The 285,337-nt window shown below is 50.5% G+C and overlaps 4 protein-coding genes and 1 pseudogene across 7 annotated transcripts; 2 read left to right on the forward strand and 3 right to left on the reverse strand.

Moving 5' to 3' along the window:
• Positions 1 to 9,812: 9,812 nt before the first annotated feature.
• Positions 9,813 to 88,192, forward strand: LDAH (lipid droplet associated hydrolase). 3 transcript variants are annotated; one of them, XM_054569207.1, is made up of 8 exons: positions 9,813 to 9,885; positions 11,446 to 11,581; positions 14,721 to 14,876; positions 22,666 to 22,809; positions 31,633 to 31,802; positions 60,181 to 60,415; positions 72,148 to 72,230; positions 85,581 to 88,192. In XM_054569207.1, exons 2-8 carry the CDS (start codon positions 11,560 to 11,562, stop codon positions 85,782 to 85,784), a joined length of 1,014 nt encoding a protein of 337 aa, XP_054425182.1. In that variant the 5' UTR covers positions 9,813 to 9,885; positions 11,446 to 11,559; the 3' UTR covers positions 85,785 to 88,192. The 3 variants fall into 3 exon arrangements, with proteins under 3 accessions (XP_054425182.1, XP_054425189.1, XP_054425198.1); XM_054569214.1 differs by lacking the exon at positions 11,446 to 11,581 and having other exon boundaries at positions 9,813 to 9,911; XM_054569223.1 differs by lacking the exon at positions 11,446 to 11,581.
• Positions 88,193 to 100,433: 12,241 nt separating this feature from the next.
• GDF7 (growth differentiation factor 7) lies at positions 100,434 to 104,577 on the reverse strand. Its single transcript, XM_054566421.1, has 2 exons — positions 104,100 to 104,577; positions 100,434 to 101,395 (listed from the first exon to the last, which is right to left on the reverse strand). The coding sequence occupies exons 1-2, from the start codon at positions 104,575 to 104,577 to the stop codon at positions 100,434 to 100,436; spliced, it is 1,440 nt and encodes a 479-aa protein (XP_054422396.1).
• Positions 104,578 to 115,283: 10,706 nt separating this feature from the next.
• On the forward strand, positions 115,284 to 132,927 carry HS1BP3 (HCLS1 binding protein 3). 2 transcript variants are annotated; one of them, XM_054566429.1, is made up of 7 exons: positions 115,284 to 115,333; positions 118,345 to 118,510; positions 121,452 to 121,659; positions 121,999 to 122,206; positions 129,811 to 129,971; positions 131,281 to 131,416; positions 132,637 to 132,927. In XM_054566429.1, exons 1-7 carry the CDS (start codon positions 115,302 to 115,304, stop codon positions 132,896 to 132,898), a joined length of 1,173 nt encoding a protein of 390 aa, XP_054422404.1. In that variant the 5' UTR covers positions 115,284 to 115,301; the 3' UTR covers positions 132,899 to 132,927. The 2 variants fall into 2 exon arrangements, with proteins under 2 accessions (XP_054422404.1, XP_054422414.1); XM_054566439.1 differs by lacking the exon at positions 115,284 to 115,333 and adding an exon at positions 117,789 to 117,883.
• Positions 132,928 to 251,652: 118,725 nt separating this feature from the next.
• Positions 251,653 to 254,102, reverse strand: RHOB (ras homolog family member B). The gene has a single exon (XM_054569234.1). The coding sequence runs from the start codon at positions 253,668 to 253,670 to the stop codon at positions 253,080 to 253,082; it is 591 nt and encodes a 196-aa protein (XP_054425209.1). The 5' UTR covers positions 253,671 to 254,102; the 3' UTR covers positions 251,653 to 253,079.
• An 18,019-nt stretch (positions 254,103 to 272,121) lies between these two features.
• Positions 272,122 to 279,998, reverse strand: LOC129065530 (b(0,+)-type amino acid transporter 1-like; annotated as a pseudogene).
• Between the last annotated feature and the right edge of the window lie 5,339 nt (positions 279,999 to 285,337).

Consider the following 285,337-nt stretch of genomic DNA (forward strand, 5'->3'; position numbering starts at 1 on the left):
CAAGTGTGAGAGACAACAATTGCACTAGCTCAGGTCCAGTAACATATACGGAGACTAGAAAGAGGGATTTTCTGAAAATCTTAGTTTTGTTTTCTTTTACAATATTGCTAATAAATGGAAATGTTACTAAGTGAAAGCTGGCACTCTTTTGCTATAAAACAGCCATTTATACAATAAATATACAATGTATATAGGCTATTAAGTCTTGTTAATTCTAGATCACAGCACAAGCAGTTAGGTACCTTCTAATAGTTAATGATCTCCTAATGAATACATTTGTGCATTAATAAGACAATTTAATTACTTCTAACTTATTAATACTATCACTTGGATTTCACTTCTCTGTTAAACAAATATTTTTAAACCTGAATATTATGTTTTTGTTTGGGTTTATATCTTGAGGACATTTTGAATTGTCTTAATATTGCTAATCATGTAAAAAATTCAAGCACCATATTTTCAAATTAAGCTTGCTTTTGTTTTAGGTCTTTCTTTTAAAAATATGAATTCAGCTAAGTAATCTATATTTTATTGTATTTTAAGCAAATACAACCCTATGCTTCAAGGACCTTCCTTACTGTCACTAAGGGCTTGCAAACCACAACCCAGACTCCTATTGCAACGCCCCAAAAACTTCCCAACACAGTCAGACAATTGAGTTGTGCTTTTCCATGGTCCAGGATATGGAAGACCTTGAGCTGATTCTGTCTTTTCTATTTGATGTTTTATGCATCATGCTTCCTTTACTCAAAATAATTAACAAGATAAAATTTCCAGGTATCCAAGATGGTGGTAGAGTAAGTGGATTTTAAACTCACCTCCTCGCAGGACCAAACGGTAGTAATGACTAAAATATAGAACAATCAACCTGAATAACCAACTGAAGGCCAGCTGAAGAGAAGCCTTATAACCAAGGATTTACAGAAGAAGCCATATTGAAACTAGTAGGAAGGGCAGAGATGTGAAAAGGGCACATATATGAAGGAACCCAAAACACTACTTTGAAAAAACATAAACACTCGTATGTTCATTGCAGTGTTAATTACAGTCGCCAAGATATGGAAGCAGCCCAAGTGCCCATCAGTAGATGAGTGGATAAAACAACTATGGGACATTTACACAATGGAATACTACTCGGTCTTAAAAAAAAAAAGAAAATTTTACCCTTTACGACAGTATGGATGGACCTGGAGAACATAATCCTAAGTGAAATAAGCCAGTCATAGAAAGACAAATACCACAGGATATCACTCATATGTGGAATCTAATGAACTGAACTAACAAGCAAAATAGACAGACTCATAGATGGAGAGCAGGATGACAGCTAAGGTGGAGGGGCAAGGAGGGGGTGGAAGGACTGAGCAAAAAGGAAAAAGGACCCATGGACATGGACAACAGTGTGGTGATTGCGGGGGGGAGGGTGTACAGGGGACTAAATGGTAATGGAAAAAATACAATAAAAAATAAAGACAAGTGAACTCATATCAAAAAAACAGATAAACAAAGAAAAAAGCATTACTTTAGAAATGAATATAATATTCAGCATCAGCATAAGTCAGAAATCATAATGAAAAATGAGAGAGTTTTCAAGTTCAAATTGTCACTTTGAACTGGACAAATACTTATGAAGAACAAATTTATATATATGTACCAGAACTGATACATATATATATATATATGAACTGATATATCTGAGAGAGAGAGAGAGAGATCCATCTATGAGTATGATATGTATATCAGATATATCAGAACTGACTGAAGACTCCAGGGACCTTCAATGCAATCGATGGTGATAAAAACACACTTTCATCTCTAGCCAGGTAGAATCAGATATGAATAATCCATATGCCTCTGAACTGAATAATTACTGTAGTAAAGGTACTTTCCCATCAAAACCTTACATACAAGTAAGGTGACATATCAAAGGAAGATCTTTTCAGAGAGAATAAAAGCTGCTTTCCTTCGGGAGGAAACCAGTGGGTAGATAGAGTTGGTGGGTGAGAGGGACTGACTTACTGGAATTTCATTCACAGAAACAGAAAAACAGGTGAAGTTGTCATGAAAACTGCTATCCTCCCAACATTTTACTATTTATGCCATAGTTCATGATTCCCTTGAAATTTTGACTTAAAAAAAAAACAGTGGATTTCATTTCTATAAAAGCACACTTTAAAAATGTATTTTATTTCATTGAAAATTGGTTTGTTTCATAATATGGTATTGACATTGCGTAGTGGAAAGAACATTGAGTTAGCTCTGCCGCTGATTTAGGTGAGTTCGCATAACTTCTGTGAGTCTCAGTTCCCCATCTGTAAAATGAGAGGGTTGGACAAAATGCCCTCTATGTGCCCTCCTAGAACCTACATCATACATATTCATAATCGTAGAAAAATGCAATCTTCCTTCTTGGAGACTCTTGCTTTGGAAGCACTCTTGGTGCAATGAGCGGCTGGCGCCTGACTCACTCTTCCCTCCTGAATTCTCCCTTCTTCTTGTGGTCCTTGGTTTCTTCTTGTAGTTACCCTCTTGCTGACTTCAGAAGGACTCTGCATACCCTCAGGCCCAAGATAAACACAGGCTCTTGCCTCTGCTCTCCCGAATAAGGCTTAGATGCAGCTGAGAAACTTAAAATACACAGAGAAAGCAAAACATTGACATAAGCTATGACTTATTCTCATTTTGTGATCTACAATGCCCCACTCAGTTTAGGTCCCATCCACGTGCATTCAGGGATAAAAAGGCAACCTTGAACCCTCCTGACCTGAACGTGTCTGTATGGAAACATAGACTTCTCATAGCATAGGCTCAGTGAGGGTGAGAAAGGCCCAGTTATTTCCTTTATCAACTGAATTGCCCCTTACAGTCGTTCTGCCTATTTTGTCTCTTATCTATGTGAGGGACACCAAGAGTAACCTGTTGGGAAGGCTGTACTCTTAACTTTACCCTCATCATCCATTCAACAGTCACCTGGCAGGACTTAGTATGATACTTATATTAGAACACAAGTAACCCCTGCTCTCCTACTAGGAAATAAAACAATGGGAAAGATATATATATCTTACCTATTATATTGCCATAATGTAGATGTGTTAGTCAAGATTAGAGCTGTTGCATGTAAGAGAAACTCAAACAAGGGCAGGTTAAACACAATAAATAAGCCTCTATCTCTCAAGTAAAAGAAGTTCAGAGATACACAGTCCAAGCTGTTAAGGCAGCCTCATGCGTCAGTCCCTGAGGCGGGCAAAAGAGGCCTTGCTGAAAACGTTTAGCATTTGAGCTATGAGAAAAGAAACAAAAATAATTAATTTGCGTCCCCTGTTGCTGAAGAACACCCCAGGCCACACAAACGGGATGTGTAAAGACAGAGGGATCAGAATATAACTCATAGGGAATCTCTAGATCATGGAGACTCCTGGAGGGGGGTGGTGAGGGTGCATTTATGAACACCTTGTGCGCTGGATAGAGGAGTGTGGATTGTAAAAGGGCGCCAATGAGCAACTTTACACATGGGAGTGACACGGTCTGATTTTCACAACCGAATCAGTCAGCAGTTACCCTGGGAAATGCTCATCAGTTAGTGGTACAGGGAAGTACTGTCCACCCTAAATGGCTTATTCCAGTAGAGAATCTCTAACAAATGCTAAGGACATCTCTGGTGGGGAAAATAGGACGGAAAAGCAAGGCAAATAACTGGGCTGAAAACACTTTCCAAAATTTCCTTGCAAAGACAACACACACACACACACACACACACACACACACACAGTGTAAACATGTTCCAAATCTGTGGAAGTTTTCAGGGTATCTTGGAGCTCAGATACACATAAAGGAGGGAAAACATTAAGAGATGGATAAAAAAGTAACAGATTAAATTCTGATCTATTCTTTTGTTCTGTCTTTTATAGATCAGTCTCCCCCAGCACCACTTAAATGCTATCTCACTCTTAGCATAATGGAGAGCCAATTTTTTAATCAAAAGCCATTTTTAGGATCAAAGAGAAACATATTTCTAGGCGGATAGTATGTTAGTTATATCTCGTAACATCATATGGTAAGGGGCATTCAACTAAAATTAGAGATGATATTCACTGAAATTCTCAAAAAAAAAATCAAATGCCTCCAAATCGAGGGAGGAAAATTGAATCTTTTTTCTTCCAGGATATTTTTCTCAAGTACTAGCGGAAGTGCTAATGAGAGACAGGCCTCCTTTCCATCCAGTGACAAATGTAATAGGTTACATGAAACCACAGAAAATGAGTCTATTTAAAAATGTCAGATACAACACTAAAGGAAAACTCGGTCTTGTATTTTTTCCTCTTGATCATGGTCTAATAGAGACAATTCAGAAATGATTTCTTCTGAACTTGGTGATATTCATGATTGAAATAGTGTTGCTAATGATAACAATGTGTAGAATTATTACATGGAAAGTACTAATAATGCAAATCATATGGTCCGTAGTTGTAGTTTCCCTGCAGATTATTTTTTTCCCTAGGCACGCTTGATTACTCAGAGATTAGCATACTAAAACTCAGATTTGTTCTAATATACAGGGAATTGGGGTCTGTAAGAACAAAATTAGACAATTAACCAAATTTTCACTTATGCCAGCCTTGCCACATAAAATAATAACAATGTAAGGCAAAGGGTATTAAACCAAAAGTACTATTTTCAAGTATTTTGGGCATTTTGTTTTTGCTTAGATCTACCAATATGCAGTGTTCTATAAGGCTGAATATTAAAACAATTGCTAAATCAAAGACACAACTCCTAATCTATGGTATAAAAATAAGATGTATATTTTGGAATGTAAATACCGGCTGACTTCTTGAATATGCTTTAAAGAAAAAAATATAATATTTTCTTTTCTCTGTTTAAAATAATTTTTAAAACTATCTTCATATCTCAAATTGTTTGTATGTCTGATGGTTTCAGGATATTACAGTTTTCTTCTGTAAGAGAAAACACTTGTAAAGATATATTATGTCACTATGATTACAGGTCATTTCTACTGGCTTTAAGGAGTAACAAAGTCCCAGGATTAAAGAACTGCAAACATCTAAGTAAATTTCTGGAACCACTTACCAAGCTAAAGGGTATAGAACAATGGGGTTTTCTCAAAAAACAAAAACAAAAACAAAAGAACAAAAGCAAAGTTGTAACTGAAGAATGTTTTTCACTGAACAGTTGGCATCAAACAAATCTTCACTATGACCATAAATGTGTCATAAAGCAAAGCAAACACAAACAAAGCAAACAAGTACAGGTACAAATTATCATAATTTAATTAGCAAAATTATATCACAAGTCCTATAAAATGTACTTATACATTATTTGTTCAAAAGATGTTACAGTATCATATTTAGGTATACATGATATGTTATATATTATATAAAAGAATATAGAAAATATTTATTCATTCAATACATGCAGTATCAATTTTGCTAGCTTATGCTACAATAACAACCCCAAAATCTCAGCAGTTTATACAACAACAAAGATTTATTTCTTGCTCCCACTGCATGTCCTTCACTGGTTGGTTCCACTTCTACTCTACATCTGCTTCATTCTGGGACCCTGAACAAAGGAACAATCCCAATCTGGGACATACTGGTCTTAGGGTAGAGAAAAAAGAGGAAGGATGGAAGTCCACAATGGTGGAAACCCACCATGGACCAACTGTTAACATTTCATCATCAAAAACAAAACACATGGTCAAACTTGATATCAATAGGGCACAAAACCCCTCAATGAGAAGGGAAGATGTTTATTAGAAATAATTTTATCACTTGAGAAATTTCCTGAAAACATATGTATCCAAACAATAGGTCATTCAACTATCTTCTTCACAGGGCAACAGAGCTCTCAACTGGGCAAACTGCTTGCTTCTTATCAAATAACTTTACTCATCATTACATCAGAAATATGGGATGCAAGCAAAGAAAAAGAGAAAAATTCACAGCTGGATAATTTCTATTTACAAATAAGACTCAAGTTGGGAAAAAATATCAAGAAAAGTAGAAGGGAAGAGTCACAAATTAAAAAGCATTCAATAATGAATTTAAAAAGAAAAACATGTAAAACTATTATGTAAATCCAAAGACTGCCTTTTGCAAAAGCTTTAAGATATATAAACACAAACCTTTGGGTCATCTGATCAAGTAGGGAAAGTGCAAGACCCCACAAAAATACAAAGTTGGAAAGAATGGAATAACCACAAATACAGAGGAAACTGAAAGATTCATCAGCAACTACCTTATTCAACTCAAAGCAAATAAATTTGAGAACTTGAACTAAGAGAATGATTTTTAGGAAAATATAAATTATTGATAGTTCCAATACTACTTATATTGTCCCAAAGCATAGAAAATAAAAAGAGGTTAAACTTCTAACTAATATTCCTCACTTGTTTGCAAAACAGAAATGGTCAAAGCTTTTATTTAGTTGGTATATTTGTTACCTACTACTGCTACAATAAATCACCAAAAATATGGTGACTTAAAAACAACACAAATCTATTATCTTAAATTTCTGGAGGTCAGAACTTCAAAATCAACTTCATTGAGCTAATGTTATGGTGGCAGGCCTGTGTTCCTTCTGGAAGATGTAGGGAAGAATCCATTGCCTTCCTTTTTCCAGCAATTGGCTGGCTGGCTGGCTGCCCGCCTGCATTCCTTGGTTTGTGGCCCCTTCCTCCCCCTTCAAACTAGCAGCACATCACCTTTCTCTCTCTCTGACTATGACTCTTGCTTCCACCATCATATTTTTTTCTCTCCCTCTGCTTCCATTGTCACATTATGGTCTCTTACTCTGGCCTCCTGCTTTCCTCTTATGTGGACCCCCGTGATTACACTGGGCCCACCTGAATAGTCCATAGTAATCTTCTCATCTCAAGATCCTTACCACATCTTAATCACATCTGCAACATCCTTTTTGTCATGTAATGTAGCATATTCACAGGTTTCAGGGATTCAGACATGGAGAGCCATTATTTAGTCTGTAAGAATCAGATAGGTACAGGATATGAAAAGGCATTTTGACTTATGAAAAATTCCATTCTTATTTCACTGGGGAATATAAAGACTCCACCAAAAAAAAAAGAAGAAGAAGGAATGATTTGTAAAAATCCTGTAGCAGTATAAATAGCTCACAAAAACTTTGTTGAACAGAGCATTTAGTTTCTGAGGAATCCAACAAAATAGGAACACACTGCTCTCTAAAGGAATATTCATCTTAATAGTCCCAATCTCTACTGTTTTTAATTTATAGAGACAATTGAACATCTCCCATATTTTTCTTATCTGTACCCTACTCTGCCACTAAAAGCTTCTTTTATCATATGGCTTCATTGAAGGGGACTAATGGATTATATTAATAGATTAAAACAAAACATTTGGAAATGCAGTTATATCATATATGGCGAATGACCTTGAAAGTCTTAAAAATATTTTTTTATTATTGTTATTTTTTCTTTTTTTCCTCTTGTTCATTTTTACGTAATCTTCAATTTACATATTAGTTCAAAGGATGTCTAAAACAATAATTGAACTTTCTGTGTAATATAATGGTAAGAAGGATGGGAGCATATTTTATTAATATGTGCAAGTCCTTCTAACATTCTCATAACATCCACCAGAAACATTCTTTCCTATCATAAAAATCTAAGCTTTACCCATTTCTCTGTCTCACTCTAATTGCTACTGTAGGCCTTCCATCTCTTCTGCAAAGTGGCTTCAATGACTCTCTTACCTCCATTAAAAGGTCCCCAACAACCATGGCAGTTTCTAAGGATTGTCTTCAAGAGATCCTGCAGAGTTATCTGGGCCATATCAGGAATGCAAGCATTTTCCTTCTCTTCCTCTTCAGTGGTGTTGCCCATGAAATGGTACAAGGCTCTGACACTAGTCCTGCTGCAAATTCCTCCTTATACATGTTACACGTAGTTGACAGTCCCCTGAAATCACCTCACATCCATGGCACTCTGCTCGAGGCTTCTCTGATCAAAAAGAGGCAGATTTCCTTGGTACTATACTCTGTCACAGTGGCTCCTAAGGAGCACTGCCTTGGCATCCCAAAATCTCTCGTAAATTTGTGGGAAAGTAACCTCTTTCTGCTTCCTCAGGACTCAGACATGAGTCCATGCGAACTGAGCAAAAACGGGGACTATTCATGAGACTATCACCCTGAATAGCTTCTCTTCCCCTTCTAGGCCTACGTCAAACATTTAGCACAAAACTTGGCACATAGTAAATGCTCGATAAATATTACCTGTTGATTATTATTTGACAAAACTCTCTTCCCTTCTGGTCATCTACATTCCTTAGAGTTCCATAATTAGCCTATTCTACATAACCCTCAACTTATATTTTGAAGCTTTCTTTCCATACACTATTTCTTGCCACCCGGTCATGAAGTCAGAAAACCCACATTGCATCTTTCTATGGACATTGTTAAATCAATGAAATGTGGAGCCATCCCCTGAATGCTTTTATAATGAGTCCCTGGATGCCCCAGAAATAGGTCAGTTCTGACCAACAGCCAGTGAGAAACAGTGTTGGACAACAATTCCGTGACTGAGCCTAGTAATGGATTCTCCAGCCTCAGTGGAACTTTGAGATGTCCGCAGCCCCGACCCACCAGCTGTGCTGCAACAGTGAAAGACTCTAAGCTACATTCTCCCAGCTAGGCTGAACTCCCTAAGATTGAACCCCCTGGTTACTTTTTCTGGCACTGGCTTACGTAATGAAATCAGAGACATAAATCACTTGAGAGAATGCATCACAAATGTGTATGCAGGGATTGAAGGAAATGCAGCATTTGAGAACACTGACCAGAATTTCTGCACACACTGAACTGTGCATTAGTAATGAGGCACAGCACCTTGAACGCATCATGCAATGTAATCACTCATTTATTTTGTGCCTTTGTCTACGTTTTCAGACTCTACGGTCACATAATTTTGACATCAATGGGCAGCTGTGAGGACTAAAATTGAGTTAATTCATGAAAAGCTCTTAAGACAGTGAGTAGCTTTTTCTAAACTCATTGTACTATCTCTTATATTTAGAGAGTAAAACTGAAAAGGGGGAGAGTTTATGAAAAAGAGGACCAGTCTACTTCCAAAAACTGTTGGATGGTGGTTCATGTCACTGAGATGTTGAACACAAAAGAAACAAGGTTTCCTTTCGACGAGCAGGTGAGATTTACCGATGACTTGCTGGTCTACTTACCTACTTTCCCCCCACCTATAAAACTACGTCATACTCACTATTGTATTTTTGTACAGATATATATTGACCACTTGCTATGTGCCAGATACTCAGGATGCGACGGTTCACAAGAGGACTATGACCTTTGTCTCCGTGGAGTCTGGGTATAGCAAACTCGAAATGCCTCTGAAACATACATCTTCAGCATTTTGCTAGTGTAGAATAGCATAGGCTGGCGACGTTAATGCTAATAAAGTCCATTGAGAATCAACTTTCCTGTGTACGTGAGTAAGGGAAGAGATGCAACCAGTAAAGGAGGAAGAGAAAAATGCACAGAAGAAAAAAAAAAAAAAAGGAAGAAAGGAGAAAACGGGAAGGGAAGCCGAAAATATATCACGAACGACTGAAATTAGACAGGGATGACATTCCAATGAAAGGGAAGAGAAAGTTCCAACAACGCTACATCCTCCCAGGGATCTCGCTTTATGTGGACCACAGGCCCCTAGCCAGGGTCAAGATCCTCCTGAGCTCCAGCAAGCCGCGCGTCTTAGCGTCGCCTGTTGCTCTCAGGGGCGCGCGTCGCGGAACTGTGACGTCAGAGATCCCGGGACTTCCGGCCCCGGGGCTGCCTTGCCAGGACTCGCAAGGTAGAGCCCGCTGCTTTCTAGACGAACAGGTGAGGTTCTGCCTGCCGCTCTCGGGGTGAGTTTGCAAAGGGGAGGACGGCCGGGCAGGCGTGCGGGAGCCGGAGCCCTTCCTTTCTCTGGCTCCCCGCAGAGCCCCCGCTGTCCCTGGGCAGACCGCCCGCGGGGGCGAAAGTAACTAACAGAGCTGCGACCGCTCCGTGGTTCGGAGCACCTTTGGCCGGGTTGTCTTTTGGCTGCTGGCCCAGCAGTCGCTCCTCTAGCGAGAGACAAGTACCATGTGATTTCACCGATATGCGGAATGTAATGAACAAAATAAACTAAGAAACGCAATAGGAACAGATTCATAGAGAACCGAGAATCGACTGACAGCTGTCAGAGGATAGGGATTAAGGAAAAAACAAAAACAAAACAAAACTCAGAAACCGTATGATGATTACCTGAAGGAAGGGGGCCGGGGGTGGAGTCGAAGAGGGCGAAGGGAATAATGGTGATGGAAGGAAACTTGATCTTGGCTGTTGATCAAACAATACAGTGTACAGATGATGTATTATTGAATTGTACACTTGAAACCTGTATAACTTTATTAACGAATGTTACCCCAATAATTCAATCAAAATAAATAAAGCATAGGATCCCAGAATATGGTTAATATAAGCAGTATACAAAATCCTCTTGCAAACCAATAAGAAAAATATGAATAACCCACTTGGAACCCAGACAAAAGATATGAATAGAGAATTCACAGAAAAGAAAGTCCAAAACGCTAGCAAGCATGAAAAGGTGTTCAGATACACTGGTAGTCAGAGAAATACAAATTAAAGAATGAGAGTTTATACCCTAACACTACAATAATTAAAAATAATGGTACTACTTATTGATGATAAGATTGTAGGGAAAGAGACCTTGCTAGATTGCTAGAGAGAATGTGATTCTTATACTGTTTGTGGAAAGCAATCTGGCAATGTCGATTAAAATTCAACCCAGTCATTCCACACTTGGGAATCTGGCCTTTAGAAAGAAAAAAAGTATTATATATGGTTACATGTAAGAACATGGGGATTTAAGAGTACACTAGGAACGGAGTACCTGTTAACAAACAGGAAGATGGCCATATGAATTGTGGTTTATCCACCTTAAACAACTTAAAAATAGTAACTTAGAGTTATAATATTTGATTTGGCAGGATTTTCATCCAATATTAAGTATAAAAACAAATGCATAGAAGCATGTATAATATGCTCCTATTTCTCAAACACTGACAGTTCATTTATTAAGATGTATATAAATGCTCATATATATGTGTGATTATAGAAAAATATGTAAGACTTTATACCGAGTTAATAACATGACTTTAGAAAGTGATATGCATGGAATTGAGAGGTAGGGATGACGCACACCAAAGATTAAATACAATTAACCATTTAAAACTCTAGCATATTATGTCTCATTCATTTAAATGAAATTTTTTTAAACAAAAAACATGAGCTCACTCAGACACCTGGGTTCAAATGCTGGCTCTACTACATTCCATATAAATTTTTGGAATATTTTTTCTAGTTCTCTGAAATACACCATTGGTATCTTGACAGGAATTGCAGCTGAGATATTCTTCCACAATCTTAGCCACCACCCGCGGGAGCGGGGCCGGCCCTTTTCCTGTCTCTCCTTCTTACCAGTCTTGATGTAGCTTCTTCTATAAATCCATGGTTATGAAACTTCTGTTCAGTGAGTCTTCAGTTGGTTATTTAGGTTGATTGCTCTGTATATTAGTTGTAATTCCAATTTGGTCCTGGGAAGAGGTAAGTGTAACATCCATCCACTCTGCTGACATCTTGAATCCTTCGTTTATGTCTCTTGGCATTGCTTTTTAATTTTAGCTATTCTAATGGTTTTATAATGATATTTTTTGTTATCTTAATTTGTATTTCCCTGGTGAATCATAGTGTTAAGCATCTTCTTAGCTGCTTATTAATAATTTGTATATTTCCTTTCAGAGCTTTCTCCCATTTTAAAAATTAGGTTGCCTTTTTAAATTTAGTTCTAAAAATTCTTTATATATTCTACAGCCTTTTGTCATGAATACGTATTTTCTGATGTAACATGTTCTCCTTTTCAGTGTACTAGATGTTTTGTTTGTTTGAAAAACAAATGTTTTCAATTTTAAAGTCCAATATGTCATTTTTATTTGTTATTTTTGTGAATCTCTGTCCTATCTAAAAACCTTTTGCCTAATCTAAAGTTAGAAATATTTCCTCACATATTTAGCTGTAAAAATATTGTAGTTTTGTCTTCTACATTCATATCTGTGATAGATTTGGGTTGATTTTTCTGTATGGTATGAAATAGGATTGTTTATTATTTTCATACAGTATGCAGTTTTTCAAGTAATATATGCTAAAAACTTTTGAATTGCATTTAACATCAGTCCAAAATAAATTGGCATATATACACACACATATATAGGAATATATATATATATATATATATATATATCTCGCTATGAATATATCCAGTACATACGTGGATCTATTTTGAACTGTCTTTTCTCTTTCTTTGATATGTATGCATAACATTTCACCAATACCATACTGTCATGATTACTTTGGTTTTATGGTAAGTCTTGACATCATGTAGTACTAATCTGTCAAGTTTTTTGTTTTTAAAAATTACTTTCACTATTCTGGCTAATTTTCATATCCACATGTAATCAGCTTCTCTAGTCATATAAAAAGTCCTTCCAGACTTTTTATCCATGTTGCATTGAATCTATAGATCAATTTTTAGACAATTAGCCCCTTAATGATACTGAGTCCTCTAATCCATAAACATGGTATATCTTACTCCATTTATTCATGTTTTTTTTTATTTCTCTCATCCATGTTCTATAATATTTAGTGAAGAAGTATTACATAGCTTTTGATAAATTTATTCCTAAATATTTATGGGTCTTGGCATATTATAAATGCACCTTTCTGTTTTAATCATCTTCCCATTGTTTGCTGCTATTATATAAATATAAAATTGTATAAACTTTTTACCCCACAGTCTTACTAAATTAGTTGTAGTATATGTTTGGTAGATTTCTTGGAATTTTCTGCATGAACATTTACCTACAGATGGAAGTAGCTCTATATCTTCGTGCTTCATCGTTATGATTTTTATTACATGTGATTGCCTTGTTTCAATCCCTGGGACTTCCAGGATAATGCTTACTAGAAAGGGTGAAGGCAGACTGCGTGCCTTCTCCCCAAATGTAAAAGGAGGGCATTCAGTAGTTAATCACTAAGGATAATGTGATCTCAGAGTGTTTCATAGGTGCTCTTTATGAGGGTTTGTTGATGGTGCTGTTTCCTCACATCCCCTTTTCTGCCTTCTTTTGGGTGTATGATCAAGGTTATTGCTGTGGCAAGAGTGCCTTGCTTTCTCTGGGACACCAGGAAGGCTGGATGTTGCCTTCCAGAATTGTCCAGCTTACGCGTGGGGAATAGGCATTTATGCACTGTGCTCCAGCCTCGTTGGTTGCAGTTGCCCCTGGGGGCTCTAACAGCTTCCACACTGGAATACACTTGTCTGTGATCTACTCAGGGTGCTAGTGGCTTCTCAGAAGGTCTTAGTTTTCAGAGAAGGAAAAGGACGTTAACAAGGAGATTTTAAAGTTAGTAATGGATGTGGAAAACTAAGGATATGTGTCAGAATCACCCCGCACAAGTTGCGTGAACTCTTCAATCTCAGGCCTTGCATCTGAAAAATGAGGATAATAAAAGTACCAACAAACATGAAATTGTAGTGAGAATTAAGTAGGTCCAAAATGTTAAACATAGTTCTTGGCCAGAAGTTAGCTCTGAGTGAATGTTGGTTTTCATTATTTTGTTGGTAGTAAATCCCAGTTCCTCAAAAGTCGGACTTCGGAGATTGAGATAGTAGAATAGTATTTTCAAGAAGAAGAATGGATTGCAAGAGCCAGAAGAAAGAGCAGGTTCCAAATCCGGCAGAGCTGCAGGCTGGTGCCCTGAGTCAGTGGGCCCGCGGGGTTGGGAGCTATGCATGCCCTTCCAGCAGCCCCTCTTCAACACTCCAGGGCTCCCCCTTCCAGCCAGCCCCACTTTGACACTGCAGGGCCTGGGGCTCATTCCGGGTGGGCTCCGAGGGCGGGGTGGCTGCTTGGGAAGAGGCTGCAGGTGCAGAGGCAGGCGCGAGCCGAGGGCGAACCCGATGGTCCTGGAGGCGGGCATCAGTTTCCCACAGGACTGGGAGAAGCCTAAGCTAATTTTTAAAAAATGGACCTGTCTTCTGACCCAGCAATGACATGCTGGTAATTTATGTGAAGAGGCCCAAAACACTAATCTGAAAGAATATGTGCACCCATATGTTCATGGCAGCACTATTTAATTCATAGCCAAGATTTGGAAGCAGCCTAAGTCCATCAGTAGATGAGTGGATAAAGAAGCTGTGGTACATTTATACAAAGGAATGCTGTTCGGCCATAAAAAAGAAGGAACTCCTGCCCTCTGTGACAGCATGGATGGACCTGGAGAACACTATGCTAAGGGAAACAAGACAGTACGAGGAAGACTAATACCATATGATCTCACTCCTATGTGGATCCAGACTCCTCTGCAGTCTTTTACACCAAGGATTTGCCTCCCTGTTTCTTCCTAGTCTTGTTGTTTAAGTGGTGGTGGTGTTGCTGTTGTTTTGCAATCCTATAATGCGTAATAGCTGAATAGTCACCTATCTCCCATATCTCCTTGTGGAGATATTCCTAACTATGGTGAAATTTGCCATTTTTATTCTTGAATATTGTCTTTGGCTCAAGGTTTTACATTATAGTGACTCTTGATGTTGTTTTTCTTCCTTTATTTAGAAATGGACTCAGAAACCAAGGAAGAAATTCCAGTGAACGAGGAATTCATTTTATGTGGGGGAGTTGAAACCCAGGTTCTAAAATGTGGGCCCTGGACCAACCTCGTTAATGATCCCAGTGCCAAAAGGCCTAAGCTGCTTATTTTCATTATTACCGGTGAGTTTAGAAGTCTGGATGAGGAGATTATACAGGTACTTATAACTACTTCTGACTTCAAAGAGAATTTGGTAAATATGAAAAGCCTTATGGAAGGAAATAAAATCACTCACACCATTGATAACAACCACCCTTAGCAGTTGGGTGGCTGGGCTTTTTTTCTTCTATGCATTTCTATATATATTATGTTATTTAGTATGTATGTGTATGAATACATATATATCAATTGTAAGTATATCATTTGTATAATTTTGTAATCTTTTTAAAAAATTTTACAACTTTTAGAATAATTCAAACTTTTTCAAGTATTTTTAAAAGTTTCCTAAATAACTTCTTTGTCTCATTTCAAGATGATTGTAAGTAGAATGTTTACTGCTGGGATTTGGTAGCTGGTTCGTTTGTGACTTTTGCTGGATCATTATCAATAGAATGTTAGGGGTAGATGCTTGATTGTAGGTATTCAAAGTACTTTCTGAATTGTAAGTAAACTGAATATATGTATCAGCCTTAAAGATTAAAAGTGATACTGTAAATATGTATTATAGCATATTATGTTGTATTACATTATATTGTATCAATCATACTATATAGCTAAGTCTGTAGACTATTATGATTACATTCTTTTTTTGTACATTTTTGTTTGTTTTCTCTGGGTTAATAATTGTCTCTTTCATTTGCTTAGTTGTCTGTGTTTTAATCACTAATTTATCCTAAAATTATTCTCTAGAAGTAAAAAAATCCTCTCAATGCCCTTGAGTAATCTGTCAGCTTTTGTTTTTTTTCCTGGCGTGCCGTCTCCTAGAACTCTCAGTTCTTCAGCCCCCGTCGGGACTGGTGGCTTTCCCAGGCTGCCACCCCAGCCTCGGGGGACTTCTCCCACTTTTCTCTGGGTTGGATCCCCTGTTGCCAGGATCCTACATTTTCTGTCTTGGTTATTCCCTTATTTTGAGTGGGGCACATCTCCCAGTAGCTCCCTAAGAAGAGGTGCACGGGAAGTAATCATTTAAAGATCTAGCATATCAGAAAGTGTCTTAACTTCTAGGTTGCAGATAATGTTCCCTTAAAATTTGAAGCCCATTTTTATTGTTTTGGGGAAGACAAAAGGACAAGATACAAAAAAATGAAAAGGAGCTCTGTGTTTAAAAATGGGGCTTGTTGGCAGGTGCGCCTAGGGTGACTTGGCATCCTGGGCCGAGGACCTTCCCAGGCAGGATGTGTGACTTTGGTTCTAAAACCACAACAGTCCTGGGCAAAACGGGATGGTTGGTCACCCTAGGAAATCCCCAGCCTGGGGTGACTGGGTAGGGAGCCAGCATTTCATTGGAGAATTTCCAGCTTTCAGTATCGGTAGCTGCTTCTTGGATTGTTTTCCCAGGAAGAAATCCTCCGGCTTCCTGGTTGAGGAGCAGGGGACGTCTGTGGGCTAATGTTCGTGCCGAACAGGGAACGGAGTTGAGAGTCTCGGTGTGCAGTAACACTCCATCTGATTGATGTCTTCACTGTCCAACGCTTGGGTTCTCGGCTGGGCTGAGTCCCGGTCCCAGGATCCCACATCTCTCCTCAGTTTAACTTCTTTTGGAAATGAACTTCCAGTCTTCTGCCGCAATGTAACAATCTTTTTGGAGAGCAGTCTGTTGGTATCCATTGAAATTAAAAACACTTAGGCTCTGCCAATAGTGAGGGAGAATTTAAAAGTACAGGCATGACAAGTGCTATTTGCTGGAGCAGAGATTTGGAGGCCAGATGTAGGATTGAGAGATTAAGGAGAAATGTTACGCTGGACTGCAGACGGGATCTCCTCCTGAGGCTACAATGAAGCAGGTGAAGTTGTTGCTGAAATGGAGCAGGGGGGAGGGAGCCTCCCACGTGGTTCCTGCCTCCTGCCCACTGTTCCCTATTAATTAAGAGTTGAGGTGATCTGTTGATATTAGGGATGGCAGAGGCTGGCATGGGCCTTTGAGGAAAGTGCAGGATGAAAGGAATTATCAGCCAAAAACAAGTAGATAGATTTCGAGCAGCACTGTGATCGAATAGCAGGCGTATGGGAGTGAAGTCTAAAAGGGAAGAAGGGTAAGCTGAAGAGCTCTCTGAGTTAGGATGCTTTGAATGTTACCATTTCTGGGTAATGAAAAGATCCAGGCCTGTGGTTCTTAAACTTGGTGGCAGGACCAGCAGTATCATCTGCAAACTTGCCGGAAATGCCAGTTCTTCTGAACCAAAAACTCTGGGGGTGGGGCTACCTGTGTTTAACCAACCTAACAGGACTGGTGTGCGCACCACCGACCAAGGGTGCAGCTTGCGGAATTATTTGAATTGTGGGACAGAGATGTGGGCTCGGTCAGTCCACCCAGATTTTGAAATCACCTTAGTCATGGAATGGCAAGTGAAACTGTCATGTAGGAGTCAAGGTTTTCAGGGAATACATGAAGATGACTAAAAAGTTGATAGATGGCAGTAGATGGCTTCAGCCTTAGAGGGGGAGGAGTTGTTAACGAGATGAATGAGCAAGAGGAGCAGACGGCCCACTCGGCTTCCCACCCAGACGCAGTCCTCCCTCACTCATTTTTACTAGGTGCTGGGAACGCGGTGTTGCAAAAGTCTTTGCTCTCATTGAGGTATGTGAGGTGTTAGGGGGCAGTGAGGTCTCCACTGCAGGGGCCGGGAAGGAAGAGGGTCCCTCACGGAGGGGGCCGGGTTTAGGGTACAGAGAAAGGGAAGCTTACAACACTTTTGTTTTACAGTCTCCTGATTTGATAGTGCTTTGGCATTTTCAGGTCGCATGTAGTGTCCTGGTGGTCTTTTACGTTTGCCCTTCCGTTCTCGTCACTGCCCTTGGCCTTTCTCGTGTTCATGGGAGCTGCAGACTGGTACTGCCCATTAGTTTGTGGGATTCAGAATTGGTGGTGGTGGGTTTTGTTGTGTTGTGTTGTGTTGTTTTTTTTTTTAATTTTGTGGCCTAGTATATTATATACTGTGGGGAAAGTCAGGATGACAGTATTTCGTGGATCGTTAAACCGCTTTAAACATCATGTTTAATCCGTCTCTGGTCAACTAACATAACATTTCATTTTAAATCCCTTGGCTTTTGCAGCTAGCAAAATTAATTCATTCCTTTTAAATTAGTAACAGTAGTGAGGAGTGATTTATTGGAATCCACAGATTGAAGAACTTTTAATTTAGCTTCATCTTTTCCAGTGAACCTTTGTTGTAGAACTCCTGTTAAGTAGCAATATCCTTGGACTTTCTTTAGTGAAATGAGCAAAGGCAGGCGATTTGAGAACTCACTGTAGAACATGTTGGATCATTAAAATTTTCAGGTAGCCATATGGGGATAATAGAACCTGTGACGTGGCTTGTATTGCGAGTACACTGATTGGAGATGGAGCAGAAGGCTCCAAGGACAAGCCCAAAATTACATCCACTTGACAACCTTCCATATGGATGCTACGCCACATTATCTTTATAGGTGGAGGGTTTTGTCCCCTGCAAGGTTAATGGGAAGGCATGAAGTGTACAACTGTGTGGCTGAACAGTTATGAGCTTATTGGCCATCAAGATCTAGAGATGATCGCCACAGCCTGTTACACATTGCCCAGGCATTTGACTGTGTGTGTGTTCAAGCATGTGTTTATAATACATTCTGATAGCCTTTGATAAAATAATTTACTTGCATTACTATCTTGGAATGTTTTCAAACATTCCTAGAGTTTTTTATATAGATACATAATATATATGGCCTTGGTTGTATAAACAAGACCCTTTTAATTTTCTGTGTGGCTTCCTAGCCAGGAAGTTTTGTTCATGGTTCATAAAGTGTAACATAAGCCATAACACTTAAGTGATGAAGTATGCAGTGCCATTTAAACATTTCGCATTACATCATCCACTTCTGTTATAAGTTGGATCTTCATGTTGCTGGCCACGTGGACTCTGTTTCTTCAAGAGCCAAGCTCTTTATTGGTTAAGGACCTTCGCACCTGTTCTTCTCTCATCCCACTGTGCTTTTCTCTCAAATCCTTACAGGGTTGACTTCTCCTCTTTTGGGTCTCAGCTAAATGCCACCTTCTCAAACATTCTTCTCAGGGTACCCTAGTCTCTTCCCTTCTCTATTACATGATCCTATTTTCTTCATAGGCGTTATTACACTCTTGAATTATCTTATTTACTTATTTAGTTATGTGTATATATTCTCCCACTAGGATGTAAATTACAAAGGGGCCCTTCTCTATCTTGTACTTAACAGTGACGCCCACATAGTAAGAGGTCAATAAATAATTGCTAACTAAAAGAATATGCACAAGAAGCTATAGTACTGACTAGAACAAGTGAACATGGAGTAGTTGGCATTATCATTTGCTTGATGATGATAAAGTAGTGAATTGGAAAGTTTAAAGGATTTACTTAAGATCTTATAGTTGTTAAGGGAAAGAACTCAGACTTTTTAAAAAAATTAATCTTTATCTTATTTTTTTTTCCATTACCATTTAGTCCACTCATACTCCCCTCCCCCCAGCAATCACCACACTGTTGGGCCCTTTTCCGTTTTGCCGAATCCCTCTCCCGTCTAACCTCCCCCTACCCTTAGCTGCCATCTGGTCTGCATCTATGAGTCTGTCTCCATTTTCCTTGTTAGTTCAGCTCATTAAATTCCACGTATCAGTGAAATCATATGGTATTTGTCTTTCTCTGACTGGCTTATTTCACTTAGCATAATGTTCTCCTGGCCCATCCATACTGTTGCAAAGGGTAACATTTTCTTTCTTTTTTACCTAGATATAAGGAGGAAAAAAATGTTATATAGTAGCTCCATTATCTTGTACTCATCGGTTTCATAGGTCCTGTCATTGTGACTATCGCACCTAATTGTGTGGTTGGTACCTTTGGAGTCCCTTTAATGTTCGACCACTTCCAACATGTTGTACACCTTAAACTTACAGAATATGACATGTCAAAGTTATTCCATAAAACATTTTAGCAATATAATAATTATAGTAATAATAGCTGCCATCTATTCAGCACCTACGCGGTGCCCCGCATTGTGCGGGCGGCTGTCCGTTTATTATCCCTGATGACTCGGCCAGCGACCTTGTGGAGCTGCTGTAAGACGCACTGAAACGGGGTGTGCAGAAGGTCCTGGACCAGGTGATTTGCGTTCTTTCTAAAGGCAGTATTAGTATTTTCTTGAATACATTCTTTTAGAAATCGAATATTTATTGAGCACACATCACCTGTATTACCTTGGGCGAACTACTTAACCTCTCTAAACTTCAGTTTCTTCATCCATAAAATGGAACTAATAATAGTGCTGCCTCATGTGAAGACAATGAGTGAATATATATATAAAACACGGACCTACTGCCTGTCCTGTAGTAAGTTACAGCACTTCAAAATGTTGGCGCTCTTTATTTTCCAGCCACATGAGGAAAACTATAGAACTTTGCTGAGAAACATAAAACATTTGAATATGAGGCATAACACATTCTGAGGTTATACTCAATAAGGTAAAAAAAAAAAAACAAAAAAAAAAACAGGTCTTTCTAAAGTAATTAAAATGAGATGAAATTTCAATCTGAATTCCAAAGAGATTTTTAAAAATTGACACTGGTGAAAATAATTCCAAAGGGTATGAGACCAGCCTAGACTATTAAAAAATAATAATAATAAAGAGAAGGGATTTGCCCTACCAGTTAAAAACAAACAGTGTAGGAATTGAGACAGTATGATGCTGGCCAAGGAGAAAAGGGAAAAAATAACTGGAATTATTTGGAATCAGAATTAGCAAGCTAATGTAAGATTTCAGTATTGGAGCAGAAGACATTCCAGATCAATGGAGGAAGAATGGATTAGATAATAAATGGATTTGGGACACTTGGCTAATCACTTAAAAAGAAGTTGGATTGCTACTTTGTAATTTACACCCAAAACTGTGTAACAATTCCACTGTCACTAAAGATTTAAATAGAAAACATGAAAGTGTCATCCCCGCCCACCATAGGCAGAACAGCCTCCGTCCTGACCCACCCTCCTCCCTCTTCCTGCTCTCCCTGCACTGCAGCCTGTCAGCCGAGCAAAGGGCATATGATGGCACCTGAGGAAGTTTCACCCTGTTGAACAAAAATGACACCGGCACCATCCCAAAAATGTATTTGGAACTAGGGTCATTAGGTTGGAAGTGAACAGAAACGAAGTAACTACATGGATGGTAAGGCTATCATGTATCACCACCATGGCTAGACAGTGATTACAAGGATGAATAGCTCACATTTATATAGTGCTTGTGTATCAAATAGTGTTTAGGTACTTTAACATATTCATTTGCTTAGTTCTCCCATGAGGTAGTATGGTTATTATCCCCGTTTTATGGACAAGGAAACCAAGGCTCAGAGAGGTTAAATAACTTGCCAAAGGTCAGACGTTAAATGGCAAAGCCAGATTCCAACCCAGGTAGTCTGGCTCCAGAGCCTATGCCCTAATCTACTTTGCTACATTATGTATCTAAGAAACTAAAACATATGAACAGCGAAGAAGATATCAGTGCAGCAAAACCATGTCCTATAAGTGCAAAGAAGAGAAAACCTAATAGGATAAAGAACAGATAAATAGATACTGATGGACATGAACTAGTATCTATGAAGACATACAGATGATGATCATGAGATGAAAACCCCGTTTCACGGTCTTTTCCCCCTAAAGATATATCAGATTGACTCTTTTCAAAAGATCCTTTATAGTCCTGGCCAGTGACTCAGCTGGCTGGAGCGCCATCCCATGCCCCAAAAGATTGCAGGTGCAGTCCGTGCTGAGGACACGTACCTCGGTTCTGTGCCCGGTCCCTGGGCAGGGTTCATGTGAGGCAGCCAATTAGTTTTTCTCTCTCACATCAGAGTTCCTATCTCTAAAAATCAATACAAATATCTTCAGGCCAGAATTGAAAAAATAATAAAAATAAATAAAAAGATTATCCATTGTTTCTCTAGAGCAAGCCCGTGCCAAAAATACCTCTGTACACGCACAGGAAAATCCACTGTATTACCTGCTGGTCCTTTCCCCAAAAGATCAAACTATACATCTGTTTACAATATAAATACTTGTGATAAATGACAAGGAAACAGTAGCCTCCTTAAAATTCTCTTTGTGAATGGTTCTTACACTCATTTGTTCTCATCCAGCTTGGCAACTGAGTCTAGTCCAGTCCTGAGGGGACTTCCGAGTAGTGTTAGTGACTGTAGACCACCTGGAGGACCATGGGAAGCCACTGGAAGGCGGTCAAGTAGAGTACGCTCTGGTTTGATTTGAGGTTTGAAGATACCTCGCTGGGTACTCTGAAGAATGGATTTCACGGGGACAAGATGAAGACTTATTTAGAAGGCTGTTCAGGAAACCCAGTGGGAAGTGATAATATGATTGAAGAAAAGTGGACAAAGTTGAAATGTATTTTGGACGCATAGTTGACAGGACTTACTGGTGAACTGGATGTGAAAAATAAAGAGAAACCAAGAATAACTCCTGGTGTTAGGACTTGAGTATTTGGTGTATGATTGGTGGTTCCATTTATTAAGTTGAGGAACTGGGAGGAAGAATTTATTTGAAACAGTTGGAGAACAAAGCAGGAGCAGAAATTTTCTAAGCGATCATTCCCAGACTTAGGATATAAAGGATATTAAATTTGAGGTGTACGTATAAATGTTACTAGATTTGTTGGGGAGAAATAAATCCTTTTCCTGTCTGCACATCATCTTATATGAGTTTATTGCTTTGGCTAATCTAAAGTCTGTGCTTCTTTTCCTAGGAAACCCAGGTATTCCTGCCTTTTATGTGCCGTTTGCAAAGGCTTTATACTCTTTAATAAACAAACGCTTTCCAGTTTGGGTCACCAGTTTTGCTGGGCAAGTTCTGGCCCCCAAAGACAAGAAGATTCTTACAACCCTGGATGGTATGTCTTCATAAACATCTGCTTTCCTTTACAGCAAACAAGTGTTCATCTTTCTAGAAAGCCCGCTAAGGTTAAAAGTTACACTACACCATGGAAACCTCTGCTTGTGGCATTGGGCCCATGATGCCACATGTTGGTAATTTTAGGATTTTTAGAGTCATTTTCATTCTTCAAGTAATTTTCTCTAAAATTTTGGGCAGATTAAACAATTTGTCTAGGATTTCCCTTCTCCATTTACCAACTAGGAATCAATTGTATATTTATTGATTGTGCACTACATTTTCAGGGCTGTACTAAAAGGAATGGTGGAGAAAAATTATGATAAACCATGGTCCTTAGCCACGACTCTTACTCTAAGGAAGTGCTCACTCTCACTTTTAGAGACTGATTAAGTGATAAACAGCCCTGCCGATCATGTAGGTACTCAGGAGTAAACAAAGAAGGGAACATGTATGGATTCCAGAAGACTCTGTAGAGTATGGACCTTCATGGGTGGGGGTGGCCTAGTTCTCTGTCAGGCCATTTGCTAGGAGCTGTGACATAGAGCAGGCTGTATGCATCTTCAAACTGGATGTCCTTGGAAATGGGTGCCTCCTTAGTCCAAAGCTTCGCGTCAGGCACTTACACTACTCTCTGTGAAGTGATGGATATATTCGTCCACTTGGCGGTGGTAATCATTTCACAATGTGTATTTATTAAATCATTACATGGTACACCTTTAAAAACAATCATGTGTTCAACCTAAATATATGCAATTTTTATTTGTCAGCTGGAAAAAAAAAGAAAATATAATTGTAGCAAGTGGACAATGGGTACACAGGGATTTATTATGCTATTCTTTGTATTTTTTTGTATTTTGAAAAGTTCCCACTGCTGAAAAAAAGTTTTAAAGAATAAAAGAATTGTAGAGCTTAGACCTAAAAGTGTCTATATCAAACCCCACCTTGAACCCTTATTTCTCAAGGAAGGACAATAAGGCCCCACAGGGCTGAGTGGTCTCTGCTGGTGAGCGTGGCTGGGCCTCGACAGGAGCGTACGTTCACCATTCCATCCAGTGAGCGCCCTGGCGCTGTGGGTGGGCCACCACAGTTGGCTGGCACAGAGCACTAACGAGACCAGGTTCTCAGGGTTAGGTGCCCTGTGAGCTCATTCGTAGGTTAGACCTTCCATGGCCACAGGTTATACCCTAGTCTGGGACCCTTTTCCTGCTGTGACTCGTAAGGGGGACAGGATAAATGGAGTGTAGGTGAAACAGTGCAACTCATTGCGAGTGCTCACATAAGTGCCTCTTTCATAACACCTTTTCCTCTCTGTTGACGCATGTGTCTGTGTCCCTGTATGAACACAACTTACTTAATAGACTTTTATACTTTGCCTAAAGACCAGGGTATATTTGAAAAATAAGTAAATATTGATTACCTAACAGTGAATGATTTTAAGAGCAGTAGTGACATAAAACTGAATTTCAGTTATTGCCTTGATTAAAAACATCTATGTCAACAACCATCACATTGAAAGGTGACTGAACATGAGGAATATGTATAGCAAGTATTTTAAGATACAATTATTGTTTTAAGTTCCTTTTTCATACATGACCAAAGGAAGTTTTAAGTTCATTAAAGCAAACGTTTGAGCAGAATGTGAATAGCAACTCTGAAAGCTGAAAATGGAGTCCTGAAGGGCGCCTCTAGGCCAGGGGTTCCGGTTGCAGGGGGCGGGGGCACGGTGCCGGGGGCCCTGGTGGCGATTTATTGAGCCGCACATCACTGGATGCTGCCGCTGAGGCCTGGATTCTGTTGATGTGAGGCAGGACCTGAGAACTTGCATTTCTAGCATGTTCCCAGGTACTGCGGATGCTGCTGGGCCTGGGCCCACATTTTCAGAAACGCTGCCCTAGGTCTTCCCCAGTAAACGCTGGTGAGGAAAACCAGTGGAAGGTTCCTGTTGTGCCTGAATTTCTGGGAAATATCTTTAATTCCTGTTTTAAATTGACATCTTTTTATTTATAACTTTACTTTGAGTATGCCTATTGCTTCGGCTGCTCGAGTTAATAACTTAGTAATTAGAGCCTGGGTCCTTTGCTACCTCATGAGAACAGTGCCACCTAGAGGCATTAGTCCACAGGGCCAGCGCAGGGCGAAGGAGGCCGTGGCTTCCCCAGGGGGTGAAAGGGCAGCTCTTCGGTTCTCCACGGGTTTATTGACAACCTACTAGGTTGGTATGCGGAGAGCTGCAGAGGTCCACAAAGAAACAGAAGTGCTGCCTTTCAGGTCATTGCCTCTCCGTCTGTGTTCCGAGTGGCTCAAGTCCTGCGAAGGGCAGGCGGGGCTCTGGGCGCCACGAGCCCCCCCTGTCACCCTGAACAGCTCTCCTTTCATCTGCTTTACATATTGGAGGTTGTGTTTGCAGACGCACGCTATAGTAGATTGCTTTAGATAGGCAGGACAGATATATTATTCGTCATCCAAGATTATTATTCTAAAGCACAGGTTTCCTGACGTGCAAAATATAGTGTGAAGGATATGTAATCGTTGAGAGAAAGGACATAAGCTATAACCAGACGTCAAGTGTTAAAAGTATGTTTTGCTTCATATTAGCACATGTTAAAATTTTGAACAGTTGGAAATAATATTCTCGTTGCACCACATTATCAGTCATAAATTGAGTATAATTGGGAGAACAGATGTTCACCGATGTCAGAAAGGGGTGATTCCAAAAAAAAAGTGTGAAAAGAAAATTTGAGGAATTAGAAGTATAAACTCTCTCTGGCTTTGATTTACTGTAGAGTCAGCTTCCTTGATGGCAGATTCATTATCAACTATTTCAAGTTATTTGTTCAAAAAGTATAACATAAAAGCTGGAAATCATAGTGGTTTAGTTTCAGCTGATAAAACATTATCTAACAAAGTTACACCGTCTTTCAACTAATGATGAATTTGGGTCATGTTTATCCAAGGAAACACAAAACCACCCCGATCCCAGTACCCAAAACTGAAAGAGAAAGAGAAAGCTCAGTAGAGCTTTCCCTCTTGCCAGGACTGTGATTGGCAGCGAACAAGGAGGCAAAATGGAATAACTAGATGGCCCAAGGCAGGTGCAGTCAGACAGTCAAGTCTCGGGGCTCCCAGTCACTAGAAATAGACGAGGAGTTCTCTAGGTAGGTGGGAAGAGTCAGAAAAATAAAGGGCAGAGCAAGGAAAGAAATTAAAATCAAGCCAATTTTTAGTCTCAGGGAAGACGGGAGGAAGCTCAGGAGCGCTGGGGCGAGTAGCATTGCCCATCAAGTTCGGTGACACAGGCCAACCGCCGCCCCTCCCTTCATGACCCTTCTGTGTCTTCCTGCTGCACATCCCGTGAGGTCCGGGCTCCTTGGTGGTGTTCGGTATCCTCCGCGATCTAGTCTCTGCCTTCCTTTCTAACCCCACTGGTTCCACCGCCCCCTAAATCCACAGACAGCCATGGACATCATGGATGTGTCTCCAGATATGGCTCACACTTTCACGCCTTTTGCTTTTATTATTTGCTAAGGCTATGATATTATGTTCTCCTTGCTGAAGCCATCAATCTCTCTTCCTCCCTCCTCCCCACCACCGTGTTTTCCCCATTGAAATTCTTAGCCAGATCATCGGTTTTAGCTGAGTGGAAAGCGTAATTTGATTACCCTGGTTCTCATTATTGGAGAATAATAATTTAAAAATATTCTATAAGACATGTTAAGCATTTACAACGTTTTTTGTTGTTTTCTTAAGTAAGGTAGCAGTTTTAAAGAGAGTGCCTCCCTACCACCCCCGCACTGTGCGGCATACCTTGAAGGCTAACAGAGCGGCACCAACATTCAGATACAGGGAACGTACGGAAGACTTGGGAAGCCGGGGACAGCCAAGGCCTGCACTGCCAGAGTGCACTTGCACGTCTGCTCAGTAACTCGGGGACAGTGGAGAAGGCGGGCCTGTGGACTGGTGAATTCAGTGAGCGTAGAGAGCTGGGGGCACCCCTGTGCTCTGCTGCTCTGGTGTCAGCGTGAAGTCCCAGTCTTGTGGAGCTTCGCTGTTCCATCGGGAGTGATGAGGAAACAAACAGTGGTCCCCACTATGAAATCAACATAGCGTAGCTGGGAACAGCACATCCAAGCACTCTGAATTTTAAAGTTTTCTTTTATTTCGAGAAAATTTTTTCAGTTATAGGGAAGTCCAAACAATTATATAACAGCCCAAGGTTCTGTTATTCACTACTCTTTTGATAGTTAATTCTTTGCCATCATTACATGTTTTTGTTAAATAAATAAATGAAATAAAGCATCACAGAAAAAGTTCCATCTTTTTTGTATCCTATCTCCAGTTCTACTATAACAAATTTAGACTAAATTTCATGTCTCTTTTTATACTTTTATTGACATCTATGTAGTGATGGACAATGTGATATTATTTTGTGCATTTCTAAAACTTTACCTAAAGAGTAAACTGTATCTTCTTCATCTTGCCCAAAGCATTCTTTAAAATACAAAGTGCTACGAATTTAAGTTATCGTTTACAGCTATGGAGGAATGATAGGGGCAGGACGGAAGGGTTTACTAGCTGAGAACATTCTCGTGTGAGATTCAGAGAGTTACTGTCTGCAGACTCAGTCCAGCAAAAGGCTGGTGGAGAGCTAGTTCTGTGGTCACGGTGACTCGTAAATATTGCTTGTGTGACAATATATAGCAGCACTTACACATTTATATTCAATGTGTAGCTAGACATACACATGTGTATAGTTAAGCATATATTAATTTAGACCATTATTATAGCATTCAAATACGTAAAGTTGTTACTGAATAGCCAGTGGGGTCCCGCTGTCCGCCGCCACCCTCCGGGCAAAACTCCGGAGGTAGAGGTTTGGTGACAAAGGAAAGGAGTCTTTATTCAGAAGCAACACAACTTTGGAATGACAGCTTTCCCCATGCATTGGTCACTTAAGCCCATCAAGGCTAAAGTCTTTAACTCTTGGTTCCCGTATCATTCCCTCTGTTTTTAATTATCTTATTTCTATAGGATTAGTTTACAAACTAAAACAACATAAGATACAAAAGCTGCACAATTTTGGAAGAATGACAGGCTTCTGGCTGGGAGCCCGTTGCCTCTAGAACACCCAAAGAATAACCCGGCCACCCTCTGCCAGGCCAGCCCAGCCCTAGGCTGCACCCAGAGTTCCTTCCCGTCCAAAACACCATCCACTGGGAAACACAGGCAGCCACAGTGCCCTCACCCAGGCACCCAGGCACCCAAGCATCCTCGAGGAAGAAGAGCCTGAGAGCCTGTCTCTGCCCTCCTTTTGTTTTAAATCTTCTAGCCCATAATTCCACACACTCCAGAGGCTTCCAGCTTCTCAGCCAGTCCCGTCCTAGACTGTTGCACATTTATAGTGATGTGCATGTATTTATCTTGGGAAACTTGAAGAAAGGCACAGTGCTTTTTATGACCCCCAAAATGCTGTTCTTTTCTCAAGGAAATGCTTGAGATTTTCTTATTTCGGTGTATTATAATTGTGTTTTTATTTTTTTCTGTGTACTCTTACTAGACTGTGAACTCCTTGAAGACAAGGAGAGTCTATTGTATTTGTACCTATACTTTCAATATTACCATTGACCAATTAGTCACTGTTTCCTATCAGACTAGTCAATCTAGTTCATGTGAAATGGAGGAAAATAATAGTTACCAGATTCACCTGTGTCCTGAAGCTGTAAGGGATGCATAATATTCCTATGCCAAAATTTTAGTAACTGGATCAACCAATTTGAACAACCACGTGAAAAGTAAATGTGAAATACTGATGTACTGATGTTACTTAATTTCTCTGTGAACTACTTAGGAACAGATTTAGATGTACTTTTTGAAATACACTCCAAAATCAGTAAGTGAATTTCATAGAGATGGGTCCAAGAAACTGGGTCAGGTTCTAAAAGGGAATTGTCAGGATTAACTTCAGGACCACATGTTGATAAAGACATGGTGAATTGGGTTAACATCTACCAATTCAAGCAGTTCTCTACTTAGAAATAGGTTAAGTTTGACGTGTACCTAGTTGATTGTAACTTGGAGTGCATTTTCTCTACAGAAAGAATGATATAAACCATTTCCATATTATCACTCTTCTAATTTTGATACAATTGATTGTCATTTCTTATCACATACTACAGAGAGTAAGTTGATGATTCCTAAGTTTTTCAGAGTATATTAAAATAATAATAGGCATTGAAATATATAGTCAAATATATAGTCTTTTAGCCTGTAGTTTTTGCTAGTAAAATAATGTCCAGAGAGCACATTTACATTTTCTGTCATTGATTATTTATAGAAAGTACTTTCCCAATTAATCTCATTACTTCAGTAAACACTAACAAGGCACATGTTTATCTTGGAACTCTGAGCAATTTCCAGGGGTAAAGCCAGATTTATCTCTGAAATATTCACTTGAGTAATCATTCATATTATAATGTTCATTAAATTTCATCTGAAATAGAATATTTCAGGACCTTATTTCTGGTTTCAGTGAAGTTTAAAATGTTTATTGCATTTAGCACGCTCTCTTTTTTTTCTTTTTTCTTTTGTTGTTGTTGTCGTTGTTGGCCTAACCACATTAAGGTTCTTGGTATATATTTGAGGGAGGGTTTAAATGACAGGAATTGAAATGATAACTTTCATTTCTCAACAGTTTATACCACTTTGTACTGTGTGCTTTTAAAGTCATGCAAACAACGTTCCTAGGAAGCTAGAATAATTATCTCTGTTATATATATATATATGAGGAAACTGAAGCCAGGTTGAAAGATTTGCCCACATCACACAGTAAGGTGCTCAGCTGGGAAAGAGACCCCGATTTATCCCTCTCCAATGCTTATGATATTTGTACTATACATACGTCCCAGTGAAAGGAAGACTGCCATTTTTAAACATTGTGCATTGTGAAAAATAATAATAAAGAACTTGAGTTGCAAATACTATAGGTGTTGGGTTTGGGGTATCAGAAAACATTATGATCACTTGTGGGAGGAGTGACCAGAGACAGTGCACTGAGAGTGGGGGAGCATAAATTAATCAAACTCAAAAATTTGAGTATTAAATAAGCATTTGGATTTGGCGTCATCAGGAGTCCTAACCTAAGTCAGATTTCCAGATTCTATTTATATCTCTTCTCAATTTTGTTTTACGTTGAACTTCCTTGTGAAATGGAGAGTGAATTCTAGGCTGACGTGGGAAGAAAGATTAGGGCCGAATGTGTCTTACCTGGGAGATCAGTAGTACCACAGAAAGAAGGAGCTGATCTTCATCGATTCAATAGGAAAAGACCCTCTAGTAGCTTGTATGTCAGGCATTGGGGAACAGAGATGAGCAAGACTGAATTGTACAGGAGGAGTAAGTCGGAGTAATGTAGCCTGATAAACAGGGGATGTTGCGGAGCTGAAGGGAAGGCTTTCCAGGGGAAATGACAATGCTTGTTGAGAATAAGAAGGATGAAGAGGAGTTATCGAGGCAAACAAGGAGGGCCAGGAACTGAAGGAAGTGGAAACAGCAGGTACAGAAGACACTGAAGGTCAGTGCTCATTAGGAAATGCGTTTGAGGCGCCTTTGGAACAAGCCACTTTGTAGCTCATCATCCTGGCCATCAGGACCTTGCAGGAGTCATGGAGGCAAGAAATTCCATATTCCAATGATTCGAATTTTAGGAGTCAGTTGACTCCCTTGTGATATTTTGAAATATTACACCCTGTCATTGGGGTCTTCTGTATGTTCAAAGGGAAAACCTCTGATGTTTTCTGTATTTGTGGAATATCAGAGCTGGCGGCATCCTCAGAGCTCATCTAGTCAGTTCATGTTTTCACTCAGTCACAGTATGTACCATGTGCTAGTCACGGAGGAAAGGATGAAAAGATGGACTTACCTTCCCAGAGCTGACAGCCTAAGAGAGGAAGTAAGCAGATGGTTGCACGGGTAACCAAGGGCCGTAGTGAGAGTGGAGCGCTGGTTCAACACAAAGGAAGGCACGTTTATTTCTCTCCGAGATTAGCTAGGTGAAGTTGTCATTAGCCTTGAAGAATATGCAAGTTCGTTTGGGAAAGGAAGAGGGATATTTCAGGTCAGGACTGTACTGGTTAAAAGAAAGAACTCACAACATTTCTACTTAAGCTTTCGGTTTGAGTTCTTCAAACAAAGATTATCTAAAATAGTGAAGCAATGTCATGGATTTTGTAGATGTTTGTTAATCATATAAATTAGCCTAATGAGTGGTTCTCAGTGTGTGGCCTTAGGACCAGCAACATCAGCATCTCCTGAAAACCTAGAATGCAGATTCTCGGGCTCCCACCCAGACCCACCGAACCAGGGACTCTGGCGGTGGGGCCCAGCAATCAGGTTGTAAGAAACCCCGCCAGAGGGTTCTGATGCATGTTCAAGATTGAGGACCAATGGCACAAGCTTAGAGTAGTAGTTCATGGAATATTTGACAATTTGTGGGCCATGAGGACAGAGAGACCTGGGTTTCAGTCCCACCACCCCCCCCCCCCCCCCCCGCCGCCTTTACTTAGCAAGTATTTGACTGTCATTCCATCACCTACTGTCTCTGAGCTTCCATAAAATGAAGGTTCTAATAGTTCCCTTCTAGGGTTACCGTAAGGATTGGTTGATATAATTTATTGTAAATAGTGCCTAAAACTGTAGCTAGTACACGATAGGCTTTAAACAAATGGTAACTACTATTATTATTACTGTTATTTTTAAAAATATTTTTCCCAGTGAATTTACTACTTTTACTTATTGAATAAAAGCGTGCACATATTTTTGGTTTTAGATCCAAATGCTCAAGAAATCCAGGACATCTATGGACTCCGTGGTCAAGTAGAACACAAGATAGCTTTCCTGAGAACTCATGTGCCAAAAGAAACCAAGCTGGTGCTCATTGGCCATTCAATAGGCAGCTACATTTGCCTTCAGATTTTGAAGCATGCCCCCGAGATCCCAGTAAGTATGCCTGAGGAGCTGGCTGCGGTGCCTGGTTAGGCTCTTGCACAAATGCCCCTCAGCTGTCTTTTGCTCTTGTGTCTCTTGTTTAACTGATAAGCAGAACAGAGGAAGGAGACTTGGTGGCTGCCTTTATACTGTTTCTCCACATGGCCGTGGGCCTGTGTAAGTGTGTGTTCATCCAATTTCCATGACGTTTCAAACAATAATGCTGAAGGAGGTGGGAATTTTCCAACTGAATGTCTTTTAATCTAGAGTTATCTGGAATTCTTAAGTTATAGGTAACCTCTTGTCTTTTATAAAAGAATATATAAGATCAGTCAATAAACAGCTAAGACCCAGACAAGAATCTGCCTTTATTGGGAGAATATTTTGCAAATGTTCATGCCTCCTTTTAAAAGAAAGGAAATTTATCATCATCATTGATAGGCAAATAGCTGGCTGTCTTACCAGTCCTATAGCTTGGCACTCTGAGGCTTTCTGAGACACTCATTGATTCATTCATTCTTTCTTTCTTTCAAAAATACTCATTAGTTGCCACTGTGTGCCAGAGACACTGGAGACACAAAATCGTATATAAAGTGCCCAGGAAAGGCAGTGAACTACAGGAGACTGCAAAATAAAACAAAACCTCATACTTTCACTATCATACACCATTGAAATAGCCCATTGAATGGATGCAGTTCACAACATAAATTATTTCTTCATTGAACAAACATATTAAATATTTGTTATATGACGGGCCCTGTGCTGTGTTTTGAGGACATCCCAATGAATAAGAAAGAGTCTTTGAGGTAAGAGTCGGAAGGTTTATTGGAGGGGACAGACTGAGCCACAGGTGTGAAAGCTACGCCCTAAGTAACTACAAGGCGTGTGGAGGCATGAAGATGTGCCATTAAACTGGCCATCTGAATGCAAGATGAGAAGTGGCTCCTCCATTTTGCATGGCTTCTCATTTCTTCTGCGCCTTCTAACGCTCCTCTAGCACTATGTTATGAGGTTACCGTCTTTACAAGCCCTGTGACTTAGTGGTTCTGTGTTTGCACAGCTGCTGTGAGCCCTGGCTCTGAGGCACGACACCTAAATACGAATACTTGCTATCATATATTGTCAATGTGACTTTGGGTGAGTTATTGGCTCCCTCTGCACCTCATTTCTTCATCTGTAAAATGGAGATAATAACATGTTCTTCAAAGGACCTTTTTGAGGAATTGTATAAAGAGTTAGGAATGGTGCCTAGAACTTAAATGTTTCCTATAGGTGTTAGTGACTGTCACTGTGGAATTGACAGTAGAATCGTTGCCTCGGTCATTAGGTTAACTGCTGTGTCAATTGTTCACGGCTGTGTAACAAACTGCTCCGAAACTCAACAGCGTAAACCAGTGCACATGTATTCTCTCCCAGTTTCTGTGTGTCTGGGATCGGGCCACGACTTAGCGGGGTCCTCTGCTCCAGGGTCTTTCATAAGACTTTAATCAAAGGTCTCTTCTGAACATTTGGATTGAGAAGGATCTGCTTGCACGCTCATTCGCACAGCTGTTGGCAGGACTCGGCTCCTCGAAGGTTGCTGCCCTGAGGGTCTCGGTTCATCCCCGGCAGTTGGGTGGACTGGAGGCCACCCTCCCTTCCCTCACCTGTGGGCCTTTCTGACTTGCTTCAGGAGAACAGGTGGGAGGAGAGCCAGAGGAAGAGCCTGCTGGCAAGATGGAAGTCACAGCTGTGCCTAGATTACCGAAATGGTAATCCCATTACTTTCAGAGTAGTCGCTCTGTCAGGAGCAAACCAGCCCCCTCTGAGGAGCAGTGGCTTACACTAGCAGGGTGGCCTGCCCGCGGCCCAGGATGGCTATGAACACGGCCCAACACAAAATCGTAAATCCACTTAAAACCCGCTTTATGCTCATCAGTTTTTGTTAGTGTTCGTGTATTTAATGTGTGGCCCAGGACAACTCTTCTTCTTCCAGTGTGGCCCAGAGACGCCTCAAGGTCGGACGGCCCTCCTAGCGCATGAATGTTCGAAGCTGAGCATCCCTGGGGGCCGCGTCAGAAGCCTCCCATCCCACCACGGCTGCACTTAGGGTTTCACTCGCGTGGTCCACAGTCAGGCATGCAAATGCGTGCACACAGTGTATTCCCCGGTGTAGGAAGTGACTTGGTCCTGGCAAATAAAATGTGGCAAACTGATAAGAGATACACTTTTGATTATTAGTTGTTCCAGGTATCTTAAAAGCTTTAAAAACATTTTTTTAAAAAGAGTACTTGCGTACTTGAAATAATAATTGCATTAATGTTTGTGATGGGTTATTTTATGTATCAGCTTGACAGGGGTAAGGAACACCCAAGTAGCTGGTAAAACGTGACTTCTGAGTGTGTCTGTGAGGATGTTTCCAGAAAAGATTAGCATCTGAATCAGTATACTGAGGGAAAAAAAAAGATCTGTCCTCACTATTGCCCTCTGGCATCATCCAGTCCTTCGGGGGCCCCAACAGAACAAAAACGCCAAGGAAGGGTGAATCCTTTCTCCCTCCCTCCTTGAGCTGGGACGTCCACCTTCTCCTGGCCTAGGACTTTGGGTCTCTGGGTCCTCAAGTTTTCAGACTCCAGGACTTACCCCAGTGGCCCCCCCAATCCTGAAGCCTTTGGCCTTGGACTGAATTATACCACTGACTTTCCTACTTCTCAGCTTGCAGATGGCGTGTTGTGTGACTTCTTGACCTACATAATTGCATGAGCCAGTTCCTACAATAAATCTCCATATATAAACTCTCCATGTATCTCTTATTTCTTCTGTTTCTCTGGAGAACCCTGATGACTACACTATTGTGTAAACACAGGGAAGAAAATATTTGTTTCTGTGTCCTTCGGTCTATTCACTTAACCACAGATCTATAGTTGGGGTTTTTGTTTGTTTGCTTCACATTCATCCTGCATGCAATGTATCATTTCTCTAAAGCATCTGTGAAAACCGTTGTTCCACACACTTGTTTCGAACCCATCTCTTTTTTGGCTACATTCACAGTGTCTGTTGGAAAAGAAGTGCAATGCCTCTCACATTTAACATAGCTTCTTATGGCTTCTTCATCTTTAGAACTTGCTAATTATGGCTCTACTTTTGGGTGCTCGTGCGCTTATAGGAATAGTGGTGAAAGAGAAAAGGAAGATAAAACGTGAGCTTACCCTGGTCTGTTTGTGGACGCATAACTCATACTGTGATTAGAGAGGTTTCAGAGAGACACGCGAAACTGTGTTTTCTTGAAAAGGGTATATTTTAGGAAATAACGTGTGCAATAAATTGTCCATAAAGGTCACCCGGGGAGGAGGGCGAACAGCTGTATGATTTTTTTACTATTCAAAAGCTTTATCTGGTTTCAATTAACTACATTGTTGAAGTCCCCCCACCCCTCTTTAAACACCTGGCCCAGTTAATTTCGGTGGTAAGATCCCTGCTGAAGTGTTGAAATTTAAGTGTCTCTAGGCTACTCTAAGACGGCACAGCGCCTGCGTGCCTGAAGTTAGCATGACACGCTCCATTTCAGATGCATTTGACAATCAAATCAGTTTGTGTTAGCCAGAGTGTTGCAATCCCTAATCATTTTGCCAAAAATAAGTTAGCTGTTATGTTTTATAACATATGAAGTGTGATAATAAGAAACTTGTGTTTCCATCTCTTCTGTTATTTTTACTGGAATATTTGACTCCCATAAGATTTTAAGGACATATGTGTAGTTTAGTAGCTGGTTTATTTGGTTTTATTTTGGTTCAGTCCTTTACCATATTTTTGTAGCTAATTATAGGAAACTTTGGTCTTAAAATCATTGTAAGAGACTTATTGCATATTTTAAACATATTGTCTGACCTATATTTTAATACACTATAAAATTGGCTCTTTTCAAAATCTGGCACTAAAATATTTTTTTCTTAAAGCAAATTTGGTGCCTAGAATTATAGAAATTCTTCGTAAGTTTTGACAATAAAATCCAAAATAAAGAACTTAAAAAGAGACTAAGAGAACAGTTAATTAGATGACTGTTAAATATTAGCTGCCATGACTTAAAATAAACGCAGCTTTAGACTCATGTGCCCTTAGAGCTGAGATGGGCTCTTTAGGACAGTCTAGTCCCATCTTTCATTTTATAGACGGGAACTGCAGGACAAGCGCCTTGCCAGGATTCAGGCTTGGCTCTGCCTGGCTCCAGGGGCGGGGCACAGCTATATTAGCTGTGGGTATAAGAAGATATTCGATAGTTCTTTCAACCTCTGAATATAGCAGAGTCTACAGATGTTCCCAAAGTATACTCATGTGACTCATTACGTCTCAGCTCAAGGAAGAAGAGACCCCATGAATATTGCTCTAGCAATTTGGGGTGGGGTGGGGCAGGGGGGTAACGGGGGAACAAAAAAGGAGTAGTCCTATCCCTCTATCTAGAATCTTCTTTCTCTCAACATCAATTCTTCTTATGTTCAAAATGCACTATCTGATTTTGCTAATAAATTGTTTGCATAAAGTTCATGGTTGGGAGTCAGAAGCCCTTGATTCTTAACTGGGTTCTGCCCTGAGTCATGAGGCGAACTTCAAGTGATTTAACTTTTATTTTCCTCTAAGAATTTATATAATATTTGATGATAATACTTCCTCTCCTTCCAGGGATATCAGATCCTTCAAAACGTAATTTTTTGTATTGTTTGGCCTTCCTTTGGGGAAAATGCACAATAACATAGAGCTTCCTTTGTCTGTCTGGTTGGCAAAAATATCTTTTCTCTAAATGATATTTCCAGATTACTTAAACTCACCCCTTTAAGCACCAGACTATTTTATCCAGTTGGATAAGAATTTGTCTAAAATATATTAGTTACTGATCAGCCTTCTTCACCAATGCATATTAACTATGGAGGAATCAGTTATTCAAGGACATCATTTTGATAGCGTTATCCTACAGTAAAATACAACCAAAGGGATTTTGCCTATGTCCTGAAATGTCTTAGCTAACAGTGCTTTTTAAAAAAAATATTTCTAGTGTCTGTTAATAGTTTTTCTATCTCCTTCCTTAGTTTTAGGTGCCACTCCTGTTTCCTACTTCTAATTTGTTGTTACTAATTTTCTGTGGATAAAGAAAACAGATAATTATGTTAGAATTTTGTCTCAAGAATTAACAAGTCATAAATGAAGACATAAGAGTAAAGCTGAGTACATAAGAGACATAATGGACATAAGTACATGGATTGGCTATTGTTTAGAGCCTAAAATTTTAGGAACTCAAAGTACCCCACACGTACAGTGAGAATCTTGAAAAACCTTCCTGAAAGGGTCAGGATAGCATGTTAAATCATGCAGGTGATGTTTCAGGACTACATCTCACCTACAGTAGGGAAAAATATAAGTTCAGCTGTTCCACAAACAATGAGATTACTGAGACTGGTGCGCTTTCATTATTCTGAGGACCCTTCACGTTACAAAGTGAGACATGCCTGTGGGAACATTCAAGTAGCATCACTAGGTTGTGTTCAACACTCAAGGTAATCTGGAGGGAGGGGGAAGGATAAGTGAGAGTTTGTCTAATAGCTGTTGTCAGAGTCCTGTCCCTACACTAAGTGATGACACACTGAAGGCAAATGGGGAAGCGCCATAGGCCCTGGGTGTTTTGAAGAGAAAGGTGGCTCCTAACTGGGAATATCAGAAAAAGCTTGATGGAAGAGCAGGTATTTGAAGAGAAGAAGGATGAGTCAGAGTAGAAGTAGAGAATTTGATGTTTTAGGGATAGGGGATTACCATGCATTGTAAGCAGTGGAAACAGTATGAAAAGAGGAGAAATGGTTTTTATCACTGCACCTGAAGGGAACAGTGAGTAGTCTGATTTGGATGCAGCATCGTGTGCATGAAGGGTGAGGGGGGATGTGAGGACCTAGGCCGATAGAAATCCAGGGACAAGAACGTTTACACTAAGGGTTTTGGGCGCTTATCTTCTGGGCAGCAAGAAGCGACTGCAGAGCCTGGGGTGACAACAGTCCTGCGTCAGGTAAAGCGATCTCCACTGAAAGGAGAATGAAACGGGAAAAGAGCATGCAATGCAGAGTGAACAACCAAGTAGAGGCAAGTCCAGGAGAGAAATAATGAACACAGTTTCTGGGATTTGCCAAAAGAAATTATTAAGAGACAAAAGAAACAGCTTGTAGATGCATATGAGGGGAATGGCTTTATGTGGTAGAAAGAGGCTGAAGGAGAGAAAAGGCAGAAGGTATGATTTTCCGGACTACTGGTTGCGGTCATTAGTGGGTCCTGGAGTCACCCCCACGGGTTGCAGCCCGCGGTTCAGTCAAGACAGGGAAGACTACGCTGCAGTTGCATAATGTCCATGGCTTTTAACCGCAGAGATGTGTTTACTGCTCCCGATACAAGTCTTTTGGGGGTAGGTTACCCCCCTGTAGTTCTCGCCATGCACTCTTATTCCAGAATCCAGATTGATAGAGTACCTTCCATCTGAAATAGTCCAGTCTCAAGGCAGAGGATAAAAGAAATAGCGAACCACATACTGTACTTTAAAACCTCTGTTTGGAAGTGACTGTCACTCCTCGCACTGTATGGGACAGAGCAACTTAGACACTAAGCCTGCCAACAGTGAGGCCGCAAAGTGTAGTCCTCTATAGAGGGGAACGATAAAATAGCATTTGAAAAAAAAATGCACCTGTATAAAATAGAGTAAACAAGGATAGAAAATATTAGAGTGTGTTGAATTCTGTTAAAGACAGGTATCACGAAACTTTTGTTTCACTTTTTACGAGTGTGTGTTGACGTTCTAGATTACAGTGTTGAATGTATATCTCTGTGAGTCAAGGCAAAAAAAAAAAAAAATCAAATACACTAGAATATATCCCAGAAGCTAAGAGGAAAGAAAATGTCACGAAACTTATAGATCCGCAGTCAAGATGGCCACCGATTCCTTGCCATTCCTCTCTCAAGAGAGGAAGTCTCTTTTTCTTTCACTTTGAGCCCAGGCTGGACATGTGACTAGGTTTCACCAGTGGGATGCAGTGGAAGCGATGTTCCAGAACTTCCAAGCCCAGGGCTTCAGGGTCCTGGGAGCTTCTCTTTCCACCCTCTTGGAAGCCAGCTGCTGTCTGAGAAGTCCAGTAGATCATGACGCACCTCATGTGCGTGACACTTTAGATCTTCAGGCCTATCCCTTCTGCTACTAAATACAACCAACGGAGCAGAAGTCCAGCCGAGCCCTGTCTGAATCCCAACCCCACAACATCAGAAAGACTGGCCGGTGCGGTGTTCCCGTACGTAGGGGGATGCCATGTCCGGTAGCAGAAGGTAAGGGTTGCGGAGTGAAGTATAACAGGCTGAAGAGAATGTGAACTTAAGGCTCCTGATATTGGTAATTGGAAGAGAATATTTTCAGTGAAATAATGAGAGGAGGTTGCAGATAATAAATGGGTAGTCATCCAGGAATTGGCCAGTGAAGGGGAGAAAACAAAATGATGAGGAAGAAGCGAGTCAAGAGAATGCCTTTGCCCTGTAAGTGGGGAATAGTTTAACATATGCCGAGGCAAATTGTCCACACAGGCAGAGACGCTGGAACGTGTGTTGGAGCGGGTTTCCTTCTATTTGTTTTTTAGGCACACTCGAAAACTAGGAAAATTTAATTTCTCTTAATCTTTGCTGCTTGCAAAAGTGGTTTTGTACTTCATCTTTGTTCTTTGAGTCTAGAAACCTACAACAGTTTTTGAAATTGGTGTATTGTGATTTCTAACAATTATACCCAACATCCATTTGAAGTTTGCAAAACATGTTCACATGTAATAAGGTCATTTAACAATGTCATTTTTCCCTTCTCACAGATAAGGAAACGGAAGCTCCAAGGAGCTGAGTGTCTAACCCACATGTCAGTTAGCTGATAAAAGGCAAAACTAGGGCTCTGCACAGTCTCCTGACTGTCCCATCGTCACCTGTTATGTGGAGTAGTAGTTAGGAAGGGCACAGCCTTGACAAATGACTGAAACTTGTTTGATCTAAACATAAGATTTCTTCTGTTGTTTCTTTAATATTGGAGTTCTTCAAATTCACGGGGTGGCGGCGGGGGGCGGTTAGCGGGAAGCAGGGGAATGCTTTCAGGGTATTTCAGAAAGAAGTGGGAGAGATGTGAGCCTGAGAGTGATCACGAACAGAGAGGATAAAGGGAGTCAGCACTGAGGCCCGGGCCCGAGGGCAGAAACTGAACTCGGAAGACGCTGCTCAGAATCCCAGAATCGAGCTGGGGGCAGGCAGGTGGGGAAATAGAGTGTGAAGGGAACTGGGGTGTTCTGTGAAACAGCACACAGTAGTTCCTCAGCTGTGCCCACGTCACCATTGGTGACCGCTGGTGTGGGAAAACCACGGGGGTCGAGCAGTCAGCCCCTCAGGACAAACTGGTTGGTGAAAGGCTGTCAATTTCAGAAAACAATAAATCCCCTACTCTGAGGGAAGTTTGTATTGAGGGTGATAAAGTGCTCTTCAATCTCTCATGAACTTACTTAAATATACAGTCGTGTTTATGAGTGTGCATACACGTTGTCTTTTCTGGACTACTCAGGAGACTACCTTGCCGAAAACCAGACACATGGAAAGTTTCAACTTTTCAACCTCAGTCATTTTTAGTTATCTGCATGTTTTTTAAAATCCTGAAATTGCTTTCAAAGTGGAAAAATTGTGTGGGCTTTTTTCATCTTTTCATAACTCAGAAAACGATTTAATATATTTTTCTCAAAGTTTGCAAAAAAAAAATTACCTTTGGGCTGAAACCAAGCATGGAAAATTTCACCACAAAGGGCTAATTTTTTTGGAAAGCTGCAAGAAAGTGAAAACAGGGGTTTATAATAGAACATTCTTCATGCATGTTAATACTTAGTACTTTATCTAATGCATTTCATCTGAGAATTTCTGAACACTTTTCAGATTTAAATATTGAACCATTTTAATATTTTTGTGTCCATGGTACTGTCAGATATGGAAAATACTCCTCACCCTCTCAGAGGTCCAGGATATTGGGAGTTTGCGAGACACGTTTGAAGGGACAGGTGGGGCCAGTGAAGCAGGGCGGCTGCCAGCCAGAGAAAGCCCCGCGCTTGCTGCCCGGGCTCATTCCACCCCCAGCCCCTCCTGGCCCGAGTGGCCGTGAGTGGGCAGCGGTGGAGGACACCAGGCCCTCAGGCAGCCAGCTAAGCCGCCAGTTCTCAAGGCAGCATCAGCATTACCGGGGAGCGTGGTAAGAGTACAAGTTACTGGGCCCCGCCCAGACCTGTAACACCCAGCCCTCTAGGTCTGGGGACACCCGTCAGTGTTTTAACAAGTGCTGTGGGGACTCAGGTGAATGCTCCAGTCTGAGAGCCACCAGCCTAAGGTTTCCAAAAGCCTGGGACACAGGATGCATTGAGCTACACAGACACTTAAATCTGTCCTCGATCTTTCCATAACATGTCAGCTCTGTCTCACACCCTCCCTTGGAATACCAATCAAGTTCTCTAAAGGAAAGGTTTTTTTCCATATTTCATGTATTCTGGTTCTTTCCACCTATGGCCTTATCCCCAAACACAGCGACCCCTTGAGTAAAGGTGCGGATAATGCCACTTGTTTGGGAAACGGAGCTTCCAAGTTGTATTTTCTCACCTGTTTGAGTTACCAGGGTCACACCTGGATGGGACCACGTATTTCGTTTTCATTTCTTTGAAGTCTGAAGTTCCAGGATTTACGTGGCAAGGGAGCCGAGGCCTGTCAGTGGAAGGAAGCTGATGGAAGGCCTGAGCTTTGATGGACACATTCTCAACTGTACGTTTCGCAGTGACCTTCTGCAGTCCAGCTCGCTCCGGTGTCTAGTTACTGTGTCTTTAGGCACCGAAAGGGTTGTATATGTGACATGTAACAAACTTTGAAAATATTCTTCTCATGATGGGAGTCAACAGTTTGTTGTATGCGGGCCTTTAGCTAATCTCTGGTGCCCCACGTTGTTGTAAGGCTGGGGAACTTAAGCATAGCCCAGGAGAGGTGTTCAGTGTTTAAAGCAGTTGCAGCCCATCTTGGTGAAGCGTTAAGTATCACTATCTAAGCTGCTATAGATGGGAAGGAAAAAGGGACACCTTCTTTAATCCATCATTTAAAACTTTCATCATGAAAAATTTCAAACAGGAAAGTAAAAATAATTGTATAATGAATCTTCAGATGCCCATTATCCAGAGTAATATAGCTACTAATATTTTGTACTCTTTACCTCATTTTTTTATTAAATACTTTCAGGTAAATTATAACCCTCATAATATTTCACCCTGAAATACTTCATGGTGCGTCTTTCAAATGGGACCTTTTCTTCTATGACTGTCATGTCATTATCACACCTAACAAAAGTAATGGCAGGTCTTTGATATTATTTAATACAGCCCATATTAGGTTTTCTTTGTCCCCAAAATGTATTTTTACAGTGGTTTGCAAGATCTTCCTTTAAATGAAAGAGTTTTTTCCCAATTATAAAAGGTAACATATCTGTAAATTTCAGGAAAGTAGAAAAGAAAGTAAAAGTAAATATGCCTTTGAAGACCGGTGCAGTATCCAGAGAAACTTAATATACTGCATGTACCACAAATTGCTTTTATAACTCAGTAAGTAGCTTCTTAAAACAGAATGTGAAAGTGCTTTAAAAAAGGGCATTTATTATAGGAAAACCTTGTGTAAGAGTTCGTGATTTTATAGGTCATTTTAAAAGCTGGCCCTTGAGTTTCTGTGCTTAGACTGGCGAAGATGATGCAGCACTCCCTCTCAATTTTGTTTTTATTTAATAAGAAAAAGTGAAAATCTAAGCTGTATTTGCACTGCTGTTTATTAAGATGTAAAAATTTATTTTAGATACCTAATTCTCTTGTAGATATTTATAGTAATTGAAGATTAAATTATTAGCTGATTTTACTATGTTTATTACTTATTATATTACTATACTTATAATTTGTGGATCTTATTTAATCCTTTCAAGAACCCTGAGGGGACTATTCCTATTCCCATATTATCCACTAGGAAGCTGTGACTTAGGACAAAAGTAACTTGCTCAATGTCAGCCAGTTAAGTGTCATTGCTAGGATTTGAGTCCATGTGTGTTTGACTCCAAAGTCCATGTTCTTACCCACTAGGGTAAAACAATAATATGTTATAACTACTTCTTTGATAAAGGTACAAAGAACATGAACAGATAATTCACTGAAGAACTACCTAATAAAATGACTCAAAAACATGTGTAGGTAAGCGCACTGTATGGCAGTATTTAATTAGCATATGGTAGCACCTAATGTCTGTTTATTAAGTATAGCAGTACTTATTAATGTTTAATGAATGTCCCTCAACAGTTATCAGAATGAACAGCTACTGTCGCAGTATTTGTAAAGCCCAGTGTTGCGCGTGTGGAGACGGTCTGAGCAGGTGAACACCAGGCAGTGTGTACTGGTGGTCGCCGGGGTTAGGGGTGAGGGTGCCCTGGACGTGGAGACTCTGCAGTGTTTCTGCGTTTTTGCAATGATTGTGTGTTATCAGGAAAAAATGGCTCCTGTAAAAAATGTTCATACCCTGGGAACCTACTAATTCTTTTCTTTGAGATCTATATTAAGAAAATCTCAGAGATAGAAAACACTAAGGTACAAAAGTCTTGTTTGTTGTAACAAAAAATTGAAAACGTCCTACTGCCTTACTCTAATGAGAAAGTTAAGAAGAGTGTGGAATGTGAAGTAGTAAAATTATATTTTCAAAGGCATTGTAATACATAAAAGTTGATTATAGAATATTAACAAAGATGTTAAGATATATAGAGAACATAAGTCAAAAGAAAACATAAAGTGGAGGTTTTGAGGGTGGGAGGGGCAGGGGAAAGTGGTGGCAGGAAAATGGAGACAACTGTACTTGAACAATTAAAAAATAAACTAAAAAAATAAAGTGTAATTAAAAAGTTTGAAAAGAAAATTACCAAAATGAAAACAGTAGCTGTGTTTGGGTGGTATGTTTTGGGGTGGTATTTTTTTCCTATTTATTTTCTATTTTTAAAATTTCCTTTAATGGCACATATTTCTCCAGTATTATAATTATTTAATGAGTATGCATTTTCTTTATTTTAAAAAAGCAGTTTGATTGTATGACTTCATAGCAGAAAGTTGGTTCAGCCGAGAGAAAGATTTTGATAATCTGTTACACAGCAATATAGATAACAAACAGGTGGGGAAATGAACGGGTCGTGTCAACTCCGTGGCATCTCTGCAGGAAAACCCAACCGTAAGGCCAGCAGTGGTACTAAGTTGGTAGCTGCATTTTTGACCGTAGCAGCTATCCTGGCCTCTTCCCCTATCTTTCCTACTCTTCCTGCTCTACTCAATTTGTGATTTTTTTTTTTTTTTAATTAACACTGCCCTCCCAAAATAGCACGTGTTGTTGATAGACGTGCCTTTCGATGGCCTGCCTCATGATTGTTACTAGAATGTGATAACAAAACCAGAGGTTGGGTTTAGCATCATCTTTCATCCTACTGCTGGGCCGAAGCAGGCCTTCAAAAATACAGGAATGTTCACTTCTCATGCGACGGTGGCGTTCATAGTGGTAAGGACTTGAAGAGGCGCTGAGGTATCAGCAGGTGGCCTATGCTAAGGAAGAGGTGTTTGTTCTTGTTTTTTTTTTTTAATACCTTTGCTGTTGGATGGATACAGTGCTGAAAAACATAGCTTGTACCTTGCTGCATTTAGACCTTGTGCTAATGAACTGGGTGTTCACAGAAGAGCCAATTGGTGGAGCCTCAGTGGACAGAGCTGTGGCAGAGAAGAGATACAAAAGAGTAGAAACAGTTACAAAATTCTGTGGGGAAGAAGGGTGGAAAAAAAACAAACTTTTTTTGGTGGCTACTGTTTATTCCAGGGAGAAGGTTCTTTCTGGGTCTATCAGTCTGTAGAGAAGAGCATTATGAATATGTGATCTTTAAGGAAGGAAAAGGCCCCTGAATATGGTTACCCGGAGTGCCTGACGTCATTTTGCCCTCCCTTGCTTGGGTGGAAAATCTGCAAACAATATGCAATGTAGGCCACAAAAGAATTCCCTGAAGTGGAAAAAGCCTAGCAGGCACTAAATGAAAGATGCCTCACAAGAATAGAACGTGGTCGCTTTGAGATCTCACATTCCAAGCCAGTTCAGACTGATTGTGTTTGGGTGGGAAAATGCCGGATGATCAGGTGTCAGCAGGTATATTGATGAGTGGGTAAAGACTGAAGCCAGCATCATTTCTGGCAACCTGGCCCTGGGAAACCAGGCAGTAAATCATTTCCCCGTGTCAGCCCTACAGACACCAGAGGGAGAACACATTATTGAAGTCTGTCGACAAGTCCAGAAGCTCCATCTCAACGATGTTAACGCATCTCCTCACCAGTTTATTTATGGGATTTTCTATAGTAAGCCAAATGGAGTGTAAGAGACTCAGCCTTTTCCTCTTTCATAACCTACCGCCCTCAGGAAAATGCTAGGAGCTCTTGTGCCCTATTGCAGAGGCGGAAGTCTCTAAGGGCTTCAGTAATATTATGTGAATGCTGATTTCATAAAAACTTAGGGACAGACTCCGATTATCTGGGTGCCAAAGGAATTCTTCTCAAGGTCCTCTGAGGGAGACGGCCTCAAACTCGTCTCCTTGGGCCGTAGCCCCTGTGCCTGCCCTGGACGCACCTAGTGTTGCCTCCTCGCTACTCTATTCCGTGTCCGCGTTCTTTCTGCTTTTCCTACCACCACCTCGAGGCGCCCGTCTCTCTTTTAAAATCAGTCATCTCAGATGGAAACTCCTACTCTGTCCCGACTCTTCCCGTTTTACCACCCTTCCTTTACAACCCTTTTCTCATAATTCCTACAGATTCCACCTTTTATTATTATAGGCATTGAGTATTTATTTGATTCTCCCTATTAGATTTTTGAGGTTTCCTTTTTTAAATTGAGGTATAATTTACACACAATAACTCTTTTTTTCTCTCTCTGCTTTAATCTAGATATTTTCTTCTGACCTATTTTTCAGTTTACTCATCCTCACTTCAGCTATGAACTGATTTTAAACCCATCTGTTGCATTCTCAATTTCAGTTTTTCCATATTTTGCTTACAGAATTTCCATTTTCTTATTTTTATAGTGACCAGTTCCTGAAATTCTACATCTTGTCACTTAATTGGAGTGTATTAATCACAGTTATTTTAACATTTATGTCTGACTTTATTCTCCTTTGTACTGCCAATAACTTTTAATGCACAGTTATTTTTAACTTAAAATGTAAAATAAAGTCAGCTTATTTTTAACTTAAAATATAACATAAAGTCAGTTTATTTTTAACTTAAAACATGAAACACTTTATTTTACAAAATAAAAAATATTGTATAAATATTTTATAAGTATAAAATAAAGTGCTTTTATATATAAAATATAAAAATATAAAATAAAGTGTTTTAAATATAAAAAATCAGAGATGACATATTTGAAATTAAAATAAAGTTATGTCTGAAAATTCCAGTAGCTGAGTCTCATGTAGTTGCATTCTTTTCTGCTTTTTTCTTCTTTCTTGTGGTTCTGTTGCTTCGTCCCTCAGTAACTTTTTGTATTAGTCAGGGTTCTCCAGAGACACAGAACCAACAGGATGTGTGTACGTATACAGAAAGAAAGAAGTGTAAGGAGGTGGCTAACACAGTTGTAGAAGCTGACAAGTGCCAAGATCTGTAGCCAGTAAACTGGAGACTCGAGAACTAACGATGTAACTTCTAGTCCAAAAGCAGGCAGGCTCGAGACCCAGGAAGAGCTGATATTTCCGTTTGAGTCCAAAGGCAGGAAAACAGTGTTCCAGGTCAGAGGCAGGCGGCAGAGGGAACTCTCTCAGCGGGGCTGTGTGTTCAGGCCCACTGCCCCTAGGGGGAACCGGGGTGGGGGCATCTGCTGCACTTGCTCCCACATTTCCAACACCCTCCCAGACACACTCAGAATAATATACGACCAAATATCTTACTTCCCCATGTCCAGTCAAATTGACACAGAAAATTAACCGTCACAGCTTGGTGAGGATTTTTGTTTTCATTGAACATCTATCATTATATATGAAAAATTGTTAAGACCATATGAGGCATCTCTTCTCCTCAGGGAAGATTTGCTTTTGCCTAGCAGGAGTAGTGAGGGCCAATGACTTCACTGCCATCAGGAACCAGCTAAGTCAGAGCTACCTCTGTGAGGACTGCTGTTTCCAGGTCATCGCTTTCTAGAGGGTAGCCCTTTAGTAGGTCTCACTGGGAGCCTAGGATGCTTTCTTTTTCATGGACACCAAACACCCAAGTTTCGACAGTTGAGCCAAAGAAAAGTTCTAGAAATTCTGCTCAGCTTCTTGGTCTTTTAGCTAGTGCTCGAAAATTGGTAAATAATGAAGAAGAGCTATTTCAGCATACCTCTCCAAGTTTCATTTTTCTCCAGAATTTTGGCCCTTCAGATCACCTCTGCCTTTGATGCTTTCAAAGGCACTTTTCAAAACTACTTTTTCCAGCTTTCCTAATTGTTCTTGGCAGAAAGATTGCTCTGCAGTAAGCGACTGCCCCCACCCCTGGTCCCCGTCTCGCCGTTACCAGCTGTTGCTGCCGAGCAGCCGGCTCTTCCAGCGTTGCCACTGAGAAGCTCGCCGCTTGTAGTGTTTTGTTCTTTGCGTGACCTGTTTTTCTCTGGGCAGTTTTAGAAACTTTATTCCCATTATTACATTTAATGATATTTTTTGGACTGTTTATTCTTTTTAATCTAGAAACTGGCATCCTAACATACTGAAAACTTCTCTTGTTCTTTTGCCTCTTTATTTTCTCATTCTTCCTGTGTTAAGCCTCCAGAAACGACTCTTGATTTGTTTTAGTTTCTATTGTTCATCTCCTTTTTTTTTTTTTTTTTTTTTTGTTATTTCCCCAACGGTATCTTGGAATTCATCTAATTGAACTTTGGATTTGAGCCTTGATGCAAATAACTTCTGAGATAATTTCTTATCCTTTGTTCCCTTTTTGTGGTATCCCTTCCCTCAGTTCCCGGCTCGCTCACTCTGTCTAAGGACAGCAGATTTTTGGAGTTTCGTCGTACTCCTGCACTGAGTCTGTCCCTCTGAATCCCTCTCTCTGTTACATTGGTGTTGCTCTGACTACTGTGATTGAAGCTTTCCTCAGACGCCTGGCATTCCTGTGTTACCTGCTCATGTTTAAGGAGGAAGCACTAACAATCCTAGGAGGTCTTGGGTGGGAGCGAGCCGGCCAGCTAGTCCTCTTCACTGAAGGGTGATTGGACAGGAGCCCTGGCATATTTTTTTGGCAGGGTCGGGGGCGGTGTGGCGGTTGGGGGGGGCGGGGGGAGGGAGGGTGTTGTTTCCCAGTGTCATTATCTGTCTGTCTTTCTCTAGAGCCATTGCTCTCTCTCAAAAAAAAAAAAAGAAAAAAAAAAAAACCACCTCCCAATGTCCTGCCTGAGGGCATCACCGTCAATGTGAGCCCGCAGAAGTGGCTGGGCTCGCTGGGCAGGGCAGTGTCATGTCGCAATTAGCTTTGGGGCTTTCCCTTCACCCCTTCCCCCGCCCACCTCCCTGCCCGTGTGCCCAGGGCACAAAACGCTCTCCTTCCGCCTTTATACAAAATAAACCTCCGGTCCTGAGCAAGGGTTGGGGAGGAAGAGCCACTTGGGGGTATGGGGTGAGGCAGTCATCCTGGGGGGCTCGCGGCCCCCCAGCCAACCTTTCCTTCATTCTGTGTGCCACGTACCACACGCCATCACTGAGCACCTGTTACAGACTTAAAGGCACAAAAGAAGCTCTGCCCTCTCAGAGTTCAGTCTGTTGAGGGGAGATGGTAACAAACAAAACTGCTCATAAACCAGCGTGTGCAAAGGTGAACAAGGAGTGGAAGCAAGATAAAGGGGATGGGAAGTGCCGTGGTTGGGGGATAGAGGGCAGTGGTGGGCTGTACTTTATTTTTTAACACTTTATTTGGTCATGATTTCAAACTTGCAGAAGAGTTGCAAGAATAAGAATAGTACATAGACACCATATACATTTCACCCAGGTTTACCGTTGTTAACACTTAACCTCGTTTGCTCTGCCTCTCCAGGAGGGGGGTAGGGAGAACGAATGTATATACAGTTGGCCCTCATCTGTAGGTTCCACATCTGTGGATTCAACCAAGAGTGGGTCAAAAATATGCAGGAAAAAATATTCCAGACAGTTGACCCCTAAACCATACAGTATAACAAATTGGGCATTTACATTGTATTAGGTATAAATAACCTAGAGATGATTTAAACTATATGCTGAGTCCATACTTCACCTTAGTTACTTCGTAGCTAAATCTAAGTTTTCTCATCTGTGGAATGAAGAAACTTACTTGGTATGGCTGTCATGTGTACTGAGTGAGAAATTTATGTAAAGTACGTTAGTGAAGTTCTGAGAAGATGATAAGCTGTCACTACTGCCATTTTCCTAAGCACGTCCCTGCTGTGGGACATCTTCCTGTCTTGCTGATGGATGGAATTGTTAAGGCAAAATATAAGATCTCAAAAAGCAAGCTCTTGATTATTACAATAGAATTGTATTTGCAATTTATGAACTGCATACATATGATTAAATAAGCTGAGTAGTCTAATCGTAACAAGAGAAAAATGTGGACTTATTGGAGAAAAGAGAACCTAGGATTACTTCTAGGTCTATGCTTTGACGAATAACAACTGTACCTTTGGAAGCTGTCTGGTTTACATTGCACGTTCTCTAACCCATCTTAACAATATTAGCAATCATATAAAAGGAAAAACTGCTATGTTTTCTTGTTTTCAACTGCAGCAGGTGCGTCAGCTAATCAAGGTGTGGAAGTCCTATTTATCATGGCTGCATAGCATAGGCTTCATTGTTGTACTCCAGAAAAATGGATGTATATGGAATAAGTTATCTGATGAGTAAAACTTATTGATGATTTTTTAGATTTTACTCTTTGGGGTTTTTTTCCCCTTGCCTATTTAATAAAACAGATTGCACACAGACCACACCTGAGCATCATACCCTTTACCTTATGACTATTCTTTAAATTGTTTCTTCACTTCCTTTCTGAAAACTGATGAATAGTAATAATAAGTTCAGGAAAAAATAAACATCAAAGCAAAGCACTGTTTCTTTAGTCCCCAAAAAGGTGCCCTCTATAAAAAGTCCCTGTGTGTATATTTACTTTCCTGGACTATTCAAGAAAACATGGTTGTGCTTCATTGTCAAAAGTTGACCCTGGTAGATTTCAGATGAGAATGTGAAACATAAGAAAATGTTTCCTTAGAGTAGAAGGAATTGGCCAGCCCAGAAGTTCTTTCTTTAATGAGACAGTAACATAAGAAAATGTTCTGTCATGTACACAGATTTGGAAGCCTTCTCTGTGCAGCTGTGTTATAAAATTGGGTATATACTTCCCTGACCTCAGTGATTTTTTTTGCCAATAGGTTGCTATATAAATAAAAGAAATTTTTATTACTATGACTTATCCTATCAAATTTGGACTATAAATTTCACTGAAATTATTATTACGAGGTCTAGGAAAAGTATAAGTTTCACCCGGCAGGCAAGACAAAAGAGGAAAACCAGTCTCATCAACTAAATATTAGTTGTAATAAACAATATTTGGTCTGCTTATGTTTTTGAGAAGCAATGATGCATTCAGAGTACATATTAGAATTTCCTTGTTGTTTCGGTACATTCCCATGATTTCAGAGTGCACTTTAATTCTCAATTTGTTATTGATATAGATCAACCAAATGGAATCCTATAGTTGCTCATGTATGTTTGGAGTTCCCCTTGCATGCAGTTTTGTTTAACATGGGTCACAGTAATGGATCATTTATACAAAGTAATGGATTGCTTCCTCTTTCTGCCAGCTGATTTGATCAGTCTGAAGTTCCTTATTTACTGGGGGTTACGTAACTAGTGTGGAATCTGTATGGTACATTTGTTAGTATGACAGTAACTGTATTAACCATTTATGTTCTCTAAATCTCTGAGGATATTTTAATAAACACCAGAAAGCCTTATTTTGAAGCAAATAAACTTGAAACTAATTTAGCAATGACTAAATTACCAGACTTTTTGGAAAACAGATCATTTTCCTTGGTTGATTTTGCTGGTTAACTGTGGATCAGCCATAGTGGGGGTGGGAAGCAAAACATTTCTTTCTAACTTTCTCATTTAAAATATTTGTAATGTGTTTTAGCATATTTTTCTGCTTTCATAAACCGAGTACAATACAACAGTTTAGTTTTATTTTCCTAATGAAGAATTTGTAGCACAAGAGCCCTAGTCTGAATAATTTCTCTTATCATATGCAGTGCTGTTATAAATGCAGAAGATTTAAGGAATTAGGATTAAATGCACTGACCTCATATTATTACCTGGAATTATTTTCAACCAAATTCTTGATAGTAATTGGTTGGTTATTTCCTAAAATGGTTAAAAGTGGCCTGGAGGAGCAAATAAGATTGAGAGTTGATTAGTTAAATTCCAGTTAGTGTAGATTGCATTATTCAGTGACATCTAATTTTCCAGGTATCACTTTTAGAACCTAGTTGAGGAACCTGAAAATAAGCGCAATTACCTTTGCACTTTCAGAATAAAAAAGCCCAAAGAAACCTATGAGCCCCAAGGCTTAGAATGTCTCATTGAAGCTTGCTAACTCCCTCTCACCCACAATCCCACCAGCTGGTTCAGAAGGAGAAGTAGGATTGGCCATCTTCCTTGTCAGCCCATGCAGACCCAGCGTTTCATTGCAGAGTGGTATTCCCTCGGCCGGATGCATGGTAACTTAGGTGACCACTCCGAATTATGGACGCTCATCTCCAGCCTTGCTAGTCTGAATAATTGTTTTCTAGTTTTCTCACCTGCACTTATTGAACAATTCTTTTTTGTTTCCAATGATACCTTATCACAAATTTAATTCCTGTATATATTCAGGTCTGTAGTTTCCAAACTCTTTTTTGGTTCCATTGAGCTATGCAATCCTTTTCTGTCATACAGTTTTAACTCTTGTAGCTTCTGATATATGTACCATTTAATGGAGATAATACCCCTTCTTTTTCTTCTTTTCCAAGCTCCCTAGGTTATTAGTTAAATTGGTTAAGTTTCAAAATCAGGGATCATCTTTTAGTAATTTAATTGGGGTTGAATGAAACTGAAATAATAATTTAATTGAAGGGGAGATTTTATATCGCTTTTGCAATAGGAGAATAAAAAAATGCTACTTTTAAGTTTTTGTTTAGGTAAGTGCTGTACATTACTTTTTACATTTGTATTTAGTGTTTATTTTTATACATGAATTTTTAAAATATGAGCCATAAATACTGGTAATTTTGCTTTCCATATTTATAACTCACTTTTTTATCTTCTCTACTTTCATTGGTTTAGTACTTCTGTGACAGTAATAATACAACAGCCAGAGTAATCTTATTAAAATGGAAGCCACACGCGGTCACACCTGTTTTCAGATTCCTTCAAAGGATTCTAGGCCACTCAGACTAAAACCCAAAGTCCCGTTAGACCCTCTGTTGCCCCTGCTGCTGCTGTGACCACAACTCGAGCTGCTGCCCTTCCACACGCTGTGAAAAACAACAGTACCATTCCGGGCTTTTACATCCACACACCAAACAGACTCTGTCGTATGGCCTTTGCACTTGCTTCTCCCTCTCCCAGAAAAGCCCTCTTCCAGCTGCCTGCCAGCTCACTGCGTGCCGCCTCCGCACGGCGCTCAGCGCTCCAGGAGGCCGTCCCTGGGCCGGCTTGCAGCTGTGCCCGCCCCCCCCGCCCCCCGCCCCCCCCCCGCCCTGGCGCCCTTTCATTGTTTCACCGCCTCCCTGCCCCACCGCAGGACTTGACACTTCCCAACGGCCTACAGCTTTTACTCAAGTATTAACTGCTTACCTGTTTTTATTTCTTCCTTAAATTGTTATATAATTATTTTCTAATGAATATTCATTCATTGCTATTTACATACATGTTCTACTCATTTTTATATCAGTTATGTAATTATTTACTGTCAATTATGTCTTACTATTTATATTTCTCAAGCAAAAGATGTTAAGAAAACAGAAAAGTGGGGTGAGTGGATACAAAGATAGCAAGCACAAAATAAGATTTTAAAGTTACACAGTTTTAGCTCCAAAATATCGGCCATTGTTTATATGAAAATGTAGTAAATATATTAGTCATGTTAGTTAAAAGACGAGATTGTCAGATTATATAAAAAAAATCTCTATCTTCTAAATTTAACGTTATCAAAAGGCAGGAAGTAAAAGGAGGAAAAGTTATATCTTACAAATTGAAACCAAAAGAAAGCTCATAGCTATGTTAATATTAAACAAAATAAACACTAAAGGAAAACATGACTCGAGGTGAAGAGAGTCCCTCTAGTTATAAAAGGCCTGCTCCATCGGGACGCAGTCCACCTGGGCCCTGAAAGAAGCGGTGTCGCCCGGGCCGGGCCAGGGGTTGGGGTGCAGGAGCGGGAATTGGAAATCAGCTTCGTGCCAGTAAATGTGGAGGTTTAAATGAAGTGGACGGACCCCTAGACAGAGAAAACACCAAAGCAGATTCAAGAAGAAACAGAAAGGCTGAATGAATGGTTCTAAGCTATTAAAGAAAACGAATCAACCGATAGTCAAAACATTCTTAAAATGAAACTCCAGGCTTCGCTGGTGAACTCTATCAAATATCTAGAAAATAAATCATTCTATTATTTCATAAAATCCTCTAGATAATGGAAGAGGAGGATAATGGAGAAGGAAAACACACACTTGAACTCATTTTCTCAAAGTAGCAAAACCTTTATTTATATCCAAACCTAGGGAAAAAAAGTAATATTAAAAAGTTACCAGCCAGACTCACTTATCAACATGCAAATGTTAGAAATATTAGAAAACCAAATACAGTAACATATACAAAGGATGGTGAGGATGGTGGTTTTATCCCTAGAATGGAAAGTTAGTTTCACATTAGAAAATCAGTGGATAGTTCACCTCATTAATAAATAAAAGGAGAAAAATCAACATTCTCGATAGGTATAGAAAAGATAATAAAATTCAGCACCCATTTATGATTTTAAAAAGCAATTAGCTAACTATGAATAGAGGAGATTGTTTTAATCTTATAAAGCACCTCTAGAAAACCTTCAGCATGCATCATGCCTTACGGTGACTATATTGAAATTATTTTTGAGTTCAGAAGCAAGAATTATTTCTATTGAGCATTATATTAAGGCTTTGGCTAACTCAGTAAAGTGAGAAAAAAATAAAGATACAGGGATTGGAAAGGAAGAAACAACTCTATTTATTTGTGGATGATATGGGTATGTACTTAGAAAATCCAAAAGACTCTACAGACAAGTTAATAGAAACTAATAAAGGACTTCAGTAAATTTACTGGACACAGAATCAACAAGCAAGTATCTTTTATGTCATATAAGCAACAACCATTTAGAAAATGATATTTTAAAACTATTCTATTTACAAAAGCATAATAAGAATAACGACCTAATTATCTGCCAAAAGTTGTACGTGATGACTACCTGTAAAATGTATAAAACATTTTTAGAGACACTCAAGATGTATAATAAAAGGAGAACTATCCATGTTCGTGGGTTGAAAAACCCAATATTGTAAAGATATTATCTCTCCTCAAGTGAATTTATAAATTTAGTGCAATCCCAGTCAGAATCTCAGAAAGATATCTGTGAAACTTGGGGAGCCAATTCCAAAATGTTTATGAAAATGCACAGAGCCAAAAATACCCAAAGCATTTTTGAAGACAAGGTAGGGGCTTAGCTTACTCTACCAACTATCAAATTATATTATAAAGCTTTGGTACATAAGCCATAGTGCTCTTCACAGAGTTAGAAAAGTAGACCAATGGAACAGATCAGAGAGCCTGGAACAGGGCCCCTCCACACATCCCCTGGATTTACAACAGAGGCCTCTCTGCAGACAAGCAGGGAAGGGCGGCCTCTGCACTTAATAGCGCTGGGACAATGGGGTTTCCATATGGAAAAAAAATTGCATTTGACCCATGTTTCACACAACACATAAAAACTCATTTCAGGTAGATTGTGAATCTAAATATGAAAGACTAGACCATAGAGCTTTTAGAGGTATTATTGAAGGCTATTGGCTGCCGAAGAGCCTGCAGGGACTGTGGACTGTGACTGGCCTGGCTTCTTTACCACAGCACGTAGGTCCAGGGGGTGCTGAGGCTTGGCCGAACCCGAGAAGTCCGTTTCTTCATCGTTGCCTTTGCGGCCGCTGCCATCAAGAAACCTGTTCTTACCCTTGAGGGAGAGCCCTTCCTGCGGGCTAGGGAGGGTGGCTCCTTCTCAGCCCCTCGGCCGGGAGGCCTCTGCGGGGCAGTGAGGAATCCTCCCTCTCTCAACACCAAAGATTACTTTTAACGAATCCACCCCTATTTTATACCTCTCAGGTTTTGTTAAGTCCAGTAGCACAGGAATAAAAAGACCTGATAGTAGAACTACCCAAAAGATAGTGGAAGAATTGTGAATGTGAAGGCGCAGAATCATGGTCACTCAGAATCAATGCTTAATTGCAGCACCACTCCAAGTGCTGAAAATTTTTCCATCATTTCTACCTCTCAGGTTCTTAAAGCATGCTGTTTGTTATCCAAGTGAAAAGCCAGCTCCCTGAACTAAACTACTGCCATTAGACAGTGCAATAAAAATTTACTCTGTGTGAGCTCCAGACACCCACTACCATGACTGTACTTTCAAAAACAGGAGGAAAGTGTAATAATCATTAATGCCGTGTTTAAGAGTTCCTTTTGATCCACGTCATAGTACTTGGTATTGTCAGACTTCCTAATATTCGCCTTTCTGAAGGGCATATTCCACATCTCTGAGACAGCAGTCACGTTTGACTGGGAGCCATTCCGAGAAGTCCTGAAAAACCTCTTTGGACTAAAGTGCAAAGAGAAGTGGTGGCATAGCCACTGCATCTCGAAAACAAGAATGGAGAGAACTGGAGAGCAGAAAGCTTGTGGGTTCTTTACCTGTGCTTCCTGCAACTGAAGATAGGTGTCAGGATGGAGCCTGTGCTGCATACTCTGCTTACCCTGTGTCGCCAGCAACTGCTGCTGCATCAGGAGCACTGTGTGTATCCATGTGTTATGCTAGAGGGGATCACAGGTGACCAAATACCAAAAACGCCCCTGGATTCGTCATCCCTTCTCTATCTGTGTTTGAGTGCATGGGGTTGGAGTCCCAGAGAGAGCGGCATCCAGGGGGGACAATTCCTTTAACTGACTTTCCTTGTCTCGTAATACTTCCTAGAGATCTCTTAGCATTAGTTTGAATCTTTTTTTTTTAATCTTTATACAGTTGAAAGAATATCTTTATACAGTTGAATCTTGAAAGTACAGGTTTGAGCTGCATGGATTCACTTATACATGGATTTTTTTCAATAAATATACAGTCAGCCCTCCGGATCCTCACATTTCACATCCAAGGATGCAGCTAACCGTGGATCCAACACAGTATTTGTGATGCATGGTTGGGACTCCTTGGGTGAGGAGAGCTAACTGTATGCATCTAGGTGTGTCCACCTGTGACCCGGGGGCCACATGCGTGTGGCTCTGGATGGCTCTGAATGCAGCCCAACACAGTCATAAATTTACTAAAACATGAGGGGTTTTTTGTGTGTGATTACATCACAGTGTATTTAATGTGTGACCCAAGACAACTCTTCGTGCAGTGTAGCCCAGAGACACCAAAAGGTTGGACAGCCCTGTTATACCTTTTACGTAAGGGACTTAAGAATATGCAGCTTTGGGGATCCGTGGGGATCCTGGAACCAACCCCCTGCGGATAACAAGGAGTGACTGAGTTTTAGGGGAGTCAGTAGTCATACGCAGACTTTTGAATGAATGAGAGTGGGAACCCTAAAGCCCCACGTTGTTCAGGGGTCAACTGTGCATGACCTTTGTATAAACCCATCACAGTTCAGGCAGCCAGCTCTGATTGGAGGAGGATTCTGGATCATCCCTGCCATTCTGGAGCTGAAATCATTACAGGTACCCATGAATGCCTCCTAAGCGCCATCTATACATCCAGCATCTCTGATTTGTACTTCAGAAGATGCCAAGGTGGCAGAAACTCCTGTGTTCTGGCTGAAACCCTGCATTAATTTGAAAAGCACACTATGAGCATTTTGCAATCAGTTGTTGCCAAGCCAAGACTTTAAAAGCCATCTGTAAAGGCTGTGGCTCCCTGTTCCCAAAGAATGTCTTTTATTCCCCATCAAGGCCATGGAGGTGTTCAGGGAACAGGACATTCTTACTTATGTAACAGAGCAGGAGGTCTAGTAGAGGTCGAATTATTATGCCCAAAAAAGAAAACAACTAAAATATCTGTCATTGTTGAGAGCAAAGGAAAAGTCTACAGGAAGTGGCTGAACATTTAGCTGACAGATATATCTAAGGAAAAACAAGAAGCTATGGCTAGAAAGAAAAGAGTCCTCCACAGTCTTCCCTCAAATCCCTTCTCTCCATTAATAAGAGCGACATGAAGGCAGAATTACAGGTGCTACCTGATCAACTTGAACATTTGGGCAATGCCATCACACAGGTTACAGTGAAAAAGGACTAGGAGACCAGGTCTACAAACACCCACCTTTACTCTCAGGTCCTAATGGAAAAAACGCACTCAGCTCATTCAGCAGGAGGAATGTAAATACGCAAGGGAAATGGCAGATCACTGATACCTGAAATCACAGGAACAGCCTCACACTGAAGTCAGACACAAACGAAGGCTTAAACCCACATTGCAGAAAAGATAAGAGGTAGCACTATCTGATTTCTAATGAAAAAATAATATCTTCATGATTTGAGGTTAAAGAGGAATTTCTTGAACTAGACACAAAGAGCAATAACTATAAAGGAAAAAACTGTTAAACTCAACTGCATCAAACTTAAGAATGTATCTCCATTATGAAAAAACAGAAGATAAGACTAACAAGTGTTGAACAGGCAAGCCAATGACTGCCGCAAGATAAAGGACTGGTGTGCAGAATAAAAAACTATTCCTATGAATCAAGAAAGAAAAAAAAGAAAGACAGGCAGCCTAATAGAAAAATGTGTAAGAGACTTGAATAAACACCCCAGAGGATATAGAAAATGTCCAATAAACATATAAAAGTTATTCAACAAATTAAAGCCACAGTGAAATACCGTTATACACCAGGTTAGTCATAATTACAAAGTTTGCCAGTGCCAAATTAAAGATAGGTAAAAATATGCACTCATGTCTGTTATTGTGGGGGGAATTGATACAACTACTTTGGAAAGCTATTTGGGTTACCTGCAAAAGCTGAACATATGGATACTGTATTTCTACTCTTAGCTGATACAGTCAACAGAAATGCATGCACACATGCACCAAGAAACATATATAAAAATGTTCACAGCAGCATACTTATAGTATCTCTGGACTGAAAACAACCCAAATATCTATCAATAAAATCAGTAAGTTGAGGTATGTTCATACAACAGAAAACTATATAGCAAAGGTAATCTATTGCTACATATATCACCATGGGTGAATCTTACAGAAAATGTTGAGTCATGGAAGTAAAACTTGAAAACATACTGCATGATTACATTTATATAAAGCTCATTAACAGAAAGAAGTTAACTGTGGTATTAAGGGATATGTATTAGTCTGCTGGAGCTGCCATAACAAAACGCTATAGACTTTGTGGCTTAAACAACTGACATTGTTCTTTCTGGAGGCTGAAAGTCCAAGATCAGCATGCCAGCGTGGTTAGTTTCTGGTGAGACTTCTTCCTGGCTTGTAGATGGCCACCTTCTCCCTGGGTGTTCGCCAGACCACCAGACCTCTGGTGTATGCTCAGGAAGAGAGGGCGAGCTCCCCAGGATCTCTCTTTATAAGGATAACTGATCCTATCAACCCCGCCTTTCTGACCTCATTTAACCTTAATTACCTATCTCTACACAGTCACCTCGGACCCTGGCCAGGTAGCTCAGTTGGTTAGAAGGCCATGCAGAGGCACCAAGGTCGCAGATTTGACCTCCAGTCAGGGCACCTACAAGAAGCAACCAATAAATGCATAAATACATGGAATAACAAATCATTGTTTCTCTCTCTCTCTTTCTCCCCCCTTTTCTCCCTCTCTCTCTCCCCCTCCTTCCTTCCCACTCTCTCTCTAAAAAAAAAAAAAAAATCAATAAAAAATACACATTTAGATACAGTCACATTGGAAGTCAGAACTCCAACATACAGATTTGGGGAGACACAGCTCATTCTGTGGCAGGATGAAAAGTATTAATATAAAGCAAACAAGGGCATGATCATGATATTAAGGGATAATAAGCACTGATGCAAAGCAAAGAAGTCAGGACAGAGCTATGATTGGAAGATGCCGTGCTGGCTATGTTTTGTTTCTTGATTCACATAGCTATGCATTTTATAAACTATTTGTTAAATGTCACATTTAAACTTGTAAACTTTTCAGTATGTGATACTTAACCATTTTAAATGTTTTTTTTTAAAGCAAAACCATTGCATTCACTCTCATTTCCTCTTTTGTAATCTGTTAACATCGATGATCTGTTCCATTTTTGTTACTCTGTTACTGACTTTTGATTCCCCATAGAAATTATTTTTATAGGTTAATTATTTAAATATTAATATGCTAAATCATGGTAAATTTAAAAATGTTTAGCAATGTCCTTTATTCTTCTGGCATATTATTAAAACACATTCCCTGATATTCTGAGGAGTTGAGTTGAAATTATATTTTTGCCCTTAAACATTTCCCCATGAGATAGAGATTTGCAGCCTCGCTTATCCCTGACCTGTTAAAGGTTATCTTTGGTTGGTAAGATGAAGGAATGGAAGAGCTTTTCAAAAGGGAACTATTTCCAAATGTAATCAATAAAAGAAATGCTGACTAGAAATTGTTTTTATGTGGCTCTACTTCTGATATCATTAGTGAAATTAAGTTGTTATAACTACTAAAATGGTATATTAATTTCTCCTTTCATCAGTCCCTCAAAGAGAGTATGAGTTGCTGTCACAATCAAGAAGCTACTTAGCAATCAGATTTCCTTCTCACCCTGAAAACTAAAGCCCAGCCATTCAAGGGTCATCCTTCTCTTCTGCCCGGATTGGCTGCGGGCTGAGATCATGGTGGATATTGCTTCTTAGTCTGAACAGATCTTTAGACACATTCCAAACCCCAGCCATTTGTCAGTACTATATAAAAGAAACAATAAAGCCATAGGTTATCCCTCAAGAAACTTCTCATCAAAATACGCTTTCTCTTGTAGATAATTCGCTCCATTCTGCTCTTTCCCACAATTGAGCGAATGTCCGAGACACCCAACGGCAGGATCGCCACTCCATTCTTGTGCTGGCTTCGATATGCCCTCTATGCTGGCAGCTACTTCTTGCTTAAACCGTGCCCAGAGAAACTCAAGTCCTGGCTGATCAGAGTGGTCCTTGAAAGGATGAACTTTCAGAGTGAAGTCTCGCCCCTGAGTTCACTGGAGCCGTTCTGCATGGGTAAGTAAGCACATTTGCCCATGTCTGGGTTTTATTCTTGTATCAGAAAGCATTAGCAGAATAATAACCTCAGGCAGTGACTAAATAGCAGCCAAGGAATTATTTGTTGGACTTTTTCCTTCCAAAAGCTTAAAACGAGAAATAAAATGAGAATAGAGCGAGGGAAGTTCTGTTTGACAGGTAGAAAAGGCTCTTTGAGCCTACTCTTAAAGCTTATGCTGCTGTTCGTCCCCTCTAGGCACAGAAAGGTGAGAAGGACTCTTCTGTACAAAGCATGTATGGGGTCCCAGCAGGAGTCCAGGGTGTGCCCTGTAGTCCAGTGGGGAGGACTTTGCAAAACGAGCCCCAGGGAAGCAGGGCCCCTAGTCCGGTGGAGAGAACAGGCTCCGCCTTTAGCTTCCTCCTTAAATGGTTTTGGAAGAGGTTAAATTTTAAAAGTAATAAATAATAGTCATGGTAATATAACGCTGGTAATATCACTGCTTTGCTGATTCTATTTTCTCAATGTGCCAGGGTATGTTTTTGTTACTTTACTTTTGGCTTCAAATGTTGTTTTTAAATGTAACCTATCTTTTTAGTTAATATTAACTTATATATATTTATAAATGATTTTCATAAAATAATCCTATTTTCCTAATCTGTAAAATAGGGATAACAATATCCCATATTTCAGGAGATTATTCTAGGATTAAATATAGGATGTGCAAATTGTCTGTCTAAGCATTTTATTTATAAGAGGCCTTCAATGAATAACAACAGTTGCAGTAGCAGCTAAAGACACCATTTAAAGATTTTACCTGTATTTCTCAGAACTAACGAGGTTTAGTTTTTGATATTGTTCCCCTTTTCTAGGTGAAGAGACTGAGTGAGGTACAGAAAAGTTATGTCTCTGTACATAATTGGGGTGCAGATATTTGCCAAGAGTCATACAACTAGTGGGTCCTGTTCAAACTCAGGCTGTCGGCCGCTGTGCTAAGCTTCCTTTCCCCCATAGCTGCTCCACTGTCTCTTTGCCCCAGCCAACCATGAGGCAGGACTCCTGATTGAAATGCATCATGCTCCTCTGCCCCGGGTGCCGTGGGATCCTGTGCATAGTGAATCCAGAGACCAGTCACAGCCCTGCCTTTGCCCTTGTACAGCCTGCGTATTGGATGGGAAGCGTTTTCCAAATATGTAGCAAGAAGCAGTCACCACAAATAGAAATTTAATACATTTTTCTGTATTTGTGGGCTTTGCTTCCCTTCCACGTTCTACCCAACCCCTCTTCTTTATTCTAGCCATAGCATAGCAGTGGAAGAAGATAAGATGGCAAGAGGGGGTGCAAGGCTCAGGACAGTCATAAAAGTCCCCAAAGATTAAAGTCAGACATGTCCCTTAAAGACCTTCTGGTCCAGCCCCTCATCTTTCTCTCATATTACAGTAAAGAAAGAGGTGGCCTATTAAGTGAACATGGCACTGACTGTAAGTTAGAAACCCTCAACTCGCATATAGTTTCGCCCCAGACTCACTCTTGTCGTCTCAGTTTAGTCCTTTCACGTTTCTGGTCCTTGATCATTGGTCAAATCAAGAGTGGACTAGATGATCTCTAAGGGCAATACCCCATTGGAATCATTTGAGAACAAATAGAAGTCACTTGAAATTCTGGCAGACATGTATAAAATGACTCTACTTACACTTCAGTAACTCATCTTATTTCCCCTTCCCCTTTTTTTTCTTTTTTGATATCTTTCTTTTTACTCTATAGAATGGCTTTTAAAAAGCATTGTCCAGTTAGGAACTCCATTCTTCTCCAAGGACTTCTGCTTCCAAGAACATGTGATAGATGTATTTTTCCCTGTTTCTCCTACTAAATACAAAAAAAATCCTGTATAGTATATGTAAAATAAACATAAGAAGATGCTGAAAGGTAGAGAAGAAAACAGGCAGGGACCCTGGAACCAGGGGGGCGTTCTCAGGTTTTCTTGTTACCACATATGCTCTAGATTTGCAGCCAGGACCCAGAAACACCACTGGGTATGGGTGCAGACCCAAAAAAGCCCCAACACCAGCCAAAGGACCATAATAATGACAGCCTTTCCAAAAGAAACTTTTAGGTAATTGCTCTCATCTAGCCAAGCACCATAGTAAAAACCGTAGCCGTATTCCATGCCAAGTGGGAAGCCCGGACTGAACCCCCCAATTCTCAGAAAGGAGGCACCCTGCTCTTTCCCCACGTGGGTGGTGTCTGGGAGAGACTGAGTGGAGTATCAGGACTTTCACCACTGCCTGGCAGTAATGCGGCTGCCGCCACCCCTGTGATGTCAGTGGGGGTCGTGTGAGAAGTAGCAAGGCAGTCCTGTCCGCCCAGCCAGAATGCTAACAGTGGAAGACTAGGGGGGAGTCAGAATCCCTACCCCTGCAGAGTAATAATGAGGAGCCTTTTCATCCCTTGGGCGTCAATAGATCAAGTGGAGGACTTAGATTTCTACCCCACCTGGAAGTATGATAAGTGTCAGAAAAGAAAAATGCTAAAAGAGAAAATTTAAATAAGATCTGGAGTATTATAACACCCAAAATGTCCATGTTTTAGTTAAAATTCTTGTCTTACTAGGAACCCAGAAAATTTCAACTTGAATTGAGAAAGACAATAGATGCCAACACCAAAATGACAGATATTAGAAGTATCTGACAAAGATTTTAAAGCAGCCATTATAAAAATGCTTTAATGAACAATTAGTAAACATGTTTGAAACTAATGAAAAATAGAAAGTGTCAAGAAAAAGATTTGGAAATGGTAGAACTGAAAAATACAATAAGTGAAATTAAAAATTAGTAATTTTGAAAATTAAAAATGGATAGGCTCAACATTAAAGTGGAAGGGACAGTGGGAAGAATTGATAAAGATAAGGGTAGAACAATATAAATAGAAATATCCCAAATTTGGCAAAAGACATACACCTGCAGATTCTAGAAGCTGGGTGAACTCCAAACAGGGAAAACCCCAAAGAAAACCATACAATACATCATAATCAAAATTTTGAAAGCTAAAGCAAAAAAAAAAAAATGTCTTGAAAGCAGCCAGAAAGAAATGATACGTTAATTATAGAGGAAAATCTATTTGAGTGACAGCTGGTTTCTCATCAGAACCTATAGAGGCCAAAAGAAATGGCACATTTATTTCAATGCAAACGAAACAAAACAAAAATACCTATTAATACAGAAGTATATATCCAACGAAAATATCCTTCAGAAAAAAAAGAAGAAATTAAGACATTCTCCAATAAAAGAAAACTAAAGGAATCTGTAATCCTCAGATGTATCATAAAAGAATTGCTGTTAGAAGTATTGTAAACATAAAGGAGATGATAAAAGAAGGAATCTTGAAACATTAAGAAAGGAAAAAACAGATAAAAAAGAGAGAAGAATTACATTTTTCTTCTCTTCTTGAGACTTCTAAATTATGTTTAACAGTTGAAGCAAAAATTGTAGCACTGATATGGTTCTAAATGTATACAAAAGTATTTAAGACAATTATAGTATAACTAGGGGAGGATAAAGGAACAAAAAAGGATGTAAGTTTTCTTCATTTTGCTTGAAATGATAAGACGCCAATACCAATAGATTTTTATATAGATAAAATGTAATATCTAGAATAACCACTTTAAAACCTATACAAAGAGATACTCAAAAACACCACAGGTAAATAAAAATGGAATTATAAAACATATTCAGTAATATACAGGAAGATAAAAGAAAACACGGAGAAACAAAACACAGAAAACAAATAATAAAATGGCATACAAGCTCCAATATACCAATAATTACTTTAAATGTACGAGGACTAAATACACCAATTAAAAGACAAAGATTGGCAGAGTGGATTAAAAAACATAACTATATACTGTCTTCAGAAAACTCAGTTCAAATAAAATTACATATGTAGACAAAGTAAAAGAATGAGAAAATATATATCATGCAAACATTGATCCAAAGGAACCAGGAATGACTATATTAGTACAGGCATCCCCTGCTTTCCAGAAGTTTGCACTGTACCACTTCACTTTTACAAAACATTATTACCTGTTTTCACTAACCAGAAGAAATTCCGAGAGGATTTTCACTTAAAAAAAAAAAAACCACTGCGAACCAAAGAGTCACCAGTTCGATTCCCAGTGTAGGGCACATGCCTTGCCTGCAACCCAGATCCCCTGAGGGGGGCGCACGAAATGCAACCACACATTGATGTTTCTCTCCCTCTCTTCCTCCCTCCCTTCCCCTCTTTAAAAATAAATAAATAAAATCTTTGAAAAAAACAACAACAACAAATATCACCATACTAATGTTTGTCTTCCGTAAAAGCCGAGCATCATGTGAACATCTGGAGACAGTCCTCACTTTGTGCCATTTGGCTTGTTTTTCTGTGTGCATTTACTGACCTATATATAGCCATCTTTCGGTATCCATGGGGTATTGGTTCCAGGACCCCTCGCTCCTGTGGACACCAAAATTTCTGGATGCTGTAGTCCTTTATATAAAGTGGTGGACACACAATGCAACATGCAGATCATGTATCATAGAAATCTACAGTTGAGACCTATATAATCTTATTAAGAAATATCACCCCAAGAAATTCGATTAAGAAAAAAGAAAATGATGTAGTATTTGTGTATGACCTCTATGTGCATCTAGGCTACAGAAGGACATGCCTACACCTCGCTTCATTTCAGTGGATTCACCATACAGTTCAGCACATGGCAAATTCAAGTTTCACTTTTTGGAACTCTGTGTGATTTTTTTAGGTATTTTTGATTCGAGCCTGGTGGAATCCACAGATGAGAAACCCATGGATACAGAGGGCTGATTGTAACATATTACATATGACAAATAATCACGTGTTTCATGTTTTTAATTAAAGCCGGTAATCATTAAAGGCATTTTCCAGTTTTTCTATATCAGAATTATAAACGCCCTCTTAAAGAAGTAGCCGTCCTAAGCGGCACTTAGAGAAAGGAATCTCCCTTTCAGCCACTGGCAGACCTCCCACTGCATCTTTCAGCAGCACCCAGTGCAGGCGTCAACAACAAGACCATTTGAACGCAGGAGGCCTCTGTCTCCATGGCTCAGGGCAACCACTGTGTACTTGTTGCTGGAAAACCCTGGGATTCCAGTCCCACACAACCACAGCAGAGATACGCCATGTGCAAGATTGACTCCGTAAACCAAGCCAAATGCTCAGCCACATCGCTTCATCTCTGTTCCGAACAGCCAGTTCGTGAACTAAGTGTGGAGCACAGCCTCCCTATTGCTGGCATGCCTTCCTTCTCTGATTTTTCTTCTCTTCATTCTATACCAGGCCTTCTGGTGTCCAAGTAACCAGTACTCCAGTGGTCTCTGGTTTGTTTTTTGGTTTTTTTCCCCCATTACCCACTCAGTCTGTATGACCTTGAGTAAAGGGAAAGGGGGCAAGAATACCTGTCTTCTTCCTTTAAGGGTTCTGGATTCAGTGTCCTAGTAGTGACTTCCAGATGACCCTTAACCAAGCATCCCTTTTATCCTAGCCAGCCTCTTCCCAGCTGTGCCCTTTGAATCCTGGGTTTCCCTTGCCTCCTCTTACAACAACTGCCATAAAAGCCCCCTCTGCCCAGGCTTGCCCTGGCCATCCCTTAAGTGGTTCCTGTTGCCTTGCTTACTACAAATAGAAAAAGGTCCCAGCTGAGAGAAAGCAATATTTATAAGACACTGGCCCTTGCGGATGATTAGTGGACTCTTCCTGAGCTGATAGCCCATGTAGAGTGAAGGTAATCAATATTCACACCAGCCACTTGAGTCGATGGCATGGTTTTCAGGGTATACCAAGAGAGGGGTTATCAAGAGGAAGGGAGACCAGGTCCAAGATCATTCTCAGTAGTCATTCTCTCCGTGCCTTCTGGACATTTCCCCTGCAGACCTGCTTCTCTGGCTTGACTGTCATCCAGACAATGACCTTCAATGTGCCAGCTTGACTTGTAGGTCTTGCGATGTTTGCACATTATGTAATGTCTGTGCTTCAGTAGAAATCTTACGGAAACAAATGGAGGAAGTTTGCCAGTCCAAGTAGTGGATAATAAATCCTGCCCTATCTAGACACTGAGTTTCTGTATTCTTTAGTTTATACACATATTTTTGTTGTTGTTGTTGCAAGGTCTGAAAAATTCAAAGAACGAAAATATTCAAGCATTTCAAACACGGTTGCCCCTTCCCATAGGCCAAATTTCTGAGCGTTTGCCTCCTTCTCCAGGCTGGTCAGTGACACCTCGCCTCCTGTCTGGCGTTTGGGGGAGAGCAGCTCTCGTTCAGTCCACATCCGTTAGAAACTTTGCCACAGTGGCCATCTGTTCAGCTTCCGTGACTAGGTTGTCTTAAATGTTCTTTTTAAAGAAAATATATAGGATTTTTTTTATTTTAATTCCGGAATATTTGCCCCTACATATTTTCTTTAGAATAGATGTTCTGTTTCATGAGAAATAGGCTTTTCACTGAGACAGCTTAAATTGAATTTCCTGATCAAAGCTAAAAGCGAATATATTTTAGCTTAGCAGTATCACAGGTCAAGATAATTAACTTTAAAAAATATTCTAGGGTCTTTCCATTAGGCCAAAATGATGTGATGTTTTAATTCCTTTCAGTTACCAAACTAGAAAAACAACACCGAGACAAAGGGCATTCCTGGTAGGTTACATTATTGCTCTGTTGCATACATTCTTGTAAAAGAAACTCTCATAATCTTTCCTTAATCAATATGAAAATAACTTCTGAAAATATGTGTAGTGATATGAAAAGAATTGAACTATTCAGTGAGCTTCATTAAAGAATCACAAATTTCTTCTCAGAATATGTCTAACTCAATCCCAGGATAATTTTTTGAATAAGACAAAACTAGACTTCCATGTTCCTATTCTGTCATTTATGTGTGTAGCTTAGGAAAATCCGTTTATGAAAGCCAGCTTCAACATTAATGATTAATGGAATTTCAGCCTAAAATTCAACAATGAAGAAAAAGATGTTTTTGTGTATATGTGATTAGTATTAGGATTTAGGGCAAAAGGTGGTTAGATATGGTACTAGAATATCATCTCTGTTTTAGAATTAAGTGACAAGATTTTACTATTTTTTTCTAAAGAAAATTTTACATTTTTATATATTTAAATTATCTGCCCCCTTTAAAAACTGTATTTTCTTTTTAAATCATATACTTTGAATTGTGTTTTTCACTTTGGTGAACTTATTAGTACATAGGTAAGATTATCTGTTTGCAAATGAAATGGATGGTTATAATAACCACATTCTTGGCTTATGGAGACATGCGTACTACATTGTGTGAATAATACACATTCCTCTAAGTTCTGCAGAAATTTTAGAATGGAAGAATTACATTTTTAAGTCTAGTTTTCACATTGCGAAAAGCCACATTTGGCACCATTAGGAAAAGGTTAAAAACAACCTGGAAAAAAATAAAGACCACCAAAGAGCTCCCCTCATAAGAAGACCTGACACCCGTGTCTCCAGGGCCATCCAGGCTCACAGCCTGTCCCCAAACCCAAGGACCTTGCTCCCTTGCCATCCTGCTTGGCCTGCACCTGTCTGACCCCCTCCGTCCAGCAGTGTCTGGCCAGCCTCACGACCAGTCAGAAGACATGCCAGGAGGGGCCATCCCTGGAAAGGCTCTTTTGCGGTCAGCTGCTACCTCTGCTCCCTCGCGGGGAAGCCCTCGTTACGTGGAGGTACGGCCTGATGCCACCTTTCCCCCAGACAAGCCCCAGAGTCTAGTAGGAGGTTAAGAACAGCACCAACCCCTGTGCTCTGACCAAAAACGCCCAGGAATCACGGAGGACCCGCCTTTACCTGCTCTGATCGGCAGGGATGGAGCTCAGCGGTAAGTGACAGCGAGCTGGCAGTGCCCGAGCAGGAGCCTGTGTGCCTTGTGCCCGGGGTCTCCGGGGCTATCTGGCCCAGGGCAGGAGAGCGTCAGGATGGTGCCGTCAGGGGTGTGGGTCCTTTCTGGATTTCCACTCTCGTCCTTTGCATATAACCCTTTATTTCCGTGCTATCATCCCTTGATCACAAGATGACTTCTGCCCCTCGAGGCCTCATGTCTGACGTTCAGCCGGGTGAAGGGGGAGGACGGGGGGAGAGTGGGAGGCTCATTCCTAATGGGGCTTTGGCTTACTGAGAAAGAGAAGTCTTCTCCCAGGGACTTCTGCCGATAGGTTATTGGCCAGAACTATGCAGCATCCCTAGCCATAGGGGATATGAAGTCGTGTGTTTCAACTTTCCTATGTCTCTAGTAGAGAAAAAAGGGTTGTTTCTTTAGTGGTATTTTGGGTAGGTACGTAGTATCTGATACATCCCCACTCCAAGGAGGCCCTGGGACTCCTCTTCCATGGACTTAATTTTTATAGCATAGCCCACCTGTCAAACATCCAGCTAGTTAACTCCATGCATACTAGTTAACCAGTGACCGAGACAGTTAACTCCGCCTTCTCCCCACTGAAATGAAAACCCGCCACGGCCCCATCCCTCCTGGACTTGTCTGTGCTTCGTAAGCCCCGCAACACAGCCTGAGACGGGGGCTGCAGCGGGCCTGCGGCAGGCTCTCCGCGGAGAGTGTCCGCACGCGTGCGGCCGCAGTAGGGCCCGCCTCAGTTCCCACGGTGCTGGTCTGTGCCCTTTGTATTTTAAAGAGAATTTCGCAGAAAACTCACTGTTTCATGCCTAAGTGTGTGCTTACCAATGGCTGCTCTCCCCAGCCGCCCTCCCATCATGGAGGTGAATGTACCAAACCCTCTTTCCAATGCAACAAATCTTGAAATGAGCATTTTTAAGAGAGAGTGCTTTTTCTTTGTATGTGCTCTGTATATACTCATGCTGTCTACTTTGGACATACAGAACCTGACAGCCATGTAAAAAAAAAAAAAGTGATTGAAGTCACGTGTTGGCAGAATAACAATCACATTTTACTGCAGTGCACACACCCGCCTGTGGCCGATTTCCTACCTTGGAGGTTCACCAAGTTGAACTGTGCCCAGCAGTTCCCTTTGCTCCAGCGCCGACAGCTCTGTCTCCCCAACGTGATGGCAAAGCCAAACAAATGGGGCATTCCCGAATCACCATACCACCAAAACAGCAGGAAGCGTGGCTTTCCACCCCCAAGTTCTCCTTCAGAGAGCGATTCATACGTCTCCCCCAAGCCCCCATTTTGTCTTTAACTGTGGTTTTACTTCCCTCTGCATTTTCTTTTGCTGCACTGAGCAGTGGGTTATGTTAAGACTGGCTGAGTTTTTGGCCAGTCTTAACAGGCGCTCTTGGGCTCTCCCTCTTGCCTGCAGTGATTTGTCCCCATGGTAAGCTGGTCCCTGTCATTTTGGCTGGCCAGTGCCAGTATGCTTCAGCCTCCAGTTCCAGCCTCCATTGTGGTAGCAGCTGTAGCATCACTTAAAAGAAGGCAGCAGGCTTTTCCTCCAGACTCCTCACCCCCCGAAAAAACACCAACCAGGCCAGCTACCTCCTCCCTCCGCCCCTTCCCATTTGTTGTATTGAAGGACCTTGACTGATACCTGCCAGGAACCAAACACTTAGATGAGCATTGGAGAGAATGATGATACGTGGAAGAGAGCCCCGGCCCTTACGTTACTTTCAGCATGGTGGGGGTGACGAATGTGGAGAACTCTGACATACGACAGTCAGGGCTATTACGAACACAGACGCAGGCGTGAGTGGTACCTAGAGAGGAAAGATTAGTTCTACCTAGATAAGTAAGGGAGGAGAAGATAAATGAAATTGGACTTAAAAGATGAGTTTTTTTCCCAGTCGGACAAAATGACATCAAGATAGGCAACTGAGTGAAAGAGAAGGCAGCCTTCTCTTGTGGATTGTGTATACTTGGAGAACTGAGTGATGCCTTTTGACCTGTGAGAAGAACACATCCTGTTGATCTCCAACTTTAGCCCCCACGCAGCTGTTCCAAACCATGGGCCACTCTACCATGCGTTGAAGTCCTATAGTAATGTTTAAACATTACGCAGATTGCAAAAGATGATGGCAGTGAATAAAATAGAATATTAGACTCCTCACTGAGATTTTTTAGCACCGGTATTTAGATTCGTAATGAAACAAAAGTAAACAATTACGATCCTTCTAAATAGTTCTTTCTTTCATGTTTTTGTTTCCATTACTCCTGCTACTAGATATTTCCTTCACTGCAGTGCTTGAAACTCTGAATTCTGCTCATTTCCAGGAATGCTGTTGATGGTCATTGCCAAGAGAAATGTGTTTTTCCCTTAGGAAATTACACTTCTATTTGGTATTATTATTTCTGATCACCGTTCTGTGTTATGAGCATTTCTGAGAATGAAAAAGATGACTTCTTTGAGGCTGCCACTGGAAAGGCCAATTGGTATTCTCCTGTCTTTTATTTTCAAAAAGTATGCTTAGATGAGCCCTGTCTGGTGTGGCTCAGTGGGTTGAGCACTGGCCTGTGAACTGAAAGATCGCCGGTTCGATTCTCAGTCAGGGCACATGCTTGGGTTTCCGGCCAGGTCCCCAGTTGGGGCCATGTGATGTGTCTCTCGCATGTTTATCTCCCTCTCTTTCTCCCTCCCTTCCCCTCTCCCTAAAAGTAAATAAATAAAATCTTTTCTAAAAATAATTTTAAAATAATTTTTTAAGTATACTTAGATGAGAAATTATCAGGGGGAAAAAAGAGTAGGAATAAAATGGGTAACATACATTGCTTGATGTAAAATTTACTTTTAAAAATGTTATTCCTTACAAGTCGACACTGCAGAAAAGGGCTTAAAATGCAAATGTTCACCTCCATGAATGAGCATCAAGCAAGACTCCCACATAACTCCCACCCAGCCCAAGAGTCACCCTGGCCTGGGTCTCAGAAGTCTCCTTTATGCCCCTGCATATCCAAAAACCCATGTTTGAGCTCATTCAAGGTATAGGCAAAATCCAGTTCCTGTGGCTTTATGGCTGCGGTCCCCATTTTTTTGCTGGCTGTCCCTCTCAGCTCCTAGAGGTCACTCTTGGGTCCTTTCTACATGCATTTCATCTTCAAACCAGCTGTGGTGCATTTCCTCTTTTAGTGCTTTGAATCTTTGACTTCCCCTCCTACCAGCTCAGATGTTGGAAGGCTCCTGGGATTAGGTTAGGGCCACCAGGACCACCTTCCTTACAGTCATCTTCACTGTAGGACAAGACTTGGTCCAGGGGCAACATAGCATCGCAGTCACAGGTTCCACCCACACTCGAAAGGGAGGCAATGATGGAAGGGCAAAGAATGTGTGTGTCATCTTAGAACCCTGCCCACCACAGAGCATCGCTTCCTGCTCCTGTGAGATGCTGCCTCTGTCAAAGATCTGTAAAAAGCTGTGCTTCTAATGAATTATCTGTAAACATTCATGCTTCTAACCCTTAAATCATAAAAACACAGTGATCAGGGGCAATTGCACATACCGTCTGCTGTGGAACCTGACCTTAGGCCATCATCTGGCCAAATGTTGCTGCTGAGAGAGCCAAGTGGGAGCGAACAGGGCTTCTTTCACAGGACCTACCGTTTCCAGAAACAGCACCCCTTGCCTGATGTCAGAGAGCCCTCGCCCCAAAGTGTGGCAGGGCGGGGCGGGGGGGGGCAGGAATTTACTGCAATTAATTTGACAGTTGTGTTTATCCTATCTACTCTAAGTGTTTGGCTTTTTTTTTTTTTAATTTAGCTAATGCTGCCTATCTTGGGAGCCAAGAAATGAGGCAGGTGTTGAAGAGAGACAATGAAACCATAAAGGAGCACTTACCCAAGGTAATCGCTTTAGTACTGCAAGGAAGTAAGTAGATGGGCAGAGATATTCCCTGAACATGAAAGGTTGGAATTGGTTGGAACCTGTAAGACCTCAAGGGTTTGTAGATTTCATATGGAGCTCTACTTCTAGTTCAAATTACTGCTCTCCTTGAATGTTGCATAGAAAATAAGTAAAGCTGATTGCATAATTAAATATATTTTAATTATTTTGCGGGGGGTTAGTATCCATACTTCTCTCTAAAACTCGGTACTGGGAAGATTCTCAATAATATAGAATAAATGAGTTATATTAAAATGTGAGTAAAACATTGGAAAAGAACTAACATTGCTGCAACCTGGTGGCTCAGTGAGCCTTGTTCTCCAGAGCAGGAATGTCCAGCCGACACCAAAACCAGTTTTCTCTACAGGCAGGTGCAGAAACGCAAATATTGAAAAATTCAGCATTTGTGAGTCTCTGCTACCAATGCTAGAGTCTCGCGCAAACCCACGTGGAAGCACCAGTCTCTGAAACTGTGAGGGGACTATGGTTTAGAATGTGCGTAAGCGCCCTAAAACTCAGGTGGCTCTGGTACTCCCATGGCATCATTGTCTGTCTGTCCATCCTGAAGAGGCTGTTTGTGGCTACTCTGAATTGAGATGTGCTGTAAGAGTGCAGTGCACATTGGATTTCAGAAATGTAGTACCAAAAAAAGTAAAATAGTTTTTAAATATTACATGCTGAAATGATATTTTAAGATATATTGGGCCTCACCCTGGCTGGGTGGCTGAGTTGGTTGAAGCATCATCTGTACCCTGAAATGTTGTGGGTTCAGTTCCTGGTCAGGGCATCCAACTGGGTTGTAGGTTTGATCCCCAGTCAGGGTGCATATGAGAGGCAACCAATGGATGTTTGTCTCCCATATCCATGTGTGTGTGCATGTGTGTGTGTGTCTATCTTTCTCTTTCTCTCTCATATTAATACAACATCCTGAGGTGAGGATTTTTCTTAAAAAAGATATATTGGGCCCAGTAAAATATATTATTAAAAGTAATTTCACCCATCCCTTTATATTTTTTTAATGTAGCTACTAGAAAATTTTTAATTACGTGTGTACCTTTGTCTTTCTTTGGACTGTGGTAATTGGGAACTTTATGATTAGCGCTGAACTGTGACCTCGACCGGGAGCAGTGAAACTAGCCCCGCTGAGTGGCCAGGAATCCACAAGCAGAATGTACTGAATTTAGTATCTCTTCATAAACTTTGAGACATTTGACTTAAACTGACCTATGGTGTTAATTCACATTTCTATTACCTCCCAGTACAGTTATCTCAGTTATCTTAAAGCAAGAAGTGTATGTGTCCTTTAAAAAACATTTTCAGAATGTTGATCTGTGTGTAGTAGCATCACTCAGAGAGGACTTTTGAAAATGCCAGTTTGTGTTGTCTGTGGCCGTATTGATCATTGTATTTCTCAAATAATGACTGGCTAGAGATTGAAATTTTGGATCCAGAAGGAAACCCCAGAGATCTTTCAACTTTTTTTTAGTCGTTGAAGGATGTGAAAAGACAAGAAAAACAGTATTTGATTTTTCAGTTAAATTAGAAATGAATTTGTTTCAAAAATGCGTTTAAGTTCTCACGGCTGGAAGTCCATAAAAACAACTCCGCTCCCAGTTAATAACAGGACTGGCAGATGTGCGCTTCCAAAACTCACACTTGCTGACTGACTAGACCCCTCGTGCGTCCAAGCCCGTCCCAGCACCTGGGGGAGCCAGCTGCCGTAAAATACGCATCATTCCTGGATCCGTGTGTATGCTGTGCTCAGAGCGAGGTCAAAGGAAGGCGCTAACTTGTTCCTGCCCGAAGTTAAATCCATATGCAGGCGTAATCATTCCCAGATAGAGGTCTGCTCGTGGTAACTGTGTCAGGACTAGGAGTTTACTGAGGCTTTTATGGCAGAAACATGGGGACAGCAGGGTAGATGGCCGACATTTCAAGGTTAATATTAACAGCCAGGGAAATAAACTTTCCCAACCCCAGGGAATGACTTTGTTTTATTTTTGAGATAGCATTAAATGTACTTGTGGAAGTTGGGAAAGCAGGGCATTGTTTAATTTAATAGGGTAGAACTACCTTACAATTAATCGATTGTCCCTTGTACCAGGGAAGTTTGAGCTCTGCACTAGAATAATGTAGTTCCAACTCCTCAGTGAAATGAGGTACAGAGACAGGAACTTTTTGTTTCTGTAATGAGAACGAGAGGAAACATGCTGTAATTCAATATTGGGGAAAGTTGAATCAACACATGTCCCCATCTGCTTGAGAAAATAAGGAAGCCCAAAAGGGCATGTAGTTCTAGAAGGATGCTGGGCATTGCCTCCCACCTTCCAAATCACCTTGGTAATGAGTCCGACTTGAAAACCACTTCCCAAGACTAGACCTATCCCTGTTCTAGATGGTCCAGTCAAGGATACTCTGTCCCATTTCAGAGACTTCCTAGCTATACAGCACTGCTGTGTGAAGACCCTTTGGGCCATACATCTTGTTGCAAAAATCATTCAATATACCTCAGTTATGCAACATCCAAAATAATTCTGAAAAATGGATCTTTGTGCCATTCAGTCAGGGAGCCACAGTAAAGTTAGTCTAGAAATAGTCTCTCTGCTACATCTGTGGGTGGCTTTCCAATTCCCCCACCCACCACAAAACTGGCAGGCCATTGTCAGGGGACTTTGGTTCTAAATTCAGACTTCTGCCTCTGGGTTGTCATTGTCCACATGAAGAGAACTTATTATCCTCGTGAGGAAAATTGGCCTTTTTAACTACGAAGAATCTCATGGGCTGACTATCTACCTTCCTCCCTTCTTTCCTCCTTTCTTTCCTTCCTCCCTTCCTTCCTCCCTTCTTTCCCCCTTTCTTTCCTTCCTTCCTTCTTCCCTTCCTTTCTCCCTTTTTCCTGGGTCTAGAGACTTAATATACAGCAGCAAACATTGTGTTTATTGGCAGTGCTTCAACACTGCATAGTTGTTTCCCTTTCCTGGAGCAAGTATTTCCGATGCGTAGTTGTTTCCAGAGGAATGTGTACTTACGGCCTGTGGTGCTGTGGCTGTGTCCTTTCTTCCCCTGACTAAACCCTCCCTGTCCTATGAGACTCGGCTCTATCGTCACCTCCAAAAGGTCTTCCCCAGTCCCCAGAGTTGGTTAGGTGCCCCCCCCCCCAGTCCCCACGACCCCCTGTGTCAAGCTAGAATGTGGCATTCACCACGCAGTATGTAAATGGTCAGCTTCCCCCTCACCCAGCTTGGGGTAAGGAGCTGCGTTTTTCTCGCCTCTGTCGCCCAAGGGCCTAGTGTGGCACAGGACGCCCAATGAGCAGTCCGTAGACGCACCCCAGGCGGGTGGATGGGGAAGCCACGAGAGGGAAGGTTCTAAGCCTTCGTTGTGCCAGGGTCTCTTCGGCTCTCTCATGTGGGGGCCCCTTCTCTGAATAATATTTTTTAAGTGCATAAAATAAATGTATGAGGTTACAAAAAATTATATTGTGGTTATGAAAATATCTTAAAAACAAATGTGTGATATAATGGTGGTCAGAATTCCTATTGTGAACTTGTAGTGATGAGCATAAGTTATTTTTTATCTGCAACAAATCTACTGTCATTTGAAAATTTCCCTAATTTTATAGAGAACAAAATGTAGGTGTCACCGTAGGTACCGCACACACACCGCCACCACTCACTGACTGGCGTGGACCTGTAGATCCGCGACATCAAAGGCACTTGGCCCTCGTAGGGTATGAGAATGGTGACCGAGGAACCTCAGGGGGTTTCTCTGTATGAGATTTGGTGACAGTATAGGGACTAGGGAAGGAGAAACAAGGTGTGGGAGATGGTTGAGAAAGTGGTCATTTGGGCACTTTTGTCCGAGATCCCTGTGGGACATCAAGGGGACACCTGTCCAGCGGGCGTGACGCTTAGAAGAGTGGTCCGGGCTGGATCTGAGTTGGGAGTGATGCGTGTATGTCTGGAGCCCTGAGCGTGGGTAACAGCGACCTACATGAGTGTGTGGTACGAGGAGAGAAGACTCTAAAGTCTGATTTGGGGGAATGCAGCTTGAAGGTTGGGAGGAAGCAGGGGAGCTAATGAGTAAGAGGGAAGTGAAGGGGGAGGGACGGGAATGAGAACCAGGACGGAATAAACCAGAGCAAGAGAGTCGACTGTACATTCTCGCCACCCCAGCCCCGATCCCTCTGGGAGCCTCTGGGGTATGCTCTGCTTTATGACGCACCTGGCGTGTCCGAGGCAAGGAGGAGGTCAGCATCCCCGCGTTCTGTCATTGTTCTCAACTGTAAGGGGATGTGTGTCTCATTCAGAGGAAAGTGAATTACTGTTTGATTTAGAAACTTGAAGTTTTCATTTAAAACTCACTTAGGGGGGAAATTCTACACGGCCGTGACCATCTTTGGCCTAGGCTTATGGAAACAGCTGGTGTGTGCTACTGCCAGACTGAATCCGAGAGTCGCTATCAGTCCGCAGAGCCCTGAGACTGTTCCCCGCCAGCACAAGGGAGACACAGCTTCCTGAGGATGGCAGGTAGCGCAGGAAGGGGTGCTGCCGCTGCGCCCGGAGGGCCGCCCGGCGACAGTGTGGTGCAGGGAAGGGGCAGAGTGTCCCCAGGAACAGAAACGCCCCTGCTGCGGCTGTCTTCCCAGTCTGCATAGCCCACCTGAGCCCAGAGGCGCATGTCGTCTTGGGGAACAAACCTCGTGCCGTGTTTGCAGATCTGGGCATGCAAATCCTTCAGACACACGCAGGTCCCGCTTAGCAGAGCAAAAGGAGCCCGCTAACCAGGGCTGCCTTTCCGCCAAGCCTCAGTCTGAAACTGATTGTGTTAGTTCTGCCTGTTTAATTTGAAGCCTGTTCCAAATGTCATAATCATCCTGGAAATAGATAGGTTTGTTTTTATCTCAGTTATTTTGACCTGGAGAGCTTCATTGCAGGCACTTGTGTTCTCTAGTTGAACATCACTGTTGGGGGCAAGGGGGTTGTATATTGGAGAACAGAGTATTCAGAGTCACAGCCTGAGCCTCAAACCCCATGTCTGCCACTTGCTCGCTTACATGACCTTGGTTAAATTTCTTGACCTCATTGTGCCTCCTTTTTCCATCACTAAAATGGTTTAATAATGGTGTCTATTCTCATACAGCTGTTCCAAAAATATAATGCTATAATTCATATAAATACTGTGTAAGAGTGCCTGGCATGTGCTAAGCATTCAATAAAAGATTACTGTTATTAGTTAAATCACAGGTATGCTTATGAGTACTTGAAAAGGATTATTTGGCCACCTTTTCCTCCCCCCCAGTTACAGGAAGACGATTACAAGGATTTTGATGATATCGATATGTAGCCACGCGGCCCAGGAATGCCCCAGAGCAGTTGCAGGTCACGGCCGCTGCGCCCGAGGTGCCGGGGAGCCGCTGTGCAGGAGCAGCGGCGAGGGGAGCCGCAGTGGCACCTCGCCTTCACCAGCGCTTGGGCCCGGCCCCCTAGTGCAGAGGGCAGATGAGCTATACTTGGCCATTTCTCTGATTTAGTTAAGCAAGGCCTCTGGAACGTCTCCACTCTCCTGAGGCAGATACCAGGGGGAAACAGAGACACGGGACGATAAACTTGTTCTGATGCCTCATACTCTGCTGCCACCCCAGAGGAGAGTGGACAGCTTAGGTCAGCCTCTCACTCCAGTCCCACATAAGCAAGAGACCAAGCTCGTCGCTCCTTGGCCCAGTGACCTCCGTCTGCAGTGAGTGGGCCCTGGCCCATTACACTGGAGTCAAGCAGAAAGAGAGAGCCCCGCTTTGCAGGCCTTTTGATGCGCGGTTGTTCCAGCCTCGGAAAAGCGGCCCAGTCAGTAAGCCGCTTGGACCCGCTCCTACTCCTCTGGAGCGCGGATTCCCACCGCCCAGCTACACGCCTGCGGGGGGGCGCAGGGCTCCACGGTCATAAAGGGCTGTGTTTCCCTCCATCCTCAGCCACTTGGTTTAATCTGTGGGGATTTTAATTCTTGTTTTCTTAAGAATGGCAATTGGGGCAGTTTGGGATAAAAGGAAGAAAGGAAACAAGGTAAATTGCAAAATGAATTTCCTAAACAGTTTCCCTTTCTTTAGCAATTCTTCAAGCTCCTAAAAATGGTTGTTCAGAAAGACCACAGTGAAATTTTAAAGCCTTGTGACCACTATCCCTCTGTTCTCTGGAGGGTAAGATTTTCAAGTCACTGGAAGGAGCCACTTATGTCACAGAATAGGTTCCCTTTAAGGTTGCGGAGTCAACACTTCAGTATCTGACTTTGGGGGAGGAGAGAGGCAGAAAGCCACCGGGGGCGTCCCTCCGCTTCTGGACCCTCCCCTTCGATGAGTGCGCTGGAGGGCCCGTCGCTTGTGCCCTGGGCCTGGCGAAGCTGGGAGCGGGGTGGAAATAGGGAGCTGAAGGCAGGACAGGGAGATCCGTCTGGGAGCGGGGAGGCCGCACGCGTGAGCACTAATTTAATCTCTTGGTAGGTAACTGGCTGCTTTATATCTGCCCTTTTGCTTCTTGGATTTAAAAAAAAAAAAAAACTGGTCAGGTGGGCATCCTTCAGAGAGGGAGAGAAAAAGTGGAGAAAGCAGGCATGACATCATTTTCCTGAGCCTCAAAGTAAAGGCAGAGAAAGGGTGCCTCCGCCCCAGCGCCTGTACTGCGGCTCCCCGTCGCCACGCAGGGCACGGCCCGGGGCCCTCCTACCGGGATCCACGCGTGACCTTAGCTGGCGAGCCTGTCAGTGGAGCCCCCGGGGAGCTCTGACTCTTTATGAACTGTTAGCTGAGGAAGCTGCACGCTGCCCAGGACAGCGCGGGCCTTATCCCTGCCACCTCACGGACCCCGCCGCTCATCCTGAGCCCGTCAGGGAGGGAGTCCCAGTCTCGGATCACTGGTGCCTGCCTTCATTTTGGAAGATATGCAGCCAAAAATACCCAAATGGCACTGCGGCTCGGGCTTCCGGTCTCGTTTATGAGTAAAACTTGGTGAGGATCCACTGAGTAGGCTGTGCGAGTGGTCGCTTGAGGCTGACGTTGTGCGTCACTGTTTGTTGGTTGAGGACTCTTCCATCCAGTGTCTTTCTCTGCTGTCACTTCAGCGGAATTCAATGTGCGTGTCTCTGTATGTATGTGGGGGGGGGGGTGAATAATGTACATAATAAAATTCTTTGCTTTAGGCTTAATAAACGTTTAACACGTTTATATTTTGAGCCTGACTTACGTCAAAAGGTAAGTCAGAAGAAAATATATTTTCTCAAAGTCTAGTTTAAGGCCATGTGGCTGTTTTTCCCTCCGACCTGGGCACAGCTCCCACTGTGGAGAAGAACCTGGACGGCCGTTGCTCCCAGCATTTCGCGGCCTAGGCCTAGGGGTCCCCTTGTCTGTACCATCACCACCACTGCAACGGCAACGCCTCTCTACGAGAGCTCGCTGGATGTCAAGTAGCTGGTGTGCTGTGCTCTCTACTGCGCACCACCCGCCTGCAAGGGCGCTATTTCTAGCCCCACTGGACAGAGGAGGAGGCGAGCACACAGAGGCCCAGTAACTGGCTGGAGGTAATGCTGCCAGGAGGAGGGAGAACCAAGATTCCGGCTTGGGTGGCCGCAGCCCAGGGCCCAGCTCTTACCTGCACACCCGCTGTGCTCTTCCCTGTAACTGCGCGGCGAGCGCCACACGTCAGCTCACCCTCAGGGAGCACAGGGGCTGTACAGAGGCCCTCCGCTGTGAGCGTGGGAACCCCGAAACCTCGCATGCTGCTCTGCTCGGGTCTGCGCCGCATCAGGAAGCAGGTCGCCCAGAGACTGCTGGCCGCAGTAAAGTGCAGCTCGCTCAAGTTCTGAGAAGAGCTAGTTTACACCAAACTCGGCTACATGGTGAGTTACATTCTAAGGAGCATCTAAAATTCCGTTTATCCATAAAGGTGACAAAAGAAAAGGTAGATAGATAGATAGATAGATAGATAGATAGATAGATAGAAATTCTAAGACAATGAAACACTCTTTCATTAGACCTGCAACTCCTATAATGCCTATAGTCCTGCTGGACTGCTGAATAGAGAGAAGCAATTCAGATAAGACATTTTTTTTTCCCTAGTTTTATTGAGATGTAATTGACACATAACATTGTACTAGTTTAAGGTATACTGCATACAACATAATGATTTGATATATGTGTATGTTATGAAATGATTACTACAATAAGGTTAGTTAACATCCATCACCGCACACAGGTACACATTTTTTTTCTTGTGATGAGAACTTGGAAGGTCTACTCTCTTAACTTTCAAATACACGAACAGCGTGTTAACTAGAATCGCCATGCTGCACATTGCTTTCTCAGGACTTACTCATCTTGTAACTGGAAGACTGTACCTTTTGACCCCTTCGCCCAATCCCCCCTCCCACCCCTGCCTCTGGCAACGACAGATCTATTCTCTGTTTCTATGAGTTTGCTTTTTCTTAGATCGCATATATGAGGGAGGTCAATAGAATATCTGTCTTCCTCTTTCTGACTGATTTCACTTAGCATAATGCCCTCAGGGTCCCTCCATATTGTTGCAAACGGCTAAATTATATATATAGCACCAGATAAAGATTTTGGGTATGGCTTTTTCATGTTTAATATTTTAAGATGTTGCTATATCATTACAAGTGATTTTTGTTAGTTATTAGCAAAATCACATTCATAAACTTGAGGCACACGATGGTTTCTAATATTTCTTTTGTTCTTACAATAAATCCTGTTATTAATGCATAAAAACCAGCAACTCAAAATGTATAACGACAGAGCTTTGCTGACTCCGAGGCCAGCACACAGGTTTGCTGCCCGGGCCACGCGCTCCACTTACCCTCTCGGTCTGTTGCGTTTACAGGCCAGTTTGGACACGCCTGTGTTTCCCCCGCTCTGGCAGCTTCTCCAGGGTCAGACTCTCTTACCTCCGAATCCCAGCCACTGAACCAATACCAGATGGGAGCTAAACCTAGAGTCATTTTTGGTGACTCTGTCAGTTTTGGCAGCAAAAAGTGAAAAGAGAAAAGAAAACAGAGCATGCGAAGTGACCAGTGAGGATCTCGGGTGGCTCAGGCCGCAGCAGCTTGCTGGGAAGCGTCAGCAGGGATGTGTCCCCTCGGCCATCCCGGGGAGTTGGAGGACAATAACGGCCGTGAGCACAGAGACTGTAGTAACCCTGACCCCACCTAGCTGCAGAAAACACGTGAGGAGAAGAACAGCACTGTCCTGGGAAATCAGAATCTGGGCCTGAGAAAATTAAATTTTGTGTTTAACAGAGAAATGGATTACTTAACATGACAACAGTTCAGGAGCCCAGAATAATTTCCATCTCAATATGTGTGCTTTTTATCAGTCCTCATGCATATCAAAGCAAGTGCCACGGAGAAATAACCCACAGAAAATAATTTATTTTCATATAAACCTCTGCATGTAAACATGCCGCTGAGAGCCTGCGAAGCTCAGGTGACATTTCCAGTATTTTCACAGCAGCTGCCAGCCCGTGGCGCGTGGGCCGCAGGAGGGTGGCACAGAAGGAAGGACCCTTGAAGTCGAGGGGTTGGGCGTGTGCCTGTCATGGCTCACCCCCATGTCGTACCCCGTTTTCAGGTCTGGCTTAAGACCTCCCAGTCTCCGGGTTTTGTGTTTTAATGACATTGGTCAGTTCATTGTTCACTGTAAACAGTAGTGAAAGGTCTTGATTAGGAATATTGTCTCTGAATTAAAACCCAGCTTTACAACTCACTAATTGTTTTAATGTAAGCAACTTAGTCTCTCTAAGCCTCAGCTGCCTTTAATGTAAAATACCTTCCCCAGATACTATTATAAGGACTCAGGGAGCACAGAGTTTAGCACAGCGCCAGGCACATTACTCTGTTTTCATCAGTTCCTCATCTGCTGTGATTCATTTTTACATATCGACATCATAATACCATACCCCCTTAACCCCTGTGCTTTAGTGTCCAGTTACTCCTTTCTACGCCACCTGTCCTCCCCTCCCCCAGTGCCTCCATACACCCCATCCTTTTTTAGTTTCCTGCTTAAGATTACAGATACAGAGTCCTCTGTTCAGATCTATTGCCTGTGACTAATAATCTATAGGGAACAGGAATGTCTTGGGCCAGTGTATGTGAAGGCATTAGAAATAACTACGTGTTTTACTTGTCAGCCAAGATTTTCACAGAGAGCCCTTCTCTATGAAAACATATTCTGAAGAAGAGCTTGAAAAACAAAAAACCAAGACATTACCCCACCAGAACTTAGACATTTAACCAAATACAGCCAGCTCTATCTGGTTACTGGCCGAGGAGGATCGAGAAATAAAATCAGATGCACGGATGGGAGCCTGTACTCCTCAGCGTTACACCACCTTGCACATTGGCGTCGCTCTGTGTTGAGGTTCCCTGCACCCGCCATGGGCAGCATGTGCCCTGTAACTCCTTGGACACGACTTGTCTCTTGAAACCGGAAGGCATCCCGCCCTGTAAGCCATGTTATTGCTCGTGCCCCGCTGGCTGACAGCTCCACAGCGTGGGGGAGGGATGGCCTCTCCCCAGTGCTGAGACTCTTCAGTCTGGGCCTCTCATTGGAGACGACTCAAGTAGTAATTACATCACCTAAAAGTAAATACAGAGCTCGCCATCGAAGCAGCCTAAAATGTCAGGCAGAAAGCAAAGCAGGTGTGTGTGCTGGTGGTGGTCTCCTTGTCCAAGGGGCTTGATGGGGGAGGTCTTTTCTGCCTTGACCCCTTGGGTGGGGGAGCCCAGCTTGTCCTGCTGAGGGGGTCCCCAGAGCGCCTTCCTCAGCGTCCAGGCATCTGCCAGCCAGAGCGTGCCCTGGGGCAGAGGAGCAGGCTCGGGGCCTGTGCACCCAAGTCTGAACTTCCTGATTCATCAACACTTTCTCCTACTCCGAGGAGGTGCTGGACAGTTGTGCACAGTGACTGTTCCAAACGCTGCTTCCTGGATGTAATTTAAAGGGTTCTTGGTGGTAAGGGGGGGGGGGGTGGCCTAGAGCAAACTGCAGGTATTGGCCTCCTGGATGGATAGGTAATGCCTGCAGACCGCGCGTGCTCCCAGCAGTGTTTCAAAGGAAAGCTGGAGCAGGGTGGTTGCTGAGGGATTCTGGGAAACGTGTATTTCCACAGCTGGACAGAACACCCGCCCCCGGCTGCGAGGTCGGGCGTGGCAGAGTTCCGCAGAGGCTGGCGCCAGGGCAGCAGAGCCAGACAAGTGCTGGCTCTCCAGGAAGCGAAGAGAACGCCGTAGTCTGCCGAGAGCCACGGCAAGAGGGACTTTGCTTTTTAGGGGCTTTGGCGTGCCCAGAAGTGGTTGTAGTGAGCAGAAATAGGGGCATGGGAAGAATAAGTTAAGTGAGAAATCCATGAGCCACCAATCCTTTGCCTCATTCAAAACTAAAGCTCCAGGTAACAACCAGAAAAATTTCTATGAAGCGATTCAGGATAGGTCTGCAACTCAATGTTTAGTTGTTAGTAATTGACCCTCCAGAGTACTACATTAAATATATTCCTTTTTAAAGTGTTTTATAACTAACCGTCTCTTTAAGTATTGGTTCAGTCATAATGTTATTGTAACAAAAGGCGGGTGCTTTTCTAAGGGCAGTTTCACCAGTTCCTAGTCAGTTGATGGCTATAGTGATTGATACAGCAAAATCATCCAGTGGGCGATCACCTGTGTTTCCCACATCCCCTTCCGCCACCACTTGATCCCCTCCAATCACTTCGCCATTGCAGCCAAAGTAAGTTTCCTCCATTCAGACCTGATCACGTCACATCATTGTGTGAAGTCACTTGGTAGCCCCTGTGGACTTCCAGAGCAGTGCACGGCCTCCTCAGCATGACACAGAAGTTCATGACCCAGTGCCTCCCTGCCTTGCCAGTCTCGTCCCCCACCATCCTACGTCCCAGCCTTACGGAGTTCCTTCCGATTCCCAAGCATGCCATGCTCCTTCAGATGTTTTACTTCGCGTGGCTGCTCCCTGCTTTGTGCTCCCCCAACCTGAAGACTCAACTCCAGCATTAACTCTCTGGGGAACCGTTTCCTGCCCATGGGCTCCTTCCAGCTGTCCCTTGTCCGGGCTCTGTGTCATCTTCTGTACACGGTGTCTCCAGCCGTCCCCCACCAGAAAGTGTGTCGTCTTATCTGTATCCCAGGTTCTTAACACAGGGTCGATGCTCATTAAGTATTTGCTGAACGGATTAATGAATAAGTGTTTGAGCGAGCGAGCGAATGTGGTGTATTACAGAAACTACAAGTGAGTGTAACTGGCCACTTAAGGGCGGGAGCCAGGCATAGCTCTTTTTTTCAGTGACAACAGATGTCATAGGATCTTTAAAAATTTTTTGGTAGAAATTACCACTAGATACCTCTCTGAATAAGATTTCACTTTCGTTGCCTTTTTGTTTTAGAAATACAGAAGAACTAGAACCTAGATTTTAGTGGAGGACAGCCTAGAGCTAGACACATGGTAGGTGCTTATTATAAATGTGTGTGCATAGACACATGTACGTACTTATATATACATATATGCATGTGTGAACCCATACACATATATTTGTGTGTGTGTGTGTGTGTGAGAGAGAGAGAGAGAGAGAAAGAGAGAGAGAGAGAGAGAGAGAGATGGTCAGCTGTAGATCAGTCTTACTTAGTAAGGCCTCAGAGAAGACTTATCTCCATCCAATCTGCCTGCGGTCACCTGAGGTGGGATTGAGTATAACACCTCCCCACAGAATCCACGTACTCTCCTGCCACGTGAATCTATTTGTAAAAATGTCATAGACACTCTTGAGGTTCTGATCACATTTCATCAAGAAGCCTCAGTCTACCTGATTCATCTTTGCGTCCATTCAACAAACATGCCCCATACGCCTACCATTGGCTGTGTGAAAACCATTAAGCGTGTAACGAATGGTTACTAGTCATTCGGCAGTGATTTCATCTCAATAACTCTTTTTGTTCTCATTTGTCATCTCTCCAGAGTCCTTCCCAGCCCCAGTACACATGCAGCTTTGCTGGCGAGTCCTTTTAGTGAATCGTGGGTGGTCTGTCACACAAGGCTCTCCCTGCCGGGTTGCTTCCTGTCACGGGCCTCTCAGCTCACTCCCACAAACCACAAGGGCTCGCTGCCTTGGAAGAGCCCCTCTCTGGAGGGAGCCTTGGGACTGGCATGCAGGGCCAGGCATGGGGGACGTTTTCCAAGCAGGTTGTTGCTATCATACCTGTATTGGAGGTGAAAGTGTTTTCCAATAAAATGTTTTTGTCTTGTCTTTTAGCTTACATTTTACTATGGAACTATAGATCCTTGGTGTCCAAAAGAGTACTATGAAGACATAAAGAAAGATTTTCCAGAAGGAGATATTCGACTCTGTGAGAAAAATATCAGACACGCTTTTGTCCTCTACTCTAACCAGGAAATGGCTGAGATGGTAGCTGACTGGCTAAAGGATGATCTGGCCAAAATAGAAGCAGAGGCATAAGGAGACAAGGACTGACTGCTGGCGCAGAGAGGCAGGGGCCCTGACTCTTAGCAGGAAGTAGTAGACTTAGTAGGTAAATGCTTTATTTCAATATTTGATATTGGAAGTAAAAAAAAGTGAGAACCTCTTAGCTTAAAAATTACCAGCTCCCAGTTTCCCATGGTACAAGGCTGAAGCAAACATAGTTAATGAAACATTCCTTATGTTTAACCACACACTTTCCCAGACTCAGGAACATAGGGATCTAAACAGGTCTCTGAGGTTTGCAAGAGATGCCCTGGGGCACCATGCAGTTTATGTTGGTAGGCAGGATCCTTGCAGACAAAAGGAAGTCTGAACTTAGTTGATTTTGACTTACATTATAGAAAACGGTCTCCTAGAGGAGATGAGGAGATACCTGCTAGAAAATATAAAAGAGATCAGTGAATGTTCCATGTATGGTCAGATACTTGAAGAGTATAAGCTCACCAGGAGGTTACCCTCACACTCCAGATCTTGGCAGTGGACCAGAGTATCCCTTAAGGACAGAAGCCAGAGATCACCCAAAGCAGAGGCCTTGGCTGAGGTCATCAGAATCAGGCCGGGTCCCGGGACAGCCTGCAGGCAGACCTGTGTCACAAACCACCAAGTCAGCCTCGTATCTGGCCACCAGTGGCACAGGCCACGCGGAGCCCACCTCAGGGGCAGCACTGCCCGTGCCAGGACTGTGACTTCCTGGTCTACCTGCGCCAGACAGAGACTCTACTTCACCGGACATTCCTCTGCTCAACTAAGCAGACAAGAGTTGTCGAAGGATCCTGACTGCGTCTCCTGCCACAAGACAGCCAGCGGGCTCCGGGCTGGGCCTTAGCCTGCCGGGTTGGGAGCTCACTGCAGGCTCCGTGTCTCCAGAGCAAGGACCAGGAGGCCCTGGGCTGTCCCAGGTCAGCCTGTCCCTACCAAACACAGTTACCCCTTCTGTGCTTTCCTTCCTGAGGACCAGCAATGAGACAAGTGCCATGCTAGGCATTGAGGATAGAGTCTGAACTACTCTTAATGTCTTAATGTCAACTAGGATAGAGTTGACATTATGATTCCTATCTTCTGATGATCTTCCACTAAGTCATTTTCAAAAGGGCACCTTTAAATTGCTAAATAGAGAATTACCATTACCATAAATGATTGTTCCATTTCTGCATTAGCATATTAGTTGTAAAGGAATTGTTTTACTAATGAACCAAAACAAGTCATTGAGTTATATAAATTCACCTCCTGTGGGCACCTTGAGATCCAGTGGAGGAGCAGCTTATTCACCAGCCTAGAGGGGGCCAACAATATTGCTGCCTTCCCCAAACTGACTCAATCCTGGGGCCTTGGGAGCCAATAAATGGCACCGAGCGCAGTGATGGCCCACCACAGATCAGAAACATTCGGTTTTCTCCTGGAGGAATCCCTCGGGCTTAAGGACAATGGGGTGTTGGCCTTCCTCTCAAAACCTAAGACCCCTATGAAAGATTCGGCCCTGGTACTCTGCCAACCCCGTGGTGAGCACTTAAGCAGTTACTAGTAGATGGGGGCTTCTGCAGCAGAGTAAATGGCTTCAGAGGGGCAGATCCAAGCTCCAGGCAAGAAGCAATCTTGGCTCCAGAGAGGAGCCAGCGCACACCTAGGCCACTGGCACGGGGCCGCACATGTGTTCCCTACTGGCACCTGCAGGGAAGGCTTTCGAGAGATCTGGCATTAGCGGTTGAGACTCCCAGCTCGGAAGTGCCTTGCATATGGGAGGTGCTCAGTGTTGGAGCAAGTACTGGGTGAATTGTATCTACTGAAACAAAGACCAGCGGCCTCAGCTTGTTTTAGCATCATTTCACAACCTTACTCCATGTTTCAAAAGTCCACAAGTGTGAAATTATCTTTTTGTTTCTCAGAGCTTCCAAAATGATCACAAGTAAAATGATAAAATATTACTGGCTCTCATTCCTGTTTATCATCTAAGCATCAAATAAATTTTTGAAATAAATGTTTCTCCAGCACTTACGAGCTTGCCTGGCCCGATCTCCGTGTGTTGGGGGAGGAGGGGCACAGTCTGAGCAGTACTCCTGAGTCGCTCAGGTCAGAGTCGCTCTGTGAAATGGAAAAGGCACTTTTCTCAAAGTTTCTTTTAGAGAAGGAAGAATCAGATTTCAGGAGGTTGAAGCTCATTTTATTTCAGTAGGAATTAAACACAAGACCCTATAAATGCGTCCATGCATCTAATGCGATGATATGAGGCGACGAGGTACGGGAGGGAACTCCAGAGGCCTTACAATCTGTGCCGTTTGTAGGCAGCTCTGTCGAATTTCTCCATGCCTCGCTGCTCATTCATAATATAGGGTTAATAATAATGCATACCTCATACCGCTGGAAGGATTAGAGAAGATGATAAAATTAAAGCATTTAGCACAATGCCTGACCAAGAGTATCTTAATTAAAGATGGGCAATAATAATAATGCTTATTATTATTAATGCTTATAATACCAAAAATAAAAGACTGAGATTGATAAGCAGTAGATGAAATCTATTTTCCCAAGCATTTCTGCCTGTATGTCCCAGTCAGCCACATGGATGGTCCTTGTCAAAGACGTAACTTCATATGGGGCTGTCCAATGGGAACAAAAAGCCTAAACTAGAGTGTGGCCAGTGCCTGCGGTGGTTCCTGGTCTGCTCTGCACCCTGGGACGGGATTGCCCAGGCAGTGAGCCCCGTGGCCCTTGTAGCAGATGTCCAAGGATCCGGGGCCCTCTGGCCCTCTGACCAGGGCCCTCTGGCCCTCTGTTCTGCCACTTAATCCCTGGACAGCCAGTGCCCAGACTTTGGATCTGGGGAGGGGGTTGGTTGGTTGGTTTTAAATGGGGGCAAATGAGGTGACACACATGATACGGAGCATCCTGTCTGGCTTGTGGTTGATGAGGTATAAAATGGTACCTAAAGGAAAATGATAGCAAACTTATTTTTCTTTTACTCTCTCTTGTCTTTGGTGCAGTGGAGGACCCCCGATACTCGGTTTCTGCATTGCTTCACCCAGCCTGAAACTTGATTCTCGCCGTCTTAGCATTTCTGGTTCACAGTGGGGGGAGGGAGGGTGCGAGGCAGCAGGGAGACACTTGCTCACCAGGCTCCGCCATCTGGCCCCGCACCATGCAGAACTCACACACACAGCCAAGATGCTCCAACATCACCTTGAGGGGCTTACAGTCCATTTGGAAAAGTGCAGGGAGCCAAGTGTTTCTTAAGTCACACCAGGCGTTGCCTTTGTTCCTGGCCTTCTCTTGTAGGAGAGGATATACGTGGCTCCTCTTTCTCTTGGGGGGGTGGGGTTTCAGGGGCCATCAGTGGCTGGAAGTATATGTGAAACTCCACGTGCTCTGTGAGCAAATACACCCGTGAGGCCTATTGGCCAAAGCTCTCCTGCAGGAGGGCCAGGGACAGAAAAGCTTTCCTTTTCCAAGGGGCTGGGATTCCTGCCTGTGCCCGAAGAGATGTAGGTGGGTGATCACATTGATCCAGGTGTCAGTGGGCAGACGTGGCCCGTGGGCCTGTCCTCTTCCACCAGACTGGAGGCCTCCAGGGCAAGACTGGCGAGGTCAGCGAAGGCTCTGGGTTGCCCTGGCTCTGTTGAGCCAACTCCTTGGAGGAGAGAGAAGTGAGGAGGAGGCTGCTCCTAGAGCCAGGGAGACAGTGGAACTTGGCTGGGGTTGAGGAAGGAAGCGTGAAGCCAGAGAGAGAACCCGCGCTCACCCTACACTTTCACAGCATCTCCTTTAGGCTCCTATGAGCAGGTCATGGTTATACTCATTTCACAGGTGACCAGGGAGGTGCAGAGGTGAGGGACTTGCTCAGGATCTCACAGCTACCGAGTGGCCACGCGGATCCGAGTACAGCCCCTGCTCCAGAGCCCGCCTTCGTCACCTCCTGTCCTCAGTCTCGTGCTGCCCCTTGGAGGCCACACGGGGCAGCCGGGCGGGCACGGAGGGTTGGGAGTCAGGGGAGGGGCATGTGAGGGCCGGGCTGGCAGGGAAGTGAAGAGTAGGTGGTGGGAAGCAAGTGAGGAGTTTTAAAAGAACAAAAGATACAATAGGCCAGTTTTCAGGGTGGGGAAGTGGCTCAGGCAGTGCATTTGGGGGAAGAAGGCCCGCGCGCCAGAGGACGTGCTGAACGTTTGCCTTTGCCACAGCCACGACACTCGGGACGCGCCAGCCCCTCTGCAGGTGCGCTGAGCACAACACCTCTGCCATCAACTGCTCCAGCTTTCAGGGTGCCCCTGCCACTACCCCATCCCCTGGAGGCGTGGCCCAAAACGCCAACTGCGCCTGCCTCCCGGGGCTCGCTTTCTCCCCTCTCTCCAAGCCCTGGTGGTCCCCTGGCCATGGCTCTATGGAAGTATTTACCGTGATTGCAGGAACTCCGTTCTTACCAGCCTGCACCTCCTGGCTGTCCACACCCCTTCCTGCCCCTGAAAGGGGCCTCCGAGGAGGCAGACCTGGGTCTCAGTCATCTCTGTATTCTCAGGGCTTGAAGGATAGGCCCGCCACATGGATTAGTCAATACCTTTTGTTATCTAAGTTAATGGAAGTTTCTACCGCGCCTAACAGGCAAGCTCTCAAAACCACAACTCTCCGTCGGTCCAACGAGCCGGGAATCACCGCCCAGGGACTCCAGGCCCCTGAGGACCGAACTCGTAAATGCACGTGTGAAGTGGGCCTGCTCTGTTACCTCTTGGCAGCTGGTCAGAGAGATCCCAGGACAAGGACTGTTCACCTTCTGGCTCGGGGGGACGACAGGAAAGCAAGGCCACTCCGCCTCGAGGCCCATTGTTCTCACCCCCCTCCAGCTGCAACTATTCCTTCCATTCTCCTAAGATTAGAAAACCTCTGGGGTTTGGGTATTGGCGACTACCAAATATGTGGATATTATTCGTTGCGCACCAACCCCATACAGCGCCCCAAGAGGGAGTTCCAGCACCAGCACAAGACTGTGCTCTGGGGCAGCACTGCGTTTTCATTTTCTATTGCATTCCTCAGACATTCTGGCCGAGGGGCCCGTGCTGACCTCCCCCGGCCCCACACACACACACACACACCCCCCTGCCCCCACGTCGGGACAGACTTCCTTGCTGGGTAAGTCCATGGGAAAATTCCTCTTCCGCGGGAGGGGAATGTGACCCTGTGACTGGGCGTCCATCACAGGCAGGGGTGCGGGTGCACCTGCAGGGCCAGCCTCCCCCGGACCCTCCTGCAGGGGCGAGGATCCCGCCCTCGCAAACCCACCCCGCTCGGGCCCTCCATGAACATCTGGGCTTCCTCCTACTGGCACTGCTGCAGGGCTGCGCACCTGCATGTGATTAGGGCTCGGCAGACGCCCACAGCCCTACGTCCGTGGCTACACAACGGTGACACGTTGCGGTGGACGGGTTTGTCCCCCATCACTGTTCCGCCTGAGGAGAGTGTATAGCATCCCCGGGGCACAGGAGCGCAGGGCCTGTGACCAGGTCAGGCTGCTCCGCCCTCCATGGCGCCTCGCCAGGCACCAGGGCGCACGGGGGCGGGGGCCGGAGAAGCCAGCCGTCACCTTGTAGCCTCAGGGGTCGCAGAGCCTTTCAGAGGAGCCGTGTCCGAGGTTGGGAGATGAGATGGGCTCTTAAACACCACCCCGGCTTTCCTTTCTGTAACTGCCCTGTAACTGCCGCTTCGCTTCTGAAAGTGTCATCGTCTGATCGCAGAATGAGGGGCTGGGTCAAGGAGAGACCGAAAAATAAGAAAATGAAGAACTGCTATAAATGAAGGGCTATTGTGGTCAAAGCAGGACCAGACTACACTCTTTGATGGCAGAATCATAAGGCTTATGCATGTATTGTCCCTCCCAAATGAGTTGGTTAAAGGAGAACTGAAATTTTATTCCAAAGAGAGAGACTCCTTTAATTAGTGGCAATGAGGTTAAGGACCAAAAAGGGAGCAGACTTTGTTGAGCTTTTCTCCAGAGAGAGACTCACGGCCGCGGGGACTGGCATGAACACCCTCGGGCCGCCGGAGCCCCGTGGGCGGGCGGACGCGCACCGCCCTTCGCCAAATGCTGGGTCACGCAGGCCCACGTCCCACAGGAGCTACTCCCGGTAACAAGTCATCGTGAGGGCAGGTCCCTGTTACCTCCCCGCAGTGGCCGCTCCATCACTACTCCTGTCCCAGAAACACGAAGCAGCAGATGAAAGAGCTTTCCCCTTCACCTGCAGGGAAAGGTAGCTGTGAGGGCTGCGGAGCCGCAGAAAGCTGTGGGGAGGGTCCTCTGCGCCGCTGGAGGGCGGGGAGGGGCGGAGATCTGGAAGGACTCACGTTCGCATCACTGAGCGTGGACCTCTGTACTCACCTCCAAGAGTCCTGACCAAAAGGGCCCCGCACTGGGGGACCCGAGGCCTCGCTGGGCACGGAGACAGGTCCCACAGCACAGGCGACACAGGAAAACAAACGCCCCCGCCCCAGCTGCTGACAGTGGCAGCGCTTGCTCGCTGCACACGACCGTGCTCATTTTCCAGAGAGAAAATGTTTCTCACTGCATTTTGGCCTCTTCTCCCCTGAACCCAAGCCGGTATCTCCCTTCCGGGGCAGCGGCGGCCTGCAGTGTGGGGCCGAGCACAGGGTCCTATGGGTGTTGCGCACGTCACAAGACCCAGGGAGCAAGCCCCACTCCCGAGGCCCCCATCCTGGGGGACAGTTCCACATAAAAGCCTGAAGTGTTTCAAGGGGGGATGATAAGCATAAAGACTAATTAATGAGCCCAGGGCTCCCAGGCACCCCATTTTAATGCAGTCACTGCTAACACCTACATGGTTGATGACTATTCTCAGTGTTGAGAACAACAAACAAGTCTAACACAGAACAACAAGTCAAAAGCAGGTCCCCAAAGACCAGCCAGCAGGAGTTTTATCAATAAAATATTTAATCAACTTAACTGTACATAATATCAAAAGGGTTAATGAAGAGTATACAAGCATGTGTAACAAATATATACCGCTATGTAATTGTCAAGAAAAATAGAGATTGCTGTTGTACAGTTCATTTACATTTCAATATGTACAATCTATTTAAACTTGAGAATACATATACACAGTGGATTTGTACCTGCCCTTGAAGAGCTAGCAGGCCAGGGCACGGGCAGCATTCCCCGCGTCAGCTCCTGCTGCCCGAAGGGCCAGGCCGGGGAGCCGGGGACACCACTCCTCCGGCCCCCAGGCCTTGGAGTTCTGCTCTGGCCCAGCCAGTCCTGGGAGACTGCCCCCAAAGGAGAGCTTGGCTGGAGTTCAATGAGGGTTTAAAAAGCACCTCCTTTCCCCTTCTTACTCCCGAGCCAAGCTGAAAAACAGCGAGTGTCGTTGCAAAATGGAAGGGACTTCTGACCACCCCCAAATAATTAATTTTGTCAACAGCGTCTAAGGGAACTGGCGTGTTTCTGACACCATAGCCATCACTTCGAGTTTTGCCCTTTTCCTTAAAATCGCTGTTGTGGAGTCGAGCGCACAGGCTTGTTAGAGGGCAGCACGCCCGTCCTGCCGGATGCCGCTGCCCACCCAGGACCTGCGCAAACAAACCGTCCTGGTGAGAAGAGCTGATGCTTTATATAGTTTTTAGGGGGGGAAAAAAACCCACAAAACTTCAGATTCCCGTTGTCATCTGCTGAAGGGCAAGTCATGGTCAGCATCTTCATCCTTATAAAAAATGCATTAACTTTTTATTTGGGGTGAAATACTTCCAGCCAAAAAACCTAAAGTGACACAAGTGTGATTCCTTATCACAGAAAATGTAAAAGTTGTTCACACCACAGTATAAAGTAAAATGCAAAAAAAAAGAAAAGAAAAGAAAAAAATGACCCTGCGGATCATTTGCTGATGTTCAATCTGGGATACGTCCAACGTGGAGGCTGCCAGAGACGCTCCCCTCTGCAGGGTCTCTGTTCCTAGCCTGGGACACGTGAGCATTTCCCAGCCAGAGAACACGTTTTATCCCGAGCTCACTTTCTTCCTGAACTGGATTATCATTTTCTAAACAGAATGCTGAGCGGCTGACTGTGCCCCGACTCTGACAGTTCCCGGCCCAGATATATATTTAAGTTGCAAAGAAATAAGCCCTGTTCGCGGGCACACCCCTTCCCCAAGCAGTCTGCTCACACTTCAAGCCACGCTGTTGCTGCGCCGAGCCACGGAGGAAGCTCGGACTTGTGTATCTTTTAATGCCCCAGGCAGCCTTCAGTCACTCAGAGATAAACATGCAGACAAGGAAGGTCCTTCGACATACCTTGTCACCATTTTTCAGGCTCACTCACTCCACTGAAAAACCCAGGCTAGGCTGCCCGTGTGTGTGAGGTCTGAGAGAAGCCAGGCTCGATGGTGAGACAGTACGTACAACAGGTACAAACTGTGTGCAGTTTGCCCAAACTGCCAGCTCACTGGCCTACGTGCTGCGCTTCCCAGAGTACGGTCCTGGGGGTGTCCTCAAGGGGAGGGGGCCTGTGCGCCTGGGACCGGTGCACTTGCCTCTCACTCAGCAGGATTCCTATGAACAAGCCTTACAGGGAGTCTAGATTTTGTCAGCCAGGAGAACACCTCAGCCCTGAGAGGTTCTGCCAAGGTTCTAGATTCTGGCCGTCAAGTGTCTGAGTGGGATCTAGGCCCAAAACCGGCCCCTGACCCCCGTTGCCAGATGGCACAACAGGGTGTTGTTGTTGCCAACACTGGTTAGATGGAGCAGCACAGAATTGATTCTGCAAGAAGACAGCCCCTGGCCCACCCCCTGCCTGACCAAGCCTCCAGCCACTGCCCCACCACTGCCTGTTTGCCAGTTGCTCAAACGATGGATGAGAAGAGAAATGCAAAAGCAAAACGCTGGCCACCTCCTTGCAGGTCTCTGCTGCCAGGCCTGAAGGAGCTGGGAATGAGACTGTCAGAAGCTTCTCCTTGCTTTTCGAGACAATTTATTCCATATCCCATTAGAAAAAAAGAATGAAAATTTCTGCAGAAGAAAGTTTGTCAGGCACAAAAAAAAAAAAAAAAAAAAGTGCACACTGTGCTTCAGACACCAGCACGCTAAGCTGTCCTGCCAACACGCTCAGCCCACCCCGGAGGCGCCTCTCTCAGGAGCGGCCACGAACGCCACGGCCATCTTGCCACTGGGCGGAGGGGGGGCGGGGTGCAGGTAGAAAAAGCAGTGCTTTCTTGAGCCCGCACAGATGCAGGGAGGGGCCTTCAGGACTGCTCTGGGAGGTCCACACGGCTGGCGGAATCTGACCGTCGCCCACTGACCATGTACTTTTAAATATAAGCATGACCTGAAATGCGAACTAATTTTCTGTGGCCTCACCCTCTTCAACTGCACCGCCCTCGGTGGCTCTGCTGTAACACCTCCTGCTGCCATGAAGCACCAACCCATACCTTCTTCTGGCCGGAAGATTCTGTGGCCAGGTCCCAGGCCCGCTGTAGATGCGGCGGCTGCACCTGCGATTATGGTGACACTAGTGCGTGAACGTCATAAGCAGAAAACATCCCTGAACTCTGAACGAACGAACCCCCACGGCAGACGTCAGGCCCCCAGTCACCCCCACGGCGATGGAGGCTGACTCCCCGCCCTCTCCCTGTGGTCGCTGCCGCGCGGCTGGCTCTCCACAGACGGGAAGGGTGGCCCTCCTGGAAAGAACAGGCTTCTCTCACCTGCAGCCTCCTTGCGAGTGACCTGCTTGTGCATGTCCACGCTCTGGGCACAGATGGAAATCCGGCACAAAGGGAGAAGCCTGCCTGGCCTAAATGGCCAGAAGGCTCTGGGCACAAAAGGCCCAGCTGTCTGAGAGGTTAGAAATAGCATCTTTTTCACATCCCCCCTCTAGTGTTTCTTAATGTTAACCTCTGCCCCCACATCCAGGCCGTCAGAAAGAAGAGGATGAGCTCTTCTGGTGCCCGTTCCTGGTTCACTCCCCCAGCAAGCTGGCCCCAACACGGGCCTGGCAATGAGGTGGCTGAGCAGGGGGCGGAGACCTGCCGGGAGCTGGCGGAGCAGTCCACCCTTGGACAGGACAGGCGGGGACAGCCCCAGGCCCCCGGCTGAGCTGGCAGGAAGGCCCAGCCTATCCCTCCCTCTGCTCCCTGCGCAGAGGCATCGGCTGCAGGGGGCAGCCTTCCCAAGACGGGTCCCAGGACAGCCCCAGCCCGAGTGCGCTCTCCCCATCACTGTGTGAGCGCGGCGGGGGCGGGGGCGGGGGTGACGGGGACTCGAGCTGGGTTGACAGGGCCCCTCGGCAGGAACACAGAAAAGGTCCTGGCTTTGGAGAGCTGAGCCCCACCCCCCGAGGTCCCGGCTTCCCCTGCACCTGCCTGGCCCCAGGTGGGAATTGAAGCAGCATCCACGAAGCAGCCACAGAGGCTAAGAGACTAATGGGTGCACACAGGCCAGGGCTGCGACACTTGTGACAGGCGGCTCTGGCACGGCCATCAGGAGGGGCCTCTCCAGGGAGCACTCACGGCTGCTCTGCCTCCGAGCTCTGCGAGCGAGCCTTTGGACAAGGCAGGATCCTGGACCCATGGGACCAGGCTGAAGCTTCGGGGGAAGAGGTGGCCCCTCGGGAGGCAGGCAGGTGGCTGCGTGGGGCAGGTCACTCCTGGGCTCGCAGGAGCCCGCAATGGGCTGGGACCGGCGTGCCACTCAGACACCCACCCCTCAGAGGGATCGAGCTGCTTCTCTCTCCCTCCCGTCGCCTTCTAACTGCTGCGTTCGTTCGCTTGTCCGCTGCCTCTGCTTCCTTCCCAGTCCAGACCCTTTCTGAGAAGACACTGCAGGCCCTCCCCTCCCACGGATAGACTGCTGCTTCCCAGAGCCCCCACCCACCCACCTGGCGGCCCGCCGAAGGGCCCTGCTTTCCGGCCTGGGGGAGGCTCCATGTCCCCACTCGCACACTCTCACGGGAGCCAGCAAGGCCCCTGACGACGTGCGTGGCCCAGACGCAGCTGTGGTGCTCTCTGTCCCCCTCACCTCATTTTCTGGAGACCAGATTCAAGCAAGGGGGGAGTCTGACTCTTTCTGTGCACACGCTGCTCTTGGAAAGAACTCTGTTTTCTCCCTGCTTTCAGAAGGAAACCAGACAGACTATAAGCCCTAGCTATTTTCTGCTCCGAGAGTGAATGCAGCTGCGAACAGGATAAACGGTTGGTAGGATCTGAATTCCTCTCCGACTGCACCCGCAGGGCGCTCAGTCCGCTCAGGCACTGAGGGCCAGGGTCCGGCTCCTGCCGACACCTCCGCGAGGCGGCCGTGTGAGAAGGCCCGCCCTGGGTTTGGTGGGCCTGACTCCACTGTCACGCAATCCACACCTCTCTGCGTGCCACGGCCGCAGTAAAATGCCAGGACAGTGGCGGGGAGGGCAGCACGCGCATAACGGAGGGCACAGCTCAAGCCTGCGTCCCCAAGCTAAGGGACCCAGCCCGCTACCCTCTCGGAGCCCCCAGCCCGCTGCCGGGAAAGCCTTTGGGCATCGGGGGACATGGCCGCCTGCCAGGGTGGGCGCTCCCCTAATATTGGGGTCTGGCTTCCAGCAGCAGTGACCGGACTGTCTTGCTGTTTGTCAGACGCAGCCCCGGCCCGCGGGGACCCCAGCTGGCCTGCCCTGTGCTCCCCAAGCTGGGATGCCCAACCTTCCTCTCTAGCAGGAACAGTGGTTCAAACTGTCTCAAGAGTAGTGTGCAATTCTCCCCAACAAAATGAAAACTTTGATTTACTTCAGAAGGAATCCTTTGGTGACGGGCTGTGGGGGAGGAGAGCCGCCTTCACTCACAGTCCTGACGCTTTTTACTGCACGCGCCCGCAGCCTGGAGCCCCCAGCTGGCGGATCCAGCCCCACTCCTCACTGCCTAGAAGACAGACGGACTGACAGACAGCCCGGGGCGCTCCCAGCTGTGCTGGCGGGATCCCTTCTCCATGCCTTGTCAAAGCCAGTCTATTCCAACCACATCTCAGCAGCCAAAACCCGTCCGCCTCCACACAGGGCGGCCCTTCTGCTGTCAGTGTTACAAAGTGAAGCACATCCTTTCCCTTCACCTGCTTTTAACTCGGAGATGCCAGAGGGCTGAGCAGAGTTGGAGCAGGACACAGGGGGTCCCTGAGGGACCCGGGCAGCTCCAGAGGAAACCAGAAGGCATTCCTTTCGTTTGATAAGCGAAGGACACAGTGAAGACATCAGGGCCATGGACGGAACTGTCATTGGCCAAGGACACACCCACCCCTGCCCCAGGCGCAGCCTGTTCTCGAGGTGCAGTAAGACACCTATTCCCCTATCACTTTGTAGAAGGAAGTCATCGGGAAGAAATGAAGAAAATGGAGATTTTTTTTTTCCTGCCCTAAAAATCTCAGGCTAAATCACAACATTTCTTCCCCTGCCCCCAATTTCTTTCTAGTCCCTAAGAAAGTATAAAAGTGTTTGCTTTTGCCCAAAGATACTAAATATCCTAGGATTTCTTCCAAATAATATTTAGCTATAGTTTCTCATTACCTCCTTTCTAAAACTTCTAATACTACCCCTTTTATTCTTCATTAGGATAGATATCGGCGCCATCACCAAGCAATCGTTGTTAAAGTCAGAGCTTAAAAAAAGAGTGAGACTTCTCTGGCAAAAGCCATACATGTAACAAGACCATCTTAGCCCAGTCAGGGGCAATGGATGGAGGTGTAGTATAGCAGCCACTTCGGGAGTTTTTTGGTTTTAACCTGAAGAGGCTGTTGCATTTTCTGGTTATTTATAGCTACCCACATAGCCACAGCATATAAATTCACATTATAAATGTGTTTTCTTTTCCTTTGGGGGAATTTTACAGGATAAAAAAGACTCAGGTGGGGCTCTTAAATAAATTAGCTGTATCTAAATCTTTCATCTCTCCATCTCTCTCTCTCTCTTTCTCTCTCTCTCTCTCTCTCAAGAATGTAATCACTGAAAATTAAAATGTGTGTAACCGGTCCTGGACCTCAGCACCTCAGACACGGAGGGCAGAATGAGCGCCTCCCAGGCACCTTGCAGGGCAGCGCCCAGCACAGCCTTCAACGGGGCCGCAGGGGCTTCCAAAGGTGCCCCCTGAGCCGCGAACAGGGGGCCCCCAGCTTACTTCTCTCCCCTCGCCCAGCCGTTCACACAGGCCACACAGGACTCCCAGGCGGAAACAAACCACACAAAACTATGAAGGCTGTCGTGGACCGAGCTCCCTTTCACACAGACAATCCTACCATCAACGAGAGCCTCTGGGAGCAAAACACAGGGCCTGGAAGATAGACTTCCACCTCCGCTCCCCAACGCCAAGGCCTGAGCTTTCCGAAGGGGCCACCAGGGCCGCTCTGCCAATGCCCCTGGACAGAGAGAGGGTGGGAGGGCAGACCTTCCTCCTGCTCTGAACCACGGGGTCTCGGGGCTTTGAAAGCTCACAAAAGCACTTCTGTGTGGCTTCATTTCCCGTTACTGTCACGCTGCCAGAAACTACAGCAGCAGCAACACAGGGACAGCGTGTAAAAGCCGACAGGGACTCGCCAGCTAAGCACAAGTGCAGGTAGCGCGCACGAGGAGTGCAGACCACGGGAGGGGCTGCGCCTGCAGCAGAGGGCGCGGTCCTCCACAGGGGCAGCCACCGGCTGCCCTCGCGCCTCTCACGCCCCAAGAGCCTCCTCGGTGGCTCCCTCAGAACACTTCCTGACAGGCCTCTAGGAAAAGCCACGGCTCCCCCTGCCAGACACCCCTCCAGCTTCCTCCTGAGAGCCCCAAGGCAGCGCCACCACCCCGGGCTTGGCAGAACTGGCAGGGGCACCCCACCCTGGTTGCATGTCCCATCCAACTTGCAGTTTAAAACCTCTTCCCGGTTTCACTCCCCGTCCCAAAGGAAAATATTTTTTTCTGCTTTCTAGAGCATTCCCAATAAGAACTGATTTTTTAAAAATGATGCTGACCTTTACAGAGATCTAGGAGGCTCCACGGTGTGCTCTTTCAGACAAATGCTCCCTCTCAAAACTGAGGGGCACAGTCCATTTTAAAAGTCAAAGAAAATAGGTAAGACCTTTGCAGTGGTTCCTTCCCAGAATGAATGGCCTTTGTGGGACACAAACCTTCAGAAAAGGCCCCGACTGTCCAGCCCGGGATGCAACGCCCAGAACTCAGCCCCCACAGCCCCCTGTGCCACACACTCAGAAACATAAAGGGGTGAGACACAACTTGAGCAGGCACCCCTTTACTTCACCCATTCCGGAGCCCGCAGTTCCCTCACCTGTTCCTACCGGATTCAGTGTCTGTTGTTTCAGCATTAACACAAACACCATCTTCTCCCCAAAGGAGGCAGTGGGTGCAACGGTAATCTGTGTGCAGAGTAGACAGGGCTGTGACATGCCAGAGCGCCAGGTCATCTCTACCCTGGGCTTTGGGTACAGTCACCGTAAATGTGTGCAGGAGTGAACGAGTGTGTGGGTGTGAGTGTTGCTGTGAATGTGAGCGTGCGCTCTCTCTCCTCCACGCGGGCGCGGGGCCAGAGTCCGACCTGAACCCACGCTTGGTGACAGGCCCGGCCCGCAGCTGCTCTCCAGCAGGGGGTCCTCGGCGCGGCGCGGCTGCCCCTCCCTGGCCCGGCACTCATGCTACCTGCAGCCGCACGCCTCCACCACCATGTCCTCGTACTGCTTGTAGACCACGTTGTTGGCAGCGTCTATGTAGAGGATGCTGATGGGGCTGAGGCGCGCGGGCACGCAGCAGGAGGCCGGCGCCGCCTCGGGCGCCATGGAGTTGAGCAGCGTTTGAATGATGGCGTGGTTGGTGGGCTCGAGGTGCGAGCGCAGCGGGAAGTCACAAACGCCTTCGCAGTGGTACGCCTGGTAGTCCAGCGGAGCGATGATCCAGTCATCCCAGCCCAGCTCCTTAAAGTCCACGTGCAGCGGCTTGCGGCTGCAGCGGCTCCCGGCCCTGCGCCCGTGGCCCCGGCCCGCGCCGCCGCCGCTGCCCTGGGCAGCCCGAGCCCCGGCCAGCGCGGTCCGCCGCCTTCTGCGACCGCCGAGGACAGCAGTCGGCGACCCGGCGTTGGGTCCCGGGTCGGGAGGCTGCTCCGCGGCCAGCGCGGCCCCGAGCGCGCGGGCCTGGGCGCGGATCTCCCGGAAGAGGCTCTCCTTCCTCTGCGTTCGGGAGGAGACTACCAGCAGCGCGCGATCCTCCGCCACCGCGCTGCCTCCGCCCGGAGAGCCGAAGCCCAGCCACCTCAGTGCCAGCGGCCCCCGCGCCGGACCCGCCACTGCGCGCAATAAGAGGCAGAACATGCGGGTGGCGCGCGGCTCCCGTCGGTGGCGCCGGACGGCGTCCGCCACGTCGAACACCTCCCAGCGCGCCGCGTCCAGAGGCTCGGCGGACCGAGAGTGCAGCAGGCTCCGCGCGCGGGCCGCATCAGGGCACGTGGACAGCAGCAGCAGCGGGGGAGGGATCCGGTCGCCAGGTTCAGGCTCTGGGGACTCCCGGCGCAGCACGCGCAGCTCCGCGCCTACCACCTCGTCGGCGTCCGAGAGGCTGGACACGTCGAATAGGAAGCTCTGGCCAGTCTCCGCTGCCGATTCGTCTGCAGAGGAAGAGCAGAGACAGAGAGAGAAAGAGACAAATGAAAACGAAGTCCGCACACCGGGCCGCGGAGCCTCCTAACTGCAAACGGCCCAACCGGGCTGCGAGAGTGAGGCCCGCTGGAGCCGGCCCCCGCCCCCACGTCCCGGCCCCAGCCGGACAGCTGCCCCGCTGATCCAGCGGGAAGGAAGCCTTCGCCCCGACCATCGGTACTGTGCTTTGGTTCATCGAGTGAAAAGTCCCTCCACGGCTACGACCCAGGCACAGACACTTACTGCTGAGCTGCGGCGCTAGGAGCGCACCCCCGCAGCCGTCTCAGCCTTGAAGCCACTACAGTTCCGCTGCCTGCCCGGGAGCCACGGACGCGCGCGGACTTTGTCGGAGGCCAGACTTTGGGCTGCTGGCACACCAGGCGGCCCGTGGGCCCATCGGTAGTCGTGCGCCTTTTCAAGGCCCGGAGTCCAGGCCGACAGTTTGACCGTGTCCCGCGCGATCCGGGGCTGCTCGTTATCGCCCTGCCAGGCCCCCAGGAGAGCCGCAGAGTCCCGGATGTACAAAACGGAAAGTTTTTGTTCCCAAAACCCTGCTCCACACTCCCCCAGCCCAGCCTGAATATTCCGGCCGGCCCATGCAGGCTGGGACCCTGCGGTTCGCCCAGAAGGGGACGCGGCAGCAAGGACCCAGAGACCCTCTAAGTGCGCCCAATTTCCTCGCTTTGCCCAAGGGGAATTGAGCCCCAGATAAGGGGCCCGGCTCAGCTCCAAGTCTCAAAGCGATGAGCGCTGCTGGTCGCGATCGGGAACTCGGCCTTCAGCTTCTCCCAGTGCTTCCCGGACCTCCAACGGAGGGGAAAAGGCGGCGAAGGAGGGCAAGGGCCCTTCCCGGAAGGGTGTGGGGCAGCGAGGCTGCCTGGCTGCGGCGAGGGCAGTGGGCCGAATTAGGTGTCTCCTCCAGAACCTGCCAGCCCCTTCGCTGGCTTATCCTTTCCCTCCGCTATGACTTATGTCGGGTTTTGGGATTTTATTTCTGGTCGGAGGCACTTTTTTTCTTTTGAGGCCCAGAAAAAGAAAAAAGAAAAAAGAGTTGAAATTCCACCAAACAGCAGATAAGGAGCTCTCTTTGAAGAGGGTCATATGGTTTCGTTTTGCCCCAAACACAGAGACCGTGCAGACTCCCCCCTCCACCAGGGGAGATTGGCTCACCAACGACGGACGCCAGGCCCTGGGCTCTGGAGGTCCAAAGTCTCGGCGCTGTGGGCAGCCTCCGGGGACCTCAAGCAGCTCTGCTGCAAGTTGGGGCTCAGGATGGAGAGGGAGGCAGGACAGGCGATGGGCAAATGCTCCTCCCTGCCGCGCACACACAGCGCACTGCTCCCCACCCCCCACCCCCCACGCCCGGAGCTCACCTGCTGGAGCACATTCTCTGAGGTGCCCTGCAGCCTCTCCCTGCTTCAAGGGGCTGCCACTGCCTCCCCTCCCTCCAAAAGGAAGAAGGATAGGCAGCCTTAGCAGCCTCGCCAGCCAAGCTGGCGCCCAAGGAACGGATTTAGCCCAGGCTGAGGCTTTGGTGGGCCTAACCCAACCAAAGAAAGTGGGTGCCTCAGCCAACCTAGGGCCCCGCACACCCCAGCTCCCCCACGCCAGGGCTCCGGCTTCCTAAGGGCATCCAGTCCAGGGAGCACGCCAGGCCCTAAAAGGATGCTTGAAAGTTCCCACTGGACTATAGGGCCATTGGTCCCAGGATGGCCCTGCGTGTGTTGGGGCGGGTGGGCGATTTGGTCACTGCTCCCGGCCGAGCCCATCTGCCCCTGCACTTGCTTTCCAGCCCCGCTTCGCTTCCTTTCTCTCCTGCCTTCCCTGCTGCGTCTCTGGCTGTTTAGAATTAAGGCCGAAATTACTTAAATCTCCCCTATCTGTCTGCTTTAATGACATCAATAGAGATTAATAAAATCCAGATGACACAGCAATCACCACGGCCTCACCCTCGGCGTCCTACCTTCGGAGGGCCCGGGCCAGAGTGAGGTGGGGCGCTTGGCCCAGGACAGGCCTGCACTCGTGCGCCCGGCGCTGGCTCTCCTTTCCTCCCCACACGCCCCGAGTCCCCGACTTCCGCTGGCCGTGGGGCCGGCGCAGGCACCCACAGCTGCACACCTGCGCCCCGACGCAGCCTGCTGAGAAGGGCCCTCTTCGTACCTGGTGATGCTACGAGCCTCTCTGGGGCCCCTCGCTTTAGTCTGATGCCTGCCTCTGTCTCGCCTACCCCTGAGTTACCTCCAATTCGTGCAGCCCCCAGGAGACTGGAGGCCGCCGAGGTTGCTGCGCCGAAGCAGTCTCACTACCGCTACCACTACGCAGCCTCTCTCGGCCAGGCTCCCCCCACACCCCGCCCCGCCACCCTCTCACCCCCCGCCGCCTCCTGCTTCTCCGGGTCTCCAGCTCAGGCTGCCTCCTCGAAGGGACCTGCTGGCCGCAGGGCCAGGGCAACCCCGAAGAGGGACCAACTCAGCCCTCTAGGGCCCGGCTCTCGCCACAGTCCGGACGCAGTAGGTTCGGGCGCGTGGGCCTCGGCGAAGTTTCTTTCTACCACCTGAGGCTGAGCCAGGGGCCGCACCCCGAGGGGAATGGAGCAGGGGCACGGCTCTGGCGGCGGCCTCCGCCTAGGACCGGACCGCGCAGGATGCACGGGCGCCGTAGAGGCCAGAGTACCTTGGGTCGCCTGGTCTGCGAAGCCGGTGATTGTGTCCGCGCGGCCGTGGCGTCCAGAGCCCGAGGTGGAGGCGGCGGCTGCCCCAGCCGGAGCCCTCCCGGCCAGGCTTCGGTAAAGCGACATCATGAACTGGTGCGGCACCACCGATCCGTTCCTGAAGCCAGAGCCGGTGGCGCGGCGCGAGGCGCGGGCCGCGGCGGCCGGGACAGCGGAGGCGCCCGCTGCCGCGGCGACGGTCCGCCCGCCGCTGCCGCCGCCGCCGCCGCCGCCGCCGCCCCCCGGACTCCCGGCCGGCCCTGCCCCCGCTGCCCGCAGCACCGCTGCTGCTTCGAGCCCGTCGCGGGGGCGGCAGGCGCTCAGCAGCCACAGGCACAGCGCGGCGGCCGCGCTCAGGTCCATGGGCTCCGTGGGCCGGGCGGGCGGGCGGGCGGCGCGGGCTCCGTGGCTCCGGGAAGTCCCCCGGCGCCTTTTGAACATAGTGTTTAATAATGGGGGAAGTGTGTGCAGCAAGCAGCGGCCCCCCCCTCCTCTCCCACCCCACCCCACCCCACCCCCGCCCAGCGCCCGGAGCAGCGCCCCCTGCTGAACACTTCAGTGGCAGCGCCGCGCCCCCTACACCCGCCCGCGCGGAGGCTGGGGCAGGAGTTCCCCCACCCCCGCTCCGGACCGCGGCGCCCCTGCTCTGGGCCAGCGAGTGATACCCGCCCGGGGCTCCCGCACAAAACGAGGCCCCGCCTCCCTCACCCCCCCACCCCCCACCACTTGGCGACCCCCTCCCTCTCCGCCCACGGTGTGCCCGAGCCAAACGCGCCCTCCGGATTCGGAGACTCCGGAGAATCTCGCATCCTCGCCACCGCCCAGCTCCTTCCCCTCTCTCCCGCAGAGAAGCACCCGCCCTCCCGCTCCTGTTCTTCGAGGGCCCCAGACGGCAGAGGTGGGGCGGCGGGACGGCTTGGCCCCGCGCGTCGGTGCCGCGAACGGGTGGCCAACGCGCAGTGAGAGGCCACCGGGGCGCTCGGAGGCCACCAGGGTGCGCAGAGTTGCCCGAAAGCGCGCTTCCGATAACCAGTTCGGCTGCTCCCCACCCTGCAAGAGCCCCCCCGCCCAAAGATCGGAGCAGGCTGCCGGAACAGGGAAGGGGACCCGTAGGGAAGAGCGAGCGACTGGAAGGGCAGGCCGGAGACAGATGGACATGGACCGACACACGGAGAGCAAAGGTTTGGGCGCGGAACGTGCGCTTAGGCGGAAGCCGAGATCTTAAAGGAGCACAGAAATCACGAAGGCAGCGCTGCGGTGGTAAGAGGACTCCCGCGCGGGAGCGGCGCCCGAAGTTCATTCGATGACAGTGATGACCTTCTGCCAGCCTTCTAGGGGCCAGGCTAACGGAAACGGGCTACCGGGTCCATGTGGAACAGCCAGAAGCCGGGAGGGCGGGCAGCGAAAAGCCCGGGGCGGGGTGCGAGCTCTGAACCTCTTTCTCCGGCCGCGGTTATCGCGCGGGGCCGGCTGTCGGTGGAGGGGGCGCCCCGGAGCGCACTCTCGCGGGCGGGCGGCGGCGCGCCTGTGTCCGGAGCCGGCAGGGGCAGGTTCTCGAGGCCGCATCTCAGGGGCAGGAGCAGGGAAGGGTTATCGTAGGCGGACGCTGGCTCAGCTCTACCGGCAGCCGGGATACCCCCTGAGTGCGGGAACGTCCAGCAGAGTGACAAGCCGCTCTGAGCTAGATGGAGGGGCTGAGCCAAGAGGACCCCCGAAGCAGGGCGTGCACGTCCTTTTTCTTTTAAAACTGCATTTGCTACTGAACTCCAAATCTAGACGGGGGCGATGCATCGCAGTCACTTTGAGTGGGAAGCAGCATCAAGGTGACGTCACAGGATCCAAAGCCGCAGGAGTTGTGCCTCTCCCCGGGGTGCGCCGCGCTCGGACCCACGGAGGACACGCGGCTCTGAAGCTCCCGGGCAACTGCGGCCCAAGCTCCCGAGTTTCGCTGCATGGGCTGCTCCCTCCCAAGCAAACTCCTCGCCATCCTTCGTGGCTGTGGCTGACGAGGCCACTGAGAAACAGGGACGCGCAGGGGGCGGGGTTGGGAACAGGAGAGGCCTGGTGAGGGGTCACTCTTCGAGCACCCCGGGCCGATCGGGTGGGTGGAGAAGAAAGGCCCGAAATGAGCTTGGGAAGGTCTGGGCAGCAACGGTGGTACGGGACTGGAATGACCAGGGCCCTGTCTGTGGGACTGGGTTAGAGGGCAGGCGACCAGGCCACGCCACAGATTTGGCCAGCACAGAGTCACCATCCACTGGTCAGGCTCACCAAAGCTCAGCGTGGGGCTTCCTCCTGGGGGCCACGGGTAGCTTTTGGTAGGTGGGCCAGGTAGGAGGGAGACCTGAAAGTTGGGCTCCACCTGCCGCTAAGCATATTTTGAAGGGAAATTCCTCTGGCCTCAGGGTTGCCCCAGTGGTCACTGGGCAGTTGCTGATGGGGCCCAGAGGCAGATGCAGGAAGTTCAGAGGAGGCCGGGAGAAAACTGGGGGCTGGAGTTCCAACTTCGCTCTGCGTCAGTCTAACGACCACCCCCAATGTCCAGAACTCCAGGCTCCAACTGTCCAGGGGAGAGGAGGTGAGTCTGGCTCCAACAGGGGAGGAGGGGAAACACAGCCTGAAGGGGGCTGTTTCTTACTGGGGTCGGGGAGGGTGGTCCCCACATTCTCTCCCCAGGTCCTTACCTTGGAGAACACTTTGATGATCATCCGTCCCCTCCAGAAGCTGCTCGCTGAGATTTTGGCCTTTGATTCAGGTCACAGAATTCCAGGAACTGAAGGAAGCTTTTGGGCTACCTAGGCCAGCTTTCCATGCCATGCCTGAGCTACAGCAAACCGCACCCCGGGCAGCGCTTGCACACTCACAGAGACGGGGGCTCCCCACCCCAGGCAGCCTCCTAACAGCTCTGACGGCGCCAATGTTTTTCGTACCCGAACCAGGACAGCCACCGCCTCTCCCCAAGGCAGCTCTGCGGCGGGAGTTTACATGCCACCTGGGAACATAAGTCTGGCACACTGCAAGAATGCCACTTAGGAAGCTAGTCTTGAGTTCTGCCAACGACAGTCACCTTGCAGTGACCCTCAGCCACCAGCTGAGGGGCAGCCTACTCAGCTTCAAGCAGGCATCTCCTGCCACATCCGGACACCAGCCCTTCCTGCGTAATGACATGAGCATAGAGAGGTCCCTTAGAGGTGGCCTGCATTTGTCCATATGAGGAATCCAAGTCCCCAAGGAGGGGTAGTGATCAGCTTCCTGTCACTTGGCCTCACAGCCAGCTGATGAGGGGCTCCCTCTGTGGTCCTCTGCCTTCGATCTCCAGGTCTTCCTTGGGCACCCAGCAGGTGAGGAGCAATGAGGGCTCACCCCTGCCCTGTCCGCTCTAGGGGGTTCTGTGTCCCTGCAGAAAAACACTGTTTTGTAAGACAGAACAGATGCCCCCTGGCTGCGACTGCCTGATGCTCCTGGGAGTCAAGAGACCAGAATTCCAATCCTGCCCCTCACCTGGGGCTGCAAGTCCCTCGTCCCTTCCTGGCTTTTGATCCCAGGTGCACAGTGAAGCTGCCAATCAAATGTCCACTGAGGGTGCACCTGTGAGAGGTGGAGGACATGAGGGCGTGGGGCCGCTGCAAGGGACCCAGCCAGGAAGTGCCCTCTGACTTCCTCTGACCAGGAAGTGCCCACCCTGGTGCCTTCTGGCCTTTGTGACTCAAAGCTGGAGAGAGGGTGAGCCTGGGGCTCTGTCCTGCACCCCTGGGAGGTCAGAAGAGGGAAAACGGTGGGGACACCTGCAGAGACAGATGCCTGCTGGCCCTCACTGCATCTGGGGGTGCTCATTTCCACTCAGCCAGAGAGGTGCTGCAAACATCTCTCCCAGAAAGGCCTGGATGAGCTGCCTGGGCCGCAGGTGTGGGAAAATGCCAGCAGCGCTCTGGCTCGACTTCCTGTCCGATGCTCAGGCTGGGCTTCCCTGGGATCCGAGGAATTTCCTATGCTCAACCCAGGGCTGGCCTGCCCCAGGTTACCCTGGGCAACAGCTCTGGCATCCACACCCAGTGGGCAGCAGCCCAGCTCCAGGGCACTGGGATGACCTGTTACCGGGCTCTGGGTCTTTGCATTGGGGAGGGGAGTGGACAGTAAAGGGAGCAGGGTGGGTTCTTTCCCAGAAGTTCCACAGGGGTCCTCTCCCGAGCCCTTCCTTTTGGGACAAATGCAGCGGGCTGGCAGACACTGCCATCTGCTGGTTACTGCTTGTAACAGTTGTAACACTAGGCGGCTCAATCCCAGCCTGCCGGGATTTACAAAGACCCCATGGGAATTTAAAGATCCCGTCTTTAAATTCCTGCCTCCCAGGGTGTGCAGAAGACTTTAAAATAGGCTAAGTCCGTACCACAACGACTGGCTCAACAAATGGTGGCTTTTATTGCTTTTTGGATAAGTCCCAGTTTAACCAGTTGGAAGACTAGTGTATCTAACCTGCCCATCCAGTCTCTTCTGTATGGTCACTGTCTTTGAGGCATGTCCCCTCACTTGACGTGTCCACTGTGCACATCCGTAGCCTGAATATTCTAGAATTATGTCTCCATTACATTTTCTTGGAGACCTTTGTTGACTCAAGATTTTTTTTAAACTCTCTTTTGTAATAAAAACTAATAACTCTTCACATAGCCCAGCACCAGACAGGAGCATCCCAGAGGGCCTGGGTCATTGGGTTTGGTGGCTGCCCCCGGCCTTCTGGCCCACATGGCAAAGGCCTCCGTGAGATTTGTCTGCAAGAGGCAGTAGCTGAGGCTGCTCTGCAAAGCATGAGGGTATCCATAAAGCTGGGGACTCTGCCCTAAGCCATGGGAACCCCCGAGGGTGCCCCACTTTCCTAGGAAGCTGATCCACCTCTGCATATTGTGCTAAGTTAGGGCACTGCCCCAGCTGGGTTCTGCCTCCCTGATTCCTCCCTCGCTTGGATGAGTTGGAGGGCTCTAATCAAAAGGCCCACCCTTCTGGTTGGGGCACACACCAGAACGAATTCATAAACACCATGGTGACAGAATCAGAATCCAAAAGGCCACCAGCAAATCACTGCAAATAAAAAGCAGTGAGATATTGTTTTTCTTTACCTCTCAGGTTCATAAAACCAAAGAAGATAAAATGCATTATTGGTCAGAGGATGGACAAATGGCTCTTCTATATATCCTCGGCAGGAGTGTAAGTTCATGGAGGTTTTCCAAGAGCAATGTGACAACATCAGCAGTTTAAAGAAGGAAATCCTTTGACTCCCCGTTTTCACTTAGAGAAATTTAATTTCTTATTGGTATCCTCACACAAGTGAAGATACATCCACAAGGGTTGTAAAAATGGAGATAATCGTGACAACTGGAAGTTATCAAAATGACATTTAATAGGGTACTGACAAAACAAATTACGACGCACCCTCACGTGGGTTGCTTTTTCCCAAGTAAAAGGTCGGATTAGATTTGGTGCATGGCACAGTAGGAGGCACAAAATACACGGTGCCGGGGGGCGGGGGGGAGGAGTAAAGGGAGGGGAAGGGCAGCCTCAGCCACTCACACAAAGGTCAAGCCACGCAGGTGGGTGTGTGTCCAGCGTCACAGTGTCTACGTGTCTGCCACTGTCCTTCCACCCGTGATCTGTGTCCCAGCCCCCTTATCTCCTCAGGGGCCCCTCGCTCTTCTTTCTGCTCTCACTAAACACAGATTCCCATTTTTACATCATAAAACAATCAGCCGCCTTGGAGAGCTTCATTATCAGATATCAACATGCGTGGATTCCCAGGCAGCATACCCGCAGAACTGACAGGGGAAGACAACCGGACAGAAAGTCCAGAAGCCAATAGCAATGTCTGGAAATACAGAGACTATAATCATGGTGACAATTCCAGTGGAGGGAAGGATGAGTTGTGCAATACATTTACCGGTGAACGGCACTGGATACTTGACTAAGTATTTAGGGCCCAAACAATGACCCTATGACATAAACCACAATTAACTCCTAGTAAATCAAATAATTTATTGTGGAAAATATATCTGGAGGAAATATATAAATATTTAGTCTGGGGTAAGGAATACTTTTCTAAGTATAATTTCATTGTAAAAGCCACCAAGTGAAATGCCGATGGTTGGAACGACATACAAGTCTTACAACATGCATGTAAAAAACTGTAAAAACAGAATTGACCTTCACCAAATGATCCCACTTAACCCCACTCATCTTGGGGGACGTTGGCATTGCATGCCCTCTGGTGCGACCACCAATGTAGCCCTCCTGCCAAATACTGACTTGCATCTGATGAGGAAGAATTAGACAAATCCCACCTGGGAGTGGCCTGCACCACAGGCTGGACTCCTCAAAGACAGCAGTGTCGCAGAAGGTGAGACAGCTTGGGGCTGTTAGAAGAAAGGAGCGCTGAGCATCACTAGAGGCCAGGGACAAGGCAGGGGCAACGTCAGCACATGGAATGGCCAGAGCTCATCTCAGGTGCCCTGCGCACTGGGCTCTCTCTAACTGGCTGCACTGGCCCTGAGGCCCGGTGACCTCTCGGGGAGACTGAGGCCCCACAGGATCCTCCCAGGACAGTGGGCGGGGACTGCGAGATCTTCAGCAATGTGGTTTGCGTTACCGCAGCTTCAGCCAAGGAAGGGGCGCCCTGAGTCAGGCAGGAGGCAGAAAATATCAGATTTAGATCCCGCATTCCATGCATTGTGTGCAATTATCCACCAGAGCCACACAGGGGCACACAGGGTCCACCGCGCAGAAGCGGGACTGCTCTCGGGGATGGGCCACTGCCACGGGGAGCCTTCGCATTCTTGGCAGGCATGCGGGGTGTGTCAAGTCCCGTGGGGTGTGTGCTGGGGAGCCCTGGGGCCAGGGAGGCTCATCTGCCTGCAGGGCGCTGTTGACTGCAGCCACCATGGGGGGTCCTCTTCTTTGCAGCCCCCTCCCACCTGCGCTGCCCCTGGAACAGAAGCGATTCCCTAGCCCTCCTGGGCCACCTCCTGCACAGACTCTCACGGGGGTGGGGGGCGAGCCCCACATCAAGGTCCCCATCCCAGGTCTGCCTTCTGAGGGCCAGCGTCGCAGATCCACTCACCGCAAACACCACATGTCCAAAACGGAGCTCAGCGCCCCACCAGAGCTGTGCCCCTGCTCCCTGTGTCCTGCTCCCAGAGAATGCTCCCTCCACCCTCCACTCCCAGGGGCCAAACTTTTTAGTCACAGTGTCTTTTCTCCCACCCGCTGCCCCTGCCCACGGTCTCTTGATCCCAGGTCTTGCTCAAGTCCATCTCACGGGTCTCCCTCCCCTGGGCCCAAACCTCGGCCTGGCCCCCGCTCAGGAGACCATTCCCTCCAATCTGGGTTGTTCTGACGTTCTGCCCACCTTCTTACCTCCAGCATCACATGTTCCAGGCCACGGTCCACAGCGTCACTGACCGGGCCACTCCTAGGTCTGCAACCCTGCAATGACCTCAAGTCGGCCTCAGGGTCAGCCGGAAGCTCTTGACCTGGTGCACACAGCTCTCTGCCCCCCTCCTTCCTGCCTGTCCCTTCCCCTTGTTCCCTGATTTCTATGTCCTTTCTGGTGGCCAGGCTTCATACATGACATTGCTTGCACTCTGTCCTATTCTTTCTTATTTCTTCAGGTTTACCTTGGACTTGTGCCCCTCAGAAAGGCTTCTGTGACCCCCACCCCACGGCAAGGATCAGGGCAAAGCAGCTCAGTGACGTCATGACTGTGCCTCACTCACCGTGTGTTCTTAGTGCCTTTTGTGAGCGAGTGTGCACGGGCTGCCGCTCCACAGGCGGGCCCTCCCCAGGCGCTGCACTGAGTCAGGCTCTGGACCCTGAGGCTCACACTCTTTCCACCCTCCTCTGAAGTGGGGCTCGGGGCTCGTCAATTTCAACAAGCCCCACCCCGCGGAGGGGCGGCGGAGGGGGGGCAGCGGGGGGAGGGGTGCTTCAGACAGCGGGGCTGGGGGCGGCAGGGCAGGCAGAGCAGGCTGCACCCTGGGCCTCCTGCAGAACTTTTATTCATGTACTCATCCTTCCGTTCATTACTGCTCATCTTCTCTACAAACAAATTTGAAGCAAATCCAATAAAGAATATCAATGAGCCCTGGCTGGTGTGGCTCAGTGGACTGAGTGCCGGCCTGCGAATCGAAAGGTCACTGCTTCGATTCCCAGTCAGGGCACACGCCTAGGTCAGGTCCCCAGCCCAGGGCCTGCGAGAGGCAACCGACTGATGTAGCTCTAGCACATCTGTTTCTCTCCCTCCCTTCCCCTCTACAAATAAATAAATAAAATCTTTTTTAAAAAAACAATGTATCTATTTATTCAATAGATACATTGGGAAAGGATTTCTTTTTTACAACTCTTTACTCTAGGACCTCATCCCAAAAATCTGACTCAGATGCGGTAATTCCCGATGCTCGTGTTGATGGCTCGGGGAAGTTCGCGAGACACTCTGCGGCCCCTCCCCCAGGAAACGTGGCGGGCGTTGCCCATCGCGTATTCCGAAGCCACCACACTCCGCTTCTGCTGCTCTTCCTCCCTGGGGCTCTCCCTGGAAGGGGACAGACAGGGGCAGCGGACTTGCGTGTTTCTCCTGGCCCCATTTCCAGGCCCAGCTTTGCTTTTCCTGGGCCGTGTGGGCGGGTGACGTACCTTCGGCTTCCCACCCCTCGCAGGGGTGAGTGTCCTATGGGAAGGTCTGTTATGTCCTGCAGGCCTCTGCCTCTAAGCCCCTACCGAGGTAAGCTGGCCCGTGGGCCTCACTGCCGCGACCCAGCTGTGGTTCCAAAGGCAGCCGCCAGCGGCAGGCCAGGCACAGCGAGTGGGCAGACAGGAGGAGGGAGCCAAAACTCTGAACAAGGAGCAGGAAAGGGGGGTTGGAGGCAGCAGGTCCCTCGGCTAGCTCAGCAAGCACAGGCTGGAGCGTCCTTTCATGGAGAAGCTTCAGAGCCTCCCCAGGCCTGGACTCAGCTCAGCAGATATGGATGGACGGACGGACGGACGGATGAAGAGGAAAGCCATGAAAGAGGGAAGAGAGTAGTTTTGTGATGGAGTCCAACTAGCAGAAGAAACCAAGCAGAGTCCTGTCTATTTAGTCACTAAACAGTCGAGCAACACAAACATTCACACTGATTAAGGGTCACTTTGTGCCAGGCCCTGGGCTAAGCATTTTACAGGTGGCTACAAAGAGGTGGGATGTGCGTTCATCAAGCTCCAGGGTGGTGTGGTGCGGGAAGGAAGCTGGTGTTTTGGGAAAATGAAGTCAAGCAGAAGCCCTACCTCCTCTTCCTGGAGGGTGGGGAGCCGCTTGGGGAGGGGGTGTCCTTAGGAAGAGAGGTCTGGAGTGGGGTGAGCGGGGGCGGGGCACCTGGGGAGCGGGGACCACTCACTGCAGGGAGCATGTGAGCGGCTCTGTGAGAGGGAAGCTGCCGGGGGCGGGGGGGGCGGGGCAGGGCGGGGGGACAGGCTCTCTCCTTGACCAAACTTGAGACTCCTGAGCCCTCTTCTCCAGTAGATCTTGACCTTGACCTTCCCCCCTCCTCCCCTTTGGCTTGCCTGGCCCAGTCTTAGCAAGAATGCTGCTGAATCAGCTTAGAAAGTATCCCCCGCCCACCCCCCCACCCCCCACCCCCGCTCTGGCTATCTGATCACCCTGGATACCCAGTCACGGTCCTCCTTCCCCACCTTGGACATCTGGGTCCTTAGCCTGCCTTCAGCAAGATTCCTGCTAAGTCCCTTTAGCAAGACCCCCCCCGCCGCTATCTCCCCCAGTAACTTTCCATCACTGACCCTCACGCTGCTCCTCGGCTGTAAATCCCCACTTGTCCTTGCTGTGTTCAGGGTTGAACCTTATCTCACCCCTACTGCAACAGTCCTGAATAAAATCTTCCTCACCTTTTTAACAAGTGTCAAAATAACATTTTTTTACAGCGGGGGGTGTGGGGGGGGGCAGTTGTCAGAGCTTTTGTTAGGAATGTCCTGTTAGCCTCTTTCAGAAAAGCCACAGAGAGGCCTCTGGGGTCAGGTTGTTGTTTCTTCAGCTGACCCCCCCCCCCCCCCCCGACAATGGAGTCTAGTTTATCTTGTCGCTGAGTTATATGTTACCTCATTTGACCCTTCTAACGTCCCTCTGAGCATCCCTAGGGCCATGAGCACTGGTTGCAATATTTCCCCATGAGTCTCTCCAAGGTGGGGAGACTAAATAATTTATCCTTTGAACAAGGACATTCTGGGCTTCCTAAGAGTGAAACCAGTAAATCAAGCATCCTTATGAGGGATTAAACTTAGCTTTAAATCCTAGCTCTAGAAAGCATAGCTTCCTCTCCCCCCCCCCCCCCGATTATACCTGGATGATCAGCAACCCACAAGGCAGCAGAAGACAGTAGCAGGAACTAGTGGTCCAGGTCTGGACCCCTGGGAGGCTAAAGACAGCATCTTTATCTTATGTTTCAGCTCTGGAGCCCGAAGATGGAAAGGCAGCCCCTCCCCACGGCCACCACCAGCTACTTTCCCATGAAACCGGACAGAGGGACGCCGCGGCAGACTCAAAACTGCCCTCAAGAACTAAAGAAATGATTTATTACCCTTACTTCACCTCTGAGCACTTAGGCCCTAGCACCGCCTCAAACCCCCTAACCCAATAGTGTCTTGTGACTTTGTCCTGTATAATCTGTCACCTACCCACCATCACAGAGTTGGGGCTTTTGAGTATTAGTTTACCGTTCTTCTGGGCGGCGCCAGTCTTAATAAAATAACCAGTCTTTCTTCACTGCAGTTGCCGGTATTTAGTGTTTGGCTCTGCCAGCGCTGGATGGAGGAACTCTTTCTGTTCCATAACCTCACTAATAACTCTGGGACAACAGGTGCAAATCAAGACTTCGAGTTACCGATGGGCTCCCTTTCCCTGCGCACCTCCTGTCGGCTCCGGACCCTGGATCCCAGCACAAGGGCGCCTAGAGATGTGCGAGTGCAAAGTGGAAGTTACCCGAAAGGTCTGGAAATGAACGTCCGCCTCTAGCCCAGCGCAGTGGACACTAGAGGGCGGGCTAGTGCCGGACCCAGACTGTGCGCGCGGGGCGGGGACGCGGCGACGCCTGCGCGTTCGGGTCCCGTGACACCGCGCCCCGCCCCAAGTCGCCGCCGTCATGCAGTCCCCACCGGCGCTCGTCACCTCCAGGTGAGCCAGACCCCGGCGCCCCGATGCCGCGTCTTGCACATCGTGGAGTCTGGGTGTGCGTGGGCCGCGGCCCCATGCGCCCAGGCGGAGCAGCAGGCGGAGGCGGCGGCCCCCGGGGGACCCCGCCGCCTTCCGGCCTCTGCAGAGCTCCAGCCGTTTATCTGGACTCGGTTCCTCCAGCGCCCTGTTGGAGAGGTGGGCGGCATCGACTGTCCCCTTCTACAGATGGAAAAACTAAAGGCTCTAGAGGGTAACGAGCTCACTCAAGACCCGGTGAAAGAGGGTTCTCTTGTCCTCTTCCCCTACCCACCTGCGTTCATTTCTTTTTGGCACAAAAATTTGTCCTGCACCCCTTTAGTGCTCACCGTGTGTCAGGCCAGGTGCTCAGTACTGGGGACAGGGCTGAATCAGACAACGCTCAGCTCTGCAGGGGAAAGATGAACGGGGCCCACAAGTGGTAGGAGGGGTAGTAAGTCCGGATTGCCATGGAAACGCAGTGCAGGACCGTACCCAGGCTTCTGGAGGGGGTGAATGAGGCCATATCCTGTAGGAAGAGTGAGTGGACATTCCCAGGGGAGGAGTGAGAAGAGGAGGCAGCTGCTCAAGGAGGTGGCTCAGGAGAAGTGCAAGTCACAGCGAAAGACTTGGAGGGACCTGGAAGGGGAGGACCCTCTCCTCCACCCCCCATCCCTGGCCTGGAGGACCCAGTGCATGATGGACCTGGAAAGGCTGGTCTAGACACGCTTTTACTCTGCTTTCCCTCTTCTCAACATCTGTAAAGCGACTCACTTCAAGTGTTTTCATATACTCCGCCCTTGTTGCCCCCACACAAGATCTTGGGCAAAGATGACCATTGTATTACCTAAATGAATATGTTACCCAGCGCAACTTATTTTTCCAGCTGCAACTGAACTTCCCCGTGACTCCAGGTCTAGGCAGGCAGGGTTCTTTAAAAGTACACCCTGACGGGAGCACCCCCTTGGTCCCGTCTGCATCACGCAGTGAGGTTGCAGGTCACGGCTTCAGTGGCGGGAGAGAGCTCCCTGGTGCCACATCAGTCGCCTCCTCTTGCTGAGCGCCCATTTCCTTTGCAGGGACGGGGTTTGAGATCGGCAGGTGTGAGTGGGGCCAGCAGCAGGCACCCTTCTCAGCAGCTCGGAGGCCGATGCGACTTCGATGCTGGGTGCTTGGGAGGGGCTGTCCTCGCAGCCCACCCGCACAGGGCTCGTTCCCAGGCCCGAGCGCCAGTGGTGGAGGCCAGGTTCGTGGTGCCCATTGCTACTTGCAGTCAGGCCAGGCAGCGGCAAACGCCGGGGGTGGGGGCTGCCTGCAGGGTAAAGGCAAAGGCAAGGCCCAGCTTCCCACCACTACCCCCCCCGCCACCCCCCCACCCCCGTGCACTCACCCCTCCATCCCCCTGGCAGATCTTTATTGATCTGGTACCAACAGGAGGTGCCAGCCTGTGGGGAGGTGGTGGAGGGGGGCAGGGTCTGGGAGTGAGCCCTGGCTCTGCCTCTGACCTGCCGAGACCACGAGCCCGTGAGTGCCTTTCCATGCCTGTTTCTCTGTCCGTAAATGGGTGTAAGTAGCAGTGCTTTTGTGCAGGCCCACGGGAGGCTGGGTGCCTGGCACAGGTGAGGGGCTGGGAGCAGAGGCCGCAGTGGTGCCAACCACGATCACACCTCCAACCCTTAGTCCTGCCCTGCTCTCCCACATGCCTAACAGTGACGCCACCAGGGGCAGCCCGGTCTATTCTCAGTGTAAAGGTAGGAATGCTGTGTGGTTACTGGCGAAAGGAAACCTGGACTAATTTCTTGGGCATGTTTTTCCCTCTCACACACAGACCTCAGGGCTTAATCCACGCCCAACTGAAGGCAGGGTCGCCTGGGCCCTTCTCAGTGACTCGTATTGATTAGAGTATGCGTCATACCTGCCCGTGAGGGTCCGCGCGTGTGGAGGTTTATGTGGTCGGTGAATGTGTATACACACCGCGTACGAAGGCATATGGCAGCTCTCCTCCCCAGTTAGTGACCACCAGCATCACGTCAGTGACTGTCCCATGCCCAGTGTGGACATGGGAGGTGTCTGTGTGGAAGAAGTGCTGGGGGCAGCTGTCACTTGCTGGATGGGGATATAATTCCAGAGAAGGAAGGGGCCTTGCTCCAGGCTCAGTTTTAGTCCCGAAGCCCCCCTTCCCCTCAGGGACTCCTCTTCCCTGTATTCTGGAAGTCTGGCTCAGCACATAGTAGGTCCCCACCTTGATCATAACGTTCCCCACACGTGCTGTAGTAGGTGTTTGTGTGACATATGGCCTTGTGCATGGGTCTGCATTACCCTTACATAGGATGAGGACATGTTTAGCTTAATCTAACTTCAGAGAAAACGTTCCCTAACTTCTCTGCCCTGCATCCAAGTCAGTCTGCTTGCGTAGCATTTACAAGTTCTCCAAGAGCCGCAATGCTTTGCTGACAAGTGACCGTCTCGGTGCCTCTCGGGGGGCCAGGACCGAGGAGGACCCGGCACCCAGTGCTCTCCGTCCGCTCCCACGGGGTAGGTTCTGCAGCCGCTTGGCTGCCCGCTGGTAGCTGAAGACAAGCGGCTCCCTCCAGATCCCTGGCGCGGTTTCCCTCCTGCGTCGAGTGCACAGACCCAGGCACTTCCCTCGGTGTGAGCAGGATGCCTGATACGGGACGCTGTTCCCCGCAGCCTGCGGGCGCCTGAGTGCTGAGCTTGTGTGGGACGTGTAGCCACCCGTGATTCCCCACCGGCCGGCATTCCCTGTCCCCCCTGAACAGCCCTTTGTCTCTAACCGACCCAAAGACAGGGCTCAGGCCCTTATGGGGGCCTGGCATGTGGCAGAGCCGGTGGCCTGGAGCTGTGACCCCCGAGGACAGCCAGCAGAGCAGCCTTGCACCCAGGCCTGCTGAGCCACCCCGAGGTCCTGCCTGCGTTTCGCTCGAGAAGCCTGCTGACTTGACCTGAGCTGCCTTTGCCTTCTTTCCCTTTGGCAGGCGAGTTCAGAATGTCCACACGGGCCTCGACCTGACCGTGCCCCAGCACCAGGAGGTGCGGGGCAAGATGATGTCTGGTCACGTGGAATACCAGATCCTGGTGGTCACCCAGCTAGCTGCGTTCAAGTCGGCCAAGCACAAGCCCGAGGACATCGTCCAGTTCTTGGTGAGCTGGGGGCTCTGCCAGGATGCCCCCGAGGGTGCCCAGGGTCCGGGGATCCAGGTGGGCAGACATGTCTGCCGCCAGGTTACAAGTAGCATTGGGGGCGGACGCTTCAGCAGCCAACGCTCACTCAGGGCCAGAGCATGCTGGGACGGAGCCAATCAGATGCATATAGGAGTCAAGTGTGGGGAGCCAGACTTGGAAAGAGACAGATACAGTAACAGGAGCACACGAGGGGGGGGGGCGTGTGGGATGGTAGAAAAGGGGCACCTAACCCACCATAGGGAAAGGAAGGCTTCTCAGAAGAGGCGAGGACTGGGCTGTGTCTGAGTAGGTGGCACTAAGCTGCAGCGGAAAGGAAGATGGGGTCCCAGGCAGAGGGCACAGCCTAAGCAAAGGTGCGGAGGCTAGAAACACAGGGTGTTGTGTGGGTAGCTGGGAGCGACTGAGCGTCGCCCTGGGTGGGGTGGCAGAAGGTGAGGCTGGTGACGGGCAGGATCCGGCTCCTGCGGGGAGGGTGGGGGCCTGGCTGCTCTTGCAGCCACGGGAGTGACGTTGTCGTGTTTGCCTGTTGCTGGCCAGTCTGGTGGGAGAGTGGAGTTGGACTGGAAGGAATGGGCAGGGGGCCCAGTTACGAGGCTAATTCAGTGACCTCCGACCCCCGTGCGGGCTGGGAAACAGCCACACCCCTGCATGGAAGGGAGGGAGGGAGAGAGTTGGAAATAGTTCCAATTTCTGACTGATTGCTTCCGAAGGAGCCCTGGTGGAGAGGCAGGTCTTGGGACGCGTCGAGTGTGACGTGTCCGCCCAGTGGACACTCGAGGACAGAGAGCAGGACAGACCAGGTTGGGCCTCAGACGCACGTTTGGGAGACGTCTGCTTGGAGGTGATGTCGAAAGTCAGGGAGTGGATGAAGTGGCCCCCAAAATGGGACAGGCTGAGGAGGGAACCGTGCAGGACTCCATGACTGAGGGACAGCCAGGGAGAAGGCGCTGCCCCCAGGGTCTGAAGGAGAATTGGGCGTCATGGAGATGCAGGAGCCACAGGAAGGATGGAATTTCGAGACAGGGAGAGAGGTCACAGACTCCCCCGTTCTTACCTTTGGCTTCTCGTAAAAGGGCCCAGAGCTGTGACCAGTAGAGACAGGCCACAGGATCGTTAAAGGCAAAATGAGCCAGAATCCTGCGGTCCAGCAGGTTTGCTCACGAGAGACCTAACCTCCTGGCAGCCAAGACAGAAAGGGAGGCAGTGAGTGACTCGCTCTGAGGACCAGTTAGAAAAGACCAAGTTCTAAGGGAGAAACACTTATGCCACAAATCTTTTATTAAGGGACATCTAACACGTCATGGGCTGCATTCTGATGTTTGTCATTCGCTTCCTGGATTGACCCTTGGTGACAACCACGAGGTCACGTCAGTGGGTACTTCCGGGTCTGCTTCTCTCTGCGCGGCAGCTCGCGGCCCCTGGGGATCTGACTTGACCCAGGGTGGAGCTCAACGCAGCTACGTAGTCGTAGTCGGGGTTGCGAGCAGGAGAGGAGGAATATCTGAGATCAGCGTCCCTGGGCAGGCAGCATTCTGGGAGCCCCGAGGAGCGCCCTGGTGCACCTGCCGGGTTCCGCGCAGAGGGCCAGCCTCACGTGCGAGGGCGTGCGTGAGGATGTCCTGAACACCTCCACACAACACACCTGTGCTGCTGTTTCCTGACCTGACACCCGCGCCCTGCATGGTGTGTGTGTGTACGTGCACGGGTGAGGGCAAAGGAGCATGTGTCTACTCCCCAGAGGATCTAGGAATCTCTTCGAAGTTTCGTGATTTAGCTTAAAAAAAAAAAATTAGCATTTTGCATCTTACTTCTCAAAAGGACATAATGTGTTTTAATATAAAATTGACTTTAATCGCTAACCATTAGGGGTGTCCAACCTACGGCCTGTGACCCGCATGCGGCACAGGAAGGCTGTGAATGCAGCCCAACACAAAATCGTAAATTTACTTAAAACATTATGAGATTTTTTTTCTGTGACTATGTGTTGCAATATATTTAATGTGTGGCCCAAGACAACTCTTCTTCCAGTGTGGCCCAGAGACGCCAAAAGGTTGGACACCCCCGCTTCAACCAGCCTCTGGGAAGGGGCACTGTATTCGCTTGTGGTTTCGTGGACCCCCCTGCTGTGCTGGCCGTGATGACCCCCACACTGACGTCCGAGGGGTGCGGGGTAGCGATGCTGTCTGCCTGGCTCACCTGGGCACCAGTAGGCGGAGTTCCGGCCTCAGCTCCCAGCACCTCTCCCTCAGCCCCCTCGGGTCCCCGAACCTGGGACTCTGCGGGAAGCTAAGCGCTGTCCCAGGGTGACTGAGCTGGCCCAGGACTGCCTTCTGATGGCCAGCAGGAGCCCTGGCCTGCTTCCTTGAGGTCCCAGTGTGCAGACAGGTCCCGGCCGGTGGCAGAGAAACTGACTTGGCAACCTCCGCCTCTTCCCCGCCGGAGGACTGTTGCTAATTCCTGGGAGAATGATTCAGAGATCGGTGCTGAGGGAGGGCGACCTGCGCTATTGCCGGGAGGTGACCTAGCAGCCAGCCAGGCCATGAGGTCATGTCACGAATGCGCTGAAGGCCTGGAATGGAAGCGGTGACCATGGTCACCTGCAAGCTGGGGTCCTTGTATCAAATGTCTCTACCCAGACCTGTGACGGTCAGTACCCGGGACCCGCCATGGTTGCTTCTTTCCTTTGGGCCACGGAGACTTTCACCTTGGAACCTAACTTTCCTGAGGAGGGTTAACAAAGGGAGCCTGAGGCAGGGAGCCGGGCAGAGGGTCGGGAGGGAGGCGCGCTTCCTGCGACAGCTGATAGCCCCGCCCTGCCCTCGTGGGACCTCAGGCCGGGTCAGGAGGGGCACCGTCTCTGCGCTCTGTGCTCAGGAACCCACGTGCTTCGCTCCTCCAGGTCTCCAAAAAGTACAGCGAGATCGAGGAGTTTTACCAGAAACTGAGCGGGCGTTACCCAGCGGCCAGCCTTCCCCCGCTCCCCAGGAAGGTCCTGTTCGTTGGGGAGTCCGACATCCGGGAAAGGAGAGCCATGTTCAATGAGATCCTGCGCTGCATCGCCAAGGATGCCGACCTGGCCAGCAGCCCCGAGCTGCTAGAGTTCTTAGGTACCCGTGGTTCTGTCCCAAACCCCTGAGGTCTCCCCTGGCCCAGAGCTGGGCCTCGACAGGCACTGGGCCTCAGAGGTTCAGGAGGCGCTGCCTGCGCTGCGCCCTGAGGCTCCCACCTGTGACCACTTGCTCTGCTCCACGCTCCCCCGGTGCCGCCAACCCTCGAGGGCAGCGACAGGCACTCGGAGCCCCGGCTGCCCCCATCCACCCAGACCCCCGTCCTGGGCCCAGGGCTCGCAGGAAGCCCCGAGGTGCAGGCACGGGAGCCTGGGTGTGGCGAGGCACCTCCTCATCCCCTGGCAGTCGGCATCAGCGGCTCTTTCTGCTCCCTCACAGGCACCAGATCCCCGGGGGCTGCAGACCTCACCAGCAGAGATGTCTCTGTCCTGGACACAGACAGCCAAGCAGGGGACAGTGGGGAGGCTTTCGACTTCTTCCAGCAGCAGGAACAAGCGGAGGGACCGCCCACCCCAGGCCAGAAGGATAAGGAGGCAGAGGAGTCCTCGGAAGAGGAGGAGGCCCTCGACCCCCTGGGCATCATGCGGTAGGTGTCCCCGCCCCCTCCTGCTGGTTCCAGACTCTCTGGGGACACCACCTCCCTCCCCTCTGGGAGTGTGAGACCCCTCCCCTACCCGCTACCTGGGCCATCACCTTGTGAGGCCTGGTATCCCAGGGTTACTGGCTGCTCACCCCCACCTGTGTCTTTGGGGCTGAGCTCAGCTCTCAGGTGCCCCTCCCTGGTCACAGGGTGGCCCCCCGCCATTGCCGTTCCCTGGCTCTACACTGAGGCCTGGCAGAGCTGACCCCCAAACAGCTCAGAAGCCGAGGCTGCCTAACCCACTAGCCAGCCTGACTTGAGGCACGGGACCGGAGCTCCCTGCAGCGTGTCCGGCCGTCGGCAAAGCTGCGTTATTACTTGGCCCCGACTCCCCACAGGGTGGTGGTTAGGGTCCCACGAACCACATGGGTAGAGGGAACTGGTGACCCATAAGGTGCCAACGGTGTAACAGTGTGATTCAAGGGGGTACAGTGAGCCCAGGGCCCCTGGCCGGCGGAGTGTGCCCCCTTTACACACATGCGCACGCAAGCAAGCACGTGCAGAGGCACACGCACAGCTGCCAGCTGGAGAAGAGGTAAGCCAGCCGCTGTGGTCTTGGTGGTCCCTCCAGGATGGTGTCCTGCTTCTTCACCTTCTCGCTCCTCTCCTTTCCTGGCCCTCTGACTGCGCTCAGGGAGCTGCTCCTGAGAGCACACTGCATGGACCACCCTGTGCTGGGGGCGGGGTCTACAGGCCAGAATGAGACCAGAGAGCCAGACGTCTGCTCCCAAGCCCCTCCCCCGATGGGCGTGGGCTGAGGTGTTGGGGCAGAACCTCCCAACCAGAAGCAGACAAGGGGGACAGACAGACTCAGCCCCCAGAGCCCCCACTGCCTCCACTTGGCCCATACGCACAAGAAACAAAGTGAACCTACTTCGAGCTGGGCATTGTACTTTGCACTTGGCATACGTGTCTCATTGGTGCCCTGCAAGCAGCAGTTATTAACCCATTTCATTTTTTTTAAGATTTTATTTTTTAGGGAGGGGGAAGGGAGGGAGAATGAAAGGTCTCAGAGAGACATCAATGTGCAAGAGAGACATCGATCGGTTGTCTCTCACATGCCCCCAAATGGGGACCTGGCCTGCAACCCAGGCATGTGTCGTGACTGGGAATCGAACCGGTGAGCTTGCGGTTCACAGGCCCACACTCAGTCAACTAAGCCACACCAGCCAGCGCATTAACCCGTTTTACAGATGAAACAAACAGGCCAAGTATGTTGCCTGAGATCAGACAGCTAGTAAATAATGGGACTGAGATTCAAACCAAGTGTAAGATCCTGGACTGTGGAGCCAGTCTGCCCGGGTCTGAGTCCCAACTCTGCCATTTACGGGCCATGTTTCCCTGGCAACTTATGCCTTTTCTTAAATTTTCTGTAGCAAAAATAGGGTAACGATAGCCCCTGTCCCTTGGTGCTCTTGAGACGTTTGAATTCACGTAAATGTTAGTGCTTAGCTCTTTTCACGGCCCCGTCTTTCTGCCCCGCCACACCACAAAATCAGACCACAGGCCCAGGGGGACGTTCTCTCAGCTCTCACAGGCTCACTGAAGTTCAGTCAACAGACGAGGGAGGCCTGCCTCGCAGGGACTGTTCCAAAAAGGAGCTGAAGAGAAATCAGGCGGGGGCCAACCCCCTTAAACGACATGAGGGGCAGACGTGGCCGTCTGGGCTGCGGGCTGGTGTGGGGCTTGCCTGGGGGAGAGGGTCCTTCTCGGGGAAGGTGCCAGGGTGCCTGGGGACGTGGCATTGGAGCCGGACGTCCTGCAGCCCCGTGGTGCCCGGGAGTCAGGCCCCTCCTGACTCCCCATGGCCGGCCTTGTCCTGGAGCCGAGGGACTGGCCCTGTGAGAGCAGCAGCAAGGGTGGCTGGGTAATGTCAGGAGAGATTTGTCATCATCCTTCCTTATCAGCCTTACATAACCAGCAGGCCCGTCTTGGGCTTTATTTTGGTAAGATGAGGGCTTTGTTTAAACTCATGCTCTGTGTTGTTCTGAGTTACCACACTTAGTGCCAGGCTGAGACCGACTTGGGCAGTTTGTGCCAACCTGTGGCCGAAGGGTGTGCTTAGCAAAGCGGCTCCTTTTTTGGGTAGGAAAATGCTCTTTGGGGTTGGCAGGGGCCACCTTGGATTTCCTCCCTGCTCCGGTAGCAGATCATCGGGAGTTGCATCAGCTGTCCCTGGACCACCGGTCCCCAGCGCTGTCCCTGGCTTTGCACTCCGGGACGCCGCGCCTGAATCCTAGGAGAGCTTAGCCCCGAAAGGGATCCCAGAGGTCTAAGACCTTCTGCCAGTTTTTCACTTAATGACCAGTGTGACAACAGTTAGTGCTGTCACCTCATCAGCAAGAATAAACAACTACCTTTTCTGAGAGGTTATTAAAAAGATCATGATGCACCTACTGCTTTCGGGTCCACTGTGAGTCTGGTTTGGGGCATGGCAGCTGACAGCGGCACAGCCGCATTGCATGTCTGCGGAAGCCAGTGTTTGGAGTCAAGCAGCCATTCTCTCAGCCGACAGCCACAGAGAGTCAGGGACATCAGAGGCGAGGTGAGTCACTCAGTTTCCAAGCCTCATTTCTCCCCTTTACTCACAGGTCACGTGAGCGTGGACACAGGCGGCACTTCCCCCCATGCCACACTTTCAACAGCCTGAGAGCTAGGCAGGACCCCAGGATTATCCCCCTTTCACAGGTGGGGAAATTGAGGACAGAGCTGAGTGGGGACTTGTCCAGACCCTTGCGTGTGGGTGCATAAGCACCTTGAAAGTCAGATTTCCTCCAGCCTCTTCTAGGACACACAGGTGGCCTGTTGACTTGCTTGCACGGTATGGCCACCCTGCCCTTGGGTGGGGAACATGTTCTTTGCCGATGGCTTACTCTTTACTTAAGTATTTCTCCATCCTGTGCCCGTGATTCCTCTGCGGAGGGCAGCAGGGCCGGCCTTCCCAGCTGCGCCTGCGCCCCGCCCCCAAGCGCCGCGCCGGACCGACTCCGGCTTCTGTCCTCCCTGTCACGGCCGCGCCGGGGCGCTGTTGCTCCGCTGCAGAAGGTCGGCGCCGCCTGCACAAAGCCCGGAGCAGGGACCGGGCTGGCTTTTCTTTGTCTTTTAAACCTGGTTTTGATTAGGAAAAAGAGGAGTTACGACACCATTAGAAAGCGCTTAAAAATAGAAAAAGCCCCCACCCGGCCCACCCCGGCACTCCGCGCTCGTATTTGTGTGGGTTTTGTACCTCCCTGTCCCGGCGTGATCGACGTAGTTGCAGACGTTAACCCGTGTGCCTTTTCATATTCTGTTTTTTCACTCAGTGTCCTCGTCGGTCACTTGCCATATCGTACATAGTTTTCATGTTTAACTTTCTATTTTTGATGCTTCAGTGTTCCAAGATGAAGTTCAACCATAACAGCCCTGCCTTCTGCTGGAAATACTCTCCTAGGAACATTTTTAACTATAACTTGAATAATATACAATGGGCATATAAAAATTGGAAACACCGTTAACAGTTCTTTTGCCACAAAGGTACATATTTTTGGGTACTCGTGTTTTATTGCCAAAATGGGATTGTGTCCCACCTGCCATTTCATAATTTTTTTTTTTTACCTTATATATTTGGCTTTTCCAGATCAAGAAACACACTTCCACAGCTTTACTCTGTGCTAGTGCGTGGGGTCCGTGTGCTGTACGTGGCATTGTCGGGCTCCTGCTTGCGGGCCCCGTGTTTTCTGTAGGTGTTTCCTATCACAGGAAGTGGGGAACTTTTTCATGTATGGGGGGGGGTTATTCTCTTGAACTTGCCCCCCAGACACCTGCCCCAGATTAGAGTCCCAGACACCTGTGCCAGGGGCCTCAGCTGTGCCACTCAGAGTAGTGAAGGGTCTTTATGGACTCTTACCCTCTGCCGGGAAGGCCTGTCTGCCTTTTCAAACCCTGCCTGCAGTGTCCCCACTCCCCCCCCGCCCCGCCACCCCACAAGTTCTGAGGGAGCCCTCCAGGGCCCGGGTCCCTGCAGGCTCCCCCTGCCCTAGGGACAGGCTGGTTCCCGCACACACACCCCCTTCCTGGAAGCCTGCGCTTCCCACACTGGGCTCAGAGGCCGGAGCCAGCGACCGGGGCCGTGCCATGGCCAAGGGCTAAAGCTGGACATTTCTGTGGAAAGCAGAGCTGGGCAGTACGTCCTGCAGACAGCTGGGGAGGCGGTGAGGAGGAGGCACGGAGGGGACAGTGGGGACGCCAGGGCCGTAGCCCGGGTGTGCAGCCTGCGGCTGTGCTCGCACGACCCGTGAGTGAGGGGGAGGAACTGGGCTTGGAAACAGAGTGACTCGCCTCCGCCGTGGCCTGCCTGACCCTGAGCTGGAGGTCGAAATCTGGCATCACCCTAGACAGGCCTCTTCCACCGGTGATCGCTTCAACAGCCCAGTTCGTGAGCACTTTGCCTTCTAGTGTTCTCCCTGACCTTGCCGCCCTCTCACGAAGCAGCTCTGAGCATTTTTCCAGGGACTGTGAGCAAAGCTTCCCGGCAATCGGTTCTCAGCCATGCCCAAGTCACACACGCTGACAGAAGGAGGGTCTCGGTTCCCCTGCTGAGCCACCCATCCATCCTTGGTCCACGGAGGTGGCTGCGCCCGTGCCCGTCCCTGCTTCCGGGAAGCCCTCCTCGGTGCTCCGGCTGTGCTGGCATTGCCGCCCTGCGTGGCAATCATTGGTTTACGTGTCTGTGACTGCGGGCTCTGCAGGTCGCACCCATCCCTGAGCGCAGGTTCTCGGGTGTGGCAGGCGCCTCGTGAGGGTCGGAGGGGAGGAAGTGCCTGCAGAGCAGCTGAGGGGCGGGGGAGAGACCACCGAGGTGACTGAGCAAGCCCCGGAGGAGGCGCGGAGAAGCAGAGGCTTCCTGGGTACGGGTCTGTCTCAGTGGTGCTGGGGGCCCCTCCCTCTCTCTTTCCTCCCTCCCCTGGGGCCATAGGAAGAACTAAGTCTGGATAAGAGATGGACTGTCATCTTGTCTGTCCATCTCTGTCTATGTGTCTCTCCTTCCTTTACCCCCTTCCTTGCTTCCGTCATCTATTCATCCGTCTATCCATCCATCCATCCATCCGTCCATTTTTTTCACTCAGTATTGATTGAGCATCTGCTCAGGACCAGAGACCGAAGTTTGGGGACCAACCAGGACAGGGCCTTGGGGCTTTCAGCCACCAAAGGTCTGTATTTGCTGCTTGGTCAGGGGGCGGAGGATGGCCTAGGTGGCATGGGTGGAGCACAGAGGTGCCTTAGATTCACTTTATTTCAATTCAAGACAAGAAACGATCAGCAGCCTCTCCAGGGAGGAGAACAAGAACGTGCGTCCGATCTGAGAGAACAACTCCCACAGCAGGACTCTCAGGCCTCATCCGCGCGCTCAGACCCAGAAGGAGGCGTGAGGAGGGGGATCGCCGGACTCGGCAGGGCTTCGCCTGAGATAATCAATCACGCCAGTTCGCTCTCACTTCCTTTGTTCTCCGGAGGGCTCCCTCCTCGCCACGCGTCCTCTGGTTTCTGGTCCAGGGGCAGCCTCTCACCCTCCTGCCACGGGGGCCGTTTCCCGGGTAGGATGTGGGTTTGTTTCCTGCAGGAGCTGTTCTGGGGTCTGCTAGGATCGGGGCAGGGGGCCCCAGCCGGGCTTGCCGCCCCTCACTGCTGCAGTCCCTGTGAGCCCCAGGAGCGGGGCAGGCAAAGAGTGACGAGGGACAGCAGTGGGCCAGAGCCCGCGGGCCCCAGGCTGGTCCAGTGGCTCCCAAATCTGGCTGGTCACTGATGCCTCAGGGACTCACACGCAGCTTCCCGGGCGCACCCCTGGGTGAGGGGGTCTCGGCTGGGCCGTCTCCAGCAACCGGCCCTGAGAACCGTGGCCTCTCTGGTGCCCACCTCCCTGAGTCATTAGAACCAAACTCGCTCTGCCAGTCAGTGAAACGGAAGGGAGAACATCCCAGTGAGAACAGGCCGCTCTGACTCCTCGAGGGGTGTAGGGAGGGGCAGCTGAAGTTCTGGAAAGCACTTGCTGTCAGGATGGAGTCCAGGCTGCGTTCAGCTTTCCCAGTAGCACCAGCAGGGCCTGGGGCTGGCGCCAGAGCAGAGACATGTCCCTGGTGGCCTGTGTCGTGAGCCCGTCCAGCTTGTGCCCGGAACAGAGAAAGAACTGGGAACCGGGAGCCCGGGGCTTCCTGGCACAGCCCCTGCCCCGTCTCTGCTGTCCTTCTCCACCTCCCCAACGTGCCGCTGTCCCCGCAAGCACAGCATGACTGCGTCTGGTTCCTGCTCATGAGGGGCTTTGAGGAGCGGGAGCAGAGGGCTAGGCCCGTGACCGCCCTCAGTTCTAGTCACAGTGTGTGCCTGCTGTGTGGCCGCCAGCAGACTCATATCCTAGCCTCTGAACCAGCCTGTTCATCTGCCCAATGAGCCCGACAGGCTCCTCTGGTCGGGACGCAGGCCCTGATGGAGGGGGTTGCTCCGCCCTGCGACCTTCCTGCAGGTGCATTCCTGGCTTCTGTAGCTTCTCCCCATCCCCACTGGGGGCCTGAAATCCTACCAGGCGTCCAACTCCAGGCTGTGGGATGGTCGCCTCGGAGCACCTGGCCCTCCCACACCTGTCCTGCTGCTGGTTAATCTGTACTGTTGTTTCGGGGCAGAGCTGGCCTCTTGGCCCCGTTGAGCCACAGAGCGCTGCCAACATGAGCTCAGCTGGTGACTCTGTCCAGTGGAATTGCCTGCCAGGCAGGCGGCCGAACCAGAAACCCTGCTTCCAGTAAAGCGCTCATTCTCATTTGCAGGAACCTTAAAATGGCTCACGTGGGCATCGGCAGCAGGGATGGGGTCACCTTGTTACACTTAACCCAAGTTTATGTGCTTGTTGTGTGCCTGTGTACGGGCAGCGTAACTCAGGGCGGCGTGAGCGGGTCTGCGCACTCTGCCCCACGAATGCGCCCTGAGCGCTGTGAACCGCCCCCTGGGCCGGGTCACGAGCACCCCCACAGCCCAGAAGCTTCCATCGTGCCGCCCCCCTGGATTCCCACAGCTGTGTCTGGCCCAGAGCAGGACCTCAGCGCCCTTGGGGGTGGCAGAGCCTGGTGGGGTCTAAGTAGCTGAGGGGCTTCCTGGAGGAGGTGGGGTTTGCCCAGTGGGACCGAAATACTCACTCGGTTGATGAAGGTTATGCCATTGAGGTTGGCAGCCCCTGCAGCCTCTGGAGGGAGACGCAGTCCTCTGACCCGCGACCACGCAGTCACGCCTGGGACCGGAGTGGCTCTTCAGGGCTGGGGGCCGCCTGGCAGCCGGCCGCGTAGCCTGACACCCACCCTGTCTTCCCGCATGTCCCAGCAGTGGCGGTTCCCAGGCCCAGGGCTTGGCTGCTTCCAGTAGCGAGGTCTCGCCACCTCTCACGTCAGGTGCTTGGAAGTTTCTTTGGGACACACGATCAGGCCGCTCAGCCCACCCAGCACCTGTGTGGGTCTGACCAGGCCCCCTGGGCTGGGGAGCAGGGCTGTCCTGAGACGTCCTAACCTTGAGTTTTGTCTGTGATTCTCCAGCTCCAAGAAGCCCAAGAAACGCCCTGAAGTAGCCGTGAAGCCCAGACCCTCGCCTCGGCTGACCATCTTTGACGAAGAGGCGGACCCTGACGAGGGGCTGTTCCGCCCAAGCAGGAAGCTCTCCCCACAGGGCCCCGCAGAGGACACGGCCGCCAGGGACCGTATGTAGAGCCCCAGCGTGTTTACGTCACTCAAGGCGTCCCCTGGGTGACCCGACCAGCCTCTCTATGTGGCTTTGGACCTGCCTCATGCGAGCAGAACAGAAGTCTCTGCCTTGTCCCATTTCAGTGTGATACAGACTTGGTTCACGGAGACGTTCTGCTGGACAAATCTTGTCTCGCACCTCGTCTCTCACAGCTTGTGCTTATTCTGGTCCCTTGGAAGGGGACAGCAGTTTCTCTGTCACTTTGAGATGTGTGGGTCGGGATCAGCGTGGCCGGACACGGGCACAGGAGGAGAGCAGACGCTCACTGCTCCGGGCGTTCATCCTGCGACTCCAGGGTTTGGGTGGCGACAAGAGGTTTTGTGTTGCCTGCACAGGCCCCAGGGGAGGGCTCCGGGCAGAGATGGAGAAGAGAGAGCTGGGTGTCCTTAGGACTTCCACACGTGTCCCTGGGTCTGACCTTTCCTCACCTGCCGAGTCCTCTTCCAGGGCCGGGAATTGATACCGCCCATTAACTCGGCCAGCGCTCAGCGGCCAGCCGCCGAGGGCCGGGCCCTGTGCTGGGATGAGTAAGACACAGGCCAGCCTCAGGGCCTCCCATGGGACACAGGATACCTGACTCTGAGCAGGATGTCAGTGCCTGAGGGGACAGCAGGGAAGGCTCGGTGCGTGGGGCAGTGTTGGGTGGAGACACTACGTGAGCTGGATCCCGAAAGGCCAGCGCAGTGTGCTGGGCTGCTAGAAAGGGAGGCTGTTCTGGGTGAAGAGGCCGTGATCCCCTTTCCTGAGGGCAGCAGAGAGGGGGAGGGGTGGGGCGCACCAGGGTCCCGCGAGGCAGGGACCGTGATGAGGACGGCGCAGCTCAGCACTGCATCCCCGCAGGCGGCAGCCCTTGGCCAGGGGTCGGTGCTCAGTGAGCATTTGGGGGAACATGGGGTGCAGCCATGGAGGCTGGGCTAAGAGGTCCAGCTGGGCCACGTCATGGGAGCCTGGCGCTGTGAGCTAAAGAGGCGTTTTCCTCCTAAGAGCAGTGGGAAGGCCCCTGGACTTGAACGGAGGGGTGCCGTGCGCTGACTGGCGCCATATGGCAGGTGTGGCAGAGTCGGGCTGGGCGGAGAGGTGTGCCCGCCCTGATGAGCACCTGTCTCTCACACTCACCCGTCCCCATTCGGCTGGCTCTGTGTCCTGCCTTGTCCCTTGGTTGCTCTCGCCTGGCTGGGCCAGGCCATCTCTGCCCTGCAGCCCAAGGCCACGGAGGACAGGCCAGACGTCTTCCTCTGACCAGTCTGCTGCCGTCCTCTCCACAGCCCTGAAGTTGTTTGACGACCCTGACCTCGGCGGGGCCATCGCCCTGGGGGACCCCTTACTGCTGCCGGCAGCCCGTGAGAGCGGAGGACCCACCCCCGGCCCAGGCCACAGGGACGCCTCCGAGGACCTGTTCAGGTACCACCTGTCCCCAGCGGTGCTTCACCAGCTCCGGGAGTGGCCTGGACAGAGCCACAGACCTGTCCCAACAGAGCAGCTCTTCGCTGGCCTTGGTCTCTGGGGAGGGGATCCAGGCCCTGGGAAGGCGGGTAGGTGGGAGCTGGCCCCAAGGCCGTGATGGGGCCCCGGTGAGGGAAGACGGGGTCCGGCAGCTCAGCAGTTTCCAGAAAGAGAACTTACTAAGTTACTTAATTGCAAGAGCAAGTATAGCCGGCATCAACAGTTTGGGGAGCAAATGAGCTGACCCCTGGCAGCATGCGGTGCCCCTGGAGGGAGCCAAGCACACACATGCTGGGCAGTGGCCGGTCCCCGGCAGGGTCCCATCAGGAGACCTTACAGAGGGGAGAGCGAGGCTTAATTGTTAGGTGCAGGGTGGCGGGCAGGCCGCGCGCTGAGCTGATAGCTGCTACTTAACAGAGTGCCCGCCATGGTCCCGCAGCCTCCTGGGCTCGTACATGTGGCCTTCCTCACCTAGGCCTCACGACAGCCCCCTGGGTGGGTGCTGTTACCTGCATTTTCTAGAAAATGGAGTGTGGAGGAGGTAACGGGCCCAAAGCCACAGCTCCCCAGAGCGTTGGAAGGCAGGGTAGCCCCCCTGGGAGGTCCTTGAACCCGAGGCAGCTGTGAATGGGCAGGTGGGTGGTAGGATGGGTTGGATGCGTCTCCCATTTTGGGCCTGATCTCCAGGAATTGAGTTCCTCCCCCAGAGCTGGCAGCAGGGGCTCCCTTGGGCCAAGAGGGTGGAGTCCAGCTGTGGCCTCTTTTCTTAACTGCCGTTGGATAGCTGGTGCTGATCCTGTGTGACCATTACATCACTGTGGCCTTTAGTTCTGTCGTCCACCCCTTAGGTCCAGGGCCAAGGTGGAATCTTGGTGGGCCATGGCTGCGGCCAGCTCCAGCCCTTGGAGGGCTCTGTCCAGTGCCCGGGGGGCCCACAGAGGTGCCCTGTGAGCGAGCGGACCTGCCTGAGACGGCAGTTAGTTAGCGTGTGGCAGTGCCTGTGTTGGAACCGGGATGTCTGACTTCACAAGCTGGGCTCTCATGTAGACCAAGTTCCGCCAGAGTGAGGGCGAGGGAGGGGCTCTGACTGCAGGGAGGGGGTGGGGGTGCTCTGCTCATGCACACCTGGCTCTTTGGGCAGGAGGGCATGCTCAGGGCGTCTCCCTCTGGTTCCCTAGAGTTGAAGAGGACTTGGACCAGATTCTGAACCTGGGGGCTGAGACCAAACCCCAGCCCCAGCCTAAGCCCAAGCCGCCAGTGGCCGCTAAGCCAGCGCTACCCAGAAAGCCAGCAGTTCCCCCCAGAGCGGGCCCCTCTGAGGCCCTGGCCAGGCAGCAGCAGCAGCAGCGGCAGAAGATCCAGGCCATGGACGAGATGGACATCTTGCAGTACATCCGGGACCACGACACCCCTGGCCAGGCCGCCCCCAGCCTCTTCTGAGCCCCGCTCCCCTGCACTGGCCCACCGCCCCTCCCCCGTGGTGAGGTGGGGTCTGTGCCTTGCAGGCCAGGACCTTTCGTCCCAGGGGAGGGCGGGCAGGGTACAGGACTCCTCTACCACCTGGTTTCCTTTTTCTCTGGCCTGTGGGGTCGTGGAACCCTGCAGGGTGCAGAGAAGGTCACCGTAGGAATTGAGCCCCGTTGTCTCAGCCACATGTATGGGGAAGAGCGTGTGGGGACACCTGGCTAACCAGGAGCCGGCCCCCGGGTGGACTGAGCGGGGGAACCCAGGGAGGCTCCACTCAGGGCAGAAGACTCCATGCCCACTCGTACCTTCCGGCTCTGCCACCTCGGCACAGTGGGGAGGGTCTGCCAACCTGGGGTGGGCCTGGGGGGACCGGGGTCTCTGGGCAGCGTGGCTCCTGGGGCCTGTACGCTCTGGGAGGGCCCCCCAGGAGAGGGATGCCTGGGAGGGCCTGGCTGGGCGGGGTGCCGCTGAGTCGCCTCTGGTTGCCAGGTGCTAAGCAGGGTGCTTTCCCTTGTGTCCAACTTAGAGACGTCAGGCCCAGCCCTGCGTCTCCGATGGCCTAACAAGCCCAGGTCTTCCTCTCTCCCTTTCCGGGCAAGACCTGGCCAGACAGACCGTAGTCCCCTTGGGCTCTGGCTGTAGAGCCAGTGGGGCCCTGAGCAGAGTGACCACCGCATCCTGCGGAGCTCGACCCAGGCCTGGGCCCGGCGTGTCCCTCCTGCTCAGGGTGGGCCTTGGCAGGGTGCTCTCCGGCTGCTGCTTTGAAGGCCTAGTCTGTCCAGGGGCAGATGCTGCCAGGCCTTCCCTGTCCTCTGGGTCTGGGCTTGCTCACCAGCCCCTCACAGCGGGAGCTGCCTTCCCAGGGCGAGGGAGCCTTATCCCCGGCAGGGCCAGTGCCTTAGACTTCTCCCGGATGCCACACGCCCGGCACGCGGGTCTGGGCCTGGTGCGGTGCTCAGGAAATGTGAATGAACGCTGTTTAACAGAGCAAAGGATGCCTTTTTATGACACATTCTTCATGTTCAGACCTAGTTTTTAATGAAACAAGTTTTTTATGAAATGCAACCACTCTTGTCCCTGGGTTTGCCTGACAGAGGCATTGGAAGGGGGTTGGGGACAAGGAGCCCCGACCTTTCCTAATCGGGGCCACCCGCCAACCCCGAGGGAAGCCCCCTGGCCCAGGCCAGGTGCTTGCGTCCATCAGAGCCTCTTGTCCCCTGTCTCTGCGCTGTGCCAAGACCTGTGGGCGGTCAGGGAACTCCGTCTGGTCTGTTGTGTGTCCTGCTCACTCTCATCAGCTGTCCAGTCCTGAAAAGGCTGTCCCCACCCCTCCACCTGTGCCAGAGTGAGAGGAAACAGGCAGTTCTGGGGTCTGAGAGCTGATTCCTTCCCTCTTTGCCTTACCCCGGCCCCCAGGGCCCCGGCTCCTAGCTCACGCCACTCCCGTTCGCTGCCGGGCCCTCTCACCCCAACCAGCCCTGCCCGCTGGCTTGCTGGCTGCAGGAAGGGCTGCAGCTCTGCCCGGGCTCTTTCCTGCCCTGTTCTCAACTCTGGACCCCATGCCAGCTCCCTGCCCTCCCCTTAATGGCTCCCCCCCACCACCACCTCTCACCAACGTGTGACGTGGGAGCCGAGGGTGCAGCCGACAGGTGCCCGGTGCCCACGGGGGCTGCCGCCCTAGGGTGAGTTTATCCACTGAGGCCCGGCCGCCTCAGTGGCCTGGTGCTCTCCAGTCACCTCAGCAAAGAGGTTTGCTTCTCAGATACCGATGTCCAGCCTGCAGCTGTTGTCACCGCAGGGCTGCGACCTACTGGTCAATCGGTAGCACCCAGTCATGCAATAAAGTCGATGTCAGTGACCATCCCAGCCTTTGTTAGTGGCGTTCTCTTCTGCACCAGGGGCAAAGGGGGCTGTGGGGGTTGTCTTTGTAACAGTGAGCTCGATGTCCTTGCAGGACGTGGGGTCTCCCAACTGCTGCTCCATAGAGTGGGGTGAAGGCAAAGGGAGGTTCCCACTGTGTGAACTGAGGCCCGCTGGGAGTCGGGGTCAACAGCTGCCCAGCGAGGACCCTTCCTTCCCCAGACCTCACCTCCCTTCTCCTGAGAGTGGAGACCGGTCTAGGAGGCTCTTTGACTCTGGACAGTGCTGTCCACCTGTACACAAGCCTGTCCCGGCCTCCACACCTGCCTGAGCTCAGATTCTGAGACACTGCTTTGTGCTCAGGACCCCGAGGGAAACCAGCATCCCGGGGGCCAGGAAGGCCGTGTGGGGGGCAGGGGGAGGGTCTGAGTCAACCCTGGCCCCCCACCCCACCCCTTGGCTCTGGACCTTGTAGCTAAGCTCAAATTGGGATTTTGGCTCCTGAGGACAAGGAGCTGGGTGGTTCTGAGAAGGACCATTCAGCGCATGAGCTGGAGCTGAGAGTTCACCATAGCGGGAAAGCAAAGGATTAATGGGATGCAGAGTGTTTGTCTTGAAGCTGTGGTGAGCCTCGTGGACAGGGTGTCCCGTCTGTGACAAGGATCCCATTCCCTTCCAGCATTGTTCCCCTCAGGAAGCCGGGGACTGCGGCCAGTCCTCCTGGAAAGTCCCGATCACGGCGCCTGTGCTGGCCGGCACCCACCCTTCCAAGCTCTGCTGCCCGTCACTATCAGTGCGAGGCATCTGGTCCCCAGGTCACCACCACCTGTGCCGGGGCTGCCCTCTCACAGGACACAGACAAGGCAGAAGTCCAGTCACTCCTGGGGGTCTTGAGGCCTCGGTGCTGCGCTGCCCCCTTGGACTGTGTGGATCCACCCCATGCAGCGATGTGTGACCCAGTGTAGGGCTTCGCTTGGACTCCACACTTGTGATCTCCAGGGAAACCTGAAGTGGAAAGTCATGGTCAGCTCTCCAGCTCCCCAGCTGTCTGGCTGAGCATACCCTGGTAGAAAGAAGGGCGACAGAGCTACTGTCCCCTGGGTGGTGGCCCTGGCCAGGTGGCAGGCACCACCTCCCATTGCTGCTGGGTCTTCGTGGTCGACACTTGGCGCCTTGGAGTGGCTGACGATTTAATGTCAAGTCTTGGGTGGTGCCATTCAGGGCAAACTGCTCCAAACCACTCCCCGCGCGGCGCCCTGAGGCCTCACAGTTGGGGCAGCTGACAGAGGGCCAGGGGAGGAATCAGCCGTCAGGCTCCATGGGCATGGAAGGATCTAGGTTCCAGTCCAGCTCGGCTATGTGACATCCCCTCACCCCTCAGTGCTGAGTAAAGAGACTTCCTTGGGCTCCAGTGAAAGGTCCAGATGACTAATATCCTATTTGTGCCTGAAGGAGTTTCCACGAGCTGGTCACTCAAGTTCATTGCCCACCCCTGCCTGGAACACGCAGGGTGCTCACAGGAAGTGGCACGCTGTTGGGGGGAGGGTCAGAAGGCACTGCCGCCTCCAGCCAAGCCCGGCCTCCAGCCGGGGCACTGGCCATTGATTCCCAGGTGTTACACTGACGCAGGTGTGCAGCATGAGGAGCCCAGCCTGAAGGGTAAACGCTGGTCCCCCTGCCCCATGGCTGGCTCCTGGCCCTTGCTCTCTGTGGCTCTGGCCACTGGTGGGAGCACTTCATCGCTCAGGCCGCACTCAGGATAAAGCCGCAGCTCCCGGAGCGGGTGGCCTCAGCAAGCAGAGTCCCTGCTGACAACATCCAGAGGAGCTGAAGCCACTCTGCCAACTCAGGGAGCAGCCGCAGCCTCTGAAGTGCTTTTCAGTCAAACGGAGTTAGCTTGCTCCTACCCGGCTGCTGGTCAGGTCACCTGCCATGCAAAGCTCATTCCGAAACATGAGGCATTTGGTGGCGCCTACTGTGTGCAGGCGCTACAAATCGAACACGGGGAGCCGGGCGGGGTGAGGCACAGGAAAGCAAGGAAAATGCAAATTGGCCCTTTTGGCCCAAGAGCTCCCCATCTTCCTGGGCAGCAGTCACAGGTTGGTGAGGAAGCAGACACAAGCTGTTAGGAGCCAGACACGTTCATGAACAATACGGTGCAGAGCAGAGGCTTGAGGGCTATGTAGCAGGCACCGCTCTGGGGCTGTGACACAGGGAGACAGGGTGAGGACACAGGGAGAGAAGCAGGCCAGCATGGCCAGGGAACATTTCTTGAGCACCCACTGGGTGTAGTACCCATCCCAAGCACGATGGAGGATGCAAAGATGAAAGAGCAAGAGCCCATAAAGCCTGATCTACCAGAAGCCAGGCTGTGCCCCTTGTTACAGTTCTGTGTTTGGGCCTCCTGCCCGAACGTCAGACACAAATAAAAGTGGCGCTTTCTCCTCCATGCAGCCCCCTCTGCTTTCCTCTCCGACACCTACCAGCACATACAGTGTGTTGCATGCAGCCTGAGCCCAGCTCTTGGTCATTGTAATTATTTCTGAGGGCAGCCATGACAAAGAACTACAAACTGGGTGACATTATACCACAAATTCGTTGGCAAGACCACCCTTTCTCTCTCAGCCCTTCCTTGCTGCTCCCAGCTCCTGGTGGCTGCTGACCACCCTTGGAGGTCCTTGGCTTGCAGCGGCGCTGCTCTGGTCCGCCTTCGTCTTCACATGGCCTCATGTGTGTCTCCATCGTCACACGGTTTTCTGTGTCTTCTGTGTGTCTGTGTCCAAACTTCCCTCTACTTGGAAGGACAGCAGTCACTGGATTAGGGCCCACCTGAATCTAATATGACCTTATTTTACATCTGCAAGATCCTATTTCCAAATAAGGTGCCATTCACGTGTCCCAGATGGACTTGAATTTCAGGGGACATTGTTCAACCTGGTTCAGTCACTAGGGGTCTGGTACCTTCCAGGAGGCTGAGTTACTTGAGAGCAGAAGCGATGACTTGCATGTCTCCAGTATCTGCTTTAGGGCCTTTTGGGTGCCGCCTGGTACCACGTGATCTTGCAGCCTTGTTATAAGATTTGGTAGATACTGGAGTCACCTCGCCACTGACAACGGTAGCAACCTTTGTACGTTCTTATGACTGATGGTGGGAGTCACATCCTGGTATGTGACTTGTGGTTCCCCAGGTCCTTCCCCATGTGGCCAAGATGTGGCTGATCACCCCTGGGCCACTGTTTCCCCCGTCCCTGGGCCACTGTTTCCCCCGTCCCAGGGCCATGGCAGGCCCAGTGGGTCTAATTGCCCCCTGTCCTGGTGGCTGGCTTTCAGGGGTAAGCTGAGGCAGGCAGCGTCCAGGCCGCAGCCTCCGTGCCATCCCCGTGGGCTCCGTGAGCATTTCAGCAGAACCCTGCCTTCTCCATACCCTGTCTGAGGGGAGGACGTGCCGGGAGAGGGCTGGGAGGAAGGGGCCTTCGTTGGGTGTCTAACCCACGGTGTGCCCGGGTTAGAGTTCTCTCATTCGCAGCTACTGCCAGAGAAGCAGACCCTCGAAAAAGTTGCATTTCTTTATTAAAGAGTGAAACTTCCACTCTGACTACATGGAGGGTCAGCCACACGCAGAGCCGTCCTTTCTTCCTTCCCAGGAGGCCTGGAGAGGGCCTTCCGCGGCGGGGCCGCAGCCCTCCCGCTCAGAGCCCTGGCGCGGAGCAGCCCGACGGTTCTTCCAGGCTGCTGGCCCGGGGCTGCCCTCCCCCCGCAGCCCCATCCTCCTCTCCCTGGGCCTCTGAGGCAGCGTGAAGCCGCCGGCTGACTCCCCAGGCACCTGAGGGTGTCTCCCTCTGCTTTCTCAAGTTGCTCACGTGCCTTGACTTGTCCACGTCTGTGCGTATGGGCGTTTCTGGTTTTCCTTTTGGTTGAAGAGCCACCTTGCTGATTTCCCCCTGAGAAGTGCTCTCAATCCCAGAGGGCGATGTTTTTTAGATTAGAAAGCAGAACAGCTGACGTCTTGTCCAGGTGTTTCTCAGGCAGACCATCAGGAGTGGCAGAGAGGCCAAGCTCAACCCAGGGCAGCTGGAAGGCACCCTGTTACTGCCCAGATGGTCTAGGCCTGTGAGTGGGCTCTGTCTGGTTGCGTAGGTGGCCCTGGGGTAGGAACCCTGGCCTTGAAGACCATCAAGTCTGTGCTCATGGGAATAGAACGTGCTGCAGCACCTTGGGGAGAAAAGCTTTGGCAGTTTTTTTAAAAGCTGAACATAAATTTACCATATGACCCAGCAGTTCCTCTCCGAGAAATTTGCCCAAAGAGAAAGAGAAACTTGTACACACCAAGACTTGCACACAGATGTTCACAGTGGCTTTATTCATCAGGACCACAAAGTAGAGAAGCCCAAATGTCCATCAGCTGGTGAAGGGACAGACAAAATGCGGGGTCGCCACATCCTGAAGCAGTTTTCAGCAATCAAAAGGAACGAGTCACACACTACCACGTGGATCAACCTCAGGAACATTACACTGCATGAAAAAGTCTGACTCAAAGGACCATATATTGTATGATTCCATTTATATGACATGTTCAGAAGAGGCAAATCTGCAGTCAGAACGTAGATTAGTGGCTGCCTTGAGCTGGAGATCAAAACAGAGATTGCAAATGGACACAAACGATCGTTTCAGGGGGTGACGGAAATGTCTAACATTGGCCTGCTGCACTGTTTGCACAGTTCTGTAAATTTACTGAAGTCATTTAATTGTACACTTAAAATAGGTACACTGTAAATTAAATTAGACCATTATATTATGCCTCAATAAAATTGTTAAAATTAACGGCCAAAGAAACAAACAGAAAAATCCATGGGCAACAGAGTGCAGTGTGGGCCAACTTCTGGTCCTCTGGCCTCCCAGCTGCATGGCCCTTGGCCAGTTACTCTCTCTGTGCCTCAGTTTCCTCACCTGTAAATGGGGATAAAAATTGTACCTGTCCATTAAGGTCACTATCAGGAGAAAATGAGCTAATATTTGTAAAGTTCTTTGATCCATAGCTGGTGCACAGTACACATTATATGTGAAAAATTCAAATTCTAGTGGATTGTCAGTTGTTCATTGCGCGATAAGGAATTCCAGGGTTCAAACGCTCTCTCTCTTCAGCTAAGAATGAGAACCAGACCTTTACGTTGACAGAGAAGCCAGTGGTGCTTGCTGTATGGGGCGGGGGGGCCTGTGCGTGAGAAGAGAGGCTATGCCATCGCATGCCCACCACTTGGCTTCTCCGAGCCGCCCCTGTTCATCTGCCGCGTGTGGTAACACAGCCGCTCGCGGGGGGTGGGGAGCACCGGAGACAGCACATGCAGAACCAATTAAGACGCACAAAGGGGCCCTGACTGCCATGGTCTGAGAAACAGGTGGACCAGACATCGGCTGTACTGCCCGGTGCCTGGGGGCTCTCGGGCGCGACCTGGGTCCTGGATCTGGATGGGCCACGGAGCTCTGCAGGAGGGAGGGTAGATGGGACAGGCTGGAAACGAGCCTCGGGAAAAGACAGCGTTCTGACGAGGAGCCACAAGAGCAGCAGCAGGGCTGTGGCAGCAGGAAGCTCAGGCCAGCACACCCCACACTCCACACCAAGTGCAGCTTGCCCAGCCCTGTAGAGACGTGGAGACGAGCAAATAAACACATGCTTCTCCCTCTTGGCCCCTGACCTTTTGTTCAGCGCCTGGCTGGGTGGAGCTGAGAAGAGAAAGTCAAGTAGAGAAAGGTTTCTGGCAGCTCTGACAGCCTGGTGGCCTTGCTGGAGGGAGGCGTGAGGGTGCCCCAGCACTGGCGCCACTTCTTCTTAAAGCTTTGGCCCCGCCCCCAGCTTCCTCATCATCTCCCTGTTTGCCTGGGCAAGGCCAGGGGTGGGGGGGGATGGTGGGCCTCCCCCAGCTTCCTCATCATCTCCCTGTTTGCTCTGAGCAAGGATGGGGGGGCGGGGGAGCGTGGATGACAGGGTGGGGAGGGGCACGTTCCTTTCCTGCATTCTCCTTTGAAAAGAAACCCTACTCAAAGATATACGTACATGCAAATATTCATAGTAATGTTATTCATAACAGCCCCTGCCCACAACCAAAGGAAAGCACCCAAGATTCCATCAATGGTCAACAGATAAACAAACAGGTACATCCATACAGTTCAATGCTGCTCGGCAATGAAAAATACTAAGAGCTATAATGACAACGATGGATCTCAAAAACAGTCTAAGTGATGGAAGCCAGACTCCCAAAAACTCTATACTGTATGATTCCATTTATATGAAATTCCAGAAATGACAAAATGATAGAGACAGAAAACAGAACAGTAGTTGCCAGGGGCTGGGGCTGAGCTGGGGCTGGGCTCGGGGAAGGGGAACTTGATGGCAAGGGGACATGAGGAAACTTTCCTGAGGTGACAGAAATATTCTAAAATGTGAACATGACTATAAACAAAATTCACTGAAATACATACTTAAAATGGGGAAGGTCTATTGTCCGTAAAGTATACCTCAATAAAGATGTTGAAAAAGGAACCATAGTACAAAATTAAACGTCATCTTACCATATGACCGAGTCATTGTGCCCTTTGGTATTTACCCCAATTTAATTATGAATTAAAACTTATGTTCACATGAAAACCTACACATGGATTTTTCTAGAAGCTTTATTCATAATTTTCGAAACTTGGAAGCAACCACGTTGCCCTTCAGTATAAGCGAGTGGATAAATAAATGGTGGTCCATCAGACAATGGAATATTGTTTGGCCCTAAAAAGAAATGAGCTCTCAAGCCATGAAAAGACATGGGGGAACTTGAAATGCACCTCGCTAAGTGAAAGAAGCCTATCTCAAAAAGCAACATGCTATATGAATCCAAATATATGACATTCTGGAAAAAAGTAAAACTACAGAGACAGTAAAACGATCATGGGTTGCCAGGGATTAGGGGAGAAGGAGGGATGAACAGGTGAAGCATAGAGCATGTTTAGGGGAGTGAAAATGGTGTGTATGACACCATGGCATCATGATACATTTGTGCAAATCCATAGAATGTACAACACTGAGTGTGAACCGGAAGTAGACTATGGACTTTGTGTGATGATGTATCAATGTAGCTCTATCAGTTTTAACAGATGTGCTCTTTGGTGGGGCATGTTGATAGTAGAGGAGGCTATGCATGTGTAGGGGCAAAGGGAACTCTATGCACTCTCTGTTCAATTTTCTTACCATAAAGTTGATTTAAAAAAAAAAAAAAAAGGAACCACACAGAGGAGGCTCTTAGCCCAGAAGATGCTCACGGCTCTGAGATGTCAGCCTTACCCGCCAGGCCACGCCCCCCCATTGGTAATACCCCGCACAGCATCCAGTGTGCCTTTGGCTCCCTGGAAGGGGTTTCTGGTCCCACAGATGGGCAAAACATTGGTAAAAGCCATGGGTGGGGGAGCACCCTATGAAGAGGAGGACCTGCCCAGAGTCTTCTAGGGAAATGAGGGGTCAAAATCCCCCATGGGTCTGGAAGCTCCAGGCACTGACTGGCCTTTCTTTATCGAAAGGTCATCTTTCCTCCTCTGTACGATTTCCATCCTCTCTTTGTCCTTCTCGTACTTGCCCTCTGTTGTTGCCCTGACAGGCATTTGGAGAGATTTGTGGCAACGTGGCTCAGCATCTTTTGGAGGTAGGCGAGGTGCCCTGAGCAACCCGACGGAGCAGCACAGCCTGGTCTTCCCTCCTCTCTCCCCTCCTGGAACAGAGCTGCGGGGCCTCAGTCTCAGCAAAATACACCCCGGGTGCTCCCAAAGCCCTCACCAAGCTCCAGCAGCTTGGGCTTCGATGGTCCTCAAGAGAATGAGCCTTCCCGGGAGTCCACCTGGATCATGGGAGCAGGCTGTGAAGTCTCGGTCCTACTGAAGGTTTCCACCAGCTCTCCCTGTGGGTTGGAAAGTGCGTGGCACTTTGCCTGCTGGAATCCAGGAAGCGCTGTTCCCATGGGGCAGAGAGCCGGGACTGCTCCCAAGGCCCCGGGAGGAGCAGGTCAGGGTCCTGGTGTGGGGCAGGGCCTGGCCTCTCTCTCCCAGGACAGTCTCATCCTGCCTGGGCTTTGGACAGAGAGGGGGCAGGTTTTGTTATGTCCCATGGTCACGTGAAAGTGCACATGCTACACAACAACATGCTAGGAGATTTGCGCAGGGCACTTCATTTCCCTCATCTAAACCTAAGGCGTTGCTACCTGTAGTCTCTTACAACTTTAAAAAAAATTGCACTCATAGTTGGGGTTATAATCTAATCTTTATTTCTAGGGGGCGGGGGGTTTGTCTCTTTTATTATTGGTTAAATTCATCAGAAATGTATTCTATTTGTCTTTCCAAAGATCCAGTTTTTGGTTTTAAAGATCTATTTGACTATTTTTTCCATCCAGTTCATTCATTTCTATTTGAACTTTATTCCCTGTTTCTCCTTTTCGGGCACCTCCCACAGATTTTATCACCTATGCTCTCACTTTCATTCATCTTTACAAAGTCTAAATTTGTAGCTTTCATTTCCTGTTTAAAACTGAACAACTATTTTAAATACTAGTGGCGTTGGTATGTTTGTTTTTGTTTCCAAGCTTTTGTCACTATTACTGTTACAGTCACTTTGTCATTTATTTCCAGTATTACGGTATTACGGTCTGAGGTTGGGAATCTGTATGACTTCTACTTTCTGTAATTTAAAAATGTTTCTCTACAGAGATTGTAAATGTCTGACTGATATTTTTAAATACGTGTTGTTTGCAGAATACCTATCGTTGTTAAATTATTGATTACGTTTCTCAGAATTCTGTATTCCCTTTTGCCCTGGGCTCCCTTGACCCGCCATTTCTGAGAGGAGATGGCAGGTGTTCCACGGTCAGGAAGCTGTGTCCTCTGCTCCTGGGAGTTATTTGGTGTCAGTTTTGGCCGCAGGTCCCTGTCGGTCTCTGGCCTGGTCTCAGAGGTGCTGAGGGCTTCCATGAGGATATGACCTCCCATTAGCCACAGGAGCTCCCAGTCCTGCGCTCGCCTGGCTTCAGTTTCTACATTTGTGCTCTAAGCCCACCTTTTGGTGGCCCGAGTCATCATCCTCACAGAGGCGCCCGGCCTCGGAGGTGTGGGCTCCAAGGTGGCCACTGACAGGGCTCCCCTCCAGCTAAGAGGGAAGGGGGCAAAAGATCCTGCCCCCCCAGTAGGGGTTTCCATGCCACGCCCGCGGCTCCACCCACTAGGGAGGCAGGTGCCCGGGGACACCTGTGTCTCTTGGATGGCCACCAGGTCTCTCTGGGCTCCTGCCGATCAGACCAGCAAGAGCTGGTGGGTTGTTTTCCTCGTGGCAAAGCAGGCTCAGACATAGCTCTTCTCAGCAAGCCTGACCTTTCAGGCTCCTGAAACCCAGTTGCTTTTCAAGACCCCGGCATTTATGAGGTTTGTCCCTTCCCCTTTTATGACAGAGAGAGAGGGCCAGGGAGGGGAGACACTGCCTGCCTCAGTGGGGACCTCATGACTAGGGGAAACACAGGGAAGTCTCACAAAAGCCTCAGAGGATGGGAAACTCAGCTGGGATTCCAGAGCAGAGGCGGGGGCTGGGGGAAGTGGCAGACTGGAGAGCGGTTTCCCTTTTCCGTAGGGGAGCAGGGTGAGCAAGCGGGGCGGGGGCGGGGGAGCCAGACACCCTGGAAAGAGTGGGGAGTTGAGCCAACAGGAGTCAAGAGAGTGCTCAGTGAAGGACTGAAAGCTCTCCCCTGAGATTAGCAACCAGAGGGGATGCCCACTGTCAGACTCCCATTTAGCCAGCAGTCACCTGAGGCCTCGGAGGGTGGAGGGCGTGAGCGGAGTGAAGGGAGGGGCAGCCTCTCTCTGCAGCTGCCGTTGAAACGCTGGCCGGAGAGGCTGCTGGGAGTGCCGGCCTCCCAGGTTTAAGGAGCCCGGCTGTGTGTTTGCCTGTTTCCTGGGAATGACAGGAGCTGAGACTTGTCTTTCTTGGCTGCCTCTAAACTGGAGACAAGCTCTCTCCTGGTTTGGCAGGAAACTTTTGAAGCTGTTGCCAAGACATCTGTTTCATTTTCCTTGGCAACAAGAGGCATCCTGCGAGAGATACTCAAGGCTTCGAATCGGGAACATCCGTAATTCTCTTGTTCTTGCTTCGGAGTTGAAACGGAAGCTCCCAAGCTCAAGTTTAGAGAGGGTCAGACCCAAGGAGCCGGGCTGCAGAGAATCCAGAATTTGGGGGAGAAATGAGTGAGGTCTGGGGAAAAGAAGGGAAGCAGCACACCCAGGTGAGGCCCAAGAATGTTCTGAAAATCCAGAGTCTGGAGCAGAGTCCCTTCTGAGGGGTGGGGGTGGAGGAGACCCCTCTCCTCTGTGCCTTGCTTGACCTCTGGGGTGGGCCCCCTGGGGGACCCTCTAGGAGAAAAAGCATCGGCATCAGACAGGCTGGGTCTGACACCCAGTTTGCTTCTCCCTGAGTGACCTAGGACCAGTCTGTCCTTGTCTGTGAACATGGGAAATCCTACCTACCTCACAGTGCTGGGATAAGCGAGGGCGCGCAGGTGAACCGCCAGTGGAGTGCGGTGAGCTGGAGGGGCCTGTCAAGTGCCCCAGCCCCGCAGAGGACTGGGCTGCAAAGGCTGCTGCGGCCCCGCCCGCCCGTCTCTGTGCCTCTCTCTCCTGATCTTCAGCACGAGGGAGCCTGGCACCGACTTTCTGTGATTTTTCTGACTGAGAATTCCAGACCCGGGGCTGTCCCTGGGGATTGTTTAAAAGTGGGGTGTCTTATACAGGGGCTGGGAGAAGCAGGGTGCAGGGTACTAACTAAAAATCTACGGAGTCCTCAGCTGGGGCTCAAGCAGTTAAATGACCACGGAGGGGCAGACAGCCACCTCTCAGGCCATCCCAGAGACAATAAGACCCAGCCTCACTCTGGTCCAGGCTCCCTGGGAAACAGAGATGGAACGAGTGGCCCCAGCTACACTCCTGCCTTCCAGCACCTTCTCTGAGTTTCTTAGACCAGTAGGTCTGATGAATTATTAATTAAATACTTAAACATCAACAAGGCCACTGTTGAGTGGCCAATTCCCATAAAGAGAATCTGCGAGTCCCATTTACTTAGGGATTTTGTCCCATTCGGAGGGCAGGGCCGCGGAGGCCTCTGGGGAGCCGAGGATTCGATTCCTGCGGCCCAGCGCAAGCCCTCGGCATGTCTCCTGTCACAGCCTCCACTTTAGGGAGACGAAGTCCGTTGTCTGGGGGCGGGGGGCGGAGCCGGGACGTGGCTGAGCTGGAGTTTGAATCCACCTCTGGGCTGCCACGAAGACTTGGGTTCCCAGTAACACTCAGTCTACTTAGTGGGCCAGGCATGCAACTTTGCAAGTTGTTTTTTATTTTTAAACAGCTTTATTCACACAGTATACAATTCACCTATTTAAAGTATAAAATTCAATGTTTTTTCTTATATTCACAGAGTTGCACAGCCTTCACCACAATCTATGAAAGACCTTCTTTTTTTTACCTAGGACACCCCCTCACCCCTCAGCCATCACATTCCATTCCCCCCAGCACCCCCTAACCCTAAGCAGTCGCCAGTCCATTCTCCGCCTTTCTATATTTGCCCATTCTGGACATTTCATATAAATAGAATGATAAAATGTATGGCTTTTTGTTACTGGCTCCTTCCATGCAGTATAATAATGTTTTCAAGGTTCATCATGTAGCATGTATCCATACTTCATTCCCTTTTATGGTTGCATAATATTCCATTGTCCAGTTATACCACATTTTGTTTATCCATTCATTCATTGATGGACATTTGGGTTTTCTACCTTTGGCTATTTTAAATAATGTTGTTATGAATATTCGTGCACAAATTTTTGTGTAGACATTTTTTTCCCTCTTAGGTATATACGGTACTTAGGAGTAAAATTGCTGGATCGAATGGTACTTCTTTGTTCAACTTTTTGGGGAGCTGCCAGACTGTTTTTCCAAGCAGGTGCACCATTTTACATTCCCAGCAGTGCTGTATGGACAGGTTCGGATTTCTCCACATCTTCCCCGCCGTTTGTGAATATCTGTCTTTTCAATTACAGCCACCCTCAGGAATGAGAAGAGGCATCTCATTGTGGTTTGATTTGCATTCCTCTGATGACTAAGGATACTGAGCATCTTTTCAAGTTCTTATTAGCCATTTGTATATCTCCTTTGGAGAAACGTCAACATAGACCTTTTGCGCCTTTTTAAATTGGGTTATTTCGCTTTTTATTATTGAATTGTAAGAGGCCCTTTGTATTTTCGCTACAAGTCCCTTATCAGACATATGACTTGCAGATATTTTTTCCCATTCTGTGAGCTATCTTTTCACTTTCTTTTTAGTGGCCTTTGAAGCACAAAAGCTTTAAATTTTTATGAAGTCCAACTTACCTAGTTTTTATTTAGCAGCTTATGCGTTTGGCATCATAGACTTCCCAGTTTTTTTAAGAAATATTTAACATAGAGAACCATGAGAATAGCAATGGATTCTTTTTTTGATTTTTCAAGCTGAGACTTTTAAATCATTCTTTTACTATACTCCACTTCATTCCAAAAATAATTTGATGTTACTTATGAAAATTCAAATAATGAAAGGGATACTATAAATAAGGAATTCTAGGAAAAATCAAAATATGAATGTGGGATGGAGCCAAGATAAAAATCAGCGTGTGGTAGTACCACCTACACAGGGTTTCCCGGTGACCAAAGCAAAGAGGAAACGGCAACTATTTATAAGATTCACTGGCCGCATGATAAACATGCATCTACAGCTGAGAGGGGCATCGCTTTTCCTGGCACAGGGGCCAGAAATAAACTTCTCCCATGGCTGCCCTTAAAGGAAGAATGTGTCTGGGTTTATCAGCTAGAAGAGAGCAAATACATAATGTCCCTGATAGTCTATCTCTCCACAGCACGATTTCCTTCCCCTCCTGCTTCTGGACCTGCATTTCCTGCCCACAGCGGTGCCCACATGAAATGGTCCTTGTTGCGGTCCTCTTTTAAACTGCAAAGAGGAGCGTGTCCTGTCCCTTCTTGAAATTCTCCCGTCGCTTCCATGGCCCTGAGGATCAACTTCACACTCGAAATACCAAATCTAAATACTCAATAAATGAAGTGATCTGAAGGTATTCAATGAATCACAAGCACTTCTTTTCCTCCAATAGCCCTGAAGATCAGCCTTTTAATCTAATATGGTAAGTTTGCATCCTTCACAATGATGAAGCTAATGATAAATTATTTTCATTGTATTCTGTTGTAAGAAGGCATGAGACTATGCACTGTTGTTTAGAATAATTTTCATAAACACTGGTTGACTAATATAAAACAAATTTTTAGAAGCCTTTGTTGTTGAATTAATAAAATATTAGTTATAAAGAAAACCTGACTCTCTAAAACAATGCTTTCTCATGGGTTTCATTAACTGAAGTTTGATTACAAAGGGAAAGAATGACCAATTTTTAAGAAAATAAAAGTTTTCAGAAATATATGTTTATTATAGAAAACACAGGTAAGCCAAAAGAAATTGCACATGATTATACTTTCCAAAGATAACCACTGTTAACATTTTGAAATATTTTCTTCTATATTTTTATTGCATGGACATATGTCTATGATTTTTTTTACAAAAACAGCATCTTGACAGTTTTTGTGACCTGTTTCTGTGTGTCGTGAGGACTTTAATGGAGATAATCACCACTTTCACTTGAATGACTGCAATTGTGCTACCGTTTGGCTGTGCCATGTTTACGTAACCATCTGTTGGACGCTTGGGCTGTTTCTACTTCTGCTCCCCGTCCTCCGGCCTGGGCTCAGGGTGACTCTGAGGCTCCTGCTGGAATCACTCTCTTTAGCGCACTGGGCTCTCAGCAACTCGAAAGCCTGATGCATCTCCTGGTAGGGCTGTTGCAACTCGTAATAATGGCGCTTTGTGCCTTAATGGGAACAGGGCTCTATTAATCCCTCTTTGTCTGACCTCAGCCAACCTCGATCTCAGTGGAAGCAGGATTCTTAGGCCCTTGGGACCCTATTGAGCTGTTGTCATAGTGACTGGTGTAGGGGACAGGGTCACGGGGGCAATGTCCCTAACCAGACCATCTCTGTCAATGACACATGCAGGTCATGACTGTTAAATCCCGAACTCAGAGAGACATGACTAACCTACTGCGATGTCAACATTCGTTCTGTCTGCCCCGAGGCTGGGGGACCTGAAGGCTTTCTGGGACCCGTCATAACTGTCCTCAGGAAAACAGCTCAGTTTATCTGCCCGGAGAGCCCCAGGGGTACTCTGCTACCGCCCAGTGGCCCTGGGATGACTCCCACCCGACAACCCAGGCCTCCGCGGGCTTGCATCTCAGAGAACACTGCCCCTGAAGCGGGCCGGGCCACCTCCAAGAAGGCTGAAAACTGTTCCCAGAGGAGCCAGACAGTGGGGCTGGCTGCTCCCTCACACGGTGAAGCTCCTTCTTACTTGATGTCAGGGCTAGAAGGACCTGGGAGACTCTGGGGTCCATCTCCAGGGGGTACAGAGGGGACCACTGAGGCCCAAGGAGCCAAATCTGATGCCAAACCGTCCAGCAAGTCAACAGCACTGTGTGAACCAGGCAATCCCCGCCCCATCTCTGAAAAGAGACTCTCTTATAAGACAGTTGATATTTTATATTAAGTCCTTTAAGTCTGATCTTTAAATATATCTTATTGTATTATTAACCAAATAATCCATCAATACATTTTCTTGCAAAAAAACAAAAACAAAAACAGAAACAAAACTTAAGACATTGCAGAGAAAGCTCACAGCCCCTTTGGCCCCTGTCTCTAATCCTAGTCCTCTAACAGTTTGGTTTGTGTCCAAATCTGATTTTAAAGTGCCCAGATCTCATTTGCTTGACTTGGGTGGCTGGGACAATTAGAGTGACAAAGGCCCATGTCCTCAGCTGGGCACCAGGCCAGGTGTCTCACAGTGGCTGGCAGGACTGCCCACGAGGGATGCATTTCCCGGGCAGCCAGTGGCCAGGAGTATGGGACAGGCTGGCCATGCTGTGTCCTCACTCAGCCCGGGGCTGACAGCTCCTCCATCTTCTTGACCCAGTTCCTGTTGCACAATCCAAATACCCCGCTGCTGCTGGCCTGGACTGGACGCCAGGAGTCTGAGCAGAAAATAGAAACTCTTCCAGCCGGGTTGAGCCATCACTCCCGGAGGCCACAGGCCCCAAGACACAGAGCTCGGGCTTTGGGTTCCTGCGCTCGCCTCGGTCTCCATCCCACCCCCATCGGGTCCCCCCGCTCCCCACCCAACCTTACCCTCCCAGGACCTGGCCCCACCTTCCTCAGCATCTGGGACCCTCTGCCAAGAAGGAAGGTCCGCTGACCATCTCGCGACCCACTGGAGAAGGAAGAGAGAGGTTTAAACGAAAAGTTTAAAGAACAGAATGTTATATCTGAAGAAGTTAGTTTACATGAGAGAAATCCTGACATGGAAGACAAGTCACAGGGAAGAAAGGCTTTCCTGGCACACACATCTCACACCTGCCTGCCTACCCACCTGGGGCGGAGCCCTGCTCCAGGCACCGCAGTGAGGCCCAGGCTGTGGGGGGTGGAGGGGGTGCGCCCTCGGGCTCACCTGGGAAAGATAACAGACGCAGTTGTGAAAACAGCAGTTTAGGGGCAGGAAACTTGAAGCAGGTCTAATCCTCCCAGGCCTCATCTTTGAGACCCTACCACAATTTCAATTTAGATTTCTAACAGCACGCAAATCATATCCAGCAGCTTTCTGCTCTGGCCGGTGTGGCTCAGTTGCTCGAGCGTCGTACCCCCGTAAGCTGGAAGGTCATGGCTTTGATTCCCAGTCAGGGCCCACGCCTGTGTCCTAGGGTGCATATGTAACGAGATAGATGTTTCTCACACGGTGTTTCTCTCTGTCTCTCTCTCCCTCACCCTCACTCTCTAAAGTCAATATGCATGCCCTGGGGTGGGGACTTAAAAAAAGGAAAAGAAAGCATATTCAGCAGTTTTCAGAATTATTTTTTAAATCAGTGGGGGGAAAAATTTGTTTTTCCTCAAGACAAGAATCCTACCCAGAGCTTTAACATGTCTGACATATAAAATCAATATGAGAAAGTTTCTCCAGGTAAAGAAAGCATCTTGCTTGGCAAAGGTACGCTAACGTCTGTGAAAACCCTAAGGTTCTGACAGCCCAGTTTTAAGCACTACTCATCGAAATCATCCTCCTTCTTTTGAAGCTGAGAAAAGTGAGGTGGAAGACTCAGCAGAGGCTGTTTGCCGAAGACCCTCAACAAAGAGGCGGCAAAGCCAAGCTCGTCCAGGACACCTGGAAATCTGTCCAGGACTTGAAACCCGCCCAAGCCCTTCCTTAGCCTGAAACGGTCAAGTTGGACAAAATTAGATATAATGAGGACGCTTCTCCAGTCCAAGCTGTGGGAGCGATGTTGCTGTGGTCACCCGGGCCCGGGAAGTGACCTTTTGCTCCAGAGTCCTGGAACACAGGCCTATTTCCTGCTGGGCTTGGGGGGACGTGGCCCCGGCTGGGGCTGAGGGCTTCATGCTGCCCGTAGCCGGTAAACCCTGTGTTCCAAGCCCAGGGACCTTGGGATGGGGGATGAGGCACCTTCAGGGGACTGGTCTTGAGGCCCTGCCCTCCCTGGGTCTCTCCCTCCCCAAGTGGAGTCTAGGGATGAGTCAGGCTCGGCCACGTTATGTGGCCATGAGGGGACGACCTGAGCTGGACCCTAGACACACCCACGTGACCCACATCCCAGCCAGGGTCTAGTCTGCTGAGGCCCCTGGTGGCTTCCTCAGGCCTGCACTGAGCACACCCTGAGGGGAGCCTACAAAGTCCCATATCAGGGAGCACAGAGGTGAAAAGATACCAGGCTCTGCAGGAACCCAGATCCGAGTGGGAACCAACCGGAAAACGGGCGCTTCGGAAAAGGGGGAAGGAACACTTTGACGTTGGGCAGGATGGAATAGAGAGGGCGTAGAAGCAACTGCTTTGCCTGCGTTTGTGGGAAGAGAGGAAGGGAGACCAAGGTAAGCTTCTCAGAGGAGAGGTATCCTAGCTGGAGTCCTGAGGGCTGACTAGGAGTTTTCTAGGAAAAGAATGAGAGGGAGCGAGGGCGGGGGGCGGGGCGGGGGGGGCAGGGGGCTGGCGGGGGGAGGGAAAGAGGCTGAGCATCCTGGAATGGAAATGCCAAAGTGGCAAAGAATAGGAGGGCCAGAACGGGGACAGGGAGTGTGATGTGGCCAGAGCGCGGAGAGAGAGGTGCTGAGAGGATGGAGGGGGAGCTATGCAAAGCGTTAGAAGTCTGGGTCTTCTCTGGTGGGTCCCTTGTTTTCCAACCACTGGTGGCCCAGGGAGCCCTAGATTGGGTGGAAGTGCTTCAGGGTCCAGAAGGGGTGGGTGGGGTGGAACGCTCCAGGCCACTCCGTCCTCATTTTATATTCTGGGGCTTCACACAGGAAAACCTTTGCACTAAATCCCCAGTGATAAAAAACCAGCATGAGAAATCCAGCCACGAGCCACGACTGAATCGCTTGTTAGTTAGACAAGCAGGGCTCTGCCTCCTGACTTCTCGGCCTCTTCTTGGCCATGCTCAGGGCTCAGGGCTCAGGGCCCTGAGAAGGCCTCCCCGCCTGGCTGGTCCCGGGGGGCGGGCACTGCGAACAGGGCGACCGCTTGGCCCGCCGTCCCTGCCCAGCAGGGTTCAGCCACGGGCTTCTATAGCTTCGAAGTTAGTGTGCCTGTCTTCTCACTTGCATTTACGTCACGGAGGAGTCAACAGGAACAAAATACAGATGTAGGAAAGAAAACAGTCGTGCTGGGGAGGACAAGAGCACAGAGCAGGCCACAGCCCCTCTGGGGGAAGTCAGCCGGCCAGGCATGGACTGTGGATGGTGTCACTGGCTGTTTCAGGCTCCGAAAGGCCCAGTTCAAACCCCTCCTCCAGGCAGCCCTCCCAGTGCCACAGGGGATGAATCCCTTTCTCCCAGGCAGAGCCTGAGCTTGTGATGCGGAAGATAGCAGCTCTGCACGCTGAGGAACCCCAGAGCCACAACTCGCCCACAGAATACCTCTGTGCAAATTAGGAAAAGGCACCCCACCCTCTGGGTGGGCACAGCTCCATGGCAGGGCATGCAGCCCCCTCACCCTCTCAGCCATTGCCTTTCTGCAGGGCACAGCTACACCTCCCTGGCCTGAGAAGTCAACAGCTGGTATGATCCCTGCCCCACGGAAGGGAAACTGAGGCTCTCGTCATGGCGGGACTCCCCCTCCCAAGGCTGCCAAGCCCTTGGCCCTGACCTGATAGCTCTGGCTGTCCCCCGGCATTCTGGGAAGGGCTGCGCCGGGCTCCACTCTGTCCTGAGGAGGCCTCGCCCCCGGCAGCCGTGAGGGCGGTTGGCCAGGCCCAGCCAGCGCCCCTGCCTTGTTGGTCCAGGACGCCGGCCAGAGATCGGCCTCTGCTCCCAGCGCCGCACCCACTGCTGAGTCCCAGTGCGGAGCAGGGCTCTTGGCTGCTTGCCCTGTGACTTCCTCCCCAGCCTCGGGAAGGAGCGGTCTCCCCAGTGGCTCCTCGAGGTCTTCCCAGCTGGCAGCCCCCACTAGCTACCCCACAGTCACCAGGCACACTCAGCAAGAGTATCTGATGCCACCAGCCACCTTGCAGGCCCGTGTCTGTCCCGCAGGCCCCCGCAGGCTCCTGCAGACCTGCGGGCCACAGGGCCCCCCACGTCATCTCATCAAGCCTTTGCACACCCTGGCACTGACCCCTCGCCCCGGCCCCCGTGGCAGATATCACTAACTGACCACTGAACTTCTTCGCTTTTAAGCCTGGACTGAACCTCAGAATCCTTCTCAATTCTAGGTAGCCGCAGCAGAGCTGTTGGAGTGGGTATACCAGGTGAAAGCTATTTTAACATTCCTGATGTGAATGAATACCGGGTTAGAGGCCAACACTGGAGGCCAACAGCAGGAGGAAAAGTGGGCGGGCCCCGTAGCCACTCACCCCTGGGCAGAGCTGCAGCGAGAATCGTCCTGTCTCCGGGCCCGGGGCGCTCTCTATGGACCACGTCTACCCCTTCTGAATGGCCCCTCTGGCCGTGGTAGCTGGGGATTTCCAACCAAACATGGGAGCTGCACTTTGGGGGGGTCCCCCCACAGTCAGTGTTGCAGGGTCCCAGGGCCAGTCTACACACCAGCCTCCAATGCCCTCCCTGAAGGCCCTCATCCCAGGATTGAGTGGGTCAGAAGGACCTGCCCCCACCCTGCGCCCCTCCGCGGCAGCTCTAACCTTCCCAGACTGACCTCTGCACACACATGGCTGAATGTGACCAGGGCAAGAGTGGGCCAGGCAGGGGAAGGATGGGCCAGGAAGGGTCCAGGGCCTGAGGCTGACTCGTGGTAGAAGCTCAGAGTGTTTGCTGAACCAACAATGTCCCTGCCTAGACTCTCACCCTTGAAAAGGAGGACGCTCAGAAGTTGGCTTGTGCAGTGCTCACAAGAGTCCAGAGGTAGCAGGAGTTCAGAGACGTGGGTGTCCAAGAAGGCTTTGGGGTCTCAGAACTCAGCCTGAGCAGAGGCATATTCATTCATTCATTCATTCATTCATTCGTTCGTTCGTTCGTTCGTTCGTTCAGCCAAGGCCAACTCGCACCTGGCATTGTGCTAGCTGCTGGGGCGCAGCAGGGCACAGATACATCTCTGCCTTCTTCTAGTAGAGGGGACAGACAGTAAACGAGATAAATGAGTCCAACGTGTGGATGTTCAGAGGCGATAAGTGCTGGGGAAGATAAAGCAGGAGAGAGGAAGGAAGTATCTGTTAGAGGGTCACAGTGTAGACAAGGTCACCTGGCAAGGCCTCGCTGATTCACAGAGGATTGATAGAACCTGAAGAAAGTGCTGGAGAAAGCCACATAGACCTCGGGGGAAAGAGGAGCCAGGACAGAGGGGCAGCCCTGCCACACCCAGGCAGGAGGGAACCCGTGCACTAAAGAGCAGAGCCCTGGGACAGAGGCTGGGTCACAGGGTGAGGCCAGGGGATAAGGGGGGAGGTGCAGAGGCTGGGAGGGGGTCGGAGCCCGCGAGCCTCACCGTGTGAGGACTTGGAAGGTGGAATGTAATGACTTGTCATGGGTTAAATTGTGCACCCCCCCAAAAAAGATAGGTCTACACCCTACCCCCCAGAATGGGTGTGACTTTATTTGGAAAAGAGAGTCTTTACAGATGTAATTCAATTAAGGATCTAGAGATGAGACTGTTCTGGATTATCCAGGTGGCCCTAAACCCAATGACAAGTGTCCTTATAAGAGACACACAGAGGAGAAACCCAAAGAGAAGAGAAGAAGGTCACGTGAAGGAAGAGCCTGAGGCTGGAGTGATGGAGCCACAAGTCACAGACCACCAGGGGCCCCGAAGCTGGGAGAAACAGGGAGGGTTCTCCCTTAGAGCTTCCCAAGGGAGTGCGGCGTCGGTGCCAGGGCTGTGCTGTCCTTTGACCACCTGTGGGAGCTGATGCTGACACGTCTCTCCCCCCACCGACCTGCCGGTTGCTGTCAGATTTCACAGACCACCCCAGCCTGCTGGCCCTGGCTGTGCTCCTGCTCAGAAATCTCAAACAAGATCACACAGGTCTCCAAAGGGCCAGAAGGCCGCAGGCCGCGCAGGCACCAGTGCAGGAGTCTGACAACAAACGCCCGGCTTTGGCAGTAAAACCTTGGGCAGCATCCGATTCCCAGGGCTCCCAGGTTCTAAGTGGCTGTGCCTCTCTGGGGGCTGGCGGCCACGCTCACGTTTGAGGCTTTGTGCGGCCTGGCGACAGGCAGCTTCAAGCAAGACTTGGTCCTGGTTTCTATAAAGCAGGAGAGGGCGTGTGGGGAGGGGGTGCCACGGGAGGGCTGTTTCTTGCCCCAAGAACATGACAGTTTCTCTTTCTTGGCATCTCTCATGGAGGAAGGGACGGGTGGCATCACAGGAACATGGCGCTGAGGCGGGGGGCTGGCTTTGAGTCTGCCTCCTGCTCCCTGAGAGCAGCTATCAGCTGCCAGAGCCTGGCTGGCCCCCAGCGTGACCGCCCTGCCCTGTCCTGCCTTGAGGCTGGAGTCCCTCCCCGGGGCCCTTTGCTGCTTGGAGATGCTGTGCTTGCCAGCACGTGGTGGCTCTGAGAGAGGGGGGAGAGGGGCAAGGGAGGGCTCGGGCTGGCCGTGTACTATATGTAATTATTTACCTATCCCAGAGCATCGGAACTTCCGTATTTTACCAGTCGACATTCCCTTTATTAATTATCTTTGTCCATAATGTTCTGTTTGATTCTGTAATTATTTTTCCAAGAAAAATGCCAAGACATTTAACTATTCTTGAGAGATTCTAAGTGTTTCTGGAAGGGTTGCCCCTGGCTTGCATGCGACTGCCGGCCCAAGTCTGAGAGAGCTGGTGTCACGGGTCTGCCCCAAGCGATGGTAACACCAGCAAAGTAAACGTTACTACCTAAGAGACTGGTAATGGTATTTCAGAATTATGACACACGTCATAGATGAAACAAAAATGTTCCTAATTATTAAGCCATTGGAAAATGTTGCATCAATTATCTGCTTTCTTCACCTGTTTATCTAACAAGCTTGGGATGGGTTTGTTTTAAACACATTTGATGGGCTCTCTAGCCCTTGCTAATGTGACATTTTGTGCCATGCGCCCTACTCGCGAGCTATTTACTTTTATTTTCATTTTCAGTGGTTTTTTAATGTACCAAAGCTTTATATTTTTTACATTGTCAAACCCATTGGGCTTTTCTTTTGTGACATTTCTGTTACCTAAAAAGTCCTTCCTGGAAAATAACTAGCTATCTATCCATCTACGTACGTACTTACTCATTTAATTTAAGAGGTATTTTGGCTTTTTGTTTGTTTTATTGTTGTTGAAGTACGGTTGTCTCCATTCCCCCCCCCCCCCGCCAGTGGGCCCAGAGGCTCTCTATTTTTGGTAAATTTGGAGTAAACACCCTTTTCCCAAACCCCGTTTTCCCGGGAACATCAGGAATGTGGTTGCTCTTGTCTCGTTCCCCCCCGCCCCCCCGAGGCCAGCACGTCCGGGTGGGAAGTGGCTCTCGTGTGTGATGGTCTCCGGGGAAAGGCACTGGCGTGGGGAGCTGTGGGCTCCAGGAATGGCTGTTGTCCGCCTTCTAGGGGGCTGTGGCCTGTTCTGAAAGACATCCATTCGATCTTTCCCGCCAAAGAAATGAAAACACAGTTGGAAAAACCTCTTCAAGGTGATGCCTCAGCAAGTGGAGGTCCTCTGTGGATGGGCCTCAGATCAACCCAAAGGGCTCACTGCTGACCCCTTGGGCAAGACATTCCTGGCGACTTGGTAGCCAGGTGGCCTGGGGGCCTTGAGGGTCTGTGGGTCCATACACCTGATCTAGCCATTCCTGTCTCTACCAGGGACCCACTGGAACCCCATTCTCTTTTATCCCCAGTAGCAATCCATTGCTGAGTTTCTGTAGCATATGCACAGGGGATTCACTGGGCCCAAAGCTGGGACCTCAAGTTCCAGCCCAGCACTGCCTCCTCCCAGCTGTTCAGACTTGGGGAAACTTCTTTCTTTGGAAAGAGGACCAACTTGCAGGGTTGGTGTACAGATTAGATGATCACACCTCGTACAACGCCTAGCGCCCGGTAGGCGCAATGAGGCTTGTGCACCTGATGATAGTGGTGCTGCCGGTGGCAATGAGCAAATCAGTGTGTGCACTTGATCTCTCGGGAAGGGAATAGCAAAGCAAAGATAGCCGACGGGTGGCCTGGGAACAGAGCCAAGATAACTCCAGGACTTTAATTGTTGTTTTTCTACCATTTGGAGATACTAGATCCTCAGCCCTTCAAAGCATCAAAGGATTTTAGGAGAGGAAGTTTGATGTTGTGGCTAAGCAAAGAGGCTTTGAAGTCAAGAGCTGAGTTCTTAAGTTTCCGGATCTACCACTTCTAACTGTTTGACCTTGGGCAAGTGACTTATCTTTTCTAAGCTTTAGTTTCATAAGATGGGGCTCCTGGTATTGCCCCTCTTGTAGGGCATTGTGGGGATTAAATAAAATAATACCCTATGAAGTTAGGGCAAATATATAGTTATCTTCCGAACTAGGACACCTTTGAGGGTGAAAGGAGGCACTATTAGTAATTGTCCAGCAAACTGTCCCAGGCAAACCAGGACACATGGTCCATCCCGTATAAAGGGCCTGGGTCAGGGACCAACTCCGACATGCTCTCAGTGATAGTGGCCGGTGTCACTGGAGTGTGTGTGGACTCATTCCACAACTGGATGGCCCATGTTGGGGACAGAAAAGAATGACCCACTTCTCAGCAGAGCCCTGGCTATGGCGGGATGGGGGAGGGGCAGAGATGAGGGGCTAGGATTCACAGCTCCAACTCAAGATGCAGCCAGGAGCAGCCAGAGCCTTACCAAGCCCTCACATCCTCTAGAAGGCGGTCCTTTGAGGGAGGAGGTGATGAGGGAGCAAGCCCCTTCCCCAAGGGCACCCCACGGGAGGCTCCACTTGTACTGGCCCCTTTTCATTCTCAGTCCCATGGGAGCAAGTTAAAGCCAGCTCTGGACAAGGCAGAGTCCTCAGCTCTGGCCCTCCCCTCCTCTGGGCCTCTGGGGCCCCTGCAGAACAGCATCTCAGTAATTCCAGAGGTCACAGCCTCATCCCCCTCATCCCCCTCATCCCCCTCATCCCGAGGGGCCCCTCTGCTGTAGCCCTACACCGCCGCCCTCCCACTGGCGGATACAGAGGGAGCAGACCCGTGGTGCACACAGTTCCCCCGGAGGCCCTGAGCTTCCCTCACTGCGTTTGCATAAACACATTCCTGCAGCAGAGCTGGAACCAGGAATGACTCAGGCCTCAGGAATGTGCAATCAGATCCTCTCTCTTGGGGGGCAAATTCCTCCTGGAAGGTGGGCAGCTAGCAGGCCGGCCAAGCAGTGCTGGAGAGCCACTGCTACCGCCATCGCATCAGCGGTCTGCACTGGCTCTGAGGGAACACCTCTTCCAGTGACGGCCTCTGGCTCAGCTCCTCTTCGGGGGAACCCCCCAGCCTTCTGGTGTGTGCGGCAGTGGGGGAAAGGGGTCAGACGGGGATTGTGGGGGTGGGGAGCACCCAGGGACCCCATTCCAGGTTCAGATTCAGTGCTCTGATTGATGGAGCAGGCCGGCTGAGTCAGAAGCAGAACCATGGCGGGGAAGGGCACCCAGTCTTTCCCTGGCCCATTTCCTGAGCAGTGGGAGAGAGGTTACGCCCCTGACTCGGGGACCCAGAGAGCAGTCTGTCACCTGCCTCCCCAGCACAGCCCTCCAGATCCTGCCTGCTTTCCGGGGGCAGCCACCGGGACACAGCCACTGGGGTTATTCACACCCCACCTGGCCCGGCCTAGGCCAGGGGTTCTCTGGGGACACAGCGCTGCATCCTTGTTCGGTGCCACCGAGCCACTGAATAAGGAATCTCTTAAAATCACAGAAGAAACCCCCCATTTGATGGTTATGAAGGTGGCCATTTTCTCAAGAAGCAAAACACTAGTTAAGTCTATGTCAGTGAGCAGGCACCAAATAGAGAGAGTTGAAAACCTTAAGTAACAAAACACAGGTAAGAAATGCAGGAGCCATGGCCTGAAGCAGGGACCTGAGCAGCTTGGAGGCGGTGGGGGTGGGGGGGTGGGAGGGAGGCTGGTTCTGGAACGAGACACAGTCACTTGCCATCACCATATATGGAACAGCCTGCTGTCTGGACACACAGAGTGACCTGCCTTCCAGCCTCCCTCAGGCGGGTCAGGGAGACATTGGCCCGGCCTGGCATGGCCTGGCGTGTGTGGGCAGCACTGGGCCCCACGTGAAGGGCACACTCAAAGGCCCATGCCTGCCGGGCCACAAAGTCTTGGTACCTTGTCTCTCAGTAGGGCATGGAGACCAGCAGCGTGGCCTCCCCGGGCAGGAGCACAGGCGCCAGAGGTTCCGACCCTGGGAGAGGGTCCCGGCCGGGTCTGACCCCAGCATAGTGGGCGCTTGTTCCCCTTGGACAATGTTCCTCCCTGGAGCAGGATGAGCTGAGCCTGGCAGGGTGAGGTCACGTCTGCCCAGCGACAATCCTCCCACTGTATCTGTGGGGACGCGCAGCGCCCTCCCGGCTGCCCCTGAGCTGACCTCTTAGGTGCCTGTGAAAGCCGAGGGGAGAGGGGGCGGCTGGCAAGGATGGTGGGGGCCGAGGAAAAGGCCACAATGCCAGGGGCTGACATGGGAGGGGAGGGGAGCTGGAAACGGAGAACTTCAATGACCATCCCAAAGTACCACGGAGCACGCTGCTGCCCTCACCCCTCCCTCACTCACGCACGCTGCCTGAGAATGCAGGCCTCCCCCCAGGACCCTCTTTCCCACCTGCTCCTCTCCCCTAGCCTCCTCTCTTCCTCGCTCCTCAGGAGGATCGTCCAGCACCCCGTAAGGCTCAGAGCCCTGCCCCCTCCCAGGAAGACGGTGTGTCCGGGCTGCTCTGGCTGCCTGAGACTTCGGCATCTCGCTTCAGCAGACAAAAGGCCTTTTCCTGCGGGAAAGCAGTCAGACAGTGTGGCTGGCAGACCCTAGGGTGGCCCCATGTCCCCTGCCCCGTGTTCAGCATAATTCCCTCCCCTTGGGTGTGAGCCAGACCCGTGACTTGCCCCTCGCTGGTAGATGGTGGCAAAGGTGAGGAAGGAATTTTGCAGGTGTCATTAAGACCCCAAATTAGTGGATTATGAGTTAATTAGAACAGAGATTATTCTGCGTGGGCCTGCTTTAATCAGGGGAAAGCCCTTAAAACGGGGATCGGGCCTCTCCTGGGTGAGAGCCTGCCCTCTGGATGGATGAAGTAAGTGGCTGTATTGAGGACGCCCACCTGGCAAGGAACCACAGGTGGCTGCTAAGCTCTGGGGGCGGCCTTCAGCTCACAGGCAGCAAAGGGGCCTCAGACATGCTGCTCCAAGGAGCACCTGCCCAGCTCACACCCGGTCACAGTCTTGTGTGACCCTGGGCAGAGGCCCCAGCTCGGCCAGCTCCGACTCCTGGTCCGTGGGAACTGTGAGAGGACAAAGCTGTGTTGCTTCAAGCTGCTAAGTTGGTTGTAATTAATTACACGACCACAGAAAACAATGCGGGCCGTGAGGCAGAGGGGCCAGGGTGCCCGGCCTGAGCCTGGAAAGTGAGGGGAGTGTCTGGCCTCCTTCAGGGTCAGAGCCCTGACTCCAAAGCCTCATAGGCCCACGGCCAGCAGCTCAAGTGTGGGCACGGGGCAGGGGGCAGAGCTGGGCTGGGGGAGGGCCTCCCTGGGGCCTGGTTTCCAGGTTTTGCTGGAGAAGGGGTTTCCAGGAGAGCGTGCCTGGCGGAGGCTGGCATCTATGTGGGACCCTCATCTGGGGATGCGTCCTCTGCATGGTATCCTGGGGCCAGGTCCAGGACCTGTGCGGCGAGCCCAGCAGGAGGGGGTTCCTTGCGCCGGCCTATGCGCGCTGAAGTTGTGGAATAATGGTCAATAAAACCTGCCGGGTTCTGCATCGCTTGCCTGCCTGGTGTTCACTTCCGCTGGCGCCCCTGAGGGCTCCCTCACCCCACATCCTCATCAGCCCTTGGTGTTACCCACCTTGGTAATTTTTGCCAATGTTGTGGGTATAACATAGTGTCTCCTTGTTTTAACTTGCCTCTCTCCGATAACTAGGGAGGTGGGCGAACTTTTTCCAAACGTGTTAGTCACTCAGGTCTCCCTTTCTGTGAATTCTCTTTTGTGTCCTTCGATTCCTCTCCAAAAATGATTTTTTGCGCATTTCCCCTTGATAGGTCCAAGGGCCCTCAGCTTGGTCCAAACCCAGGGGCCGACGCTCAGCCTCCCCCGCTCGTTCGCTGGCTCTGCCCAGCTCAGGCCACCAAGCCCTGTGCCTTCCACACCAGCATCCTGGGTCTGTGTCCTCACATGCAGGGTGGAGCTCAGGGTGTTCCTACACTAGATAAGGGTCTGCAGAGAGTATGGTAGAAACAGCTCCGTAGCCCCCATTCCTCTTCCTGTTGATCCACGACACTTTTCCTTGAATTTTTTTTTTTTTTTTTTTTTTTTTTGGTGCCAGCAGAGAGAGAGAAGAGGCTGCTGCCTCCCAGACCCAGACCCAGGCCCTGATCAGGGGTGTTCTTAGGGGACTGGTATGTGGAGCGGGGAGTGACTGCATACTGACTTTCTCCCCATCACAGGGACCCAGGCCTGGTGGACCACCACCCCAGAGGGACCGCAGTTTACAGATGACCTGGGAGAAAACGCAAATGACCCCACTGAGCCTGCGGGGTCGGCAGAGGCTTCCGGGCTAACAATGGCCCTCTGTGTCTGGTTTCCCCTGAGGGCCGGAAGCCCTGGTGCGTGGCCCACCGATGACTCATGCAGGATATCTCCTGAGTGGCTTTGTTGAGCCGGAGGATCACAGCTCAGCCTGAAATGGCAGATGATCTCATCGGCTGCTCTGGGGAAGCCCTGTCACTGGACAGTCCCGGGAAGCTCGCCACCCACGAACGGCCCAGAGTCCAGGTCCCCTGACCTTGAGAGGGTTCCTGGAGGCGGGGTTGGGGGCTGGGCAGAGAGAGCCAGCCAGCAAAAGACCCTGTGCTCAGGGAATCTGGGAAAACCCCCATTTTTTCCTCTCCAGACACCACACATGTATCGTGGCCGCCCAGCTCAGCTGCGTCCCGTGCTCGGGAGGAGCCCCAGGCAAGGGCATTAGGAGAAAGCCCAAGGGGGGCTGACCTGGGACTGGCAGGGCGCCAAGGCCTGGGGTGGCCGCCAAACCTGGCTTAGCCTGCGAGGCCTGGGAGGGAACAAGGGCCAGACTTTCCCCTTGGCTGAATTCAGTAAGAATTTCAGAAACAGAAAGCCACACTGAATCCATTTCAGTTCTGGGAACTCAGACATGGCTGTTGTTTAAGTACCCCCACTGGTTGCTACATATCATGGCTCCAGAGTCACACAGCCACACACCCACTAACTGTGTGGCCTTGAGCAAGTGACTTTACCTTTCCGAGCCTCAGTTTCCTCCTCTAGAAAATGGGCTGGTGGTACAGCCATAGCTGTGGTGGGCACGCATGAGCTTCCATGGGCCCTACCGTGTGTCTGGCCCTCACTAGGTAGGAAGTCTCTCCTCTCTTCCTTCCAATCCCCTGAGCTTTGAAGGTGCTCTTGGTTGGCTTCTATTCTGGTTCACCTCCCACAGGCTCACGGCCTGAACATGTTCCTTGGGAATGCCCACCCTGTCCTCCGGATGCAGGTGACGGGTTGGGCCACCTGCCAGAGCCTCAGGGGGAAATGCCCCAGTCAGCCTGAGGCCCGGAATGGTGTCATTGCCACCTTCTCCTGGGGTTCCTGTGTGGTTGGTTACCATGGGGAGCGCTTACTCAGAGGACAGCCCAGAGAGAAACATGGTGGGGTTAAAAGTCTAGGCCCTCAGGGCCCAGGGAGAAGCCGTGGGGAGCCCAGGGCTGGGCGGCAGGAACCAAGACGACAGCCCCTCCCGCACTGACTGCATCCAGGCCTGGAGCAGCTGAGAAGCCACAGGGCAAGAGAAGCCATTCTCAACCGGCCGCCTCCCCACCTCTGCCCTCCGCCACTGCCCAGATTCGGGAGCACTCCCCCGGAGCCTTCTTCCTGGGTCCCAGGCCAGGGATCAGCAAGTTCCCGAGGCGGCAGTGACACATCGCTGAGTGTTCCGTGCCAGATGTTCCCAGCCTGGTGGATCATCATGAGAAACAGGACATGTTACACGGCTTTTGCAAGACCATGGTCAACCCCCACCACAAAACACCCATCTGTGAAGGGAGCTGAAGAGTCACACTGGAGAGGGGTGAAGAAAGAGGCCATGTGGGGATGGGGCCTGAAAATGTCTTTTAGGTGGTTCTGCCATGGCCAGCGTGGGTGTTACTGACCCCCTCTGCCCACGATGGAGCTCTATTCAAGGTGCTGACACATCACAGGAAACGCAAGGAGGTGGGAAGGCCGCATGGACTAGAACTTGTCTTAGGGAAAACACTGCATATGGTTCAAAACAAGTCGTGGACACAACACTTAGGGTGGGGGGAGACCCCCAAGGATCGCACTGGCCCCAGAGATGGCTGGAGAGCTTTCTAAAGAGGCTGGGCCTGCAGGCCTGACATCTCTCTGAGTGTGGGGCTGGGGCTGGGGCTGGGGCTGGGGCTGGGGCTGGGGCTGGGGCCAGAGCTAAACTTCCCAGGTCGACAGAAAGCCTCCTGCTTTCCTACCTTCTTCCCATTCCGCTCTCAGCTTCAACCCTGCACATAAATATTGAGCCAGCCTTAAGAGTATCAATTTATAGTGTCCCCAATTCTTAATCTCCCTCAGCCTGCATTGGGCTGCCCCATGTCTCAGTCCAGACCCCGGGGTGCACCCTCTTCTCCCTGCATACCCAGCTCAGCAGCTCTTTGGGAAGCTTGGCACACAGTAAGCACTAAACATATACTACTTTCTGTCCTTCCTCCAGTACTTGTCACAGTGCTGGGCCCGCGGTATGGGAGGGCGTGCTCCCGAGTGTGAGTGAAGGCCGGCCGCTTACCCCGAGTCTGGAGTGGACCCTCCATTAGGCCCACTTAGGGCCAAACACGCACGTACTTAGGTGTTCGTGCAGATGAGAAATATGTATGATTATCTCAAGTGTGCAACACCAGATTCAAGTCCACTCCTGCACCAGACATGCCTCCCTTCCCGATGTCCCTGTCCTGTCTTGGCCTCCGCGGCCTCGCGGCCCAGCTCAGCCTAGCTGGAGTCTGTCCACAAATGCACACACCGCGCCCACATACCCCACTGCGACCGCCAGGGCCAAGCTCAGGGCTCCAGAGCCTCCCCGCTAATCGCGGCCTCCCTGCAGCCTCACCCTGCCAGCCGGCCCCCGGAGCAGTCAGGTCAATAGTCCCCAAGCCCAGCTTTCATCATGATGTGACTCTGCCTTGCAGACACAGCCTCAGGCTCCTCCTACCCTCTGCCACCTCTTAAGGCCCCCGATATGGCCCCGCTTTGCCATTTAGACTCTCACATGCACCCTCTGCTCCCAGCTTACGGGCCTCTTTGTGGCGCCGGCACAGCCCCTGCTCATTCCCACGACTGGGCCTCCGCCACCGACTTCTCCCCTCGCGCCCGCCCACCAGGCCTCTGATGTCGGCCAGGCCCAGCACAGTTCTCGGTCACCCCATGTTCCTACTCGGGCCAAAGTAACCTCCGTAATTTCACCCTCCTCTGCAGCCCCATGGGCTTGATTGTTCCACAGGGCTGGCCTCAGCCTAAATCACATAATTACGAGCACCTACTATGTGCAAAACACTCATCAGACTGGCTATGGCCTGGCTGAATGTGGACTCAGCATAAAGTCCTCTAGCATCAGAGTTGCCACAGAACAGGGCCTCTGGGGACACTTGCGTGACATGGGAATCCAGGCCTGGCCTTCCTCTGGAGTGATCGCAGATGGAACTGGAGCCTGAGACCAAGGGGCTGTCCAGAGACCGGAGACCCCAAGCAAACTGGTGCAGGGAATTCCCAGGAACACACACCCTGGGCATCCTAATAGGAAAGGGTTCATTGGTAGGAATTCTGACCCCATTGTTTTCCACTGAACAAAAGGATATGACGGGGTGTCTTTGGGTTTTCAGAAAGCAACCTCTCCTGCAACAGAACAGAAACAGAAACTTCAGCAGCACTTTCCCTCTTGTGGTAAGTTCTGCTTCCCAGAAGGCCAGAAAGGCCTGAGGAACAGGGCACACTCAGTGTGGCAGGCTCAGTTTCCATTCTGCTGTGGAGCAGGAACCCCCGCTGGTGGCGCATGCCCCGGGCTCACACCAAGGCCCCCGCGGGGCCTCCCGTCCTGCAGACGCAGGGCAGCACGGATTGTTGGCACCTGCGATGTGCCAAGCATTTCACCACACTGTGAGGTCGGGAATACTGTCCCCACTTTACAGAGAAGGTCACGCAGCCAGAAAGTGTCAGAGGCTCTAGAACCAGGCCCACATGTCCGGGAAGCCCCCGGCCGGTGGGGAGACTACAGAAAACAGGGGCCTGTGCTGTGATTCCCGTGCCTGGAGGGTCTGGGCCTGGAAGGCTTCTTGGAGGAGGCGAGGTTCCAGCTGGTCTGTGAAGACAGGAGGAGAGGAGGAACAGCAGAGTCTGGGTGGAGAGAAGAGCACGAGCAAAGACAGAGGTAGAAGAGACTGGCTACAAACAAGATGGAATGGGATGGATTTGGGGGCCTTCTCAAGGAACCTGTTGGAAACTCCCTGGGCATTCCTTACTGCAAACAGTTATCTTTTCAAGAGCAGGGATGGGGCCTCCCAGTCACTCACGCCCGAGCTGAATTCCTCAAGGCTCCTGTCCTCCCTGGGCAGTGTGCCTGGGGAAGGACAGGCGCGACAGAGGAGTCATGGACCAAGGCCCTGCATGGAAGGCCCTGGACACGTGGGCACCAGGATTGTGGGTAAATAATGCTGGAGCTTTGAGGCCCTGAGTTGAGGGCTGGAGCCTGTAGGGCAAAGGAGGAAAGAAGCTTCGTCCCCAGTCTCCTGCCGTGCACCTGGAGCCATGGTGGGGTTCCAGGGATGCCGGAAGTGGGCTCACCACCTTTGAGGGCCTGCAAGGTGGGAGCAGCATGGCTGGGGGAGCCAGGGAGCATGGCAGCTGGGGCGTTGAGACCAGACAGTAACGTGGAGTGAGAGCTGGAGGAGGAAGGAGTTGGCACTTCTCGGCCTTCTTTACTCTGAGTCAGCTGCTGGCTTAAAATAAGCCCAAAGGCTTCAAGCTTGGGCACTGCTGGGGGGCTGGCCCTGCAGTGTTCCTGCGCTTCTAGCCCCCAGCCTGGCCTCGCTGGGCAGCAGGACTGGGCCAGGTAAACATCCCTCCATGCCCCTTGACCTCAGCAAATGCATCCTTTGGGGCTGAGAATAGCTATAGAACCAACCCATTGTTCTGGACATTCCAGAGAAACCAAAACACACTTCCAGCAATGCTGGAGGCACCGCGGAAAGGCCTTTGTCCTTAGGCATCCAGACCCTTACATTTTCCACATTCACGAGCAGGAAAATGGCTCTTTTTATGCCAGTAATAACAACCCCTGCCCCCTGCCAGGCTCTCATTCCATCCTGGCAAAACCCAAACAAGGTCCACAGTAGCATCCCGTTATAGAGATGAGGGCACTGAGGTTCCAAGAAGTCCCCTGACTTCCCCAGAGCGCCAGGGTTAGTAAACACCAAAGCTGGGACTCAAACCCAGTGCTCTGGCTTCTTGCCAGTCTGGCTTGGTGGGGCCAACTGCAGCCATCTAAGGACAGGATTAGCAAGGACAGTCTTACCTGGTTCCCTTGGGCTTCCCACCGTGGAACCAGCCCTATGAGGGAGAAGACTCTTCTGCGAGGTGGCCAGGAGGCCAGTCTGGCCCAGCATGGCTCACCTTGAGTGGTGCTGAGCAAAGGCCAGGGGGCTGTTCTGGCCATCACTCTCCCACTGGCCCAGGCTGCCCATGTCCCCACACATTTTCCCAGCCACACAGCACTCCTATCTCCCTGCTGATGGCTGGTGCTTTGGGACCTGAGGATGAGGTCTCCCACACTCCCTCGCCAGGGTCAGCTCGGTCCTGCTGGCCAAGCCCAGAGCCCTTTACAGTGGGAGGGAAGAAGAAGGTAGCAGGAGATAAACCACTTGTAGATCACTAACAAGCGACTGTGTCTCCTCCCACGCTGTGAGATGTTCATGGGCTAATATATTTAGCAGAGAAAGAGAAATTGCTGAACTCATGGATTGGGATTTTGTTTACTCATCTATTTCTAAAGCTCACTGCTAGATAACTAGGAGCTTCTTCTTTGATTATGGCTGTTTAGTCAATGGAATTCTAACAGTCTTGCTTGAGCCTCACAAGACACAGTTGGTCCCCACAAGTTGTATGTGACAGCGTGTCCTCAGGCAGATGGCTTCATGGGAAGGCATGCAGACGTCTGGAGAATGGGAGCGTAAACAGAAGCCCGATTAATCAGTGCCATTGTTTTCCCTGCTGCGAGTATGTTATGTCTCTGGATTTTGGAGGCAACAGGCACAGGAAGGACCTGGCTTTGCATTCTCCTGGCCTTCAAAACCACATGTTTTCATTTACGACATTGGTCTTCCTGCCTACGTTCTGGCTCCTTGAAAGCATGCAGAGTAGCAAAGCCCTCAGCTTTCCTCCCCCAAATGGGGACAAAGCTCTGTGTCCCCTGAGAAACATGAAGCTACTCGCTCTGAATGGAGTTGCTCTGAGTCCAATCGGGCTTTATAACTGTTATTTTTATGCGAAAATGCCTTGTTTTTGCGCCTTGCAGACCAGAAGAAAAAAAAACAACTTAGCCAACAGCTGACCAGGAAGAGGAAGCCCGCGGGCTCCTTACTAAGCTAAGCACTAGGCATTGTGGATGTGGTGAAGCCTCCAGAAGCAAAGGCCAAGGGGCTCCTTTAGAATTGCTGGTCTAAAGCAGTGAGCTTTAGAAATAGATGAGTAAACAAAATCCCTGGTCCTGTGGGGTAGCTCTGAATCTTAGATTTCCAGTCTACAAAAATGGTGACCCCAAACCTGCTGACTGATGTGGGTCTTATGATTAAATTGCATGCATCAGGGGTTTGGGGTCTCCCCAGGAAAAACAAGTTACAATGCACACCTCAGAAACAGACCCCAGGCATCAAGGGTGGGGGGAGGGCACCCAAAGGCTGAAGAAGAGAGGGGTTATTCTGTGGGAAGGATGAGGTTCAGGAAGGCCAGACGGGTTCCACATGCGCTGGGCCTCTCTTCCTTAAGACCCCAAGGCCTGGCCCTGGCTGCAAGGCTGGCAGAAGCCCAGGGGTGAGCTGATAGCACCAGAGGCAGGGCTTCCCCTCCCCCCCCCAGGTCCGAGGGAAGGGCCTAACCACCCAGCTTCATAGCCACCTTCAGGAAGTAGGGCTGGAGAGAGGCGTCTGAGTGTTCACCTACACGGCGAACACCATGAACCCTGCTCTGTGGGAGGGAGGCTTCGGGCTAGGCCATCTTTCTGTCTGGGGCTGGGAAGCTGATGGACTAGGGTAAGGGCTCGCCAGGGTGCTGCCCTGGCAAGACCACCCCAAATCCAGGGAAGCCCCCGCGGAAAGGGCCCAGCGGCGGCCTCCACCCGCTGCACCTGCATTAGTTTCTTACAACTGCTGTAACAAATCACCACACGCTTGGTGGTTTTAAACAGCAAAAATTCATTCTCTTGCAGTTTTGAAGGCCAGCGGTCCAAAATTTATTTCACTGGGTGGAAACGAAGGTAGCCGCTGGCATGCGCTCCCTCCAGAGGCTCTGGGGAGAATCTGGTCTTTTCCCCTTCTCACTTCCGATAGCTGCCGACATTTCCTGGCCTGCGGCCACCTCACCCCATCTTCACCTCCGTTTTCACCCGGCCTTCTCCCTGGATGTGCCAGGCCTCCCCCTTTCTCTCCCAAGGACAACAGCCATTGGACTGGACCCACCCTAAATGTAAGATGATCTCTTGTTGAGATCCTTAACATAATTACACCCGCGAAGACATCCTGATAAGGTCACAGGTACTAAGACTTGGACATGTCTTTTTGGGGACACAATCCAACCTACTATGGTTCCAGGGATTGAGACGTGATATTCAGGGCGGGGGGACATTATTCTGCCGACCGCTTCCCCTAGGTTTTGGTGGTCACCACGGGGCTCTGACCCTGGGAACGGTGGGGTCATGGATGTGCTTGGTGACAGGCAGGCTGCTCAGGCCCCTCTGCTCCCTTGGGGGTATGGCAGGAAGGCGCTAGAAGTTGGGGGTGGGACAGGCCTACAGCCCTAGGGCAGGGGGTATCTGTGCTTGTCCATAGACTCCTGGGCAGGCCCCATGTCCTCTGGGTGGGACAGACTGGGGGGTGTTCCCGGGGCCCTGGTTCCCCACTGGACACAGGAAGGAGGAGCCTGCAGAGGTTATAATAATTAGGGCCAGTTACGCAGGACCATCTATGTTCCAGCTACTTTTCCTCATTGTCCCGTTTAATTCTCATAGTAATTATTACCATTTATAGATGAGGCTCAAAGAGCAGTAGTGTCCTGACCCAGATCTCTCAGCTGCTAAGGACTGGAACCCATGTAAGAACTCAGGTTGGTTGGAGGGCAAGGTTGTTGGTTTTTTCATGACACCTCTTCTTGTAACAGACTTAGAGTTCCCAGTCCCCTGCACAGGGTGGAGGAAGGTATGGGGAGAGTAGTTTAGTCTTAGGGCTACAGCAAGACCTGACTCAGAGACTGCAGCCCTGCGGCCTGGGTCAAGGTTGGCGGGGCAGTGGGAGGGGTTTGGGATGGGAACAGAGGTGCTTGAGGAAAATGTATTCCTGACACTTGTTGAAGAACAGTAAGGCAGACTTTATTCAGGGGGACTATTGTCACAGGTATGGGAACAACTGCATGGAGCAGGGTGAGAGTGGGCTCCCCGCTGCATGCAGCAAGTGGGTGTTTACAGCCAAGACACGGTGGGGCAGGAGGAGGGAGTCAGTGGCTAGAGAATGACAAAGGGGAAACATCAGAAATAATGGGGGTCTGGGGAAACCAAACAGGGTCCTCGCTGAAGACAGGCCAAGGTGGTCGCACGCCCCCTGGAGATGAGGAACCCAATCAGATATCAAGGTCAGGGGATTCTGGTTAAAGTGACGTAGCGGGGTTCTTGCTTAAGTTGGACAATATAGAGTCAAATGCCAAAGCCCGAAAGCCAGAGCCTGGTTGAGCAGAGAGTTCAGAAGAGCCTGGCTAGAGTTTGGTCAAGGAGAGAATCTTCTCAGAGGAAAGAGACCACAACCTGGAAATCTTGGTGTTCTGAGCTGGAAGGAGGCCGCCAAGGCCAGAAGGAGACTGGCAGGAACCAAACAAGAAGTCCCGGCAGAGCCAGACCAGCGCCTTGATTCCCAGGCCGCCCTCTCCCAGGGGCCTGCGCTGCCCCTCAAGGAACCGACATCAGAACTGGGCAGCACGGGGCAGGGGGAGGCCCGGGCAGCACGGGGCAGGCGGAGGCCCAGGTGGAGGCCCAGGTGGAGGCCCGGGCGGCACGGGGCAGGCGGAGGAAGGAACACCAGCTGGGGAGCCAGAAGTCAGGGTCTCAGCCTCAGTCCTGGCTTTATCAGCGCTGGGACTTTTGAAGATGACTTGACTCCTCTGAGCCTGGATTCTTTGGAAACAACATGAGGAGAGTGTGGAGCAGACTCGCCGCGACCCTCAAAGGGGTCGCAAGTCTGCAGACCTGTCCTCATCGGCTGCTGTGGCTGCCACAGGAGGAGACATGCAGACAGGCCCATGTCACCTAGTGATTTCTGTTGTCCCAGTCTCCAGGGAGTGACATTTGGGGGTAGCAGGCTCCATTCCAAGCATGAATTGACACCTGCTGTTGTTGAGGTGGGCTTCTGGCTTTGCCTGGGGACCCAAGGCACTCAGGCTGGCTCCAGAGAAGGACACCCCTCTGAAGTTCTGGTGACATGGCCCCAGGGCAGGATCACAGGAGTCCCTGTGGGCCAGGGTGAGGGTCCTGCCCGGTCTGGGGGTGGGAGGAGGAAGTTGGGGGGGGGGTGTCTGCTGTCTTTTCGCCTCAGCCCCAAGGGCTCGGGGACTGTTTTTTCCTAACTCGTGGCGCCAGTCCCGGTTTGGTGAATGACCCTTGAGCGAACAGGGCAGTAAAGTTGGAATAGCTCAGGCACAGGAAAAAGGACACAAAGACCAACAATGTGGGGAGTGTTCAACAGGAAGAGACGGGAACGGGAGGCCAGGGCTGCCCGGCAGGCCTCAGGCTCCAGGAGTCTGGGCGTCCATGGGTGACCCCGGGCTCAGGCAGCACAGGAGGGGAGGGGACCTGGGCGCAGGGGCGGGAAAACACGGAGAAGGGGCTGCAGCCTGAGGATGGGGCGTCCGGAGAAAAGGGCTGCACAACAGCCATTTCCAGAATCAGGCCTTAGCTCTGTGTTTTTCTTTGTTAAGGAGCAGGAATTCCTGTTTGTTCTGACCCAGGGTGACTTAGCAAATGTGGGCTCTGACTGTGTGCAAGACCTGGGTTGTGGGAGTCGGGGGACAAGGAGACAGGGTCCCAGCTCCTCGAAGATGGCCCTTTCTGGTGGGCTCGCGGCTCGGGTGAGCTCGACCGAGCTCGGCCTCACCTGGACTTGGGCGGTCCTCCCCAGCCCTCCTGTGGCTCGCTGCCGGCCCGGCTACCTTCCCGCCCCCTCCACGCCTCCCCCCCCAGAGCTGCTGGCTTCCGAGCATCCCAGCTTTGCCCGCCATGCCCCCCTTTCTGAAACACCATTTCGTCCTTCCTTCTCCCGAAGAATCTGCCTAACCTCTGGGGACTTTGCTCAGGCATTGCCTCCTCTGAGAAGCCCACCCCGCACTCTCCATGGCCAGCCCCGAATGGCCGTAAGGTAGCGAGACGCTTGCCCAACCCCCTCTCGCTGCCCTGAGCCCCCAAGGCCATGGGGGAGCCTCTCTGTGCCCTCTCCTGCCTGGGACCACGCTGGGCCACACTGAGAGCCAGTGTTCAGAGAGCCTTTCCAGATGAGTATGCCGAGGAGCTCGGGGTCACTGACCTGGAGGTGACATTTCAAAGGAGGCAGAAAGAAAGAGAGGTGTTGCGCATGCTTGAGGACTCCAGAAAGCTGGAAAAACACATGCCTTTGGGTCACGATGTCACGCTTTCAAATGGAAACAGGACTCCAGATCCAGGTGTCTGAGCCAGAAATGGGGAAGGAAACCCCATTCTATCGCTGCCACGCGAGACAGAGGCTGGGGTGAGAAGAGCAGTCCCTGAGTGTCAAGAGTCCTGGAGGACTGTGTGACCAGGGAGCAGGGGGGTGGTGATTTGGGGTGGGGGTGGGGGCTGGGGCAGCCCCTTCCATGAAGGGCCCACTTTTGGCTCATGTCCCTCACTCAGGTGGAGGCCAGAAAGCCGTGGGCAGGGACCGAGGCGGGGGCAGAATTCCTCCTGAAAGACCAAACTGAGAGCCCGGAGCCCAAGCAGAGGCCCTGCAAGGGGGAGGGGCCCGCACCTCCGGCCCGCCTTTCCCAGACACACAGGGAAGGAGCAGCAAGGGGCAAATGGGGCCTGGGACAAGGGTTAGGGGCTGTGCTGGGTTCGGCCCTGTGGCCTTTCTAAAGCTCCGTTCCCCAGCCTGGCCTATGGTGCAAGGGCAGAGCCAGGCCAGTGGCTGGAATACAACGGACCCTCTCTAGGGCGAGCACACTCAGGAGGGGCTCAGGGACCCCAGAGGCTAGAGGCCAGGAGGGACATGATGGGTGGACCTAGGGGAAGCGGAGCCAAGTAAAATACAGATGAAGTTTGAATGTCAGATAAATGCATGATGTTTTAGTCTAAGTATGTCCCAGATACTGCCTGAGACACACTCAAACTAAAGCAATTATTTGTCGTCCATCAGAGATTCCCACTGAGCTGGGTGCGCTGCGCTTTTAGTTGGCAAGTCTGGCCACTGCCTCTGAGTGTCAGCCTGGCCCCCGGGGCAGCATGGCCCGCAGCCCCGTCACAGTAAAACGCTTCTAAAACAAACACCGTTGCCAGCAGCTTGCACAGAAAAACAAAATGCGTTAACTTCCTGAGAACACGTTATTGTGTGGCGGTGGAAGTCTGCAATTTTGAAGGAAAAAACAAAGTTTTCTGCTGAGGAAGAGTGAGTCACAGCCAAGCTGAAAACGGTTCCCTGGCTGTTGGGGTCGCGTGGACATGGGCTGCCTTTCTCCCTCTGCCTCACGTCCCCTCATTCAGCTTCCCTTGGTGAGGGCCGGGCTGGGCTCAGCCCCGACGCTGAGTCTACAAAGAACCCCACCAACCACGTCACTCCTGACCACCAGTTCCTGGGCCCCCAACCACTGGCCCAGCCCTGCCTGTGCCCTACAGGTGGCCTTTGAGCCCTCAAGTCACAGGCCAGACTGTGGACCAAGCTTTAGAGCAGCCAGGAAGCCCTCTTGGGCACCAAGGCAGACAGGTGCTGAGCCACATAAAGAGACAGTGTGATGTGTCCCCAGAGAGGCCTCAACCTGAGCTCTTGGGGGCGGAGCTGGGAGACCACCTTGGCCTGTCAGCCCACCAGCCAGAGGCTCTTTGAAGGAAACCCAGTATATCTGTCCTGTCCTCTCCCCGAGCACAGCGCCTCGCCTGTCCCCCTGAGAGTGGAATGGAAGTCACCCTGCCACTGTGAGCGCCAGGTCTGGGGCTCACACTGCTACGGGACAGGCAGAGATGTGTGCGGGGTGGCTGGGCCCGGGACCTGTGACTCCAGCTGCCTCCCTCGCCGTCCTTGTCCAGCCTGCACGGCAGCAGAGGGTCCTGTTAAACCTGCAAGTCTGACCCCGGCGCTCCTAGGCTCAAACCTTGCAGGGGAGCCCCGCTCACCGGGGCGAGCGCTGAGGCCCCCACAGCACACTCTGCCCCCGTTACCTCCTGGCCTGGCTCCTGGGAGCCTCCACCTGATGACTCTGCCCTTCCTGCTGGGCCCTGCGTACGGGGCCCCATACTTGCTGTCCTTCTGGCATTCTCTCCCCCTGCAAAGCTCATCGTTCCTGACCTGACATTCAACACTGTAAGCCTCCCCCCACGCCCCCAGGGCCACCTTTCTCCCTCTCTGCCTTGTACGCCTCACCTTCTACGATTCCCTCAGATTTGGGCTCATTGTCCGTCTCCCCATGAGAATTGAGGCCCCAAGAGGACAGTCGGGGCACCGCAGGCATGGCCAGGAGGGAGGGGCCCTGAGCGAGCCCAGCCCTCGGGGAGCAGGCAAGCCGGGGGACTGGACCTGCGGCTCCCAAAGGGACTGACTGTGCAAAGGAACACCGGGACCCCAGACAGGACTCCAGGGTACACTTCAACCTTTGGGGGGCCGTGTCGTGTGTGAGCTGCTGTCCGTGCGCCCTCCCTTCTTCTCTTTCCTGAAGCTGCTGCAAACTTAGGGCTAGGTCCCACCATCATTAAAGCGACACTCGGGGTCCCAAGGAGGGAAGCCTGGCCGGCTGTCCGGAGAGGCAGGAGGAAAGGGCAGGGTCACAGGTCAGGGAGTGACCTTTCTAACTTAGGATCAGTCATCCTGGCGAAGGGAACACAAAGCCAGCCTCTCCTTGTCTGCAGGAGGCTGTCTAGCCCCGCGACATTCCAAGCATTCTCCTGGGGTCCTTTCGGCTGAGGTCTGTTGGGGCGGGGGCAGGGCTCTGCAGTGAGGAAGTGTCTGACTGACTGCTGGTCTCTTTGGCAGCCAGCACTGCCTGCCTTCCTCAGGGGGGCCCAGGGTCTGGCCTGAACGACCAGCTGGGGCGAAGGTGGCTGGGGGACAGAGGGTCCTGGGGCTGGTGCCCTCCCCCCGCCCTTTACAGGTCTCTGCTGCGGCTGGCCTTAGGGATAGGAATCTGCCCCTTCCTGCACAAGGAGCACCCCAAGGGGTACGGGGCTTGCCCTGTGGAGAGCACTTGAGCCCAGGGGTCACCGACCTCGATTGGAGCCCCGGCCCTGCCACTTACTGTTAAGGAGGTGACTTTCTCCCAGAGACACGAATTCTTCCAATCTTAGTCTTGTTATCTGTAAAATGGGCTAATAATGCTCACTAGACAATGGTTTTGTCACAGATGGGCACAGGTAACCAGGTTCTTGGTGATCATGGACAAAAAATTGAACCGAACACAGTTTAATAGCAGAAAGTGAGAGAAAGCAGATTTATTAAGCCACACAGAACATGGGAGCAGGCCAACGCAGAGCACAGCCTAAAAGCCCTGACCTCAGGGGCTAGAGGGCTTTTATTCCTTCAGGGTGGGTCTGTCCTGGCTAGTTTAGGCAGGCTTTTATCGCGCATGTACAAATAGTTATATTATTTTAAAGTTACTGCGCATGTGGTCTCCCATGATTTCCTTGATCGACCACCGCGAAGGGGTCCCACAATGCTAATTTATTATAATGAAGCAGGGGTCAGGTAGCATCTTCTGCGCAGGTGCATTCCTGACTCACTAGGATTCAATGCATTTCCAGAAGGCAGGAACTACCAGTCTTAGAACGGCATCTCCACCCTTTACCAATGTTCTTTATCTTAGCCCTTGGGCTCCTCTGGAGTTTCCTCCTTCCTGACTACCTCCTGCCTCAGTTTCCAGCACAGGCAGGCACTCAAACGTTGTGAATTCTACGGTGTCGGAGATTCTGAGAGGCAGATGGAGCAGGAGAAACTCAATCCCTGTCCTCAGAGGGAAGGGACAGTGAGGAAACCCAGGAAGAGGAGAGGCGAACCTGGGAGAGGTGCCCACGCCGGGGTGCAGGAATGTGCGGGGAAGCTCCTTCCACCACGTATTCCCAGACCAAGAGCTGGGGGCACGTGAGGGTCCCTGTGACTCAGAGAGGGTTTGGGCAGCTGGGGGACAAAGGCAGAGAGCTGTGGGGTTACCCTACTCTGGTCCACAGGCAACAGGACCTGGGCAATTTAGAGGCTGAGGCAGGAAGGAGGAAACTCGGCCGCCCCAGGAGGTCGGCCAGGTGCTGCCTGTGAGTCTGGGCCTCCACAGGTGTGGCGGAGGTCACAGGTGGTCAGGAGCACCAGACGGTGATGGGGAGGCAGCCTCAGCTCCACAGGAGGGTAAGCCCGGCCGCCAGAGGAAGGCCCCGCTGAGGAGTGAGCTTCCGGTCAGTGCCGGGATGGGGCAGAGCTGCGGGGTGTGGCCTGGGAGCTGCGGAGGGTCCCTGTCCTGGGAAACAGGCCACAGCCAGCCCTGGGGCCTCAGTGCACCTAGGCAGACAGCAGGAGCATGTGGGAACTTAGCGGCTTCAGAAAGTCCTTTCTTCATCAATGACACAGGAACCAGTGCAAAGCAACAGACAACGCTGCTTTCCTCTCCGGGAGCCTGGCCTGCGAGGCCACACCCCTGAGGCAAGCCCGGCTCTGCATCCAGCCGCCCTGCGGCCTCCAGCACAGCTCTCCGGGCTGCCCTTTCTCCCTCTGTATTCTGAGAGGAGTGACAAACCCCTGCCTGCTCTGATCTGCTTGGTGGCTTTGGCTTGTCCCCAGAGGGTCTTGCTCTGTGCGGGAGGAGCAGGGTCAGGGGTCCCACATTCATCTTCCACTGGGCCCACTGCAGCTGGTATTAGACGTGCCCCAGGCGGGGGTGCCGGAGTGTCCCATGGGGCATGGCTGGCCTGCCTTGGGGAGGGACACTGGTGCCCGCTGCGGCCCGCTCCGGGCGTATCCCAGGCTGCAGATGCCTCCTGGGGGCACACATATGACCCACAGGGAGGGCCTGTTAGAACGCAGGTTCCTGGGCCCCACCTCCGGAGCCTCTGACTCAGCTGAAGAGTCTGCATCTCTCAGCAGCTCCCAGTAGGTGCGGACGCTGCCACCACCTCCCCTGCTCGCAAGCACATCAACACAGCCGCCCAGGTCTGTGCTACTCAGAGTGGCAGCAACGGCGGCAGCCCCAGGGAGCTTGATAGAGACAGAATCTGCCCCTCCCGCAGGCTGAGTCAGAATCGCGTTTTGACAAACACCAGGTGATTCCCGGGGCCGGAGGAGCGGTGCTGTCCACTGGCGCCACCTGTGATGGAGCAGCTGCCCTCCACCTGCCCGGTCCAAAGCCGTAGGCACACGTGATGGCTGCGCATTGGAAGCGTGGCTAGCGCAATTGAGGAGCTGAGTTTTTAATTCTACTTAACTTCAGTTAATTTAAGTTTAAATAGCCACATGTAGCTAGTGGTTTCCATTTGTTAAAACAGGTCTAGAGTAACCCCGCCCAGAAGGGTCTGCAGGGATCAGAACCTGCTTGAGGTCCGTCAAGAGAGTCAGTGGCCTTGATCAGGGTGGGACCAGAGCAAGGCCCCTGGGCTGTGAGGCCAGTGTTTTCCCCTCCGCATAGTACTGCCACCGTGCGCCTGGCCCCAAGCCCTGCCTCCACCTCTTCCCACCCCCCCGATGCTATCACTCTGCGGATTCAGAGTTCACTGGGACCTCACGAGGCAGCTGGGTGTGACCACTGCACTCAGCTATACAAGAGACTGGAGGTGTGCCCACATATAATGCTGCATGTACTAGTAGGAATTGGCTATCATCTGGGAATAGACACATGTTAGGCTGTATGACCATGCTGGACACAATACACCCAAGCACACAATGGACTTAGGATAAAGACCATATTCAACTTTCACCATTGTAAGGAATTGAGGTTGAATGAAATCATAAGAAGGGGTGGGGCTGATCCAGTGGGATTAGTGTCATTATAAGAAGTGACACCAGAGGGCTTGCTGGCACACCCTTTCTTCACTGTGTCAGGGCACAGCAAGAAGGTGGCCATCGGTAAGCCAGGAAGAAGGTCCCCATAGGAACCAACCCTGCTGGACCTTGGTCTGAAACTCGCAGGCCTCAGAAACTCTCAGAGCTATGAGAAATACATTTCTGTTGTGTAGGCCATGCAGCCTGAGGTATATTGTTACAGCAGCGCGCGCTGACTGAGACTCAGCAGAAATTAGCTTAACTTTAAAAAGCTAGAGAAGAAGCAGCCACATCCCATGCCCGTGGTTGCCCACCCCCTCCAGGAAGCCAGGGGGCCCGGGAAGAGAGCCCACTGTCAGCCCCACAGCGACAGCAGCCGGGGGGGCCATCCAACAGCATTCCGCTCCACAGCGGAGAGCCCGGCAAGACTCAGGGAAGGGTCTGGGGTCCCGACCCCTAACACAGGCAAGGGTTGTCAGTGTGGGGCACAGGGACGCGGGGCCCTGGGGAGGCAAGTGATTTAAAAGGAGAGACAGAGGCTACATGGAGGGGGGAAACAGAGGTGTAGAGAGGGATGAGGAAAGTCTGCAGAAAGTTTTAAGACTTGGACTCCAGCAGGTCCACCCACCAAACGCTTCCCTGAGAGCCTTGAGGGCCCCACTGAAGAGACTGGATTTGAGGCCACGGGCCTGGGGTCTGAGTGAAGGATTTTAGACGAGCAGGTTTCTGTGATCATAGTTCTATTTCAGAAAGATCACTGCTATTCATGCAGATGGTAGATTGTAGGCGAGACTGGGGTATAGGACCAATTAGGAGACAACAGGTGAGAAGACCAAGGCTTGGATTGGGTCATCGGCAATGGGGGCAGAGTGGAGAGGAGGGAATACAGGCATGAAGGCAGTGGAACTAGCAGAACTAAGCCCAGAATTCACAGAACCCCAGGAGCAGCGTGGAAGAGCTAAGGGGAACAGAGGGGGAGGGTACAGCTCAAGGTGACCCCAGTGTGCGGATTGGATCCTCGACAACAACCGAACCACCCAGGAGGACGGACGCAGTGTGAAGCTGGGGAAGTACAGGGTGAGCTGAGCTCTAGAAGGTGTGAGTTTGATGCCTGTGGGCAATTGGACATGGCCAGAGGGCAGGAACAGCACTGGTCCGGAAGCTCCACAGAGGGCGCGGGAGGGCCAGAGGTCTGGGACATCTGCCGTCTCCAACAGGGCTCACTGGGACTCTCCCCATCAGCTCCCTGAGGTTCCTTTGGTCCCTGCCTGCTGCGATGGCTGATACTGTGCAGGCAGAGCAGCGTGCCAAGCACCTCTGCACTCGGGGTGCACCGCAGGGTCTGCAGCTTCGAAGGCCCATGGAAGTGTCACCTCCCTGTGCCTATGACTTGTCCTAACCTGCCTGGCGCCCCCTTTTCTAACGGTCAGAGGAGGAAATGAAATGAGGCCAGCTTGGCGAACCCTCGCAGCAGAAGTCCTGCCTCCACAGAGGCCTCTTAAACACCACCATGCCCAGTGAATAGAGCCCGTTAAATGGCTTCCCACACACAAAGAGAAAGGCTATTTCTGGAACTACAGAAAGAGCAAAGTGGCAGGGTGTCCAGGATCAAAGGAGGGACAGACTTAGTTGCCAGCAGCCCCAGGGAGAGCAAGGGCTGAAGGATGAGCCAGTTGAGGCCGCAGGGTGGGTCGGCCCCAGGTGAGGGAGACCCTGCCCTGGACTGCCAGAGAGGTAGTGAGCTCCCCATTATGGGGGGAGCCCAAGTCAGGACTCCAAAGCTGCTTTTAGAGAGATTGCAGAAGAGCTCCAGCCTTAGGAAGAAAGCAAGACAATGTCTCACACCCTTTATTGGCCCCAGGTTCAATCATTCTATGAGCCTCGCACCTCTAGTGGGGCTGAGTAAGTTTCCACTTTTCATGTGGATTTGCCAGGCTGAGAGGCCCTCCTGTTCGGTTCCAGTCCTCCCTGCTCCCCTCCAGCTGACTAATAAGACTGCACGTGCAATTAATCACCGGAGGCACTGCCGGGGACACCTGATGCTCCGTGGTTCTGTAGGCCAGCACTTCTCAGACTCTAATGGGCATGAGAACCACAGGAGGATCCGATCCAGCTGGCCTGGGGCGGGGCCTCAAAGTCTGCAAGTCCAACAAGCTCCCAGGTGCTGCTGCTGAACTAGACTCAGTTCTTTCTGAAGCAGAACTAAGTCCAGCCCTGCCCCTCTCCACCTTGGGAGCCTTTCCTAGGCTCCCCTGTTGAGAAGCATGAATTGCTATCAGAGGGCAGCTCCACTGTGGCCTGGGGGACCCTTGTGAAGTCTCCGCTACACCTCCCCCACCCCATCTCTGGTGAACTCTTTTTGCCTAGAGGAGTTTTTCATTGAATCTGCGACATGGCTGAGGCACCATTAGACCAGGGCTCAGTCCAGGGACGCACCCAGCACAGCTGGGGGCTCTATGGGGAGGAGTCTTCCTCCTCCCCGTCCCCAGGGGTCTATACTCTGCAAAGCTCCTCACTGGGAACCTGGAGGTCTCAGCCTCCAGCCCCTCCCCCTCTGGGCCTCAGTTTCCCCATCTATCATGGGGGTGTCCTGAGGCTCTCTTGGAGGTGGTTTGCACCTACCAATTCAGGCTTCTGAATTGGGACTCATAGCAGGCAGGGAAGGGGCCGTGGAGAAAGGGGAGGGGGGTGGCGGCCAGGGAAGTCGGCCAGGCCAGGCCAGGCCAGGCCAGGCCAGGCCGGCCGGCCGGCCCCTTCAGGATGCACGCGCCTCTGTGGCCTCTCTCTGCACTGAGGGTTCTCAGATATTTTTAGGAAGGTTGGTGCCTCCTGGGCTGTGATTCATTTAATGCAGCTGACAAAGATCAGCATCTTTTGAAATCGCTGTGGGAAGTTGAGAAGATTCCCAGTTCTGCTGAGTGTCTGTAGGGGTGAGAAGGGGTCGCGGTCCTGGTGGTTCTCCCCAGAGCTGTGTGTTGGGGGGCCGGGGCGGCGGCAGGCAGGGACGGTGGTTTGTGGAGGGGAGAGGAGTGTGTGTATGGCGGCGGGCCTGGGCCCTGGGGGTGTGCATGTGAGAGCTGGGGGCTTGGTGCCCAGGGCAGAGCTATTTGGTCAAGACAGTAGGAGCTCTTCAAAGTGTTCCAAGTGTTCTGGAAGGGTGTGTAATGTGCACGCACACGCGTGTGTGACGGCAGCAACCCAGCAGTGACTGTGACATCATGGATCAGCCTTCAGAGACTCTTGCTTGATTTCAATAAACCCTTGTTGAGGTCCTACTGTGGTCAAGCCCTGCGTTTCAAGGCTCATTTATCTGCTGCTCTTTTGTGCATTTGCGTGTCTGTTCTGCACAGGTGCATCGGGTGCCTGCCCCGTGCGGGCCCCAAGCCAGGTGCTGGGCACGGGGGCACACCAGATGTGGCGCCCGCCGCACAGGGCCTGGCGCTGTGGGAGGGAAGGGCACTGTGTGGCCAGCTCTGAACGCAGGACAGTGAGGGCACTGTGGGAGGGCAGGACCTAGAGATGTCACAGAGGAGAAGGGGACCGCTGGGCAAGAGCAGCGGCATGACGAGGCAGGGAGTGTCGAGCCAGTGCAGCCCAGGCCTGGCGTGGCCTGGAATGCCAGGTGGGGTGCAGTCTTCCGGCTGCTCTCTCTGAGGCTCCTGCCTCCCTCAACCTCGGCCCAAACGGGCCCTATCCTCCGGGGGCTGAAGAGGCCCCTGCGGCCCCAAACGTCATCCCCTGGCCCCCGAATCCAGCCTCCACCTTCCCACCTCTTCTGTCACCGTTACACCACCTCCCTTCTTGATGCCATCGGTCTGCGGTCCCAGGGAAGCTTCACAGCTGAGGGACAGAACAGCAGCACCCTGTGCTGCCCTCCACGGGGCCTTGCCACACTGGGACCTACAGAAGGCAGCAGGGTAAGGGCTCTAATTCAATTCCAGTATTTTCTGCTGTGTGGCCTCAGAGGAGTCCCTTCCCTTCCCTTCCCTGGGTCTGTCCCTCCCTCTGTCAGATGGGTGTGTGTGAATAATTTCTTTCCCGCCTGCCTCACGGTTGACATGAAGAGGCCAAGGTTCACCTCGTTCTTCCTGCAGGATGCTGCCCACGTGGGGTGTCGTGCGCACGGGCAGCCCTCGCCCCAGCTGCTGCTCGTTGAGTCCCTCACAGCCACCTGTGGGGGAGTCAACCACCACAGCTTCCTCTGACCTGCCCTTCCCTTAGCACTCTCTCTTGGCTGGATGGGGAGGGGGTGACCCCACATTGGGCAAGGTGGGGACAGCCGTTCCCCAGGCCTGGGTTCTCCCACCTGCTCCCCACAAAGGGGCGTGTAGTCATCAGGGTTCACCAGAGAAACAGAACCAATGGCACGCTAGCTGAGTCAGCTTGGACTGCCATATGCCAATGCCGTAGACTGGGCTTGAGTAACAGGCATTCATTTCTTACAGTTGTGGAGGCTAGAAGTCAAGTTCTGGCAAGGGCGCCCTCCCTGGCTTGCAGGCAGCTGTGATCTCATTGACCGGTCCTTTCCTGGGAGTGTGGGCCTGGGGTCCCAGGAGAGAACCGTTTTCTTCTTGTCCTTACCGAGTGAGCAGCCCAGAGACAGTGTGCCAAGGTGACGGGGCATTAAGTTTTAAACAAATTACTTAAAGTTGTAAGGAGCACTAAGAGGAGAACTAAAAACCACCTAACAAACCTGGGAAAGAAGCGGAATGCTGAGGGGGAAGATGTCTACTACTACATCCGTGATTTTCAACCTTTTTCAGCTCAGGGCACGTGTAAACTAATTACTAAAATTCTGCAGCATGGCAAAAAATACATTTTTTGCCAATCTGACAAAAAAAAAAAGGAATAATTTTGATTCATTTACACCAGACAGCTATTGTTATGTTGGCTGTTGGGTTGTTTTTTTTTGTTGTTGTTGTTGTTTTTACAATCTAAGGGAAAAGAGGTCAACACCCCTGACTGAATAGTCAGGTATTGCACGTTTTAAAAATTCTTGTGGCGCACCGGCTCAAAATCGCTGTACTAAATTAATCACTCTTCATGGCAGGAAGTCAGTAAGTACTGCCCAAAGTTAACAAGCCATGAAAGAAGGGTCTGAGCATATTTCGAACTGTGGTGCTAACCACCAGACGGTAAACAGAAAGAGCAGCATCGGTTTCCTCTGGGTGGAGGGAGCGGGCAGAGTCAAGAGACTGGATATACTTACCACCGTCCTCTCCCCTTTGCATCTCTATTTCACACCTGCCTCGGCACCCTGACCAGGAACACACAGTCATCATATAGTTTCACACCTTACGGGAGAAGACCTGAGGGAAGTGGAAGGGCCTGGGTGGGCGATCAGGTAGGAGGAATACAGGTGTGGGGTGGAGAAGCGGCTGGAAAATCGAGCTTCTGTACCTCCATTATGCGTGTGTATGCAGCTGCCTTAAGAGCGGGGATCCCGTCACACGATATCCAGGTCAGGCTCATAGTAGGTGCCCAAAGAACTGCCATAGGTGGATAAAAGAAAATGAACTGAGTGGTGTGAAGGTTAGGCTCCTCTCTCTCTCTCTCTCTCTCTCTCTCTCTCTCTCTCTCTCTCTCTCTCTCTCCACACACACACACACACACACACACACACACACACACACACACACACACACACTGTGGCAGGCTAACCCTGAGTTTGCAAATAGGGGACTACCTCAGACCATTCGCAGTTCTTGACGATATGTTTGTAAATATGTGTGTTTCTGTGAATCCGGCTTGGGCTACATTTGTATGGGTATATGAGGAGCAGGCTTGTGGGATCTGTGGGAAAGGGTGTTTCAGACTCTCTACTGCTTGGGAAACAAGGCCTTGGATGTTTGCATCCGCACCAGGAAACGATGACCGTGTGTTTAAGATGGGGCTGTATTTAAGGTGGGGACTAAGGACCGTGGAGACACATATGCCCCCTCCTCCACCCACCCACGCATGTGCCACCTGGGTTTATGGGGACCCTGCAGTGACCACAGAAAGCGGTCACAGAGGGCCAGCCAGTAGAATAAGTAGCTGAACTCTTAGAAGGGGCCCTGCTCTGTGGAATATGATCTTCCCACCCCATCCTAAACTCATCAACTTCTGTAACATTCCAAACTTCTGTCAACGCCAAGCCCGTCCCAGGCCAACTGAGTCAGCCTCTGGGCCATGAGCCCCAACACCGTTCTGCTTCTGTTTCTGTTTTTTTTTTTAAACCTCTCTGGGTGTTTCTTCTCTAGCAGCTCAACTCGAGAACCTCTCCTACTATCTCTTCCCAGCCAAGGAAACGGGAGAGAGTACTCATCAGTTAACTGACACATCCTGTGGTTAGAACGGGGGTCCATTCCCATGGGATGCCACTTCAGGCCTCCTCCTGTTTCTAATTATTTTGTTCACATCTCTTGATTCAGTTGTCTGGGTGGAGTGGGGGGGCTGGCGGGTGGAGAGGGGGATGGCAGGTGGCGGGGGGGGGGGGGGGCCAGGGGTGAGAAATAACACCTGAGATTTTTCCGCTCTGAGCACAGCTGGATGCTTTACTGACATTATCTTCTCTCTGCCTCCTCAAAATTGCCCTGTGGTCAATGCTGCTATTTCCATTTGAGAGGAGAAGGTTGAGGACCAGAGGACCCTGGCTATTGGTCTGAGTTCACAGAGAGGCAGAGCCCGGCACGGGTTGGGGGAAGTGGTGGTAGCAAGGAGGGACAAGACAGGAAGTGAGGAGAGAATCCTCGATGTCAACTGACTATGAGGTACTGACTATGCCACAGCCAAAACTGCAAAGGCACTTCCGAGGAGGTCGAAGCACAGAAAATTGGAAGAAGAAGGGCGAGTAAATGTTTGGGACCTGGAGTCCCAAGCCTGGCGATGGATTGAGCCAAAAGCCGTCTATGCTGTCATTACACCTGTTCATTTCTGTTTCTTGGCCTCATCTAGAGATCAAACCACCCCATTCCCAAATCCACACTGCCCCCAAAATTGTAGGTGGGCCCATTTGGGTCAGTCAGCCCCGAAGCCTGTGGGGGAGTCCCAGGCACTCTGTGGCCTCGTTTCCTCCTACGGCTCCCTCAGCCTCTCTAATTAACATTCAGACAGCTCCTCACACCGTGCATTGAAGGCCACGAAGGAGCTGAGATCTGATCTAGCCTGGCTGAGCCGAATTAAAATCAATTAAAAATGAGAGATAAGCTTCGTCTTTTCAATTGAAAAATCCACAGGAGCAAGAGAAAGACACACACACCCATCGATCATCCCAGTCCCTGCTTCCCTCGGCTTTTTTGTCTAAACGCTGCAGAGGAGCTGGCTAAGCAGATAGGACTTCTTGCAGTGGGCCTGACCAGCGGCGCCTGGGCTGGAGGTCGGCTGTCAACAGACGTGCCTGCTCTCCTGTGGTGGTGCCCGCCGGGCCAGCCTCACGGCCTGACAGCCAGACCACAGGTGGAGGGAGCAGAGAGCGGCCAGACGCCGGTCCAGAGGTGCCGGGAGCCACCTCCAAAGGCTTGACACAGGCTCCCCTCTCAGTCCTGGGCCCAGAATTTAGGCCTCCAGAAAACCACACATGCCAGGCTTGCCTTAGCTGCCTGTGGGGAGCTGGGTGGGGCCAGGCTTCTCCCGCATTACTCTTCAGAGGATGTTTACTGCTGTGAGAATTCCTAGGAAGCTGCATTTCCTGATTTTTCCAGGAAAAAATGACGTGTGTGTGTGTGTATGTGATGTGCTGGGGCCAGTACCCACAGAGCTCTGCACACTAGCTGGCAGTGGGTACACGTCTGTCACATGAATGAAAAAATGAGGCTAAAATGCCTCTGCTATCTACCAGCCGTAACCAATCCAACAGCCTTTGATGCCCGTTTTGTCATTTCTGATCTTATCTTTGTCAGTTTTGTTTCTTTGATGATGCAGCTGGTGGCCGAGGCTTCAAGTGGCCTCATGACACCCTGAGGAAGTGTTCCCAGGGAACACGCAGCCCTGGCACCCGGGCAGGCCCAGGGAGGCAGGCTTCCTGGGGCAGGTGGGCTGGGTGCGGCAAAGCTGGAGGGGAGAGCAGGAGAGGGCTTAGTCGCCAGGAAGGGAGCCTGGGCTTGCTCCGTGAGGGGGCGCTCCTAGTTACGCTACAGGTGGCCTGCCTGCACCCAGTGACTGTGCTAGACCCTCTCCTCGGTCAGGGGTGGCTCTCGAGGGTGGCTGGGACGGACCATGAGAACGGGTGTCTTGGACCAGAGCCACCAGGGTTTTATTGGATGTTTCAGCATGGAGGCAACGATTGGCTGTAGGATACAATTCATCCCAGCAATTTATAAAGGAGTATTGATTCCAGTATATAATTGTTTCAAGTAATTGGAGCACTTTGCAATGCATTCAGGCAGGAGTTTAACCTGTAATGGGAGTTGTTAAATTACAATTGCAAAGGGCAAGGCCTCAGGAATCGTCCCTCTGGGCCAAGGATGCCTGCTGACCAAGAAACCATAGGACGCATTTTTTTTTCCCCTGGGGCAAAGTTTTTCCCTGCTTCTAAGAGCATATGCAGAGCCTGCCTGCTGGGAAAACAATGTCCATTGGCTAGTGTGTGGCTCAGAGAACACTGTCAACTGACCAAGGGGCTCAGAGCTCAGGGCCAAGCAGGGTGTTCTGAATGCCGGGGGGGCGGGGCTGGGGGGCCTCAGTCGTGGGCCCTGAGATCAGCGGCCCAGAGTGCTGCGCGCTTCAGCCAACTCACTCTGTGACTGGGGAGCCCGGAGCACTTTGTTTGTTTATTCATTCCACAAACATTTACTGAGTGTTTCCTTTGGAAGCAGTGACTTAAAAAAATTAAACACCAGAATGGCACGGGCAACCAGCTAGCAGAATAAGAAACTGACCGATCAGAATGGCCACCGCCTACAAATGACGAACACGTTCAGATTTGCCCAGGTGACACCTCAGCCCTGGAGGTGGTGATGCAGGGGTGAGCACAGCATACTGTTGGCCTTGGTAGGAGGGGGTCCCTGGGGCTCCCCAGATGAGATGCTTCTAAGCTGAATCCTGCAGGACCAGGGGGAGAAGGAAAGGAGGCAGCATTTCAGATGCAAGTGGGGTGCAGGGTAGATACCACATAGACCAAGTCCCATAAGCAAGAGTCCCTGAAACTTCCAGAACCTTCCCATAGCTAAGCGAGGCTTGCAGGAAGTAGCAATTCTGGGAGGGACCAGACCACAAAGCACCCTGCATGATCTAACATGATTTGGGACTTAACTTTCTCAAGTTGATTTGGAGCAGCTGAAGGATTTTTAGTCAGGGAAGAGTAGGATTGATGTCTCTGGTGTTTTTAGGAGGATCAATGCCTATAGTCTAATTAACAGGTGAGTGTAAGAGACCAGACAGGGGCGACCAGAAACTCCCCAATAAAAGGAGACAAGCCAGCAGGTAGAAGCGTTCCTCTCAGGCCCACCGGGTGTGCACAGGGCACGGCCTTCCTGGCATTGGCCTGCCGCAGGACGTTTTTCAACCTGCAGATAAGAAGTGACACTTCTCTACCTGTCACGGACTGGGCAAATGGTTCCGTGACCCCTGTGGACTGACTTCCACAGCCATTTGTGTCTGAAGTACACGTTGCCAACGTAGCTGAGTTACCTGTGACATCTTGTTTGTTAAGGACTCAGCTGCTGATGAAAGCGAGGCCTGAAAGGGGCCCAGGAGGTAAGGGTCCTCCTTGTTTGAGATCAGCTGTTCTCAAGTCTTTTGGTCTTTGACCCCTATTCTTAAAAAACCAAAATCAAAACCAAAAACCCTAAGAACTTCTGTTCAGATGGGTTATAGCTATTGGTATTTACCACCTGAGAAATTAAAGCAGAGACATTTTAAAATTACTTATTTATTTTAAAACAACAATAAACCTATTATATATTACTATGTATATTTTTATGAAAAATAACTATTTTCCAAAACAAAAATAGTTGGTGAGAAGAATGGCATTGTTGTGCAATTTGCAAACAGCCAGGCGATGCTGTCTGCTTCTGCCTTCCACCTACTGCAAACCCGCGTGGATGCTGGAACATGGCACGTCATCCTTAGAAAGAAGGAGCGTGGAGAAGGTCAACGATGTCTTAGTATTGTTACCTACTGGACCCTCTGGCAAGTTTTCAGGGCCCCACAGGGGCCACTGTTCGAGCTTGTCCTGACAGATAGACCCTTTGGAAGGGACCCGCTAGTCCCTCGCTATTTCCTCTGTGGGTGTCAGCTGCTCCCCTAGACGGAGAGCTCTGTCAGGACAGGGCCATGCTCAAACGCAGGGGGTGGGCACATACACCCCGGACAGCCTGTCGGGCTCCCAGGGTCCCTGCCCCATCAGCCTGGTTCAGCCCCCAGACCGCCCATGTTTGTCTGCCCTGGAACCCCTCCCGGGCACCTCCCCGCCCCCCGCCATGGCCAGCTTATCACCAAGTAGCCTCACTTCAACCTCAGGACTATCTCAATCTGCCCACCTATTCCCATGTCAGTTAACCAGCTGGTCCTACACAGCCCATCCCTCCCCTGGGCTCCTGCCACAGGCCCCATCTACCCTCAAATCTCCCAGCCAGGCTCCACACTAACTAAAAAAAGAAAACGGGAAGCACAGGTCTGAGTGTGTTACTCATCTGTGTAAGGCCTTTGGGGGTTCCCACAGCACTTGGACTGGGTAGCAAACCCTCCAGTGGTAGGGGGCCCTTTACCCTTCTAGGCCCACCTATGTATCTCTCTTCCTCTTGCCACTTCAGCCCCATGGCCTCTTTGACATTTGCCTATGCCTCTGGCTCCCTCTCGACCCAGTTCCTTGGCTCAAGCTGCTTCTCTACCTGGCGTGCTCTTCCCTGCCTTCTTCACCTACTTTACCTGAACTCAACCGTCAGCCTCAGATCAGCGGTCACTCCCTTCCAGATGCCTTCTCTGACAAGTCCGTTCTTTCTAACAGAGGCATTTGCAGCAACTTTCATTCTTGTAATTTTTTAGCTGTTGGTGTAATTATTTGACCAACATCTAGGTTTCCACCAAACTGTGATCTTCACTGAAGACCTGTGTACTAGGTATTGTTGTGTAACAAATTTTCCCAAAACGTAGCCACTTAAATCAACAAACTCTTACTATCTCACAGTTTCTATTGATCAGAAATCCAAGAGCAACTTAGCTGGGTGATTCTGGGTCAAGGTCTCTCATGACATCTGTAGTAAGTGTCAGCCAGGTCTATGGTCATCCGAAGGCTTGACTTGGGCTAGAAGGTCCACTTTCAGATGGCTGCTGGGCCTCTCCATGAGGCTGCTTGAGAGTCCTCGTGACGCGGCGGTAGCTTCCTCCCTAGAACAAGTGATCCGAGAGAACAAGGCAGAAGTCACAACGTCTCTTATAACCTCACAACAGACAGCCCACTCCGCCACCTCCACCCTATTCTATTGGTTACACAGGTCAGCCTTAATCAGTGTGGGAAGGGGCTATGTTAAGTACATGAATACGAGGAGGCAGGGGTCACTAAATGCCTTTTTGAAGGGTGCCTGCCACTGCTGGGACTCCCATCTGTCCTTGCTCACAGTTCTATCTTCAGTGCCTAGCGTCACTGAATGAAAGAGAGTTTGGCTAGGTTATCCAGCTCAAACAGTAAGTGAGGATGAGTATGGTAAGCTTGTCTATCCTCTCTTAGCATTTCTAGCAAATCCTCGGGGATAATTGAGTCCCAGCCTTTGCCATGACCCAAGTGCCCCAAAGCCTCGATACCAGTGTCCTACTTGGAGGGGGTTGAGAGCATAGGCCACAGCCCAGCCGGTGGTCAGCGGAGGCCTCACATGGGCAGTCCCTGGGGGTGGCCCCTGGGCAGCTGACCATTCTTCAGACATTTGGATCAGAGGAGCAGCAAGTGAGAAACCCGGAAAGTTGTTTCACCTTATTTTCTTGTTCCGTGGCAGCTGCCCTCCAACCGGTCTGCGGTGAGGGCAGGTGCGCCGCCCAGACAGCCGGGTCAGGTGCCTATTCTCAGAGGCTCTACCGGGTTACAGAGCTCCATCGCAGAGGACTGAGAGAAGCAGCTGGCAGTCCAGCCTGCAATCTGGGTATCTCCCTGAATGTGTCTGCCGCTGAAACAGGGCTCTTCAATAATGCATGGGGCTATTAGCACCAAGCTGGGGATGCAGCGCTCCCTCCCAGCGATCAAAGCTGCCGCCCGGGAGCTGTGTTAGTGATCAGATTTCATGGGCGCCTTAGAACTGCTGCCCCTCCATCTGAGATTAGAATGGGCTGTTTCATGTCCAAGGATGAAAGCAGCAAGGATTTGGGAGAAAATCCGGCTTCCCAGAGAAATCAAAACACTTCCATTTCATTACAAATGGATGCATGACACAGCTAATAGCTCCTGTGAGAGGGAACGCCGCGAGACCAGCTGTCTCCATTGGCGGCTCCGCTCCGATGCTGTGTGAACTCTGTGTGTGCAGGATTGGGGGAAGCCCCTCCATTTCCTTACAGTCAGGGCATCTCCGGCCTGGAGGGCCCTGTCTCAAATCCTTGGGAGATTGATCTCCATCCGGGAGCTTTAGCAGAGGCTGGAGCAATCCCCTCGGAGGTGATCGGGTGCTGGAAGCCAGGACTATTGAAGAGGAGGCGACTGCAGCCAGCAGCTGATGTGATATTAATAGCTGCTCATTACTGTGCATGATCATATGTCCAGCGCTTTGCATACAGTACCACTAATCCTTGCAGCAGCTGGCAATGTATTATTAGATCTTGCTACAAGGAAGAAACTGAGGATTGGAGAGCTTAAGTGATCCGCTCAAGGCCCCCCAGTTCAGAAGTGCTGGAGCCAGGCCTGTGCTCATGCCTACACCAGCTGCTCCTGAAAATTCCTCCAGGAGCGAAGCCCAAGCCAGCAGCCCAAGGGAGAGCTTCAGGAGGCGCAGGCCTTTTCGGTCACACGTGAAATGTGGGGCACTTACCCAGCACCGCTGGGGGAACGCCCTGGCCTGACTTCTGCCACATTCTGCAGTCAGTCCCGGGCCTTCACCGCAGCCATCTTTCCGAGTCCCTCCAGAGAGTGCGCTCCCTTCCAGCCCGCAGGAGCTGCCCTGAGTCTGGTTTGGCTGAGAAGCTGACTTCTCCTGGCTACCGGCTCTGGGCGTCTAGGGGAATCACTCGCCTCCTCCGGCCTCGCTGTCGTCATCTGTGAACTGGAGGTAATGCCGCCTTCTCGGTGGCAAGACAGCATGGGAGACGCTCAGTCAAAGTAGTTAAAGGGAGTCTCCTGGCTGCCCTGTACACACCAGGTGCCCACCTGCACCCACTTGCCCAGACCTTCCTTCTTCCACTACTGTAGTTTTCCCTGCTCCAAATATATCCCCAGACTATGGGCAGCTTGAGTTGAATCTTCCCCTTTGAGAAGAAATCCCCCGCGTCGGCTTTCCCACCGGCCTCCAGCCCTGGGGCACTGGGCCCCTCCCACTGTCTGACTGTCTCTGGCTTTGTGAGATGCGTTCACACGCCACCAGCTCAGCAGGGAGCTCTGTGGGGCAGCGTGTGGGGCTCTCCACCTCCATCTCCCTTCTGCCCCCACCCTCGGATCTGCCTGGGCATCAAGCACAAGGCAGGTCCCAGCAAGGTAGATGGCAATTTTGCAGACCTGGCTTCAGAGTGCTGGGCAGGCTCCAGGGACAAGGACAATCAGCCTTGTCAGCCTCCCTGCCCCAGTAGACAAAGGGGCTCTTCCAGCGGCCCCAGAATCAGAGGCAGGCACCCTCAACAGCCTTGGGGAAGGGGTCCTCAATGCTGGGCTCCCCTGCCTGGGCTGGGACATGTCCCTGTCACAGACCCAGGGGCAAAGATGCCATCTGGGGGGCATGGCTGCCTGACCCTCTTTGAGAACCTTATTTAATTATGCATCTGTCTGTCCTATTAGACGATAGCCCCCCAAGGGGTGGACAGTGTCTGGTTTGTGTCTGTGTGCCCGGGGCCAGCACAGTGCGCAGAGGAGGTGCTCAGAGCTCCGAGTGACAGACACAGTGGGGAGCTGACGAGGAACTGAGGTGGGGGCCTGGGGACGTCGGAGGGCACCGCAGGCAAACCAGGGGATCCCGAGAAGCTGGGTTGGGAAGGCAGAAGGGAGCCTCCATGCGGGGCTCTGTCTAGGATGCTTATAAATTGTCCTTTGCCGGTCACAGACCTTGTGACTTTGAACAGAGCTCTGGGCCCATTGGTCGGTTTGCCAGAGTCAACCTCACCTGCTACTAAAGTCATCTTTCTCTTTACTGAATCACTAGCCTGTAGAGACGTAGATGTGAACAAAACCAACTTCATCTTTGTGTGCCGGATTCCATTCCATGTTTAAGTTTCATGCTGGAATCTTTGACCAACTTTACTGTCCTTAGCAGCCATATCAAAGCTTTATAGTCAATGATTACCTCTGTTCCTTAAAATGTACCCATAAACATTTACGTTAGCAACGGCCAGAGTGGTGTGACAACCGAGATAAGTAAACCGGCAATGGTATTGATTACAAGCAATCATCTATCATAAGAACACCAGGAGGTATGGCCGCTGGAGCTACTGCATTCTTTGTTTCTTTGCCTTGTCAATCATTAGGACCAGAGCTGTCGTATAAAATAGTACTGTAACAGGAGTCTGCCAGCAGAGAATAATTTGCAAAAATGCTGGCTTGTCTGTCTACTCTGGCCCAATCTTTCTGTGAGTAACTTACACTGTAATAAATTCTGTTATATTGTATGGAGTTGCCTGCTTCATTCTTGGATCTAAAGATACCTTCTCATTCCGGTGCCTTTACACCTCTGTCCCACTGTCAGACACTAGCCCCGTGCCCAGGAAGGGGTGTGAGGGAGGTGCGTCTCCTCCAGCTCCTGCTGGGAAGGTGCCTGCCCCTCTCCAAGCTGCAGGCAACACAGCCCCAAGTCCGGCTGAACACCCTTTGATGGCACTTCCTGTGCCCAAACCCACCTGGCATCTAGTCTAAATCCTTCCTGCGGAAACATAAATAGCTGTTGGTTTATAGGTGACTCAGAGTGCTGTCCTCAGCATGGCTGGCAACTCCTTTCCACCCCGGGCCGTAGAGCAGACACCAGCCCTGCCAACCACCCGGTCACCCCTAGTCATTAAGGGTCTTCGGTGTTTCCTCGCCTTCCTCTGGCAGCGTCCCCTCTCCGGCTGCCTCTCAGCTCTGCTCCTTGCTCTTTGATGCTCACTCTGTCGGGCCCTGGAGTCACTGTGCTCACAGACCACACCAGCCGAGAGCCCAAGACCCACCGTCCCCAGGGCAGGCTCGGTGCCTGGGGTATGCTGGACACACCACTTCCACTCTGCTCTGCAGTCACCTCCTGGCTAGCCCCTCTGAGTACCCAGCTCAGAAGTGTTCTTTTCCTTTCTCTTTTCAATTACACTTCTAATGTTGCGATCATTGCAGATTCACATGCAGTAATACTGGGAGATCCTGTAGCTAAAACGACAGTGCAAATATCGCAACCTGGCCATTGAGATACTGACATTGATGCAGTCAAGATACAGAACCTTACGGCTACCACAAGGATCTCCTGTGTTGCCCTTTTATAGCCACAGCCACTTCCCTCCCACACCACCCCCTCCTTAATCCCTGGCCACCACTAATCCAGTCAGAGGTTTCCTAAACTCCCCCCTGCTCAGGTCCCAGGCTCCTGGGGCCGCTCTGGGTCCAGCCAGGTCCGGCCAGGTCCTGTCTCCTCAGCTGGGCTCCCGCAGCTTCTCCCTTCCTCCCACCTCCATCCCGTCTCTCACTCACACCTGCAGTTCACGGTGGGCTGGAGACAATGCTCCTGCCTTCCTTTTATAGGGCCATCGCTAACTCCCTGGGGAAACTCGGCAAGTGTGGCCTCTCCCTGGGCCTCAGTTTCCCCACTCAGACAGGGGAGCTGGAGTCGATGTACTCTGAAGAGCGCTGTCACTTGTGAAACCCTCTGTGCTGCATTCTAGTTCTGATAGAGGGACCCAGGAGTTACAGATTTTAGCTTTACTTATAGTTGATAGGCCTAAGGGATTAATGCACGTGGAAAGGTGTTATTCCAGGAACTGGAACGAAGGCCTACTCCAGGAGGTAGACAACCAGTTCAACCTTTGTGCCCCAGGAAGTCTGCAAGCCATCTTATCTGAGCCATTGTGTTCCAGAAAGGAACTTCCTTGAGGCAGATAAAGAATTGATCAGTAGATAAAGAAATTCTAGTAAAATCCCTAGGGAGTGTAACTCCCATCTGGTTAACCCAACTACCCTTATTTTCTCCTTATAAAAAGGTCAGCTTGAGAGGAGGTGTTAACACGGGTTTCAGGGTACATAACCTGCCCTCTGTTCAGACCGTTGGTATCTGAATAGAGCGTCCATAGAGATTCCATCCTGGTCTCTGCTTATTGGTTCTGGTAGTGACAGGCAGCAAGAATGCTGACTTTTCTGGTTTCAGTTCTTAACCCTCAGGTGGCAGCGCAGCACTCTGTCCGCCTGAGGACTCAAGATTCCTCCTGTCAGCACCCTCCCCCTCTGACCCCTCCCCCTCTGACCCCCTCCGCCTCCCCCTCCACCTCCCCTTCCGCCCACTGCAGCTGGGCCTGTCAGGACCAAGAACTTCCCTGGCCAACGGCTATCTCACGATCACAGAGTCATTACCTCAAACCTGCTTCTGTTTGTTCTGCTCCTTGTGGATTGAAGTGAAATTTTGGCTTGGTTTTCAGGCACAGCAAAAGGCTCCTGTGTTGCATTGTAGGAGCCCAGCCCTGGGCCTCTTTGACGTGCAGAGGGCCTTGACTGAGCAATCATCTCGGAAGGGAAGAGTGTAGACAGGCGTCGCTTTACTGAGTGGAAATTACTCCCCCTGAAGGGAGGAGTATGGGCTGGAGGTTGCCTCCAGCCGTGACAAAGGAAGGAATCTCCTGTGGGAAGGAGAGCTGGAGTGACGGTATTCTTAGGTGAGAGCCGAGTGCCAGCCTCCTCTGTTGTGCTGTGTGAACTGGGCACAGGCCTCAGCCTCTTTTCCCTATGGAGAGGGGCTGGGACACTGGGACACAAGGTCTAGGCTGACGGCTGTGTCCCCTGACGCACACAGTCCTGGTCACCTGCTCTAATGAAGGGGCCCCAGCTCTGATAGAGCAGTGATACTTATCTCTTCCTAGAGTGGTGGTTTAGGGCCCACGCTGTGCAGCGGGGTTTGATGTCCAGCCAGCGACACGGAACTATCTAGATCTGCCTGGAGGCAACCAGGAACTTCTGCCGCATCATCAACATACAGCAAGGCCCTCAGGCCCCCTGAAGCCAGGCGTTCTTCTCACCTGTTATTTCATGGCATCCTCACAACCCTCCTGCCCTTCCAGTGGGAGGAAGGACACTCCTCAGAGTCACATGGCCTGTCCTCGGAATGGCACTCAGACCAGGACTGCTGGACAGTCTGGGCCTTACCCCCCGTCACCTCCGCTGCTGCTGTTCCCTTTATCAGGGGCTTCACTTAGCCTTGCTCCCCTTTCAAGATAGAAGATGCAAAAGAAAGAAAGAAAGAAAGCCTTCAAGTCTCAGGCAATGCCCTCGCCTCCAGGGAGCATGCCCAGCCCGCGTAGCTGTACCAAACCTCTCTTCACATCATGTAGCCCATGGTGTGCCCCCGACTCAGGCCCTTTCCACACTTGTTGCTGCAGGATTATTTGTACACTCAACTTGGCAGCTTGAGCATTCACAGGGGCCACGCGCAGTGTCCGAGTCTCCCCGTCCCCACCCCCCGCGCCCACCCCAAGCAGTTGCTGAGTGAATAAGCAAGGGTGGCTGGGGTCTGGCTCACACTTCCCCAAGGCCAAGGGCAAGGAATTAAGGGTTAGGGACTTCAAACCATGATGCCTTTGGCCTCCAGAGAGGCCCCAACAGGGCAACCCTGGATAAAAGGACTTAAAAGGAAAGGCAAGCAGATGACACAGGTGTGCTCGTCAACGAGGGGCCTGAGCCACAAAGGCAACCAAGGGGCAGGGAGGGTGGCCTGGGTCCCCGCAGTGCCTCACAGCAGCCACGGTCCCGCGACCTGCCCCTCCAGCCTGCCTTCTCAAGGCTTCCACAGGCTGCCGTGGTTCCAGACAGGGCCTGGGAGCGCCTCCAGGAGGGCCCCCGCCCCCGCCCCGCCACCTTGTGTTCTGCTCAAGTCCTGCTTCCAAGCGTGAGCTAGTTCATGGTTTTCTGAGATTTCTAAGAATAACTGCAGAGGGGGTGGCCATAGCTTTCTAGATCACTCTGTGTTTTCTGGAAACACACCGGTCTTTTTTTTTTGCACAATCACAGCCAGCACCACAGCCTGAAATTACAGAATGTTCTGGGCTCACCGTCTCCTCTGACCTCTGGCTTGGGGGAGTGGGGCTCAGAGCAGAGGCTGCACCCAGAGGAGCAAGATGGGCTGGGCCCGGGCCTGGGCTGCAGCCGGGACCGCCCCCCATGTGGCCCCTCCCCCATGTGACCCCTCCCCCATGTGGCTCCTCTGTCTCTGCCCCGGGTGCCCAGAGAAGCTTGGCCCCAGCCCTGCTCTTCTTTGTGCGCTGAGCCCTGGGCTCTGTGACAATCGTGATGAAGCCCAGAGGATGGGAGGACCACCCAGGCTCTCTGGGGCCTCGGTGCTGGCAGGAGCAGCTCCCCCACGGAGGCCACTCCTGTGGGTGTGGCAGCGGCTGTGGGTGAGGCAAGCTGGTGGACCTGAGAGCAATCCCCAGAGCTGTGCACCGGGGGCGCCGGCAGGGGGTGGGAGGTGCAGACGTGGAAGCAGCAAGGCCCAGAAGGACGGCCGGACAGAAGGGGGACAGAGGCAGTGTCCAGTGCCCGCACCCAGGGCCTCTTCTGGGGCATGCGTGCTCCCTCCAAGGAAAAACACTGACCGAGGAAACCCTGGAACGTGGGGGCTGGGTGAGAGGAAGGCATTCCAAGGGGGCCTGGGCTGCGCCTGAGGTCCTGTTAGAACCCCAGGGCCTGTGCTCTCCCCAGTTCCAAACAGCGGCCCCCAGCGTGACTGACTGACTCCTCCCCGTTGCCCTGCCCTCCACCCATAGGAACTCTGACCTTGCAAACACATGCCCTGCCCCCTTCCAGAGAATGACATCACCCAGTGTGCCCTCTGCCCTGTCACCTGGCGCTCCTGGAAGTTCAGAGTGTCCTGCGGCCTGGACATTGCCCCTGGCCCGGAGAGCTGGATACGTCCCTCCCTCTGTCCCATCCTGGAGCAGGGAAGACGGAGTCTGGAGTCCAGCAGGTGTATGCGTTTGGCCCCTGGCTCCTGCACATGTAGGCGGGCAGTTCCTGGCCTCTCTCAGCCTGAATCTCACCTGCAGGTGGGGGTAACCGCGCTTCCCTTGCAGTTTGCAGGGAGATCAAGGAGAGCCGCCTGTAAAATGCCTGCCACTGCGGCGGGCATGCAGTAGGTGCTCAAGAAGTGTTAATTTCCTGTCTTTCACCTCCCTGTCCTAAGTGCTTTTCCTCTAATAAGTGACTGGGGACAGGATCCTGCTCTAAGGACCTCTGCCTGCAGCCTGACCTCAGAGTATGGGGCCAGGCTTGGCTGTGCGACCGACCACCTTGTGCCTGGAGAGCACACCTCAGGACACAGGTGTCCCTGTGCCCAGGCCCGTGGCATCGGTCGATGGAAACTGTGGGGGGAGCCAGTGTAGAGACGGAAACCAAGGTGTGCAAAGAGAGAGGGGAACAGGAGGAAACCAGCCAAGCTCCCAGACAAGCTGCTGCCGGGCTTGGGCGCTGGGAGTGTTCCGCCTCTCACCTGCTTCCCCTTCCCGCCCCAGTGCCTCTGCACAGAGTTGGCACCAACCCCCGCCCACCGAGAGCCTGCCCTGCCACCCTGGCTGCTCCCAGGCACAGCCAGAGGCCCACGTCACGCACAGGCTCCAGCTCTTCCAGGTATCCCAGGTCCCGCTTTTGTTTTGTTCTTTTTTTTGAATTTATATTTTAGAATAATTTTAGCTTACAGACAAGTAGCAAAGATGGTACAGAGAGTTCCCATACACCCATCACCAGGTTTTCTCTAATGTTAACATCTTACATAACCGTGGAACATTCGTCACAACTCAGAAGTTAACACTGGGGCAACAGCATTAACTAAACTATAAACTTTATTCAGATCTCACCAGTTTTTCCTTCATAGGGAGTAAGTGTCCTTTTTTCTGTTCCAGGATCAAATCTAGGTCACCACAGGGCATTTGGTTGTCATGCTTCCTAGTCTCCTTCCTTCTGCGGCAGGTTCTCAGCTCTTCTTTGTCTTCTGTGACCTTGACAACCTTTTTATTTTTCTTTCAGTGTGCTCAAATATATGCACATATAAGAAAGTTTGCCGCTTTAACCAAGAGTGTAAATTCACATCCACAATGTGACATCCCATCGCCACTCTTTCCAAAAGGCGTCCATCACCCCAAACAGACTCTCCATCGCCATGAGGCAATGACCCCCCCATTCCCCTCCCCCAAGCACCTCTTAGGAGGCTCAGAGGGGTCCCTGCCCTGGGCCCCCGCCCTGGACTCACGCCCAAGAAGGCACCTCGTGGTTCCCAACCAGAATCAGTCCTAGGCCCCAGAGCCACACACGAAGGCCTGCAGGGGTCTCTCCCTCATGGTGCCCCGTGTGGGCACCTGTCCTTGATCCTTAGCAGAGGGCAGGCTTGCTCAGGCTGGAGAGGAGGACTCAGACAGACACCCTGCCACCCCTCCTCTCTGGAAACGGCCCTGCTTTGACTTTCTACCAACAGGAAATGTCCTTCTACACATCCACCGAGAGCCCTCTGGCCGAGGCCCAAGCAAGCAGCCTGCGCTAGCCTTTCCCTTCTGGGGGCTGATGCGGGGCTCCCGGCAGAGCACCCTCGGCCCTGAGGCTCCCTCTGCCCAGCAGCTCCAGCCCTGTGTCCCCCGTTGCGGCTCTGCGTCCCGACCCTGGGACCCCCGCCGCAGCAGGCTGTCTCGCTGGGGTAAGTCCACAGCCAAGGGCCCGCTGAACACCGGAGGGTGTGAGGCCCGGTGTGTGTGTCAAGGCCCGGTGCTGCGCAGAACGCCCGCTTTCCGTCCAGGGCCAGACTCCTGTCATCGGGCTCCTGCCACCTGTCCAGGCACTCGAGCCCTCTGACCGGACACGCTGGCTGCCCGCCGCACCTGCTGCCGGGACATCAAGGCCAGGCTCCACCTACCCGGCTGGCTTTCCTCCCGTTGCCCACTCCTCCCCTTCGGTGCACGCACGTCTGGCTCTGGACAAGAGCTTCTTGGCTCAGCCCATTAATGCACTGGGCCTGGCTGTCAGGGGCGAGCGGCCGCCTCGTCCTGAGCCCTTTGGGTTTGGCCTGGGGAGAGCTGGGCCTATTGCTGATCGCTGGGGCAGGGGAAATGCTACCCGCTCAGCCAGGGGGGAGGTCTTCCCCCGCAACCTCCCACCCCTCCACCCCCTGGGGCCCGCCTTCTGTACCTGCCGCCTGCATGCAGGGCTGTTTCTTGCCTCTGGGAGAGGCTGCTGGGGAGTTAGCCCCTCAGGGTTCCTGTCAGTCTCAGACCCATCATGCATTCAACACTGTTCACGGAGCGTGCCCTGGCCAGGCCTTGGGACAGGTGATGGGGACACAGAGCTAGGAAGGCCAAGCCGGCCCTGGGGCTGCATGCTGGCTGTCTGCGCCACAGACAGGGAAGCCAAGGGTCAACACAGGGCTGTCTTCCAGGGGCCTCTGAGGCCCCACCCTCGGAGAGGTCTCAGGCAGCCCTGGCTTTCGGGCCACGGTACGCAACCCCTGGCCGGCCAGAGCCTCACCCTGAGACAGTGACTCGGTGGCTCAGGACACAAGCATTGGAATCACCGGCTGCCCATTTGCTTTGAGACCTGGGGCAAGTGAACTCAGTTCTCTGACACTCAATTTCCTCATGTGTGAAATAGAAATATTCCCGTCAGTGTGGAGATCAAGTGGACTCGGTTTATAGAAGATGCTTCCTCCCCTTCCCCTTCCAAAATAAGATCCTGCTGTAACTAACTCCTCAGGACTCCAAGCTTCTCACCAGTATATGCAAAGCCCGTTTCTGTTGGGATTTCCCAGCTTTCCCAAGACGTTGACTGGCTCATCCCAGTTTGCCCAGGATTTTCCCAGCCTCAGCACTGAAAATCCTGCGTACTGGAAGGTGGCTCAGACCCAGACACCAGGACAGCTGGTCACCCTGTTTCCCAGCCTCCTCACCTACAAATCCCCCTCCCAAGAGCCCAGGCTAATCCCATCCGCCAACGTGGCCACCCCTCCTGACTTCCGCCTTCACAAATGCTGTTCCCTCCACCTGCAACGCACAGGGGAGCTCCCGTCCCAAGCCAGAAGGGGCAGCCACCACCTGGGATCCAGCAGGATGGGGCGTGGACAAGGCCAGACCAGGCAGCACTGAGGTGGCCTCACCCTGGCCAGAGGACGATAAGGGCAGCGCAGAGATGGGTGACTCCAGCTGAGGTCCGGGGGAGACTCAGCTTTCACACCGTGTCTCGGCACCTGGTGGGACAAACGGCGGAGGGATGGTCACTTGGATGTGGACATCCCTCTTTGGCAAAGGGCCACATGAACGCAGATACCCAAGCGTGGGAAATGTCAGTCACTCACCGCCCCTGAGGACGCCAGAGGCACAGAGTGAGGCATATAGCGGCGGCTCTGCTTGCCTTTGAATTTGTGCCAGTCACTATACTGTGTACTTCACTTGCATTGTTCACTCAACAAACATTCATTAGAGGCCACCTGGGCACGGGAACATGGCAATGAACACTGTCAGCGCGTCCCCTCTTTCCTCTCACTTATCTCTTCCCCCAGTCACCTGGGCCAGCACTATTGTCCCCACATTTGAGAGGAACCCAAGACAAATAGGAATTATCTTCTGGAGGGCGGGCCCCTTGTAGTACAGGCTTCCCCTGCTGGTTGAGTGTTCTAGGAACCCACCTGTATCCATGTACCAGCTGGCGTTGTGGTGAGAGGCTGCGTTCAGCTCCAGGGATTTTTTTTTTTTTTTAAGACTCTTTCACGTGTTTGTCCATTTCATGACGGGTGATTTATGAGCGCACCTGCCCACACCGCACTGAGTGTTCAGCAATTTTTGACCAAAATCATCCTGGCCCCCGTGCCCCGCCCTCCCTATTCACCTGATCTCACCCCAAGTGACTTTTCTTTTTGTTTCCCCAGATGAAAAAGTCCTCAGAGAGAAACATTCTGCCCATGTGGAAGAGATGAGAAAAGAATGGCAGAAGCACTAAAGGCATCAAAATCAACACATTCAAAAACTGTTGTCAGCATGGAAAAAAAAAAGACTTGATACGTGTGTTGCGTCACATGGAGAGTACTTTGAAGGTAACTGAAGTTTAAACATGTAAGAATACGCACACAATTTTTTATAAATAAATTCCGGGTTTGGGGAGGGGTCCCCACTCATATAAACGAAGAAATTAAAGCTCAGCAAGATGAGTGGGCCCAGGGACACCCAGAGACACCAAGGGGCTACATTTCTACCTGATGCCGGGCCGCCCTGAGTGTGTTCCTGCCGCCTGCCCTCCAGGACTGCACCCCTATCCGAGGTCTAAGGCTCCAGGGACCCTCCCCTGAAACTCCGAGGGTGTCACACAAGGCTTATGAAGGGCTGTTTCCCCGCAGTTTGTGGGAAGGTGTGAATTGCAGCACAACCAGGACACAGAGACACCCCCATCCGCACCAACACGGGCACCGCCCCCCTCGCTGCCCCAAACCTGACCCCCAGCCAAGCTGCTCCAGGTGGGTACTCCTAGGAGTTTTCGCTGGGTGTGTGCGTGTCCAGGAGCTGTAGTCCTCTCTTTCCATGGGCATTTGCTGAGGGTAGAAAACCCATTTTACAGATTAGGAGACCGAGGCCAGAAAAATCACATAATTAACTCAGGATCACACAAATAGGCAGGCCCGGGGCCAGAGCCTGGGTGCCCTGCTCTCCAGCCAGTGCTGCCTTCAGGACACCAGCCGCCAGCCGGGCAGGGGTGGCTCCGTGCCCCTCCTTCTCTCACGCCAGCCCCGCCAGGACCGGAGGCCCAACCTGCTCTGGTTCCGCCCCCAGGTGTCTTCACCTCTCTCCACAGAGGGAATAAACTCGAGACAGCCCAGTGTGCGGCTGAGGCAGATGCTGGGGCTCTAGCTCTTTTGGGCTCTCAGAGGCCCCCTCGGGTGGGCGAGGGACGGCACTTCCAGAACACACCCCCTGCGGGCCGCCGGTTCCTGCCTCAGCAGCCCCAGAGAAAGGGCCCTTGCCCCTCCTCCCTGTTTTCACCACTCAGACATTTTTTAAAAAACAACTGAAATTGGCATCCATTCTGAAAACAGTTCTATTTTCTGCTCTTTTCCTGTCCAGAATAAACAGCGATATAAAATCTGAGCAGAAGGATGGGAGTGATTTCCACAGGGGCCCTTACTGGGTGAGATAAGAAATAATTAACTGCCTGAATACTGTGAAGGGATTGTCCCAGAGCAGAAAGTGCCGCTTTTGTGTGGAGACACGCCCCCAGGAGAGACCCCAAGAGCCCCCGCGGCTATTGTTGGTGCTGTGGTGCAGGAATTGTGCCCCCTCTGTCCCCAGCGCCTGGCAGGCCCTAGCCCGGTCCGGGGCTGCGCCTGTGAGGTGGTGGGGGCTGCCAGGATTTCCATAGCGCAGCTGCCCCCGGCCTGCCTTGGAGGCCTCCCCAAACCCGCGGGCTGGCCCGGCCCCTGGGAACATCATTGTCTCAGGCTGCGCTGGGTCCGGGCCAAGTGGGAGCATCTTCTCATTCTAGCAACAACCGTCCTGCCAGCTCCAACACTCCACCCAGAACCAGAGAGATCTTCCTAAGAACATACATTTTATCAAGGCTTCTTCCTGCTAAAAGCCCTCCAGATAAAGTTCAGGTACCCTGACAGGGCTTAAGAGACACTGCAAGACCTGAGCCCTGTTTAGCTTCCACCTCAGCTCCTGGCTCCCCCCATTCTAGCCTTTGCGCACATTGTCCCTGCAGCCTGGAACTGTGTGTATTGTGCCCCCGCCCGAGCAGCCCCTGGGCCTGGCCTGCTCCGGAGAGCTCTCCCAGGAGGGCCCAGGAGGCTTGTGCACTTATCAGTCCCTGCACCTAGCACTCCAGAGTGCGTGCTCAGCTTTCCTGCAGCAGCACGGCAGCTTCTCACAAGGGTTCTGTTCGTGACCCAGGGAAGCCTCACGGTCCTGTTATTGCCTAAGGGCAATGTCTTTCTGAGACCTACCAGTCTGGGCTTCTTTTGGGAAAGGGGCAGGTCTGATGCCACTCGGGGTCCCTAGCACCTACGACAGCACCTGAGACAGAGTAAGTACTCAGTGTTTGTTGGCTGGGAAAAAAAAAAAATCAAAGAGTAAATGAACAACAGAGTAAGTGCTCAGTAAGTGCCTGTTGGTTGAAAAAGTAAAAGAACAAAGGAATAAAACCCAGTGCACCTGAAATACTTGTCCCTTAGTTTCTGCCCCATCAGAGCTAGATTAATGAGTGGGATAGTTCTGTTCCTTAAGAAGCACTAAAATATTACTGGAATGTAAAGGGATCAGAGAAAATATACAGAGCCTGGCAGAAGTAATGCCTGCTTGAGTGTGGTGGGTAGGGTAATAATGTGGGTGTAATAATTTATAGTTTTAATTTGAACATTTCACCTAATATGTCACATGGTGTGCCTGAATGTGATGTTATGCTACAGAATTACGTGCTTATGATTTTGTAATAAAAGAGTTTGCCATTGAAAAAAAGCAGCGTTATTTGTACTAGACGACCCTGTATTCAACAGGACTTTTCTAAAGCATCAAACTGCATGTGGTTAGAGGGAATACGTCAGGGAGCTACGAGTGTGGGGTGAATCGAGTCACAACAGATGGCTGATCATTTGTCTTCTGAGGACGCTGAGCTCCTTTAGCTGGAAGGCTTTGCTCTGCTTAGTGGATTTTGCAGGTTCAGGCTCAAAGTCAGGGTGCCTGAGACCAAAGAGGAGACACTGGGCCCTTTCCTCTCCTCCGCCACACCACCCTCAAACTGGCGGACCGAGATACCGCGTCTTTATCCAGCCAGCTCCACCAGGCCATCAAGGCCTGCTTCCCAGGCTGCCTCCTCTCCTTCCCTGATGCTGGGACAGAAGTGTCCGAGTCTCCTCCCCAGACTCCCTCCAGCCCCTGGGCCAGGCTCTGGTGCCCCGTACCCGCACCAGGCCTTCCACTGCTGGAGGGCAGAGCCTACGCCTGTACCGCCTGGCCGGCAGAAGAGCCCAGCACCGCTCTGACACCAGAGGAAGTGGGACTCACCGAGGGAACTGCTGTGCGTACCCCCGCAGAGACCTTAATAATGCATGTTGTATTTATAGGAAAGGTTCTATGTCTAAGTAAATACGGGAGGCGCTGATTTAGGTCAGGTCTTCAAAGGAGAACTTCGAGCACAAGCTGACGTGTATTGTGGATTTGTAAGCGTAGACCAGGATATGCAGTGTTTCTCCCACTGATTTGACTATGGAACCCCTGGTTTACGCAACGTCTTGTTCCATGGAATGCAGTTTGGAAGTAGCAGAGACTACTCTCAAATCTAGGTATATTCTACCAGTGCTCTCATTTTACGGAGGAGGGGTCAAGGCCCATATGTACCAGCAGAGTCGGGACAGAACCCAGGATGCTTCCCATCTCGCCTTGATCTCAGAAGCATTGCCCAGAGTGAGACCGAGTCCTAAGCTTCAGGCCACGGGGATCCAGGCAGCAGTGTGACCCTGGAAAAGTCCAGGATCAGCTCAACCTGCGCAGCCCTTGGTATCCCCTGGGTAAGGCCAGAGTCCCGGTCTGAGTCCTGGATCCAGTCGTATGTCCACTTAGGCGGTGCGGGGTGGGAATACAGGCATCAGGGGTCTCCTGGTCTTGTTTTATAGGAGGGTGTCCAAAACATGGCCCAGGCCATGGCCCCGGCCATCCCAGGAGAGCTGGGGGGAGGGGCGGGAGAAAAGCAGCCTCCCCCTCACCCAGGGAGCAGGATGAGGCGGTTACACACACAGATTCTAGCTGGCACTTCTGGGCAGTGTGGTTAGGGGCAAATTCTAAACCTTTTGGTGCCTCAGTTTCCACGTGGGTACAACAGGGATGATAAGGATAATACCTGCTTCACCGGGTTATTAGGAGGATTAAGTCAATGAACCGCTTAGAACAGCATCTGAGATGGAGTGAGTGCCTGTTAGGTGCAGATTTAACATTTTCGAGACACAGCCCGAGGGTCCAGCCAGGTCCCAGTCCTCGGCTACCAGCACATGTTGCTCCATCACTTAGTTTCCTCAGCTAGAAAATGGGGCTGATAGGCCACCTCTAGAGCCATTGTTAGGCTTAAGTGAGCAAATTCACGTGTAAAGACCTTGGAACTGGGCCTGCTATATAAAAACCACTCAAGCATGTTAACTATTATTTTATCAGCAATAGAAGAAAGTGGGGATACAAAATAATATGAAGTGAAAACACTCAATATGCAAACGGGCCTGGGCTTTGTTTCCCAGGCTACAGGAAAAAGCCAATTCCCTCAGGCTTTTCAGGATGAGAGGGCCGGGCAGGGGGAGGGCTGTGCAGACACCCCGTCGAAGGCTGGCGCCCCTGTTCTCACAAGGCACGTGTCCCTGGATGCCATCCTTGCTGAGCGTGACCTTTCTGTCCATCCGAAACTGCACACCTGCGGGGGCATGGGGAAGGCTTCCCTCTCTGAGAGACTTAACACCCAAGTCCCAGGGGCCTGACATTGATCCCGGAGTCCTTTCACCGCGTTCCCATCAACAGCACTTGTGGTTTTCCGTCTTGGTGTCTCGAAGCTCCTGGGAAGGATCCAGATGAGCTGCAAGCCAATCAGTTCTCCACACACTGATGTGTCCACAGTGCCCGTTCCGACCTTCGAGGTCTGGGCTTCCACACAGGTCAGAAGTCAGGCCCCGGTGCCTTGGTTCTTTTTTCTGTAAAGTTTTGAAATGAATGATATACACGCCCACGTACAGCTTTAAGTTCTCCTTTCTCTGTCCCCAGCTGCATGTGCAACCTTGAAGAAATCCTACGCTCCTTAAATGTCTTTAAGGATTTGACATTTAGCAGAGGTTTTTATGAGCACATTTATTAGTCATCCTTCAAAGCAACCACATGAAATGGGTCAGGGGCATATTCTCTTTTAGCAGACAGAAGGGTTGAGTCACTCACAGATGCTGGTACAGTTTAAATGTGTGGATATATATATATAAGTCAAGCTATACTTGTCCCAATAAAAGGGGGGAAAGATATTTTTAGATTAACAGCTAACTTTTTTGAAAATGGTGTACCAGAGTCTATTTCAACTATTTTTTTTAATCCTCACCCTAGGATCGTTTTTATTATTGATTTTGAAGAGAGAAGAAGGGTAAGACAAACACTGATGTGAGAAACATAGATCAGTTGCCTCTTGTACATGCCCCACCCGGGGATCGAAACCTCAACCTAGGTATGAGCCCTGACTGGGAGTCAAACCTGTAACCTTTTAGTACACGGGACGACACTGCAAACAACTGACCTACCCAGCCGGGGCTTTTAGTAAATACGTCTCATGTGAATTCTCAAGGCAACTACAGGAGCTAGACATTTTTTATCAAATGAGAGAAAGCTCAGACAGGCTAAGTGACTGACCTGAGGCCGCACAGCAAGCACGCGGCAGAGTTGGGTTTTCTTCTCTGAAGATCATGCATTATCAGCTGCGTGGTCCTGTCTTATCATAAAATTGAATCCATATAAAGCTCTACGCTTTGTTGAGTAGAGACAATGACTGTCCTGGTTATAAGTTTGAGAAACAGTGGGGAGTCTCCAGTGACTAGTCAACACTAAGAGTCTCCCAATATATTCCTCCAGGGAGAGAGAACAGACTGTGAACGCAGGCAGAATTGGACGCAAACTCCACTGGTACCACCGACTGGCTGTGCCCTCTGACGGCGTGAGCCCAGGGCCCTCACCCTGGCCGGCGTCCCTGGCAGCGTATTTGGATAGTCAGCTGGGATTTGTGCTCAGCTGGGAGACACAGTGTCCGGCATGCCCTGCGGCATCTTCGTGCCGTGGTCCCACCACACTTCCTGTGAAAAGAGAGGCGACACTGGTTAGTTCCCCTGAGCCCCGTGGTGAAAATGAACTGAGGTGTACATTGTGGAGCAGACAACTGAGGGCCACCAAAGCCAGGAGGTCAGAATACCCTTATTTAAAGAGACTCATGTCCCAGAGCAGACCGTGCCCATAGGAGCAGGTGCCTGCTGATACATCCACTCAGGGCCCTCACTCCTGCCAAGACCTCAGCCCCACACCCGCCCCACTGAGGAAGGAATGGCCAAGAGCCAGCACCTGAGACCCATCCAAGGTCACACAGGGAGGCTCCGGGGCAGCAGGAAAACAGAATGCTCTTCAAGTCCTGTGGCCCCTTGACCCTCGTGTTCTATGTGGAGAACATTTGTTTTGTCCTGTGGAAAGTCCCCAAGTAGATGGGGTAACAATTAATTCCAGCTGGACTTTCTGCTAAGTCTGGCCATGTTTCCCACATTTCCGTTCCCGTGATCCATCCCTTCGCCTTCCAGATCAGAAGGTGACCTCCCGGACCTCCTCGGGATGCGATTATCCCCCCCGCCACTCAGATCTGGGACAGCTCCTTCCTTGGGACAAGGCAGCCAGCTGCCCATTGTCAGCGGCCTGAGCCATTCCCACCTCTGGTGGCCTTCCTGTCCCTCCAGGAGCCTCCCTTGGGGCCCATTTAAACCGAGGACAATGGCCTCAGAGAGATTCAGCCTCCTCCCTGGGTGGCTAAAATTATCAGAAAATAAACGAGTGTTGCTGACCTTAGCCCTCCCCCACCCCCTGCCCTGGTCCACCTGACCAGCCCTCTGGGAGCCTGTGACTGCCCCGTACCCAGGCCCACGTGCCAGCCCAGGACAGGGCAGATCTGCTTGCTCCCCTGCCCTCCCAACTGCCAGCGCACAGCCATCTCCACACTTGCTTCCTCCTCGCTCGTGAAAGCCTCTCAATCACTTGCACTCTTGCTGTTGGACAGACCCCAGCTCCTGTACTATTCCATTGCGCCCAGAATGCTTTGAGGAAGAAATGTTCTGGATGATTTTTTAACTCCCCGGAGAGGAGGCTCAGGGGTAGGTCCCCCAGAGGAACTGCTTGGTGAGCGTGTTGGTGCGGGCCTGGAAATGTCCCTGCATCTCTTTGTCCCCACAGCCGACACTCAAGGAGAACACCTGGCCCAGACACCAAAAGGAAGAGTGACCACATCTTACAGGGCACAAAGGCCCTCACCCACCTCCTCCACCGAGGCTTCTTAAGGCTCCATGAGGCAGGAAGGGTAGGGTTATGTCCAGCTGGTACAATGGCTGGACCACGACCCAGGCCAGGAAGGGACTGGCTCCACATATGCGGACCCAGGACTAATTCCCAGGCCCCTGACCTCCAGCTCAAGACTTTCGATGCCAGCTCCCCTGGCCCAGCTGGGATGGGCACACAGAAATCAAAAGCCACCGTCCCCTCACAGGGTCCCAGGACACGGCCTCAAAGAGCTTTGGCCCTGCCTTTCCCTTCTGTCCACCGAAATGACCACAGCTGCATGTCTTCTCTCTCCGCTGAGCAGAGAAGCCTCACAGGTGTGGCATCAGGCAGGCCGGGACAGAGTCTCAGTTTGACAGTCACGGTTCAGCCCTGTTGTCCAGGAGTAAGAAAACCACAGGGCTCCTCGTCCCTCCAAAAGCGCCCTAGTTAGGACCACACTTTGTTTCTTACCTCAAAAGGCAGAAGGTACAGCACGTGGGCAGCTGGTGGGTGCCCTGATTCAGGACGCATCTAGTTCTATGATTAGAGAGGGGAACAGAGAGCGAGGTGTCCCCTTGAGGACTCTGCTCTGGGGCACTGGATGCACCTGTAGGGAGATTCTGGAGCCCCAGAAGGTCGTGGCCAGGCTCAAGGTGCATGGCAAGATAAAAACACAAGGGGAAAAGAGCAGCGTCTGAACTCCCTGAGCTCGGCCCAGCACCGGGAGACAGAATGCGCCTGGGGACAGGGCACTACCGTGCGCGCTTCCAGGGAGTGCCACTCAATCACATCACGGTCTCAGTGAGTGGTGCCCCCTGGAACTGGGTGCAGCCAGGCTGCTCACCGTGCCTGCGGAAAAGCAGGGTTTGGTGAGCTGAGCTAGATGACGCCAGAGGGCAAGAGTCAGTAGGGAGCACAGAAGCCTCTAGCACAGGCACCGCGTAAACCCTCAAGGAGAGGAATCATTCTCGGCCTGGGGAGGAGCGCCCTTAGTTCATTGAGTGCGGTTCACATCTGTGAACACTACACTGACTGTGTGCTGAGCCCAGGCAGTTGCTGAGCAGGGCCAGGCCCTGCCTTTGAGGAGCTTCCCAGGCAGGAGGGACGTGAGCAGGATGTCCCTGCATGTCCCATAGAGCAGAGGAGGAGCCCCCAGGGAAGCTGTGTCAGACCAACTTGTTCTGGCTTTGCAGGCAGAGATAGTATGCTCAGGCCAACTGAGCAATGGGGGTAGGGGGTGAGGATACACAGGCTGTCATTTCAGCTACAGAGCCAAGCCTGGGGTAGCTGGGTCAGCATCCGGGATTCCCCGGGGGCCTGGAATCTGGCAGCAGCCGGGGGCCAGATCCCAGTCCTCAATTCTTGGCTGAAGAGTTTGAACTTAATGCTACAGGCAATCAGGAGCCATGAGATGTTTCTGAGTGACTCAATCAGATTCCTTCATAGCCTGGGAGCCCTGGTCTCTGCTGATGTTTCCCCCTGCCCGCCCCCCAACTCCAGGTGGCCATGCGCTCTCTCCTCTGCACCCCTGCCACTGAGAGAGGGGCTCAAGCCAGAAACGGCAGGAGCCACAGGCAGCACCAAGGCAGGGCAGCTGCCAGGAGTAGAGAGCACTTGGCCCTGGCTGAGCCCTCCCCACGACCCTGCCCCCAGTTCTGTGGGAATTGCTCTGTCCCTGCAGAGAGAGGCTTCCCAAGGGAGGTGGCCCAAGGCCATTTGGATGTGCTAACCAGGGCTGGTGTCAAGCGAGTACAACTAGCATGGGAGGATCTAAAAGTCCTTATAAACTTTTCCACTGCTGTTTGCTTCAGCAAGTAAGCCTTCTAGGACCATTTTACAGCAACAAATGCAGTCGTATACATTGTCTGGTGCAGCAGTGGCCTGGGCCGCTGTGACAAGTGACCGCACACTGAGTGACTTAAAACAGAAGTTCATTCTCTCGTAGTCCTGGAGGCCAGAGTCCAAAATCAAGGTGTAGAGGGCTGCCCTCTTTTTGGGAGTCCTAGGGGAGACTCCTTTCCCACCTCTTGGCTTCTGGTGGCCCCAGGAGCTCCTTGGTTTGTGGCTGCGTTGCTCCAAGCTGGCCTCCGCCCTCACGTGGCCTTCTCTTCTCCTCTGTGTCTTCTCTCCTGTCTCTTCTAAGCGCACTTGTCTTTGGATTTAGAACCCACCGGTCAGTCCATGGTAACCTCATCTCAGCATCCATAACTTAATGACATCCACAAAGACGCTTTTTCTAAATAAATCACATCCCTGGATTCTAAATGAAGCCTACGGTGGGGCATGTCTTATTGGGGGCCACCGTTCAACCAATTACATGAAGTCTGGAATCAGACAGAGCCAGAGAGAAATCCTGTCCTCACTGCTTACTAGCGAAGCTTGATCCCGGACAAGTTCAGTGATCTCCCTGAACCTCATTTCTTTGCCTTTAAAATAAGAATAATATCTATGTATAGGGTTCTTGGAAGAGTTACCGAAGTTCATACATGGTGTATAGTACACAGTAAATGGCATAAATGACAGTGATGGTGATGACGATGGACGGACTCAGAGAAGTGAAGAGATTTGCCCGAGGTCGCACAGCTGCTTCGGTGGCAGAGCCAGACCTGGAACTCCGCTCGCTCTCCCACTAAACCCAGCTTGCTTGTTCCTCCATGACGCCTCGTGCTCGTCAGGTCTGTCCCGGAGACTGTGGGCCCCTTGGCTGGAGGGGGACCCGCATCCCAAAGCGGAGTGAACAGCCAGCCCGTGGCCCCAGGGAAGCGAGTTTAAGATCAGAACTTGGTCTTGAGTTCTTCCCCTGGCAACAGAGGAGATCAAACTTGGCCTCACCTTGTGCAAGAAGCATCGCTGTGGGGCTGTTGGTGGCCACCGAGGGGTGGGCTCTACCACGTGCTGTCGCACCAAGTCTTGCCTCTTCCCTGCAGAATGGGAACCATATCCCATCTGGAGGTGAACTCCCTCATGGTAAGAAGATGACACTCTCTGCATCTGGGGAAGAAGCCCCCACGGAAAGGACACACTGGCCCAGAACGAAAGAACTGGTGCAGTCAAATAAAGGGCGGATTCATTCCTCCCTCTTGCAAGTCTTTGAAACCTGACCTTCCCTCCCCCCCCTCAGAAAGACAGATGACTTTGCTCTCTCAAGCCCCTTCCACTCAGATTCCCCAGGCCGCCTCAGGAGGCGCTTGCCAGCGTTTGAAGGAGGGTCTTCTTGGGAGTGCAGCTGCCACTTACAGTGACCCGGGCAAGGCTCTGAACTCTGGGGGAGAAGGGCATGCACCGGGGCTTCTCTCCTGGGTGGGGTAAGTCCAAATAGCCTCCAGGGCCAGGGGAGCCTGGTGCTGCTGATCCCCGGGGAGGTGGGGACAGGCCCTGGCGGGGTCCTGGCTGAGTCCTCAGGAAGCTCATCAAGGAACAAATTTATCATCTAAAAAGCAAATTGGAGGAAAGGGCAGGGAGCAGAAAGGACAGGAGCGACTCCCTCCTGGTAAAACATGGAAATGTTCTGGCAGCAGGAAAAAGGGAGGAAAACAAATGGGAGTGAGTGGACACCATGGTAGGAACATGGGGTGAGGAGGGTGGGTAGACATGGCTCTTGGCCAGGTGATGATTCACAGGCACAAAGCCCTACCCACAGAGAGGGTCCAGAGCTGTGTCCTGTGGCCCAAGGTATCTCTGAGACCCGGGACTCTGGCCCAGGAAGAGGGAGCCTGTCCCCATCCGGGTGATTGGCAAACTTTCACCAGGTGCCCTCTTTACTGCCAGCATGTGCCAGGCCCCTGCACCTCGGAACTGGCCCCAGCCTTGGCCTCTGGACTGGCACGCGGTAGCAGTTGCGTGAGCCAACAGCCGATGTGGATCTACAGCCCCGGAAATGGAAGGGCTTTCTTCTGGGGCTCTGAGCCCCTCCTGGGAAAGCTCCCAGGGTCTTGGAGCGCAAAAGGTGAGGCTGGGAGAAGGGCGGCACCTCTGTGTCCACCCGAGTGTCCAGAGCCACTTTTCTCCTCTACTCTCTTCTTCTTCGTCATCTGGCCTGGCCAAGTCCACACTCAACCCAGCTCGTTAGCCAACCCAACTCAATGGTCCAAGAATGGGGACAAGTCCTTCTCCCTTGGGACCTACTCACATAGGAACCTCTCCTGGGGATCCTCTAGCCAAGCCTATACTTAGCTATAGCTGTCCACAAAGGGACAGGCCCCTTCTCTGTGGCATATGCTTGGATGGCCCCTCATGCCAGGCCCTGCCAGAGACACAGGCCAGATGGGGCTCTCTCCCCAGGGGGGACTGGTATATCATCTTTTGTCATCTGGACAATCACAGTCCAACTTATGATCTGAGAAGCACTTTAAGTCCTTGGAGAAAAGGGAACATTGCCGATGTACTCCCAGGTGGGGGATTTACAATTTCTTGTAAAATGTTGTTCTCAGAAGCTCACTTCCCTCCCCAGGGTGTCCCCTGAACTCCTCCATGTAGCTTGCAAGACCTTGCACGGTCTGCTCTTTACTGCTCTAGCCCCTGCCACGCCACAGGCCCCCTGGGCCCCAGCCGTGTTGAGGTCATTGCCGGGTCCTGAGCAGACCAAGCTTGTTGGCTCCAATGCCCCTCTGCACAGAACACTGTCCCCTTGTCTTTTGGGAAACTGTCTGCGTTTTCAAAAGCAGCTGAACTTCAGTAGAGGGCACTCCGGGGGTGGATGGGTAGAATGAAGGGCCCCTCTTGGAGCTACATATCTCTCACTCACCCTATGAAATTACTAAAGGTAATGAGGGAAATAAATGGACCCAAGTGTGTTTAATTTTCCAATCCAAGGTAAGTGCTCCAAGCATGCACATATTCTAACTATACTCCAAAGTGTATTAGACCATTGGAGGAATGGCAAAGAGTGCAGACATTTGAGTTTCTTCATTCCCCAACTCCCCCACCAAAATCATTGAGACATTGGAATAAACTACCTCGTAAGCCGTGGCCTCTGCTGTGCATGGACCCACCCCCCATGGGGGTCTAGAGGAAAGACCTAAATGTCTCCCTTGGGTGCTGGGAAGATGAGAGAGGTCTAGAGTCCCCTGCTTGGTGTTGGGCCTTGTTGCGTGGGATGAGGGAGTAGAGTTACCAAGGGTAGAGGCCCCTCCTGGAGAATGAAGAGGGTCCCCCCGCCCAGCTTCTTTCCCTGCAGGAGCGCCCTCTCCTGCCGCTCCCACAGGCCCATGGGGAGAGCTGGCTGTTGGCTCCCTTCTCTGATTCTGCGCAGAACCCAGAAGCATGGATCGAGGCTGCAGCTGAAGAGGAAAGAAAAGCTGTTTTCATGAAAGACGGTATTGATTCTGTTTTTCAAAAGGAAGAAACCCCGCTTCTGAAATGAGTCATTGTGGGAACCATTTGAAATGTGACATTTTTCTTCTCATTTCTTCTTTTCCTTCTGGGATTTCAGAGTTGAGTCTGGTGACGGAAGTGGGTCAAGACTTAACCAAGTAAGTTCATAGACTGTCCCTTCTAGTTTCCCCTCTCAGCCAGTCACGCATCCCCAAGAAGCATGCTGTGCAAAGATAAGTACACGGGGGCGGGAGCCAGAAGCCCCGGATTGGGGTCCAGGGTCAACAGGCTCTGGAGTCTGCAGTCCCCCTGGGAGCCCCTGCAGGGGACCTAGCCCTCCCTGGCTTCCCCAGCAGGCACTTGCGGCCGGTTCTGACCCAGCCAGAGAGCAGGCCATGAGCAGCGGGTGGGGCCGACCGACAGGAGGGGCTGGCCCATGGCACTCGCTCCTGCCCGATGCACTTCTGAGAAGCGAGTGCAGCTGCACAGGACATTCCGACCAGCTGGGGCGGGGCACAGGGGGCGGCGTGGAGTGGCCTCCTCTCCTGAGCTGTGGTTGAAGGGACCGTTTGATATTTCCTTAAATAGGTTACCAGATGGAAAACTTTGAAAGATCCCTTGTGAAAGCGTTTTCCTCTGAAATAGAAATTCTGCTTAATATTACCAGCTTTCTAAGAATAAACCCCAGATCCCACCACGAGCCCTTTGTCCAAGGAGATGAGAGGAAGGTGGGGAAGGCAGAGACCCCGAGAACTTTGAGCTTATTTGTCTGCTTTTAGAATCAGTCTCCCTGGGGTTGGAAGGATCCCCACAGTCATTTCTGACAGTCCCCTACCTCCAGGCAGGAACAGCCTTGACAACTGAGGAGACGGGCCTGTGCCCACACAGTAGGTTCATTTAGGTTCCCGGAGCCAGCAGCTGCAGCACCTGTGTGTGTATCAACCACCTGCGAGGGCTTCCCGCGGCTACGGGCGCAGAGTGGACACCCTCTCGGCTCTCTGACCTCTTGCCTGCCTGGGGTTCCAGTCCTCCCACCTCACCACCGCCGCCCCCTCAGTCCCCTACAGGGACGTGCTGACACGTCCCCTGCTCTGCCTGCAAACCCGCGGTACCAGGCAGGGGGCAGGCCCTTGGTCAGTACCTGTCAGCCTGAGCCAGCCCGTGCACTGACTGGCCTACCCGGCCGCACAGCCTCTCCTTGACTTACCAGGTGGCCCATCTTGGAGTCACCTGCGTATGGTTAGCATTCTTTGCCACTTCAAAGCTTTGTCCCACCATCAAGTTTCCAGGACCTTTGCCACCAGCCAAGCACAGAAGAAGCTCCAGGGAGCCCAGAAACCCAGTCAGTTTTGAGAAGGGGAGATCTCCACCTGGGGGACCCCCATCCTGCCACGGAGGACCTGTGCCTTCTCATCTCTTTCGTCAGGACTCCGGGCAGAGGAGACGCCATTCTACCTCTCCCACTCAGCACACATCCAAGTCCACTCTCAAGAGACAGTCAAGTATACGCACATCTGCCTGGATGTCCGAGGGCAGTCCGGTCCTCCCTCTGCGACCTTGTTATTGCTGGGGATCAAGCCCAGTAGGACTGCAGTGGCAGCGCCCCCAGGGCAGCATGGGCACTCATAACACAGCCAGGGGACCAGGGGTGGTGGGGGAGGGCCGGGAGCAGAGCGCACCACAGCCGCTGGGGCCGTGAGCTGTGAAGAAGCCGGTGTGAGGCGGCCAGAGACAATAGGACTCTGGGGTAACGTGGCTGAGCCGCTGCAGGAGAAGGGCCGGGTCCAGGAAGTATTTAGGAGGTGAGGTTAAGAGAACTGCTGAAGGATTAGGTTTGGGGAAGGGAGGTTGTAATGGATTAAATAGCATCCTCCCCAAATTCGTTCTACCTGGAACCTCAGAATGTGACCTTCTCTAGAACATGGACTTTGCGGACGTAATTACGATGAGGTCACACTTGATTAGGATAGGTCCTAAGGCTCTTCATGGTCCCAGGTGCCACCCTAGCTCCTGGCATCTCTTCAGATTTCAAGGCAGAAAGAAGGAGGAAAGAAGAAGCGCCAGTTCAGCTCCACCTGCTCCGTTGTCGTTTTCTAACCAGGAGAGTTGGTCCTCCCAGAGCATCGGGCACACGCCGGCCAGAGCCCGCCACGTGGCCACCCCAGCAACCCTTGGCAGGCTGAGAAAATGAGGATGCTGCCTTGTCTGCCTTGAGAGCCGAACGGGAGACGAAAGGGATGGGCGTGCTGGTTGGGTCCCCCGTCCCACAGTCTGCCCCGAGGACACTCATGACCTCAGTCATGACCTCTATGTGTTGGCTACTTTTCAGAATTTCCCCCCAAAATTGTCCACAACCACTTGCAAGATGGGAAATCCAGACATTAGCTATTCCCATTTTATGGATGAGGAAACTGAGGCCCAGAGCGCACAGAGGATTTGTCCAGAGTCACAGAGTCCACGACCTAGCCAGCCCCAGAACCAGGGCTCCTGGCTCCCAGCTCTGTGCCCAGCACGCCCATCAAAATCTGTGGGCCAGATGATCCTCTAAGACAGGTTATTGTTTCTGGAATACAAGCTGGCAGGGAGGTAGGCATGATCTGGGTGAGCTCCTACCTGTCTTTTAAAGAACAAACAACAGAAGCTGGGGCCACATCCTGCTCCATGCATTTCCTGCCACTGGATAGGGTAATTGCTTAATTGAATTAGTGCAAATTCCTCATGTCTCTGAGAGATGAGTTGCCTATGCAATAAGCTGACTTGCCAGGTCAGAAAAGCGGAGGCAGGGGAGGCAGCAGCACAGAACTCGTGGAACCTCTGCCTGGGCTGCTGGAGGCCTTTGCATGCCCTTGGCTGGCAGGGTGGGCACAAAGGGGCAGCTGGTGCCCAGTGAGGCCGGTGTCAGTGCCCCGCTGGTCCAGGCTACTCAGCCATGTTGTCTGGCAGAGTTGAGCAAGGAGCTCAGAGGTGGGAGGGGGCAGTGAGTGAGGAGTGGCCCCTGGTCAGCCTGCAGGAGCCCAGAGCCCAGGGCTGGAGGGGGCAGCGGAGGTTTCTTTTTCCCCTGTCCAGCCTCCAGCCCAAACTAGCCAGCAAAGCATCTCTACATAAGAACAAGAAAGGATGCAGGACAAAGGGGACTAAATATATTCTCTCGATTTCTGCAGGAAGCATGACGCCTTGCCCTGGTTCTTCCGGGAGTAAGAAGCGGCCTTTCTATTCAGGGCATCTTGCAAAGATTAGCTGGTTTGCACCCTGATCAGGCCATCCGGACACTGACTTTGGGCATAAGTTCAGGTGAAGAAAAAATATCCTTGGAGGTGGATTTGGCTGAGACACAGTTATATGTTAACCAATCCCTGTGTCCTGGGCGCACAGTGGGTCTACATTTTCCACCCTGCCTTGCAGTTAGGTAGGGCCCATGCCACTAAGTTCTGACCAATGGAATAACGTGTTTACGACTGAAATGCGGAGTTGTAGGTTCCAGCAATAAGCCTTCTCTGAGCTAATAACAGTGACACTGGCATTAATTTAATCTGCTTTGCCTGGAGGCAGTATGGGGTCTTGACTCTGCTACTTGTTAGCTCTGTGACCTCAGGCCATTTACTCAATCTCTCTGAAGGCACTTCTTTTATAAAAAGAGAATAACCTACCTACTCACAAAGAGGTTGGAGAAACTCAGGTAGTAGTGCACATAAAGCATTTATTGTAGTCCTGACGCACAGACAGGCTATTATTTTATTGAACTGAAAATAGTTGAAAAGATTTTTTTTTAATATATTTTATTGACTATGCTATTGCGGTTGTCCCACTTTTCCCCCTTCACCCCCCTCCACCCAGTATACTGCCCTCCCCCCCAGCAGTCCCCTCCAAAGTTCCTGTCCACGGGTGTGCGTCGATAGATATGGAGATGATTTGGAGGGTTATCCGCCGGGAGGGGTAGGGAGAGAACAGGGGGAAAGGTGCAGGGATTAAGAAGCATAAAAGATCATTTTAAAACCTGTATTTGTCTATTTAAAATTGTATGCTTTATTTCATAAGTAGCCTGAATGGAAATTAAGACAAAAGAAAGGAAAGTAGTCACTTGGTCCCCATGAAACCCTGGACTGGTACCAGGCTGGGAGTTCCAAATAAAGTCATTTTAGAAGCAGCTTGTCCTCAGCCATCCAGCGAGGTCAAGCGGGGAGGGCAGCCTGACCCCGGCTGGCTCCACACTGCAGATGGTGGGGCCAGGAGGCTTCGGGAGCTGCTGGGCCGCAGGGCGGGCTCCTCCGGACACGGGAGGGTCCACTCCGGAGAGCCCTCCCAGTCCTGACTTCAGAGCAGCTCTAGCTGGGCTCCAGGACACTCCTTTCTAGGCGTGTGACCATGTTGTCCCTATGTGTCATTTTAGCCATTCCATTCTAATTCGCATTTCCCTGGTGGCTTATGGCAAGGAACATCTTTTCTTAGACATGTTCTTTCCTCTACATACTCTCTTCTGAAATGTCTCTTCATATATTTGACCCATTTCCTGATTGAATTGTGTGTGTGTGGATGTATGTGTTTACTGTTGAATTTTAAGAGTTGTTTATGGAGTCTAAGTATTACTCTTTCATTGGCTGTGTAGTTTGCAAATGTTTTCTCCTACTTTTTAGTTTATCTTTTCACCTTCTTAATAGGGTCTTCTGTAGAACAAAAGTTTTTCATTGTTATCAGGGCCACTTTATCAATGTTTCCTTTTATGGATCATGCTTTTGTTGTCAAGTTTAAGAACTTTTTGCCCAGCCTGAGATCACAAAAATTCAGCCTATATTTTTTCCTAAAAGTTTGTTATATACTGCATACTATTATATAGTATATACTGTTATATACTGTATTTTGGCTGTGTATAATATGTACCCAAGTTTTTGGCCCAAACTTTCCAGGAAAAAACTTTTTAATTTTTTTATTCAATTATTTATTTATTTGTTTATTTATTTATATTTAGATACTGGGGGGTTTTTTGTATTATAAAGGAATTTTAGCATTTATTTTTTAACACATTATGGTGCAAGAGATTTTATGTAACAAATAAATACAAAACACAAGAACAGATACAAGGTATTTCAAGTGCTACCTATGTATAATACCCACCCTTATCTTTCCCTCAAAGATTTGGGCAAAAAAGTGCACATAGTACACAGCAAAATGTAGTACTGTATACTGTATTTTATATATACTGGTATACACTATATGCTATTACATAGTATATACTGTATGTACTATATACTAGTACATACTATATGCCATTATATAAGAGGTAGTTATAGGAAACCCACCTCAGAGCAATTAGCTTATGTAGATCAGGACAGTCCCAGTGGTCTGGGTCCCAGTCTGTGCTTTTACTGTGGCCTTTGGCATCTGCCTTCCCACTGTTGCTTCTTCCTCCCTATGAAGGTGGGGACCCCCCGCCGTGGCTTCGGCTCTCACTGGGGCTCCCACACAGGCCATGGCTATTGGCTGGAGAGTGAGCTTGTGGGTAAGTATCCAGCTACGACTGCTCTCCTAGCCTCCAGCAAATACCCTGTTCTGGCACATGGGTCTTCTCAGGGCACAACAAGTGGAGCCTGAACCATTAGGCCCAGTCCTCCTACTCAGCAGGCTCTCACCAAATCCAAGCCCAAAAGCCTATGGCCGCTCTAGGGCCAGGTCAGGAGTGGGATCTCAGGAGACCCGGGAACCGCTCTCTAGCAACTCCAGCCCCTGCCAGTAATTCCCACACCAGCGGCCTTAACGAGGGGCACCGGGGGAGAGAGGGGCGCCAGCAAGGTCCTGATGGACCGACGTCCATTTCCTGTTCCAATACTCTCACTAAAACTCCAGCAGGGAGGGGTGATCATGCCCCTTTTAGAGCTGAGGCAGCCTTATCTCAGGGAAATCGGCCAAGGCAGCGGAGTCAGGCTGCCAGGCCAGGTCTGGCTCCGGGGAGGGCTGGTGGATATGGATCACTGCCCAGGCTCGGTGTGTGTGCCCCACCCGGCTCCCGTCCACCCTGCAGGCAGGCCTGCCTCCCGACCCTGTCCTTGCCCTCTCATGCCCTTCCGTGTGGCCTCTGCTCTCCATTCCCACAGCTCCCTGCACGCATGCCCTCGCCCAGCTCCTGGGCTCCAGGCAGGACTTAGGCTTCAGTCACGAGTGCATCAAAACCATGGATGTGGTCTCCTTTCATTCCCCGCCAACACCAGGCACGATGCCACCTCTGCACTTCTATCCCCATTGTCCTTCATCTCCTCAGGCACCCCTCCCCCCACCACACCTGCTCAAACCGCACTGCATGGGGAGCGAGAGCCCGGGCCCTACCACCATGGCCAGCGGTGTAGCTGGGGAGCAGGAGGCAGTTTGCCAGGCCTAAGTGGGGAGAGGCCACACTCGGGCCCATTCGGGGGCTCTGCAGCTGCTGGTCACAGCTGTGCCTGCTGCCTGGCTAAGGAATGTCCCCGAATCCTCCCCTCCCCCGACTCCACAAATGGAGTGTGGAGAGGTAGCCGCTGCTACCTGCTCTTCTCCACCCCATTGCCCAGTCCACTTAGGCCCCATCTACCACCGACCTCGCTCCAGAGAGCGGAGGATCATTGGTCTGAGAGCCCAAACAGTCCCAGAAGGCCAAGGCTAATATTCTTGCTATAGAAAACATTGTTCTGTGTGCAGAAATTGACAGAAGCCATTATCACATTTCAGAGCAATTTGATGCCTTCTGAAGTGTGAGCTGTCACTGAGAAGGGATGTGTCTGTGCCAAGCCTCTGAAGAGTTTCCAATGAAGCTACCAAATTCACAAAGCTGCCAGGCAGCAGCCTGCATCCTTTTGTAGCTTCCTGGGGCTTCACGGTGACCCCAGAGCAGTGCTTGGTGCCCCAGCCCCGCTCTGTCTCCTGGTGGGCGGCAGCCCCAGAGCATGGGGTGGTGTGATCCTTCTGCCAGGACGTGAGCAGAGCTGGGGGGACACTTCTGCTACACTTCCTCAGACTTGCTTTTGTCTTTTCATCCTAAAGAGGTAAAACAGAATGGGAAGAGAGGGAGCGAGAAGAGCTCCGTGTAGTGTGTCCCCTGAACGGTGCCCCCACCGCCACCACCCAGCTACAGATCTAGAAAGGACCCTCTCATCCTGCCGACGCCACTCCCAGGCCTGCCGTGTGGTAGCGTGTCACTGTGGGCGGTAGCTGGACAGCAAAGGGATTATTCTGTCCCTCCCAGCCCAGTGAGACAACTACTTCCTCAACCACAGAAAGAGGCTGGCGATAGGAATTACCAGCTGTTCTTGCTCCAGTGAATGCCGAAACGCCCCTGGGTATTTTCAGGACTCCTCTCTCGAAATAGAAAATGCACGACGAGAAAATAAGAGTCTCAGGGCCTGTCTGTTAATATCGTGCAATGCGTTAAGAGCACAAACTCTGGAGTCAGAATGTGGAGTCCGGTTCTGCCTTGTACATCTATGTGCTGTGTGACCTTGGGCAAGTGGCTTAACTTTTCTCTGCTTTGTTTTTTATCTGCTTTTCCCACTGAAATGTAAGCTTCACAGGAGCAGATACTTTATCTGTCTGATTCACTGCTGCATCCCCAGCACTCAAGTAGAATAGTGTCCCCACTAAGTGTGACTCAGTAAATATCTGTTGAACAAAAGAATAGATGAGAAGACATGTACATTTTTAATGTTGACAGATGTGGCCCATTTATTTTCCTAAAGTCTGACCAATTTTGTACTCTACCAAGAAAACAAGAGACCGTTTTCCCTCACCCTTGATATCATGGGAGGTCATACCTTTTTAATTAATTTTCCCATCTAAATGGGGAAAATGTACACCCTTGCTTCCCTGAGCCATGGCTGGCCTCCCCCTGTGAGCGCGAAGGGCAGGCTGATTTGGGAAGTTCTGTCGGTTTGCAGCGAGCATGCGCAGAGCCGCAGTCTGAAGAGCGAGGTAGGCAAGGGACGAGGTTGGCGGGGACGCGGGGCGGGGGTCGGGGGTGCCGAAGCGGGAGGTGCAGCCCCATGGGGAGCTGGGGAGGGGCCTGGGCGACGTCGCAGGCGCCACAGCAGCCACAGCAGCAGCAGCTGCTATACAGCGGAGGTGGAAGAGAAGCTGCCCCCAAGGAGGGGACCTTCAGAGAGCCCAAGGCAGGGACCAGCATCCATCAAAGGAAACAGTGCGTGGGCGGGAGGCCGCCAGGGTCCCACCAGGCCCCGCCCTCACAGAGGGATCAGAGGTACAGAGTCATGGCCCTGCGGGGCCTTTGAGTCACTGAATTTCATTTTCAAAGTTTCTTCCCAGAGGCATTGTGCATTCTTCTCTCCCTGACAGACCTGGTATGATCCCATGTGTCCCAAAGCCTTTATTCTTGTTCTGGGCCATGTTCCCGGGCCCCTTCTGTATATCACAGCGGCTCCCCCGGGGGAGGGACAGCGTCTCTGGGGTTCTGGGTTTTAAAGAAGAGACATGTCAGGGCCAGAGTGCCCCTGAACCTCTTCTGTGTGACACCTGCTGAGGACTCCCACGGCCCGGGGAGTGCGGGGTCTCCCGGCTCCTCCTCGGAGCGCACTAGCTATGGCCTGCGCAACCGCCCTCTTCTGCAGCCTGCCTTTGCCGTGGGAAGGATGGCACGGACCTGCTTTAAAAACAGACCTGAGATGTAACGACCTAATGCCACATGGGAATCTGATGGAACTCTCGTTGAAGTAAACCGGCCGTAAAAGACATGTTTGTGTCATTTGCAGCAATTTGAATGCAAACAGGGTATTAGGCAACATTAAGGAACTGTTCCTTCTGGTGGCTACAACCACAATAGTAGGGTTACGTAGAAAACTCTTCTTATTTTTAGCGATGCAGACTGAAATATTTAATGTAAAATGGATATCAGTAGTTTGCTTCAAAATCCTTAGGCAAAAAGGTAGATGAAGCAAATACAGCAAAATGTTAAGAATCGTTCAACCTAAGTGATGGCTATAAGGGATTTATTATACCATTGTATCCATTCTTCTATATGTTTAAACATCTTCATAATAAAAATTTCTCAGTAGAAGGAGGAGGAGGCGGTGGTGGCTGACCACCGTGGGGGCACAGCCAGGGAGCCTTACCCAGCAGTGTCGACCCTCAAGAAGCCTCAGGCCAAAGCTGCCTATGTGTCTTCAAGCCCCAAATAAGCACCTGGTATGGCGATGGGTCCGGTCACCGTGGGCCTGGTTTCCCCGCCCGCAGAGCTGAGCTAAGGCCTCACGGACTTCTGGCAGGGTCAGCCCTCTTCCCAGAATAGGGCAGGACAGCCCAAAGTCAGCCTTGGAGCCTCCCATTCTGAAGATCAGAAGCGCCAAGTTAACAGGCTGTTCCTGGTACGGCCCCACGTGACAACGTGCCTGCTGGGCTGTCTCAGAGGTGGCACCCAGCGGCTACGGGATCATAATCCAGCTCTGGCTGCCTGGCCTCCAGGAGCCCCCACCAGGCACATGATACAGGAGGCAGTGCCCTGAAATGCGGTGCATGGATCTGGGGCAGAGAAACTGAGGACCTGGCCTAGCAGGCCCCCCAGGAAGCCACAGCCTGCGCTGTCTGCAATGCAACCAAGCATGACCTGGCCTGTCGGCATCTGCAAAAGTCAAGACAGCCGGAGCCTTCCCAGAAGTTAGAATCGGCCCCTGGGAACACGGAGGAAGTCAGCGCAATCCGGGGCGGGCACAGGCTTGCCAAGCTGGGTCCTTACAGGGATAGCCAGGGCACCCTCCAGCCAGTTCCCTGGCTTAACACCCCCTGGAGGGGGGATGAGGCACACTTCTGTTTTTTTTGTTTTTTGTTTTTAAGATTTTATGTTTTAGAGAAGCTTTAGTTTCACAACAAAATGGAGAGGCAGGCAGGTGCAGAGAGTTCCCATGTACCTGCTGCCCTGACCCAAGCATGGCCTCTCTGGCCGATAACACCCCCACCAGAGGGGTACATGTGTGACACAGCATTATCCCCCCAACCCCGTGGTTACATTAGGGTTCATTCACTCTTGTGCTGTATGTTATACAGGTTTTGACAGACGTATAGCGACATGTTTCCCCTATTACAGTATCATACACGGTGTTTTCATTGCCCTAAAACCCCTCTCTGCTCCTCCTGGTCAACCCTCCCTCCCAGGTAACTCCTGGCAACCACTGATCCCGTTGCTGCCTCTGTGGTTTTACCTTTATCTGATGTCGTAGAGTTGGAATCATACAATACGTAGCTTTTCAGATGAGCGTCTTGCACTTGGTAATTTGCATTGAAGGCTCCTCCATGCCTTTTCTTGGCTTGTGGGGAGGGGCATGGAGCTTTGTCTCCAGGCACAGATGCTACTCTCCCTGCATCTCACATGTTCCCCAACCTGAAAGCTCTCTGAGCCCCTCCTCCTCCTTTGGGGGCTTTACGGAGGCTTTATTACGTAGGCATGATTGATTAAAACATTGGCCATTGGTGATGGAATTCAATCTCTAGCCTCTCTCCCCACCCTTGAGGTGGAGAGGTAGGACTGAATGTTCTAACCCTCTAATCACAGGTTTGGCTCCTCTGGTGACCAGTTCTCATCTTTCTAGCGACAGGTCATCAACAAAACAAAAGACACCTTTTTAGCGGCTGCCACTTAGGACATTCCAAGGGATTTATGAGCCCTGCTGGACACAGGGACTGGGACGCAGGCATAGTTCGTTCCTACTATAAATCACAGTATCATAGCCAGAACAGTCTCCATTATGCTGTGGTTCCCAGTGGCCCCCAAATTTAAGCACATTTACCTCTGGCTCACATAAAGGCTGCTGTAGCTCAGACCTCTCCAGGACACCGTCCCCTGCGCAATGTCTTGGTGACTCAGGTAGCTTTGATTTATGGCTCTGCCACTTCAACACAAAGGTGTGGGACACCCGAGAGTGACATGGGGCCTTTTCACGGCCCCCACTTAGAAGGGACACACATTACTTAGGCCAGAAATGCCATTTGGCCCTTCCTAACTGCTAAGGTACTGCACAGTGTGGTCTCCACAGATCCAGGGAGGAAAGGAGATGCCCTGGGCATGCCTCCCACAAGGACAAGCTCCCTTCCAAGGAGAGAGCCAATGAGGCGAGACAGAAAGAAGGTAGACAAATCTACTGTATTGGCAGAAGGTAGATTATTTTTAAAATCTTTCCAAACTTGAGGTTCTGTTTTTCTATGATTCCATGTTTCTCAGTGTGGACAAAAGAAAAGGTTGAGGGGGGCACATGCTAAACCTGACAAGCCCAAGGGAGACCTGCGTGGTGGCCTTACAAACTCAGGGACCCAAAGCAACCGCCTCAGAAGGCCTGAGATTAAAACTTACTAATAAAAGTGGGGCATGGCAGGCCGTCATGTCCCAGGCCGATGGCTTCCCTGACAAAGGTCAGTGTTTACCTTAACTGAGCCAGCCCTTTTTTTTTTTTTTGCATTTTTGATAACATGCCTTTGGAATATCGGGCTGATTTCCTTTTTCCAGACCCCTCGGGGCACAATCTCCACCCGAGCAGAGACCACCAAATCCCTCGTTGTTATTGTACCGTGTTAATTATTGACTGTTAACTGTGCTGTGCCCACCGGTGTATAAGAGGCACATGTCTATTTGTTTTACTTTTTACCCAGTCCCACACACTTCTCCACCCCTTTGCTTTCTCCCACCTCCCTAGTCTATCACCAGTGGGTTTCATGAAACCCGCTTACACCTCCTCCTTTGATTGTGGTGCATAAAATAAGGTGCAAAACTGGCATTCTCTGAAGCATGTTCTCAATCCGTTGAGATTTCTCTTCCCAACAATTGCCGTCAGTTTGGCTCAAACAAACTCATTAAAATTCTTACAGGTTTGGGCTTTTCTTATGTCAACATCAGAATGCATTACATTGCTAAGTGGTTCTTTTTCCAAGAGGTTCTGTGCTGCTGGGAAGGTTTACGCATAATTCAGCTCCTCGCACCACCCACCGCAGGCTGCACAGGTCCCTGGGCGCTGGGCCTCCGCAGGGGCAGAGCGGGGCGCAGTGGGTGATGCCCCGGGCGGGCGGGCGCAGCCTGAGCTCACAGGGTGTGGCTCACCTGACTAGGCCTGGCCCAGCTGGGGGGCTGGGGCTGCGAGCATTCAGGCAAGTCCAGGGCAGGAATCAGCCTTCTGCCAAGTTACACCCATTTCCTCTGGAAAGAAGAAAGGATGGATTCGATTCCACGTCCGTGGCCCAGTTCGGGCCCACGGTTCAGCGGTTGTGGAGCAGGCCAGTTGCGGCTAGGAGGCCACATGCATCAGTGCCAACCTCGTGTCAACCACAGGAATGTTACCCCCTGACGCCCACCCCTTTCGGGCAACCCCGCAACAGCACCCAAAACAGCACAGGGCAGTAAACACCCTGTGCTGGGGCACCCTCCTCCTGCCAGCAATCTGGAAGGAGACTTGGGAGGTGCCGCTGAAGGAGAAGAGAGAGGTTGAACCAATCTGCAAACCAATCTCCATGAAAAGGAGGGGGGTCCATCCCTGGCCCCACTCCGTTCAGCCCGGGGCCACGCTGTGTGCCTCCTTCCCCTGCCCGCCCCTCTGGACTCATTTTATCAAGAGTTAAGATGTCGCCGTTACAGGAGCTCCCCCGGAGAAGTCCCTAATGGGGTCAGAGCCCCGGCACCGACATGGAATGCCTCTTCTCTCTCATGGGGACAGATGGGACTGATGGCCATTGTTCTTAAGCTGGTGTGTGAAGTCACCGTGTGCTTTGCTGAAAGATAAATTGCATATCTGCCCCGAGAGAGGCTGGATCACACAGGCTAATGCCCTCGCTTAAAACCCATTTAGTGAGAATCCCGCTTGAAGTTGTGGTTTAATAGACAGATTAGGGAGGAATTCAAAAAAAGACAAAGGGCCACATTAAGTGAGTTTCCCCTTGGCTTACAAGTTTGCTCACAGAGAAAATAGTAAAAATGGGAGTCTTACATCGAGAGAGAGGGGGGGGAGAGAGAGAGAGAGAGAGAGAGAGAATGGAAGCCTGCAGGCACTCAGGTGCACCCCAGCTATAAGACAGGGTATGGCAGAGCAGAGAATGAGCCTTCTTCCCCACACACCCCCTAACCGTACCACCCCTTTCACATCCAGCAGGGTGCCTGGGCCCCAGGGCACGTGGGACCCACAGCCTATACTCTGCAGGAGACGGACAGGGGTCGGCTAAATCCTTGCCACCCCCGTGCCTGAACCAGAGGTCAGGCTGAGGCCTTGAGCAAGCTGAGTGTGACTTTGAGATGCTGGGCAGCAACCCTCAGGCCCCTGCGCCACCAGCGCAGAGAGCTGGGCCAGCAGGACCCCCAGGAGGTGGCCTTTTGAACATGGAGGTGTGTCTGTCCTAGACAACGACCTGGCTCAGCAGCAAAAGCGCCGCCTCCCCCGCAGGAATCTCAGGGCCACGGAGCTCCTTCCCTGATGTGTGACCCCAGGCAGAACCCGTGGCCACTCCCCGCCTCAGTCTCCCTAGCTACACAACACGGAAAGTGAGGGGTCATTTGGACCATCCTGGCGGGAGGCCTTGTCTTTCTGATAAAAAGCTGTGCTGAGCATCTTAAGATGCAGCCTAGTCTCTCAACACTTCCCAGGCAGCTCTGGGGGGCAGGCTCTGAGAGCCAACGGGCCCATCCCCCTCCCACAGGCAAGCACTCCTTTCTGCTGGGTGGACACTTGCCTCTGGGTCTGCCCCTGCCCCGCCCATCGGCCGGAAGCAGGTGCTCGTGGGGGAGGCTGGGCCTGGCCGCAGGGCTGAGAGGCTGCCTTCTGTGGGCCACAGCCCCGTGCCCATACGCGTGAATCCTTAAGTGTCTCTCATTTCCTAAAAGGCAAATGTGGCATCCAAACCGTTCCCTCAAAAGCACAGAACTGGGTCTGCCCAGGTGTCCACAGCCCCAGGTTTGGGCCAGATGCTTCTCAAACGTCAGCATCCTCCCCTTCAATCCTCTCCCCTCATTCCCCTCCTTCTGCCCCTCTTCTCACTCCCCGCTCCCCCCCCCCCCCCCGCCTCCCCCGCCACAAGACAGCTGTTCAAGGGCGGCTTTAAACAGGCTGCTCAGACTCTCGGAGCCACAGAAAGTGTCTTCTGGACACAGATCGAGCAGAGTTGGAAATCAGCCCCACTGAGCCCCTTAAAAGAGAAGGCTCGCAGAACAGGGGCCTCCCAGCTGGGGAAACCTGTACAGAAATCCCTTGGTGGCCTCCCTGATAGCCTGTGGGACTCCCCACACTCATCACTGATAGCCCGGTCCAGGCTGCTTCCTTCTATGACCCCACGGTTTAGACCAAGTCAGTGCTCTGATGCCACATGGGCCAAACCTGCCGTAGTCAGGAAGCCCTGGTCTCTCACACGGAAGGACCAGTCAGCCAGAACCTCAGCTGTACGGGAAAGGTGGCCAGGGCTCATCAGCAGAACGCTGGAGGGAGGCCCCAGGCGAAGGCCCGAGGGCGGGTCTGATTGCTCAGTACACACAGGTCAATTCTCCCCCTCAGTCCGGCTTCTCTCGGAGTAAAGCGCACAACCCCTGGGGAGAGGAGAGGAGGCCAGAGACGCGACCTGAGGTCCGCTGAACGGCTGCGCGGCCAGACAGGCCAGACATCACCGCAGGCAGAGACCGAGTGCCAGGGCAGCCACGGGCCCGGCTGCTCGTTGCTGGTTCATACTTTAATTACACAGTGGGAGCTAAAGTGCATGTCTGGCCCAGAAATCGCCGTTGCCTCCAAAGCAGGCTGTCTAAGGAAGTTACCTGTCTCCGCCCGGCCAGACAGCAAGAGGATTGCTGGCTGGCAACCCCCAGACAACAGTCTGGGTGCACTCTGATCATCGTCACCCGCTCAATCTGCTTCATAGCTGCCCTGCTCCGCATGCTCAGTATCCCCAGAATTCTGACGGCAGGGCCATGCCCCAGGCGGCTCAGGCTGCCATAACAAAATACCATACAGTGGGTGGCTAAAGCAACAGACCAGCGTATCTCACAGTCTGGAGGAGAAAAACCTGGGAGCAGGTGCCAGCGTGGCTGGATTCTGGTGAGAGGCCTCTTCCTGGCTTGCGAATGACCACCTTCCCTCTTTGTCCTCACAGGGTACAAGAGAGCTAGCTCCAGTCTCTTCTTATGAGGACACTAATGCCACCAAGGAGGCTTCACTCTTCGGCTTCATCTGAACCAAATTATCTCCCAAGTGCCCCACTTCCAAATACCACTGGAATCTGGGGAGACATGATGTCTCATCCACAATGGGCCGTATCAGCTTGTGGCTCTCTCTTCCCAAACGCTCTTATCCATCCTGGACCGCTCTCCTGAGTGCCAGGCCCTCTACTTGTTCTGCCTGGTGGGAGCAAAGAGTCAGAGGTGGCACCAGGGCCAGGGCAGGACAGAACAAGTCCAGGTACAGGGCCATCTCTGGAGCAACACCCCCTGACACCAGCCACACCGATGACCCCCTGGTACACTTCCAGCCCATTCCACATGTCCTAACAGCCTGTATTTGTATGTTACACCCATGACTTCCCTTTTGCTGTCGCACTGGGTAGCGTGATCCTCCTAGATGCTACTCGGACACAGTCGCAGTGAGCAGGAGCAATTCCTGGCCCCTCTCCGGCATTTATCTCACAGAGCCTGGCTCCCTCTGCTACAAAAGAGAGTGCACGCCCCACTCCTTGCTCAGCTATCTCGGTGGCTGATACAATCATGCACATGTGGGCACCCAGCGCAAGGCCTGGCCCCTGCAGCATTTGCTCAGAATAGCCACCCACCCCCGCTCTGACTGCACCAGCTATATGCCCATATTCCCAGGCCCAGAGAGAGGCAGGGGCAGAAGCAGACGTGGTGGGTTCCTCAACCTGAGGCCAGCCCTTGGGAACCTCATCAAGTCTCTCTCCTGCACGAAGTCCAAGTTCCCACGGTCAGCTGGGGCTGGGGGTGCCATCGACAGCACAGCTCGGGCATCCCTCCCCGCTTGCTGAACCTGCACCCCACCATGTGTCCAAGTCCTCTCACCCCAAGGTTAAGGGCTCTCAAGAGAACGTTCCGACAGACACACTTCAACCTGATGGGCACTTCCGTTTCCTCTTGGCCATCTTAGGAAGGTGAGGGACCTAGCAGGGGAGGCCAAAGCAGCCCCGGAAGAGAATGAACATTGTGCGAGGTCTGGGCTCAGTGCTCAGACAGGCCGGAGGACTCTCCGAGCAGGCGGGAGGCCGGGCCTCTTGGGCCTGCTGGGAGGGGGAGTGTTGTGGTTTCTGCTTCTGCTGAAGCTACCAAAGCCAAGGAGCAGTTTAATTCAGAGCCCTCTGAGCCTGGCAGAGTGTGTTGGGGACCCTTCTTCTCTGGGGCACAGCCCCGGCCTTGGGAGCCAGGGAGAACAAGGGGTACCCCTGTGAGATTTGTATCTGCCTTTTAAAGATAAGTCAGAGTGCTACTGACCACTGTGTCCCTTAGGAGTCCCGTCCCACGTGGGTCTGCTTCCTGCCCTGGACCATGAAGGGCTGGCCTGCCGGGTTCCTGGCAGAGTTCTGATTGCACTATTCCTAGTCTGTTCTCGACTTATGAAAAGTTCAAGAACGCTGTGACCAGACATTTAGACACACACACATCAGGACACATACCATACACAGATCTCAAAATCGTAAGGCCATTCGCATTTTGAAAAACATTTTCTTTCCTTCTTTGGGACTGAGGCTGGGTTATGCTCATGGTTCCCAGAGAACCAAGACAGTCACATAAAGGCTCTTTTTTTCCCTTTTGATATATTGCTTTCCTTAAAAAGAAAAAGTTGGCTCAAGGTATTCTCAACAGTGAAAAATGCTACCTCTTTCCCCCCAACGTAGCTGGCTTGATTCTGTTCAATATTTGAAGAAGCCAAATGTGCCAAAACTTTATAGAGATGAAGAGAACACCTTCTCATTCCCAGGCTGGCCAATATGTTCCCCAAGGAGCCCGCTGGACGCTTCTCGGGATCCCAAATCTGACCCCTTCCAAGTTAGTTCAAGGTCTTATTAGGGAGCCATGTTTTCTCAGAAAAATAAGTAACAGAACATATTAAAATGGCAGATAAAGACCATGATGAAGGGTCACCACAGGATTATAGAGCCTCATTGTCCTATAAATGGGACAATTCAGGACCTGTCAGAGGTGAGAGGCCACTTTAGGTTGGAGTTTTCAGGGAAGACTTCATAGAGGAGATAACATTTTGGCTGGACTGAAAAATGTGCGCTATTTAGACTAGCCAAGAGAAGTGGAGAAGGCATCCCAGGAGAGGGGACCAGCCTGCTCAAAGGCAGGGAGGCCAGGATGATTAGAAGGTCCCCTGAGTTTGGGGTCAAGTGAGTAGACCAATTGAACCACAAAGGAAAGCTTTCTCGGGAATAATAGGAGAAGAGGGGATGAACTTTATCCAGGAGCCAATGGGGGTATAAAGGGAAGATTACAGATTTTCAGGTAGGAGGTACAACCAATATTTAAGGCAATAACTCTTAACATGTTAGCGGGTGGCCTGAAGGGGCTGAACCCATCAACCATGTTCACATGCAAATCATGCTCAAGATGCTTCCTCATAAAGGTTCTGGGCTCCACAGCCAAGGCTGGCTTGGACCTAGTGGGAAAGATTAGCAAATTCCTAAATCATACTCCTCTTTGTAATAGTTTTTTTTTTTTTTTGTCTTATTCATAGTTTTCATTGAATTAGTACAGAAATAAATGCCTACTATTTTTTTTTCACTTAAAATTTTAAACCAAAGACTGGACCTCAAAACCATCATTATTTTTTTTATAATGACAGGTTTGATGTCAACCTCCCTTGAAAGATAATGAGCTCCTTAAAATGCAGAAATGATTTTATTCCTCTGTCTCCCTAAGCCCTAACACAGGGGCTGGCTTACAGAACCACAGAGGTGACCAATTTGTAGAATCAGGTAATAATATCCTTCCTACCATGCGGTTGGCTCGAGTCAAGACATCGTAAATGATGTATTGTGCTTTAGGGGTTAAACTCTTCATTTACCTTAAAAATAAACTCAAACTGTCAGGCTCTCTGATCTGGAAATTATTATTTTTTTCAAAGAAAGGGTTATCTCTAGGCTTTCCTGATACACGTATATTCAGCAGACCTTTGTGGCAGAGAACTTCTTTGGAACAGGTCCCAGAGCCCATGGACGAGACCCATCCTCTGCCTTTGGCAGCAGCAGTCCCAGCAGCTAGGAAATAAGTCTTCCTGTCCCCACTGGGGGTCTTGGTGGGCACACCACAGTGCCCACTACCATCTTGCATGATCTGTGCAGGCCAGATGACCAGAGACCAGAAAGGAGGGAAGAGTAGAGAGTCTGGGAGACAGATCTGGACCTAAACCTTGGCTCTGCCGCTTACGATCTGTCCACTCAGATTTGAATCAAACTTTCTGAGTCTCAGTTTATCCCTCTGTAAACAGGGAATAATCATGCCCACCTGATAGGGTTTTCATGCGGATCAAAGAAGTGTAAGAAGGGTCCTGGCATAGGACAATCACTCGGAAGGTGCTGGTAACAGGTGATCACAATAATTGTCATTATCTTAGCAGCTGCAGAGACAAAGATGGTTCCCTGGTACTGGTGCAAGGTGCTCCCGGGTGGCAGCTATGCCAAAGCCTAGGCCAAGAGCGATCATGTGCATGGACCACTGGGCTCCAAGGGGTCTGTGAAGATGGCTAGTCATCTCCTTAAATGTCAGGCCAGTGTCCTGCTGGGATCAAGGACACTGCTATAGAGACATCATCAGGAACAAAGGGCAATACTGGGAAAAGGTCTTCAGCTGTCCTTGCCAACAGAACACACAGCAGCCTCCATGTGCCGGGCATCGAGAGGCTGGGCCATGGGGTGGGTGTCCGTGTGCCGCTGGCCTGTCCAAAGGGTGTGACCACATGACAGATTAGGGGTGTTTGAGTTCACTGTTTCCTCTTTCAAACAGTCAGCAAGTAGAAAACCACCCAACTAGCTGGGATGATTTCTGAGCATATGGCAAGTTCAGACTGTAATACCACAGTCAAGACCGCCGTGAGCTCTGGTGGTCCCTCCTGTGAGGACTCAGAGCTCACATGCCCGGTTCTTGTGGCTCTCCTAGCCAGGAGGCCCCCGGTGGTAATACACAAGCTCTGGATTCAGAAAAGCCTGATTGCCCAGTTTGAACCCACTGTTCATCTTTCACCAGGTGTGGCACCCTGGACAAGGGCCAGCGCCCTCCAGCAGGACCACCAGGCTCACACCTGTAGCTGAGCCGGTTGAGCTGATTACTCATTGAAGCGAGGGAGACCTCACACCTGGGGTGTCGCAGTAAGAGGGCATTAGAAAGAGCCAATGATGGAATTTGGGTTTGGTGGGGTGGCTTCAGGGGACTGGAAGGAATTGGGAGTTTGTTTTACTAGATGTTGTTAGAAAACAGGGGCAAGTCTATGGTGGGGCATCTCGGTAAATCTCTCTACAAGGAGGGCTACGACTACCCTCCCTTATAAGGAAGCTGTAGTCACTCATTTGGGCTGAGGGTGGGGGCTGGTATTTTGTGGGTGACCCAGTGACATTACTTCTGTCTCTGCTGAGACAAAACGATGCCGTGGCCTTGCTTGGTCTCGGGGCACCCTTGTGTGAGCTGGCATCTTCTGAGGCTGTCCGGGCCCAGTAGGAGAAAAGCGCAGGCGAGCCGTGCGTGGAAGGGCAGCTTCCCAACATCAACATCAGGGCGGCTCTGTTCCCTTCCTGCCGGTTACTGAACCTTGCCATGCATCAATTTTTCCATCCATAAAATGGGGGTATGATGTCTGCCCAGAGGGTGGTTTTGAAGAACGTGGCACCCACAGCAGGGGCTCACCATGTACCAAACCCCCTGGTCCCCCACGAAAGTATCACAACGGCAGCCACTCAAACACCTGTTTTACAGATTAGAAAACTGGAATAGAAAAGGTCAGTACATTTTGGGGAAAATCAGTTAAAATAGCCACCGACCAAGGCTGCAAGTGAGATTCCTACTTGGAGCCCATGAGGGTTGGCACTTGAGAGGAATAACCCCCAGCTGCAACTCACTGGGGCAGTTGAAGCGCAGCGTCAGGTTCAGCCCGGGCTCCCCTGGGCCGGAGCACTGCGCGGACCCTGGGCAGGAGGGCGCGTGGCCCTCGGCAGGAGCCGGGGGCCGAGGGTCACCATGGGGCCACGATGCCGGGGTTTCCCCTGGCAGCTTTCACACTGAGCCCGGGGAGAGTGGCCTCAGACACAGAATCAGACAGAGTGCAGCCTTGCTCCGAGCCAGGGACAGGGTCAGACAGCGGCTTCTGGTTCCCACACGTCATCTCGTCTGATAATGGCAGAGTTAATCACAGCGCAATTTCCCGAATAAAGCCCACCCAGGCCGAGCTCCCCAAATTATACCCTCTCCCTGGTAATTGCAGAGCTGCTCAGGGCCTGCATCTGGCTTATAACAGCATTGCCATAAGGGCCAGATTGGTGCCACCTCTCATTTGGTGGAACAAAAGGAAAATTACACACTCTTGATGGCCCGGCTTCCCCAGCTTGGGGCAGTAGAAAGGCCAGGGGCGTGGTATCTCGGGTCAGCCCCCTCTCAGCTGTGTGGATCTGGGAATACCTCAGCCTCAACGCGCTCGGTAGTGAAACAAAGCTGGACCATCTTTCCTGTTACCCTTGGGAAGACCAGATGCCATATCTCCATGAGAACATATAAAGCGCTCCAAAAAGAATTATAAAGTCAAAAACAAAAATGATTTAAAGATAATATTTTTTTCTTCCCAACAAATAAAACAGATTTTAAGCAAAAATGAGATGGCCACGTTATAACCAGTGCTGTATGGTGATGTAATTAATGTTCTTCCACTGTGTTTGCTAATGATGGTTATTTCAGGACCCTGCAATTTGAGAAGTCACCCCAGAAAGTCTGTGATGTATGGTCTGGCTCTGCTTACGGAGGCAGAGAAGTTGGCTCATTATGTATCATTTGATCTGTCCATTCAGCAAAAATGGGCGGAGGGTCTCGGCTGTCCCAGCCTCAGTTCTAGGAGCTGGAGATAAAAATGGGGAAACCAAGGCATCACGGAGCCATGGAGGCCGGCTCTCCAGGCTGCACCGTGAATTTGCTCTGCTCTGACCCTGACTGACCCGTGGGAGGTCTGCGGATTCCCAGATCTTGGGTGGGGCCCACTGACACAGCAGCCAACATCTCTGCTCCTCAGGAAATAGGTAGGCATGGGGACTGCAGCCTGGACGGCAGCCTTGGGCTATGTGGCTTGGATCAACAGAATGCAGTTGCCACCAAAAAGCGTCCCCCAGATGGGGGAGGGGTCCTCACGCTGCGTGAGGCAGAGGCTGAGTTCAGGTGGGCTTTTCCTCTTTGCACACACCCCAGGCTGAGCAGAGCTCCTGCTCAAGATGTAGGACTTTCCCAGAGAGCAAGGCTGCGGGGGGCTGTCCTTCCCTGTTTCAGGGGAACTCGAAGCCATCCCTCTGAGCAGACGCAAGTGGTCAGACCCCAGGATGATCTCCCCCTTTCAGTTCCCTCTCCAGGTAGGTAGTCTGGGAGACACCGGACTCCTTGGCAATCTGTTCCCCCATCTGAATTATTCAGTGTAGTTCTCGTCTAATACTGCTGTTGGCCTGGCAGGAGAATTCAAGGCGGGCTACTGAGGAGCAGGATAATTTACACTGGCCTTTGGGACACTACATTTGGATCTGTCTAGGTCTCCCCACCAGTGTAGGGGGCAAACAGCCTCCTCATTCTTTCAGGTCATCAAATGGATAATGATCAGCTCCAACACACCCACATTACATTACTTTATTAATTCCCCAAGTGCGAACATTAATTCCCATAGCGATTTCTCTGTGTTGAAGGGAAGTACAAACGACATTGCCCGTGTGGCACACAGCCTGCCCGGCTTCCCCGGCCTGTGGCAGGGCAGGTGAGTGCCCCTTTGTTCTTCCTGTTTGACGATAGTGGCCCTCTCGGCGCCTAAGAAACAGGGCCCGTTACAGCGCCCTCCGCCCATCCCTAATGCCCGCCACTTAATCCCCAAGTTTTCCTTAGTTTCCCCTGTACTTACTAGGTCAGGTCACATTCCCTAGATGGTTTAAACTCTTGTCTAAATAGCCCCCAGGGGTTTTCTCATCCAGTTAGGAGGCAATGAAAGAATCGCTTTCGCCAGGATTACTCTACTGAATATAAATGTTGCTGAGCAGGTGAAAGGGAAGAGCCCTGTGCCTGGGTGAGCTCATTAAGGAACACTGAGCAGTCCTCCAGGGTCACCTCGGGAGTGTCAGGGTCACACTCCGCCCTGAGAGCTCCCCCAGGTACCCTACAACCCAGCCCAGCTTTGGCCTCTTATCCAGCCACAAGCCTACAATGATGCTGGAGTTGGGAGCCCTACCCCGGCCCAAAGATCCCCGCCGGCTTCCACGGCTCCCGTGGCCACAGGCTCCTGTGACCAGCAGCCCTGACTGGGTACGCAGTGCTGAATGAGCCAGGGACCCTGATCCCCAGCTAGAGCTCCTGAAACCTATTTCTGGAACAGGTAGAAGATTCTCTGCCTCCAGCTAGAATTTATGTTGAGACAAGAGGACTCAGAGAGGAATAGAATAGAGCCCAGCCCTGGGGTGGATAAACAAGCCCCAGGGAGAAGACACACAGCTGGTGGAGTTTCCAAGGCAATGGTAGGAAATCCCAGACACTGTGGCTCCCCTGCTCCAAGTTGCTGGGCAGTCTCTGAGGCCCGCCTGGGAACAGCCCTAGGCAGCTCTGCTGTGGACAGTCTGCGTCCGGAGTTTTCGGCTTTGGGTTTCCCAACGGCTCTACAGCTCGCGCTTTCCAGAGCTCCCTGGGCAGAGGAGGTCAAAAGCTTCACAGCCAAGTCCGGGGCTGATGGCCAAGCATTGACCTGTGGGTGTGTGGCCTAGAGCACAGCAGACATCAGACTCACATCTCCCCTGGACCGCAGGTGAGCCCCCAGACTGCAGGGCTGGGACCCCAGGTAGACATTACAGGAAGACAACCTTTCCCTCGGAGAAGGCTGCCCAGTCCAGAGCTGCAAATGGCGCTCTTTTTCAGGAGTGCATCCTGTCTCTCTCTCTCTCTCTCTCTCTCTCTCTCTCTCAGTGCAAGCAGGGTCAGAATACTCTGGAAAGAGACCATCCGTGGGAAGTTGGACTCAGCCATCTTGGAGGCCTCTCCCACTCAAGAAGCCCTGGTTCTGAGTCCATGGATGGGCTGAGTGACTTATAGAGGGAGGGAGGGGGGAGGGTCCTGGCCTTCCCCAGCATCAAAGCCTCCTGCCCCTGCAGGGCATTCCTGAGCAGCTTTTATCGTTGGGCTTTGAAGGGAGAACAGTAATCCCATGCTTAAACCAAAACATCTTGTGGTGGGGCCCTGGGCTTTGAACACACACTTGATCCTTCCCACCACTCTGGTAGCTCCTGGGGACCCCTTGGACTGGAAGTAGGAGGGTGGAGCCTTGCCTAACACCTGCCCCAGCCCCAGCTTGGGAGCCTCAGGACTTTGTCAGAGGGAGCAACTGGCATCTGGGGCCGTCTGAGTTGACTTCCAGTCACTGGGAATCTCCCGCGAGAGCCGCGACTTCTGGGATTCTGCAAAGGAACTGCAGGAGAGCGCAGCCGCCTTGATGCCGCCTCTCCAAGGTGTCATCTGATGCACAGTGACATCTCAGAGGAAGTCCTTCCTAAGGGAAGCCCCTTCCCATTTTTCAGTTCCTGAATAAACTAAAAGGTTAAATAATTTAAGGAGTCTACTAGCTCTCTGGATTAACTAATTAACTAATGAAGCAAGTGGTTAAAATGATCTGGATCTCACTTTTCTCATCTGACAAAGAAGGAGCAAATGATCCAGAACTGACATTCTGCACACTTAGGGCTGGCTCTGCACGGGGTGTGGGGGCGGGGGTGTGGGTGTGGGTATGATTTCACATTGGTCGCATCTGAACACGTGCAGACACCTCTATCAGCCGCTGAGATAGCATGCTCAGGGCCAGCGCATCTGATACAGCAGAGAGAGACACCTCTGCCTAACAGGACACTGACATTGCTAACTCCTCTGATGTCAAAGTCACTGTATAAGAGCTTCCTAGCTGGAGGTGTTAAAGCTAAGGCACAGCGCTCTCTTGTACAAGATTAGACAGAGGGGGCTGCTAGCTGGGGTCACACACAGACGTACACACACGCACACTCCTAGGAAAAGTTGCCTTTAAGTTCACAAACCATACGTGATTCTACCTGGTATCCCTAGGACAGAGCACAGGGCCCAGCACAAGGCAGTTGCTCAATAAAAGGTCGATGATGAATGAATGATGAAAGAACAAATACTCGTAAAACCTCCTGAGCTTACACGGCCCGTGTACTGAAAACACATCCGCGCCCTGTTCCACTTACTCCTCAGATCTCTAACTGTGAATGTTTAGTTAACAACTGCAATATCTTAAGGACTTTTTGTTAAGAGAGAACAGTGGCCTGGGGGCAGGGGAAGGTGACCTGTGTTCTGCTGCTCCACCGGAGCTCTGACCTCAGGCAGGCCCCAGCCTTCCAGGACCTCAGCGTTCCATCCTTAAAATGAGGGCATTGGATTGGATGACCTCTTGTCTCCTTCCTATTTCTGTACAAAATTTAAAGACCATAGTATCTTACAGAAAAAAAATTTAATTCTAATAACGACATTGACTTTGAAATTGTAAAAATCTACATTCACAATCTTCATTTTTCTTTTATTGATTGATTGATTTTAGAGAAAGAAGGAGATGGGGGGGAGAGAGAGAGAGAGAAAGAGAGAAAAACATTGATTTTGTTGTTCCACTTATTTAAGCATTTGTTGGTTGATTTTTGTATGTGCCCTGACCAGGAATCAAACCCGCAAGGTTGGCATATCTGGATGAAGCACTAACCAACCGAGCTACCCAGCCAGGGCCCAATCTTTGTTTTCTATTCATTATACTTGAGTTCCCATTTTTTGTTTTTCAAGACGCAGTCACAAAGGTTAATAACTACCCTTGGCCACCTCTGAAAGTTTGATATGCACCTGTCCTGTTCGTGAGCCCTGACCTCAGCAAGGAGAATTCACAGAAGAGCAGGGCCAGCGACACACATTTGTGACTGCTCAGTGAACACCCTGAATACACCCAGAGACTCACACAAGCAGCCTTTGAGGGAGACCGCGAGCCCCGCTGGTTCCGTCTTGGGCTCCATCGGGAGCAGCAAGACCCAGCACGCAGCAGGAGCAAGGCATCATGGGTATGGCCTCAGAGTCCCCTTTCCAAAACCCAGCCTCCCTACCTGTCTTGTGTACTGGGGCAGAGAGAGGTAGCTTTTCTCAGGACTGAGTGTGTCTCTTCCAGCGGCCAGCCCACCCTGCCAGACACACAGTGGGCACAGATCCTAGGGAAGGAAAAGTGCTCGCCCTGTGAGACTCTGCCACCAGGTACCCTAAGGGCACGAAACCTGCGGGTCTCCCCCAGAGGAATGAACCGGGCTTTGGGCCCAACAGGAAGGCCCCAGCCCATCAAGATCAGAGTCCTTGAACCAGAGCAGGAAGACAAGTCACCTCCACCCTCAGAAGGTGCTCCATAAACTTTGTTCATAAACTTGTGCTTAGCCAGAACATTCCTTAGATTCAGCCCTAAAGAACTGGAAAATGATTGACATCTGCAAAGGGTCCTCTGGGGGTGCCATTTAATGTCCTCCAAGCCGATGAGGTGCCCCAAATTCCTTGAAAGGGCGGGGTGGGAAGTTCCTGTGGGAAGCACACTGGTGAAGCCGCTGTTGACAAAGTGTGCCATAAAAGTGTCCAAATCATGGGGAGGGAGCCATCCCCATGCCAGTGACAGCGTACTGGCAGCAGCAAGAGGTGTGAGGTCACCAGCTGTGGCAGCACCGCCACTCCCTGAGGTCACTGGAGATCAGATGGAGCTGAGCAACAGAAGCAGCTGCAGGTTCGGGCCAGGCAAGAGAGGGAGGCAGCACCTGCGTGGCCGCTAGAGGCCACGGGCCAAGTCAGGTTGCCAGGTGGGCGCCCAGAGCCAAAGATCCTTCCTCGCATCTGCTGGCCCATGCTGTAGACTAGCAGTGTCCACTTCAGTGGGCAGAATTGGCTGCATAACTTGTGGGGGCCCAGGCAGCCGCTGAAGAGCAGCAGCCATAGCTCTGCCACACCCATGCCCACGGGCGCCTCACCAAGTACATCGAGTTCCCGCAGGGTCTGATCCGACAGGTGGGTGGCTGCGACCCCTCTGAGCGGCATGCCGTGGCGCTTCCCAAGGTGTCCAAGGACAAGAAGGCCTTCAAGTTCATCAACAAAAAGGTGGGACACACATCCTCACCAAGAAGAAGAGACAGGAGCTGAGCAACATCCTGGGAGCCAGGAGGAAAGCAGTGGCCAAGAAGGACTGAGTCCCCTCCTCTCCGTGTGGGAGCAAACCTTTTCGGAAATAAATAATAATAATAATTTGTGGACCCAGTACAAAATGAAAATGTGGGCTCCCTGTTCAAATATTAAGGATCTCAAATTGGCAATAGCATCGTGTTAAACTACATGCCGGGCCCTCCGGAGCACAGGGCTCATTCAGCTGCACAGGTCTTGTGTCCATGAGCCCAGTCCTGTCTCTGGGGATTAGGCGAGTCTGCGTGAGTCCTTCGAGAACAAGTTAATCATCAACACCACTTCTATCTGCTTCAGAAAAATAAACTTCAACAGCCAAAGGGCTTCCATCCCACAAATACTAATTGAGCACTTACCTCGCGCCAGGCACTCCATGGCGAACGATGGCCGTGCCCTCCTGGTGCCTCCACTCAAGGAAGGGAAGAAGCACCTTGCCTCACGCCTTCCCCCAAAACTTTCAGAGACGGCTTGCAGGCCAGCGGACTCCGAGTTAGTGCCTTCACGAATCAACCTTTGTCCCAGAAAGAGAGACAGTTCACTATTAAATTGTTCCTTGAATTTTTGTTCCACAGGTGTTAATTTTGCCTTCAGAGCAGGCCCATGAGCCCTTTGTCTTACCCAGAAGGTCCTCATTGAGTCTAGCATTCAAAGGTATCTTGTATCTAGATACTTGGGACACAAATAATTATAAGACAGGTCAGAGGAAGGAAGGAGGGAGGGAGGGAAGGAAAAAAGGAAGGGAGGAAGGAAGGGAGGGAGGGAAGGAGGAAGGAAAAGAGAAGAGAAAAAAATAACAGAGAGAGAATTATAAAACAGGTCCTTGTACTCCAGGAGATCACATTTTAGATGGGAACCACATAATTAATTAACGACTACAATAAAAAGGAATGAGAAAGGCAATGAAAGAAGGAACAATGTGTCCTGAGCAGAAGAAGGAGAAAGGAAGTCGGGAAAGGTAGATGACAGTTGGGCTCTACTTTGAGATCGAGTAAGAACAAAACCCAGGCTTGTCTCTTCCTGGGGACCTCTCCAAGGAGCTCCCAGATAACTGCAGGCCCCTCCCCTCTCTTCCTGTCATGCCTCCCCCACACCTGGGAACACCTTCAGCTGGTCTTGCCTCTTGAGAGCACCGCCCATCTAATGCATAAATTCCCTCCACAACATTTTAGACTGGGGTCAACCCGCTGCACCATGAATATGTTCAATGACAGGAAGCTCTTGACCTTTGACTCATGACTTTTTGGACTGTCCTGATTGCTATAGTAGTCTTCCTTCTTTCAAGCCAAAATCCGCCTCTTGAACTTATCCTGTTGGTTCTGCCCTTAGGCCCTACACAGACTTGACCAATCGACTCATTCATTCAGCACATCCTCCGTGCACACCTCCCGTGTCCCAGCCAGCAGGCTGAGCACAGCCTTGGACCTCAGGGGCTCACGATCTGGTGGGCGGCTTTTGGAATATGATGGGCAAGCGCCGGGATAAGGGTAAGGCAAGGTGCTAGAGGGCACCTAGGAGGGCTGTCCCACCTGGTCTCGAGAGATCAAGGAAAGGCTTTCCACAGGAAGTGATATTTACCCCAAGGCCTGCAGGGCAACAGCCTCCTAGGCCCACCTAAGTCTCAGAGAAGCAGCTGAAGCCACACAAAATGGAAAGACTGTTGCCCTCTAAGAACATGTTTATTTCTAAGAGACAAATATGGGAGGATTCTAATTATGAGAGCCTTGCCCCTTTATTCTGTTTACTGAAACCCCCGGATGTTGAAGGAAGCATGTCCACAGACAGCATCCAGGGATGGGGAGTTTGGCCGGGCGTTCTGCTATCTCCCCCGTAAGTGCTTACACAGACCTGGCAAATAGTAGGTGTATAACCCGCATGCATGGAATGGGCCAGGCAGACTTGGGGCCTGATGCCTTCCAGTCAGCTTTGCTGTGAAAGGCTGGTGAAGCCAGCATAAGGTGAGAGACACGGGGTGGGGGGCGCGCGGAGAGGGGGCTATGGCGTGGGTACCAGACCTTCCTTGTAGGCAGCTGGAGAGAGAAGACAGGCCTTCCCACGTCCCGCTCCCATCGGCTCTGGGCTCAGAGCAGCAGAGGCCCCAGAAGATGAGCTAGACAGAGATGGGCTTTGTCTCCTCAAGGCCTAATGGCTACGTATGAGAAGATGCAGAAAGTCTCCCCCAAAAAGGAAGCCCAGCCCGTCCTTGAGGCAGGGCTCTCAGATGCCGCGGGCTCTGAATCCTGAGCCCGTCCCCCGACTCCCACCGCAAACCTGCCTCCTCACCCTGCTCAGTAGCACGGCCTCCGGCCACACATGCACACAGGCAGGTCGCAGGGCTGATGATGATGGGGAACCGTACTAATTACCAGGGCCCAGGCGTCCAGGGGGGAGCCGGATCAAATCCCACATGTGCATCTTCAGCCTGTCCGTCCTTGAGAAGGAGCCCACAAAGTTTTTTCACCAGGGCCTGAACCCATTCCTGGTGCCAGCTGAGCCTCTAGCTGGCCAGTGCCTGGTCCACCAGTAGTCAGTCCACTGCCCTTCAGGAAGAAAGGGTCAGTGCAAGCCTGCCTCCTTGAACTCAAACGGCATCGTAAGTGTTGGCCTGGTCTCCAAAGAGGAGCCGGAGAAATAGCACAGTTTGAAGCAGATATGTCAAAAGCCAGCTCAGGGAGCCATCCCAGATGCCTGTTTTCAGCCCAAGCTCTGACATCAGACTTTTTGCTTTCAAACAAGGTAAGACAAGTGACCCTCCCTGGCCTCGCCTTCCACCTCTGACCACCAGCGCCAACCTCCCCAGGCCTGGAGCGCATCAGGCCACAGACCACCCCCAGGTTTGGCCCAGAACCTGGAATTTGGCCCGGTTGAGTCCATTTAGACATCTATTTCCAAGACATGTGGAGAAAACATGTCAAAATAAGACAGGAACAGCCAAGTCTGCATTCAGCAGCCAGGCTTCCCCAGGACACGGCTCCATACCCCGTCACGGTCGAGCATTACCAGGAACTGATGTTCGGGGTCAGCTTTCTGAATAGCTGAAGTGGGAAGATGAACACAGAGGGATTTCCTCCTGAATGAGAATCTCCATATTGTGCCCCTGTCCTGCGCTTCAGCCCCTGATGATACAATTTTTTGTTCTTATTTAACAAGTGAAAAAGAAAAAAACTGGAGCCAACCCTGAACAAAGGGCTCTCCTCCCGTCTAATCCTGCAGTCTAATTAACCTGGCTCCTACCTCCGTGCCAGGAGAACCAGTTTCCCCAGCTCCCTTGCAGTGAATTTGGTAACCTCCTGCAGGAAGAGAGCACTGGGCTCTTGTTCTCAGGGGCGTTGTGGTCAGATGATCAAGTCTCCTCACTTCTTTGTTTTCCCTTTCCATGCTGGGGTCTGATGGTTTTGCTGAGCTGCATAATAGGCAGAGACTTGCTTTCTTGGGTTACAAATGCAGAGCTGAGTCCTAGGTCATGCTCACACAGGACTAGAGGCTGAATCTTTCTTGCACATATTTCTCGATCAGTTAGGAGTTGGCAGCATTTTTCTTGGCAATCATTTCGCCTGCAGAAGCTACCAGCTTTCCTTCCATCTGCAGCCATGTCAGCCAGGTGAGGCTGGGCAGGCTCTCCCTGGCCCTACGCCCTGGCCGCTGCGCTCCTCTTATGTGTCCTTGGGTCAACAGATTGGTATGGAGCCCATCCAACCTGTGCGAGGACCTGTGAACACCATGCTCCTAGGAAGAAATCCTGTGGGTCCCCAGACCCCCGAAGCCTTCCCCTCAGCACTCAGGGGGCTCAGTTTCTGCCACCACATCTTCTGGGACCCACGTGGTGGGCACTTCTCCCCTGAGTGCCAATTCATCCCATGCTATCCTGAGAATCTCCAGTTTATCTAGGACCCTCGGAACTTTAGTGATTGTTCAGTAGCTTAGTAATAACTAAGCACCTACTATGTGCCAGACCCTGCATTAGATGCTTGGGTTGCAGAAATGAGTATGATGTAATACTCTAAGGAGATTACAGTTGAATAAACAAAAGAGTTACTATTATTATACACTCAAATTACTTACTCAGCAAACTGTATCCCATTTGTACTTTGCGCTGAAGGTACTGTGATGAATCCAACAGAGGAAAGGTAATCAAGGTTTATCGAGGACTTATGACGAGCTGGGTGTGTGCCAAGTACTTGGTTTGATTTTGTTTAACCTTCAAAATTATTTCCATTCTATGAATAAAGAACCTGAGGCCAGAGAAGATAAAAGTAATTGGCACATGAATGCGCAGGTTGCAATAGACAGAGCTGGGGCTCCTGCCTGTAATCCTTGATTTTCCCACCAAAGACCATACCTGTCGCACTGCTAAAGGAGATCAACAGTAGAGTGGGATAGGTGCTAAGACAGAGGGGGAGACATACCCTCGCTGCGACCCTCCTACCCCTGTGTCTTGAGGTCCCTGGCAAAATCCAGGAGCTGCAACCTGTGTCTTGAGGTCCCTGGCAAAATCCAGGAGCTGCAATCTCTTCCGTCCCCCAGCTGAGGGTGAGAGGGTGAGAGGGTTGCACCCGCCCAGGGTGGGCCCGTGGCCCCAGCTGAGGTTGGTTCTGAGGCCTCCTCTGCACCCCACTCACGACGGTGCTGGGACTTGTGAATTCCCTCGGTTAACAGGTGAGACTGCCCACCAGTCGGTCACTCGGACATGGAAGGAGATCAGAGCGTGTCGGCCTGCCAGAAAATTCATGGCTTTCCAGCCCAATTAGCACTCTTCTTTCCCTTGAGTTGCTTATGTCTTCACTGCATTTCACCTCTATTTGTTCTTAAAACGATATGGTCTGTAACTCTCCCTTGGCACAGCTAAACACACCTCCAGGGAGCCCAGGCTGGCTTATTTATGTTGGTGTTATCTTGTGCATATAATCTGGGTCTCCATTTGACCTATAACTCCAGACTTTCTTGGAAGAAATTTTTAGCCACAAGATTGCTCAACCTAGAGAAAGGGGGATGGATGGACAGATCTTCCCATTTACAGAGTCAGCCTGGTTATATGACCAGATATCACACTTTCCCATATTTGGCCTTCACTGAAGAGTGTATACTTTACAAGTGACTTCTTTTTAAGCACTTATATAAATAACATTTTTTATTCTGTCGGAGTCCCATTTATAATCCTTCTACCATTTAATAGCAAATGCATTCCTGCATTCCTTTTAGGTGCCTCCAGAAGGTTTTAATTGTTTATCCACAGGCCAAACAAGCTCTGAAATAATACGAAATCAATCATTAACGAAGTGATGAGAAATGTGCTTCTGGTAACATTGGTTTCTTCCCTTTTCAGGGAAAGGAGAAGAAAAATAGCTCCAATGACGGCCAGAGGACAGAGGTCACACAGAGTCATAAAAGCCTGAGGCCTGATTCCACAGCCCTTAGAATTGCCCTTCCAGGCCATAATTTCTAAAACGGAAAACATGAGCCAGCTATGCCAAGCTCCCAACCCAGAATCCAAAACTGCCCAGCTTCCTCCAACCAACACTCCCAGCTCAGCCGGCAGTGACAGCAGCTGAGCACATCCAGCCACCCACGCGGTCCCTTGGAGAGTGGCCTGCAGCCCTGGCATTGTGCTCCCCGCTGCCTGCTCATCCCAGGATCACCTGCAGCCTTGCCGCAGGGACCTCACAGGGCCAATCACATTGTGATTTCTGCCAGGGGCAGGTCTAAAGGAGGTCTTATCTCATTAGGTGTTATCAGCACCCAAAGACTGGCCTTATAGGAGGACTTTCTCTTTTTGTTAATTATACTTTATTGTGTATGCTAATACAGTTGTCCCAGTTTGTCCCCCTTTGCCCCCTCTACCCACCCACCCCCACCCCCTCAGGCAATCTCCACACCACTGTCCTCATCCACGGGTCGTGCATACATGTCCCTTGGCTCCCCTATTCCCTGTGCTGTTCTTTACATCACCAGGACTGTTCTGCAACCGCCAATGTATTCTTCTTAATCCCTCCTATTCCCCCTCATCCCCCCAACAGCCTTCCCTCTGGCAACCATCAAAACTGTATCTATGTTCTGCTTGTTCATTTTATGTTTTAAGAATCAATGGTTGATACGTATGTATCTATTTCCATTTTATTGTTTATGTTTTTTATCTTCTTCGTCTTAAAGAGGACCCTGTAACATTTCATATAATACTGGTTTGGTGGTGATGAACTCCTTTAGCTTTTTCTTGTCTGGGAAGCTCTTTATGTGCCCTTCCGTTCTCAATGATAGCTTTGCCACGTAGAACCATCTTGCTTCCTGGGACTCAGCCTCTGCAGTGGAAACAGTTGGTTGCTTGTCATTGCTGCATTCCATATGAGGCATGTTAAAACAGGGCGATTTACCTGCTTTACCCTTTCCCAGTATCCGAGGCTGTTGGGCCTTCCATGTAGCCCCGTCGTTCTTCAATGCACCTTCTTTTCATTCCCCACAGCAACTGCTCCCAACCTTGGTCGCTTCCTTTGGTTTCTTAGAAGTTGGTCCTCTCTAAGTTCCTGCCTTCTCTTTCACTCATTCATTCTACTTCTACTACTTACTGAGGTCCTAGTACATGCCAAGCACCGGTCTGGGCTTCAGGGACCCAGCCCTGATGGAGCAGACGTGGTCTCTAGGCTCATGACGGAGCTTATGATCTAACTTGCTGTCTCTTCTCACTCCATATACTCTTCCCAGATAATCTCATCCCCTCTCCAAGGCTTCTGCTGTCACCTGTATCCTCACAGCACCTTCTCTTTGCTCAGTTAACCCATAAGCCCATCCAACTATGTGCTGGGCAGTGCCCTGCAGGCATGCTCACTTGGAGTTGGCAATGAGGAAACCAACCTCCACGTGAAGAGGTGTGGTCAAACACCACAGCCGCGATGCTTACCCCAAATGGCCTTGTCCTCGGGAGACTCGCTCTAATCCCAGCTAAACCCATCAGGATGGAAACTTTGAAAGTGCTCTTTCTCTTTCCCACCTGCCCAGACGTGGATGACATGCCTCCCTCAAATCTCCACAGTGGAGCCAAAGCCAGGCTAGAACCTTTAGCAGGACTTTTCTGAAAACCTTTAGCCAGAGCTTTTCTGAAGGTCCCGAAGAATAGAAGGAAGTTAATTACCCAGCAGGTATAACTTACAATTGGCCATTGGATACAGTTCCTCCTAGAGCCCACTGGCTTGGATGGTCCTCATTGGATCTCGGCCTACACTGGCCACCCAATTAGAGCAGCAGTCTTCTCCCTTCCCCACACCCCATGACCACCTAGAAACCCATTAAACTCACCTAGAGCAGGTCCTTAGAGAGGAGAAGAAGCCTTCTTTACCTGTTGCCTAAGGTTCACATTCTAAGACCACAGTTTCTATCTCAGAACTTGCTTCTTCCAAGGAAGGTTGATCATGAATGTCTCCTCCCTTCCAGGGAGACTTCCGTCAGCCTTAGAGATTGTGGTCTTTCCTCATGACCTGACAAAATAATCTAACTCTGTATAGAAAGTACACAGAAGATTGTGGTGTGAGAAGAAAGATGAGGAGAATGAGAAGTGTTCATTTCCAAAGGCACCTCACACTCAATACATACAAGGGTGGACCCCCCAAAAACAGGAATTATAACCCATCTGTATCAGTATGCCAATGGTCCCACTGTCTGACATGTATGACCTTGGGAAATGCCCTTTCAGTTTGAGGATGAACTGGACCTACTTACTTGCTTTTAATTAATAGAAGACAGCAAAAGGGATGGGATGTCACCTCCCAAAATAGGTTGTAGAAGACTTTGACTTCTGTTTTGCTCTCTCTCCCTCTCTGTCTCAACCTCTCTCGCTCTACCTCTTATCTCTTGCTTGCTCTGGTAACGCTAGCTTCCATGTTGTGACTGCCCCGCGGCGGGGCCTCATGGCAATGAGCCACAGGTGGCGTCAGCCGGTGAGAATGGAACCCCGCCAGCAACTGTGTGAGTGGGCTGGGAAGCACATCCTTCCCCAGCCGAGCCTTGAGATAAATGCAGCCTCAGCCAACAAATCGATTACAGCTTAAAGAGAGACTGCGAGCCAAAAGACCCAGTTAAGCTGTGCATGCGTCCCTGACACACAGAAACTGTGAGGTAATAAATGTTGTTCTGAGCTACTCATTTTGGGGATAATTTGTTATGCAACAATAGATAACTAATACAGAGATTAAATAAAGTGATACGGATAAAGGGCTTAGAATAATGCCTAATGCACAGTCAATAAACACTAGCTATTTTCACCACCATTATTATTATTTTAGACATACCACTAGACTGAAAGCTCTGTGAGGGGAGGAACAATGCTTCCCTATTTGCCCATTGGGTCCCAAGCTCTGGTCTAATGCTAGGCATAGAGTCCTTTAGTCAACAGTAAATACTTGTTGACTATGAGAAAGAACAGGAAGAGTCTACAGCCATGCCACCCTGAATGTGCCCGATCTCGTCTGATCTCAGAAGCTAAGCAGGGCCGGGCCTGGTTAGTACTCGGGTGGGAGAAAGAATAGGAAGGAAGGAATTTAGGGTCTTCCAGACTCTTACATCCAGGCCCGGAAGGTGGACGAGCAGTCAGAGGGCCCAGCTTCTCCATCCAGCCAGAAGATGGGCTGAGTAAAGTGGTAAGGGACCATCCCCCACCGGCTGGAGGACAACGTCCCTTTGTGGTGTCAGAGCCTTCTGGAGCCCAAGCAGCACATTTCCCAGGAACACAGTTATCACAAAGCTAGCCCTTGTGTCTGCCTGGAAGGCACACAGAAAACAATGACACCATCGTCACCAACCTGCTCTCCTGGCCAGTGTGTAGACAGGGAGGGCAGGGGAAAGGCTGTTTGACTTGGCTGGATAACACGGTTTTTCTTGACTGGAGAAATGTATGCCAAGGGGCTGAAAGTAGAAGGTGGTTCTTACCCAAGAGATTGCTATTCCCCAGAGCCCTGTCTTCCAATTACACATCGCCTCCTCCTGCTGTAAGGCTCAGGCCAAATGTCTCCTCCTCCATGATGCCCTTCCCAGCTTCCCCTGTTCCTGCTGTGCCCTGGGCCTAGTGCCTCCCTTTGAGCACGCTGTACTCCCAGCCTTAGTGAGTGCATTCCCAGACCCGTCCAGCTGTTGGGGCAAACTTGCTTGCTTTTGATCCCTCCTCTCAGCAGAGGTCACAGAGTAGGCGCCGATGCTGAGGGAAGTGCAGCACGCTGTTGCATTCTGCAGTTCGGGAATGGCAGGAATAAATCTCTAGCAGGCATGAGACCTCCCCCGCTCTTGCCGAAGAATATGGAGAGAAGATAAGGGTTCTGTGCGTCTGGTCCTTGTGGGGAAATTCTCTGACTCCCTGGGTTAAGACAGTCAGGACTGCAAGGTGCGCCACCCGCCACCCAAAATCTGAGCTACTCGAGCTGCAATCAACCAAACGACCTCACACCTCTGTGCATGGACAAGGACTCTACCTTAGCCTAAGCCAGTGTTTCTCAAAGTGTGGTTCCGACCAGCTGCATCAGCTTCACTTAGGACCTTGTTAGAAATTCAAATTTTCTGACCCTATCCCAGACCTACTGGGTGAGAAGCTGTGGAAGCCAGGCCCAGCCATCTGCGTCTTAAGTCCTCCATGTGATTCTGGTGTATGGTTAAGTTTGAAAACCACCATTTTAAGTACACTGAACCGCATGTAAAATAAGACTTTGGAAATATAATCCAGATTGATTTAAAATTAAGATTAAATGAGAACCCAAGCCAATGCCCCTTGCTATAAAATGCCCAGAATCAATGAAACTCCCTACTATTCTCTATGAAACAGTTCAACAGGCAATTAAATGAAATCAGCACATTTATTTTAAATGTGCAAAATGAATTTTCATATCTGAAAAGTAACACCAGATGTTTTTACCTCTTTTTCCTAATTGATTTTCCAGCCTACAGCAATTCATCTTTCTGTTTTCCAGTTGGATCCTAATGCAGCAAGAAGAGTGTGTTCCGGCAGGATTATTAAATGCCATGCATTTTAAAACAAGCACAACTCGGGCCGCCATGCATCATCTGAGTGCTTGTCTTCCTTCCCCCATGCCCGGCTCCCCCCGCCCCCTCCCACCCAAAAAAGGACAGCTCTAGGTACCAGGCACCTTTGAGCAGGCAGAAAACCCAGAAAAGGCCCTTTCAGGGGGCTGGGTTTCCCAGCTCTTGGCTGGCTGCAAAGCTAAGTCCTGGGCACTGAGCCCAAGCCTGAGCTCTTCTCCAGAGTCCTGCGCTCCCTGGTACAGAAGGATTTGCTAGCTGTAAAATCTGCAAGTCAACATTTTGTTTTTCAATGGGAAGTTTTGTCTTTAAAATGAGGAGAAAAACAGAGGCGGGGAGGTGGAAGGTGAGCGGGGCCCCTCCCTGCTCTGCCCTAGGAGAAGCCCAGACAACGCACCCCCCCCCCCCCCCGTTTGTTGGCCAGTGGGCCTTGCAGCCCGGGAGGCCCTGGGCCCGGGGTGTTTTAAGTGGGTGAAAGGTCACCAGCGACCAGGTCTGCCTCCCTCTACAAAAGTTCTGGATTGTCTCGGGAAAGACAGGGAAACAGAAGCCTCAAGCTTTAAAGCAAACTTCAAAAAGGATCTTGTCTGTCTCTGCCCAGGGTGTGGGGAGAGGGGAGGAGGGGGAGCCGCTAACTGCTAGAAACCCAGAAAGTGCTGATTCCTTACACAAAAACCACACTTCTTCGGGAGCTGGGAGAGGTTGGCACTATCAAACTACTGTCTCTAGGAGCTGCTTAGAGTTGGCAGGTCTGAGCCGTCATGCCTGTACAGGATTTTCATGTGGCCTCCAAGTATAAATCTGCCTTGTCTGGTTCTGAGACCCCCTGCAGCAGGCTAAGTGTCTGAAATTAGAGCTCATCAGGATTAAATCTCAAAACGTGGCTGCTCCAATTTTAAATAACAGCCACCCAAAACCTCCAGCGTGCTGTCCCTGACATGGCCATTCTCGGCACTTAGAATAAAGTATGCTGGCTTCCTTAGAGACAAGCACTCAGATGGCAAGTTCCATGGTTGAGGTCAGCTCCTGATTTGGTCTGTACCCAGGAGCTCCGGCCCCAAAGTAACAACATAAAATTTCATGGGTTACGGTGTAACCCCTTGAGCAGCTGAAGGAAACCCAGTAACCGGCCTTCTAGACAGACAGCCTGGCCCTGCACCAGTGAGTAGTGGGAAAATGTTATCTAAGTTTAAAATAAACACATGACAACCCCAAGTTTCAAGGAATAGGGAGTAAAAGCCTCTCACGAGACACATGTTTTTAACACAGATAGTACACATTAGGTCAAAAGTTTTGACACTGGGTGCCTGGGTGACCCACTTGGCCTTCCTCTGGGACTGGGACCGGAGCAACCTGGTCTCCCATGGGCACCCAACCCCAACACGTCCCCGAAGGAACTGCATCCTTACTACACATGCTATCAGGGAAATGGGGTTGGTGGGAAGACCAGGCCTTTCCTAGCAGAATTCTTCTCTTGCCCTCAATTCACTAGGGTACTTTTACATACTATTAAACCACAGGAGCCATTTTATAAATGTCATCAGCATAATTTTTTAATATTTTACATAAAAAACTGTATACACAGCTTATAGAACTTTTATGTAAACATCATAAGCTCACCACTTTGTCATTTGTCATTTTATTTAAAAAATAAAAAACAACCAAGACAACAATTTAGTAGAAGTACCACTGGGTGGGGAAGGGAGGGAGAGGAAGGAGGCTAGGGGCAGGTTCATTCTCTGTACAGAAATGCAGAGAAAATTTCACATAGCTTTAGATACTGCCTTGTGAAAAAAAAAAAGGGGGAGGGGGTTTTAAAGAGGCCCCAAAACTTGTTACTGCCCTTTATTAAAATAGTGTGCATACCTGCACAAATAAAATCGCAAAACAGTGTTGCCACTTTAAAAAAAATTAGTGGTTTTTTTTTCCTCTCATATTTTAAAAGTCATCATCATTTTTCCTTAAAACATCAGTAGATGAGGTTACAGCGTACAAGTGTGGTCAGAATGCTACTGTCTTATGCAAATGACAAGTGCATTAAGTGTCAAACGATGAAACAATTGTGCAAAGAATTCTTTCAAAAAAAAAAAAACCCAACAAGTTTTAGCCTTTAAATAAATCAAATAACATCAGTTTCTTGGACTGAACAATTTTCACTTGTAGGACAGGCACAAAGTTCGCTTATGGCAAAACACGCCCCGCAGCACACTCTCCCTCCTCCTGCCCACAGCTGGTGAGGGGTTCGCTGGAGGCTGGCGTGCAGGAGACGTCAATCTGGAAGCTGTGTCCTCTCAGCCCCAAGTCAGTTGCAGCCGTCTTCCCCACGGGCTGGAAAGGCGACCAAGTCCTGTTCACGCTTGGATGGGCGCCTGACCCAGGCTAGGGCTGGTCCACGCCCTGTCACTCCACCCACCACCACCATTAAATAACACCATCCTACCTCCGAAAATAAAATTAAATCTATATTTATATAACACCCTACCCTCCCCAGCCCCACCCCCCTCCCGCAGTTCCCGTGGTCTATGTTACAGACAAGAGATAGCAGGAGCTCGCTGGTTATGGGCGAACATTTCATGGGGCGCGGCAGCACCCCGAGCCAAACTCCTCTTGGGGACCGGGGAAGAGGGGGGCGGTTAGGGAGGAGGAGTCGAAACCTACACACAGCCACACACTCTGAAGAGGCTTGGCTCTTCTGAAAAGGGTGCTCAGGGGACCCTTGGCACTCAGTGGGGCGCCTGGGCCTGTGCAACACAGCCGGACGCACACAGACACTGGAAAAGGGGCGCCCGGTGCCTCCCACGCCGATTCCCGGCGCCAGAGCCACAGCCGCCAGGCGATGGCTGCCGGGTGGGAAGGCAGACTCCAGGCAGTCCGGTGGGGTCCTTGGGAAGACTGGCCCGGGAGGCGGGGCCATGCCGGCAGGGGCGGGCAGGCAGGCGGGCGGGCGAGGTCCTCATAGCACCTTGCAGCAGTTGATGCAGCCGTTCTGGGAGCCGTAGCGCTTCTGCAGCGCGGCGCGCGTGGCTGTCTCGAAGACCTCGCGCACGCCCTCCTTGGTCTTGGCCGAGCACTCGAGGTAGTCGTAGGCTTGGATGCGCATGGCCATGGCGCGGCCGTCATCAGTGCGCACGGGTTCCTGCTTCATGCGGGCCAGCTCGGTGCGGACGTGCTCGTCACTGCGCAGGTCTTTCTTGTTGGCCACCAGGATGATGGGCACGTTGGGGCAGAAGTGCTTCACCTCGGGCACCCACTTCTCGGGGATGTTCTCCAGCGAATCCGGGCTGTCCACCGAGAAGCACATGAGAATCACGTCGGTGTCCGGGTAGGAGAGCGGCCGCAGGCGGTCGTAGTCCTCCTGACCCGCCGTATCCCACAGCGCCAGCTCCACCTGCTTGCCGTCCACCTCGATGTCGGCCACATAGTTCTCGAAGACAGTGGGCACGTACACCTCGGGGAACTCGTCCTTACTGAACACGATCAGCAGGCACGTCTTGCCGCACGCGCCATCGCCCACCACCACCAGCTTCTTGCGGATGGCCGCCATGAGCGCGCCGGGCCCGGGCAGCAGGAGGGGACCCGCGATCGCCTCGCTGCCGTCCCGCTCGCCGCTCACTGCTCACCTCGAGCTGCGCGCTGGGGACAAGAGTCGCTAGCTGCACCCAGACCCCGCGGTGGCGCCTCCTCTTAGTGCGCTCCGGCTGCCGCGGCGGGGGCGGTGGGGGCGCGGGGGCATAGGGCGCACCGTACGTCTCCGCGCTGCTCCCGGGCGACGGCCGCTCTTCTCGCCCCGGACCCGAGGTCGGCGCCTTTGTGCGCAAACCGTAGCTCAAGCAGCGGACCAGGCCGAGCTTTCCACCGGGCCTCTTTAGGCCTTGCCAAGGGATCTGGAGAGCTCACGACTACGGCCAGACTGCGGTGGCAGACGAAAGCTGCGGCCCTAGCGCCCGCTATTTAAAGAGTTCGGCCACTTTCTTAATATAGCCGCCCAATGGGAAGCGAGCCGACTGAGCTCATCGCTGCGGATTTCGGCTTTGATTGGCCGATTGCTGCAGCCCAGAGGCGGGGCCGGACACACTTGATTGACGGCCCAAGGCGCCGGGCTGGGAGAGGCGGTGACTAAGGAGTCTGCGCTCGGGTAGGCATTGCGGGGCTCTGGGGCCACCAGGGTTCCGTTTTACCTGCAGCTTTTACGCGCGGTGCCGGAGCCCCGGTGCTGGCTGCGTGGAGTCCGCGGGACCTGGCGAGTAGTGCTTAGAGAGGCGGCACTTTGTGGAGTGTTGACGAATTCTTCCCACTCAAAATCCCCCTTTTCTTTGCAAACTCCCGGCGGGTGGTCAGATCCGTGGGGGACGGGGCGGCTTCTTTAACGTGGTTTTATTTTCAAATAAACACACACACACGCACACACGTTTGTTTCCAAGCAAGGTTTTTGGTTTGTTTGGGTTTTTGTTTTTTGGTTGTTTTTTGTTTGTTTGTTTGTTTGTTTTTCCCTTTTAAAAGCGGCCCCTCCCTGGTCTAGTCGGCCACCCTATCCCCCTCACCCGGTTATTCCCTGGGGCAGCCCGAGGTTTGGACCCGTTGATTCCGGAGCCACCGTGAGATGGCTGGACCAGAGAAAAGCCTCGCGGCTCCGCCAAGTCCTACTGCCTACCCCGGCCTGGGTCTCTAGATGAAAATTAGGGAAAAGAGGAACACTGAAAAGGGAAGGATGAAACTGGTTGCAGAATTTTATGTCCACTTGGAGGAAGTTATGATGCAGAAAAAAGAAAAATATAGCCTGGACCCCGGATTACTTTGGACCCTGGTCGCCTGAAGAAGATAGTACAATAAAATTTAACCACCCCACACACCCCGTTGGGCAAGAAGAGGCTGGGGGAAGAAACTCGAAGGTTGAGACACAGCAAATTCGTCCTGGTGGGGTGCTGGGTCCCTAGTCTCCTGTCACACACCCACGCTTAATTCATCCATCCCACAGATCCTGCAGGAGATGACACATCAGATCTGGAAGAACTTAGGTGAGGGCTTTCAAAGGACAGAACAGGTAGGAAGTGGGGAGGGGAAGCAGCGTTGGCCTTCCGGGAAGCAGGAGCAGCATGAACAAAAGCAGAGGTGTGAAGAGGAAGACAAAGGCTAGGAACAGGGACTGGCTTAGTGTGGCTGCACTGGATGGAGAAAGTTGAGACTCGGGTTGGAGCCCATGGTGGAGGGCCAGAGCGCCAACTGAGCGGGTTGGCCTTACAGCAATTGGGGAGGCAGGGCAATGCCTGTCAGGTTTTCAGCAAAGGGGAGACCCACCACATCAGGTTTTTGCTTCATATTTCCTGCTCCCTCTGTACATCTGGAAGCTGTTGGAGAGCCAGGATTCTTTCTGATCTCCACATCTTGAAGATCTAGCACAATGCCTGACACTGCAAGAGTCTGCAAATGACTGGAGAATTCATTTAAATGTTCAGAAACTCAGTTGGAACTTTCTGGGGGTCTCCTACCTCAAACTCCAGATTCTGCTTGAACAACCGTCCGATCAAACCCACGCCACCAGCTGTAACTGAGCCCTGGTGTTTTTACCTATGATTCATAAATTGAGATCTAGGTCTCTAAAATGGACACCACAGATAGAAAATCGGGTCGAATAAGACCATGATACATTATGCCACCAGCTCCTAGGGCCCATCCTATAGAGAACAACACATTCAAAGGACCAAACTGCTTCCTTCACAGTGAATTAGCTCCACACAATGCCCAGCTTTTTGTTTTGTTTTACTTTTGTTTTTCAGATCTAAGGGACTGAACTGTCAATAAGTAAATAATTTTTCCACAGTGGGATCCCATGGGAGAAAGTAAGTTATTTTGATCATTGGCTTAGTGTTATCGAACAGAAGCACTTTGTCCACCCGGCACTCGCAGAGCCAGACACCAAGAACTGCAGTAAAGGAAGACTGGCTATTTTATTATGAATGGCACCACCCAGGAGAATGGGAAGCTAATGCTAAAAAAATTTTAAAAAAAGCCTGCTCCCCAGTGTTGTGTAGGTTATAGATGGATTATATAGGACAAAATCGTAAGACACTGTGGGTTAGAGGGTTCAAGGTTGTGCTGGAACTGATTGGTAAGAGGTGAGGTAAGGGTAATAAATCATTTCTTCAGGTCTTGAGGACAGTTCTGAAATCCATTAAATCGTCCATCCCTCTGTCTGGTTTCATGGACAAGTAACTAGGGAGTCTTTCTACCTTAGGGCTCTGGAGCTGAAACAAAACTTAGGTCAAGATGTTATCTTTAGCCTGCCAGAGATCCAGAACTCTGACCACTAGGTTCAGCTACTGTCTTCCGCTGCCTTGGGGGTTGCTGATTATCAATGGAAAGGGCTAGGTCTCTGAGGGGTATACACAGAGAAACCACGCTATGATTTCTAGAGCTAGGATTTAAAATTGAATTTAATCAAAGTCATAAAGACCCTCAGTTTTATTAGGGACCCAGTCTGGAAATTTTTTATTTCCCTCCTTATCCTCCTTTTTGCTTTTTCTGTTTCTTTTTCTTCTTTTCTTTTTTTTCTTCTTTTTTTTTGTTAACATATTAGAAAACTTGTATCTGAATTTTTCTTTTTTTAGTCAAAAACTTTTATAGCTGTATTATTAACACTGCTTTCCTTGGTCTTAACATAGGTTGGAAATCCTGGCCATGTTCTTTAAGCTTCAAATATTTTAAGAAATCAATTAGAAGTTTGTGCTGTGTGTTTTTTAAAAAACTGAAATACAAAGAATCAGGAAGAATGATTTAGTTCACTCATTTTCTGATTTTCAGATACATTATATGAGGTGTTCCAAGCTTGAATTTCCGTAAAATAATTTCTAAAAATATTCAGCTGGTAAATATGCCAAAGTAAACAAACGGAAAAATCTGTGTTCTGCAGCAACTTCTTTTCATGGTATTTTTTTTTTTTCTCCAGGATACTTCTGTCCAACGCAAGCTCTGAGGAGACTGGCTACTTCAAAGATTGCTCCACTCACAGGATAAACTTTTCCAAACTAGGTGATGTGCCTGTCTCCCCGCTTCCTGGTACACTCCCACTGAAAAGCACGGATAAAGTTGATTGTCTATGAGAACAAATTATTTTAATAATTAACTTCATTAACATAGATCCATTGTATGACAGATACGCGCGCCAGTGAGAGAAGGATGTTATCCTTCAGACAAGAGAAGGATGTTAATCTGCCTCCAATCTTCATCTTAATTTATTCGGTCTTTATTTTGCCTGGTGTCTCCTATAGATCTGTAAATCACCCCCTACCTCCCCCCAGAAGAAAACCAGAGACTGGAGTGTTCATTAGATGTTAGCGCCACCTTGTGGCAATCTTTATATGTCTTTTTTCCTTAAAAAAGCAAGCCCATATGATTATTTTAAAACCTTATCTAATTAAAAAACATGCATTTTGTGACTTTTTATTTTGAGATATATCATGGAATTTAAAATCCTAAAGGATGTTTTAAAAAATTCTTCACATATATGCTTATACACATTTAACTCTTTATATGCACTTTTAAAAAAATTAATTCCTAGTTAAATAGTAACATAAAAAAGAGTTACCATAAAGAGTTACATAAAAAGTTACTAAAAAGAGTTACATAAAGGCTATAGATAGTTTAGATAAAAATGGACTTCGTTGTTTAATTATAATGTACATAAATGTAAAACAACTTCAACCACAAAAATCTGTTTTTTCTTACAGTTTTAAAAACGCCATTATTGGATATTCTGGTATAATTAGAAGTAATAATTCATTTACCAATAAACATTTACTGAGAGCCATTACTTATAGCTAACTGATTTTTTAATTTTCTTCTAATTTAAGGAGTAGCTTAAAATCTCTAGGAAAATCTTCAATCTCCATCTCAATGCAATGAGTTTTAAAAAGGGACAGGCTCTCCTAGAATAGCCATACTATTTCTCATGGGAAAACCGACAAGGTCCCACCTGGTTGGTTTGGGACCGATTCAACCATGAGTTATGTAATTAAGCAATCAAGCTACTTTCCAGGGTTTCCAGCTATGAGCAGCAGCAGGTAAAACCTCCCTCACCTGCCCTGAGGTAGTGACCCAGTGTAACCCAGGCCTAAGACAGAGACTGGGCTCCCAGGAGAATCACCATGGCTACACCGTTCAACTTCAGAATGTGGGCATTGAACTCTGATCAGACCCCCTATCTGCCCCCTATCTGCCCAGCCCAGAAAAGTAGGGAGGGCAACAGAGCAGCTCCTAATAGCTCTACAACTACACTGTCCCCTCCAGTAACCAGCCGCACGTGGCTGTTGAGCACTTGAAATGCTGCTGTTGCCACTGAGGAAGTAAGTTTTTAATGTTACCTAATTTTAATTAAATTAAAATTAGATTTAAAAACTGATATTCAGGGTGGGGGAAATAGGGAGGCGTTAGTCAAAGAGTATAAACTTCCAGTTATAAGATGAATGAATTCTGAGGACCTAATGAATAGCATGATGATTGCAGTTATTAATACTGTTATATACTTGAAAGTTGCTAAAAAAATATGTTAAATGTTTTCCTCACAAAAAAGAAACCATAATTATGTGGTGTGATGAAGATGTTAGCTATGGTGGTAATCATTTTGCAACATGTATCAAATCAACACATTGTGTGCCTTAAACTTATACAATGTCATATATCTCAATACAGCAGGGTTGGGGGGGGTAAGGGGGAAGAATTGAATGAATACTGATATAAATCACTAAAAAAATAAAAATAATACTTGGTTCAATTATTGAGCAACTTTTATTTATGTTTGAAACAACATGGATGTGTGAATCTGCCTTTTCCTACTGGAAAATTTATGAAATCTAAATACAGATTGAGTATTTTTTCTATGAAAATTTAGTGCCCAAACTGAGATGTGCTGTAACTACAAAATAAATGCTAGAATCTGAAAACTTAAATGGAAAAACATATTAAAAAGTTCATTAATAATTTTTATATTAATTACAGGCTGACCTGGTAATATTTTGGGTATAATAGACATGTATTTTAATGTCTGAGATTTAATAGGTTGGATATATTTGGATATATAATTCACGCTAGTTTGATGTTATTGTGGTTTTTGATATGACAACTAGAACACCTTAAATTACACGGGCAGTTCACATTGTATTCCTATTGCATAGCACTGCTCTAAAATGTCTACAAGTTCATATGCCTGTCTAGCTAATCCCTTGCTCAGCATCCTCTTGGGAGTCATCTTTACATAAGCTCCCTGGAACTGTTACCTTAAAACAGCCAGTCAGGGCACTGGGGGGTCTCCCCCATTGGTCAAGATGACAGCAGGGGGAGATTCTTACACTGAACGTGTGAAAAGCTAGCAAGATCATTGGATACAACAAAAGCCCTTCTCCACCCCTCCAGTACCAAACTGGGGCGTGAGACCAGGGGAAAGCAGGCGCGTGTGCCATGGAAGTCAAAATGGTGCTGGCAGAGGTTCTGGACCAAAAACGCCTGTCAGTCTAGCCTGAGAAAAGAAGCAGTTGATTTGGAGGTAGACCCACCCAAAATGCATGAAAGTTTGGGAAGTCGATTGGCCATTTTAGAAAGCACCTGGTCCATTTCAAGCCCATGCTAATATAATCCCAGGAGAACAAAGAAGCTGGCTCTGGCTCCTGACCCGCACTCACATGGTGCGCTCACCTGTTCTCACCCGTTAACAGCCCAAAGCCCATGGCGACCGGGAGGGAGCCTTTCCTCTCCCACCCACCTGGCGATGCACTTGCTGGTGGGTTCAAGTGCTCTCTCCCAGGAGTGTGAGACCATGTAGCCCTAGCGGCTGCATGGCCCAAGGCCCTGCGGGGTGCACATCCAAGCTCGTTTTTTGTTCGATTACACAACCCTCCTCTTCCTACTGGTGTCATTCCCTCCCTTGTCCTTAGCTCAATGCTGGGTGTCACAGGGATGCAGACCCTCAGATGCGCGCGGCGGTCGGAACAACCTGGAGCCTCCTCGTCCCCCCTTCCGCCACTGCTTTCCAGGCCGAGCACCTCCACCCAGCGCTTCTCCCCTGCCCCCCAGTGCAGCAGGCCCTCCCCAGCCTGCCCGCCTCTCGTCCCAACACTAGGCGGTGCTTACTTTTTGTATTTTATTTTTCAATGACAGTTGACATTGAGGACTACTTTATATTCGCTTCAGGTGTACAGCATGGTGGTTAGACAATGACATAGTTTACAAATAGGCTTTCCTGAACAGTAGAAGCTGTTGGGGCGTTGGGGCGTGGTAATTTATTTTCCTTTCCAAAACAGAGAATCAAAATCTAAAACTTGTCCAATTTTGATAGAAAAGTGGGGCTTGTCGACTCGACTGTTTTCTGGAACTCTCCTAGCAACCCCAATCTTCTCAATTCAATTCAGTAAACATGGCTTTAGGGAGTGAGGAAGAGGAGGTAAAGGCACAAAGATAAGTTAGGGTCATTATCGGAGGATCAGTTCATTAGCTAGATAAATGGTGCTGTACTCCTGAAACTAATATAATATTGAATGTCAGCCATAATGGAAAACTTTCCTAAAATTTAACAATAATAAAATAAAATAAAGACAAGCAAGGCTTAGGCCCAACATATACGGACACACACACCCCTATAGGATGTGTCAGCACTAACATAAAGGAAGGGCGGGGCTGGCTTCACACAGGAGGTCGCACTTGAGCACGGCCTTGAATAACAAGTCGGATCTTTCCAGAAGAAAGAGGTGCCCAATTTGCACCACCCGAAACGTTTACTGTGTGGATTTTTATCAGGAGCCATCCGAGGGAAAAGGAGAAGCACAAGGAGCACAAGGAGAGAAATGTTCCTCCTTCCACGTGAGCCCCGCCTGATCGCAACAGTGTGGTGAGGTCATCTGGCCTGAGCGGGGCGGCCGCTGGAGGGAAAGGAGGAAAAAGGGCACGGGAACTTGCCGTTACGTAAGTGCGGTTGTTACAAAATCCTCCCCAGCAAGTGCTTGCTGGTTGTGTGGCAAATGCAGAAGTTGCACATACATTTGTTAATTTAGCCAAAACCACAGGCAGGCGGTGCATAGATGCAGTAAGCAGAAGAGAGCAAGCCTCGTGGCAGGAGGCTGAGGACCTATGTTCTAGGTTTTCCAATTCCTAGCTGTACGGCCTTGGGCAAATCATCCTTCCTGGGTCCCAGCTTCCCCGCTTGTAAAATAAGAGGGTGAACACAGCGGTTAGAAGCTGAAATGTTGCCCATGGGGTCCCGCAGGTAACTTAACGGTAAGACATTAGGCAGCAGTGGACACCGTCGGGAGCCAGAGAACATGCTATGGCTAAGCCAGAGACCTTCAGAGCTTCAAAGCAAACCGCTGTGCTGTCCAGAAGAGGCACAGGCAGAGCGGGCTACGTTTGGCCAGCACAACCAGTCTGGGGTCCCTGACTAGGCGAATTCCATTTTTAACCAGTCAAGGGGACACACCTGCAGAAAGTAAGAGTTCATATTTTTATAAAGTGGAAAAAAAATACTTTTATAGAGTAAAAACCCCTTTTTATTTAATTTTATTATTCAAGATCCTCTTTTACTTGAGGTGCTTACACTGAGGTCCAAAAGATGAAGTATTCCAAAGGATGGAATCCAGGGAATCATGGTCTCAAGTAAGAATAAGTTATTGTCACAGCTGAGAGGGGGTGGGTGTTCAGCGGAATGGAGGGTGTTACCTCCTTAGGTCAGCCCAGAGGGCAATAACACCAAGTTTTTTTCTCTCTTCCCTTTTTCAGTCTTGAAAGCAAAGCAAATGATCTAATCAAAGTATTTCTTCAAAGATGATTCACCTCTCTTGTTCTCTTATGAAGTCAGAATGTAGCAATGGGGGAGGAGTTGAATTCACAATGGGTTTCCACACTCCAATGTGTTACCACCAGAGATGTGTCTGTGGCTATTTATAGAGCAAGAAGGGGTCTATATTAGGAGCCACCGCTTAGGACCAGGAAATCTGGGGAGCAGGAAGCATTCGTGGGGAGGCTGCAACGGATACACTGCACCCCGTCATCCCAGGTCTCTGTTTCTGTTCCTGCTGCTCAGGTCAGTGGAACATGGTTCAGCTAAAGAAACTCTTCGTCTTGAGGCTCCTCAGTCAAAAAGGAGAACATGAAAAATCTCTTTTGGAGAACTCTGGAATGTGGAGTCGTACAGCTTCTGCTCAGCTCGGTCACCATAAGAAAGAAGCTGCTGCATTTATGCCTTGGAATTCTCAGTGCTGTGCCTAGAAAGGCCACTCACTGGTTCATTCTGCCAACGTGTTAGGTGCTTCCTGTATGCCAGGACCCCAGGAGAGGGCCTAGCTGCCATGCTTTAAGGAGCTCAGGGACTTTGTCTACTGGGCCCCAAACAGCTATTAAACTGCCTACATCTACATGCGGTAGGGACAGGGCTTGAGCTTGGCCGATAGGAAGGACATCGTGACAACTGCTATGTTCATTCAATCATTCATTAGGCAAACAGGCTTTGTGACAGCAATAGGTTACAGGAAGAAATCACTAGGAGTCCCTGTCCTCAGAGGAGATCCCGTTCATACATAGAAACAGCAATGCAGCGTAACAGTCATAACAATTCAACTGACGGTTTCAGTCGAGTGTGGTAAGTGCACTGATGGGTAGACACAGAGGAGGGGCCTGTGGAGATCAGAGAAGGTTTGAACTGAGTGGCATACAGCTACTTTGGTGCCCCTCATCAACCTACATGCCGCCCTTCACATGTTCATCTCCTGTGTGGACCCCTCCCATGACGAGTCTGAGTTTGGCTGTGTGCTTAGCTTAAGCCAAGAGTCATTAGTAAGGACGATGCAAGCTGCAGCTTGCAAAGCACTTGCGCAATGGAGCTCGCCCTCTTGGAAAGCTTCTTCCTGGAAGCTGGCTGCCATGGTCTAAGGAAACACAATCAGCCATGTGAGTGGCGCGGTGGTGAGATCACCCCTGAGACCTGCCCGCAGCCCTGGCAAAGCACAGCTGGGTCAGGAGTCCTGCCAAAATCATTCTCTGTGCTTAGTCATCTCTTGAGCCCATGCTGGGAAAACAGCACCCCCTGGAGGTAACTCCTTTCCTTTCCCCCTACAGCTCTGACTTAAAGCTCCATTGTCATGAAATAAAACTAAGCATGCCATGGACTTCTTTATGTGCTATGACTCTACTCCAAGTACAGATGGGTTGGCAGCAAGCCAGTGTTGAAGAAATTGGGCTTTTATATTTTTAATCACAAAATGATTGAAGCACAAGAAAAATATGGAGAATGGCCCCTGCTGGTGTGGCTCAGTGGATTGAGCATCGGCCTGCAAACCAAAGGGTCATCGGTTCACTTCCCACTCAGGGCACAGGCCTGGGTTGCAGGCCAGGTCCCCAGAAGGGGGCACATGAAATGCAACCACACATTGATGCTTTCTCTCCCTCTCTTTCCCCCTCTCTTCCCCTCTCTAAAAATAAATAAATAAAATCTTTAAAAAATAGAGAGAGAGAATAATATCTGCCACCCAGCTTTGCCAATCTTTGAATTTCCCATATTTACTTCAAGTCATTTCGGTACAGATGAAACTCCTGTGTTTCCTTCTCCTCACCCTGCTTCCTTTCAATGTGTCGTATACCACCCCCATGTGCACATTTATACATTTACTATATATGAGTGTGTCCTGAAGAGTATATGGTGGTGGTTTCCATGTTTCCAATTTCTATGCTAATCATATACTTCACATAAGAACCTCTACAGCTTGCCGTTTATACTCAATGACGTTTTTTGAGATTTAGCTATGTTGATGCCGCTCTTGTTTGCTCGTTTTACCTGTATAGTGGTCCATTTCGTGAATACTTCCCCATTCTCCTATTTTTGGGCACTTGGGTTATTTCCATGTTGTTTCTGATATAAACAATGCTGCAGTGATTTGCGGTACAACTGGCTGGGCCAAGATGTACAGGCAGGAGGTCACCTGGGAGACGTGCCTGTGTCAGAAGAGGGAGCTTTACATGTGACAAAAACCCTGGGGAGCATTTCAAATTTAGAGCCTGCAGCAAAGGGCACGGGAGATGTGCCTCTCTCTTTCACCCTGGGAGTCCCATGCCCTGGGCGAGTGAATGTGGCCACCTTTCCAGAAACGTGGTCCCCGACCCCACCCTTACATCTGGACTCAGCCAAAGTCAGACGTACGGATCCTGCTGTGAATTGCTTCTCTTGTCTGTTTTCTCCTTTGGATTTGCAGTTGGAAATAGCAGCATTCTGGCGTGTTCTGGTGATTCATGCTGAGCGTGACAGCGAGAGAGTCGAGACAGAGGGCACGACTGTTTAGAGACAGGGAAATGGGGGTATTATGTGGAAACCAGGAGAAATGATGTTCCACTGAGCGCTTCCTGGGCCATACACCACCCGGCAAAGATCTATTATTCTCCCAGTTCTGCGGGTTCCTTTGTTGGTCTGTCCTGGGCTTCCTTGCCCACTTAGTTTCAGCTGGAGGATTGGGCTGCGTGGAAAGGCCCAAAGGGTCCTGCTCACGTGACTGGAACTTGGTGCTGGCGTCAGCTGGGTCAGCTTGACTGCCCTCTGCTGGGCCTGTCACCCTCCGAGAGGCTAACCCCGCTTCCTTCTGCGGAGGTGTTCGGGGAGCTTTCTCAGAGAGAGGAAGCAGATGCTATAAAAAAACTCTCGCAGGCGAGGCCTGGCATTCACATGGCATTGCTTTCTGCCCAGTTTCATTGGCCAAAGCAAGTCACAAAGCCAGCCCAGCTTTAAGGGCAGAACAAGTTGATACCCCCTCTTCTTAGGAGGAGCAGTCAAGTGATGGGACATTTATTGCACAGAAGGATGGGGACAAGTTGCTTCCGCCATCTTTGAAAACAACCTTTCACAATGGAGCGGTTTGGTCAGAGATGGAAATTTAACCCTCTGGGGGGAGGGGAGGAGAAGCAGACTAAAGGGTAACAGAAAAAATTTTTTAAAAAAACAAGAAAAAATAAAGTGATAGGTTGCATACAAAGAAAAAAAAAAAGACATTTAACACTCACCATTGAAATTTTAACTAGAGCCTTCTGGGCAATTTCCAAAATAGGTCAAGATGTATCATCCTCATCAGCCTTGCTTTCCTGGCAAGCAAGAGGCTCATGGAGGGATAGAGTTTTTAAATTATTGATGGTTGCCCGTGCTTCTCTTCACCTGAAAGTCAAATAAGGAATCTACCTTTGACCTTTGTGAATTAGCTCTTTCAATAACTATTTTTTTAAATGCCTTGTGTGAATAGTGCCTTGTGCTAGCTGCTGAAGGTACAGCAGTGAATAAAAGAGGTCTGCTTTCTCCGATCTCAGAGGCTTCAGTCTATGGAAAGGAAAGAGGCATGAAACAATTAATTATACAGTTAACGATTTAATCACAATGGTGTAAGTGCCACAAGAGAAGAAAGGCACGCGGAGAGAACGTGTAAGTGAGGCCCCGACCTGGTGTCGGGGTGAAGGAGAACTCCTTGAGGAAGACACGGGAGTTAATTTTTGAAGAATAAATAGGCATTACACAAGCTAACACAGTGGGGAAGGGTGGTTAAGAAATATTTAAAACAGATAAAAGCAGCAGGTACTAAGTTCCTAGAAAGGGAAGAAGCCCGCAGGTTTGAGGAATTGAGAAATCAGAAAAGAGAAGAAAGGGGAGAGTTGACCAGACGGGACTGGAGAACAGGCCGGAGGCAGACCGTGCGCGCCTTGTACACCACGTGGAGGATGTGGTCTGTCCTCGACGGGCATGCTCAGAAGCCGAGGCAGAGGCACGGGGGAACAGCCACGTGAGAACACAGCCAGGGGCCGCCCGCTGCAAGCCGAGGAGAAAGTGCTCACCAGAAACCAGATGTGCCAATAACTTGATCTTGGACCTCCAGCCTCCAGGGCTGTGAGAAAATAAGTTGCTGTTGCTCAGGCCACCCAGTCTGTGCCATTTTGTTATGGAAGTCCTAGCTGACCGATACAGTGTGTGAAAACACCGAGATTTATGCTCCTAAAAGATGATCCTGGCTGCTACATAGGGATAGACCCAAGGAACAAACATCGTTCCTTGGAGACACCTGCGTACACACACAGACACCTGTGTCAGCTGGCCTGCATCGGGCCGGTGGCAGGGAGGATGTGAACAGCGATGGGACTGAGATGTGGGCAGGGAGGGCCATTCCGAGAGAGTGGCAGGGATGGAGGCCTGGCCGGAGGAGATGGTTGAGGATTCTAGCGCGTGAGAAACTGAGGCAGCTGGTGCCAATTGTTTTAAGGAGCCTGGCTGTAGAGAGAAGATGAGGGATGGGCAATAGACATAGAGGGAAGTGGAAGTGCAATTCAGTTTTGTTTTCTTTTCTTTTTCCCCCAAGGAGTTTACATTTTGCTTTCTTGTAAGATGAAAGGGAATGAAGCATTTTTCAATGTTCTTGGAAAGGATGTCACGTAAAGGTCCGTGCTGAAGAAACACTCGAGGGAAGACCCAAGCGTCAGGTCCTGTCAGAGGAAGCCCAGGTCCCAAGCACAGGCAGTTTAGGAGAGAAAGGATGGAATGAATGGGTGAAGTTAATGTATAAATGAGGAAGTGAAGGAATGAAAAGAAACTTTCATTATGCTGTAAGCTAGGTTGTTGTTGAGAGGTTGTTGTTGAGACGTTCCCATGTAACCAAGGAAACCTACCCATGAAGGCAGCTTAGGCTTTTTCCTCTTTCGTCAGCTGGTCATTTCAGATCCTCCCTGCGGCCATGAGCATGGGGGAGGGGCACAGGTGCAGCTGTGGTGGGCGGCGTGCGGTTTCTGGGCTCCCTGCTGACCGGCTCTCTGGTCCCGCTCCCTCTGCATGGTCACTTGGTGCCCGATGCTCAGAGGTTCTATCTGCCCTAGGGCCCAGATATATGTCAGAGGTGGTTTTTTAAAAGACATTTAGTTCTCTGCCCCAGAAGTCATGACCTCGTTCCCGGAACCCAGGGGTCTGCATTGTGTTTCTCTCACCGGGACTGGCCACAAACTCTGCATGGCATCTCCACCTACCGCTGGCATCGCCGCCACCGTAGAGTCAAGCAGATCATATAGCCCAAGTGACAGAGGCGCTGTGGCTGCAGCCAGGACCCGCTGTAGGGCCCTTTCTTGGGGTCCAGTGGACGGGCCGGCACAGCCCAGCCGGCCTTTCCCAGCCCACCTGGTGGCCCGCGAAGGGAGTCAGCGTGTAACTTAACCAACCCCTGCCAGGTGCTCAAGTCCTTAGACATTTGCTAAACGCTTTCTTTTTTTCTTTTTAGAGTTTAAAGGGAAAGAGAGTTTATTAGTGAAGCGTGCTCAACGCTTTCTTATTCCATCCTTTCCACTCCCTTAAGAAGCAGGGAAACAAGGAACTTCCTCCTTGTCTCACAGAGGAGAAAACTGAGGCACAGAGAGGTGAACAGACTTGTTCAAAAATACTCCACAGTGTGAGATAAAACCAGCAAACCAATACTGGGTGCCTCCCAGTAGGCAAGAAAGTCATTAAGAAACAGGGTGAGCGGAGGCGAGAGGAGTAGAATATGAGGGGAGAGGAGAATGTGAAGGCTGCTTCTCTGCATCCACTCAACTGGGCTACCGGAGGCCCAGGCAGCTGGTAAATGTTGTGCCTGAGTGTGCCTTTGAAGGGGTTTCCAGGAGAGATTTGTGGATTGAGGGAAGAAGATCGCCCCACCAACATGGCGGCATTCAACCTGCGGAGGGCCCACGCGGAGCAGAAAGGGGGCAGGAGGGCGAATTTGCTTTCCTTGCGTTGAGACTCCGTCTTTTCCAGCGCTGGGGCCTCGCGCTCCTGGCACTCAGGCCTTCTCTGCTGGTCGCAGGAGCCACTTGGCCCCTCCCCGTCCCTGGACTCGAGCATCTTTAAGAGTGCACAGGTGAAACACAGCGCATGCTCACACAAAAAGAATTTGTTGTTCATCTGAAGTTCAAATATCTCTAGGCATCCTCTCTTTTAGTTCTTACTAAATATGGCAACCCTAGTTTCTTTCTTTGTGAATCGGGGAGCCACCAAAGTCATGGGCATGCACAAAGGCCTCAGGCAGGCTGCTGTCATCACGGATGGCTTCCAGGGGAACAAACCTGGCCCCTGGGGCCAATGGCCTTCTAACCCTGGGTGGGCGGGGCTGTGAGTCAGCCTGAGGGAGGGCGTGGGGGCTGAAGTAACCACACAAGGACGTCTCCCTGACGCCAGCAGTAAACAGGAAGTTTTCTCCCCCACCCCCGCTCTTCTTGCCGTCCTTAAAAAGGCTCTAAACTAGGCTTCGGAGCAGTAGCTGCCGTTTGGCAATCCTAAACTGGGTCCCCAAGCTCCCAACCCAGTGGTGCCTCCAGTTTTCCAGTCCCCGGGCCAGAGGAGACACCTGCACCCAGTTGCCTCCTAGCGCTGGGGTCCAGGCCAGAAAGAGAAGCCCAAATCTGATTTGGCAAGAGGAGGAGCTTCCCTGCAAGGCATGAAGGCGCCCAGAAGTGGGCGAGGTGCTGGGCGGGTGGATTCCTGAGCCCCAGGCTCTGAGACAGTGAGAGACGGGCACCGAGGGAGGTGTGCAATGAGACACCCCTCCGCTGGGCCCGTGGGAGTACGGGCAGAGAGGCAGACACCCCTGGCCCAAGGGGAGCACCCGGCTGCTTCATCATCCGCTCACTTGCTGCTTGGCCTGTCATTTAGCTGCTCCGAGCCTCAGTTTCCCCTCTGAGAAACAACAATGTGCTACTGACCCTGCCTGTCTCCTCAGGCTAATATAAAAATCGATCTCCTCAGAAAAGGTTTTGTGAACACTGAGTTGCTATTTCAGTCACAAGTGTGAGAAACCAGACATGAGCCAGATGAGGATGAAGAGGAATTTACTGGCTCAGAGGATCAAAACCCAGGATAGAGAAGGGAGGTGCTTTCCTCTCTCACCCCTGCAGCTCCCTGCCAACCAGTTCCTTCTCCTGTGGGTCTCGCTTCTCCCATTAGCCTGGAGCATCTGCCAGCTTCGCCTGCAAGAGGAGCTCCCCTCACCTCTTAGTAGGGGCTTGAAGAGTCCCAGAGAAGGTTCTCATTGGTCCCACTTGGGTCACTTGTCCACCCGTGGATATGGGGTACTATGTTTTGCAGCTTTTTCTAGAACTACAGGTTTGGGAGGCTCAGTTCCCCAAAAGAAAAGAGGTATTCTCCTAGAATGGCGTAATGTGATGGAAAGGTGTCTGCTACAATGGAGATATTGTTCCATGTTAGTAGTATTATTACCACTGGCATCAGCGTATGTTGGCTACAGTTTCCTAATTCCCATTATCCTTGGGCGAAAAAGTGTGCAAGGGCCTAGGCTACAGAACTCACGCTGCCTGAATTCAAACCCTGCTTCTACCGCTTTCTACCCGTGTGACATCAGGCAAATTGCTTAACCTTTCTGTGTTTCAGTGTCTATGTTTGTAAAGACTACATCAGTTGATACACGTGAAGTGTGAAGGATACCACCTGGTCCCAGCCAGGGGTTAAATACATGCTCGTTACTGTCAGAGAAAAACCAAGGGAGCCGTGCCTAGGAACCCCTGTGGGAGAGCGAACCCGGGGTGAAAGCATTGCTCCTCGCCTGCTCTCCCCGCTCTCGCTTTCTTCCAGAGTATCGCTTGCAAACTCTGGAACCGGCGTTCAGCAGAGCCGTACCGAGCTGCGTGGTGCACCCGGAGGATTTCCCACGTTGCTAGAAGAAGTTTCTCTCCTCCAGAAGCTCACCACCGAGGGAGGGAGGCAGACACATAAAGAGCGGGCTTCTCTGCAAGCTGGTTTGTGCTGGTTAGAAGTGGATCCGGGGTTCGGGTGCAAAGCTCCGTGGGGACTGAGGCCAGATGCAGCTGCCTGGAGTGAACAGCGCCAGAGCTAAGACCCAACACAGGGGACGGGTGAGAGTTTGCCAGGCCAGGAGAGGGCGCTGTGCTAGCTAGTCCTCCAGCAGCCCGAGTCTCAGCTCCCGGCCCACACTTCACCTTGCGCTGCTGGAGCTCAGCACGTTCCAGGTGTCCCTTGTCAGCTGGTTTCCTGCTAGGTTCTGCCGATGGGAGCACCAGAAGCAGACTGGCAGGCATTCTTGTTTGCTCGAGGTGTCCTGCCAGCTTCTCCCCAGCAAGAGCCCATCCGCCTGGAAGCAGCAGGGAGCAATGCCAGGTCCGTTCATCCTCAGAGGAGGGCAGCCACAAGAAAGCTATCAACAGAGAGCAGGAGCTGAAAGGCTGGGGATGGGGACAGGCAAGTAAACCAGTGGGCGAGTGGCATCAGAGAGGCTCCCAGGGGACAACAGGTAGGGTCAGGTGTTTAGATGGCTCTCGTGTCCCTCACTTAGTACCAGAAAGGGGCAGCTGGAGGCAGGAGCCAGACCCAGGGGCCTGGGCCCAGGCAAACAAAACACCCAAACACCCCAACACCCCCTCAGCCTTCCAAGCACTGATGAATTGTTGCGACATCACCCAGGCTGGACCCAGGGCCAGGACTCTGAGTGTGGTGGGTGAGGAGCGGAGGTGGCTCTAGGGATAGGAGGTGGTGAAGGCCACCCCGACCGCAAGGGAGCTGCCTGTCCTCTGAGCACCCAGGGGCCGGCCTGGACCAGGCCCTACCCCCACATTAAGAGGACAGATCTTTGAGAGCTCCTCCTTGTGGCGCGGTCTTGAATCTCCAGCCTGGGGCGTGAGTATTGAGACTGTGCAGGAAGTAAGCACATGTGTGTACGTGGGGGCGTGGGGGCAGCTGTAAAACAGGCCTGGTAGATTTCGATGCGGTTGGTCACTCCCTTGAACAGCTTATTTATGGCATCAAAAGTGTACGTCTCCAGCACTCTTATTCACGTCCGAGGCTTCTATTTCCACCGTTATTCCTTTGTATGCATCCTCCACCTTGACGTGGAGTTTGAGCTCCAGACATGCAGACTCACTTGATTATCTCCACAGGAAAGTCCCACAGCATTTCCAGCCAAAAGCAGTAAAAGGCCTCCCTTTCCTCCAAACCTGCCCCTCCTCCCTCTTCCCTATTTCCACGTTCACCAAGTCACCCAGGCTCAACCCTGAGAGCCATGCCTGCCATCGCCTCCTCACCCGCAGCCAGGACGCCGGCCAGTCCTCCCCCGCGGGGAGTCTCCGGTCCGCCCGCACCCCTCAGGCCCGCTGCGCCCACCTCAGGCCCCTGGAGAGCTGCCCTCGTCCTCCGCTCCTTCAGCGCAAGGCGCCCCACGCACCCCCAGACCGCCGCTGTCCGCTCCAAAGCTGCAGCTGAACCCAAGCCCCAGTCCTCCCTTGGGGGCCCCCCATTATCTGAGCCCCGTGGCCCTCACTGGACACCCCCTCTCCTCCCTGGACCACCCAGTCAGGCCGCATCACACTCCCAGAACAGCCCGCAGGGGGGACGCCCCCAGTGTGGGAGCAGGAGGCTGGGTGACACTGACTTTAGAACGAACCGGTTGCCCCCAGAGACGGGGTGGAATCTCCCCCCGTTTGAGGCTCACACTCGAGAGGCCGCTCCCTGGGCTGTGATGATTAACAGTCGTGCTGGCGCCGGGATCGATGAGTCTCAGACAGAGAAGGGGCTCCCGCAGCAGGGCCGCCACACAAAGGCACTAGGTCAGCGTTGCCCGGCTCCTCTGTGGCTCACACAACCCGCAGGGCCTGCGGGACCCGCCTGTGCCCAGTGAGAAGTGAGAGTGACGCTGTGTGCTCCTCTCTGCCAAGTGGCTCTTTCTGCCCCGTTCTTGTCTCACCTTCTAAGCGTTTCTCTGCCTTTTTGTCTTTCACCAGATCGCCTGGCACTGGTGATAGGCTGGTCTAGTCCCCTCTCATGGGAGGCTTGCTCTAAAGATGCTGTTCACCCTTCACTCCGTGCAGCGTGAGAGCCACTTGGGCTGAAGGGGGACTTCTCAGGGAAGACACAGGGGAGAGGGAGGGGGACTCTGTGCTGGGCAATTAACCAAAATGCCACAACAGCTGTGTCATGGCACTTTAAGAGCTGGTTAGAATTATGCGCAGTCAACCTACAGAAAAGCTGGCCAGGCCACTAGTGTGATGATAGAGTTGTCTGCAGCAAAGAGGGCGGAGCAGAACTGTCCAGCCCTTTCGTCAACATTCTTAGTGGCTGGAGCAACTTCCAGGAGCAGCTGGAGATGCAGGGGGGGCTGCCTGCGAGCACTTGGCCTCGCCCTGGAAGTAGACAAACAGGAAATAGAGCAGGAATCTGCTGAGCAGGCACGGGAAGACGGAGAGGAGCTCCATATGGGGATGGTTGATGGCGAGTGCCAGCACCAGGTGGAGAGGAGCAAGGAACGTGATGGCAGGGATGATGGTGGGGACCTGCAATGGGCGGGGACCTGGATGGTGAAGAGGTGCGTGGGAGGTGGTATATGGCCCCCTGGCTGCCCCTCCTACCTGCCTTCCTGTTGCTCCCACCTGCCACCAGCTCCTCCCTGCCAGTCCCTGCCATCATCATGATAGCTTGCCTGGCCAGGGGAGCCACCTTCTGGGCTACAGGAGGTCCTTCAGGGAGCAGAAGCTTTGGGACCAGCCTGACCCTCTCAGTGCTCTGTGAACCCAGCTGTGCGCATGCCTCCCCCTGCCTTTGTCTCCTGTTGTTCTCCCATGGGGTCCGCCAGAGGATGAATAAGTCCCCAGCAAGCAGAGTCAATGCCTTGCGATTCAGGTGCCCCTCACCCCCAAGGAAACACAGAATTCCCTACCAGAGATGACAGTGGCCAACCCTTGCATCCTCGGTGTCTTCAAAGAAGCTGTGGTCCAATGCGACCTGCCTCGTGCAGCAGTCTAGAGTTGAAAAAGCCCAATGATCACCCCCAAGTCTACCTCATAAGGGCGGGAAGATTCTTCTTCATCCACAAGCACAGGAGACAGCTGATGGTAGATCCATGGCTAACCCAGGCAAGGAAGTTGAAAGGCAAACTCGAGCCGCTCTCTACCAGACCCTGCCACAGGCCGGCCTGTAGCAGGTGCAAACCTGGGGCAGAGATTCAAGCTCATCCAGGGCCTGGAAGCCACCTCGGCTCCCCTGATCCATGCAGACAAGGACAGAGGCTGGGACACTGAGGACAAGGATGCACTGGAGGGTCAACGTTGGTCCCTTCCCGCCTCTTTCACCTTCAGGCACAGAGGGGCGCTGCACAGTGCTGTCCCCAGGTGGCTTCTGATCAAGCCTCTGACTGCCCCGGGCTGAACAGAAGACAACTTTCAAAGGGAGGGAGGGGCACCTGTGTCTCCCAAAATAGAGAGCCTGATGGGATCTCAAGGAACCCTGTGCTCTTCTCAGGGACCAGCACCCTCATAGCCAATCCCTCCACCTTAGAGCTGGTGATGGGTGGGCCCTGAGCACCCAGCCCCCTGGCTCCTGCTGTCCCAGTGGAGGTCACTGAGTGGCTGATAGGCCTGATGAAAACCCCATCTAGCTTGGAGGCAGGGCCCAGACGAGGCCATCTCTTGAAGCAGTTAAGACCAGAGATACTGGGTCCTGGCTGAGATGAAATGAACCCCTAGTATCCTCACACTGTGCTGGGACATTCTCAGTCATGCCCCCCAGTCTCAGGCCGGAGACCCCCTGTGGTCACCATGGATTTGATCTTCTCACCACAGAATGATTTATCCTTTCTCACGGGAAGAAGATGAGAAAAACCACGTCTGTTACTTAATGTTCTGAAGAGAGTCACATGGAGCACTGCATCTCCTGTCCCGGAAGATTCATTATGCTTATGACAACAAAAGAAGAGACATGTGATGCTTGAAAAAGTACCGAGAGCTCCCTCTGCACCCAGACATTCTGCTTGCCTGTTGGTTTAAGGATCTGCCCATTAAGCCAGCTTCAAATGAGGCTATAAAATTATAGCTGGAGAGCATAATTGCCCATCGCCTCTGCTCCAGAGAAAGTGCGAAAGGGGGTCAGGTCACCTCCCGACTTGGATGCGATCACTGCTTGTGCTTGACTATGGGCCTGCCCTGAGTTCAATGGGGATATGTTGGGTCAGACTCCGGAATGCAGAGCGGACCCCAAGGAGACATCCCACCAGAGCCAAATGCTACAGTATTGGGAGTAAAGCCTGGATATCCTTTATTGGTATCTTACTGACAGAGTAAAGAAACAAAAGAAAACAGTGACAAAGACAACACAAGGCTTTAACTTGTCTGTCTCTTGGTGAAATGATTGTCTCATTGAATTTTTGTAAACAGAGCAAGAGAGGAGGGAGCCACATTTCATTTTGGAAACCTAACTGGAGGAGAATGGCTGAAATTGTGTGCGTGTGCAGGGCACCAGAGCCTGGGCTTCCAGAAGTGGGTACATGTGGGTGGGGATATAGTGGTACACACAGGGGACTTCCAGAAGTGTGCATGGATATTTTTGCACATATATGCATATGCACACATATGTGAGTAGGTGCACATAGGGGCTACAAGACACTCAGCCTGAGAGGACAGTCACTTGCCTCAAAAAGTTCACCGTGGTGCAGAAGTCTCTTGGGATGACCAGGACCAAAGTCATTGCCATGGTGAACATCAGGGCCAGAGTTGGTATGAGGCGATGCACATGAACCATGGATAGAAGCTGGGGCTGGGGAGGAAAGGCAGGGGAGCAGGCGGCCCCCAGGGAGCCACAGTGGACGTCTGCCCTCTGTCCTCTCCCCCTGCCAAGCTCACTCTGGACACCAGTGTGCCCAACCTAAGAGTTCCCAGTCCCCATGGCTCCTGGATATAGCTCTGTGGTTCACCTCGGGTGACCAGGCTCAGGGAACAGGTTGGAGGGGCCTGTCCTTCCAGACCAGCCAAGACCCAAATAGCTTGGGATACGGGGCCGGAGCTTGGAGGCTGAAGCAGGTGCCTGGCCAGGTCTTTTGACTTTCCACTGCTCACCCCCAGGACAGGAAGAGGGACAGAGGTGGGGTTGGGGAGACAGAGCAAGACGGAGGAGAGCGCAGGACAGGTATGGCTGGAGCATGGCGAGGGACAGTGGGCCATCGTGGTGGACTGTTTTATTTTTCAGCAAACACCCGGTCCCCATCTCCCCGCCTCTGGGTGAGAAATAGTTTCCATCCGGTGACATTGGGCTCGGCCAATGAAATGCGAGCAGGAGTAACAGGGCAGAGACTCTACCCATGCTTGTTCGATTGGGCTTGGTCTCCCGAGTGCCTGCTGCTGCCATGGTGAAACATGCCCCCAGACTCACTGGCAGAAGGAGAAGACCCAAACACAGGCCCAGCCTGAGCAGAGCCACAGCTGACCCACTGACTCGTGGCGACCGGAATCATTCGTTGTCAGACCCTGAGATGTGAGCGCTGTCTATTATTCTGCACAAATGCAGCAAAAGCTAGCAGTGATAGAGCGCGTTCCAGGGGAGTGGCCCAGAGGGTACACGTTGGTTCTGTTCCTGTGGTGCCTCCTGCTGCCCCCACACCACTGGTGTGCACAAAGGTCCCCATCACCTATAGCCTCCACAGTATGAGCCAGCACAGTGCTCTCCCAAAACCTGAAAGAAAGGGACCAGATGGGGTACAAGTGTAAATGCATGGAAGGCTTAAGCCCTGTTCTCAGAAGAAGGCACTGCGTTCTAAAGTCCTGTGTGGGGCTAAATGCTAGGCTTCCAGCAGGAGAGAGCTTAGCCTGCAGTCCTACCTAGCGCCCCACCTGCAGCCTGCACCACCTTGCCAGGCCAGACCCCCATCTCTCACCGTGTGGCCCTCTCTTGCGGCCACATAGCACACGCAGCTTCCACAGAAGAACATCCAGCTGGCAGAGCCAAATGTCGAGAGCGCGACAGCCAAGGGCGCCAGAGAGGCCCAGGCCCCCAGAACCTGGCTCGTAGGACAACAGAAGGATCAAGGGAGGGAGCCCCAGCAGCAAAGTGGAAGGCTGCCGTAAGGCCCCACCTGGAAACCCAGCGAGCCAGACGTCAGAGCAATTTCTAGTCCCCACGGGGCACTCTCTTTCCCGATCCTGATCGTCTGCCCAAGGCCTAGGAACGCATTACTCAACCCCACCCTCCCCCTCCCAGCCATAGCACCAAGGAAAGGATTTCATCTGGCGACAACACCAGCAGGTAACTGATGTTGACCAGGATGTGCAGGCCCGTGACCAGGGGGACGGTGATCATCAGTGACCACACCCGGTTCTGCTGCAGAGTCGGAGAGAAGAGGCCATGTGTTAGGCAGCGAGATCCTCCTCAGGCCCTTTAGCACAGCGTTAAGTTCGTCCTGGCTGCAGGGCACATGCTCCTCCTCCACGAGCTCAGGGACCCATGGCATGGACACACAAACAGGCGGACGTGCTAGGGTGGGGGGTGCAAACCAGTCAGTGCAGGGGAGGTACAGAGGGGCTAACGAGGGTGGGGAGGGGAGAGGAGCCCTTGCCAAAGCTTCTGGAATGAGCAGAGCCTTACCCTGGGGTCTCCTTGAGGAATGGGAGAGATTCAGGCAGGCGAAAAAGGGAGGGATTCCTACCAGGGGCAACCACTGAGCAGGGACACAGGGACGAGACAAGAAAGTTAAAGATCACCGTAGTCAGCTGATCACTGATCACTTCAGCTGGAATATTCCAGTACCCACCATACCAACCCTGCCAGGTATCTGGGTTGTCAGGGCTCAGGCCCAGAGTAAGGGCCATTACATCCAGGGATTCTACTCTAACCCCCAGAGTGAAAAACTGGATCACTGGAAACTGGGATCACTGGGAATCTGTAAAATGGGCCTCCCACAGCTCTGCCTCTCTGCCAGCTGTGAGGGGCAGCAAAGAGGGCGGGAAAGGCTCTAGGAGCAGGGGCTCTGAACCAGTTTATTGGGCCTCCTCTTCCAGGAAGCCCACCAAACTGCTCTGCCTCGCAGGAATCTCCCTGTTCTGAGCGCCAGCAGCAAGTGGAGGCAGAGCCCCAACAAAACACATCTGCTTTATTGTAGCCAAGCCTCTGTGCTGCCCTCTCCTACCCTAAAGGCAGGGACCAGTTAGGGTGACCAATTTGCCCCAGTTTGCCTGAGACTTTCCAATGTTAGCACTGAAAGTCCAGCATCCCTGAGGACCCCCTCAGTCCTGAGCAACCAGGATGGTAGGTCACCTGACCTAGCAGGTCACATGGAAACTTGAGCGAGTGACCCAAATAAGATAACAATAAATTCTTACATGAGGTGGGGTCTGTCACCTCCCTTCTAGTTCTAAAACCTGAGAATCTGAGGGCAAAAAAATGGCCTCATAGCCACTAGTTCCTCATGATCCCAGTGTTGGAAATGTGGCTCTGCGTGGGCCCAGCGAGGCAGAGGCCGGAGTTCCCCAACCCGTGGGCCTCCTGGCGGGGTGCCCTCAGCTGGTGAGCGGCCACCGTGCATGGCCCTGCCCCCCACGGAGTCGGAAGGAAGGGGCCCAGACTGCTTCTGAGCTTGACTCATCGCGGGCAAGCCGCCCACCAGCTACTGAGCTGTGACAGCTACAGAGCCCTGCACCTGTGCCACAGGCGGGTTTCTGGTGAAGACACCGCAGGAACAGAGAGATTTTCAGGTTTCATCCTGAAGAACCTTAATTTTTCACTCAAACCCCAGACACACGGGCATCAGGCTGGTTCTGGTCTGGCGCAGGCTCTACAGTTTCTTAACAAAAAGCATGAAACAAAGATCCGCCTAATGTGTGCTTCCAAGGGCAGAGTTACAGCCAGAGGTTCAAATGCCCAGCGTTCAGAGGGAAGGCTTTGTCTTTGCTTTGAAACCATGTTTGTCAAAAATACTCAGTAAACAGCAGGGATCGGCAAACCAGATCCCATGGACCAAAGCCAGGCTGCTGCTTGTTTTTGTAAATAAATTTTTATTGGGATGCAGCCACGCTCATTTGTTTACTTTCGGCTGTTTCATGCTGCAAGAGTCGAGTGGTCATGACAGAGATCGTGGGTCCCACAAAGCCTAAGACACACTAAGTCTCCGACCGCGTAGGCAAAGCTCTCCGGCCCCTGCTCAGTGGCATGGAAACTTGTCTCACTCATCTTTGGGCCCCGTGCTCTTTCCCTGGCTCAGCTCTGAACCCCGGGCCTGGGTGGATTGAAAAAGAGAGGGGTCTAACTCCTGTGAAAAGAATGAGCCAGTGCCCTGTTCTGGGGTCCCCACCCCAGCCCAGAGCCAGCCTGAGCGCCCACCAGCCATTCACCCGAAATCACAACTGTTTGCGGTACTCAGAGCCCTAGCCATCAGCTGCAGTGATTACACCGCTTGCGACCCCAAAGCCCTGTGAGGTTATTATGGTCCTTTTTCATAGACGAAGAACTGAGGCCCAAGGAATTACATGCAAGAATAAAAAGTAGGTCCCAGGACTTCTGTCTCTGTCTGCTCTTGGACTTCAGTCTCCAATCTCTTCTCACAACGTCTCCCAAATCCCCCTCCAGAGAGCTTTTGCTCAGAGCTGAGCCAAAGCCGTTAAGCCAAGCCAGAGGCCAGAGGGGAAAAGACTGGCAGTTCTCATCCTATAAGAATTTAAAACTCCTGCAGGGGAACAAGAAAACAAACAGCCTCCTAAGCAAATATATTTATAGCAAGAAGTTAATATCCTTAGTGACCCAAGAGTCCAAATGTTCCAAATGCTCCCCAAGGGGCACTGCAGACCCATCCCCCACCAGGACTGTGGCTGGCCAGCCCCAGGTTCACAGGTGGATGAGCCAGGCAGGACTGGCCCACTCTCCTGTCCCAAACCACACTGCTGTGTCCTGCCCTGGTTCCCATGCATTGGCCTGTGTGAGTTAAGTATCTACTACAATGTTCCAGAGAGGACAAGCCAGGCAATATCAAACCGAGTCATCACACATGGCCTCTTGCTAGAGGAATGACCTCAAAACCACAATCATTTCTCCTTTCTAAACCTCAGTTTTCTCATGTGAAAAATGGGATGATAAAGCCTACCTCGCAGGGCAGGAAAATGAGACCATAGGGGAGATACCATGAAGTCCTCTGCTTACTGGAGAAGTTATTACTTATATAATTCCTTAAACTACTCACAGCAGACAATGGCTGGCATTCAATTCCCACGAGTACAGGATGGGAGCCCTTGTTTTCAGCCAATTTCTCGCAGTCTTAGTTAGCTCATATGACGGTAACTAAAACCGCTGATGCTCAGAAACTTGGCCCCCCCAGAGCAGTACCATACACTCGCCTGTGGGTTCCCGAGCTCCTCCACCACATAGCTGAGGCTATCCCGGCCGTCCAAGGAGCACAGGTCCTGGCAGAAGGCCATGCTGATGCTCCTGGTCTGCTGCGCCGTGTTGTGGAAGGCGGACAGGAGCACTTCAGCATGGCCTCAGCCTTGGCCCAGCACCACCGTGCCTCCCCCGACCATGACCGGCAAGGAGGACACTGCGGTGACTGTGCACGTGCTCATCAGCGTGGTGGCCCGCCACGAGCTCCAGCAGTTGACCCGCAGCAGCAGCAGGATTCAAGTGACAGCCACACCACTGAGCACCGCCTGGGGCAGTGAGGAGCAGCCAGGGTAAAAGGGAGCCACTGCATACACGGCAAAGCTCAGAGAGAGGGCAGCGATGGCGGCTGGACGGCCCACCAGCTCAAACTCGTAGACAACCAGGAAGGCTGGCAAGGAGCCAAGGTGCGCAAGCTATGAGCATACTCCCCCCTGGATTCAGGGACCAGGGCCCCCAGCTCAGCAAAGCACAGGGCACCCAGAGTGGCCAGGAGACCACAGGCTGCCCAGGCCACAAAATGGAGCCCAGGGCTGCCCATGTAGGCCAAGACCCCCTGTGGGGACACAAAGATGCCAGAGCTGACCACAGAGCCAGCGACCAAGGACAAGTGCTCTACAGACCCAGCTCCCTCCTCCGCCGCAGCCCCAGCACCTGGCTCCTGCCCTGCCACCCCTGGCCACCATCTCTCTCCTGACTCCTCCGCATCTTAGGACTTCAATAGTCGCGCGTGTCCTTGGGCAGAAGCAGATGCTCTGGTACCTATCGATGGGTCCTCTGGGCTTCCTGCAGGAGTTAATGAGTATAGTGCCTGGGAGCCTTGGCCAGAGGCCAGAGAGCCAGAACACGGCGTTTAGAAAGTTCCCAGTGTTCACTGATCTACCAGCCACTGTCTAGCTCAGACCCCGGGAAAGGCATTTGCAGGAGCTGTTTGCGCATGGAGCCCTGGGAAGACCAAGGAAAGAGGGGTTCCAGCAGAAACCCCCGTTGCCCAATTCCACAGCAATATGTGCGGAATAACAATCGGATGAGTGCTCTGTGCCAACAGTATGGTTGCTGAGCAATGGCACCTACGGAGCCTACGAATTTCTACAACAGTTTTATCAGCCAGGCGCTAAAATCCCCGTTTTCTCAGGATTCCAATTAAAACTGTGTGAGCCCTACTGTAAAGAAGAACCGAGATGATCAAAAGAGAGGATCCAAATAGTACAGTTGGGGGAAGGTGGTATAAGGGGACTAAATGGTAACTGAAAAAAATACAAGAAAGATTAAATAAAAAAGAAAATGCTGCAGTACAGAGCTTATCCCCCAGCAGGAAGGGCAGCAGGGCAAGAGCACAGGGTCCGGAGTGGACCTCCTGCATTCAAATCCCCGCTCTGGTCCTTCATAGTTGTGTGAGCTGGGACAAGGTCTCTGGACATCACGCTACTCCTCTGTCAATTATAGTACCCGCCACAGAGAGTTGCTCTAAGAATGGAATAACATAGCCCATTCGAAGAAGCTGTACTGGCGTATGATGTATAATAAGCTTTCCTTAAATGTTAGCCATGACTATCTAGCAAAGAGCTCCATCAGTTCCCTAGTTTCAGATCCATGTATATACATATATATCTGAAATTATATTATAAATTTATTTTAACAATCGCATTAATTTACAAATAATGTTCCTTTCAGAATATAGTGCATAACTTTTTCATTGATCCCCCTTATACTTTTAAAATATTGCATTATAGAAGCTTTACTAGTTTTGTTATAGAAAAGTCAATCGAACTCACTGGCATTTAAGGTAAAAATACTGGCATCCAAAGTGGGCAGAAAGGTACCGACTGACCTGGCTCAATCCAGCCATATGGGCGACTCGGATCTCATACACAGTTGCCCAGGTGTAAGGGACTCCTCTGTCACTAGTTCCCTATGTCCGTCCTGGCTCCTCCTCTTGCTGCACGAAAGCCTACTGGGCCTAGGTCCTCCGAAAATATACAGCCGCTGTCTTCAGAAAATTCCTAAGAGGGAGCTCTCCAAGATTCAGAAAGGGGTCCTTCCAGATTCCTACCCAGTAGGAAGAAAGAGAAGACGGTAGAGAAGCAGATAAGAAAAGCAAGTAGATAGAACACTTAAAGGGGAAGAAGATCAGAAGGGAGAGCATCCTGGAGGTTCAGGAAGAAAAGTCAGCTGACTTGCTGATAAGAGCTCAGCAGGAGCTAGGACCCCCAAATGTCAAAACTCTTCCCCTCCAGGGGTTGTGCTGGTGGATGCTGTGAACGTTGGCCAGCCGCACCGTCTGAGGACGGTCTACTAGGCCGCGCTCACCTCTGCCACCAGTGGCAAGCTTGGGGGCTCCCAAGACCACCCTTACGTTTAATAATTTGCTAGAAGGGCACACAGAACTCACCAAAACCTTCTATTTCACCTAAAGGATCCTGATTAAAATTAGCCAAGGAAGGAAGAAGATAGGGCAGCATCCAAGAGGGTTCTAAACACAAAGGTTCCAGTTCTCTTCTCCCTGTGGAGTCAGGGGCCTTTGTACCATTGCCGTGAGAAAAGAGCCATGGACAATATGTCAATGAATGTGTGTGGCTGCGTTCCAATAAAACTTTACTTATGGACAATGAAAGTTTAATTTTATATAATTTTCCCGTGTCACACAGTATTTTTATTTTGAGTTTTAAACTTTTTTAAAGTACAAAAATCATTCTTAGCTGACAGGCCATTAAAAAAAACAAAAACAAAACCAAAAACAGACAGCAGGCCAGATTTGTCCCACAGGCTGTCATTTGCAACCCCTGTCCTATATCCATGACACTCCAGTGAGGGCACCTCATCCCTGTGAAAGTGCCAGGAGCATCTCATAACCTTGTGCCATCGACGCCTCCTAATCAAAGTATCAAACGTCAAAGACGATGAAAGAATCTTGAAAGCAGCAAGAGCGGAGTAATTCATCTCGTACAAGTGTCCTTCAGCAAGATTAGCAACTGATTTTGTCATCAGAAATAACAGAGGCCAGAAGGCAGCGAGACGACACATGACAGTGCTGGGGGCAAAATGTCAGACAAGAATCCTATATCCAGCAAAACTATCCTTCAAAATAAAAAAAAATTAAAAAAAAAAAAAAAGAAGTTAAGACATTCTCAGGCAAGCGAAAGCTGAGACAGTTCATTACTAGCAGACCTGTCCTACAAGAAATGCTAAAGGAAGTCTTTCAGGCAAAATGAAAGGACACCAAATAGTAACTCAAGTTCACATGAAGAAATAAAGAACCCTGGTAAAAGTATCAGCACAGGAAATACCAAAGATAATACTAAGTTTTTTTTTGTTTTCACCTCCTCTTTTTTTCTAATTTAGAAGGCAACCACAAATGCTGCTGGGGCACTAAATATCTACGTGAAAAAGAATAAATTTGGACCCCTATCTCGCACCATATACAATAGTTAACTCAGCATGGATCAAAGACCTAAATGTAAGAGCTAAAACTATGAAATTCTTAGAAGGAAACTTAGCTGTAAATTTTTCTGCGCTTGGAGTAAGTGATAGTTTCTTAAGTGTGCCACTAAAAGCACAAGTTACAAAAGAAATAAATTGGACTTCATCAAAATTTAAAATTTTTATGCATCAGAGGACACTATCAAGAAAGTGAAAGACAATCCACAGAATTACAGAAAATATTTGCAAATCTTATATCTGATAAGAGTCCGGTATTCAGAATATATGAAGAACTCTTTCAACTCAACAACAAAAGGACAAACAATCTAATTTTAAAGAGGGCAAAGGATTTGAATACATTTCCTTCAAAGAAGATAGTCAAACGGCCATTAAGTACATGTCCAGCATCATTAGTTATCAGGGAAGCGCAAATCAGACCCACAATGAGCTACCTCTCCCCACCCATTAGGATGGCTATATCTGAAAAACAGAAAATAAGAGCTGTTGGTGAGGATGTGGAGAAATTTAAACCCTCATACATTGTAGATAGGAATGTAAAATGGTGTAGCCACTGTGGAAACAGTTTGCAGTTCCTCAGAAAGTTAAACATGAACTTACCATATGACCCAGCAATTTCATTCCCAGGTATATATACCCACAAGGATTAAAAAAATGTATGTTCATCCAAAAACTTGTACACAAATTTTCATAGCAGCAAATAGCCAATGGTAAAAAGAACCTAAATGTCCATCAACTGATGAATGAATGAGCAAAATGTCGTCTATCCATACAGTGAACTACTACTATTCAACCATAAAAAGAATGGATACGTGATACAACATGGATGATTCTTGACAGCGTTATGCTAAGTGCAAAAAGCCAGACGCAAAAGGCCACACATTGTGTGACTGCATTTAAATCAAAAGGCTAGAATAGGTCGATCATAGAGACTGAAAGTGGATTAGGGGTTGCCAGGGCTGAGGGGAAGACAAATTAGGGAAGAAGTGCTTAATGGGGATGGAGTTTCTTTTGGCGGCAATGAAAATACTCTGGAACTAGCCAGTACAAATGGATGCACAATATTATGAATATACAAAAAAAACCACACTGAATTGCACCTTCAAAATAACTTAAATGGTTAATGTTAATTGAATTTTATCTCAATTTTTTATTTAAAAAGATTAGCTGCAGGACTTTAGAAGGGGTCTGTTCAAGTGAAGGGTCCCAAAGCCTGAATTCTGGTACCTTTGAGGGAAATCTGCCCCTGAACCCCCAGCACCAGGGTAGCAAGGAGTCCAGTCGTTCCCTGTGGCTGTCCCTCCAATATCTCCAAGGCCACAGGCCGGGGAAGGGTGCTTATGCTGGTCTGTAGCCAGACTTCCTGTCAATCAGCTACTTTGCTAGAAGAGTGGAAGTGCAGACATGCCACCTTAGGCCAGGTCCAGCAATTGCTAGCTTCTAGAAAGCCCCATCTGTTGGACCTGACTCCCTTTGCTGCATAAAGAACACCAAGCACCCAGAGAACACCATGCTGTGGGTATGGGAGAGGCTATTTATAAATGCAAACTTTCTATTGAAAACTAGAGAAATATTAACCTATCCCCAGTGAGGCACAAAGGTACCCCCTACCCAGAGTCCTGAAGACACAGCGCTGGCAGGGCCCACGGATGAGCTGATCCGATACCATCCTGCTCCACGGTGATGACACTGAAGCACCACTTAAGGCAGCGCGGGGTCCAGGCCACAGGGCCAGCTCGTGACTCCCACCGTGCGGGGTGGTGACTGCAACCTCCATGCCCAATGTTAGGGAACTCCACTCCCAGTAGAGCAGGTCAAGATGGCCCACGTGAGATGACCCACGTGAGATGGCCCTTCCAGAGATTTCTCCCTCTTCTGAGCTTCTGTACCCTCTCTGGCCCTTACCATCTTCTCTTTCATTTTCAGACTCCTTGCTTCCTTTTTCTAGCTTCCCCTCTCACCAGGTGAGCTCCTGGAAGATGGAAACAGTTCCCATTTGCTGCCGTACCTTGTACAGTGGAGCTCAGCAGGAGTATCAGGACATGTTTTGTGGAGGGGTGAGAGAATGAACGAGCAAGTGAGAGAGTGAGCGAACAAATAAATAGATGAGAAATAAGTGAGTAAATGGGTACGAGTATTAATAAGAAAATGTGTGAATAAACAAACTCTCCACTAAACTCTGAATCCAGAGAATTCAATGTATAACATATACTTGGAAAAGAACCATCTACAGAGGGGGAAAAAAAAGATTCCAGAGTCAGTGTTCTGGAGAGGAGTGTGCATGCAGAGAGATCAATGTTCTATAAAATCTCATTTGTACCCCTTGATCCGAACAAATGTAGAGGAAGGCAGCCCAATAGAAAAAGACTGGAGATTGTCCCTCTAGACCAGAACATTCTGCCTACCAAGTGTGGCAGGTCACAAATTTGCAAGCTGTTCCTTAGCTGTGCAACGGAAATGTAGCTTCCTTATTTTCTTTAATCGAGATAATCCCACCCTTCTGGGTGGAAGAATTTAAATTGGCTTATTAATGATACCTCCAATTTTTCTAGACAAAACAATCTGTTTAAATAATTCAGTCTCTTTAGGTATACACCAAATTGTTCACA

This window comes from Pteronotus mesoamericanus, unplaced genomic scaffold (assembly GCF_021234165.1).
Source record: "Pteronotus mesoamericanus isolate MK-2021 breed Mesoamerican mustached bat unplaced genomic scaffold, CSHL_Meso_final contig_101, whole genome shotgun sequence".
In the NCBI taxonomy this organism is placed as follows: Eukaryota; Metazoa; Chordata; class Mammalia; order Chiroptera; family Mormoopidae; genus Pteronotus; species Pteronotus mesoamericanus.

Excerpts from the sequence above, each read along its gene's own strand:
- LDAH (XM_054569207.1), top strand. The coding sequence starts at position 11,560 with ATGGTTATGAAACTTCTGTTCA. Across the intron at positions 22,810-31,632 it reads GATTCTTACAACCCTGGATG|ATCCAAATGCTCAAGAAATC; the intron begins GTATGTCTTCAT and ends TTTTGGTTTTAG. Across the intron at positions 31,803-60,180 it reads AGCATGCCCCCGAGATCCCA|ATAATTCGCTCCATTCTGCT; the intron begins GTAAGTATGCCT and ends TTTCTCTTGTAG.
- GDF7 (XM_054566421.1), bottom strand. The coding sequence starts at position 104,577 with ATGTTCAAAAGGCGCCGGGGGACTTCCCGGAGCCACGGAGCCCGCGCC. Across the intron at positions 101,396-104,099 it reads CGCAGACCAGGCGACCCAAG|ACGAATCGGCAGCGGAGACT; the intron begins GTACTCTGGCCT and ends CTTCCTCTGCAG.
- HS1BP3 (XM_054566429.1), top strand. The coding sequence starts at position 115,302 with ATGCAGTCCCCACCGGCGCTCGTCACCTCCAG. Across the intron at positions 121,660-121,998 it reads CGAGCTGCTAGAGTTCTTAG|GCACCAGATCCCCGGGGGCT; the intron begins GTACCCGTGGTT and ends GCTCCCTCACAG. Across the intron at positions 131,417-132,636 it reads GCCTCCGAGGACCTGTTCAG|AGTTGAAGAGGACTTGGACC; the intron begins GTACCACCTGTC and ends CTGGTTCCCTAG.
- RHOB (XM_054569234.1), bottom strand. The coding sequence starts at position 253,670 with ATGGCGGCCATCCGCAAGAAGCTGGTGGTGGTGGGCGATGGCGCGTGC.